General features: G+C 47.1%; 2 protein-coding genes and 1 pseudogene across 3 annotated transcripts; 2 read left to right on the forward strand and 1 right to left on the reverse strand.

The window, feature by feature from the left end:
• The first annotated feature begins 3160 nt into the window (after window positions 1–3160).
• Window positions 3161–37125, forward strand: PSD2 (pleckstrin and Sec7 domain containing 2). The gene is made up of 15 exons (XM_059919507.1): window positions 3161–3534; window positions 6703–7143; window positions 7525–7719; window positions 10534–10614; window positions 14015–14127; window positions 14855–14913; window positions 15537–15539; window positions 27771–27860; window positions 28985–29028; window positions 30108–30298; window positions 30470–30540; window positions 30970–31127; window positions 32035–32179; window positions 33416–33559; window positions 36243–37125. The coding sequence occupies exons 1-15, from the start codon at window positions 3161–3163 to the stop codon at window positions 36450–36452; spliced, it is 2319 nt and encodes a 772-aa protein (XP_059775490.1). The 3' UTR covers window positions 36453–37125.
• Window positions 37126–42068: 4943 nt separating this feature from the next.
• NRG2 (neuregulin 2) lies at window positions 42069–222248 on the reverse strand. 2 transcript variants are annotated; one of them, XM_059917242.1, is made up of 11 exons: window positions 221505–222248; window positions 81500–81671; window positions 74424–74542; window positions 65837–65957; window positions 59827–59903; window positions 53629–53652; window positions 49695–49797; window positions 47418–47541; window positions 46928–47055; window positions 45839–46066; window positions 42069–42941 (listed from the first exon to the last, which is right to left on the reverse strand). In XM_059917242.1, exons 1-11 carry the CDS (start codon window positions 222196–222198, stop codon window positions 42173–42175), a joined length of 2559 nt encoding a protein of 852 aa, XP_059773225.1. In that variant the 5' UTR covers window positions 222199–222248; the 3' UTR covers window positions 42069–42172. The 2 variants fall into 2 exon arrangements, with proteins under 2 accessions (XP_059773225.1, XP_059773226.1); XM_059917243.1 differs by lacking the exons at window positions 53629–53652; window positions 59827–59903 and adding an exon at window positions 59405–59463.
• Window positions 222249–248580: 26332 nt separating this feature from the next.
• LOC132363812 (mitochondrial import inner membrane translocase subunit TIM14-like) lies at window positions 248581–249233 on the forward strand (annotated as a pseudogene).
• The last annotated feature ends 24183 nt before the right edge of the window (window positions 249234–273416 follow it).

The following is a 273416-nucleotide window of genomic DNA, read 5'->3' on the forward strand; positions in this document are numbered from 1 at the left end:
CTGAGGGAGGATGCAGAGGATCTAGCCACTGCTGGGCTGTCATTTGTAGGCATCTCCTTCTCATGAGTGCCCTGTGGCCCAGCTGTACACCCTCCCCTGCTCTTGCCAGCAGGGCTGGAAGTGGGCAGAGTCACTGCTTTGTGTAGACTCTTCTGGTTGAGGATTTGAGCCGTGATCTTGAGGGAGGGTCTGAGAAGCTGGGGCTCATCCTGTACTTCCAGCCCATCCAGGTGCAGAGGGAGGCTACTCCTGAGTCTAGAGGTAGCTACTCACTGTGTGACCTGGGGCAAAGCCTTTCCTGGTTCTGTGCCTCAGTCTCCCCGTATGTCAAATGTGGTAGTGGAGAGAGTGGGCCATAGCTGCCTTTCTCCTTGACCTCTGTAGTGAGTTTGTTTTTCCTTGGATCTCAGCCCTCTCATCATTCATGACCTTAAGTTCTCCCACAAGCCCTGGGGAAGGAGAGCAGAGGTGATGCCCCCATTCTGCAGATGGGTTCACAAAGGGCAGAGGGGACAGTGATGAGTCCCAGGTCACATGGTGATTCAGAGTGAGGACTTGGGGCGTTGTTTCACACCTCTGCCCTGAAGGGCACCCCTCCCTTGGGTCCAGCAAGAGAGGGGGGTCCTGGCTCAGCTCTTTCTGGGCTCAGCTGGCCTTTAGCCCAGACAGGGACTCTGGGCCCCTGCCCAGAGTGGAGCTCAATGTGCCCCTTGTCTGTCCACCCCCAGAAGCTGAGGACCCGGCCCCGTGCCCGGTGTTGGCAGAACCTCCATCTTGCTCTCAGCTGCAGGAGGACATGGCAGGGCAGGTAGGGCTAGAGCCAGCCTGAGGCAGCTGCTGGAAGTTGGAGGTGACGTAGGGGCCTCCCAAGAGGTCCTTGATTTGTCCATAACCCTGGCTTTGGGGCTGGTGTAGACTGAGCACTGGGTGAAGCCGCTTATGCTCTCAAGTCTCAGGCCTCACTGGGAGCTCAGGCAGAGCCCTGGCCAAAGGGGGGCTAAGCATCCATGTGTGGGTGTGGGAGCCTGAGGAATCCTGGTGGAATTAGGTTGAAACCCTGTGCCACAGATCCAGTGCTCACCCAGGCCTGTGGGCTAGAAAGCAGGCCAGAGGACTAGAACTCAGGCAGCAGGCCCAAAGGCCCCACTGTCCCTCCTCTTTCCTTTCTAAATGCTCCCCTCACCCCCAAGGAGTCTCAGCTGAGGAGATTACTTCCTGTTCTCCTTGCTCTGAGTACACAACCCCAGGGAATGGATTGAAATAGCAACTGCAGCAGCAGGGATTTAGGGCAGACCAGAAAGAATCCCTCACTCAGTGCCGAGCCCCTTGGGGTCTCCAGTGTCCTAGGATCAGGGCCCAGATATTCTAGAGCCTAGCTTTTCAGATTTTTTTTTTAGTCTGTGGAAGTTTTTTGTTTTGTTTTTTAGAGTAAAATCTTATGCTCATACAGTCTTCAAAACTCTAGGAGGTGACAGTCAGGGTGGGTGGGCTGGGACCCCAGATCACCATCGGTCCCGCCTGCTCTCTTCCACTCCATGTTTGAAAACCAAGGGGTACATGAATCTTAAGTGGTCCTGTGGTGGTAGAGCCCCCCCCCTCAAGGGCCCAGAAGCCCCCAGAGAAGTAGACTCATCTTCCTCTCCAGGCTCATCTCTAAGTGGGAAGTTTCTCCTGGAGTCTAACCCAGTGTTTCCCAAACTTGCCTTATTATAAGAATAACAGATTACTATACCCGTTCCCTATAGATTCTGGTTCAGGAGGCCTGAGGGAGGGCCTATCTGTATTTTAACAAGTTCCTCAGGTGACACTTATGACCAGGTGAGTATGGGAAGTATGGGCCTCACTTAAATCCCTGTTGCTGTACCTGCGTGCCTCTCCTCCTCCCGCCTCTCCTGAACCCCCAGCACCCTTTCTCCAGAGGAGAGTGGGGTTACTGGGGGAAGCTGAGGTCCAAGGAGGGGAGGAAGGAAGTTCTTTGGAGGGACCGTTCTGTGTGCTTGGTGGCAGAGGCCACTAGGGGTGAGGTGGGGCAGAGAGGGCTGAGGGGAGAGCCAGAGCACAGCCCGTCACATCTGCCCACCCTCCTGAGATTGGACAGGAAGCTTCTGGGAAATTGAGCTTGTTCTGATCCGTTTAAAAAAGGGGGTGTGTGTGGAGATGGCAGGGAAAATGGGTCTCCCCATTTTACAGAGGAGAAACAGACCCCGGGGCAGGGCAGGGGGAGGGGGCGGGCCTGGGTGGTGTAGTGAGGAGTCCCAACGTGGACCCCACGAGGCCGTATGGTGAGTTGGGCTCCCCTTCCAGTGCTCTCCCCTGGAGGGCCCCGTGGCAGCCTCCTCACGAGTCCCTCCTCAAGGATGGGTGAGCGCCAGGGCCGGGGCCAGGTGTGGAGGGGAACCCCAGGCCCCCTCCTCCTTCCTCCCCCGCAGCCTGGGCTTTGTGCGCTCAGCGGTGGAGGAAGCCCCGCTCTCGGCCAGTCTGCCGGGTGGCGCCTCCCCGCTCAGCACCCTGGACAGCGCCTCCTCGGGGCCTCACTTTGGCTTCTCTGGGGTGGCCTCTGTTAATAAAGCTGCACTTCTGTTGACTTCCTTGCCTCCCTTCTTAACTCTCCCTCTAAAGGCAGCCCCCAGTTCAGATCTTTTCAGTCACCACTTGTCTCGCTCCTGGAGCCAGGGCAAGGGAACATGGAAAGAGGCAAGGTGGCTGGCTGCTGTAGGCCTGGGGTTCTGTTCCCTTCACTCACCAGCGGGAGAGGAAGTGGCCTTGGAGGAGTCCTGGACCCTTCCCTAGTACCTGCCAAACTGGATCTTCCTCGGAGGGTTTTGATGAATTCTGAAGGGCACAACAGAGATATATAAGAGTTAACAGGGAAGGTAGGACTGGGGCACACCAGTGGTTGGGGGTCCGGGGAGAGGTGAGTGGGGCTGGCCTGAGCAAGGCAGTGAAGAGGCCACAGCCTGAACCCAGACTCCAGCTGAGAGGTCCTGAGAAGATCATCTGGGCCATCCTCTGTCCTCAGGCAGGCTGCCTGGTGCTGGTTCTGCTGGGCTGTGGACCCCCAGCACCTGCTCTTTCTGATCCACCCCTTTCTCTCTCCATCCACTGCCAGGTCAAGTTGGGTCCCAAAAGCAGCCAGCACGGGGTAGAAGCAGTGGCTGCCATGGATGAGGATAAGCTTCTATCTGCACTGCCTGGGGAAGATGGTGCCACCTGTGACCCCAGCCTGGAGCCTGAGGAGGAGCCTGGGGTCCAGAATGGAATGGCATCCAGTGAGGACCTGAACAGTAGCCACACCAGCCCAGGGCATGAGATGAGGGGCACCCTGGTGGACACTGAGGGACATACAAAGGGCCTGGACATGGCTCTCCACGGCCTCAGCCTTGGCCTCTCCCTCACCAATGGCCTAGCCCTGGGGCCAGACTCAAACATTCTGGAAGACTCTACAGAGTCCAGGCCCTGGAGGGCTGGTGTGCTGGCGGAGGGGGACGATGCCTCCAGGAGCCTCTGTCCAGACGCTGAGGATCCTCCACTGGGGTAAGTGGGTGTCTCGGGATGGGGGGCTCACCACATTTGCTCCAATGCTGCATGGCCTGGGCCTAGCCACTTAGCCTTTCTGGTTCTTGTTTTTCCTCATACATGAAATGGGAATTTTATGTCCCTGTTTTGGGAGGATAGGACCATAAGAGAGATTTCAAAGGCCAGCAGTCCTGTTGTGCCACCCCCCCTCAGCCCCCCTATTCACCATGGGCTGTTTCTTTTTAAAAAAATTTTTTCTTTTCCATTGTGGTTTATAACAGGATATTGAATATAGTTCCCTGTGCTATACAATAGGACCTTGTTGTTTATCCATTCTATATATAATAGTTTGCATCTGCTAATCCCAAACTCCCAATCCATCCCTCCCCCGCCTCCCCTTCCACCATGGGCTGTTTCTATGTGGGGTTGGAGGGCCACACTCCCTCCATCCCAGGCTGGACATCAGAGTTCCAAAATGCCTTGATGTGGGAGGTCATCTGGCCTATCCCTCTGCTTCCTGGAGATGAGAATGTCCCAATTCTGCAACTGACCTCAAGAGAGTAGGCTTATGTGGATTAATCTTTGTCAGCTACTCCTCCCTGAGTGCCATCTGGGAGTTTGACCAGGAACTCCTACTTATTGGAGTAAGTCCTACTTCCTGGAGTTACAGCCCCATTTCTATTATCCTCAGCTGGAGGTGGAGAGGCCTGGCGTCTTAGAGGTGCCAGTTGGACAAGGAGGCGAGGATGGGGCAGGGGAATGTCTAGAAACCCCCAGTGTGGGCTGAGAAAAGAAAGCATATAGAAGGCTTACTGTGTACCGCTGCAGGCACTGGCCCAGGCAGACAAGGGTGTAGGAGGTGTGCGAGCATGTGTTTGTGGGGCATGCATGTGTGTGTGTGTACTGGTGTGTGCATGGGGATGTGTGAACATGTCAGTGTGCCTGGCCTGTGCATTTGAGTTGCATGTTTGGGTCTGCACGTGGATGTGTGGGGCTGAGTGTGCCTAGGTCTCCAAGGGCAGGAATGTGAGTACGTGGGGTCAGATGCGAGTGTGTGCCGGGTGTGCCAAGAGAGGGTTTCCATCCGGGCAGGGCCTATGGGGGGCGGGGCCTATGGGGGCGGGCAGGAGGCTGGGGCTTCTTGGAGCACGCTGTTTGTATTTAGGTTGGTATAATTTTGGAGGATGGCTGAAGGTGGAGGCAGATGGAAGTTTGGAGATTAAGCTGATGGTCTTCAAGCCCCTGTCAAAACTACCCCTCAGGTTTGCTCAGGTGCATGAGAGGGTAGTAGATATGGGGACCGTTCTTGGCTCTGACACGAAATGAGAGCCCCCAAGGGCAGGACTCTGTCTTGTTGTTCCAGGACCCAGCATGGGCCTGGCAGAGAGAGCTGCTGGGCAGATTTTGGGTGTCTGCTCTGGCAGCCAGGGCAGTGGCCCTTCTCTTCCCTCCCCTCCTCCTGGAGGTCAGGAAAGGCAACTTCCATCCCAGCCCCCTGCTGGGCATCCTACCGCCTTTTCGGTTTCTGCCCTTTCCCCACTTCCTTCTCCAAATGAGGCTGCCGTCTCAACTCCTGGTGGGACAGGGGTGGCCGATGGCTGTGGCCTCAGCTTTTCTCTCTCAGGTCAGTATTTCTCCAGGAAGCACTCAGGGATCAAACTTAGGCACTGGGGGTCCAAGGAGGGGTTTGAGGGGGTGGGGCACTTCCCAGTCCTCCAAATATGGCTCGGTCTCTGCTAAGCCCCAGGGAATAGGGGCTAAGCAGGGCATAGCCAGATCCTCAAGGTTACCAGGGGTGTGCTTCTTTGCAAATGGTGGGCCTTGGTTTATCTGAAATGGGTTGGGCTCAGCCTGCTTCTTTCTTTTTCTGTGTCTCTTGCTTTTGCTGTCTCTCTGTTTCTCTCTCTCTCTCTTTGTCTCTCTTTATCTCTGTTACTTTCTGTCTCTCTTATTCTGTCTCTCTGTCTTTGTTTTTCATGCTCTCTGTATCTCTTTTCTCTGTTTCTTTCTTATCTCTCTCTTATTTCTCTTCTTCTCTCTCTTTGTCTCTATTTTTATCTCTTTTAGTCCTCTTCCTTGCCTGTTTTCCCTGCTTACTCGTGCATCTCCCCAGTGGATAAGAGGCCTCAGTTCATCTATGTGTGATGCTCGATTTTAGGTGCTGGGGCTACATCAGTGAACAGAATATACAAAAATTCCTACTTTCATGGAGCTTATGGTCTAGTGAGGAGACAGATAATATATCATAAAAATAATAGATAATTACATAGTATGTCAGAAGGGGACAAGTGCCTTGGAAAAAATAAAGCAAGAAAAAGGGGCTGGGGTGTTTGGGGGCAGGTCCTAGTTATAAATAGGGCAGTCAAGGTGAGAAAAGGATGTGAAAGGAAGGCTTCAGCTTGAGGAAAGAGCACTCTGGGCAGAGGGAACCGCTGGTGCAAAGCCCTCTTTCGGGGGCAGCACAGGGCTCTGCAAGGGCTTAGGCAGTGTAGTGGGCTGTGGGGCTGATAGGCATCTGTCCATTCACCCAGTGCACCACTCAGCAGGGTTTAGAGGACCTACTGTGTGCTGGGTGCTCCCTGGCCTTGTGTGTGGGTGGGGGGAAACAGGTGCAAACAGGGGAACAAACAGAATACTACATGCTGAGAGGGGCTGGGAGGAAATGAAGACGTACCCTGAGGATGGACACTACTGAGGGGCCAGTGTGTTGGGTGGTGTGGGCCTGCCTCCCTCAGTCTCTCTGAGGAGGTGACATTAAGGCAAGGCCTGAGAGCTGGAATGTGGCAGCCAGGCTAAGAACCACCCAGGTTGTGGGGACAGCAAAATTATGACCCTGTGTGACACTAGCTGTGATGGGGAGCCTGGAGGAAGCAGCCCCCCACCCCCTTCCCAGGCCAGGCTGGGGGAGAGTCTCACATTCATTCATTTAGCTCAGTGATGCCCACTGTGGGCCAGGCACGGTGGGTAGGGGGGGCAGGACCACGCCTGTCCTTTCACTGCTGTGCCCCGGTACCCAGTCCAGCATCTGGCACCTAGTGCTCAGCAAGGGTTGGCTGAAAGAACAAACAGGACACGGTCCATGCCCACTCCCTGCCCCCAGGGAGCTCCCAGACATGGATCGGTGCCATCCTAGCACCTGTAAGGGGGACACCTGGCAGGATGGTGACTGGTCCTCGCATCCCACAGGCCAGGAGAACCAGACGTGCGGGACGGCTTCAGCGCCACATTTGAGAAGATTGTGGAGTCGGAGCTGCTGCGGAGCACACAGTACAGCAGCCTGGACTCCCTCGATGTGCTGAGCCTCACGGATGAGAGCGACAGCTGCGTCAGCTTCGAGGCCCCCCTCACGCCCCTCATCCAGCAGCGGGCCCGGGATAGCCCTGAGCCAGGGGCTGGCTTGGGCACTGGGGACATGGGGTCCGAGGGGGACATGGGAGCAGCTGGCGGTGATGGGGAGCTGGGCAGCCCCCTGCGGCGCTCCATCTCCGGCAGCCGCTCTGAGAATGTCCTGAGCCGCCTGTCTCTCACGGCCGTGCCCAATGGCTTCCATGAAGATGGACCCCCGGGCCCAGGTGGGGACGAGGAAGATGAGGAGGAAGACATGGACAAGTTGCTGAACTCGGCCAGGTGAGGGAGGGCCCAGGCTGGGAGCCGAGAGAACCATTGAGCAGATGGGGAAACAGACCCAGAGGAGGCAAAGCAAGTTAGGACATCCGGGGGTCTGGAGTGAACAGCCCTCTGCAAGGTCATCGTGCCCAGCCTCTGCACCCCCAGCCTGAGGTTCCATTCTGCCCTTCCAGGCCTTTCTAGCCAAGGTGGGGTCAGGGAGCTGATCATCTAATGATGTCCTCTGAGGGCTTTTCTAAAAGTCTGACTTGATTCTGTCCCGATGCAGTGGAGCTTCTTTCCCTGGTCTGGCCCCTGGATTTTCAGAGGCCTGGGGAGGCCTTCCAGCCCCCAACCAGGGCTTCTGACCCCCTCCTCCCCAACCCCACCTTCCCTCTGCAGCGACCCCAGCCTGAAGGACGGCCTGTCGGACTCAGACTCAGAGCTGAGCAGCTCGGAGGGGCTGGAGCCTGGCAGCGCAGACCCACTGGCCAACGGGGGCCAGGGCGTCAGTGAAGCTGCCCGCCGGCTGGCACGCCGCCTCTACCACCTGGAGGGCTTCCAGCGTTGTGATGTTGCCCGGCAGCTGGGCAAGAAGTGAGCTCGTCTCCGCACCCCCACCCCAGGCAAACCCGGTGTCTTCCTCGGCCCAAGGCGGGGTGGGGGTGGCTTCTGTCAGGGGGGCCTGGTTCTGGGGGCTCCCAACAGTCCCCAGGAACTTCTCCTCCTGCCACTGACCTCATTCCCGGCCTTGCCCTAAATCTGTTTCCTTTCTGGGCTGCCTGGGGGAGGGTGCCCCCGGCTCTGAGGGAGGAGAGGTGGTGGCGGGCGGCCCCTCGGGGCTGGGGGAGTGGGATGTGACATGTGGTTATGGGGCCGTGGTGGACGGTAGTGAGGACGGAGCAGCCGGGCAGGGGCTGGTGGGCCACCTAATGGGGCCAAGGAGGGAGGGGAAGCTGGGCCTGGCTGGGACCTCGGGGGACCCAGGAGCTGGGGAAGGGGATCCTGGCCCTCATTAAGCCCCACTCACTGTGTGTCTGTTGGGACCAGCTGAAGGGGCGGGAGCCGCCAAAGCACAAGCCCCGGTCTTTGCACTTGGGGGAAGGGAACGAGCCAGGTTGAAGTCCTGAGGGGTAGGGGACAGTCAGCTGTGAAGTCAGCCGGCGTGTCCTGAGCAGGTCCGGCCAGCAGCATGTCCACCTGCCTTGTCCTTCTTGCCTGGCCATCCAGAGGACCCCCAACAGCCACATAGCCTTCAAGATGCAGAGAAGCAGGCTGGGCCTCTGGAGAGAGCTGCTCCCAGGCTAAGAGAGGCAGCCCAGACTCTAGACCCCAAGTCAGAGCTGACTTGGGCTTAGGCCACAGGGAAGTCCTGAGGATCCCCCCTTCTCCCTCCCTCCCGACTCCTCCACCCTCCGTTGCCTCCAGGGCACCCCTGCCCTGGGCCTCCCCCAAAATCACATGGCCCACACCCTCACCTCTCCCACTGGGCTACAGTCACCAAACCTAATGACATCTTCCTTCATTACGGTTGATCCCCACCCTCGCCTGTCTTTTCAACCACTCCCTCTACATGAGTTTTCCCATCAGCATTTAATTGTGCTTAACTCTTTCCCATCTGAAACAAAAATCCTTCCTCAAATCGTACTTCCTCCCCCAGCCGCTTCACAGCCAAAATTCTCTTTTCTGCTCTGGATGGCCTCTGTCCCCTCCCCTTCTGCACATTCAGTGCCTCCAGGTTGGCTTCTTCCCCTGGAGGGGCCCTTCACAAGCCCCTCTTCCTAGAGTCAGTGGCGGCCTGGTGTCTTTGAATCCAGTGTCTGCTACCGGGCCTCAACTTTTTCCCCTTCAACAGCCTTGACACACCGGTCACTCCTTTCTTTTTCTTTAATTAAACTTTTTATTATGAAAATTTCAAGCATACACAAAGGCAGAGAAAGTAACATCTTAAACTTCCATGTACCCATTACTCAGCTTCAAAGTTATCAATACTTTTCTATTCTTGTTTGATCTATTCCCCCCACAGCTTCCCCCCACATTTGCTAGAATATTTTAAAGCATATTTCAGACTCTCTATCATATGATCCATAAATATTTAGTATGTGTCTCTAACTGACTAGGATTTTTTTAGACAGTCATAATTCCATTATAATTTCTGACAAAGTTAACAAAAATTCCTTAGTATCTCTAACATTCGGTCTATGTTTAATTTTCTCTGGTTGTCTCAAAAATGTTTGTTCAAATCAGGATGCAAATAAGGTACATGCATTACATTTGGCCAATATGTCTCTTAGGCCTCTTGTAGCCAACAGCAGTTGCCAGTCCCCCTCCTTTTTTGTAATGCCATGTATTTGTTGAAGAAACGGAGTCATTTGTCCGGAAGAACTTTCCATGTTTTGGATTTGGTGTCCTCATGGTGTTATTTCACACGTTTCTGTAAACAGGAGGGAGAGCTCGGGGCTTGACTGGATTCAGGTGGAAATATGCTCTGTTTTTTGGCAAGAATTCATCACTCCTGTCTTGAAACACTCCCTTCCTTGGCCTCCAGGACAGCATACCCCTACCTCTCTGGCTGCTGTTTGTCTGTCTCCTTCTCTGGCTGTCTCTTCCCTCAGCTCGCCCTGAGAGGGGTTCTCCTCAGATCTCTGAGCTGGATCTGCTGGTCTGTCTGTGCCCCCTCCTCTCACATGGGCTTGTCCCCCTTCCTACTGAGTTGTTAGTCACCAGTTAAGGGCTGATGACTCTCACATGGGTGCTTCTAGCTCTACCTGTTGTCCTGGGCTCTGGGCATCACCCCAGGGGCCACCCTCTCTGTCGTGCCCCACACCCACTCCATCCCTCTCCACGTCCTGTGGATTCTGCCTCCCAAACATCCCTCCTCCCCACTCCTTCCATCTCTCTCGTGGACAGCTCCTACCGCCCCCGTGGGTCTCCACTCCACAAGCAGTGTTCCAAATACAGATCTGACCATCTCACTCACCCCCTCCCTGCTTCAAACTCTTCCAGATCAAGTCCCAGTCCTTGCCTTCAGCCCTGGTTCCCTGCCTCATCTCTTCCTGCCCCCATTCCTGCTCTCCAGCCCCGGCCACATGGCCCTGCTGGTAGCTTCTTGGACAGTTTCCTCTACTGGGGACACTTTGCATCATCTTACCTCCTACTCCCCTCACGTGGGTGGCTCTTCCTTTCCTGAAGGTATTGGATGAGACATCACCTCCTCTAGGAAGCCTTCCTGACTCCCCCACCTCCTGGCCCAAGGTTGAACTGCCAGAGCCCAACTGGCCAGCAAGGGAGACAGCAGAGGAACGGGCAGGTCTGGGTGGGTGGGTCAGGGTCCCCAGGGGCCCACTGCCACGAACCCCCGCTGTTTGCTGTGCCCTGCTTCTAATGGATAACCCCCTGCTCTCCTGGCAGCAATGAGTTCAGCAGGCTGGTGGCCGGGGAGTACCTCAGCTTCTTTGACTTCTCGGGCCTGACTCTGGACCGAGCACTCAGGTCAGTGGGGCTGGGATGGGATAGTGCCCACAGGCGATACAGCCACACATCTGGATTCTCCTGCCAGCTCTACTGTAAACTTGCTGTGCAAGACCTTGGACAAGTCTCTTGACCCCTCTGGGGAGGCTGAGGGGAAGGGGTCATGAGAGCAGCAGCAATGCAGAGACTCAGTGAGTGCTGGCTCTGCGGTGGGCGCTGAAAATATGAAGGTGGGAATGCAGTCGTGACTCTTCAGGAGGGGAAAGGGCCAAAAGGCTTGCCTGTACTGAGCACTTCCTGTCTGCAAGATGTACCCTTTACACACCCTGCTGGCTTCATCTTAGCAACACCCCTGTAAGGTAGGCGGTATCGTCCCATTTACTTGTGGAGAAACTGTGGGCCAGTTCCCCACAGTCACTGAGGGAGGAGATAGCCAAAATGGAATTTGCCCTCAGGTCCTGTTGGTGTTTGGACCCAGGGAGTGGCCCTCAGGAGGGGCAGTTGCAGGCCCCAGGGAGCAGAGGGCGGGGAATGGGAAGATGCAGCCCAGTGTCCAGCGGACCCGGCGGCAGGGCCAGCAGGGAGACCCTAGGCCAGAGCCCTCTTGGGGAGGAGCGGCGGTCTCTGAGCTGAGGGGTGGGTGGTCCCATGTATGTTAGATCTGTTCAACTCCTACGTGCCTCTCACACTTTTAAAAACTGTATTTTCCCTTCTTTTTTCTCTGTTTCAGTTGGGATATTTTCTATTGACCTGCAAAAAACCCCCAAAAATCAAAGCATCTGCCCTACTGATAGCAGTTGAGGGAATGAGCTATTGCATTTTGGAGGCACAATATTATGGGAACAGTTTATATTTATTAAATACAGTGATCATTATTTAAATCTATAAGTGTTGCACAGGGCTAATAATTTTCTTATTGATAAGTATTTATTATTTTCTTATTGATAAGTTCACTTACCCTTTCTCTGTGTCTCATATGCTGTTAACCCCATTTATTGAGTTTTCACTTTCTATTGTTTTATTTTTCAGTTCTGGAAATTTCATTTTATTAAACATTTTTTTGGGTAGGTTTTAATTCTCTGGGGGGAATTCTTCATCTTTTGATTTATTTTCTACTTACTTTCCCCATCTTTCCCTCTCTTTCTTTGAACATATTAGTCGCAGTTATTTGAAAGTCCTTGTCTGCTTTTACCCCGACATCTGCATCATCTGTTATCTGTTTCTATTGTTTCTCTCTTGGTTTTCCATCTTATATCCTATTTCTCTGTGTGCTTAGTAATTTTTTTATTAGATGCTGTACGTTTTGTATAGAATTACAGCGGCTCTAGATCATTATGCGTTCCTCCAGAAAGGGTTTACCCTGTCCCTTGCTAGGCAGTTAGAGGAGGGCAGGGAGGCGCAGTCCTAATCCGTCCAGGGCTGAGCTGAGGAGAGGCAGCCCTGAAGTTTGGTAAGGCTCAGGGTTCACCCCGATCACAGGGTGAAGGCCGCAGGGCTTTCCACTGAGAGCATGGGGTGTTCACTGGGGCCTCTCCCTTTGGTGGGTCCTAAATCCTAATTTTGTCTCCCGTTGTGGCGAGACTGTCAAAAAACCAAATCTCTGTACTTCTCAGAGAGGCTTTCCTACCCATTACATCTTTAGGTTTTGGTAGATATCTCACAGGGAGAACTGGCCACATGTTTACAGCCCCTCAAGTCTCCTGGTTTGTCTCTCCAGCTCCGTGAAGCCACTAATTGTTCTGCCTCTTGCCTGTGCCCGTGATTGGCAGTGTCCCCGGGGGGAAAGCAGCTGCAGATCTGCCCACCTCTCCCCAGTTCTCTCCTCTCCAGAATCTTGGTCCTATTGGTGTTTGTTGCGTCAGCAGTTTTCTGATAGCTTAAGAGAGATGTATTTTGTCTGGCTTTTCTCATTGTTCTCAGTGGAAGTGTTGGTCGGCTGCAAGCTACTCTATCCTGAGCTGAGTCTGAATTTTCACACTGGATGATCGGGTGGGAAAGGTGTTCGGTGGGTTGGGCTGGCAATCAGAGGCATGAGTGCCGGGTGGGAGGACCTTGTATATCCAGCCCAATAGATTGAGGCTCGACTCTGCAGGCCCTGGGGAGCCCCAGAAGGTGCTGGGTGTGAAGCAGTATTTTGGGAGGCAGTGCTGGCAGCAGTGTGCTGGTGGCCTTTGATCCAGAGGCTTCTGAAGAGGGTCAGGTGGGAGAGGACGAGGTCTGAAGTTGGGCTGTGGGGCAGAGGAATGATTGGTGTGAGAAGCGCAGAGGATACAGCAGACGGGCCGGTGGTTCCAAGATGCAGGGGAGAGGGTGGGCAGTAATGAGGCTGATCCCGGGGGCAGCCTGAGTTTAACTGGAGCTTGGTGAAGACCCCTGAGAAAGGGGTGTTTGGGCTGGGGAGATGGAGCTGGGATGGATGACTCCCAGGTAGGCTAGGCTACGGTTGGGATGGGGGATGGGTTTTAGAAAGTCCTAGTGGAGTATGAGGAGAAGAGGGAGGGGCCAGATGCAGGGAAGAGAACGGGGAACAGGAGAGACAGGGAAAGGAGGAAGACTAGATGGCGGATGGAGTGTTATTATATAGCAGTTGATTGATTGGGATTGAATTAGAGAGTGGTCTGCAGTTTTGGATGCCTTGGGAAGCCTCCAAAGGTAAAGACTGGCCAGAATGGGGCTCACAGGTCCCAGGGTGCCTTAGAAGTAGCTTGAGAGAGGATAAAGCAAAGTGAGCATTACAGAAGCCAAGTGAACCATGGCAAAATCAGGAACAAACTAGTCCTCATGAACCCAGGATGGATAGAGGCCCACACTGTCTCAGCTTGCTGTTTCCCTTCCCAAGAAGGGGTGTACCTATGCCCCAGGTGAGGGACCCCAGCCCCATCTCCCAGGCCCTCTGGTTTTGGCATCCTCTGCCAGGGACCCCTGAGAGCTGGTGACCTTTGAATTTGGCCTTGAGAGGGACTCAGAGCTGCCCAGCAGAGGAGGCTCAGACTTGGGGAGGGGGGAGTGAGGGAGGCCAAGGTTGGGCCTGGGGCTCAGCTGGTAGAGCCTCAAGTGAGGAGGGGGAATGGCTGAGGGAGAGCGGTCTGAGGAGCGGTGTGGATGGCCCAGCCATGGAGGAGGGAGCGAGGAGTGGGGCGGATGCTGGCACTGAGGTGTTCGTCTGCCTTTGTTCTTCACAGTCTGTCCCCTGCCTCCTTCCAGAAGGGCCCTGGAGGGTGATGAGGGCTGAAACTCCACACTCCAGAGGCCATCGTGGGGGTCAGGGTGCCTCCCTGGGCCCAGATGCTGGGGCTCTGGGGCCTCAGCCCCCTTGGGCAGGTTTGGGTGGTGTGTGTGTGGGGGGGTCCTACCCCGAGTGAGGATTCAGACTGACTCAGGGGCTCTGGGAGGCCCTCAGCATCCTTGCATTACCCTCCAGAACCTTCCTGAAGGCCTTTCCGCTGATGGGGGAGACACAGGAGCGTGAGCGGGTCCTTACGCACTTCTCCCGCCGGTACTGCCAGTGCAACCCTGACGACAGCACTTCGGAAGGTACGCCTCACCCCACTCCCCTGCCCCCCAGCCGGGCCCTGGCTTCTTCCTACCTCTGGTCCACCTGCCACTTCTGTCCTGCTCAAGAAACATCAGTGAATGAATGATGGCAGGTGGCATGGGGACTGTCTGCTGGAAAAGGAACCTCCCAACTGCCCTGCCCGTTGTCATTCCCTGTGCCTGAAAGTCCTCCGTCCTGGAGTCAGTCCTTTGGGTCCTTATTCTCTGTGGTGCCCTGTCGCAATGCTGATTGTTGGTGTGGTGTGAGTCCTGGTGTGGAAGTCTGGATTGGGGTCCTCTTAAGTGCAGGACTTGTCCTGTGGATGGACCTGAGTCCCAGGAACTGGGGGACTAGGCTGGTTATTAGAGGAGACACGGGCCATGGAAGGGATATAGCCCGGGACCCAGAGCCATTCCTGGGTCTGAGATTCAAGGTGAGTTTGGCCACAGCAGGCAGGAATCTGGGCTAGAACAGGCCCAGGGTGGTCTGGTGACCTCTGAGGGAGGGGTTGGTCCTGACCTGGGGCGAGCGAGTGACTCCGATGCTGTAATGGGGGTGGGACACGGAGCATCACGCAGGCCCTGGGCCCTGACGTGTGGTTGGCAGGTGGCTGGCCTCTTCTTGTATCCAAGGCCTCCAGGCTGCCTCTGACAGGAGGCAGGTGGGAGCCTGGGGTTGGGAAAGAGCTGGGTGCTCACACTGAGGGTGCCACCGTCTCTGATTTAGATGGGATCCACACGCTCACCTGTGCCCTGATGCTTCTCAACACGGACCTGCATGGACATGTGAGTTGGGGAGGCAGGGAGCGGGTGTGTCCTTTCACTGATTCATCCCGAGTTGTCCAAGAGCCGGTCCTTTCTCCAGCCCCCTTCCCGAGACCTCCTGCTTGCTGGCCCGTGTTTCTTTAGCAGACCTGGGAGTTGAGCAACTTGGCTTCTAGACTTGGCTCTGCCCTAGTTTCATCCACTTGAGATCTGCCTGGGTCCCCGCCCCCAAGCAGGGCAGTAAGAACAGCTGAGGCACACGGGAATTTAGGATGTGCTAAATAAGACGTGTGCCCCTAGCCGTGTCCATGCCAGACGTTGCTAAAAGATCACATGCTCTTCCTACCCCTTGTGCTGTAAGCCTGAGTGCAGCCCTGTTGAAGTGCCACGCCCCAGGCAGCCCCTTCCGGTCAAATGGTAGATTGCCCTCAAGAGGCATTCTCATCACGAACCACTCACCCCCCCCCCCCCCCCCCCGCCCCAACTAGGCAAACAGAGAAGTGATAAGTGGGTGCCCCGGGCTGTGAGCCTGTGTCTGGTCTGGGATCTGGGCATCTCAGTACTACTCGTGGCTCAATAATTCCTTCTTCTTTCCTCTGTCTGCTCCGGGGACCCCCCCTTTGGGCTCTCTTGCCCTCTCTCAGGTGGTAAGTGTAGCTGGTGGTCTGCATGCCCTGTGAGCCTAGACCCCATCTCCATGTTCCCCTTCTGTGTCCCCCATCACCCCATCTGGCCCACTGATCACTGCCCCGTCATTGCTCACCCCAGGGTGGTCAGAGTCCCTCTGTCGGGTTGGGGATATTTCAGTGACTCATGGGGACAACAGGCCAGCACATCTGGTTCTGAAGTTAACCAGGAAAGTCCAGGACGTGTAGGGTGGAAGAAAGACCTGGGATAGGTCCAACTTCAGATCCTACTCTTGCCTCCAGGTGGTACCTCTGTGACCCTGGGCAAGACACTAGCCCTCTCTGCGTCTCAGGTTCTACATCTGTGAGGTGGAAATAATGATTTCCCCCATAGCGTCCTGGGGAGGCCCGAGAGAGGTATCACCAAGTGTCAGGGTCTGGCACTTAGTAAGGATTTATTATTTAATATTATTATGAATAATATTATGATATTATATTATACATTATAACAATATATTATAATAATATTATAATGTATTATTTTATACAATATATTGTAGCAATATATTACAATAATATTATAATATTATTGCACAATAATAATAATAATCGTATTCATTATTAATATTAAATTTTAAATAATGGAGAGTCCAAAGCCCCAGCCTGCAGATCCCTGGAAGATCAAGAAGGTTAAGTGCCCCGCCTGATGGCAGCCTGAGCAAGCGTGGGCACACTGGGGTACCTGGCCTGGGGAGGGTGAGAGCCTCGCTGACCTTGGCACGAAGAGTAGTTGTGTGACAACTTCGGTTATGTCAGCCTGGGCTGTCAGCCTGGGTGTGGAACAGGAGAGAAGACGTGTGTATTCCATGGGAATATCACCAGAGCAAATGCCCATTAACGGGCTGACGTTCCCCCAAGACTGCTTACTGTTTGTTTACGGAGAGCAGGTGTTGCTGGCTTACCTTAAAAGGAGCTTTAAGCACACTCCTCCTCTCCCCATCCCCACCCTTGGCAGGGCCAAGGGCCATCTCAGGACCCAGTCACTCCTGTGCCAGCCCTGGGTGCCTCTCCCCCTGGTTGAGAGCTGCTAACAAGGGCAGCAGTCAGTGAACCCCGGGTCGAGAATACTCTCGAGCTTGGTGGGACTTAGCTGCCCATGGCACCACCTTAATGCCCGCAGCTGAAGAGAAACATCACCACCTTCATAGATCAGAAGCGGGTGGGGCAGGATTGTTCATACTTGCAGCCAACAGACATTGAGGATCCCACCTCTTTCTTGAGGCAGTATTGCAACACATCAAAAGCAAGCGTTCTGGGTTGGAGTCCTCTGCATTTCTCCACACAATAGCTTGTGACCTGGAGCGAGTTATTTACTTCCCTAAACCTCAGTTTCCCCGTCAGAAAGTCCCTGTGAGACTTGAGGAGACAGCACTTGTAAAGTGCTTAGCCCAGGGCCGGCTTGTTGCAGTTACTGTGAGCTTCCCAACGGAAGTGGCATCCCCTGCTTTGTTCTTTTCCCCCTCCCTTCCTGCTCTCATTCTTCTGCTCTTTGACAGAGACTGAGTGTCTGGTGGAAGGGTGGGGATCTCAGGAATGTGGGACCTGCTAGGGCCCCCAGAAATAGCTCTGGTCAGAGCAGGGGCAGTACAGGGGCTGGCAGACGGAGTAGGTGCACCCTCTTCAGATGGGCACAGCCTGGTGGAGGAATCTGGAGGACTTTCTGTAGGAGGGGCGTTTGGACTCTAGGGGCTGAGCACCTTCTGTGTTCCATAAAAAGAAGGAAAGAGAACCCCTGCCTCAGGGTGCCTACCTTCTAGTTAGAGGAGATAGAAAATAAAGAAGTAAACAAGTGATTAAAGCAGTGATAGGTCTGTGAAGGGAATAAACAGGAGGGTGTGATGGGGCTGGACTGGGGGTCAGGGAAGGTGTCTCAGAGGAGGCACGGTTGGGGCAGAGACCTGGAGGATCAGCAGGAGCCAGCCATGGAAAGACCAGGGACAAAGCCTTCCAGGCAGAAGGACCAGTGGGGCTGGTTTCCACCTTTTGGCTATTGTGAACAGTGCTATGAACATACGTGTACAGGTTTTTAAAATTTTTTAAATTTATTTTTATTTTTTAATTGAATGAAAAATTCTTTAAGTTCTATAGTACTTTACAATTTTCAAAAGTTACACACACATTATTTCATATAATCTCATAATAACCCTTTTTCTTCCTACCCTATATTGCCCCTCGCCCTTCCTGGTAACCACTGGTTTGTTCTCCATATCTGTGAGTCTGCTTATTTTTTGCTTTATTCACTGATTTGTTGTATTGTTTAGATTCCACATATAAGTGATATTATATAGCATTTGCCTTTCTCTGTCTGACTGATTTTACTTAGCATAAGTTTTTGTTTGAGCACCTGTTTTCAATTCTTTTGAGTGTATACCTAAGTAGTGGATTGCTGGGTCTGATGGTAATTCTATGTTTAACTTTTGGTGGACAGTAAAACTGTCCATAGTGGCTGTTTTTGGAGTCCAGGTGGGAGATGATGGTGGCTGGGGCAGACAGGGCAGTGAACATGGAGAGAAGGGACGGATGAGGGAGGCCAGTTGAAGGTGAGCCTGACAGGACATGCTGATGGGGCTGTTCAGGGAAAGAGAGGAGTAAGGATGGCATCAGCATCTGGCTGGATGGGGGTGCGGTTTCCTGAGATGTCAAAGGAACTTCCGTGGGTGGGTGGAGGGCGTGGTGAGTGGGAGAGCTGGGGCTCAAGTCCCATTTGTGACATACTGTGTTTGAGATGCCTACTGGACATGAACATGGGGATGCCAAGGAGCTGGTGGGATAAACGAATCTGGGATGCAAGAGAGAGATGGGGTGAGGAGGTCATTGTCATCCTGGTGGAATGAAAGCCATGGGACTGGCTGAGTGCCTCAGGGAGAGAGGCAGGCTGGTGACCTCGTCCCAGGACATGGCATTATTTAAAGGTCAAGCAGAGCAGCAGGAGAGGCTTTGAAGCAGACATGGAGATGGGAGGAAAACCAGGAACATGCAGTGTCTCAGAGGCTAAGAGAAGAAAGTGTTTCAAGGAGAAAGGAGTGGCCAACTGTATAAAAGGCTGCCATGAGGTCAAGAAAGATGTCAACAGAAAAATGACCATTGAGGTTGGAATGCCCATCGGTGGGTCATTATCACTGGATGGTCAAGGTCATTGGAGACCTTCACAACAGCACTTTAGGTGGAGTGGAGAGGACAAATGCCAGGCTGGAGTGGGTGGAGATGAGGATAGGAGGGGAGGAAGTGGAGGATGTGGAGAATTCTTTTGCGATATTTGGCTTTGAGTGGGCTCCTGAAATGAGCCACTGACTGGAGAGGTCTAGGAGGGACTCTTTCAAATCTGACTAGGGCATGTGTGTATGTCCGTAGTATCCACTAAGCAGGCAAGGAGAAACTGATGATGCAAGAGAGAGAAGGGAACATCAAAGCTTTCCTTGAGATGAGCAACAGAGCATAGGTGGAGAGTGGCCTTAGCTGGGAATAGGGAAAGCTCATTCCCCATGACAGAGTGAGCGAGAAGGGGAGGATGTCAGAGGAGGGCGATTTTAACCTCCAGACAAGAGAAGATGGGAGCTTGGGTTAGAATTGGAGATGGAGACAAAGAGAGGTATTAAAAATGTATTTTGGATGTGCAGTCACTAGCACTGGTTAATGGAGTGAACGCTGGGGTGAGGGAGGGAGAAGCGTCTAGGCTGAGGCCAGTAGAGGGGAGAGGAGATGGATGGGAGAAGCTGTGCCATGAGCTTTCAAGCTGAAACAAAGATAAGTTGTTTTTCAAGAAAAGCTTAATTTCTCTCAGACTTGGGTTGCCTGAAGGTTAGCAGTGGGAGTGCTGGGGAGGTGGGTTGGTGCTGGATGGTGGAGGACTGGACAGATGCAGGGGTTGGGATACTATTCTGAAGACTGGGGGCGGGGGGTCCTGCCCATTCTCAGATGGCGTCTGAGAGCCATCTGAGCGTCATACAGGAACTTTAAAGGAGCACTGAGTACAACTCAGGTTTAGTCTAGATTTGCAAATAGTGATGAGGGTTTCCCTGCCCATGGGACTTTCAATTGGCCCCTCTCCTTGCCCTGAAGGATGACATCTACTTTCTTTCTTCTTGGCCTGTCTCATTCTGCTCTTGGGGGGAGACTTAAAGACAGGCTGAGATTGTTCTGACCCCAGGGCTGCGCAGGCAGGTCACGCCAGACCTGTGGAAAAGGCCTTGGAATGGGGCTGTGGACAGGCCAACCATAACTCTTTTCTGATTGGAGACAGAAGCTGTGGGAACAGTTTTGAGGGTCAAGGCAGCAGGGAGGCCCTTTTGATCCAAATGGTGGTGGGAGGAAAGGAGGAACTGCAAACTTGGAGGCCCCAAATCATCCATGTCAGTTCACCTTTGGAGTTTCTGGACACACGTCTTCTCCTTCTCTCTTTCCCTCTTTCTCTCCCTCCCTCCCTCCCTTCCTTTCTTCCTTTTTCTTTCTTTCTTCCTTTCTTTCTTCCTTCCTTCCTTCCTTCCTTCCTTTCTTTCTTTCTTTCTTTCTTTCTTTCTTTCTTTCTTTCTTTCTTTCTTTCTTTCTTTTCTTCCTTTCTTCCTTTCTTTCTTTCTTTCCCTTTCTCTCTCCCTTTCTTCCTTTCTTTCTTTCTTTCCCTTTCTCTCTCCCTTTCTTCCTTTCCTTTCCTTCCTTCCCTTCCCTTTCCTTCCCTTCTCTCTTTCTTTTTCTTTTCTGGTACATGTCTTTTTGCCTGGCTGTTGTTGTTATTATATTTTAAATCAGATAATTTACCCAATATGATTTCACTTTTTTGCAGTTGATTATCTTACTTTCCCATCCAGAGAGAGATTGATTTTAGCAGATGAAAGTGTATTCTGCAGTTGTTGGTTGTAATGTTCTATGTGTTGATAAGGTCAAGTCTTTTAACTGTGTTGTAAAAATCTTGTATATCCTTAATGATTTTTTTATTATGGTAAAATATACAAGACATAAATTTACCATTTTAACCAGCTTAAGGTGTACAACTCAGTGGAATTAAGTACATTCACACGGTGTGCAACCATCACCACTCTCTTGTTCCAGAACTTTTTCATCACCCCAAAAGGAAACCCTGTACCCATTCACAGTCTTTCCCCATTCTCTCCTTCCTCCAGCCCCTGGCAACCACTAATTTGTTTTCTGTCTCTATGGATTTGCCTATTCTGGATATTTAATGTGAATGGAATCATATAGTATGTAGCCTTTTGTATCTGGCTTCTTTCACTTAGTGTAATGTTTCCAAGGTTCATCCATGTCATAGCATGTGTCATAATTTCATTTGTTTTTATGGCCGAATAATATTCCATTGAATGGATATGCCACATTTTGTGTATCCATTTGTCTTTTAGTGAATGTTTGGATTGTTTCCACCTTTTCGATATTGTGAATAGTGTTACTCTGAACATTTGTGTACAAGTTTTTGTTTGAACACCTGTTTTCGGTTCCTAGGAGTAGACCAGCTGTATCTTATGGTAATTCTATGTTTAACTTTTTGAGAAACTGTGAAACTATTTTCCATAGTGGCTGAACCATTTAAAATTCCCACTAGTAATGTGTAAGGGTTTCAATTTCTTCACCTCCTTGCCAACACTTCTTTTCTTTTCTTTCTTTCTTTTCTTTTTTAATGATAGCTGTTCTAGTGGGTATGAAGTGGTATTTCATTTTGGTTTTAATCTGCATCTCCCTAGTGACTAATGATACTGAGCATATTTTCATGTGCTTGTGGCTATTTGTATATCTTTTCTGGTGAAATGTCTATTCAGGTATTGATACTTTGCCCATTTTGGGGGGTTTTATAATTTTTATTTAAAGTTGTAAAAAGAAATAAAAAATTGTGGTAAAATATGCATTACATAAAATTTACCATCCTCACCATTTGTATATGTATAGGTCAGTAGTATTAAGTCTATTCACATTGTTGTGCAACCAGTCTTCAGAACTTTTTCATCTTCTCAAACTGAAACTCTATCCATTGAACAACTCCCCATTCCCTGCCCCCCAGCCCTTGGCAACCACCATTCTACTTTTTGTCTTTGTGAATTTTACTACTCTACATACCTCATATAAGTGGAATCACACAGAATTTGTTTCTGTGGCTGGCTTATGTCACTTAGCATAATATCCTCAAGGTTCATCCATGTTGTAGCATGTATCAGAATTTCCTTCCTTTTTAAGGCTGAATACTATTACACTGTATGTATATACCACATGTTGTGTATCCTTTCATCTGCTCATGGACATTTGGGTTGCTTCCATCTTTTAGCTGCTGTGAACATGGGTGTGCAAATATTTCTTTGACACTCTGCTTTTAATTCTTTTGGGTATATACCCAGAAGTAGTATTGCTGGATCATATGGTGATGTTATTTTTCACTTTTTGGGGAACAACCATGCTGTTTTCCATAATGATTGCACCATTTTACATTCACACCAGCAGTGCACAAAGTTTCCAGTTTCTCTACCTCCTTACCAACATTTGTTATTTTCTGCTTTTTGATAATAGACAAGTTATATCTTATTATAGTTTTAATCTGCATTTACCTAATGATTAGTAATTTTGAGCATCTTTTCATATGCTTATTGATCATTTGTATATCTTCTTTGGAGAAATGTCTATTTAAATCTTTTGCTTTTCTTTAATTGGGTTGCTTGTGTTTTTGTTGTTGAGTTGTAAGAGTTCTTTATTCTAGATACTATACTCTTATCAGATATATGGTTAGAAAAAATTTTCCCTTTTTATAGATTGTCTTTTCATTCTCTCAATAGTGTCTTTTGGGGCACAAAAGTTTTAAATTTTGATGCAATCCAGTTTATCTATTTTTTCTTTTGTTGCTTGTGCTTTTGGTGTCATATCTAAGAAACCATCGCTAAATACAAGGTCATGAAGATTTAGTCCTATGTTTTCTTCTAAGAGTTTTATATTGTCGGCTCTTATGTTTAGATCTTTGATCCATTTTGAGTTACTTTTTGTATTGGTGTGAGGTAAGGGTCTAACTTCATTTTTTTGCTGTGGATATTCAAATTTCCCAGCACATTTGTCCCAGCACCATTTGTTGAAGAAGCTATTCTTTCCCCATTGGATGGTCTTGGTACACTTGTCAAAAATCAATTGATCATAGCATTACAATTTATAAATGTATCAAAGTAGCACAGTGTAGGGACTTCCCCTGTGGTCCAGTGATTAAGACTCCATGCTCCCAATGCAGGGGGCATGGGTTTTATCTTTGGTCGGGGAACTAAGATCCCACGTGCTGCGTGGTGTTGCTCTCCAGCAAAAAACACCAACAACAGAAAAACAAAGTAACACAGTGTACACCTTAAACTTACACAGTGTTACATGTCAAATTTACTCAATTAAAAAAATCAATTGACCATAGATGTATGGGTTTATTTCTGGAGTCTTAATTCTATGCCACTGATGTATATATCTATTCTTATGCCAGTGTCCCGCTGTTTTGATTAGCCTAGCTCTGTAGTAAGTTTTGAAATCAGAAAGTGTTCTTTTCCAAGATTGTTTTGGCTATTGGGATCCCTTACAATTCCATATGAATTTGAGGATAAGCTTTTACATTTCTGCAAAAAGGCCATTGGGATTTTGATAGAAATTGTACTGAATCTGTAGATCAGTTTGCGAAGTATTACCATCTTAACTATATTAAGTCTTCCAGTCCATGAACACAGGATGTCTTTATATTTATTTATGTCATTAATTTCTTTCAGCAACCTTTTTCAGTTCTCAATGTACAAGTCTTTCACATCCTTGGTTAAATTTGTTTCTAAGTACTTTATTCCTTTTGATGCTATTGTAAATGGAATTGTTTTCTTAATTTCATTTTATGATTGTTCATTACTAACATATAGAAATATAATTGATTTTGTGTGTTGATCTTATATCTTGCAACTTTACTGAATTTGTGTATTAGCTCTAATAGTTTTTTGGTGGGTTCTTTAGGATTTTGTGTATATAAGATCATTTCATCTGTGAATAGAGATAATTTCACTTCTTTCTTTCTAATTTGGGGGACTTTTATTTATTTTTCTTGTCTAATTGCTCTGGCTAGAATTTCTAGTACAATGTTGAATAGAAATGGGGGAAATGGGTATTCTTGCCTTTTCCTGACCTTAGGGGAAAGCTTTCAGTCTTTCACCAGAGTGTGTGATGTTAGCTGTGGGCTTTTCATAAATGCCTTTTATCACATTGAGGAAGTTCTCTTCTATTCCTAGTTTGTTGAGTGTTTTTTTTTTTTTTTCATGAAAGAAGTGTTGAATCTTGCCAAATGCTTTTTCTGCACCAATTGAAATGATCATGTGTTTTCCCTCCCTTCTTTCTATTAATGTGCTGTATTACGTTAATAGATTTTTATATGTTGAACTACCCTTGCATTCCTGGGATGCATTCCACTTGGTCATGATATATAATCCTTTTTAAAAAAATAAATTTATTTATTTATTTTTGGCTTCATTGGGTCTTCGTTGCTGTGCACGGGCTTTCTCTAGTTGTGGCGAGTGGGGGCTGCTCTTTGTTGTGCTGTGCAGGCTTCTCATTGTTGTGGAGCATGCGCTCTAGGCGCACAGGCTTCAATAGTTGTGGCACGTGGGCTCAGTAGTTGTGCCTTGCGAGCTCTAGAGTGCAGGCTCAGTAGTTGTGGTGCACAGGCTTAGTTGCTCCGCGGTATGTGGGATCTTCCTGGAACAGGGCTGGAACCCGTGTCCCCTGCATTGGCAGGCGGATTCTTAACCACTGGGCCACTAGGGAAGTCCATAATCCTTTTAATATGCTGCTGTTTGCTAGTATTTTGTTGAGGGTTTTTACATTTATGTTTATAGGGGATACTGTTCTATAGTTTTATTTTCTTGTGATTTCTTTGTCTGGTTTTGGTATCAATGTAATGCTGGCCTTATAGAATGAGTTAGGAAGTGTTCCCTCTTTTTCAATTTTTGGGTAGAGCTTAAGAAGTATTGGTGTTAATTTTTCTTTAAATGTTTGGTAAACTTCACTGGTGAAGCCATCTGGTCTTAGACTTTTCTTTTGTGCGGTTTTTGATTACTGATTGAATCTCTACTTCTTTTTAGGTCTATTCAGATTTCCTATTTTTGCTTGAGCCAGTTTTGGTAGTTTGTGTGTTTCTAGGAATTTGTTTAATTTACCTAGGTTTTCTAATTTGTTGGCATTAATTAATTGATTGCTATTAACAAATTAATTGCTTAGTATTTTTGTTCTTCTTGTTACTGAGAAAGCAGTGTTAAAATCTCCAACCAAGATTGTGAATGTCTTTCTCTTTTTAGTTCTGTCAATTTTTGTCTTTTATCTTTTGAGACTGTGTTACTAGGTGTATACAAATTTAAGATGCTTATATCTTCTGGTATATTGACCCTTTTATCATTATGAGATGTCTCTATTTCTAGTAATGCTTCTTGCCTTTAAGTCTATTTTGTCAGTTATTAGTGTAGTTATACTGGAGTTCTTTTGCTAGTGTTTGCAGGTATATCTTTTTCTATCCTTTTTCCAAGATTTCTGTCCCTTTATATTTAAGAGGTGTCTATTAATCTTTGCCTTCTAATTGTACCATTTAATGAATTACTAATATATTTGAGTTCAAACATACCAGGTTACTCTTTGTTTTCTCTTTGACTCATCTGGTCTATATTGCTTTTTTTTTTTTTTTCTCCTTTCTTGCCTACTTTTGGATTATTTAAGTAGTTTTTAGAATTCCATTTTCCCCTGTTAGCTTGTTAGTTGTGAATTCTTTTAGAATTCTTTTTGTGGTTTGCAATATGCATCCCTGACTTATTAAAGTACTTTTTTTTTTTTTTTTTTTTTTTTATTAGCACCTTTAATTAATTAATTATTTATTTATTTGGCTGTGTTGGGTCTTCGTTTCTGTGCGAGGGCTTTCTCCAGCTGCGGCAAGCGGGGGCCACTCTTCATCGCGGTGCGCGGGCCTCTCACTATCGCGGCCTCTCTTGTTGCGGAGCACAGGCTCCAGACGCGCAGGCTCAGTAGTTGTGGCTCACGGGCCTAGTTGCTCCGCGGCATGTGGGATCTTCCCAGACCAGGGCTCGAACCCGTGTCCCCCGCATTAGCAGGCAGATTCTCAACCACTGTGCCACCAGGGAAGCCCCTAAAGTACTTTTTACCACATCCTGGGAAATGAAATAACCTTAAAATGCCTCAACTTCATTTATTTGTCTTCTCAGCTTACATACTACTGTTATCATCCTTTTAAATAGTATATCTCTTTCTATATTTTATTCCCCAGAAAACTTTATTATTGTTATTTTGCACAGTCAATATTCATTTAGACTTAGCCACCCTTTTTGTTGCTCTTCATTCCTTTCTGCTTCTCCATGCTTCCATCTGAGATAACTTTCCTTCTGTCTGAAGAATTTCCTTCCTTTCTTAATTTCAAGTGTTTTGCTGAAGTATGCCCAGAGTGTTTCCCAGGGCCCCTTGTCCTTGGTGGGCCCTGAATTCCAATTTTTGTTCTCTAGTCCTATTGACCACTCAGTTGCTCACCCTTTTGGCCACTGCTTGAGAACTGACAAATGCTTCAAAGAGGAAAGCTGCTCCTAGTCAGCCTCACCACCTCCATGTTTCCCTTCTTTGCCCAGCAATTGTTTCTGATGGGAAGGTTCATCTGCAATAAGATATTACTAGGATTGGAAATCTTGCCTGGTTATTTTTTGATTTTGCACCCCTGACTGATGGCTGGGGAATATTCAGTGTGTGTGGAACTCAGGCAATATTATCAACATTACCCTCATACTCCTCAATTACGAATGTACACATAAATGACTATATACATGTATATATAATACATATATGTACATGTAAAATATACACATAGACTTATGAAACATACTATATTAAGGCACACATAGGTCATTTCTCCTTAACCCTTTGGGAAAGGTATAGAAAATTCTTGCTTGTCAGCTACTTATAAAGCTTTCTATCATTGTTTTCTGAATTATTTTCTGTGGTGTGTGAATGTCCCACATGATGTTAATAGAATCTTTGCTAAAATGGTGCCAAGGTCAATAAATTTGAGACACTGTACATGGAATCCTCTCCCTGGAGACTCTTAACACACAGAAGCACCTTAAAAACTCTGAAACATACAAACTTATTTGATTATGAAATCCTTTTCTGAGGGGAATTCCTATTCCCATCTGTAGGTGAATCTTGGGAAACACTGCCTTATAGCAAACCTAAATCCACAAAATCCTACACCAGTAAATATCTAGTGTTCAAGGGTCTTCGTCTTCTCAAAGGTGAAGTGCCACCAGTGTTTCCTCAAACGTGGACACTGCAAGTCTGAAAGTATGCATATCAGATGTTGGGTTTGGAGGGCTGGAGCCCCTCTTGTAATCCTTGGTTAAAAAACGAAGGCAGAACTTTGGGGTACAGTCATTACCAGCTCTTTGTCTGTTTGTGCCTCCTGGAGTGAAACCATCTGCTTGGGCTCCCTTGGTCCCAGTGCAGCTCAGCATGGGGTACCCATGTGTGTTGGTGGAAATTGATTTTTGATTCTCTTAAGACCAAACTCTCCCTCACTTCACCTACCTCTTGGAGGTCTTGCCGCCCCTCTGTACAGGTGAGAGGGTGAGACAGTTGTGACGGAATACACAGAGCTTCTGCTCAGGAGCCAAGAGGCCTGGGTTCAAGTCCTGGTGCTGTGTGACCTTGGGAGAGTTAACCATGGAGTAGCGGGTGAGAGCACGGGCTTTGGTGTCAGACACACTCAGCCCTTCTACTTCCTTGCTGTGTGATCATGGGCACGTCACTTCACCTTCCTGCACCTCAGTTTCCTTACCTGTCAAGTGGGGATAATAATAACACCCACCTCACCTTCTCTTTGTTGTGAGAAGGAAATAAGATAATGCATGTTGAGTACAATACCTGGAACATGCTAGGCACCTGACAAATGTCAGCTATTACAATACATCATCTAACCTGACTCCTTCATCTGGGTTTGAGGAGAACCCCAACCTCTCATGATGCTTGAGGATCAAATAGAATCTTGAATGTGAAAAAGAGTTTTGTAAACTCTTGGGAGACAAAGGGAAATCCAGGCAGTCTTTTTTCATTACTGCCCTTGATGCTGCCTCATCCCTTCTGGCCGGGCAGGGCAGGGTATGGGGACCACACCAACCTCCATCCCTACTCTCAGGCAGAACCATTTCTCCATTACAGAACATTGGCAAGAAGATGTCCTGCCAGCAATTCATTGCCAACTTGGACCAGCTGAATGACGGACAAGACTTTGCCAAAGACCTGCTGAAGGTATAAATTGCTAAGGGTCCCCATGGCCCCAGCTGTGTCCAGGGTGGGTGGAGAGGAGAGAGGTTTCTGCCCACTAAATCCTGATGGTCCAGATTCCTAATTCTGGGGTCAGGGTCGTGATGACTTTGGGACAGAGGCAGAGACCATCCAGCTCAACATGTGACTGTTATGTGTTCCCTGAGTTAGGCAGAGGGGTAGGCTCTGTGAGATTTGTTTTTAGTGCTCCACTGTCATTATTGCTGTCATGGTAATCCTCAAATTTGCCACCCATTGTCACAGCTGCTGCCACCATCACCACCACCTTTATCACCACTACCACCTTCACCACCACCATCATTATCATTACCACAGGGAAAAGCCCACTCATTCTTTCAACATCACCAGGAATCTAATTTTCTTTTGAGGCTGAAGCCCAAGGTGGAACTCTGGCCTTTCAAGCCTGGTCAGTTCTCCACCTTAGAGGAAGAGGAGCAGGTTTCTGGGGGGTAGATGATGAGTTCAGTTTTAGATAGTGAGTTAGAGGGACCTGATGATATCAGGTGGGCAGTTGAATAGTGAGTCCGGAGGTCAAAAAATAAACATTGCCTCCATCGCTGTTCTTACCATAATTATGTTCTTCACTGTCAGGAAGCACTTAAGAGTGTTTTTGTAAGTAAGATCAAATAATCCCAGTCCCTTCACCCACCTGCTCCCTGTCTACTCATCCACCCATCTACCCATCCTCCCATCTACCCATGCTTCCATCCACCCACCCACCCTGCAACTCAATCATTCACCTGCCCATACACCCACCCATTCACCCATCACCCACACATACACTCCTACACAGTCCCCTATATACACTCCACATCCACTCACCCACCCATCCACTCACTCATTTCCCTGCCCATTCACCTACCTGCCAACCCATCCACCCACTCATCCTCAAGTCTATCCAATCATCTGAAAATGAATCCACCCACCCATCCCCCATTTATTCACCCATCCAATAAATAAGTGTGAATCAAACACCTACTTTGCCCCACTGGCTGAAAAGATGCTCCCTCACTGCATCCACATTGCTAGATGGAGATTTCTTTGACTGTTCATTGAACTCCTCTCTCTCTTTTTTCCCCCTCTCCCAGACCCTTTACAACTCCATCAAGAATGAAAAGCTGGAATGGGCCATGTGAGTAGTGCCCATGGGCACAGGTCTGGGGAGACTGAATTACGGGGAGGGGGGAGGGGGAGTGGCTGGGGGTACTGGGAAGTCACGCCGGTTACTCTCCATGGTGCTGATTTCTCCCACGCAGGGCCCTGGTGACCCCTGGCCAGCTGGCCAGCTCCTGGTGTTGAGTTCCCCTTTGGGTTTGTTTTCTGTCTTGATAAAAAGTGTGCAATGTTTACAGCTATGGAATAGATTGAACTGTGAGTTTAGTTTCATGATGTTCACAACAGGTTTTCTGTTCAGGGGATGTTGCCACTATTCCCAATGATGATAGCTCTTTCCCCTCGGGGAGGTAGGCAGGCATGAGCTATGAGTCCCTTTACAACTCCAGTAGTCTGACCATGTTGAGGTGGTGATGCTGTTGGCAATGGAGAGAGGTGACTGCCCCCTAACTTCTTCCCCTGTGAGGGCAGTGAGACCTGGAGGTGCCCAGCCATCTGGAAAGAGGTGTGGTGACCTTGCTGACTGGGGAGACTAACAGCCTCCTGAGGAAAGTTGCCACTCCACTGGGGAGTTGCTGTACTCCCCAGGGCAGCCTGGGTCTTTGGGTCCATGAAGAGGTCCCAGGCAGGGATTGTTAGGAACCCCAACCCAACTGGGGAAAGCTGGCATTCTTATACCAGGGCTCCTAGGCTGGGGAACCTAGACTTTAGGGGCCTCATCTACTGACCTTCCCTCCCTCACCATGTCCCTGGGGCTTGGGCAGTCTGGCCATGGGTTACTGCTCCCTGGGGCTGGGCTTTCAGAGAGGAGAAGGAAGACAAGGAAGGAAGCCTGAAGGTAGTAAGGTCTCCAGCTTTGTGATCAAGGGTGAAGATTGGAGCTTGGAGGCCAAAAATCAAAGCTCAGAGGAGAGATGTCAGAATTGAAGACTCAGGGGAGGGGACAAAGGTTTGGACCTGTGGTCTGGAACTGGAACCTCCTTATCTCTGCTCTTTACCTCTAACTGGCTTCCAAAGGAGTGTTTTTTGGGGAGAGGGCATGTTGACGTGGGGATGAGGCCTCTGTGGAGGTGGTACTCAGGTCTAGTACTTTCCTAGTGATGAAGATGAGCTGAGGAAATCACTGTCTGAGCTGGTGGATGACAAGTTTGGGACAGGCACAAAGAAGGTGACACGGATCCTGGATGGTAGCAACCCCTTCCTGGATGTCCCACAGGCTCTCAGCGCCACCACCTACAAGCATGGTGTGCTGACCCGGAAGACTCACGCCGACATGGATGGCAAGAGGAGTGGGTGTCAGGCGGGGAAGGGGCATGGGGAGGGATGCTAGTCCAGAGGGGGTCCACACCCCCTTGGCTACTCCTCTGGTAATGCCCATGCAGGCAGACGTGTAGGGGACACAAGGGAAGAGATATCGGGGTGGGTGGTTGTGGCCACACTACCCGTGCCCCCCTCCCCAGCGCCCCGTGGGAGGCGTGGCTGGAAGAAATTCTACGCGGTGCTCAAAGGGACCATTCTGTACCTGCAGAAGGTGAGAGATTACCCCAGAGTCCTTAACCAGAAAGGGCCAGCTCAGCCCCTGCCTTATGGTGTCCAGAGGGTCCCGGGCAGGACCTAGGGCTTAGGCAGATTCTGGGTCCTCCCCCATCAAAGCCCTTACTTGGGCTCACGAAGGGCTTTGGTGGTTTCAGGGAGGGGTCTTTTGAATGTTCAGGGGTTCAGAGGATACCCAGTGTAAGGCCTGTTCAGGCTTCTGAGACCAACTGGGGAGGAGTGCCTGGTGAGTCTTGTTGGGGTGGGCATGGCATCAGAGTGGCAGCAGCTGAATAATGGTGGGATGTATAGGGACAGAGAGAAGGAGAGCAAAAGGGAGGGACAGTGAGGGTGGAGGAAGTACGGGTCAGTAAGCCAGAGCCTGGTGATGACAGAGGCTTGCCCACCCCCTCCGTGGCCTGTCCAGGATGAGTACAGGCCTGACAAAGCCCTGTCTGAGGGTGACTTGAAGAACGCCATTCGTGTGCACCATGCTCTGGCCACCAGGGCCTCCGACTACAGCAAGAAGTCCAATGTGCTCAAGCTGAAGACAGCCGACTGGAGGGTCTTCCTCTTCCAGGCACCGTAAGTAGGAGTGGGAGCACCCTCGCTCCCACCCTGGGCTCAGGACCTGCCCCATCCCCTCGCCTCGTCCACCTTAGGGGAGGCGCCCTTAGCTTCCCCCGCACAGCAGCCATGAGAGTGAGGGTATCCGTAAACAGCTTGGGTCCCTCCCCAGCAACAGTGGTTCTCCGGTGTGGTCCCCTCAGCATCTCCTGAAAAACCTGTTAGAAATGCAGTTTCTCTGGTCCCACCTTAGACCTCCTGAATCAAAAACGCTGGGGATGGGCCAGCAGTTGTGTTTTAACAAGTCCTCTAGGTGATTCTGATGTGCACTGAAGTCCCTAAATACAGGGCAGATGGGATCTTTATCATCCTCCACTTAAAGTCAGGGGGATGGGTGCAAAAGACTCACCCTACAGTTTCTCCATAAGACCTTCTTTCCACTCCCCTGCACTCCATCCTCCTGTGACTTGAGATTGGGGTTTCATGTGTCAGATGAGCTTAAAATGGGGGAGGCTGGTAAGTGAGCTCTCAGGACAGGAGTGGACGTGCCGGGCCAGGTAGTGGGGCAGGGACGAGATGGCCGAGTGGGGGTGACCAGTTGCCCAGCTGCCTATAACCATCCCCTGCTGGTCTCACACTCATTAGCTCCAGGCCGTTAGCTCTGAACCTGGCTGGGCAGCTTTATTTTCACATGAAAATCCAGGTCTTGCCTGGGAGCTGGGACAGAAGGGGAGCTCCCTACACAGATGTGGCCAGGCCCATCCAGCCCCCATCCTGCCATCCTCCCTCACTCCTTTGCCCACTTACATGGAGGTCTTCATGCCCTCTCTGTGCCAGGCTGGTGCTGGGTACTGGGTGCTGAGTGTGGGATAGGGAGTCCTATTGTGAGAAGCCAGTGCGCTCTCCCCTCCCCTCCTGTCCCCAGGAGCAAGGAAGAAATGCTGTCCTGGATCCTTAGGATCAACCTGGTGGCTGCCATCTTCTCGGCGCCCGCCTTCCCAGCTGCTGTCAGCTCCATGAAGAAGTTCTGTCGGCCCCTGCTGCCCTCCTGCACCACTCGCCTCTGCCAGGTACAAGCTCCTGGGATCACAGCACCACCTCCCCAGGCTGCCTCTGCCGTGCCAGGTCCCCCATTCAACAGCCCTCACCTCAGCGCCTATCCGGCGCCTGGTCCTGGGCTAAGAGACAAGCCGAAGGGGCAGATATTCTCCTCCATCTCCACCGCACCCCACCCCCGTTTACAGATGGGGAGACCGAGGCCACACACCGCACGGTGGCCTGGGTGTGCCAGTGGCAGTGTGTCCTGCGGATGTGGTTGTGGTCTGTGGGCATAATGTGTGTCTGGGACGAATGGGACGGAATGTGTGTGTCACAGGGAGCGAGCGACAGGTGAGACTTGGCTGTCCCTTCATCCAGGGCTCTTTTGCTGCCCTCACCTGCCCTTAAATATTTTATTTGTCATCCTTAAAAAACTCCTACTCATTAATACTCCATTTTTTCAGAGTGTTTTTTTGAGAGGAGAGGATAAATGGTGGGCCACTACTTGTGAGGTGGAGGGCAGGGGCAGCGCCATACTTCCCTTCCTGTCAGGGCCGTTGTCCGGGATCTTCTCCACAGAGCCCCTGGGGCTGTGCAAGCGGTGCACACTCCCCCCACGTGCACACATACCATTCAAGCACACGCATGTTTATGTGTATACACACGTGCTGTGCACCCACACCTACACCATACTTGTGTCTGCACATACACACACCCCCCCCACACACAAATGCATGCAGCCCAGTGCCTGCATGGCACAGAGGGGTCTGGCTGTGCTGTGATGGCTGGGGTGTACTGTGCACTTGTCTGTGAGTGAGTGTCTTTGGGTGATCCTGGGTCTGTGGCCATCAGACGTGTCCGGGCATGAATGTGAGAGACTGTGTGCATCGTATGAAACCAGGGGGTGCCGAGGCTGGGCTGCCCCTTGGTCCAGTGGGTTTGTGTGCATCTGAGGGTTCATAGGAGCCAGGGGCTGTGTCTGGGTGACTGTGTGTTTGTGTAAGGGAGTGTCTGCGTCCACACACAGTGTGAGGGTCTCTCACCTCCTGAGCCTGCGGGGGAGGCTCTAGGAGAGCTGATGCCAATGGCAGGAGGGGAGGAAGGAAGGCAGCGGCGGAACGCTCCCTTGGGCCTAGACCCGGCTCTGCCCCTGTGTATTTGACGACCCTGGCCAGGCCTCAGTTTCCCTTTGGTGAAGCAGCTCCTGGTGGGACAGCCCTATGACCTCCTGAGAGTGGGACCTCACAGTCCATGACTTGTCTTTGCAGGAGGAGCAGCTGCGTTCTCATGAGAATAAGTTGAGGCAGGTGACTGCAGAGCTGGCTGAGCACAGGTGTCACCCGGTCGAGCGGGGCATCAAGTCCAAGGAGGCTGAGGAGAACCGGCTGAAGGAGCATTATCTCACGTTTGAGGTGGGCCCTTCAAAGGAGGGGTTTTGAAGGACAGGGCTGGAGCAGGAGGAAGAGGCCAGCTCCTGCCTTCCACATCATTCCCTGACCAGGGGCTCCTGCTGTGGGGGGCTCCCCTGAGGTAGTCGTGGACGGTGGTCTCCTGTGGGCCAATCTCTGCACAGTCCAGCCGTACAAACAATTGTGCCCTCACTTATGTCTCTCAAAGAGCACCAGACGGGCTCTACCAGAGACCCCTGTCACCCCTCTACATCTTTCTCCAAGCCCCATCCTCACCTCCCCTTTCCCCATAGGCCCAGCTTCTCGGGAGGTTTTTATGACCAAACCAGAGAACTCATAAGCCCTCTCCACGTGACTTTCCCCCCTTGTGTCTCATGTGCCTCTTTCACATAGGTTTATCAAGCAGAGCACCTTGGTCTTTCCTTCTGAGCTCTCCCTCCTTTCCATCTTGTCTCTGCCCCCTCCCCTGGTTCTGCCCCACAGTTGGGTGAAGGATGGCGGGGTGGACTTGGGGGAGGAAGGCAGGAACCACTTGTCCATTTTGGACCTACCTGCATCAGGGGGGTGGACAGACACAAGAGAGGCTGAGACCAAGTCTGGAAGCCCTTGGAGCAGGAAGAGTGGGAAGTCACCCCTCTCAGTCTCTAGATTTCCACTCTGATTTTCTACTGCAGCATAGAGGAGAGAGGAGAGCTCCCAGGATAGATCCTGACCTTTTGAAAAACATAACACTTTATAGCTTTCGGAAGTCTTCTCAATTTTACTCTCTCTGTGATGTAAAAAAAGCCACACTGATTGGCAGGTGTGATTCTCTTCACTTCCCTTGTATTGATTGATTTAATCCTCATATGAACTCTGTGACGTGGGTTTTGTTATTGTCCCCATTTTACAGATGGGGAAATTGAAGCTTGGAGAGGTTGGATCACGTGCTTGAGGTGACACAGGAAGTGCAGGAGCCAGGATCCTAACCCAGGCAATTGACTGTGGCTCCAGAGCCCTGGTCTTTCTTACCCTCTGCCTGGCTTAACTGGGGGTGGGGGGAGTGGTGGGATGAATGAAGGGTAGGGGAGGTGAAGCCCAAAATGAAGGGTCTTTCAGCTCCTGTGGCAGAGCTGGGTGAGAACAGGGTCTCGTGACCCTTAGTCCCTGCCTCCCCTGGGACTGCGGTGAGGGCCTGAAGCTCAGAGTCAAGGCCTCAGACACTGCCACATCTCCCTCCTAAATGTTTACCAATTTATAGCCCCTTTAATAACTCATGAATGTGCCTCTCTCTCCAGGCCCTCACCAACACTGGACATAATCTTCATTAATCTGATAGGTTTAACAAGTGGTGTCTTATTGCTGTTTTAATTTGGATTAAATTTTTTTAAAAAAAATTGTGGTTAAAAAGCATAGCATAAAATTGGTCATCTTAACCATTTTTAAGTACATGGTTCACTAGTGTTAAGCCTGTTCACATTCTTGGGCAACCAATCTCCAGAACCTTTTCACCTTCCCAAACTGAAACTCTGTAACTATTAAACAAAGACTCCTCAGCACCCTCCTCCCAGCCTCAGCCCCTGACAACCAAAGTTCTACTTTCTGTCTCTCTGAGTGTGACTACTCTCTAGGTACTTCATATAAATAGAATCATACAGAATTTATGTTTTTGTGACTGGCCTGTGTCACTCAGCACAATGTCCTCAAGGTTCATCCCTGTTGTAGCATGCGTTAGAATTTCCTTCCTTTTTAAGGCTGAATACTATTCTGTTGTATTTGTATACCACGTTTTGGCTATTCTTTCATCGACTGATGGACATTTGGGTTGCTTCCATCTTTTGGCTACTGTGAATAATGCTGCCATGAACATGGGTGTGCAAATGTTTCTTTGAGATCCTGCTTTCAGTCCTGCTTTTATATCCAGAAGTGGAATTGCTGAATTGTATGGTAATATTATTTTTCACTTTTTGAGGAATAGCCGCACTGTTTTCCACGGTAGCTGTACCATTTTACATTTCCACCAATAGTGTACTTGGGTTCCAGTTCTTCCACGTCCTTACCAACACACTTGTTACTTTCTGTTTTGTTTTTGTTTTGATAGTAGTTATCTTAATGTGTTTGAGGTGATATCTCATTGTGGTTTTGATCTGCATTTTCCTGATGAATGGTGATGTTGAGCATCCTTTTGTGTGCTTATTGGTCATTAGTATATCTTCTGTGGAGAAATGTCTATTGGATTCCTTTGCCCATCCTGAAATTGGGCTGTGTTTTTGTTGTTGAGTTGTAGGAGGTTTTTTATCCCTTTAATATTCTGGATACTAGACCCTTACCAGATTTATGATTTGCAAATATTTTTTTCCCATTCTGTAGGTTGCCTTCTCACTCTATTGACTGTGTCCTTTGATACAGAGAAGTTTTAAATTTTGATAAAATCCCATTTGTCTATTTTCACTCTTGTCTGTGCTTTTGGTATCATATCCAATAAGTCATTGCCAATTAATTTGGATTTTTTAAAATTATGAGTGAAATTTCTGTGCATGTCCCTTGCCTAATTTTTTTTATTGGGTTGTTTATCTCCTTTTTATTGATTTGTGAGAGCTCTCTAAATATTAAGGAAATTAGTCTTTTGTCATATAAGATACATTTTTTCTCATTTTGTTGTTTGTCTTTTGACTTTGTTTTTGGCCTTTCTCTGCCCTTTCCCCAGAAAAGCCGTTATGAGACCTACATTCACCTCCTGGCTGTGAAAATCAAAGTGGGCTCAGATGACCTGGAGTGGATTGAGGCCCGGCTGGCCACCCTGGAGGGGGATGACCCTTCTCTCCGCAAGACACACTCGAGCCCTGCCCTCAGCCAGGGCCATGGAACTGTGACCGGCAGCAAAGCCACGAGGGATAACACTGGGCCTGATACTTAGCTGGCACGGATGGGCAGGTCCCAGAGGCAGGCAATGCCCCCAGAGGGCTCAGTGAGCACAATTCCAGCCAGGGGCCACTCGGATCAGCTCTAGGCAGTTGTTGGGCAGCCAGGGGGGTGTGGAGAGCCCTGTGGGCCAAGGAGATGGAGATGCTATTCATGGTGTCGATCTTGCATCCTGGGGCTGCTCTGGGCCTCTGACCCTCTCCCCAGCTCTCACATCCCTCTTCACCCCAGAGCCTCATTTTCTAGGCCAGTTGTGTGCATGCTCTAGACGCCATCTCACTGGAGAAATGGGAAGGGTGGTTGACTTCCCAGGCTCTCCTCTTCTCACAAGTTCCTCCCCTCATCTCCCTTGTTTCCGAGGGCAGGTCTTGACCCCAGGTCTCAGCTTGGACTCCCACCCTTTCTCCTCCTCCTTCCTCTGAGTTGACCAGCAGCAGGTCTGCAGACCACCAGCACTATCCTCTCCTCCTCCACTCAGCAGCCTTGGGAACCACACCCCATTCTCCTGCCTCACCCGGCAATAACCCAGGACCCAGGCCTGTCCCTCAGTGCCAAGCTCTCTCCACTCAAGTGTGTGTCCACCTCATCTTCCATCCATCGAGGCCACTACTGCTTTCTTTTATATGGACATAAATGTATATATATAAGAATTATATATATATATAAGGAACCCCTTTAGAGATGGTTTTGGAACTGATTATCAGTTAGAGGATGAAATAATAGGTAGGAAAAGCCTATTTCAGAATGCACTTGTTAGCAAGGAGGGCTGCTCTCTGGCCCCTGGAGGCCCTGACACTCTGGGAGGGAAGGTAGAGATAGTATGACCTCCTCTCACCCTATTTCCCCCTCTTCCGGCTGACCTGTGACTTAAACTGCTCTTACAGTTAATGCTTTGGAATAAATAGTGTGTGTGTGTGTGTGTGTGTGTGTGCTGCCCCGTCTGTCCCACAGGCATCCTGGGGTGTGAGTGGGATGGGACCATGGCCCTGTTTATGTTTTGGTCTTTATGTTGGTGCTGCCGGGTCTCTGAGCTCCAGAGGTGACCTCTTGTACAGATCTACTGCTACAGGAATAAAAGACACTCTGCCTTGCAAATAGTCATTTGTCAACAAGCCCAAAGATGTTTGGTGGGGGAAGGTTATGGAAGCCATTAATTCTTGGTCTTGGGAAAAGGTGGAATGACAAGTTGTTGATTGTTTTTTAGGTTGCTATTTCTTGTACTCTTCTAGTGACTCAGAAACGCTAGTTAAGGACATGTCTGGGAAGAATAATTTTCCACGTGATGATCACTGACAAGCATCCTTTAAACCCTGCAATCCTCAGACTGACAGTGGTGGGGGTGATAGCACCCTCAATACAGCTGTGATGAGCAAATCCTTTCTATTTTTAAAATAGATTACTGTAGTTTGGCCAGCAATTTGACCTCAGTGGTAACATATTTAGTTAATAAGCCAACCTTGCAACTAAGCAGCCAACATTTACAAGCCCACTCACATTTGATACAAGGGACCTGTGAGTCTGTGGAGAGATGTAGTGATTTAAAGCCAGGTTATTTAATTTGGATCAGCTGAGTGTATTTTATAACCAAACCATCTGGCACCTTCATTTTGCTGAGTGGAAGTAAATGTTCATTTAAGTGAAATTGAAAGAGCAATGTGGAAGCATAAAAAAGCTCTCTGTACTTTTTTCTCCACACTGTCTCAAAGGTCCTTTGAGTTTGGGGTCAGCTTCCCACCCTCTACCTCATGAGGGTGGGTGAGTGAAAGCAGAGGAGCAGGCTCCATCCGCTGCAGACACGTGCGCTTCCCTGAGCACTAGCTGTGCCGCCCATCAGTAAAAAAATTTTTAGTTCACTTTCTTAATTGTATAGTTATTTATTGTAAATTATATACATGTACTACTGTACTAAAATATGTACATTATAAAACATACACAAAAATAGAAATTTTAAAAAGATGAGATGAAAATAAATCTAAAGCAAAGTTCTAATATTTTTTTTCTGCATTCTAATGGACCATCATATTCCCTCCACAACCTCTACCCCTAATATGTCCATTTTCCAGGACTGTCCAAATCCAGAGACTTGGAGGACTGCAGGTGAGATGCGATAAGTGGTTTGCGCCACCTGGTGGTCCTGGGAAGTGTCCGTGGGCTCAGGGACTCCTGGGGGCTGACCGTTGAGGACGGCGTCTCTTGAGCCTCCATCCTCTCATTCAGTGAAGGTGAACAGTGCTGCGCGCTGTGCTGGGTGCTGGGGATACCGTGGTGAGAAAAAGGTTGACCAGATCCCCTGTCCACACGGGGCTCACAGTCTAGTGGGGAGGGGGACAGACAGTCACCATTTCCATTTGGGACTCTGGAAGGGCTGGGGAGACAAGCCAAAAATGACCCGGCAGGGAGAAGAAAAAAGAATTGGAGAAGTGGGGAAACTGACTCAGGAAGCCACCCGAATGTCCTAAGTGCTCCTGGGGGACAGGGTAGTAGTAGGAAAGTCACTTAACAGGGCTATACCTCTTCCGGACAGGCCATACTAAAGATGCCCCAAGGCAGAATTTGAGAGGTGAGTAGAAAAGGGGCCTCTCTGGCCACACCTGCTCCTAGGTTCTGTTCACACCTGCGAATGAATAGGTGGCTGATATGAGGAGGAGTCAAGGAAACTGATTAGGTTCTGGCCTTAGACTCTCAGCAGGTAACTTAGAATCCAGAGCAGATAATGAAGGTACCAAATGGGGTCATGTGAAAGTCAATGAGTTAATCAAGGGGCCATTCAGAATTACTTGGGGTTACATAGAGGTAGATGGGTTCATTGGGGTCATGGAGGTGGTTTCTGACTAAAAATTTAGAAGGTTAAAAACTTAGGGCCCTCAGAAGGGTCAAATGAGGATACTAAACTGGGTCATGAAGAGGTCAGTGGGTTCACCAAGAGGTCATTCAGAATTACTTGGGGTCACATAGAGGTCAATAGGTTCACCAAGAGGTCATCCAGAATTACTTTGGGTTACATAGAGGTCGGTGTGCTCATTGGAGTCATGGAAGTGGTTTCTGAGTGAAAATTTAGAAGGTAATAGCAACTCAGGCCCTCAGAAGGGTCAAATGAGGACAATAAACTGGGTCATGAAAAGGTCGATGGGTTCACCAAGAGGTCATTCAGAATTACTCAGGGTCATACAGAGATCATAAATCACATAGAGGAATTACTGGCTCTCAGAAAATTTTAGAGCCAATAGCAAACTCAGAGCCGGCACAGGGATCTGGATGAGATCATCAGATAGGGGCTAGAGAAGTCAGTGATTTGCAGGTTTGTGTAGCATTTAGTTCATTAATTTCCTTTTTTTCTTTGTAACAGGTACTTTTTTTCCCAGCATCCCCACATGAATACATGTCTAGTTCTTTACTTTTCTCCATCACTTCCCTTTCATCCAGTTTTTGCCACTCTCTGTGTGACTCAAGAATGCAAGGCACAGGATATGGTCATCATCATCATCAAATTAGCCATTAATAGACATCTATCATGTGCCAGAAGCCATCCTGGGCTCTCTATTTAATCTCCACAGCAACTTTGAGGTAGGTGTTAGCATCACCATTTCCCAGATGAGGCAAGTGCAGCCTAGAGAAGTCACACAGCTAGTGAGGGGCAGAGCTGGAATTTGAACTCAGGCCCTGTTGATACCTAAGCGCTTTCAACCCTAAGCCTCTCTGTCCTTCACATGTGTAGGTCTTTGAGCTGACTACACACATTCCGGGCTCATTTGCGCACACGCCCACACGTCAACCGCCGGAGCTCTTTGGATAGCTGACTCCTTTGTGTCTGGTTGGAACCTAATGGTTCCTGGTGCTGGGCATTGGCTTAGTGACATTAATTAATGAGGGGAAAGGCTCACCCTGGACTACCATCTGCCTTCTCCATGCCTGAAATCATGTACGCTTCGTCAGGGACTGCAAGTTTAGACAGGCCCTGGCTTTAAGTGGGTATTAAAAAACCCAACACCCTGTGGGCTTACAAGCTGCAGCAGCTGTGGTCCTCCTGGCAGCTGAGGGTACCCATTATGCCACTTTTCATGTCCACACTTTGCCTGTGACATGCCTGAGGCCCCAAGGGTCATCTTGCCTCAGCTGCTTCAGTGCCAACCTCACAACCCTTCCCTCCTCACCCACCTAGGCCCGGAAACTCTTGCCTTATTCTGGCCCCTGTAGCTCCAGGGCAGGAACTGGGCCAGGGCTCTGAGGCTGAGCTCGAAGCAGAGTAATCTGTGTCAGACCCTTGGCCAGGTTCCCCAGCAGCCGGGGCGGGGTGGTGGTGGGAGCTGGGGGACACCTTGTGAACGTTCTTAGAACAGGGAGGAGGGCTGGAGCCTGTCCTGGGAGTCGAAGGCAGGGAGATTGAAGGGAGGGTCTCTTCTCCCAGGGACTGCTCTGGCCCTCTCCAACCTCCACACCAACATCCATCCATCTCTATCACAGGTCTTCATCCTCTGTCTTCCCTCCTCACCTGGGGGCTAGGCACACGCAGTCAAACATGAGTTATTTCTGATTTTATTTATAATATAAAAATGTTCAAGTGTCAACAGTCAGGTGTTTGGACATTTCAAGGGGCAGGTTTCCCATTTGTTTAGGATTATTTTTTTTTTAAACAATTACTTTTTTGACAAATTAGCAGTGGACCCAGTTTTGGGGGGTGGGGAGGTCAGGGCTGGAGAGGGAGTGGAAGTCATAGGTGGGCTAGGGGCTGGGAGTTGGGCTGTGAGAAGAAAATGGTGTTACTTTATTGCTAAGAGGGGAATCAAATACACTGTCGAGTGGCTCTTCTCGGTCCCAGCGTGACCATGCATCCAATCTAAAGAATCTGAAATGCAAAGGACATGCAGGCGTAAAATAGAAAAGACGACCTGTAAACGAAGGTGCTGCAGAGGACGGAGGGGCGTCCTGGAGGCCATAGGGGAGGAGGAGCCACGAACATTGGGGTCCTGGCAGAGCTGCCCCCTCCCCGGGCCGAGGCTGTTGGGAAGACCTCTTTCTCAGTGCCCCCCTCCCTTAGCAGCTGTGAGGAGCGGGGAGGCCCCCTCCCCATTCTGGTTGCTGTCGCTGGGCCTTAGTCTCCCCCTGGACGTTACCTGACCCCAACTCTAGCTCCAAACCTAGGATCCCCGCCCTCTCCTCAGGGGGCCCAGGACTCCAGATCTTGCACTGGGGCAAAGCTACTCCGGACCTCATGTCGTTCCTTGGGGCCCCCAGCCTTGCGCCCACCTGAACCCAATCCGGCAGCCTCTTCTCTCCTGCTTTCTCTCGCCACCACCACCTCCCACGACCCCCGCCGCCAGCTTGGGATCCTACATTCCCCCACCCCGCAACCCAGACTTCTCTCCAGGAGCTCCAGATTAGCGTACAGCAAAAGGCACCACAATATAGGTTTCTATTAAAGAGTCAAAAAATTGGCCCATCTCTCTTTTTTTTTGTTGTTTCTTTTTTTTTTTCCGAAGCTGTAAATCAGGATGTCACATATAAATAGTTTCCCTATAAAAACGTCTTTGCCGTTAGCTAGTATTATAAGACAATTTTTGCTAAAATGAAAATAAAACATTTTGTTATACCTTTTTCCTTTTATAGAAAATAAAAATATTTTTATTTCTTTTTTTTCCTCCTTTCTCTCTCCAGTCGGCGGTCTCTGTTCTCCTTAAAGACAGTGGGGCGGGCGAGGCGGAGGGGGCGGCAGGGGCCCTAGAGGGGCCCCGAGTCCTGCTTGGCCCGCGGGGGCGGCCCGCGGCTGTGTCTGCTGCTGGCCCGCGTGCTGTGGCTGTCCAGGGAGTAGTAAGTCCTGCTGTCGGCCGCCGGGCAGAGCGGCGGCGAGTCCGAGCGCAGCGCGTCGTGCGCCGCACGCAGGCCGAGGAAAGGCGTGCTCTCGGCCGCTAGCGCCCCGTCCGCGTCGTCCGCTTCGTCGTCCGAGGCGGAAGCCGAGCCGCCTCCCGAGCCGCTGCTGAGCGACAGCGAGTCCCGCGCCGCGCGTGCGCGTTGCGCCGCCAGCCCGTTGAGGCGCGAGCGGCGCCAGCGCCGGGGCCCAGCCGACGTCCTACGGGACGCGCCGCGGGCGCGCGGCCGCGGCGGCGGTGGGGGCGCGCACTCCTGTGTGGTCTCGTACTCGTCGTCCTCGGGGATGCGGAAAGGGCTGGCGGGCAGACTGCCCAGGCTGCCGCCTAGGGCGCAGGCCCCGCGCCGCGGCCCCGGTCCCGCCGCGGGGTAGTAGTAGCTGTCGTAGCTGCGCTGCATGTCCGCATCGGTCCCAGGCCCTGGACCGGGGCCGGGGGGCGCCGGGTGCCGCAGGAGCGGCTGCTGCTCCGCCAGGCGGTAGCTGATGGGCGCGGCGGGCGGCAGCGACACGGCGTGCGCCGAGTTGGGGGACGTGATCTCGAAAGTCGGCACCTGCGTGGCCAGCGAGTAATGGAAGTCCACGGGAGAGAGGCGCGCGGGCGTGGTCAGGGCCGACACATACCTGCGGGGAGAGGCAGAGACGTGGGCCGGTGGCCAGGGGATGGGGCGGACCTGATGCAAAGCAGTGGTCTTGCCCAGGATCCCTCTTGCAAGAACCATGCTGGTATTCCTCAGTGACCGTAAGCAATTTCCTTAATTTCTCTGAGCCTCAGTTTGCTAATCTGTGAAACGGGAGTAACCACAGTGCTCATTCCGTAGCATTGTTGGATGATTCCATAAATGTATCAGTGGTCCTTGGCTGTGGGGATGCTCACAGTCACCGGTGTTCCTGAATGGTTACTTTGGGTGAGGCTAACTAAGGCTGGGGCATTTTACATGTGCGATCTCATCTAATACAGTAATTCTATAAGAGGCTTTTGTTAGTCCCGTACTACACGTGAGGAAACTGAGACTCAGAACATTTAATTGACTTACTCAAGGTTCACACAGCCAGGAAGTGGTTGAGCTGTGATTTGAACCCAGGCCAGGCAGGAACCAGAACTCATACTGCCCAATTCCTCATTCTAGTCCCTGCATTCAGCCACCCCTGTGACTTGGACTTACCTCCCCTCCAGGACAGTTCATCCCATGGCTGATGGCTACAGTAGGGAAATATTTTCCTTTTTAAGTTGAAGCTAAAAGCTGCCTCAGGGAAGTGACTGCTCCCACCTCAGGTAGGGTCCTCAGCCCAGAGCTCATAGTTACCAAGACCCCACTGAAGTGTCTCTGCTTGGGGCTAAAGACCACCAGTTCCTTCAAAAGTTTGCCCTTGCTAATATCTCCCACTCTGGGTCCCAGGCACCTGTCCCTTTTCTTTCTCCACATTTCCCTTTCTGAGTCAACCACCCTCTTGCCCAACCATTATCCACCTCAGGACAGGGACCACCCACCTCCCTGCCTCTCTTCCAAACTGTAAAGCTGGGCACTCATTGCTCTCCGGAGTCCCCATTACTGTTTTTCAGAATCATCTGACTCCCCTCTCTTCCCTCTCCCACATGCACATCCATCACATCCTACCCATTCCCTTTCTCCTGGAATACCCTTCACCCTGCTCCACTCCATCCTCGGACTAGATGTTCACTCTGGTCATTCCCCCACCCCAGGGTCTTTCCTCCTTCAGCCTATGCAGTTCCCAGAACAATCTTTTTTGGCCACGTGGCATGTGGGATCTTAGTCCCCCGACCAGGGATTGAACCTGCGCCCCTGCAGTGGAAGCGTGGAGCCTCAACCACTGGACTGCCGGGGAATTCCCTCCCAGAGCAATCTTTTAAAGTCATAGCTCTGCTTTAGGAGGCCCTTCCTACTTACCCACCCAGGGCCACTGGCCATCTATCTGGCCCCAGCCTGCCTGTTCAGGCCCAGCTCCAGTCTCCTCACAGCCCACCCTGCTCTAGGTGCCTCACCAGCCATGTCCTTAGTGCCTTTGCTGGAACAGCTCAAGTTGTTCCCCTTGCCTGGAAGTCTTTCCCCGCCTTGCCTCTCTACCTCCCATCCATTAAGGCAGGGGTCCCCAACCCCCAGGCCGCGGACCAGTACCCATCTGTGGCCTGTTAGGAACCAGGCCGCACAGCAGGAGGTGTGTGGCCGGAGCGACTGAAGCTTCATCTGTATTTACAGCCACTCCCCATGGCTTCCATTACCACCTGAGCGCCGCCTCCTGTCAGCATTATGATGAGTTGTATAATTATTTCATTATATATTACAATGTAATAATAATAGAAATAAAGTGCACAATAAATGAATCATCCCGAAACCATCCCTCCGCCCCCGTCTGTGGAAAAATTGTCTTCCACAAAACCGGTCCCTGGTGCCAAAAAGGTTGGGGACCGCTGTATTAAGAAGTCCTATTGCTCTTGTTACTACTGATAACCATAGCTCCACCTAGTGAGCACCAGCGCCATGTCAGGTAAAAGGCGAAGAGCTTTGCGCATGATCTTAGGGTGGCCTTCATAAGAACCATGCACGATAGGTGTAATGCTCCCTGTTCTATAGCTGAGGAAACAGGCACGGAGGTGATCAACCTGCCCCAAGTCACACAGGTGGTGGAGCTGAGCTTGGAAAGGTTGGTCTTGGAAAACCTAGCTGCTTCCCAGAGCCTGCCGTCAGACTGGGTTTCTCTGCCCTGGTGGGGTGTCCTATGCTTAGCACTTTCCATAAGCAGCTGTGAGCTTCAGTGGTTTTGTGTCCATGACTGGCATGGAGTAGGCTGAGTTGAAGCCTTCTCCACCCCAGCCTGGAGTTCCTAGTACCATGCCCCTTTTTCTGCTCTCCTCCCACAGATCCCACTTGCCAAGGGGAGAGCAAGATGGAGGCTGGCCCCCTGCAACTCCTGGCTTGGAGTCAGGGAAGAAGGGAAGGTTCCTGGTTCTCACTGCATTCATTGCTCAGGAACCCAATGGCATCTTAATCCATGGGGGCCTAGTTGCTGATACTTCCAGGGCCTTCAGGCATTCTTGGCTCATTCCCATCTGCACTCATCAGTTTACTCACAGACAGCCTCCCCTCCCACTCTTCAGTCTGCTCAATCTTGGTGTCTGTTTCTCCTGGGACATGGGGCCTCTAGGTGACACCAGGGTAGGGCAACTGTATGTTCTGGTTTGTCCAGGCCAGACCCTGTTTGTTCCTGATGTTCCACTGCAATTATTAATAACATCCCCTTCTACTCTGAAAAGTGTCGTAGTAGAACAATTAAGTTAAATGGTCATAACACACCAGGGTCTACTGGCTGTCCCAGCCTGTCATTAACATGTTGATGACCCCGAGCAGACCATTTAACTTTTCAGGGACCTTGCTTGCCCATCTGGAAAACGGGGATGAGGCTCTTTGGAGTGTTTCTGAGGTGACCTAAGGGTCAGCCCTGGGTCAGTGGTGCCAGCTCTCTGGCTACGGTGGGGCACAGGTCATGGGGTAGGAACTGACCTCTCGCTGTGTGGGGAGTCACGCAGGGAGTCTATGGAGTCGTGGTAAGGTGGCACAGCAGCCCTGCGCTGCTCCTCTAGGCTGTAGGCTGCCGCCCGCCGTGCCCGCGCCTCCACACACGCTGGGCTGTTGCACTTGCTGGTGCCCACTGATGACAGCATGATGCCCGATTGGGAGTCGGAGGTCAGGCTCTCAGAATGTTCCAGGCTCCACGTGTGGCTCTCATGCCTGGAGAAGCCAGGTGGGAGTTAGGTGAGGGGTCAGGAAGGGGCTGGGCAGCCCAGCACGTGTGGTCCCAGGCCCGCCCCTTCCTTGGTTCTTCATTCCATCTCAGGCTCCCTCAGCTCACTGCCCTTCACTCTGGGCTGATGTGTAACATCATTAAATGTCAAACCCCGATTTGGGGAGGAGGAGAGCTGGAGGCCCGTGGATGGGTGAGCTGCAATGTGCAGAGGCCTCTTCCTTTCCTCTCTGCAACCAACCTCTCCTTAGCCTCCGTGTCTGGGACCCTTCCACTCCCATGGTCCTTAGCCACTTGCCTCAAGAGCCCAGCCCCAGTGGCCAATATATGGGGACCCTGTCTATTCCGTGCTGCTCCCCAGGGAAGAAAGGGGCCAACCATGTTCTTTCTTGAGCTGTCTGAGCCTTTGTGCTTGTGTGGAGGCCTCCCTACCTCTGGAGAGGAGGCTAAGGTGGATGAAGTTCATGTGGAAAACCCAGGAGAGGGCATCAAATAGCTGTGGGTATTTGAGTGAGCAGGCACTTTATGCCAGATGAAGTGGTGCTGATGAGGTCCAAACAAAACCAAAGGTTAGGTGGGTGCACAGTGATGCTGTTGTTCCTCTGGGGCTGGTTTAGACTAGAAAAGGGAATCCGGTCTCTTGAGGATCTGGATGTACGTTTGGTGGTGGGTTCTGGTTTGAAGCCCCCCACCTCCACCCTCCTGCTCACAGGGACCCTCAATACAGAGCCCAGCCTGGCTGGGGAGTTTGGTGTGTGTCCCCAGGCAGGTGTGTGGTGCACATGTGCACACCCTGAGGGTGTGCATACAGGAGTCTGAAAGGCTGCATGGGCCTTGGTGGTGCCCACCTGTGGCTGGAGGTGGGCGTGGCTGTGGAGCAGTGGTGAGAAGGCGAACAGGAGTGGCTCCCGGAGAAGGTGGTCTCCGTTTCCCTCCGGATGACATGGTCTGTGGCTGGCACATTCTTGGAGATATACTGGAACAGACAGAGGGTTTTTTTTGGGGGGGGGCAGTTAGTGACAGATGACCAAGTTGGCCCTCCTTCCTGGTGGGCAGGGGAAGTGAGGCAGTAAGCTCCAGGTTGCAGGGGTGGTGGTGGTCCACTGGATAAGTGACTCGGTGTTAGGGCAGCAATGGCCCCCTGGAAATCAATCCCCCGACCTCCCTTAAGGAAGTGGGCCAAGCGAGGCCAAGTCATCCTGTTGAGGCAAGCCTAGGCTAGCAGGCAAGGCTGAGCACAGAATGGGCCGGCCGCGTCCCTGGCCCATTCTTGCAGGGGGCATAAGAAGGCGGGCTACACAGCAAGGGGTCAGAGTGGGGCCTGGGAACACCACTCACGTCTGCCATCTGGATCTCCTCAGGGTCCAGCCGGGGGTGGCTGGGCCCATTGGCCAAGCTCCGGTTCTGGTGGGCTGGACACATGTTCTGTCGAAGGTGGTTATGCATCTGCTTCCGCTGTTTTCTGCACAGGGGAAGGTGCATTAGCCTGACACCCCCTCCCCCCCTCCCCTGACACAAAGTATGAGCTTCCCTAGCTGTTACTCCAGAGAACTAGTCTACCTGTGCCGGGACTGCCGTGGCGGTCTCCTGCTACTGCTCTTTGCTGTGCTCAGGCTGCCTTCAGCCAGGACCCCTTCAATCAACCCGCTACATCATCACTGCCAGCCGGAATTCAGCAGGACCTGAGCGTAGTGGTAATGAGCTTTGGCTCTGCTGAGAGAGCAGAACTCTACTACTTTCTAGCTGTGTAACTCTGGGCAAGTTACTTAAACTCTCCATGTTTCACTTTCCTCATCTGTGAAACGGACTGATCATCTATGCATTCCAAAGACCATTGAGGATTAAGAGTAGATAAAATATTCAAGCACAGTGCTGGCCCACTTCATTCATTCATTTATTTGGTATCTATTGGGTTTTTACTATGTGCCAGATGCTGTTTTGGAGCAGAGGAGACAGATATGGTTCCTGCCCTCATGGAGCTTGCAGGCCAGTAGGGGAGGCAGATGATAAACACATAAACAAATAAACAAACAAGATACTTTCAGCAAAGTGCTATGGAGAAAATAAAACAGGATGCTGTGGTCAGGGAGTCAAGACTTGTGGGGCTACTTCACTTCGGCACCTATTAAGTGCTCAATACATTTGTTTTGTAATCAACAAGTTTAATCATGTCACTCTCCTGTTAAAGCCCCTTCATTGGGCTTCAGAATCCTGTTTCCTCTCCCCAGCCCTGTCTCTCACTGCCCTTTCCCCCACCCCAGCTTGCTGCATCCTTGGAGGGCTTGTTTCTGATCCTACACTGTGCCTCTCTGGCCTCTGGGCCTTTGCATCCAATTGCAGCACATTCTCAGCCTCTTCACCTGCTAACTCCTGCTCATCTCTCAGGCCCAGCCTAAATGCACCTTTCTCAGGGCAACCCTCCCTGCCCTCTAGCTGAGGTTAGGCACCCCTGAAATACATCCTGTAACACTGGACCTCTTGCTTAGAGCATGTGCCATGTGCCTGGTACAGGGCCTGGTGTCCAGCAGGCACTGAATGAAAGTTTGTTGAAGAAATAAGTAAATGTGGTAGGGGTTAGAACATGGGGCTTGCTTCTCCCCCCAGTTCTTGGCCTCAATTTTCCTACATGGGCCCAGTCTCCTCCTGTGGGCTCCCTGAACCCTAAACCCCAAGGCTGGCAGGGCCTTAGATCTCATAGATAGGGGCAGCAGGAGTCGAGCCCCGGGGGCTCAGTCCCCCAAATGGTGGCTATGCCCAGACTCTTGCTTTCCACATAAGAACAGATATGACAAACTCTTTCTGTACCACATCACTCTACAACCTGCAATGGCTCCCTATCATCTGTAGGATAAACCCAGGTCCCCAAGCTTGACATTCAAGGCCCTGTGGTGCCATGCAGGTTCCAGCTGTTCTTTTAGACTTGTGCACCTTTTTAAAATTGACCCCAGCCCTTTGCTCCAGCTAGCCTGGGCTGCTCAAGCTCCATGAACACAGCTGACCCTCTCCTGCATTTGTCCTTTAGCTTGCACTCTTCTACTGGAACTGTCCAGCCCCTTTCCTTGCTCCAAGGTTCTGATGCCACCTTTTCTTTGCCCAGGGGTGGCCCAACCCCGTCTTCTCTGTATTCCTGCTTGGACTGCTCCTAGGTGGGATTAGGCAGTGCCCTGTGAGGTCTCTTTTTCCCCTGAGAAGGTGCCTCCCTCTCTGTGCTTGCCCACCCCCAACACTGCCCCAGTGCCTGCCTACTTGACAGGGCAGATCCTCCCTCACAGGATCCTCTGAGGTACTAGAGGATCACACTCATTTTACAGATGAGGACTCAGAGAAGCTCGTCCGTTTCCTCAGGGTCACAGGAAATGGCCGAGCTGAATTAGAACGCAGATCTATCTTCTTCCACTGCCTGGGCTTATGACCGTTCTTGCACAGTTCTCTGGGGCCTGTCTACCCCTCCCTCTGCTCCTGCTTCTTGGCCCAGCCCTTTGGCCCCTCACCAGCTGCAGAAGGGGGCAGAGGGGCATAGGAATGGGGGAGGCTCGGCCAGGCATGGTGGGGTGGAGAGGAGAGCCTGTCCCCACAAAAGCAGTCCCTGGTTGCTCTGAGTGCCCGACAACTCACTTGGTCTTGCAGTAGGCGACCACGCAGACGATGCCCACGACCAGCAGAGCCACGCAAATGCCGGTGATAGTCAGGACCCTTTTCTGGTACAGCTCCTCGGCTTCTGCAGAGGTAGAGGGCGTGAGGGGGCAGGGTGGGAGGCAGACCCGTAGAGACAGTGCTGCAGACCGTCCCCCTGCCCTGCAAACCCCGGGCTCTCTCCAGCTCAGGTGCTGCCCGGCTCCCATCCATCTCACCCCTCCCCAGCCAGTCCCCTCCCTCCTGCTTTCCTGAACTCCACCCACCTGTGGATCTCATCACAAGTGACTACCCCTGAGTTCACCTTCCCAAGCCCGTGCTCTGCCTGGAGCATGTGAGTGGAAAATGCAGGGGGATGGCTGGAGGAGGTGGGATGGAGGTGAAGTTCCCAAGGTCATAGGGGAGGGCAACCCACTATGGCCTGGTGGCTGCAAAGAGCCTTGATGGGCTGGGGGAAGCTGGTCTTCATGGTGGTGAACATGCAGACCCCGGGCAAAGGCCTGGCTGGCCTCTTTGGCTTCCTTAAGAAGGTGGAGAGTGGCTTGTTCTGGGCTGGAGACAGGACATGAGGCCCAGAGGCTGGACTTAGGAGGGATGCCAGGACCAGAAGCAGGGACAGAGCAGACCAGGCCCACAGAGGCGGGAGAGAGGAGAAAGGCCTTGGTTTATCCCTGCAGCTTGGTCAGCGTTGTGGCCCTGGCCCACTCCAGCTCTCCCTGTCTCTGCTTGTCAGAGACCCACGAGTGGCAGCACAGCCCCGTGGCGCCTAGGACAGCCCTTGTGCTCAAGGAGCAGCCTCCACCCTTCTGAAGGAGCTGAGCTAGGCTGGGCCTCAAAGCCCTCAAAAAGACCCAACTATCCCCTCTACCTCCCACTTTTTGGTGGGGCAACCCTTACCCTTCTAGAACAGAGAAAGCCTGGAGGAAGCAAAGGAAAAAGGTGACAGCACCAGACATGGTCAAGGCCTACAGCCTAGACACCCCACCCTTGCTCCCACTCCCATCTGCTGGCCGGCCCCTCCCCATCGCTCCCCTCCCACCAGCACAGGGATAAGTGGGGGCGGGACCCAAAGCCTTGGTGGAGCCCTGGGCAGTGTCCCTAAGCCCCCAGGCTTGCAGGGTCTCCTGTGGCAAAGGTACGCCCAGCAGCAAACACTGGGTACAAAGCCCCAGGCACACATACCTGGAGGACTGTGCCCGTCTGACACACAGACAGACCCTTCACAACAATACACACGGCCGCCACGCATGCGATCACACCCACTGACACAGTCATGCAGAGTCTTGAACAAACAGCCCTCCACCCCAGATCCCCACCTCCAGGCTCTGTGGTCCTCGTCCTGCCTCCGGTTCTCATCCCCAGCCACGCCTCAGTCCTCCACTCAGGCCTCTGTCTCCATCACTCCTCTCAGCCCGCTCTGGTCATGGTCACCAACAACCCCCCGCTGCCAAGTCTGTGGTCATTCGCTTCCCTCTCAGCAGACTCCCCCTGCTGGACCCACTTCCCGGGATGGTCTTCCCTCCTGGGTTTCCTCCCCCTGCACTGGCTCATCTCTCTGTCTCAGTTGCTACTTCCCCCTCTTCCATGTGGGCTGCAGGGTCCAGGCCCAGAGCTCTCAGGCTTCTTCCTCTCTCCACCTGCCCTTTCTCCCTCCGTCATCTCACCCAGACTCAGACTTGAAATACCATCTGTATGCAGCTGAATCTCACTTTTCTCTCTCCTGCCCTGACCTCTTCCCGAGTTCCAGATTCCTACATCCAAGGGCCATGGCCAAGCAGAAGCACTGATTCCCCACCCTCGTTCCCTGCTCTTCCCATCTCTTCAGTGGCGACACCACCTTTCCTGTTATACCGGCCCCAGACCTTAGAATCATTCCTGATCTTCCCACCCACTCTGATACCTGATCCATCAGCAAGTCGTCTCAGCTCTCCCTCCCAAGTAGATCCCGGATCTGACCACTTCTTCCCATTTCCACTGCTTCCAGCTTCATCCAAGATGATGCCGTCTCTCACTCGACAGCTGCCCGCTTCTGACTGGTTTCTCTGCTTCTGTTCCTCCACACCCTGTCCCCTCACCCAGTCTATCCTCTGCCCCGAAGCCACATTGATTTCCAACCATAAAGCAGATCATTTTACTCCTCTGCTTAAAAACCCACAATGGCATCCCCCTGCAATTTGAATACAACCCAAAGCCTTACCGTGGTCCACGAGGCCCAGGGTCACCTGGTCCCTTCCTCTAGATCCCACCTGTAGTCTTCTTCCCCATGTCTGCTGTGCTCCAGAGGCACTGGCAGTCTTTCCATCCATCGAACAAGGCAGGCCCATCCACATCATCCTTAACTTGCTGTGCCCCCTGCCTCAAACACTCTCCCCCGATTGTTTGCAGGGCTGGCTACTTCTCGTCAGGTTTTAGCTCAAATGTCACCTCATTGGACAAGCCTTCCCTGGCCACTTAGCTAGAGTAGCTCCCCACCCCGGCTAGGCGCCATCCCATTTTATTTTCTGTGTAGCACTTACCCCCACCTGGTATCTTTCCTGTTTGTTGTCTGTCTCAACCTGTGAATCTGAGCACCAGGAGGGCAGGGACTCTGCGTGCTAGATCGCCAGGGTCTGGCCAACTCGGGGGTTCAGTAGAGGTTTGTTGAGTTGGTGTGTGAATGAATATACAGACCACCTTTACAGACAGTCACATGTTTACGTACGCTCACACTTGCCTCCGCACCCGCTGCTCATGCTCAACCCTTAACAACAAAGATGTTCCACTGCACCCCTCCGTGCGCTCACACCCTGCACTGACAGACCCAACAAGGTGTAAACACGTCAGCCCCCCAGAACAACACAGACACACGCACACCTACAGATTCCCCCCCTGCACCCCCTGCCATGATCACACAGACACCACAGACTCGGCCCCTCTCCTCCCCACCCTGTCACAGCAGAGAGACAGACATACTCTTACACATAGACTTTCAGCTCCATCTTCTGAGAATAGCTGATGGTGGCTAGGTGGCCGGGGAACTAGGGCCTCCCCAAATCTGCCACGAGAACAGTCTTTTCATAACTGCAGGCTCTGCACACATCTGGGGTCTGACCCCACCGAAGGCTCAACCCCTCTGAGCCCCTGCATCTCTCCTGCTATATGTGTGGACCAGGGTGGAGCCTCCCAGCACAAAGCCAGAGAGCTGGGAAGACTGACCCCTCAAAGTCCCTTCCTGCCCAAGGCATCTTCCAGGGGCCAGAGGACAGTCACGAGTGGGACGTGAGGTTCTGAGCTGGGAGGCAGGAAGGCAGGTACCAGAAGCCAGCCCACCGTGGACCCTTGCTGGTGTTGCCCACAAACACATGTGCCACTGTGGGGACGGATCATGAAGGGAGTAACAGCCTCAAGCAGATGGCAAAGCCTGGCAGACAAACACGGGGCAGGCGGCAGAGACAAATGGGTGTTATCAGCTGCCAGCCTGGTGAAGAATGAAAAGCAATGGAAATGGAAATGGGAAAAGGAAGGAGGATTAAGGTCAAATTGAAAGGGATGCCTCTCTGCACAGTTCTCCAAACCAGGATTCTGTGGCTTTTAGACACCTGCTCTCCGAGGGCTCGTCTGGCCAACCCACTGGGTTGCACACAGCTCAGGGGTCCCGCTCCCCTCAGAGTACCCTGGCGACTGGCCCCAGGCAAGGGGGCACTACTGTACACGGGGGCGCAGTCTGAACGCCAGGGTACTCTGCTCTTCATGAGCTTTTCTTGTCTCCCCCAAATCAATGTAGTTTATTACAGGACATCCTGATGGGGACAGGGGGATTTTTGAAATCATCCCTTTTCCATCTGGGGGGAAAGGAAACCAAACATCCAGCACACATGGTGAGGCTGTGGAGAGGGGCTGTGTGGATGGCGCTGACCGATACATAGAGGCTCCGTACCCTTTAGTTCAAATCCAAGGTGCTCTGGCAGTGCAGAAGAAAGGAGGGTCAGAGAGGGGAAGGGATGGAGGGAGAGATACAGATAGAGAGAGATGGGGGAGGGGGCGGGAGAGAGAGAGAGAAACGTTGGTCAGGACTCTTCAGACACCAGCAGCCAGCCTGTGAGGTGAAAGCAGGTTAGTGGTGTCCCCTCCCAGCCTCCTGAGCCCCTTCCCTGGCACCCAGTCCCCAGGAGCCCTTGATTGGGGTAGAGAGAGGAAATGTTAGGATCAGCAGGCAGGGCAGGTTCTTTAGAGATGAACTGTGGGGTTAGTACCTGGTGGGGAGGCAGAGGCGCAAGAGTCAGTTGGCAGATGTCCCCAGGGAGGAAAGGTGAGTGGGGGCAGGGGGCGGAGGAGTCCCCATCCTCCCCCTCCCAGCTCCAGTGCCAGGCCTTTGACCCTTTCGAGCCCGTCCTGGAGACAGCTTGCTCAGCCTGAGCTCATTCATGGGGCCCTTCTTTCTGTTCAGAACTAGGGCTTGGGGTACCCAGACCAGCCCCTTGTCTCTGTCCTGCCCCCATGGGCCTCACTGGCCTGCCCATCTCCTAGGAGCCAGGCATGGAGGCTCAGAGTTTGTGTGGAGCAGGACTGGGGAGGGGAAGAGGCCCCAGGCTGCAGGTCACTTCTCCACTTGACACCCCCAACACCCTAGAAACCTGCAGGGGCTAGGCCTCGGGTCCCAGCCTGATCACACGACTTAAGAAAGCAAACTGCAACTTGGAGAAAGAGACGAGTGGGTTCACCTGTAGAACACCTGTGCCCCCTAAATGGCAGCCAATTGCACTCTTTGAAGCTGGATCATGTTGTAAATGTGCAAATTCACGGGTCTTCGAGGTAGACACCCAGGCCATCGAAGGGTTGGATATAAGGGCCCTGCCCAAGGGTCAGCTCTGTCACTGACCTGCTGTGCGACCCCATAGTACCCCGCCTATCTGGCTCTCAGTCTTTCATCAGTTAAATGGGGATCAGGCCTGGCCATGGGATCTCTGAGGTCTGCAACTCGGCTGTCCTTCAGAATCATCCAGACCAATGGAACCAGGCTCTGGGGTGGGAGCCCAGAAATCTCCCCAGTGCTTTTGAAAAGCTCACCTACCATTCTAAGGTAACAGCCAGCACCTGATTGCAGGCCTCGAGTCTCAGTTTTGTCCCTAGTCTGCTGTGTGCATGTGGGCAAGTCATACATAGTCTCTGTTTCCTCATCTGTCAAAAGTGCCTGTACACAGTGAGAGCAGAAACTAACACATTTTAAATCAACTAGACTCCAATAAAAATTAAAAAAAAAAAAAGATGGGTGAGGCGGTGTGCAAGGGCTTGCTTCACTGCCTCTGCACGTGCACAGCAAGTTCCGCTAGACCCAGGCAGGAGGTGGAATTGTGGTCTGATGTTGTCATCTCCTGCAGAGGAAGGGGAGCACGGGGACATGAGCAGGAAGTCCTGTGCGCTGTCTAGCTCTGGATCTCTCCCCTGCTTCCTGATAGGGATTCCAGAGGGTTATGCAGTTGGAAAAGGGCAAGAGAGTAGGATGGCTCTGACTGAAAGAGCCTTGAGGAAGATCCTGGGGCTCTGACCCCCAGTTCCATGCAGAGACCACACCCTTGAAGCACGGACCCCAGCTCTTCTAAACATGAGCCCTTCTGTGCACTCCTGTTAAATCTGAGGTTGCGGGTGATCTTGAATGTGGTTTCTTTGCAGTCTTACGCTTACTGCTTGGAGGTAGGAGTCACCATAAGCACAGCAAGTCCACTCCTCTCCCAGGGCCTCCCAGGGCTGGCCAGCTGTGCTAAGCAGGCAGTACAAACTTGACAAACTGAAAGGGTCCTCGGGGGCAACTCTCACTGAGCAGTTAATCCTGTAGCCCCAGGGACCCTCCAGGCAGCTCGGAAGAACTCACAATGTTTGGATATCCAGCCAGGTTCCCCACAGAGAACAGCCCAGCTTGACCACAGCACCCCAGACACTAAGAGAACTGTGATTCACAGAGCTGGTCTGGGCTCCACTTTTGGTGGTGTTTATATTAGATGAGGCAGCTAGGGCCCAGTAGTGCTAGGACACTTTCCCAAGGTCACATAGCCAATTAGAAGGCGGAAGGGAGACTGGAGGCCAGGTCTCTGGTCTCTTGGGGCTAAGCCATGGCTATTCCTGCCCATTGAGTCCCTGGGCAGACCTGACTGGCTAGTCCTCAGGACAATGACCATCTGGAGAAGTGAGCAGGGCTCCCAAAGCCATTTAAGAGTTTTCTCCTGCTGCATCACTCCTCTGGGAACCAAGTAGTAGCAGCAGCAGCTTTTGGGACTCCTGCCTGGCCTCCCCTTTGAGTCAAAGGCCAGTACTGTTTTGGGTAGACAGTGGTGGCTGGCAGGACTGGTGATGTCACTGAGAAGTCACTAAAAGGCAGCCCTGCTTCCCTCTCCCCGGGGATGGATTCTGAGGGGCCTGCAGCCATGTCAGCCCAGCAAAAAACAAAAAGAAAAACACCCCAAAAACCCAAAATCAAAAAAACTGTCTCCCGCTCATCATATTCACTGACTGCCACTCAGCCAGGATGGAGTGATACCACCGAGTCACAGATGGGTCCTACTGAACAGAAATTTGCATACTGACCAGTAACCATGGCAGCCTGATGCTGGCTGGACTCCCAGCAGGGCCAGGCTTATCAGACAACAGGCAAAGTCTTCATCCTGGACATGTCCTACGACACCTGGTCACAGGCACCTGGACAAGGAGGCCCTGATGTTGACCCCGGAGCATGTGCTTGTGTGCTTGTGTGTGTGTGAGCAGGGGTCAGCACATGTGTGTTTGTGTGCAAGTGCAGGCATGTGTTTGTGTGCAGGTGTGCGTGCTTTTGTATATGGTGGGTATCCAGGTGTACAAGTTTTGACTCTTGGGAAGTAGAGGGGCTGTCAAGGGAAGAAGGAGAAGCTTTAAAGGGCTACTGCGGCTGCAGGCTCTGTTTCCGTGGCCTCCGCAAAAGGTAACCTGGTCTAGAGGCTGTCCGGGCAGAGGGGGAAGGTCAGACGCTTTGCTCAGGATGTGCTGGGAGTCAGCCTCCAGGGGACTGATGCTGCCCCTCTGGCCTCCACTCCCACGCCAGCAGTAGCTGGAAGAGGAGCTCAGCTGTGTTCAAACAACAGCAGGCCCTTGACTAAGCCCTTGGTGTGCATCACTTCACTTCATCCTCACAGCAACCCTAAAGGCATAAATGCCACTATCCCCATTTTACAGATGAGAAAACAAAATCAGAGAGGTTAAATGAGGCCCCAGAACAGTAAGCTCAGCTGCTGGCAATTTTATTCAGGTCCATCTGAATCGAAGCCTGAACACTTAAGTTAGCATTTTTCACTCCTTTTTCAATAATTATCTGATAGAGCATTGCATGAAGTGCTCTGGGCAAAGTGCTTGAAGAGTATAAATCCTTTACCAAAAGGTACCAGCAAGGATCCCAGTAACACTAGGCAGAAAGGCTGCATTTCCAGGCTCTTTTCTGGGCTCCCGGGGCCCTGCTGACCCTCCCAGAAGATCTGAGCTGCAAGCTGAAGCAGCCCAGCTGGCAGAAAAGCTTGGACAGTGGCCGAGTTTTGGAGGCTCTGCTGCTCAGATTCAGGATGGGCTGGGAATCCCTGTCCAGAACAGTCCCATAAGCTAGGAGGGCTCTGGGCCTAAGGGTGAAAAGGAATAGGCCCTCCATTGCCTCTCTCCCCAGGTCCTCAGCCCCACCTGGCTGCTCTGCCCTCCTGACCTACGGTCCTCCAATGGGGCTGGATCTGACTCTGCAATTCTTCCTGGAGCCTGGGCTCTGGAGAGTTCTGTTGGGCCACGTGCCCACAGGCTCTGTTCTTATCCCCATGGCCTTCCTCCCTGGCCTCCAATGGGAGGGGCCTGAGGACAGCGCTGCCCCCAACACTCTATTAAGAGAGTTGACCACCTGGGCTGACCAGCCCCGACCTCCCTGGCGCCTCTCCTCTTCGAATCTTGGCTTCCAGGTTCCTGTGCAGGGAATGTCTAGGCTTTTGTGCTGTGGTCTGAGAAGGATCGGAGGACTCCTTTCTCTACCCTGAGCCCCAGACCCCTTTTCTCTAAGGGCTACCTAAATGGCCCCCTGGGTCCCTCCCTCGGCCTCTTCATGCCCAGGCACCATCAATCTAGTTCTAATTCCTCATGGGACCCATCTGTCCTCCCTGGAGAGGAGGAGGTGGGTGGTGGGGCGAGCAGGGGCCTAGCGTGCTCTGGAGGATGGGGGACACGGTCCCGCCTTGCAGACCAGTGGACTGCTGGGCCCCAAATGCAGTCCATGGCCAGCCTGTGGCTTTCTGCTCTGCTCCACCTCCACCTGATGGCACTTGAAGGCACTGCTCCCAGCCCCCAATAAAACACGCCACAGTTAGGGCCTCATCTTTCAGCTCCAGGGGTCACACTTTTCTCGGCAGACTGTGCAAACCAGAAAGCTTCAACTTCAGAGATGGAAGAAAGGAAGGGAATGAAGTCCTGGATGGGGACTGAGACCAGAGAGGGCCTGGAGAGAGTCACCAGTTACCCCTTGATTCCTTCTTCCCTCTATGCCTTAGTATTTGCGGCAACCCTCACCCCTGCTCCAACATCTAGTTGCACAGATGTCTCTGGTCTTCATGGAAACCACTGCCCTGGGACCTGTTTTCTCTCAATCCCCCTTCCCCACTCTCCCCCATCACCCCAAATCAAACCAAAACAAACTCTGGCCAGATGGAAAGGCAGGCTTTCTGAGAACTTGTTTCTCTCAAACACACGAGCACGCATGTGCACACACTCATTGCCTGGCCCCACCAACAGCCTGACATCCTCAGACAGGCCCTCAGAGGCAGGTGAGGGCTCTGCAAATGCTTCTTCCCATCCTGGCCAGGCTGCCTGACCCCAGTGGTGAAGAGGCCTGAGCCTGGCTCTGAGCAGCTGCAGAGAGAATTCAGTGTTACTGCGACCAGGCAGTACAGCAACATGAGGCAGGGGGTGTATCAGTCTCCTCTGTGTGAAACTGAGCAGGACCCTGCAGGTGCTTCCCCAGGAAAGACCCCCCCAGTGACCCCTGCCTCTTGTTTGTAGAAAAGCTTTAGCCTCCTAGGCCTTTCTCCTGGAGTTCCAAAGAGCAGATTTAATCAGAGAAGTGAGAAAATGCAGAAACAAAGGAAAACAAACGAGACAAAATAATAAGAGTTTAGCCATAAAACAAAGTCAAGGACCTTTGGTATATCCTTGAGTTGTTTTGCAGATACTAAAACCCCACCAGGTGTTAGAAGTTAACTACATGATGACCACCCCCAGCCCTAGGCTGATTGGAACCAGAAGGTTGATGATTGAGATTCCTGAAACATCACCCTGTTACCTCACCATCAACCAATCAGAGGACTGAGCATGAGCTGATCACGCACCTCGTGACCCCACCCTCCCACAGTCTTTAAAAATCCTTCCCATGAGCCCCTCGTACTCTTTGCTTCACACCTTACAACTAGCGCTGTTCTTTCTTTCACCTCTATCCGGTTTAGTAGGTTAGCTTTGCTGCGTGTTTGGCGTAGGGGACCCAAGTTTGGTTCAGTAACACGCACAGACTTCTGATGAGGACTGAGAGGAGCCTAGGACAGCCCCCCGCATTTCCCAGCCCACCCCAATCTCTCTAAGCAAGGCCCCATCCTTCCCACGGGGTGGGGGGTAGGGTGGGGGAAGAACTGTCAGTTACCAGGGAAGGAAAGAAATAGAAGAAAGAGACATACTGGAGAAGTTGACCATTGCGAACTGCTGACACCTGTCCCCGGTGTATCCCACAGGACACCTACCAAAAGAAAGAAAACCAGAAAGAGAGAGCCAGGATAGCAAGACATAGGCATTGCAACACCCCGGCACGGGCTCCTGCCAATGCCAGCTGGGTTCCTTGCCACTGTTACCATTTGTACCGGCCTTGCCACTCTGCCCCTTACCTGCAGCCCTGAACTTTAAACCCAAGGATTAGGCCAAAAATGAAAAAGCAAAACAAAAGAACTAACAAACCAAAATACAAAAAAGAAACAAAACAGCCAAAGATCAAAACAACCAACACCCCTGGCCCTATGTCCTACAACGGGGTGAGGAGTGGGGGGGGACTGCACCCGGAAGCTTTCTAAGGAGCAGGGACTCGTGTTTGTATCTTCAAACATACTTTGCTTAGGATCTGGCATGTACAATCGCAAAGGCAGTTTCTCCAAACATCTCTGTCCGAAGAATCCGTTTGGACATCTGGAGAAGGAAAAGGGGAAAAATCACAGAACAAACTGGCATCATCCGCGAGGCTTAGGTTAGAAATCAAAGTGCACAGTGATGAATGAGAAAACCAAGTCGAGCGCTGGGGCACACTCGTTGCTGAAGGGGCTGGAGTCGGGGCTGGGTGGAGGGCTCGGAAATCTCCTTCAAAATCTCTCTAATAGATGTGGCTCCAGGTGGTGGGGAAGCGGGGGAGGGGGAGGGAAGAAGATGATTTGGGGAAGCAGGGTGGGGAAATTGGGAACTTACTGCCTAAAGGTCCTAATGGTCATTGAGACTTCCCTTCTGACCTGCCTGGGGCCCCGTGAAGCCAGAGTTGTAGACCCTTGGTGCCAGGCAGTCAGTAGGCTGGGGGGCTGGGAGTCTTCTGGAATACCAAGTTCTGGGGAGCCATTCCTTCCAAGCCCTACCAAAGGGTTCTCTCCAGGGCCGTGGGCAGGTTTTCTCATCCATGAAACAGACCCCAGAAAGCTCAAAGGAGAACTTGGGAATGCTGTTCCCAGACTGTGTGCCTACAACAAAAGGGGCCTTGGAGATGTCTCATCTGTTCTTTCAAAGAGTGTTCTGTGGCCAAGTAAGTTGAGGAAATCCATTCCCAGGCTTCCTTGTAGAGTTGCAGTGCACGCTAGCACATGAAAGGCTATGAAAAGTTCTGTAGGAGGAAAGAGCTGAACTTTCCACTATGTTCCAAATTTATTTGACCTTGGAAGTTGTTTTTTGAGGAATCCTTGTGAACATACGGTTTGGGGAAGGCTGCCCTAGAGCAATATACACGGGAAAAGCTTATGGGGAACAGGTGAGGGTGGAGAGAAGCCTGAATTACCAGCATCCCAAAGCTGGTGGGCTGAGGGCAGGTGTGGGGCATCTGGCCTCAGGTGGCAAGAATCACGGTGGCGGGGTGGGGGCGGGGCTGAAGCCTGTTCCGCATCAGGGGGCCAACTGGCTGCCTGGGACACCTGCCCTTTCCCCACGACCTGCTCCTCCATCACTGCCTGGCTCGAGCGGGAGTTCATTCTCCCACGTTGCCTCCTGCAGAGAACCACCCACTCCCATCTCCCTGACCTTGTCCTTAACCCCCAAGGTCCACTTCCTTCTGCTCCCTGGCTGCCACTCTCCCCTCGAGTCCCTGTCTTGTAGATTTCTGGGAGACATGCCCAGCCCTTGTACTCTCTTCTGAACCCCAGCAAGGCCAGATACTTAAGGGAAGCTTACAGATAGGGCCAGACTGACCCTCCCGCACCGCCCCCTACTCAAAGATGGGTCTATGCTCTTCTGCCTCTTCTAAATTAGGAAATTAGGTAAGCCCATCACCAGCGTCCCCTCAATAACAGGTCCAATGACCTTAATCAGTAAACTTCCCCAAGAGGTGAATGTACTCTAGCATTCTAGTGTAATGTATACCAACCATCAGTAGCCCCTTGAACTTATAGGGGGTGATGGCGATTGACTGTGATAGACCCTCACAAAAACCCTGTGGCCTCCAATCTAGCCTGGAGGATTGGGAGTGGTTGATGAGCAGATAGCTGGAGTCTCTCTGGGCCTTACTGTGTCTCCCTCAGGGGAGGCAGGAGGCTGGTCCTTGTAGCCGGGGCAGTGTGTGTGCAGGTATGCCTGGCTAATGAATGGCAGTGGAGGGGGGGAAGTGTGTCTGGAGAAGGGGGAGAGCCTGCACGTGAAGCTGATGCACGCTCATCCTGTTGAACAGGGTGGCTCGGAGGAGGAGGCTACAACTTTGTCAATACGTCCTTTTCTGACCCCTCGCCCTCGTCCCCAGTCATCCCAGCCCAGGAAAATGGAGGCAGTGGCTAAGGCTTTCCGACCAGCTCCACTCAGGCTCAGCCCTTCCTCCTCAGCTCTCGGAAACTGATTCCACTTGGGATGGGACTAGAGGCGCAGGAGTGGCTTTTCAAGCAGCATCGTTGGGGGTGGACGATAAAGACCCAGGACGTTGCCAAAATGACTCTTGCAATCAGGAATAAGAAAGAGATAGGCTTGACTGTGTCCAGTGTCTGAGATTAGCCTGGCTCCTGGAGACAGGAAGAACCTGTGTGTGTGTAAGAGAAAATGGGGGAGTGCGGGGGCAGGAGGGGACAGAGGGGAATTTATTCCCACGGCTGAGAGGATGCTTTTCCTGTGGCTCTTGGAGACGGAGGGTAATTGAGCACATCCCTGCGTTCCCGGCCCCACACCCAGCCTGGACTACCCCGACTCTGTCCTCGTATTATTCGTGGCCACAGAGTTGCACAGCTCCAGGTGGTGCTGTGGACACCGTGTACAACACGAACAAGCCCCCTGGAGTTGTGTGATATAGTCCTAACCTTCCTGCCCTGGGAAACTGCCCACTGGCTGAACAAAGGAGAAGGTGGGGGGGATGGACACTGCACGGGGCTGGGAGGACTAACACCTGTGCTGCTCCTCAGGCACTGGCTCCTTTCACGGGGCTTTTGGACACTCCTGTTCTCTCGTTAGCCCTGCTTATTGAGGATGAGCCACGTCCAGGAGGCTGGGGCTTCCCTAGGGAAGGCTCTGGGGGTGGGCCTACAGCCTCTCTACCCTGCTGCCAGGACCTGGTAACAGGGTACAGGCTACATTAGCCTATCGACCAGGAGCAGGGCCTGAACTTGGTGTGGGTGGCTGGCTGGTAGTGAGTTCCCACTCAAACAGGGATTGACCCCCTGAGTATCAGGGACACGGGACAGATTAGGAGAAGTGGCAGGTAACAGGCTTCCCAGCCCTTCCCCCCAAGCTGTTATGCTTGACTATGGTAAGGTCTGTGCTCAGGGCTGGAGAAGAGCAAGGGTGAGAGAGGGGCAGAGAGGAGAGCCCATGGGCTGCATCTGGGGTGACAGGCTGGGACTCTGCCTCCCCGTTTTCCCACCCCACCTCCCGGGCCTCAGTTTCTCCTTTTGGTAGCCTGGGGATAATGCCATGTGTGCTGCCCTCACCCAGGGGAGAGGGAGGATGGAAGGATGAGGGTGTGCCCCGGGCACTGGAGGGAGTGAAGGGTCTCTGGCCTCATGAGGGGTGTGGGTGGAGAGGATGAGCAGGCAGATGGGCATGGGATGGGGGAAATCACCTGGACATGGGAGCAGAGGGGATGGGGGGGTGAGCTGATGGGAAAGGGAGGCATGCCACTGGTATGTGCACAGGGCTGGAAAGAGAGTCTTGTTCTGTCATCATCCCCTGAACCAGTCCCCAAGAGTCACGCACCAACTGTGCTCTATAAAAACACGGAGAGAAGAGGAGAAAGCAGCAAGAGGAAGTGCAGAGGCCCCTGTCTGAGCCAGACAGGAGGCGGTCACCTTGATTTGGACCCCCGTTTTCAAATCCCCCTAAGCTTTCCTTTTTTAAAACAAAATTCAGTATCAGTGACACTGTTTCTTTCGGCTCTGAATTCTAGAAAAACAGGAGGGACGGAGTGTGCCTGCTTTCCAACACTCCCCGCAGGGCTCTGAACCAATACACAACAACAAGTGTCAGAAAACCAGGAAGGAAAACTGATTTTTGTAGAAACTGGAATGAAACTGACCAGTCTAGTTTCATTATCCAAGCTAAGCGGAAATGCAAAAAAATCAAAATGAAAAGTAAACAAACAGCACAAATGGTACCACGTGAGTTCCGTTTCCTAAGTTCTTTCCTTTTTATTCCATGCATTCCATTCAGGGTGTCATCAGGAACCCCAAGAGGCCTACCCCCCTTCCCTCCCAGCTCACCCACCCCCAGAATGGCCTCTGGGTTCTGCCCTGCCCCCCTCCCCCCTGCCCTTCTCCAGCACAGCTGTGAGGACCTGCCCTCCTGATTGCAATCCCCGCCAGGGATGCCCCTCTCCCCTGAGGGCTCAGGGCATCAGGGAAGTTGGTTCCAGGAGCCCTGGCTGGGGCTGACCCAGGACAGGCTGAGATGGGGAGGTGGTGGTTCTGGGTACCAAGCTCAGGTTCTAAGCAGTGAACCCCAGTTGCCCTGGTGGGAAGGGGAAACAGGACAGCACCTTCACAGTGGCTCAGGCTCCTGCCCTCTGCTCCTCTCAGACTTAGCTGGGCGGGACCCAGAAAGTCCTAGGGGTACAGCCTTGCGGCAGGGCCCCCTGGGAATCCTATAGCTCACTACTCTTTCCCACACTAAACTCTGGCACTGGAGTCCTGGGTCCCATGGCCCTCCTCAGCCCCGACACCTGTCCCGGGTGGCTGAAACCTTTTCTGTCTGGAGCCATTGACAATGCTGGATCCCTTCAAGGTTCTGGGATCCAAGGGGCTAGGGAAGAAGAGAGGCCTGGTGTGTATGTGTTTGTTGTGGGGGACAAGAAGAAGGGGTCCAGGGCTGGCCCATCTCTGTGAGGTATTCCAGAACGCTTATGCATTTCTATAGATCTATTCCAAAGTGCTCAGAGCATTTTCAAGGCTAGAATGTTCCCCAGGGTCTGTGGCACTAATGTGGCAGCTTCCTAGAGGCAGAAAGAGAGAGGAAGGATGAGGGGCTGAGTCTGGACTGAGAACTTCCCTGGGGGACCTGCTGTTGCTTTTGGGACTGTCCCTTGAGATTCAGGATGGGGGAGGCCGGAAGGCGGATGGCAGCAGGTGAAAGGTGGAGCCGAGGTGGATGCTGGCAAAGGAGGCCAGCTGGAGCAAGAGGCACAGGTGTGCCTGGCAGTCCAGGCTCAGCTCACCCAGCACTGAGGGGAGGGCGTGAAGGAGGTGTGGCCCCTCGTTATCACGCTGTGAGGTGGAGGGGTCTTTGGCCAAGGCTGTAGTCAGGAGGGAGATGCAGCTCTGGAGCTGGAGGCCAAAGGCAGGAGAGCTGAGGAGCGCTGAATCTGACCTTATCTGTGGGGAGGGCAAACGCCTCTCTCCGTGAATCTTCATCAGTACTGTGCTGGCCCTTGCCCAGATGCCATGGCAGTGGGGCAGCTTTGGCACATCGCCAGCGCCCTAGGCTTGGGCTGCTTTGAAACCCAAAGTTGTGAACTAGGCCTCCCTCCCTCTACTTAGGATCCTGCCAGAACCTGTGCTGCCCTCACCAAGCTCCCTTACCTGTTCCTTGCTCACCCACCAGAGAATCTGTCAAGGGGGCAGTGGGGGCCCGGCTCCCAGAAGATGTGGCTGGGCCTGAACAAGCCCTCCCTGATCACTGTGCTCCCACCTATCCTGTTTGCCAAGGGTAGGGAGCAGGGGGTCCTCAGCTCCTGGGAGTTCCTTCGGGGCAGCTCTTGGGGGGAGGCAGAGTCCCAACATGAGCTTTTCCTCAACCCTGACCTCCCCCACTCAGCCACACCCGGAGTGATGTCCTTGCTGGTGGCCCTTCACTCCCCAGAGAGGGGCGAGGGACTGAAGTGGCACAGGCAGCAGCCAGGGCATATCTGGGCACTGGGGTCCTGCTGGGCAGGGAGAAGAGCCAGGTCCTGAGGCGAGCACTGGGGGCAGAGCCCTCTTCTTCCCTCAAGGCTATAAGAGCAGAGCTCAGCTAGCAAGGGCTCTGGGACGTGTGCCCTACCTGACCCTGCCAGGCTCCTCACTGCTGGGGAAGATGCACCCTGGGCAATGTTCATCAGAACAAAGTTTGGAAAGTTGCTGAGAGATGGGGAGGGGAAGAGAGAGAGAGAGAGAGAATCCAGTGCCCCGGGCATAGACTGGTCTCGCCATCTCCCTAGAAGGTGTTGGTGAAAGGGTGGACGTTGGAAGATGGGGTGGGTAGGGACCTGGGAAACTGGGACTGCAGAAGCCCTGAGCCCTTTAGAGCTTACATGTCCCTGTATTCCAGGAAAGGGCTAGGAAGTGGGGCAAACCTCCCTGTCTACACCCCTTGGAGACCCCTTATTAGTATCTTGAAGCTCACTTTTCCTAGAGCCCTCCACTTCTGCCCCAGCCTCTCTCCCCCTGCTCTTGCCCCCATGCCTGCCCCCACTGGTGACTTACTTGCAGGAGAGCTGGTTGATGCCCTCGATGTAGTAGCAGACGCCTCCGTTGACACAATAGGACTTGGCTGTCTCGTTGCACTTGCGGGCGTGCCCCGACCAGGATGATAGGGTAGTGCTCACTGGAGGTACGAGAGACACGTGCCGGTGACCCACTGAGACCACCTCTGGGCCCCAGGAATCACCTCGTTCATGGCCCATCTCAAAGCTGGATGATCAGAGACTGTAGGAATGGCTGGGGTTGGGGGAAGGTCTGGTGGTCCCTCCCAGGTCACCAACAAGGCCAAGGGGAGGCCACTGTGAGCTCGGACAATCTGCCCAGCACCACCTTGCACCCTCGCTCCAGGCAAACCTTCAAAGGCTGGGAAGATTTTCTTTTTTTGGAGGGCATGAGAGGCTAGCAGAAACTGCTCCATCTTCTGGCATAAGGGCCCACCTCTGCTGCTTGCCTGCCTGCCTGCCTTTCTGGGGGCTCTGCTGCAGGTGGATGAGGCACCATGTCTTACGTGGGGGGCAAGTCACAGGGGTTCAGGGAGGAGACATTTATATCTGTCTGCCCTGCTGGGGCTCTCATGGACCAGGGCGTGATTACAGGGAGCTGGGCTTTGAGGGGAATGGCACCTTTTTGGACACTGTAATTTTCTGCAATCTAGGGACATGTGGGGAGAACCCTAGCTTCCGTCTCTCCCCTCTTTGTCCCAGAGTTGGGCCAAGCCGCCCAGAAATGCTACAAAGGCCGCTATGCGCGTCTCCATAAGCATCCAGGGCCGCCTTCACATCCTCCCTCACCAGGCAGCCTCCACCTCCCCCACCCGGTCAGCTGTTGCCTCTGGAGGGAGCCTCCAGGCCTTGGACAGCCCAGGCCATAAATCCGGGGCTTCACGTTGCTGGGGAGAGGGCTGGGGGACAGCTGGGGTGTGGAAACTAGGTGACAGCAAGACTGGGCTTCAAGGCTGCTGACCCAGACTGCACACCTGATGGATCACATTCATTTGATAAGCGAAAATCACAAAAGCACTGCTCCCCTATGGGATGGCATCCAGAGGCCTGGTTTCAAGTGAAAATTCTTGCCCCAAATTTCAGTCTTTATCTGTTAGCTAACCTCTTAGGCTGTGTATCCATACTGGGCAGCTAGAAACCGGTTCCTGCTCCCCCCTCAGCTTCTGTGGCTCTGAGGGCCTCTCATGCCCACCCAGCAGTGGCCTCCTGACTGAGGTGGCCCATCCTACCTTGGCCGGTCCTGTCTCCTCAGGGGTACTGAGTCTCCACCATCCCCCGAAGTAAGTGGGGGGATGAGAGGAGGAGGAGGAGGGCAGGCACTTGGCGCCCTGAGTGTTTAGACGTGTGGGGAGACAGATGGAGCACGGGACTGGGAGTGTATACACAGCTCTGCCTCTGTATATGTCTGAGGAGCTCGCTGATAAAACCCAGCGGGTAGGGCCAGCTCCCACCTTCCCTCCACATCATGCCTGCTGCTAGTCTGGCATCCTCGAGCCCCACCCCTGCTGACGTCTCCCACCTCTGCTCAACCCCACACAAGGCTGGGACCCACATGCTTCTGGGTCAGTGAGACCCAGGGAACTAAGAAAAGGACAGAGAAGACAAACAGCTGAGGTGACCACGCCTACGAGTTATAAAATCTCATTGCCGGGAGGACCCTAGAGGTTGTCCTGCCCTTCGGTTACATTGCCAAGGAGGAGTGAGGAAAGAGAGCAGGGAAGGGCCTTCCAGAGTCCAGTGTGTGTTGTAACAAGGCCTCGGGGCTCCTAATGTCTGGCTGAGCATTCTCACCAGGCACCTGGTCCCTCATGTAAGAACACGTTAGCACCAAGGCTTGACGGGAAGATGAATGCAAACACGATGTGGACCACGGGCCTGAGTCCTCTCATGGGCCTTGGCCAAGCCAGAGAAATCTCAGGGCAGCTTGATGCCCTCTGCAGCCAGGGGTGGAGGAACCTGCCCAACGCTGGGCTGCATGCGCAGCGGGCAGGAGCGAGGATGGTTGGCAGGACCACAGCCGCAAGCTTGGGCCTGTCTGCATGCACGTCTGTGCTCACTGAGGCCTTGGGAGGCAGAGGACGACTCCTGAGGGAAGACAGGGCCCCATCTGGGATCCATGGCCTAGGGCTGCCAGAACCATGTCATGACGGGGACTAGGCTGGGGCCCCAGAAAGGTACAAAGGGAGGGCAATGGGGGAGCCGGTTGTAGAAGGTGTGGAGGGAAGTGACCATAGGCCTTTCCACCTCAAAAAGAAGTACCTTGAGGCCACCCCTGTGACGGCAGGGCCCTCCCAGCTCACGGCAGCCAACTCTGCTGGTGGTGAAGGCTCACGCCAGAAGATTTCCACACTGAAGAGGTGCATTCGTGGTATTCCAGCACACATGGGCTCCTAAGGCAATGTGTCACGCTCCCTTGTCAGCCTATTCGTATTTCTTTACTGTGTTCTCCCGTGTTTGAGGATGTGAAGATGACAAATGACCTCCAAGTGGGAGAATTTGGCCGCTCCCTGGATACCACCGTGGGGATGGCACCTGGCCACCCCAAACTCAGCTCCCACTCATCTGCCCCAGCCACGTGTTCCTCTAGCCTTGCTCATCTCAATGACTAGACAGCACAAACCAAAGGCCTAGAGGGCATCTTTGATTTCTGGTCCTTCTCTGTCCCCCTAGCCGTCCATCACCGAGGGCTGCCTTCCTACCTCCTCCTCAGGCTCTGTCCATGTCTCACTACTGCCTCCGTGGTCTCTTTCTTGGATGGCCACGATCACCTCCTCGCTGGTCTTTCTGCCCTCACTCTTGCCTTGATCTCTAACCTTTTCGCTTCGCAGCTGCTACCAAAGTGGTCTTTAAAATATGTAAATTGATCAATCGCTTCCATTATCAAAACCCTCCAATGGCTTCCATTCATACTCATAATAAAGTCCCGCCACCCCTCCCCAAGTCTAATCTGGGCCTAACCACCTCTCCTGCTTCATGTCCTGTCCCTGTCTTGCAGTATATTCAGACTCCACTGGCTTAGTCCAGCTCCTCTAAGAGGCCACGTGCCTTCCTATCCAGGACTTTCAAAACATCAGTGTCTCAGAGAGGCTGCTCAGGCTCCTCCTTTACTCCTTCCCTTAGCTTTGTAACTTCTCCTTGTAGTGCTTATTCTAACAATTAAAGGACTAGTTGTGCAATTACTAGCTGTCCAAAGCTTAGCTCCTCCACTAGAATGTAAGCTCCATCTGGGCAGAGGCCATGTCTGTCTGCTTCACTGGTGAACGAACCCCAATGTCGAGCACAGCGCCTGACATGTAATATAGGTGCTTAACGAATATTTACAAATATTTCTAATGAGCAAGTGGACATCTGATTCTTGAGAGAAAGGTACCTTCTTCTACCATCCCAGGGTCTAGTCTGGTCTCCTTGGCTGATGATGATATCTTTTCTGTAGGTTAAAGCATTGTCTCTTACTAAATGCAAATACTCCTGGAAGGTCATTAGGGAAATGAAAATCAAAACCACCGTGAGATAGCACTTCACACCCCCTCAGGTGGCTGTATTTAAAAAAAAAAAAAAAAAAAAGATGGATAATAACAAGTGGTGGTGAAGATGTGGAGAAATGGGAACCCCCCCCCATACTTTGCTGGTGAGAATGTAAAATGGTGCAGCCATTTTGAAACACAGCTGGTCATTCCTCAAAAAATTAAACATATTTACTATATGACCCAGCAATTCAACTCCTAGGTGTATACCCAAGAGAACTGAAAACATATGTCCACACAAAAACTTGGACACAAATGTTATAGCAGCATTATTCATAATAGTCCAAATGCGGAAACAACTAGAATGACGCAACAAACAACCTCAGTTGATGAATATATAAACAATGTGGTAGACCCAGGCAATGGAATTATTATTCAGCCGCGAAAAGGAGAGAAGTACTGATACTACTACAACATGGATGAACCTTGAAAACATTATTTTAAGTTGAAGAAACCAGTCTTGAAAGGCCACATATTCCGTGATTCTATTTATATGAAATGTCCAGGATAGGTAAATCCATAGCGGCAGAAAGGAGATTCTGGTTGCCAAGGGCTGGGGGGATTTAAAGAAAACACCTGGGAAGGATAAACCCAGGAAGCCTCTATCAGCCATTAGTGTCTTGGTGTGAGTGAGTTTATTGGGTCTCTGAAGAGAAAATGGGCCGGGAAGGAGCTGATGCTGCAGAGATGCTCTTCCTGCTGCCAGCTACTGCAACTGCTTTCCTCCCTTGCTCTTGGAGAAAATCTCTGCTCGTCTTTCAAGGCCCAGATCTAGTGTCTCTTCATCCTGTAAGGCTCCCCTCCCGCCTGCCTGGGATGTCCCCTCTCCCGTTGTTAAGTTGCCTGCCTTTCCTCTTCAGTGTGTTAGAACAGGCAGACGCTTTGAGTTCAGGTTTTAGCTTCCTGCCATTTGAGGGGACTCTGGGAGCCAAGACTGTGACCCCTCAGCGCTCAGAACAGCGTCTTGCTGAGTTAGGCCTCGCTGAAGGCTTGAGTTGACAGTACGTACACATGGGTGCGCCTGTGATTAAACAGCTAGCCTTTCTAAACCCCCAGGTAAGGGGCAGGCCCAGAAGCCTCTCCAGGGCTTCCACGATCCTGTGACACCCCAGGTCACACCTGCCTGCCCTCTGGGGCAAAGCCAGGCCCAGCCCGATATCCCAGGACTTGGTACAGCCACCCCGGGACAGTCCCAAGTCCTTTCACCTGGGGATGAGAAAGCCGGTTTCACAGAAGTGGGTTACATCAGGCTGATTGTTTTGTTAAAAGCACCACGAACTTCTTGCTGACACTTCTCCTCTCACCCAACTTGGGAAAGCCGTCTCTTGTGAGCTGGCAGAGCTGTGGCTGCAGGAAGGGTCAGCTCTGATCTGGAGAAACGGGGAGTGACTGCTAATGGGCATGGGGTTTCTTTCCGAGGTGATGAAAATGTTTTGGAATTAGTGGCAAGGATTATTCAACTGAATATACTTCAACCCACTGAACTGTATACTTTAAAAAGAGTGAATTTTATGGTATGTAAATCACACCTCCAAAAATTGATTAAAAACACCTGGGAAGGGTAAACCCAGGAGGTCTCTATCAGTTCTTAGTGTCTTGGTGTGAGTGAGTGTATTGGGGCCCTGAGGAGACAAGGGGCCAGGACGGAGCTGGTGCTGCGGAGATGCTCCCCCTGCCGCCAGCTCCAGCAACTGCGCCCCCTGCACCCTTGCTCCTGGACAAAACCTCTGCTCATATTTCAGGGCTGCGGTGATGCCCCTTGGGCAGCCACTGCTCCTTGCCAGCCCTCCCATGCCCTCTTCCGGCCGCCCCACCCCTGTAGCCCTGCCTTCCCTGGGGCCCAGGCGGGCCAAGCCAACCCACCTTGGAATGAGTCAGAGGGGGGCAGGCACAGCTGCCCGCCACCTGCCATCCACCCCCTCCCCAGGGTGGGGTTGCTGCCAGTCTTCCGGGTTCCACGGGTAAACAAGGAGCCTGAGCATCTCTACCTGGGAAAACGTTCCCAGTGGGACCTCCTGGTCCCCTCCAGTGGCCCTGTTCACCTCCCCACGTCAAGGGTAGGCTCTTGCCTGCGTGGACTGAAGAGCAGCTGAAGAGGTGTGGTGTGAGTGTGTACACGTGTGGCAGCGGCAATAGGTGCACAGGAGGTCAGGCTCAACGCAAAAAACCTGCGCATCCCAGAACTGTCGGAGACGGGGCTGAGAGATCACCTAGCTCAGCCGCAGATGGGAAAACAGAAGACTAGGGAAGTGGAGTAACTCGCTCAGGGGTGCGTGACAGAGCTGGAATGAGCCCAGAGCTCTTGACTCTGTCCACAGCTCTGCCATGCCGCTCTCCTGTCTGCTGGAGAGACGAGAGACACGGAGCCCTCAGGGCCCAGCCCAAAGCTCTACTGTCTGATCCCTAACTTATCAGAATAGGGGCTACTGAGGGCTGACAGGAGCCCACATGTGGGGTGGGGCTGTGACTTATCTGAAGGGCTCACGACAGTGGACACTACTGTGGTTTCCTTCATGGCATGGCGGCCCTTTCTTCTTCCTCTGCCCCCAGCACCACTCTAGGGAAATGCCCCCGTGCAGTTTTGGCAGGGCCATCACTCACAGTACTCTGCCTCTCAGTGTCCCCTCTGCACACACACGGGCCTGACGAGGATGATGGCACCCCATCCCCCTGAGCACATGACCGGGCCGAGTGGGTACAGGACCAGAATCCATCCTTGTGATTGTATAAGTGGAAACAGAGACAAAGCTATCTCTTTTCCCTGGGTGGTGCTGGGATGATGGAAACCTGGAGCTGAGGCCACGGCCTCCTCTTCCCAATCCCTTCCCTAAACGTGGGAGAAGCCCACTTCACAAGAGAAGAGAAAGAGGCCAGCGTGCCATGGGAGGGGGCGTCCTGACCCCTGCTCTGAGGTCCTGGACTCCGTGTGTCTAGGGCCAGTTCTACCTCTGGACTTCTCAGCTTTAAAAACCAATAAATTCCTCAAGGTACTTTTATGTTGGGTTCTTATCAGTTCTAACCAAGAAAGTCTTAAAATATAAAACAGGCAACCTCAAATCCAAAGTGGATCTGAGAATGTCTGCCCACTCTGGCTGGGGGTGGCAGATGCTGGGCCCCAGCGTGGTCCACTTTCCCAGGCTTGAGACAGGCTGGGAGGAGCAGGAGGTACCCCCACTGCAGCCCTGCCCAGGCTGGGCCACGTGGAGTCAGGAGAGGCCCTGGAGCAGGGTCTGTGGCCTTTTCTGTGATGTTTACCAGGTGCTGACTAGAGCCTGGCACTGTGGAAGGCCCCGGGGCTGGAGGGGTAAACGGGCTAGACATGGCCACGTAGAGCTTAGAGGGGCTCAGTGTTTGCCAACTACTTTTTCATTGTGTAGCTCTACGCTGTTTGACTCTGGGCAGAATATTTAACCTCTCTCAGCTTCAGTCTCCTAATGCATGAAGTACTCCGTGGGGTTGAGTCAGGGTTCCAGAGGGAACGTGGGGCCTGGCACAGAGCATGCTCTCAGGAAATGGTAGTGATTACTGGAACTCCTGGGGAGAAGGCAACCTCCCTGCTTGCCTCACTCCTGGGCTCACAATTCCACCCGGAAGGTCACACCCGCAAAGAAAGTTCGGCAACAGGATGAGAGCTGAAGAACGATCTGATAGAATTGGAGAGAGAGATACACAAGACCACAGAGGGCCGAGGAGTGGCCCAGGAGTTGGGCCTGCGCTGGGAGTGCCACTGCGGTGGGCTGGACTGGTCAGGAGGATAGCTGCCTGGGAGAGATGGCGCAGGAGGAAGAATAAAAATGGGAAGGAGAGACTGACCACAGTTAGGGTCGGAAAGGTCATTTGGGTCGGATTTGTGAGAGCTGGGCTGTGGGACCGAGTCCTTGTTCCTTGGCTGCATGGGTGGGGGAGTGACAGGGCGAAAGCATCTTGAGGCTGCTGCTCTGGTCCAGGTTCAGCAGGAATGAAACCTGGGCCAGGACTGCCCCTGAGGTGGGGTTGGAATGAAAAGGACAGATGTGAGTGAAAGATCCAGAAAGAAGACGGACCAGGACTCGCAGACTCAGACCTGGTAGATCCAGTGGTAAGGGAGATGGAGGAGCTGAGAGGCTGCGAGGACAAGGGAGGTCCCTTACAACACGGCAGACCGGGTCTGAGCCAGGCTGTCCTCTGAGGGTCAGAGGGCAGGGTTCTCGTTAGACTGCGCTGGGTGTAGGGGGTACTGGAGGGCTGTCTGGTGGAAACACGGGATGAAGGGAGATGCAGGACTGGACTCTGCCTGCTGGGAGCAAGACTGGAAGCGAACCCAACAACCAGGTGGCCAAGTGGTACGCGGAGGCTGGGTGTCAGGAGGAGGAACGAGAGCTGTGGGGTTCTGAGGACTCAGGCTAGAGTGGAGGGGGCGCGGCCTGAGGACGGCAGCCTTGGTGACTTTCCAGTCAAGGGCGATAACCAGAGGACAGCCCAGCAGGGAGGCCGCCTCCATGCCGAAGCTGGAGCTGCCTCTGCGGAGAGGGGAAGCGAAGGGTGCCATGGGCTCCTGACCTTGCATGTTTCCCAGGGAGGGGATGACCTGTGGGAGAGGGTCCTGCCATCTCTGAACTGAGGCTGCCCCCAGGGGCCTGGGGCACCCAAGCCTCCCACCCGTGGCCCTGCGGAGCCGGCTGCCTGCACTCGGGCGCCCAGCAAAGCAGCGGGCAGGCAGCTCACGCGCACCCTGGGTCTGCCTCTCCCCGGAGCCCCGCTTCTGGCAGCCCAGCCTCCCATAATTGCCTTCTAAAAATATCCTTCCCCCCACCCCCACCTCTTGATTTCAAAATATTTAGTTTTCAGGGTATTTAAAACGAGAGCTGGCGGCTCTTCCAGGTCCAGATAACAAAGCTAAACATTTATGCTTCGACTGCATTTCTCTGAATCGGCTCAGATCTTGGGGCTTGATATGGCAGTGGCAGGAGGGAGAGGAGTCAAGTGCAAGATGGATCATGTGCGGGCCTCCCTAGGGCTGGGGGGCAACTGGCCCACCCCACAGAACCCCTCTAGGACCCCTCCCTTCGTTGGGGGACCACCTACCGCTGTTGACGAAGAGCCGGCCCCTGACGGTGTCCTTCCCCAGGATGTTCTCAGCCTCGCAGACGTACTCCCCAGCGTCCTCCACCTTCACCTTGTTGAACTGTAGTCGTGAGTTCTTTCTGGTTAGGGAGGGGATAAGAGGGGGAGAGGCGTGAGCCAGGGCTTAGGTTGGCCGTGGCTCCCCCGCAGTGGCCCAGAGGTCACCTCTCCCTGCGCAGCCACGGCGTCTACGCAGCGTGGACGGGAAGTAGATTCCCTCCGACCAGCCATTGCTGGGCTCCAGGTGGAGTGCAGAGTCCCCAGGGCTGGAGGGAGACCTGGGCACTCAGCAGAACATGGGATTCTAAGTCCATGAATCCTCACATTCACTTTTCCAGGGCTGGGCCTTCTCCGTAACCATTTTTCTAGGGGAGGAAAGTGGAGTCCTTAGGAAGTCGCATGGCCACCTCCCTCCTTCTCCTTTAGTGCCCTTCTCTCAGGCCCGCTGCGTCTCCCCCCACCTCCTTCCAGTAGAGCAGCTGCTGGCTCACAGCTACCTCAGCCTTCCCTTAGAAGCGGCAGCCCCGTCACTCTAGATAAGCCAGGCCTATTTCCAGATACCCGGCAGGGCCACCGATCTAACAGGTTCCCATGGCAACTGTGCCCAGCCTCCCAGTCCAAACCTGTAGCTCCCTCCTGCCTTTGTGTCGGCCCTGCCACTAAGGGGCACTCTGTGGCCTCCCCAAGGGGTTTCGCTTCATTCATTCAACAAATGTTCACTGAGTGCCTTCTGTGTGCTGGGAGCTTGGATACCTCAGGGAACAAAAAGATCCTATCCTCAAGGCCTGACTTGACCCTCGTGGCTAATCTGGAGGAGGACAGGGCAGGACAGATGGGAAAACTGAGTCCCAGAGGGGCTTCCGGACTTGTCCAAGGGTACCCGGCAAGGCAAAGGCAGAGGTGGATGAGGAGCTGGAGTTGGTGAGGACTTGGGCCCCAAGCAGCTCGAGGGCTGTCTCCTGGAGCCTGATGCTGAGGCTAAGCCCTCTGTGCAGGGCTTTGCACCCAGCCCTGCGTGCCACGAGTTGTGGGGCGAGGCCTGGGCAGAGACTTCAGTGCTGTGTGTGACTCCAGGGCACCTGGCCCTGCTTCCCCTCTTCTTTCTGAAGACCCTGCCAAACCTCTCCTTCCTTCCGTGGGCCTCCCTGCACTTGCCCGCAGGTGCCTGGGCTCCGTGGGATCTGTTCAAACCTCCCATCCCTCCCTCTGCCCCAGTGCTCTTTAGGGCCAGTCTGAGCTCGGGATTAAACCCTGGGACCCCCCCCGCCTGGTCCCCGGGGGAAACAAAAAGTAGCATGAAAATTTCTTAACATGATGTAACCTCCTCCTCTTTTAGTCCCGAGTTAAAAAATCAGATTCCCAGAATATGCGCAGTGGGTTGGAGGAGTGGTGGCATGGGAGGTAGGGTAGCCGAGCTGTCCTGCCCTGGGCCTAGGGATGGAAAGACAGAGCCATGAAGCTGATGGGGGAAGGTGTGGATGGTGAGCGGAGAGGCTGCACCAGGGCAAAATGACCCACATCCCTCGCCGGGCTGTGCTTTGGGGACCTACCTGTCTCCTGAGCTCCACCTCAGCCTCTGATGCTGGGCTCTTCCCAGACCTCCTCATTCCAAGATCCCCCAAACCAGCCTCCATGAGCTTGTCTTGTCAAAAAGGCCCTGTTGCTGTGGTGATGTCCTTGCCGACATTACAGTGACAGCTGCCTGACTCCGTTCCACCCCTCCCGGCTCACGCCGTTCTCTGTCTCCTTGGCCCGGTGTCTGCCTACAACCCTCTTCTGTCAATTCAAGTTTGTTCTCTTCATTAAACAGAGCCCTGGAGGCCCCTCCGGCTAAGACAACATTTCCTTCCTGGCTCCAGCCTAATTAGATGCCACAGATCTCAGCTGTCCCAGAACCAGACTTCTGCTTCCTGACCACCAGCTCTTCCCTGACATTAGATGAGCAGAGTAGGGGATCACCTGAGGGTCTCCGGGTCACGAAGGTATAGGGGACACAGACTCAGAACTTCCTTGTCACCCACCCACAGCTGAATTCAAAGGAGCTTCCCTCACACGACATGACATGCAGCAGGACAAGGTGGAGCTAGGCTCACAGTTATCTGGAGGAATGAAAGCTAAAACCAGAAGGAAGGGCTTCCCGTATGGAGGGGTGTGAGATGTGTGGAAAGGTGGGTGTGCAGGGAGAGCCCCTCCCCTTTGAGGTACCAGAAAGAGGCAAGGGGACAGAAACAATGACCCCTAGGTTTGCTGGCTGCAGACATCTTGGGTTACCAGGTGTGTGATGATCTCCCCAGTTCCAGGAAGGTGGCCCCAGCCTTGCACAAGAGGCTCTGGGGTCAGGGCTGAAGGGGGGGCTCTGTGGGGCTCTCAGGCCCCTAAGGAGTGCGGGCAACTACGTTTCTCTTCTCCTCACTCCTAGCTCCAGTCCGAAGCCCCAAGGACTCAGGACTCCCTCCCACCTTCTGGCAGGCCTGGTGCCCGCTCGCTAGGCTGACCCAGGTCTGGCCCTGTGATGGACGCCCCTCCCCTCCTTCCTCAGCCAGTTTTCTGCTGGCAGGGACTAGGGATCTGGGCGGCTGCTTCCTCCACCCGTCCGCACGTTTTCCTCAGTGCCTACCTCCTGCTGCCTGCCCGAGGGGCCAGTTCCAGCCTGCCCCTCATAAATACGGGAACACTCGGTTCTGCACGGGTGGGCTCCATGCCCAGGGCTGGGGAGGGGGGCAGTTTTCTCCTGGCACAGGAAGCCTTGGGTGAGACACCTCAGTGGGGCAGCCCCAGAGACAGGCGGCACCCGCTGGGAAGGGGTCTCCGTAGACCAAGAGTGATGTCAAGACAGAGTGTGGCCTGGGCAGAACGGAGCGCTGGGAGGGCCAGAGTGCAAGCTGCAGTGTGGGCAGAAGGAAAGAGAAGATTTTGCCAGAAAGAAGACACCCGCCCCTAACCCCTAGCCCCCATGCCAGGTGAAGTACGTGTCTAGAGGTGGCAGCTCTCTGAGTCACAACATGGGAATCAGAAGTTCTCCATCATGGCCCCTCCTCCAACCCATCGCCACACTGCAGGGAGCCCAGGGGCATGATGGGTGGAGCAAGGCAGTTTCAGAAATGCAGCAGATGGGACAAGGTCCTGACAGGAAGGGGGCAGAGGCACACTTCAGGCTCTCAGGGGTCCTTAGTACCCAGGAGGAGACCCAGATGATATGACCAGGCCGTTTCAGGACTGTGTGACCCATTTGTCTGATGACACTGAGGCTTGACCAGGATAGTAACTTGCTCAAAGGCCAACCCAAAGGGTGTCCTGCCCAGTCCTAGTGTCACCCTGCACCCAGGAGAGGAGAGCTAGTCCTGCAAGATCCTCATCAATTCACACCGGAAGTAGACCTCCTCTGCCAGGCCACACAGGAGAGAGGGTGTGTCTGGGGGGTGGTCTTGGAGGCTCTCATGCTGGGAGAGACAGCCCCCCAACCATGCCATGAAGCCGTGTCTAAGGCACTGTGGGAGGAGATGGTGAGAGCTTGCTGGAGGGCTCAGGAGGGTGACCCAGAGGATGTGACATTTAAGCCGGGCCTTGGAGAATTTTGCAGAGGACAAGGTGAGAGGAGGGGGGGCGGGCACTGCCAGCACCGAGAACAGTCTGGGCCCAAGTCCAGGGGTCAGGAGCACCGAGGTGTAGGGGAACAGCGAGGCAGTGAGTTACAGGCCAGGAAGGGGAGCGTCAGAAGGGCCCCAAGACCTAGGCTGTCCTGGCATACTGCAGGCTCTCAAGACCTGTCAAGCAAATGAATGAATGATCAGATATGTGCCCTGTTAGAAACATCATCCCCTGTCAGAGTCACAGGGATAAGTGACTCTGTGGACCCCTCGAATTGCAAGCAAAACCAGGTGTATAAAGGCGCATATTTTCTGAAGTAAGGGTCAAGGCCTTTACCAGATTCTCCACTAGAAGCTAGACTAGAAACTCCGTGAAGGTGGGGACCATGTCTGCTCCAATCCTTGGTGCATCTTCAGCCTCTGATAGAGTGCCTGGCATACAACTGTTGCTCAGCACATGTATGTGAGATACAGAAATGAATTCACAAAGGGGCCTGTGGCCCAGAAAAGGTGGGGCGTGGTCAAGAGTGAGACCGTGGAGGAAAAGAGGCTAGAGGCAGGCAGAGCAGAAGTGAGCAGGGAGCAGGGTGCCTCCTTCCAGAGACGGGGTATCCACCTGGAGGGGACGGCATGGGGGCAGGTGCCGGCCAGCGGGCAGTCTGCTTCTGCCACAGCTGAGAGGAGAGCACAAGGGGCAAGGCGGAGAGGCTAGACTGGGCCATTCTGGGTTAGAGATGTCTGTGGAACTCTTCCGGTAAGCAGCCTGAGGTGACTTCTAAAAATTCACTATTGACCCAGAAAAGCCCACAAAAATCATGCAAATCATAGAGGTTCAAATCTTCGTGTTCACTTTAAGAACACTCGTGAAACTGCCCAGGCCATTAAGGGTATGCATATCCAAAAAGCCACCAAGTATCTGAAGGATGTCACTTTACAAAAGTAACCTGTGCTATTCCATCATTACAATGGTGAAGCTGGTAGGTGTGCCCAGGCCAAACAGGGGGGCTGGAAGCAGGGTCGGTGGCCCAAGAAGAGTGCTGAATTTTTACTGCACCTGCTCAAAAGTGCAGAGAGTAATGCTGAACTTAAGGGCTTAGATGTAGATTCTCTGGTCATTGAGTACATCCAGGTGAATGAAGTCCCCAAGATGCGGCACAGGACTTACAGAACTCATGGTCGGATCAACCCATACATGAGCTCTCCCTGCTACATTGAGATGATTCTTACTGAAAAAGAACAGATTGTTCCTAAACTGGAAGAGGAGGTTGCACAGAAGAAAAGGATATCCAGAAGAAACTGAAGAAACAAAAACTTATGACCTGGGAATAAATGCTGCAAAAAAAAAAAATGCGCCAAAAAAAAAAAAAAAAGATCTGTGGGGTATCTCAGGGGTGGTAACTAAGTGTTTACCTGGCAGCATGGGTCTGGAAAAAGAAAGGCCATCAAACTAGAGATGGAGGCTTGGGGTTATCAAATATAAGAGGGTGAAATCACCTACCGGTGGAGAGGGGAGAAGAGTGAAGCCCCAAACACAGCAAGGTCCCAGCATTCATGACGCCTGAGAGAGGGTGCTCAGAGGCACAAGAGGACCAGCAGGAGGACCACAGGGGCAAGGAAGCAGGTGGCACCCATGCCAAAGGCTGCTGAGAGGCCTGGCGGCCGGGAAACTCTGAGGTCACAGGGTCTGTCAAGAGCCACAGCTGCAGACAGAGTTGGGGTTGTGTTTACAGGGCAGATTCCTGCAGAGCAAAGAGGAGTGGAGGCTGAGCTGTGTGGAGTCAGTGGGCGTGAAACTCCCTCCACGTGGTGATCTAGGGAAGGAGCAAGATGGGGCAACAACCAGAGGAGGAACGGGAGGCGGCAACGTCGAGGGAAAGCTTTTAGAAGAGAGGCGATGTTAGTGGTTTGTTGGGAGAGAGAGAGAGAGAGGCTGAAGTCACCAAAGAAAGGAGTTTGTTGGTGGCACAAGGGCTCTGTGTGCGCAGGAGGATGTGGGTGAGTGTGAGGGCCACGTGCGGATCAGGAATGGGGATGAGGATGGGCCACGTTGTGGACTGTTCGAGAGTAATGCGGCCGGCAAGGAGCACCCCATCTCCTGACTTCTGCTGTCTCAGTGAAGTACGGGGAAGGGGAGACGGGGCCCCCAAAGCTGTAGAAGCCTGTCCACTCCTCTCTCCAGCTCAGAGCCAGGCTTGGCGGGGAAGGGGTGAGGTGGCCTCAGAAGGTGAGCTTGATGGGCAACCTGAATTTCTTGCTAACTCTGTAGACTGGTGACACCCCAGACCCCCCCTCCCAAGTTCCCTTAGGAAGCAGTGTTCTTTCAGCCATAAACCTTTGATCTGTACCAAATCCTCTTAAATTACTTTCTGTTTTCTGCCTGGACCAGTTTCCAGGGTGACCAGTCCTGTCTTTGCTCCCCGTTCTTAGAAAGAGAGTCAGAAAACTGGAAGCCCTGCCCAGACCCCTGACCCCCACCTCCTCTTTCACAGGTTTCAGAGACTAAGGCCTGAGGGCAGGATGTGTACATCCGGGGTCAGCCGGCGAACCAGGAGCAGCCTGAGCCCAGACCCTTTTTCCATCACTTTCTGTTGTCGGACAGGTTGGAGGGTCCTCTAAAATCATCTTCATTTGCATTTTTCAGGGGTGAGGAGGAAATGATAGCTCCTCTGGAGGGGCAGGAAAGGCTGGGGTGTGCCTCAGCCAGAGAGGGAAGTCCACAGGGCCCTCAGGGCCCGCAGAACAGAGGTCAGGCTTGTCCTGCCTTCTCACAGCCCCTCAGGAGAGAGGTGAGGGGCTGCCCTTGGACTCTTGGCTTCTCTGGTGCCTGGAGCCCCCTGTCTGGCCAATCCAAGATGGAAGAGAGGCCACCTTCCACAGCCCAGAGACCCTAGAGCTTCAGATTCTCTTCCCTGGAGCACTGACTCAAAGACTAAAGTCAATTTCCACGTCACGGGGGAACTGCCTGAGATAGACTCCTCCGACACCAGTCAAAGCCATGTGCCTTTCCCTCACCTGGCTGTCTGCCCAGTGACAGCTTGCTGAGCTGAGGAACCAGCCCATCATCACACGTGCCCTCCCAGACACATTCTAGAGGCAGGGTCCTTCACCAAAGACTGCCCAATGGTGGGCTTTCCGACCCTGTGGCAGGTCCTTTGAGAAGTTTTATGCACAAGATGGGACTCCACAGTTAAAGCTGACTTGGACAATCAAATTGCCTTCAACCATCCAGGGACGTTAATTAAGCAGGTACCGTCTGCAAGACGCTGGGGCAGCATCACCAGAGGGGCTGGAGCTGCAAGGAGAAACTGGGCGCCACAAAAGAGGGGGGACTGGAACTGGTTCCACGGGTGGATCTGGGGGCACAGCCCTGGGCTCTTCCCGGCTCAGATCCCTCCTTCTGAGGAAGGATGGGGGGGCGGCTGGGTGGATGGAGGGAGGGATGTCGCTCACCTGCCATTGCCGTACTTGATGCGAATGTCGCGGCTGCGGTTGAGCTCCTTGCCGTCCTTGAACCAGCGGTAGGAGGGCTGGGGGTTACCGGCTGCTGTCTCACACTTCAGTGATTGCTTCTCACCCACCTGTCCCGTCTGGCTCTTCATCTTCTTCAGCTTGGGCCGGGTGGCTGTGGGGATACAAGGCAGGAGGTGAGCGTGTTGGTGGTGGGGCAGCGCCAAGCACGTGCAGCAGAGGAAGGGCCACTGTCCTGGGGGGTGGGGTAGAGAGTGAGCCTGGGGAGCCACCCCTCCTGGTGTGGTGTCCTAGTTCAAATCAACAAGCCTTCACAGAGGGTCTGCGATGATGTCAGTGTGGGTACCGCCTATGGAGAGTTTTCCTTCATGCCTGGAATGGTACTCAGAGCTTGATACACATTAGCTGATGAAAATCACCCTGTGAGTTCATTGCAATGATTAAACCCATTTACAGATGGGGAAAACTGAGGCTCAGAGTGGTGAAGTCACCTCCCCAAGGGGCTGGAACTGGAATTCAAACCCCGGTCTCCTTGACTTCAGTGCTCATGACCTAATTCCTGTCGCAGACCCCCAGGCCTATGCTGGGCCCAGAGGACACAAGTGGACCAAAATGACAGACACAGCTCCTGCCCTCAGGAAGTTCAGTCTGGCAGAGGAGCTGGAACCTGGCATTGACATCACAGCGTGGTTTATGGAGGCCTGGGGGTGCTGAAGCCCAGAGGCGTGTCCCCAACCCAGGCTGGGGGAGGAGCTAACTCAGCTGAGAGCTAAAGGATGGGGGAGCTAGAAGGGAGGGAGGTGGGTCCTGGCTGTGGTTTATCAGAATCGCACGTGGGCAGCAAGGTGAGATGCCCTGAATGGGTGAAGTGGTGTGGCTGTGTGCGGGATGGGGCCTGGGGCTACACTGCTGGGCACAGGGCTGCAGGGCTGCAAATGCCAAGCTAAGAGGCTTCTCTCATTTTTCTTGAACACCATTCTATTTCTGCCTGCCCCGGTCTCCCATGTTTCATCTCCTTGCCCCCCTCCCTCTAACAACCTAAAAAAAGAGAAGGAAAAAGTACTCTGTTCTTAGGACAGTGATGGCAAGTCCATGCTCCCTGCTGGGGTGTGTGATAATTTCCACTGGACAGCCCTGTAAAGGATACCCAGTGCCTTTGTGTGTGCTCTCATTTGGCCACCGAGCTCTGTAAGGCAAGTGTCATGCTGACATAAAGGGTGAAGATGAGACTCAGGTTAAGAAACTTGGCCAAGGTCACCCAGCCAGGCAGCCACAGAGCCCAGGTATCTGGATTTGCAACGTGTCAGGCTTGTAGCAGGCCGGTGTCTGCTTTTGCAGCCTCAATGGCTCTCTTTGAGGAACAGAGAAACTGGTTGAAGGGAAGGGTCTGCTGGGGGTAGAGAGTTGTCTGGGGACTGACTGACCCTGTCTAGGCCATTGGTTCTTCCCCCACGAGTTCAGAGTCACAGCTCGAGCTGGCTCTGGATGAAGACAGGTGAGAGGGCCTGGCTAGAGGGGCCCCTCACTGAACCTAACCCTGGGCTGCTGCTTTTAGTAGGGAGTAGATGAGCATGGGGTACAGGGGCAGAGGGAGCATGGAGAGAAAGTGCTCCCAAAGCCTTAAAAAATATAGTACATAGATTCAAAAAAATGGTGCTTGTGAAATGATTTTGTTCATTTTAGAAAATACAAATGGATAAAAGAAAATAAAATCATCCATTATCCTAGTACTTACAAGTATTTAAAACACACACACGCACCTACACATCTATTTTTAAACAAAGTGGGATCAGTGCCAGTAACATGTTTCTTTCATGTAATGAAACACTGTAAGCCTTTCACCTTGGCATTAAGTATTAATAACATTTTGCAAACTGACTTCTATAGGACAGGCATGTCCAGAAAGAGGATAAGAGATACTACTTAAGAAAACGGTTCCATGAGCAAATCAGTTTGGGAAATATGTGGGTAAACATTAAAGATGTATCTTCATTGACTTCAGTATGATTCCCCAAGTAAGGGTCTTGGAGCTTTTTTGGGAAACCCTTGACTTTATTTCCTTGAAATGCTATTATCTGGAATAAGTTCTATAACATAACAACTTATGTGTGTATATATTTATAGATATATAAATATTTTAATAGAGAATATATTCACATGATTCAAAATTCAAGAAGTGAAAAGGGGTATGTGGCTTAAAAAACAGATCTCCTAACTTTGGACCAAGGCCACACAGTTGCCTTTCTAGAAGGCAATCAATTTTATCAGTTCCTTTTACATCCTTTCAGAGACCTTTTAAGCATAAACAAAAACCCCTAGTATTTACACACACATTTTTTCCCTATAGCACCATTTTCTGGGTTGCATAATATTCCTGAATGGGTGAATCAGAACTTATGTAACCAATTCCTATTGTGGAGCATTCAGCATACATTCTCCCCTGCCTCACCACACCCCATCACAGACAAGCCCAGAGGAACACCCTTGCAGCTTCATCCAGTGTATATATCCAGTGCACATTAACCTTTGCACATATCCAGTGTATACTGCTGCACGGGCAGTGAGGTTCCTGACTCAGACTGCCTGTATTCAAACCCAGGCTTTGCTATTTGTTAGTTCTGTGTCCTCAGGCTATTGCCTTAATCCTTCTGTGCCTCAGTTTCCTCATCTGTAAAACACAGGTGATAAAAATAGCTCCTACCTCATGGGATGATGACTGAGGATTATATGAGATAAGGGATGTAGAGCCTGGCACACACAGAGCATTTAATAAAGGTTAGCTATTACTGTTATCATTATCCACAATTATTTCCTAAGGCAATCTTCCTAAAAGTGGAATTGCTGCGCCAGAAAGTGTATAGTCTTCTTCAGCTTTACACGTTGCCAAACTGCGTTCTGGAAAGGTTGCACCAGTTTGCACTCCCACCACTGCACGATTGTGCCTGTTCTTTCCACACCCTCACCAACATGAGGTATTATCATGTATTTAATCTCTGCCAATTAGCTAGGCAAAAGATAACGCCTCTTTGTTGTTTTCATTTGCACTTATTTGATTCCTGGTGAGGCTGACTGCTTTTCATAAGTGTGTTGGCTCATTGTATTTCTTCTTTTTGAATTGCCTGTTCTTGTCTGTACTCTTGTTTTTCTATTGGGTGCTCATCTTACTGATCTGTAAGAGTTCTTTATAAATAGTAAGGCTATTCACCTTTTGCTACAATGTTTTTCCCCAATTACCTGCTTCTTACATTTTTAAATGCTGGTTTATTGTTTTGGGTTTTTTTTTTTTTTTTGACACTCGGAGATTTTATGTGTATCAACCTATCAATCTTTGGGACTTTCTGGAACTTCGTTATTCTAGTGTGATTGAAGCCCTGCCTCAGCATCCTTCCCCCTTACCTACACCCCACCGTCCTCCGTCTGCTTGCTCTCGGGGCCCCAGTCACTCCTTATCGATAGTTATCAACCCTAGATGCTAATGAGAACCATATGGGAAGCTTTAAAAAGTGTGTCAGTGCCAGGGACATTGTTCTGGACATTCTGAAGCAGGACCTGTGAGGATGGGTCCAGGTATGTGGGTTTTAAAAATATATAATAAATATGTAACATACTCTAGGCAAGAGCACGTATTGTAAGTGTAGAGCTTGACAGCTGGCTGCAAGCTGAACACATCTTCATAGGTGGCTTTGCTCCAAGGTTGGGTTGACACCCAGTGAGCTAACCTCTTGGTCACCTGGTGACCTGCCACTAGGCTCCTCCCCCTCCTCGTGAACTGGGGACACAGAGAGCTCTTCTCAAGTTCTAAGGTGCCTCCTTCCCCTGCTTGGAGAGTGTTGACCTTTCCTGAAGTTCTGAGGTGAGGGAGCCCCCTGACCCCACCCTCCCCAACCCAGGCCCCCTTCCTCCCAATGAGCCAGAGCGGGGGTGGCGGAATACCTGGTGGGAGGAGATGGTGCTTCCTGACAAATCCTGGCGCCCTGTGCCCTGAGCCCGAGGCCACTGCTTAATGGTGGTGGTAATGGTTACACAGAGACTGACCCAGAAACAGCAGGCACGACCCCAGTTCAGAGGGCCCGAGGAACTGGGGCCTTCAAGGTCGTTCCCTGCCACCAATGGGAAACCCAGGACAGCATTTCAGATCACAAGGAGCCACCCCATCTAGTGAGAACCTTGTGTGACCTGACCCGAGTGACAGTCCACTCACTTCAGAACCCCATCCAGTTCACTTGTTCCCCATTCATTCACCCTACTATATGCCAGGCACTGTTCCAGGCCCTGAGTGTACAGTGGTGAGCAAGGCAGATAAACCTCCTGCTCTTGGGAGCCTGCATTAGAGTGAGGAGAGTAGATAATAGCAAACAATCTCAGGAAATATGAGGCAGTAATAAGCTCCTGGATAAAGGCCTTGAGGGGTGAATGAGCTTGGTGAGTTCAAGGGATAAAAAAAGACCCAGGTGGCTAGAAGATTCTGGAAGGCAGGGGAGCCTGGAGAAGTAGGGCCAGGTGACTGACATGAGGCTGTGTGAGCTAGGACGAAAAGTCTGGGTTTGTTTTGCCTCCCCCCGCCACTTTTGATGTGCTTACTAGAAAATTTTATATTACATATGTGGATCGCATTATATTCCTGTTAGACAGCACTGGGCTAAAGGATGACAATCAAAACAACCATACATTTCAATCATGCTGTGTTCGTTACGAAGAGTCTTCTTTTCTGTCCCTTAACATTTCCTCACAAGCATTATCTGAGATACTGAAAGCCTATGTCTCCTGCTCTAGCAGCATCCAGTCCTGGTCCCTGTTCACAGATATCTTAGTTCACGGCTCTTTGAAAGCCAAGGATGTGTGTTTTGAAAAGGAATGGGACCCCGCGAACAGGCTGCATTTTTTACTTCAAGCAAGTCCCTTGGAGAGAGGGGCGGCAGCCCAGGAAGAACGCCCCGCAGGTGGCACTGGGAACATTGCCCAGAGGACCTCTGTACCCTCACTCCTGGGCCTGGAGCCCTGTCAGGCTTTCTGCAGTGAGGAGCGTGGGCAACCTGTACAAGACGGCCCTGGAGTTTTATAGATGTGATGGGAGGTATCAGAGGCTTATAAGTCGGGGAATGACTTGATCTTACTTTACTTTCTGCATTTTAAGCTCGTTCTTATCCTGAGCCACCATTGCTTCTCCCACTGCATCCCATTGGATTCAGTACCAGACCCTGGGGACACCTGGGACAAGGCTAAGAGGCTGCTGACACAGCAGACCTTTGAGGAGCTGAAGATAGAGCTTACCAGGCCTCAGACATGAGTGGGCCAGCTCTAGCCCCAGCCTGGGCACCATCTCTGAGCCGGGTCCGGTATTGTCTGGGTCCCTTTTATAGCCCAGGGCCCAGAATGCAATGCTAGTGTGAGGTATGGAGACCACTGTACCGTGTCCCTAGAGTGTCTTGGGGTCAGAGCTGAACCAAGCAGAGAAACAGTCTTCCTGGGGTGGATGGGATCTGTCAGGACAAGAGCTGAAGCAACCCAGTGGGTAGGCTCTCACCCCGTGGTCAGTCAACCTGTGTTTACTGAGTGTTACTATGTGCCAGGTCCTGTGCTGTCCCAGACAGAAATGATCTAGCCCCGTATGGAGCAACCACTCCTACCGACCAAGGAGCTTAACTTGTGCCTCTCTGTTATTGTTTTGTTACATAAGAAATACATTTTTGTTGTAGAAAAATTGCACATTGTGGGCTTCCCTGGTGGCGCAATGGTTAAGAATCTGCCTGCCAATGCAGGGGACACGGGTTCGAGCCCTGGTCCGGGAAGATCCCACAAACCGCGGAGCAACTAAGCCCGTGCGCCACAACTGCTAAGCCTGCGCTCTAGAGCCCGTGAGCCACAACTACTGAGCCCACGTGCCACAACTACTGAAGCCCGCGTGTCTAGAGCCCGTGCTCAGCAACAAGAGAAGCCACCGCGATGAGAAGCCCACGCACCGCAATGGAGAGTAGCCCTGGCTCGCCACAACTAGAAAAAGCCTGTGCAAAGCAACGAAGACCCAACTCAGCCAAAGATTAAATAAATAAATAAATAAATTTATTTTAAAAAAATTGCACAGTTCAAGTAAGGAAAAAGAAAAGCACATTTAAATCCATTCAATTACCACCAGAGAGAAAACCACTGTCAACATTTTCAAATACTTCCTGCAAGACTTTTCTCTTGAAAACGTTTTATAGCCTACTTTTCTTGGTTAACATATTATAAAGACATTTCCCCAAATCTAGAAATACAGATCTAAATCATTTTAAAGGCTGCATAATATTCCGTTGTTCAGAGGAATTTGTTCGGTTATCTCCAACCTTCTGCTAATGTTAACAATACGGCCATAAACTTCTCTATAAATTCAGCTTTGCAGCCAAAGGGAGGGCTCTCAGTCCTGAGGGTCTGTGCTTATTTCCCCACACAGAGAGGGGACCCTAAAGGCCCAGCACACAGGAGAGCGGACAGACGAGAGGCATCAGGTAGAAGCAAGAGGAAGATCTGTGCTCGAAAGAAGTGGGTGGAGATTCCCAGTACCCTGCTTCCCCGGGGCTGCTGCTACCCCCCGGGGGCAGGGGCAGACAGCAAGTTGATGGCCTAGGTGGCCCTAGGGTGTTGGTCAGCCCGCCCTTCACCGCCCCTAGTGTCTCCTCAGACCAAGCCCTGTCTACTGAGCTCCCATCCTCCTTGAGAGGTCACTTCGTCCCGTTCCCTTCCCAGTCCTGCTGCTTAGGGCCCACCTAAGCAGCAGGACTAGGGCTCTCTGGAGTAGGGGTGTGGGCGTGTGGGGAGAGCTCTTTTGGCAGCTTTCTAACAACAAGAGGAAAGTCTCTCAGGGATGACCCAGGTCTCTGCAAAAAGATCTCCCTTGATAAGGGATCCCGTAAAACCTTAAGACACATCTCAGTTGTCATGAATTGGGCCATGGTTAATCTGGGGGCTCCTGCTTTCTCATCACCCGATGCCAAGCCAGGGCATCTGGCCCGCATCTGTGTGGCAGGGAATCCGCAGAAAGCACCTCACTGAAGAGAACAACAACAGTAACAACGACCAGGGCTGCTCCTTTCCCGCATCCCAGCCCCGAGGCCAGGCAGTACCGCTGCTGCCAGCAGCTTGACCTCATTCCTCGGCAGTGGGCGGTGGGTGCGGAGCCTGCAGAGATCTGAGAGCAAGACAGACGCCTGGGACAGGGCCAGGCAGCCCGGCCAGGCGGACCAGGCCCGGCCTCCCTCCCGACAACCAGGGCGCAGGGGCAGCGGACTCCTAAAAGGGTTAATGGTCCTCACCTCATGACTAAGGCTGAGCAGTCCCCTTTGCAGGGCAACACCTGGAGACAATGCGGCCAGCCTGCCTGGCATCAAAGTCTCCCACTGTCCTGCTGCTGATGGGCTGTGGGCCAGCCCCCTCCCTACCCCTCCCCCACCCAGAAAGTGACCGTGACCTATGGGAGGTTAATTACAGACTCCAAGTTCAAATGAGAAAGAAAGAAGAAACAACAACAGCTAAAAACACAGCTGGTTTAAGTGAGCACAGAGGGCCTACTCTGAAACCGGCCATCAGGTATCCTCCCCGGAGCCTGCGGAAAAGCCATTTGATACCCACAGGCCAGGCCTCCCAAAGGGAGTGTGTCCCTGCTGGGCCTCTTGGCTTTCCCTGAGCCACCTTTCCTCAGCCAACCAGGCCCAGCCTGGTTCCTGGGCTTGCCTTGCCCGCTTCTCACACCATCCAACAAATATCCACCTCAGTCCCTATGATGTACCAGCCACCTACCAGCCATCAGGGATATGGTGCTAAGCAAGAAAACGTGGCCGCTGCCATGGGCTCCACTGAGGCTGGGAGTGGAGTGAAAGCCAGCCCAGACCTAATGGGCCCTTAGCTCAACAGGCCAGGTGCCTGACACCTCAGCTACAAGGTAGAGAAGAGGGGCCAGGGCTGGCTGGGGATGGGAGCTAGAGAGAGCAGACGCTGGTCCAGGGGGGTGGGTAAGGAGAGGGGAAGGGAGGAAGGAGGAGGACACAAAAAGCTTGGCAGCTCCAAGACCAATTGAGATGGTTCCTGCCTTAAAGCCTCGCCTGCCCATCCAGAAGCACCCATCCACCGACACCCAACCCTACAGTGCGAGGGCAGGGCAAGAACAGGCCTGTCTTGACCACCAGGGCCAACACTATGCCCCTCCCTTCCCCCAGCCCCCTCTGCCAGGAGCCCGGCGGCCTGACAGAAACACTGCCGCCTCGGGACCCTCCCAAGACAGAGATGCCCAGCCCCGGGAGTCAGGCAGGTCTACACCACGGTTCCTCACCTAGGTTCAGGGCTGAGACATGGGGTCAGGAGCAGCAGAGATGGGGGACTGCGGGGGATGTCACCTATTTCTGGGGAGACTGCACAGGTTCACAGAGCAGAGGCACCAGTTGCTGGGGTGGCATACGGCTCCCTGGTTCTTACCAGTGCTCGGGGCACAGACCACAGACAACTAGAGTTGGCACAGAGGAAGCCGTGCATAACAGAGGAAAGAGTGGTAACCGAGGACACAGTAGTTCAGGTCTTTGTCCTGGTCTCCCAATTTTCCAACTGTCCGCCCTTAAGTAAGTAGTTTAGCCTTTCTGGGCCTCAGATGACTCATCTATTAACCACACTCTGCCTATTTTAGAGGAATGGGGCAAGAGAAAGCTCTCTATGGAGGGATGGAAGAGATTATCATCTCTTTGGCTGCTGCAGGTAGAGGTAGAGACAACAGAGATGACAGTCCTGCAAGGCCATTACCATTTGCCCAACTCTGTTTAAGCTCCTCATTGGGCAAGGATGGGCCCTGGCCTCGGAGAACCCTCTGGAGGAGGCCTGCTGCTGATGGACTAGGCTACCCCTTGTTCGAGGAACCCAGAGAGAAAGAGAGCCGCAGAGGGGAATCCCAGAGCCCCTTTCCCCTTTGGGACAGATCTGCACTTCCCACCTCATCAGCCTGGCTGGAGAAAGTTGTTCCTGAAGCTCTAGGTCAGGGGAAAATGAAGTGGGGGTGGGGAAAGGGGAGGCACCTTATACACCAGACAAGACTGGCTTCTCAACCTGGGATGCATGCAAAACCACAGGATGACCTCAGGGCCTCTTTCTGAAGGGTTTGCCAAGCTCATTAGTAAGGAAAAGCAGCACCTTTGTATTAAAACAAACAGATCTATGATGGAGTACACTTGCAAGTTCATGTGGATTTTTAACATAAAATAAAAATACAAGAATTCAAAGAAATGTTGGGTTTCAGGGGAAAAAGTCTTAGCAGGCCTGATACAGGTAGGGATACAGGCCCACGTGCTCACCAAATGCAGATACCTCAGTGGGTTCTGGGGTCCCCCACGTTGCCAGAGGCCTGGCCACCCGCCCCACAAGTTATCCTTGGAGAGTCCTGGCCTAAGTGCTCTGGAGTCTGGGAGGGCTGAGCTGTGGTCTTTGTGGTCCCGGCTAGTGACACAGGGGGCTGGAAAGAACTCACCCTAAAACAAATCACTGTCTGGATCTGCAGTCAGTAGCTCACGAACAGCACGGGGAAAACCAGTTTCTCCATCTTCTCTCCCAAGACTGCTCTTTCTCCTGAGTTCCCGCTTTCAGTCACCTTGTCATCTGTGACAACTCTGTGTCTCTCCCCAAAGGTGGAGACCAATCACCTTCCACCACGCCTCACCCTCCTAAGCCTCCATCGTCTGCCAGGCCCTGGTTCAGGCTATATTGCTCCCCCAGCCCAGAGTACCACTCTGGGAAGATTCACCTCCATGTGCCTCTCCGACATTCCGAAACCCTCCTTGGCTCCATGATGTCTGTAGAAGGAAGGCTACGGGCCTTCCTTGGCTGGCAGCCAGGGTCCTCAGGGGAAGTTTGCTTGGTCAGTGAATGGCCCCTTCCCAAACACAGCTCTCTGCCTTTTCCCCTACCGGTTCCCTTCAGGAATTATATATTCCAGGCAAACCAAATCACAGGCTGATCCCCAAGCGTGCCTGTTCTGTCCTCTGCCTGCCTCCATCCCTGTGCTCATGCTCCGCCGCCATGTCTTTCCCCACAGAAGCACAGTTGAGAGTGTCAGACACACAGGCTGGGGGTCAGACCAGTCTCGGCTTGCATTCTGGCTCTGCCCAGCGTCTTGTATAACTAGACAAGTTACTTAACCTCTCTGAGCCTTTAGTCCCTTGTCTGTAAAACAGGAACAATCTCACCCGCCTCTTAAGATTGTGGTGAGAATTAAATGGGGACAATATATGTCAAGAACTTAGCACAGTGCCTGGAACAGAGAGATAGCTCAAGACCTGGCCCTTCTTATTCATCTAAGTCCCTCGAGATCACCTCAGATGGCATGGCCTTCTCTAATCCACCGAGCCAGGAGCAAGCTCTGCCTTGCACAGACTCCCTGAGCATTTCACCTGCCCTACTTTGGGCTTTCTACCTCAGAGCAAAGTGGGTTCTTATCTTTCTAGACTGTGGGACCCTCAGGGAGGGGATGTGTGGGAGCACAGCCATACTCCTGGCGTCTGGCACTGAGTAGGCGCTCACTGATCACTGGCTGAACAAATGAATTAGTGATGTAAAGCTGGGCTGTGGCTGATGGGTGCCTCACAGTGGCCCAGGTCAAGACTGCTGTGAGCGCTCAAGGAAGGGTGGGGTCCCTTGACGGCTAATCCCAGGGCCCTTTCCCACCCAACACTCCTCCGCAACTCAGTCCCTTCCTTCCCCCTCAGCCAAAACATCTGCCCCAGGACAGCAGAGCAGATGGTGCAATCGGGGCCTCCCTGAAGGACTACTCTTGCTCAGCCCACCGGGCTGCTCGCCAGCTGAGGGGACCCCGGCCGTGGGCAGGAAGCCCAGCCAGGGCAGCCTCTTGCCATGAGACTGCTCTTCTTCAAATAGGAGAACGGGCCACAGGTGTCTGGGTACAGGGTTGAAAGAGCTTGATAACGGCCTCCGTCATTCTTTCGCTCAAGCATGTACCGGGCACTCAGGACATGTCAGGTGCTGGGGGTCACGTGACACGGTCTCCCTGGTGGGGATTCCAGCTGAGCGGGGTATTGCCCACACAGTGGGGTCGGTACTGTGATGGGGAGGTGCTGGGTGATGTGAGGGCACAGACCACACACCTCAGCCTCCCTCCTCACCCTGAGGGCCAGGGAGGGCTCTGCGGAGGGAACAAAGCCTGTGCTGGGCCTGAAGGGTGACAGGAGTTGGCCAAGAGGAGGGAGACGGTGTTCTAGGCAAAGGGTTCAAAGGACCAGGGCAGGAGACCACAGTGCACTCAGGGAACTGAGACCCGAGGCTCCGTGGTCGGCGGGAGGGGGCAGTGTCTCAGGAAGCTGTCGCTCTCTTTCTTGCCCGGTAGCTGCCAAACCCTTTACCTTGTGGTGTGTGAACTTCTCTGGGCCTCAGTTTCCCCATCTGTACAGTGAAGGGACTGGCCCATGAGCTCAGATCCAGCCTTGCCTGACTGGGCCAGAAGTCACAGACCTTTGGCCAGGCCCAAACCTCCAGAATCCTTCTAAAGTATTGCCAGCTGGTGAGCTATCCCAAGGCAAAGCTCATGCCCCCTGTACGCACCCATCACCATACACACATCCTGACTAATCGGCTGGGACCGTCGAAGGAGCCCTGGCCGTGTCCTCCCCTTGCGCATCCTGCCACAAACTGGTGGTGGCTGACGATGCCTCAGGAGCGGCTCTGGGAGACCAGGTCAGCCTCCTGCTCAGAACGCTTCACTCCGTGCTGTTTCAGAGAAGTCTAAACTCACCAGCCTGACACTCAGAAAACCCGTTTGGCCCTGTTGATCTCTCCCTCCTACACACCACGTTCAGCAGCATATCTTTGGGATTGCACTTTATTTCCCAAACACCCTCTGTTGCCCCCTTTTGCTCACGTGGTTTCCTCAGCTGGAACGCCGAGCCTCTTTCGATCTCTCCAGCACAGTGCTTCCTTTCACCAAGGTCTACCTCAACCCCATCTCCTCCAGAAAGCCTGCCCAGATTCCTCTGATGGGAATGAGTCTCTCTTCTTGCCACTCTGTGTCAGCCCTTGCCAGGCTTGACTTTGCAGCTCTAGGTCTGTCCCCATCTCTCTCAGCCCACAAGGTGGCGACCCCATTCCCCTGACAGCCCCCAAGCATGGTGCCTGGCACAGGTGCCGTGGGGCTGGCATGCCCTCTGCAGGGCTCTGCCCTGGGAGGCTGGACCACAGCTTAACCAGTGGTTCTCATGCTTCAGCACGCAACACAGTCAACCAGAGGGCTTGCTAAAACTGCTGGCCCCCATCCCCATGGTTTCTGATTTAGAAGGTCAGGGGTGGGGCCCAAGAATTTGCATTACTAGCAAGTTCCAAGTTTATGCTTTAAACTGGGTTCCCACTGGTTGAAACATTCACCTTTTGCACAAGGGGTTCCATAGGACCAGAAAACTACCCAGACTGGTGCTAGATCTCGCTGGACTCTGGATCCCGAGCTTGGTTTCTGCTTAGACTACTTGACCATAATAACCTCAGGCTTCCCAGGAGCTCCTGCCTGTCGGTACAGCCTCAAGGCCTTGGGCTGCCCCTCTGTCAGTGCTCCACGGTTCCTATTCACACCTTACTGCCACAGTCACACTGCAAGCTCCTTGTGAGGGCAGGGACACAACCTGCCCATCTCTGTACCCTTAAACCCTGCCCAAGAGCCCAGGAAGTAAATATCTGACCAGTTGTGTGATGGGAAGGACCTGCTCCAACAAGTGGACCAACAGAGCATCCTATGCCCTTCACTGGTTTGCCTTGAGAGGCACGGACTGTGGAAGAGCCCGGAGCCAGGTGGACTGTGCATGGCGAGGCAGGGTGGAGGGGGCAGACCTGAGCCTAAGATCCCATGCTACCACTAAGTCATGCTGGATCACAGGCCAGTCGTGGACTCTCTCCCTGCCTCAGTTTTCTCATCTGTAAAGTGGGGATGATAAAATAGTATCTCTATAGAACCAGGACTGACACGCAGCAAGTGCTCAGTAGATGATACCTGCCTCCTTTCTCCCCACTCCTCTCCCACCTCCCAGCCCCAAGCAGGCTGGGTATGGAATGTTCCTACCTCTTGGAAGGCCCTTTCTCACCCTGGTGAATTCCTCCTCACCATCCAGGCTCAGCTCAAATGTCACCCCTCTGAGGAGCCTCCTCTACACCCTCCCAGGAGAACAAATCATTCCTTTCCTCATCATATACCTCATCACATACAGATCTCTGACTTTACACTTGGTTGCAATCACAGGTATTTTGTAAGGATCTGTCTTGAGCTTCTTGAGGTCAGGAGCTGCGATTTATTTGCACAGGAGGAGCTCGATGAATGTTTGCAGATTTATTTGCATAGGAGGAGCTCAGTGAATGTTTGCAGAACTGAATACACTGTAGTGAATGAGAGCACATGCAGTGTGTATAGTTCCCATGTGGCCACAACCTGGAAGTCTTGGTGAATGAATGGATGGCTAGGCCAGGGCTGGGCTGGAGGAAGACAGAAAGCATAGGCTGCACTGTCCCCTGCTAAGTTATAAATGGTGTGCTACAGGCTCAGGCATGGTGGGAAAACACAGTGGGCACATGGTTCTGATGGACCCCAGGCTCAAGTTCTGGCAGCGCTTTGCCAGTATTTAAAAAAAACCCTTCTCTTCCCTATGCCAACTGTTCGTCAGGCCAGCCTTGTGTGCTTGAATGCAGAGGAGACTTAGAAGGCGGAGTGGGGCTGACAACCAGGCACGGGTAGCCACGCTGGGAAGCCCACCCGAGGCCAGGGCTAGGGCCTGCCAGTGCTGGGCTGGCACCTTTTCCTCCATACACTCCTCACTCTGGCACCACCCTAAGGTCAGGGCTGGCCTGACTTGGCCCTGAAGCTCCCAGCACCAAGCGCAGAGGGCAGAAGTGGGGATCACTTAGGCATTCTCGTCAATATCCGAGTCCAAGGGCTTCTGCTTCCCAGGAAGCTGCTGCTTCTTCCTCCAGCGGCTCATAGAACCCACAGGGGCCAGAGGGCCTGAGGGAAGGAAGGGCCCAGCTCATACTCTTTTTTTCTTTTATCAATTTATTTACTTATTTCTTGGTTGCGTTGGGTCTTCGTTGCTGCATGTGGGCTTCCTCTAGTTGCAGAGAGTGGGAGTTACTCTTCTTTTCGGTGCGCGGGCTTCTCACTGCGGTGGCTTCTCTTGTTGCAGAGCACGGGCTCTAGGCGTGCGGGCTTCAATAGTTGTGGCACATGGGCTTAGTAGTTGTGGCTTGCGGGTTCTAGAGCGCAGGCTCAGTAGCTGTGGCGCACGGGCATAGCTGCTCCGCGGCATGTGGGATCTTCCCGGACCAGGGATCGAACCCATGTCCCCTGCATTGGCAGGCGGATTCTTAACCACTGTGCCACCAGGGAAGTCCCACCAGCTCATACTCTTTTAAAGGAGACTATCCCCTTTGCTTGCAGCCTGAAGCCCTCGGTCCAATTTTACTTCTATCCCAGACTTACTGGCCACTTGATTCCCCCACAGTGGGTGACTCACTGTGTGCCCCCAGCCCCACTGCTGGGCCAATCTGGAAAGACCAGGGCTCTCTGTCCCCTCGTCCCCACCGCTGAGTGTCTGGGACCTGGGCTGAGGACCTATAAGTCCTGGGGTGTGAACTGCTTTGAGCTCTCAGGATGAAAGCCTGCTGGGCAGTACAAAGTCACTCTCTGCTTGTTGTTCTTGCTCCTAATGAACCCTGGGGTGCCAGGGAGCCGGAGCGGAGTGTGAGACACAGGCTGAGCCCCAGAGGGCCAGGAGGACCACTCCAGGTGCCCGGCTCAGCAGGGTCATCCAGGGGCCAAGGCCAGAGGCAGAGGCTGCCAAAAACAACTGCCAGATGTGGCTCAGCCACGTACACATAGGCAGGCGCGTGACCACCTCTGACCTGACCCCGGACAGCCTAAAGACAGGAGTTGATCCTAGAAGTCTGGGCGCTATCTTCACCAAAGGCAGGAGATGGGAAAGATGAAAGAGAAAGACCTTGCAAGGATTTTTTGCACCCATTCAAATGAGATGTGTCCAGAGCGCTCAGCTAGTGATGCTAATCCCCCTTCATATCCCCGTGAAGACCAAAGCCTGTCCCCTGCCCTACTGTGGGCAGACACAGAGTCCACTTCACACGGGAGCTCCAACAGAGGGACACTTTCCATCAAACCCTGACCGGACTTTCAGGGGGCACATGGAAAAGGCCAGTTACTTAGAATCAAATTCCAAAGTCGTTCTTCAAAACAACACAGCATTTTCAGGGGTTATCAGTTTCTTTGGGGCCAGCTTTCCCCCTTCCTCCCACCCTAATCCCATAGCTCTCCTCCTCTCAGGATTCTCAGAGACACAGGGCCTGAGGGCTGAGGCTCTGCCGTTGCTGTGGAGAAGGTGAGAGCTGAGAGCAGAGCACATTTCCTGAGGCCCAGAGAGAGGGAGGGCAGTGCCCGGGGCCACACAGAGGCTGGACCCCAGGTATGTGAGTGAGCTTATTTTCCACCCCTCCCCCCAAACACTGCTGCTAAGGCTGGCAAGGCTAACCAGCCACCCCTACCCCAGTCCCCTGGGATAAGGGAAAATGGGGGGTGAGGGGAACCCAGCCCCAGGTCGGGATACCAGCCATTGGCCCCACGAATTCTCAGTGAGTCATGGGGCAGAGTTCACACCTGCAGTTCAGTCCCACCCGGCACCCCTGTGGCTGTTTCCCCACACTGGCCTGGGTTTGAGTATAGCGGTACCCTTTCTGCTATTTGCCAAGGAGGAGATAGGGCTGCTGGATGTGTGGTCAGGGACAGGGGAGCCAATAATTAATGTTCCCTCCTTTCTCTCTCCCACTTTCCAAATTCCCTCCCCCGTCTAAGCTGAAGATTTTAATGGATAACTTGCTCACACTCTCCATGTCTGCACCTCCCAATCTTTCAACCAAATGTGGCTCCGCCCTGGCTAAGACCCCTCTCCAGCTGCCCAGTGTCCGTGTTCTCCCTGGCAGGGGCACTCTGAGCATAAAAGAGGAGGACCCTGCAGCCTCAGATGGGCCTGGAGGGCAGTTGTGAGGGAGGCCTCCCGCTCTGTAGGCCACTGTTGGCTTAAGCACTCATCCTACCAGGTTTGAAATCAGACCCACCCAGTTACATAGCAGGGATTTAAGACTGTTGCTTCTCACTGACATGGTTTCTCCTGATATCTTGTTTCAGAGCATGATCATCCCCCATGATTCCCCCATTCCACAGTGTCCCAGGTCTCCAAAAGTCCTCTAGCTTAGGCCTTTGGTCTGTTCGGTATCTACCGATCGGCCAACTCCCTGAAAGAAGCATTCTGAAGAGCTGCCCACTGGGAAGCAGGAAACAAGAGAAAGCAGAGAAGAAAAGACAGCAGGAAAGATTATAGTTAGACATCAAGAAGGACTTTCTCACAGGGGTAGAAGATGCTGGAAGAGATCACTGAGAGGCCCGTGGCATCTTCTACTCATAGCCCTCTCCCATCTCTGCCCCAACGCATACTCTACCCTCTGCGGCTGCTCGTTTCCCGGCCCTATCAGCTGAAGCCCATGTGGCTTGCTACCAGCTCAGCTCCTGCAAACTTGACATTGGAAGGGTGCCCTTAACTAGCCAGCCTTCCAAGGTGCCCACACGAGGATGTGTATGGTGGGGTGGGAGAAGAGGGTGGCTCACTGAGCCAAAGCCATGAATTCTGATCCTGAAAATAGGCACCCTGAATTCCTTCAGATCTCAGATTGGAGGTCATCCACACTACATGAACCTAGACTAAGCTGCCTCACATTTGTATGGTCAGGGCAGACCCACAGTGTCCATTACCTTACAGAGGACTCCTAGACACACTCATCCAGCAGAAATGGGCAAAGAGGCTTTCTTTATGAAGAAGAGAAGATAGCCTGGCCTTTAAAACTCCCTTAGTTTCTTCTCTCTACTGGGCTGTAGGCAGTGTTTAACTCCTAGGCTTTTCCCAATAAAGAGACCTCACCGGCTACCTTGCTACCCTTTCTCCTGCATTACACAGAAATTCAGGAAAGGAAAGGAATTTGGCCAAATTCTCAACCACAGCTGAAGCTTCCCAACTCCCAGTCCAGTGCTCTTTTGAAGACATTTTTATGTTGCAGCTCTGGCGGGAACTCTAGTGAGAGACAGAGACCCTGTAAAATAGGCATCATTGTCCAGGAATGCTGATTGGAAGCTCCAAGACCTATCTCTGGAACTTACTTTGTGACTCTAACCTCAATAAGCCTCAGTTGCTCCCTCTGTAAAATGGGGCTGGGATCACCTACCCCCAGGATTATTATGAGGATTAAATGGAGATGAACCATCTGAACATGCCTGGCCTGCTGACAAGTACAAAATAGGCATTAACAAAATGCTTGCCTGAAAAAGAAAAAAGTGAGAACCCGAGGTTTCCCAACTGCATCCCAATAATGCAAGCCTAGTTCTGGAGGGGAGGACCTGCACACCTTAGGCCCATCCCTTGGAAGCCCAAGACCAGTGCACTGAATGGACACCCCCTCCTCCTTCCCCCCTGCAGCTGCCCAGGGAGGGCACCAAAGTGGGTCTCAGCACAGGCTCTGCTCACTCAGAGCAACTTCTCACCTCCCAGAACCCAAGGGAGTCACTCCTGAAGACCAAAGGGGACAACTGCCTGATGCCTGGTCCAGTTCTAAGGGAAATACCTGTCACAGAAGCAGGGGCTCCCTACTCCCTGGGGCTCTCCAGGACAGGGCATCCCTTCTCGGGAGGTGGCAGGCAATGCTGCCCTTGCTCCAGTGGCTGAGCAGAACTCATGGAGGTGTGGCACATGGGTGGCAGCGAGCCCAGAACACACTCTGAGGACAGGAAGACAGTGACAGCTCCCTGAGCGCTGCGGCCAGGCCAGGCCCCGCGTCTGCCTGTCCGCTGTCTTTTGGTCATCGCCCCGGCCCCACTTTGCTACTAGCTGCGGGGTCCTCGCCGGCAGGCCGGTCCGCTCGGGTCGCGCCTCTTTCCCGCCCACTCCGTCGGGAGGCGGCGGCCCGGGGACAGGCGCGCACAGCCACCGACCGGCTCCGAGTGCGCAGTCCTTTGCCTGCCCAGCCGCGGAGACCCGCTTGCACGCAGGCACCCGCGCCCCTCGGTGCCTGTCACCTCGGCGGCCGCTCGCACAGCCCCGGACTCAGCCGCGAGGCGCTGGGGGCGGGTGAGAGGGCGGCAGGTTTCTCCCAGGGAAACGGGGTGTCTGGGTGCGCCGAGGTGCCCTACCTTTCTCCCCAGGTTCGAGCTCCAGCTTCCTCCCCTCTCGGTGCTTCTTGGTGCGGCCTCGGCCCCTCCTCCTGGACTCCGACATTCTGCCCCGGGTCCCGGGTGATGGGACCGATTCGAGATGCGAGGCGCGGGGCACGGGAGGCAGGGGTACGGCCTGAGCTCTCCGCAGCCGCGCTGCGCCCCCGCCGCCTGCAGCCCCAGTGCCGGAGCGCGGCAGCCTTTCTTATAGGCGGTCACACCCTCCGGGGGAGGGGAGCGCCAAGCCTTAACTCTTCCCTTCCCGCGCCCAACGCCCTCACCACCCAGCCCCCTACCGGCCCCGGCTGCCGGGGCTGCGCGCGGCCGGGTTTGGCCTTGGACCCCTCCCGGGGCCCACCGAGGGAGACAGGACCGGCGCCCAAACAGAGCGCCACGACCTCCTCGCCCGGAGAGAGGGCTGGAGCTGGGCTGGGGGCCTGAGCCGTGACTGAGGAGGGGGAGTAGAGATCCCCCAGCGAGGGCCAGGCTGAGGACAGCATGGGGGTGGGGAGACAGCGAGAGTACAGCCTAGGGAGGGACCGAAATGAAGCCCACTGACCAGCCCAGCGGAATGGGAAGCACTCTTGCTTTTTGCAGTCTGTCTCCACTGCTTCGTGCGCCCACCAGCCTGCCCGCCCACCCCGACCTCAGGGGCAGTGTGCCTGTGCCTCCTCATCCCTGAAGGTCTGGCTGCAACCCCCTGGGATCCCACCAACCGGGGCAATACCTTTTAATGGTGGAGCCACCATTTGTGCCTGGCTGCAGGGGTCTGTGGCCCAGGACCCCCTCCCCGCCAGCGCAGGCTGCAGCCAGAGAGAAACCTGGGTGCCCCAGGTGGCTAGTAGCGCCCCCTCCCACACACACTGACAGCCCAGGCTGCCAGCACCAGCTGGCTCTTCTCTTCAAGGCCTGTGATGGTGAATTCAGACACTGGAACCCCCCTGCCCGCCAGCACACCTCGCACAAGCCAATGGACGAGGGCTGTCAGAAAGGACAGCGTCCTGCCTCCTGCCTGGGTGTGGTGCTGAAAGGGTTACATAGAAGAGGCTCGCCCTCTTCTGGCTCCCAGAAAGCCTGAGCCTGCGGTTTGCCGGCCTCGCTCTGCCTGAGGTGTCCCCTTACAGCCATCCCAACTGGAATCAGAGTCAAAGATCATCTTAGCCAGTCCTCTGCCTCCTCAGGAGAGGGTCCCAAGGCTACTCTGGACAGTGTCCTCCTTAGGAGAGCCTGGAGCAGGTTAGGACTCTGGGTCAAGGCCAGAGACTCTGAGGCTCCAGGGCTGCCTGGGGGCCTGGCCAACCTTGAGGCCAAATGGGGAGGGGCGGGGGTGGGGGAGTGGGGGGGCATGGACACAGAAAGAGAAAAGATGCAGGCAGTGCCCACGCAGACGGCTGAACTCTAGTGCTCTTGGGGCCTCAAGCCTGTCCCATCAGGGGCCAGCTCTGGGAAGACCAAGTGTAAGAGATATCCCTCCTCCCACATCCCAACTGGGGTACAGTGAGCACTCACTTCAATTCAGGTAGCACTGTTCTCTGTGAGGTGGGCAGCGAGGGGTCCTGGGCAGAGCCAGAGTCCAGGTCTCACTCCTCCCATATTCATTCAGCTTCCAAGTTGGCATTCACATCCATCCCTCCCCAGCCACGCGGTCACTCCCTCAGTTTACTCTCTCCTCCTGTCCCACAGACTCTGGTCTCCTTGCTTGAAGTCTTGCCCTCTCAGTTCTGACCTCCTCAAGGCCATCAGAGTGAGCTTGCTAAAACACAAACCAGATCACTTACTATTGCCTACAGGTTAAACCTAAGCTCCTCATTGATATCCAAAGCCCTGTTCCATTGGGCCCCAGCTCAAAGCCTTCTAGCCTCTAATCCTGTGCCTTAGCCACATTTACTTACAAGCCAAACACACCATATTGTCTCCTCTCCGTATCTTTGCACAGACTAATCTCTCTTCCCAGAATGGCCTTCCCCCCTTCCTGCCTCCCTGGCCTGGCCTGGCTACCCTCTCTGTTCAATCATTTAGCCAATATGTAGTAAGGCTTATTGTGTTTCAGGCCCAGTGCTATGTGCTGGGGATTGGCTGTGAGCAAGACAAACATGGGCCTACTTACATGAAGATTACAGTCTTGGTGGGGATGGACAAACAACTAATTACACAAATAATGAATTAATTAAAATTTGTGTTAAATACTGAAGAGACGCTCGCTCAAACAAATGTTTCTATATGTTGACATACAGGTTGATAGAGGAAACAGATTGTAGTGAGGGAAGTCATTCCCTAGGAAATATTTAAACTGGGATTCAAAGAATGAGCTGGAGTTGGCTGGACTGAAGGGAGGTGGGAAAGAGCATTCCTGGCAGAAGCAACAGTACCTCCAGTGGCTATGGGGCAGGAAGGAGCTTTTTGCGCCTTTGCAAAACCAAAAAACAGTCAGTGTGCTGAGGGGTGTGTATGCGTGTGTATATGGGTGTATGCGTTTGAGTGTATGTAAGTGTGTGTATGGGGTATGTGTATCTGCATGTAAGGTAAGTGTGTGTGCACCTGGGGTGTGGGGGGATGTGGGGTGGCACACACGTGTGGAAGGAGCCTGGAGAGAAGGCAAGCAGCGGTCAGATCAAGCAGGATACTGTAGGTGCAGTAATGGTATTGGGGTTTATCCCAAGAGCAATGGTCTGCTTCCAAAAGCTTTTAAGCAGCGTTTGTGAGGGGTGGGAGAGGGCAATCACCCGATCCTCTGCTTCCTAGTACTTTTTATGTATCTCTATAAGAATACATCACTGTGTATTGTTTTTAGTCCCCCCTCCCTTTGTTTTTGGCCGCACCACGCAGGGGATCTTAGTTCCCCGACTAGGGATCGAACCCGCGCCCCCTGCAGTGGGAGCGCGCAGTCATAACCACTGGACCGCCAGGGGAGTCCCTGTTTTTAGTTTCTACCTCTGTCTCCACCGCTAGAGTCAGGCCCCTTTAGGGCTGGGAGCCCAGCACCTGGCACATGGGAGGTGGCCTGTACCTCCCTATGGGTCAGACGAGTGACCCCCTTCCACTAGTGAAGAAAGGCCCAAGGGCAGCAGCAAGACAACATGGCTCCAAGTAGGAGCCTGCAGCCAGAGCTCTCATGGCTCAGTCTCGATGCACGATACGAGTCAGAAATGCCACGGCAACTCCACGGGGGCATGAGCACTCTCCATGGGCTGGGATATCCACACATACTCCTGAGGGAGGTGGGGCTTGAAGAAGGGCTTCCAAGGTGGGGAGGATTTCGATAGGGGGCAGGGGAAGGGTTCCAGTGGGTGAGATATGGCAAAGACCTAGGGGAAGCAGTCACTGGGCACTGGCTAAGGAGACCATGAACAGACCAGGTTGATATGAGGAGGCTATGGGAGTTACTAATAAGTAATATGGCAAACACTTACTGGGCACCTAGTGTAAGCCAGAGCTCACGGCGCTCAGCAGGTCAACCATTAACTATCTTTATTAAATAGAGCCTACTAGGGGACAGGCTCTGAACATTGTGAGGGTCACGTAAGAGCTTGAACCAGGGGGCAAAGGCGACGGAAGCAGTAGTAGTAAGAATAGCTAACATTATAGTATTAATTCACTTAATTCTTTACAACAACACTATAAATAAGTATCATTATCCCCATTTTGCAGAGGAAAATGGGAAACTGGGGCACAGAGAGGTGAAGTTATTTTTATTTGTCCACGTCAAACGACTAGTAAGTGGCAGAGCAGGGTGAGGCACCTATGCGGTTGGGTACCCAGAGCACAGACTCTTTAGCAGAGCTCCACGGTGTGGCTCAAGAAGATGTGGAAAAGGAGAGAGTAGAGAAACGGCCTCCTCAAGGCCACCCACTGGCCTCGGGCCCTGCACAATCCCCGTAGCCCTGTGATGGCTACTTGATGCCTCGGTCGCAGGCAGGTGGAGAGTCACAGGGCACCACGAGGTGTGCTGGCAGGGCTCCCACGGCCCCGCCCCCCAGTTCCTGGAGCAAAGGCTTCCTGGCGGGAAGGACAGCAGGCACTTGGAGCACCCCCAGCCTGGACCAGGGCTCCTGCCATGAGCCTGAAAATGACCCTGGAAGCCAGACCTGTTGCCATGGGAACTCCTCCTTACCACAGGTTGTGCAATGCCCTGTACAACCTCATATGGGAGCGAGCCAAACCTGGGGATGGGCCCAGAGACCACATCACCCAGAGAAGAAGCCTCTCCCCAACCCTGGTTTCACAATGGGACACTAATAGTAACGTAACAAGTTAATTCAATTCCTTTAAGGAGCAATAACACAATGTTTAACGGGCTTACAAACTTTTTTTTTTCCTTTTTTAACATTTTCCCCCCCACTTTGAGGCTGTACCACCGGCCAACTTTGAAGTTTAGCAAAGTTTAGACTTGTTTGAGTCATGTGCAAAAATGCCTTTGAGTGAAAAGGGAAAAAAAATACTACCCCTTTCTCCACCTGAGACTTTGGGGCTCCGAGAGGATTACCTGTAAAGTTCTCCTGCAAAGGGGTCTCAGGGACCGAGCCCCCTCCCCTTGGACTCACTGCTTGGTGGGGTTCTCCAGGAGAGTGTCAGTGACCTCAGGCCAGGGAGAGCCTGATGCCCTTCCTTAGGGCCACCTCCAACCCAAGAAAGGGCACCCCTGAGCCAGCCCTGAGCCACTGCATGTTCGCCCGGGGAATTAAAAGTCCCTGGAGAAGATGAAGCTACTCTTACTCTCAGCCACCCCGTTTTTAGTGCCTCAAAGTCACGAGGCTCCTCTCCCTCACTCCCCACCCAGTGAAGCTGCCAGAGGAGGAAATAGATCAATATGCCACTCCCTGTAGGACCGGAGAACTTCCCAGTCACCCTAGAGGATTATGCAAGGAAGGGCCTGGGAAGCCCCGTACCCCATGACTCTAGGAGACAGTGGGATCCTGGCTGGAGCCAGGTGTGCCCTGAGGAGCGCCTGAGAGTCAGTCCCAGCCCACCAGGCCCAGAGAGAGACTCTCCCAGAAGCTGCACCCGGCCTGCAGCTTCAGCATCCCTATAAACCACGACAGATTTCTTCTCCTACATACAAGCTCGCTCATGCTTCCACCTCTCCCTGACAGGCTGCAGAGAACTGGGCAGCCAAAGAGAAGGGAGCTGCATAGATTGGACAAAAAGGAGGGGCTGAGTTAGATGCTTAGGACACCTGGGCTTGGGCCCAGTTTTGCCCCTGAGATTAGGTTCATCTGAGCAGGTCAGTTTCCAGGTCACCAGGGACTCAGGCTACAAAATGGGGAGAAGTGCCCCCAGATCTCCCTGCCCCCCAGCCTGGGAAGGCCACTAGAACCTGGGTGATCAAGGGAGTAAGGGGCTTGAGATCATTGCAGAAGACACTCGACTGCCGGGTGAGAATGCCTCTGGAGCCACACACAGCCCTGTAAGCCCTGGCTATTCCCCTCCGAATTGTGCCGGCCCGCTCAGCACGCACATTGGCACCCACATCTAGGTGCATGAACTCACTCCCCTAAGCCCTGGCACCGCAGAGAGATTGACATCAGTCATCCATCCCACCCAGGCTCCAAACCAGTCCTCTTAGGACTCTGATGCTCTGAGCAAGACTTGTTTTCTCCTCAAGGGGGGAACAAAAAAGAGCCCACAGGCCTTTCTCACAGAGATTCCACTAAGCAGATGAGGAAATTAATTTCTGATCTTCTAGAATGAGGACATTTGAAAAGGGCTCAGCCTTGGGCAGCTCCCTAGCCTCAAAGGCCCACACCAACAGTGCCAAGGTGCAGGGCCACGCCTCCCCGCCATGCCCTTTTGACCCCATCCCCTTTCCTTTGGCTCCTGTGGGGACACAGGTTAGCTGTCCCAGAGCCTGAGCTGGGCCTGACTCGGGGGGCTGATGGGTGGGCACCTCTGCTTCCATTCCCATTGTTTAGAAGCATCTTCCTGCCCCAGCCCACCCAATCCCAAACCCAGGAGAGAATTCATGCCTCCTGCTCAGGAGTTTGTCCTTCCTTTCAGCCCCTCTTGGGAGAGAGAAGGAGGTGGAAGGGAAGGGGCAGGCCCATGCCAGGAGGAGCCCCAGGACAAGCTGGGAGGGCCCAGGAGAGAGAAGAAAGCATTGGCCAAAGAGAGGGTGGAGAGACGCCCCTGGCTCCAGGGGCCGGGAGAAGAAAGCCGAGGCAGCAATGGGAGAGCAAACCAGGGGAGAGGTGAGGCGACAGGCAGGCCTGGGCAGGGCTGGAAGCAGGATGGAGAGAGGAAGTGAGAAACTGGAGCAGCCCCGGTGATGAAGGGGGGTGGGGGGAGTGTGATGAAGATGACAAAGAAATGTGGGCCCGGAGGGAGGCGGACTAGGCGCCACTTCCAGTGTCCCCAGACACCTGCTGGGTGCCCTTGGGCAGGTCTCTTTCCCTCTCTGGCCTGCCTTCCCATCTTGAAAATGAGATTGGACTAGATGATCTTGAGCGGTCCTCCCGTGTAAGGAACCTAAGGGTTCCATGCTTACCAGCAAGAGGGGAGGGGGCTGGAAGCAGACAAGTGAGTGGCCCCAGTCTGACAGATGGGGAAGGGAACTGGTCCACAGGCCCTTCTCCCAGCCGCACGCTCTCCCTTAGCTCTTTCCTTCTGTGGCCACTTGGTTTGGCAGAAGCCCTGAGTCGTTGTCTGTAGCCCCTCTGTTAGGCTGCAGGGAGGGAATCAGGGGCTGGCACAAAGCTTGGGGCACGGGTATCAGTCCCCGCCGCGGGGGGCCGGGCTGCCCTGGATTCCTGCTGCCAGCCTCTTTCAAGGCACAGCCTGGGGGCAAACTGCCCCGTCTGCATGGAAACACCTGGGAGACTCTGGCGCTCCATCTTGTGCGACCCAGAGCCACACTTCTCCCTGGGGTGAGAGGTGGGAGCCTGTTTACCTTTCCCAGTAGACAGGGAAAGGGGTGTGATTCAGTCCTTCTGCCTGCCTTCTTCTTTAAGCTAACTGTGTAATTACACAGCAATAATAATAACTGGCACTTACACACCGAGGCCTGTGAACGTACATAATTTATAACGACATAATGACTTGTTTGCTGGCCTGGGGGCTGTGGGGACCATGCACAAGGGCTGAGCTACTGTCTACACCATCCCGGGGACACAGTGACTGCGTGCATCAGCAACCCATGAAAGCCAGCGCTCCCAGAAGTAATCGTCCCCCACCCTGCAGGTCCCGTCTGAGTGTAGCAGGGATAGTGAGGGGCCAGCCCTCTTATATGGAATCGGCTCACATCTCTCCATCCACTCTGGGAGGTCAGGCTGGAGGGGCCAGTGTCCATCCCCACCCCCTTGAGGACTGAGGGGGCTCATCTAGAAGGTTGCAGTCCCTTTCCGGGCAGAGGGAAACAATTCAATCCAGACTGGCAAATTTGGAGAGACTCCTGGTCACCGCCCAACGGAACAAGAGGCCTTGCCCAATATAGGCATTTATGAGCCTGGAGGCAAAAAACTCTCTTCTCTCTCTCAGCCCTGCCCAGCCTAGCCCTACCCAGCCCAGCCCTGCCCTGCCACCCCAGGCTTGGCTGCTGCAGGGACCACAGCCCAGCTTCCCTGGCCTGGTCTGGGTGCTGGTTCACATGCCAGACTTGGACCTCTTAGAAATTCCCAAAGGACAACTTCACAGATGCTAATTTCATTGTAGCTCTGGCAGCCCTCAAGGACCCTGAAGACCCAACTCTGGCCCTGTCCTCTTTCTTCTTCCTGCCCCCAATCACCACTTTCCTTCTCCTCAGAGCCCCTGCTTACAGCTGATGAAAGTCCCAGCACTAACCACAAAGCAAAAACCATGAAAACTTCTAGGCTCTTGGCTCTTGGAGCACCCTGGAGTGGGAGTATCATAATTCACTCAGGAGCAAGGTCTACAAATTCCAAGTAGATACAATATCAAGACAGGGCCAGGAAACCTGAGTTCTCTTTTCAGCTTGGCCAGTTTTTTCCTGGTGGTTCCTGAAGTCATATTTTCCCTTTGGGCCTCGATGTCTGCTTGCCTGTGAACCAAGGGAAGCTGAAATGCTAGCCAAAGGCCACTCTAGCCATGAACCTTCAGAGAAGAGCTCTGAGTCTCCAAATGTGTTCCCATCTCTAGGAACTTCATCCCTGGCCATCAGCTGTTGCCCCTACAGCTGGCTCTCTAGCAGCCTCCCTATCTTTGGAAGATCAACCATTCATTGCTGGAAAACTCTGCTCTTGTGAGCCCAGCCTGTGGGTGTGTATGGGGATGCGTATGGGAACCAGCAAGCACCTCCATGGCCTCAGGAGCTCTGAGCACCTGCCCCTGGCCATCGGATGCTGCAGAATTCCGTTCAGTCTTCCGAGGGCTGCAGACCACAGCATAGAATCATCCACCATCCTCCCACCATCACGACAATGGCAACAATGAGGAGGAGGATGTCAATGATGGTGACTTCGATAACCCTCTTGCACCCATACTCACCCCTAAATCCACTTCCGACACCCTGTCGTGGTCACACCCAGGCTTCTGGTGAATCTGACTCTCTCCCATCCTCTCTGAAGCAGTGGCTTCTGAAACCTGTGGTCAGCGAAGTGCCTACCACAAGCCTTTGTCTAATTACCCACATTGTTCTGGGTTCTGAATGATGTCCAGCCAACTGCTTCCTTTATGTCATTTTATATACAGTCTTCCACCCCAAATCAGTCCAACACCACCAACCCACCCCCTAGTCCCTGAGGCTCACCTCTTGGCCAGCGGCTTCAAAAGTTCAGCTGCCTGAGGGGATCTCCACCAGAGACTTTGTGTCTCTTCTGCTTTGCTTTTTTTTTTTTTTTGCTCCTTGGAGTCAGACATTGCACCCTCAGCACCTGCTCTGTGACAGACGCAGTGCTGGGCACTGCAGGGACACAAAGGCCCTGCCCTCAGGCACTCACGGTCTAGAGGGAGGATAACACTTTCACAGATGGACAAAAATCACAGTGTAAGACAGCAGCAGCAATTTATGGATAGTTTCCTATGAGAGGATCATTCTAAATATCCTGGAAGTTCCTTGGGAAGAGTTAGTGTGACCCGTGGTGGTCAGTCAAGGTGGGCTTCCTATAAAGGAAGGGGAAGATTCCAATTAGCAGAAGGGGTTGGAGGTGAGATGCGAACTGGGGATGGGAGGATGGATGTCAGAGGGAGGTACACTGACTTATTAGGGAAATCAGGATGCTTCACATCCTACACCTGGGCCCTCTGGCAATTTCCCTGTCCCTACCACCTCAGGACCAGGGAGCCCGCACATTTGGAGTGGCCTTAAGGCCACCGTGGGCCCGGAATTCAGCCTCACTTAGAGCTACCTTCCTCTAGCTGCTTTCCAGGGCTCCACAAAGAAGAATGACACCCCCTCCCCAAAATGCACATGTACACACATGCACACCCACCCTAAAGACAGCAGCTTCATGAGCTTTTCTGTCAAATCCCCTAGGATCCTCCCACTACATATATTCTCTCTGTCCCTCCCTTGTTCACTCATTCCTGTCTATACCTCATCCCTCCTACTGTAGTCCTCCAATCCATTATATAACTCTGTTTGGGATTATTTTTGCCCAGAGGTATGAGCTGCATTTCTGCATATTTAAGCTGTCCTTGATTCATTCCTGCCCATTTCTTAGTTCTGTTTGCCCAGAGTGCCCGCCCCGCCCACAGGCTCCAAAGCCCCTGGGAACATGCCCACATCGGGCTCAGCCTGCCTCACAGCTAATCGGCTGCTCCACTCCGGGCCCAAGAGAGCAGACACAGAGCCATGTGGGCACCGCTCAGGTGGACCCTAGGCCAGGGTAGGCCCCGGGCCTTGTTACACCAGAGTCACAAAGACTCTGATGCCTTTCATCGTTCTCCATTCCTCCCTCCCAGCAAGCCTTGGCCCTTGTATCTCCTAGTCTTTTCCACCTGCAGGGGTTGCACTCCAACTCTATGGCCCCAGGGTGAGGCCCTGATGATTCAAGGGGGAAGGAACAGTGGGAGGAAAGACAAAATGCTAATTAATGGTTTATTTCCTATTAGCTTCTCACAAATAGAATGGCTTAATGTAATTACTGAAATGGTTACAAGGGGGCTCTTGTTGCATTGTAAAACATTATCTGACAATCATTTTATTTTTAAGAGCTCATTACCAAATAGACTGGAAGTCACTCTCCAGCCTTCTCTCCTGCTGCGGGATGGGGTGATTTGGTGGACAATAAGATGGGGAGCCTTTTTGCTCAAGGTCACCAGTTGAAATGAGGATTCAACCCAGCAGTTTCCAACTACTGCGAGCAGCCGTTGCCAGCTGAGCTGCCAAGGCTCGCCGGGCTCGGTGGTGGCCAGGACCCGCAGGTCCTGCCCACATTACTGTGTCTCATGCAGGCCCCTGACTACTGGGTCACCAGGGAGGACACTGAGCTCCTCGGGACAGACTGCCACCCAAATTTTGCTCCTCGCAGGCCAGCACCACCACCACCACACCTGTATCCTGTGCCTGAAGGCTCTGTCCCAAGGCTCCCTTCGCAGTTATTTTGCTCCTACCATGTGCCAGACTGTGCCGATGGATCTGTATGTGTCTCTCATAACACTCTGAGTGTTGTTATCTGATTTACAAGCAGCAGAATGACATAGCCTAAAAGTTTATGAAAGGCTCTGTGAATTTTAGATGATCATCTAGTTAAAATGAAAGGATCATGGTAACATTTGTACTGCGAAGATGCGATGGGAATATAGGAAAGACTTTCCTGGAACACGGGACTGCCTAGACAAAGGCACAGAGTGGGAACTGGCAGAAAGGGTTCAGAGAGGGATGACTATTTCACTTTGACTGACATCAAAGACACAGATAGGGAGTCATAAGAGAGAAGGCTGGGAAAATTGGGTGGGAACAAGGCAGCTCAGAGCTCTTGGAGCTCATGCCAAGGAAATGAGAGGACATAGAAGGTTTCTGAGCAAGGGGGTGACCCAACCCCTGTTCTCCTTTTGGATGCTCATCTGGCAGCAATGTGGAGTACTGATCCCCTCCAAAACATTCCAAGTTACAGTCTCAGGGGTGCGGCCAGACTTGGTATTTGTAGCTATCCTGATGCAGATGGCATCTGAAACACACTTGGAGAAAATTGGCCCTAGAGAATCCAGTCCCCATTGCTCAGCTTGGCATTTAGAGTTTGTTGTAACCTGTCCCCACTATCAATTTTTTTCCTTACAATTATATTTTTAAAAGTTAATTGAGACAATTTACATACCATATAAGTGACCCATTTAAAGTACAAAATTCACTGTTTTGGGCGGGTATATTCACAGAGTTATGCAACCATCATTACAACTAGTATTAGAACATTTTCATTACCCCCCAAAGAAACCCTGTACTCTTTAGCACCCCTCTTCCCCCATCCCCTGCAGCCCTAGGCAACCACTGATCAACTTTCTGTCTCTATAGGTTTACCTATTCTAGACATTTCATATAAATGGAATCATACAACACGTGGTCTTTTGTGACTACCTTCTTTCACCTAGTATATTGTTTTTCAAGGTTCATACATCTTGTAGCATGTATCAGTGCTTCATTCTTTTTTATGACTGAATAATATTCCATTGTATGAATATACCACATTATTTATATATTCTTCAATGATGGAATGATGGACATTTGGGTTGTTTCTACTTTCTGGCTATTATGAATGGCGTTTCTATGAACATTTGTGTGTAAGTTTTTGTGTGGATGTATGTTTTAATTCCTCTTGGGTATATACCTATCTGGGAGTAGGATTGCTGTGTCATATGGTAACTCTGTTTAACCTTTTGAGGAAGTACCAGACTGTTTTCCAAAGCAGCTGTACCCTTGTACATTCTCACCAGCATTTATGAAGTTTCCAATTTCTCTATATCTTTGACAACACTTGCTATTATCTGACTTTTTGAGTTTAGCTATCCTAGTAGGTGTGAAGTGGTATCTCACTATGTGTTTTTTTAAAGTAGATTTATTGAGATATAATTCACATACTGTACAATTCGCCCACTGATACATTTCAATGGGAATATTACATTATTTCATTGTGGTTTTGATTTACATTTCCCTGATGAATAATGACATTGAGCATCTTTTCTGGTGCATATTGGCCATTTGTTTATCTTTCGAGAAATGTCTATTCAGATCCTTTGCTCATTTTTAATTGGGTCATTTATCTTTTTATAATTGAGTTGTAAGAGTTCTTTATGTATTACAGATACACATCCCTTATCAGATATGTGATTTGCAAAAATTTTCTCCCAATCGTGGGTTGTCTTTCACTGTCTTGATGGTGTCCTTTGAAGCATAAAAATTTGTAATTTTGATGAATTCCAATTTATTTTTTCTTTGGTTGCTTGTACTTTGGGTGTCTTTTTTTTTTTTTTTAGAACCATTACTTAATCCAAGGTCACAAAGATTTACACCTGTTTTTTCTTAGAGTTTTGTATTTTTAGCTCTTACATTTTTATGTTTGATCCATGTTGAGTTAATTTTTGTGTATGGTGTGAGGTATTCTTTCCCATGTGGATATCCAGTTGTCCCAGCACCCTTGTTATACAGACTATAATTGCATTTTTCATCAGTTCATCTCAGTGATTCTTATGTGGACTACAGTCTGAGAACCACTGAATTAAAGGATACAGAACTAGGCTAGGCAATGAGTGAAAGGGTTTAAACTTCGGTGGTCATATTAAGAATTGAGATAAAAGGACAGATGAGAGATATAGGGATGAAGGAAATGGTAACACAAGGTGACAGAGTGGTTGTAGTGACCCATAAAAAGCCGAAGATGACAGTACTACGATTACACCTTTTCTTTGTACCCTTTTACAGCTTAAAACATATTCCCACAAACCTTGTTTTATTCCATCCTCTTAGTGAGATAGAGAGGGTTACCATCTCCGTACAACAGGTGAGGAAACTGATTGTCCAAGATGTGGTTAGTAAGCAGCCAAGACAAGCCCCGAGATTCTGAACATCAGTGACTAGAACACTGACGGGAGTTGGCAAAATGGGGGCAAGAGCTGCTTGAGTTGTTTAGACAGGTTGGATTTGGGCTGCCAGCTGGACATGACTAGCGGACATCTGAAAACGCAGCACCAGAGTGGGCTCAAGAGGTCGGAGTTGAAGATGAGGTTTGAGGAGTCACTGTTAAAAAGCATCGTTAAAGTAATCGGCGCAGGCAGGCCTGCCAGGGAGAAAGTGTAGACAGAAAAGAGGAAGGCAGAAGCAGTTCCTTGTGGGAAGAGACCTATATTTAGAGGCCAGGAAGAAATCACCAGTGTAAGAGGCCAGGAAGGGTTGGGCCTTTTCCCAACAGGGGTTGGGAAAAGAGCTAGGAGAAGAATTTTCTGAGAATAATAGGGTGGGTCAACCAGTAGCAAACACTGAATAAATAGCCAGGAGGGAGAAAACTCCCAAAAGGCAAGGTGGGGGATGGAAGGGGCTAGGGGAAATGTCACAGATCATTGTTTTGAAGAGTTGGCCAATGAATCACACTTCACTGCTTGATGGAACTGTGTTACTTGAAGGAAACGCTTCGTGATCATCTTGTAAAGCAAATAATCACTCTCTAACCAATCAATGTCTGTCTGTCTATCTATCTATCTTAGAGAATTTTCACATAAAGGTTTTGCTTAAAGTTAGCTATGGCTGCCTATGGAAGGGATCACAATGTGCTTCTTAAATGATTACCTTTCCAGGGGCAGAGAAGTCAGACCAGGTTTCTGCAGTATGAGTACAGATTAAGCAAGCAGTTCTGTGAGTTTCGAGCTTGTATTCAAAGTCATGTATGGGGAAGGGAAATGGCAGGTATGGGGCCACTAACCCTCCCTTCTCCATGCCCCCTGGGCATCATATGGCCCTGTGTTACTAACAGCAAGAAGCACTTGCCAGGACCTGGTCATTATGTTTAGCTTGTATGCATTAGCTGCCTGAGAAAATGATCTTCAAGGTTCCCTGAATCTCTGTAGCTAAATGACAGGCTGGAGAGAGGAGGGACCATGGGAGGCAACAAGATGAGAGACGAAATGTTAGAGCGATCAAGCATCTGGAGAAGGGTACTGGATACTCTCTTGTTCCACATCTTAGCCCTTATGGGTTTAGTTTGTATCAGGGTAGAGGTGGGGGGTGAGTTACATGGCTAAATGCCTGGCTTTGTGATAGTTTGATTCAACTGAGCAGAGCTCTCTGAGCATCTAGTCCAAGCAAGCTAAGCACGGTGGGGGAGACAGTGATGCTGAAGACAATCTGGTCTCAAGGAGCTCACAGCTGCCATACTAACAGACAAGAGATGTGGTCTCTTGCACATATTTGGCATGCAAATATTTGTGAAAACAAAATTGAATTAAAATATACAACACAGGGCTCTAAAAGAGAAGCAATGAATGTACATGGAATACTAGGTAACCACTTCAATGACAAATATGTTGGCTATGTCAATGTATGAAGACTGTAAATAAAATACAGCAATTGAACAAGGCAGAGACCACACCACAGACAGCTGTGCAAGGCTCTCAACCAAAATCAGAGAGACTACGGAGGGCAGTAGGGATTTACCTGTCTAGTGTTCCATAAGTTTTCTTCCTGTAAACTGGCTTAGGTTCATAATTAAAATGAGTGGTCTAGAAAACAGGTGTTATAGAACTGTGGAAGATGGAGTGGTCATGGAAGAATGAGACTGCAGCTGGGCCTTGATGGATGGGTAAAATTCTCCCGAGCCAAAGCGGGTAGGGAACATTCTAAACGGGGAGAATAACATACACAAGGGTTCAGAGGCAGGAATGTGTAGACTATAACAAGGCATAGTGAGCAAACCAGCTTAGCTTGGAAAAGTAGATGTAGACCCTGATGTTGAAAGCTTACATGCCAATCTAAGGTATCTGGATTCTATTTTATAGGCTGAGAAGGATTCCTAAGGGTATTGGGCAGCAATTCTCAATCTTTACATTTGTGAGGATTAAATGAGTTAATCCAGGTAAAGTCCTTAGATCAGAGCTAAATGTTTATTATTATTATTATTATTATAACCTTTGTGGCTTGTCTTCCAAATAAACCATAAGTTTCTTGAGGGCAGGGATTCTATCTTCCAGGGAAGGAGGGAAGTGTGTATGTGGGGGGGTAATCATCTAACCCAGACTCACAGGGTCAGAGAAGGCATCCCAGCATAAAACATGGCTTCTCTGAGACCTTGAAGACATTAATCAGGCATGACGAAAGGCATATCTGGAGTGGAGATTGAGGGGAGAGAAAGGAGATTATTCCAGACGAGAAAACAGCGTATAGGAAAGCCCAAAGGAGGGAAAGTACATGAAACTAAAGAAAAGTTTAGCTACTATCCTCTGAGAAGTTTTCTGTTTTAAAAGCAAATGACAAAATGGTCATAGCATTGTTGCGGGATACAAGGTTAATATACAAGAATCAGTCACTTTCCTATGTACCAGCAATTAACAAGTGGAATTTGAAATTAAAAATACATTACCGTTTACATTGGCATTCCCCTCAAACGAAATATGTAGAGATAAATTTAACAAAATGTGTACAAAACGTGTATAAAACTCTGATGAAAGATATCGAAGAGCTAAGTAAATGGAGAGAGATTCCATGTTCATGAACAGGAAGGACTCAATGTTGTCAGGATGTCAGTTCTTCTAATCAGAATCCCAGCAAGTTATTTTGTGGATACTGACAGACTGATTCTAAAGTTTATATGGAGATGCAAAAGACCCAGAATAGCCAACTCAACATTGAAAGAAAAGAACAAAGTCAAAGGACCGACATTACTCAACTTCAAGACTTACTGTAAAGCTTACAGTAATCAAGACAGTGTGGGGGACTTCCCTGGTGGTTCAGTGGTTAAGACTCCACACTCCCATGCAGGGGGCGAGGGTTCGATCCCTGGTCGGGGAACTAAGATCCCATATGCTGCACAGTACAGCCAAAAAAAAAAAAAAAGGAAACCCCGCTTTAAAAAAAAAAAAGACAGTGTGGTATTGCAAAAGAATAGACAAATAGATCAATGGAACAGAGCCCACATAAATATAATCAACTGGTCTTTGACAAAGGAACAAAGGCAATACAGTGGCGCAGAGATGTTTTCCTCAATAAATGGTGCTGGAATAATTGAACATCCACATGCAAAAAAATCAGTCTAGGTATAGTCATTACACCCTTCACAACAATTAACTCAAAATGAATGATAGATCTAAATGTAAAATGCAAAACTGTAGAACTCCTAGAAGATAATGTAGGAGAAAATCCAGATGACCTTGGGTTTGGTGATGACTTTCAAGATACGACACGAAAGGTACAAGCCTTGAAATAAATAATCGATAAGCTGGACTTCCATTAAAATTTAAAATTTCTGAATATTCTCACCACAAAAAAGAAATGATACTTATGTGATGTGATAGAGGTATTAGCTAAAACTATGGTGGTAATTATATCACAATACATAAATGTATCAAATCAACACTGCTGAACTTTTTAAAAAATTTTATTTATTTTTATTATTTTTTGCTGTGTTGCATCTTCTTTGCTGCGTGTGGGCTTTCTCTAGTTGTGGCGAGCGGGGGCTACTCTTCGATGCAGTGTGCGGGCTTCTCATTGTGGTGGCTTCTCTTGCTGCGGAGCACGGGCTCTAGAATGCAGGGGCTTCAGTGGATGCGGTGCATGGGCTCAGTAGTTGTGGCTCTTGGGCTCTAGAGTGCAGCCTCAGTAGTTGTGGCGCATGGGCTTAGTTGCTCTGCGGCATGTGGGATCTTCCCAGATCAGGGCTCGAACCTGTGTCCCCTGCATTGGCAGGTGGATTCTTAACTACTGTGCCACCAGGGAAGCCCAACACTGCTGAACTTCTTAAACTTACACAATGTATGTCAATTATATTTCTATTAAAAAAACAAAGAACTTCTGCTCTGTGAAAGACAATGTCAAGACAATGAGAAGACAAGCCATAGACTGGGAGAAAATATTTGCAAGAGACACATCTGATAAAGTACTGTTATCCAAAATAAACAAAGAACAATTAAAACTCAACAATAAGAAAACAATCAACCTGATTTAAAAATGGGCAAAGGACATGAACAGATACTTCACCAAAGAAGTTATACAGATGGCAAACAGGCATGTGGAAAGATATTCAATATCACATACCATTAGGGAATTGCAAATTAAAACAATGAGATACCTCTACACACCTATTCAAATGGCTAAAATCCAGAACCTGACAACACCAAATGCTGGTGAGGATGTGGAGTAACAGGAACTCTCTCATTCATTGCTGACGGGAATATAAAATGGTACAGCCACTTTGGAAGACAGTTTGGCAGTTTCTTACGAAATGAAACATACTCTTACCGTACGACCCAGCAATTATGTTCCTTATCCAAGTGAGTTGAATACTTATGTCCACACAAAAACCTGCACAGGGATATTTATAGCAGCTTTATTCATAATTGCCAAAACTTGGAAGCAACCAAGATGTCCTTCAGTTTGGCGAATGGATAAATAAACTGTGGTACATATAGACAATGGAATATTATTCAGTGTTAAAAAGAAATGACCTATCAAGCCATGAAAAGACACAAAGGAACCTTAAATGCATATTACTAAATGAAAGAAGCCAATCTGAAAAGGCTACTTACTGTACGACTCCAACTATATGACATTCTGAAAAGGCAAAACTATGGAGACAGTAAAAAGATCAGTGGTTGCCAAGGGATACGGGGAAGGGAGGGATGAATAGGCAGACCACACAGGATTTTTAGGGAAGTGAAGCTATTCTTTATGATGCCGCAATGAGGGATACATGTCATTACACATTTGTCAAAACCCATAGAATGCACACCAAGAGTGAACCCTGATGTAAACTATGGACTTTGGGTGATAGTGGTGTGTCAATGTAGGTTCACTGATTGCAACAAGTGGACCACTGTGGTGGGCCATGTTTACATTGATAGAGAGGGAGGCTGTGAATGTGTGGGTAAGGGATATATGGAGCTCTATACTTTCTGCTTAATTTTCCTGGGCACCTAAAACCGCTCTAAAAAATAAAGTTTATTAACAGCAACAACAAAGTAAATGACAATTATGAAACACTGTTCGTGCCACATGATCGCTCATTAAAATGTATCTTGTGTTCTCCAGAGGTCTCCTAGGCATGTCTGTGGCAGACAGCCCTGAAATAGAAAGACAGAGAACAGTGAGCACAGGGCAGAAGTGAGCTCCCAGGACTTGCTAAGAAACCTTGGTTCCTGTCCTGCTCAGCCACTAATTAGCTCTGTGACCTCAGATGGGTCTCAGGCTCTCTCTCTCTCTCTCTCTCTCTCTCTGGCATCCAGTTTCCTCCTCTCCAACAAAGAGTTTAGATGGACTACCCCCCTCAGCGAGGCCTCTTCCAGCTCTCGTGTCCTGTGCCTGTACCAAAGAACTTGGGAGCTCTGGCTCTCTGGTACTTAACTGGAGAAAAAGCCCTTGGGAATCAACCTCCAAGGGCTCAGCCAAACCCAGAGCCCCAGTTGTAATTCACAAGGCCTGACAAACAAGAGACCAGCAAAATTCTGAGGGCTGATGGGATCCGTTTGGCCACGCGTGGTACCTCTAAGCTCCCTGAAAGGGGGCACCAGCTCAGATACGTGAGCGCCACCCAAACAAGTGGTTCCCAGGCCCCTATGACCAGATGTCTCCGTGCTGCAATGGCAGTCCTGTTGGTCATTTCCCCCTTGTGCTGGCTGCCAACAGGGTTCACTAGAAAGATGGGCACCGACAGCTCCAGGGAGCAGGCCCTGGGCCAAGGACTCCCAACTTCAGGATGGCAGGAGGAAGCAAAGAAGAGAAGATAGTGAGCAACCCAGGCCTGGCCCAGCCCTGCCCAGGGTCACTGGGATGGATGAGTGAGCCTTGTCCCGCCTTCTGCTGCCATCTCCCACAACCCCGCAGGTTAGGCACCGAAAGCATCTTCGAGGGGCCCCTGGTCCTGGACAGGCAAACGACCCTGGCTGTCTGGGCTCAAGCATCTCTTGTGGATTTCCATTTCTTCTGATCAGAACTGAACTCTCTTTAATAAAACATTCTAGTGCTAAATTAATTAGGTTTTAACAAGAATACATGTTTTTGGTTTGCAAGACAATATCAAAAGTGCAGAATTTCTGGTAAACGAGAAAAAGAAAAAAACCCTGAATATTTTTTCTTAAGGGCAATGAATTATGCCTTCCTTGTTGTGTCCTACAGACGGAATTACTCAACCGGCTTGTTCTGTTTTAATTAACCCAGCTAATAATTTCCCTGCTGGATTCCCTTGTTCATAACTTCTTGGTTTCACATAATAACGTGTTTGTTTCTTCCTTTGTGTTCTAATGAAATGATAATAACCTTCCCTGGCATTCATTTCATCCTTAATATCCGGAGATTTCATTAATATAAACCCTCTTTCCATCTGCTCTTGCTCCCTTTTAAAGGAAATATTTCTGTGTTCTCTTTACTTGTCTTCTTTGGGGAGGCTCAGCTAATCTCCTCTATTCCAGAAAGAATCTTTCCCTAAGGCTTCCCCGGGCCGATGGGGCTTGGCACACGGTCCATCAGCCACTCCCTTTCCAGGGCCTCACTGATGTCTCTTCGCTGTTGCTTCTGGGACAAAGTCCATGGCTCACTTGGAGCCTCGTCCTCGGAGGAAGGCAAGGGCACTAAGTTGCTAACACCTTTGGGGCAGGGTCGAGGTAAAAGAGTGAAAATGACACTGATATGGGGATCTGGAGAAGAGGCGGTGACCGCTGCCTCAGGGCTTGCCTGAGTCTCAGGTCTTGGGACAGCAGGAGATGTCAAGACCAGGAACAGCCCATGGGGAGGACACTGGGAGGCAGGAACAAGAGGAGAGCCTGAGGTCAAGGAAGGTGTGAGGTTAACCAAGGTATTGGGATAAAGGAGGGACTGGTGCAGTCTGTTGGTTCATCAGTGACTTCCGCTGTCTGGCTGTCTGTCTTCTTTCTTGTTTTCTTGGTCAGGAGCTAAATCCTGACTACCAACCAGTGTCAAGGTAGAAAAATTCCTATGGAGTGAAAGTCCTGGGTTCATTATGCTGCATCAAAGAATCTACTGGGGTGTCCACCTGCACCGCACAAACTCGGCACTTCTTTGTATGCGGTCTTCTACTACTCTTGCCACTGTGCTGGGTCAGGGGAACCTACCACAACCCTCTAGAAGTTTCTACGCTTGTGGGAAACTGAGATGATGCTCCCCAAAGCACTAACAACCCCAGATCCTGGGGGCTGGGCCTGCTGAATGTGCCCCCCTGAAGGTCATAGGAAGGGAAACTTGCAACCAAGTGGCCAGGAAAGGCTCCCCCTCTTTCCTGGCGACCTTTTCTTTGATGCTACTACCATGTAGACTAGAAGTCTCTCCAGAGATCCTTCTATCCTGTGGATCATCTAGACCCCTGGAGTGGGGAGCACTGCTGAGAGCAGAGCGGTTCAGGCCCTTGAGCTACACCATTGAGGGGAAAAGCAAAGGCCCTGCAGCCAAACCAAGCTGAGGGAGGAACCGCGCTGGCAGAGGCTGCGGGCAGACGCCTACAGTGAAGCTCCTGAGGTCTGTAGAGGACTCTGCAGCTGCCGAGAGCTTGAGGGACGATGCAGGGCACTATTCTGGTCCTTCTATCCTCAACTGTCTGGCTCCCACAGCCCAGGAGGCCCCAGCATTGCATCCACTCCACGGGTCTTCCAAGCAGCCATCCATGGATACAGGGAGGCTGCACCCACCAGCTGGCAGGGCCCATCCTCGCTGCCCAGGGTGCCTTCACCTTGTTTCCTTCCACCTCGCCCCTGCCACACGCACCCAGCAGGCGCAGCAAATGTGGCCATCGCAGCCTCTGAGTCATCCCATTGCCCCTAACACAGGAGCAGGGTGGGGGAGAGCCCAGAGTCTTCTTCTGACACAGGAAGAGGGTAGAGAAGAACCTTGACCATCCACAACAGATTGACTTCTTCGGGTCCCAAGAGATAGTGTGCCATGTCACACGTGCTCTGGTTGCCCTGCTGGGCTCAGGATGCACGGGTGTGGGCATCTTGGCTCCACGTGTTTAACAGTTGCCTCTGCACTTTCTGAGATGGGCATAGGTGCCCACCAGGGAAGGATGACACTACAGAGGCAGCACTAGTGCTTGAGCCCTTTGCAGGGAGCAGTGCACACAGGGCAGGTGTGGTCGTGCTCAGTCACATATGATCATATAAGCCTGGCTCTCAATGGCCCTCCAAACTAGCTACCCCTTCCTGATTCTCCCTGCTTCCCAGACCCCAGGCTGGCTGCAGCGAGTGATGGTGCTGTGCTTACGGCCTCGGTGGCCTGGCCCCTGGTTGCTCAGTCTGTCCAGAGATCAGGGCCATGGCTTCCATCAAGTGTACTGCCGAGTGGGAATGAGCAGGGCTCCTGTACAGAGGTACGCCTGGGCAGGAAAATAGTCTAACTGTGCTGTTTTCTTCCTCACTTCATTAGTCTAGAAGTGGTCAGCCTCCAGGCTCCGGGCTCAGGCAAGGCTGCCTCCAGCCCAAAGGTGATAAATGAATGCTCAGTAAACTCCTCCAGGGATAGAACCCCCGTTCCCTCTTCTTGGGGAGGTCTGATCAAAGTGGAAGCAGTGAGCCCCATCTGTGACATCACCTGAGCTCACCTTCCAAGCACATTGCATTCAGACCTTCTGTACCAGACAGTTGGACACAGCACCCTCTGTGACCATGGAAGGAAGAAAAGCTTCCTGGCTCCTGAGGGGATGGAGCTCAGGGTCTGTGCTGGCCACCCTCTACCAGGACTCCACGTTAGGATACCCCTAACCTTAGTGTCTTCCGCAGAGTCAGGATTCTAAGATCTAATAAAAGGATGTGGTACCTGGCAAGGGTCACAGCTGCCTCGCCAGGAGACCGTACTGGGAGAGCATGCAAGTGGGAGTAGCAGTCTCTCTTCCCGCCCCCTCCCCGCTGTGGTTATTCTCGGCTCACTCTGGGCCCAGATGCCTCACCCCTGCCCCGCTGCCCCGTCCTATTGGGAACCTTCACTGCGGGGAGTTCCAGGCAGGACACCCCCCCTCCCCTCACTCCACTTTTATTCTCCCTCTTGTACCTGAAGCCCTCCAGTTCCCTGCTTAGAGGCTGTGGGATTGCTCCTCAAAGAATACAGCGGACACGAAAATGAAAATTATAGAAAAGAAACCTGGCACGGCCTACAGGATAAGTTTTGCACGGTCTCTGGCCCTACTCTCCCCTTATCTCATGTCCAAAGAAAACCATCCCCAGAGTTACTCCACTGGCCTTGGATGGGATGGCCAGCAGCTCACAGCTTTGTCTACCCTCTCCCTGGGAGGCCAAGAGGCAGTCTTTACAGAGATGGGGTGCTATGTCCCTACTCCGCCCCTTGCCCTGGGAAAAGCCTCTTTGTCTTAGAAAACAGAACCATCTCAACCCTCATATTGTCAGCTCACTGCGTGCCCTGTAGTCTCCACCACTGGTCAGAGGCAAGAGACAAAAAGGAACCCCCTCTCCATCAGTCAGCCCCCAGTACTCTCATGACTGGAGCAGGCATCATGACAAAACAGGAGAGACAACAAGATGGGCATGAATGCCTGGGCCCTGAGTCCCATCATTGGCGCGAGCTATGGGACTTGCCCAGTTCATAGCAATGAAGCCAGCTGTCCTGACAGCCTTCCAGGGATCTCCGCTTTTTCGCAACAATGAACACTGTGGGCCACCTCCTTCCTGAAAGTCTCCCCTCCTGTGTCTTCTTCCTCTCCCAGGGCTCCTCTTTCTCCTGGTTCTCCCACCTTTCTGAAGGCTATTTCTCCCCCTCCTTCAATGATAGGCTATTCCTTTTTGTCTCACTCTATATGTGTAAGTGCTTCTCAGGATTCTGCCCTTGGCTCATTCATCCGTTCATTTACTTCTCTCTTCCACAAGGATATGAGAGCTGCTCTGGGCCAGGTACTGGGCTTGGCATGGGCCATTTATTTCTCATTTCCCTCCCAAGGACTTCCACAACCCTCACAGCAACAACCATGGCTTCTCGAGGACACCCCAAGTGTGTTTCCAACCCTGGCTCTTCTGATGGTCAATCCTGTGTTCTTAACTCCAGCTGGATACTGGAAAGTGAAGCCCAGACACTACAAATGGAACTTAACATCTCCTCCCCTCAGCCTTCTGCCTCTGACTCTCTGACTTCTATTACCTGCCTCTGCATTTTCTTGGCCACTGGAGCTGACAATCAGGAGTTGTCTCTGACTTGCATTCAGTCACTGGCTGTGTCTGGCTAATTCTACCAGCACGATGTTCATCTAACACCTCTGCCCCTTCCTATCTACTCATTCTCATCGTTACCACCACACTCAAGCCTTCCACAGTCTCCCAGCTTCCCCCCTTCATCCTGGCTCTCTAGTCCCCCGCCCTCCCCAAAAAAAGTCCCACACAAAGTTGCTGGATGAATCCTTCCAAAGAGCTTTTATCTTGTCACTACTCTGCTCAAAGGCCTTTAAGTTCTCTAACAACTCTCAGCTAGTGTCCAAATCCTCTGGCCTGCCGCTCAAGGCATCCATATTGTGTCTTTTCTCATTGTTCTGGCCACCTGGTTCTCAAACACACCCTGCTCCTTCCCAAGAATGCTTATGCTGGCTCCTAGGCTCTTTATGCCATCTCTTTTATTTCTAAAACTACCTGTCCCTAAAGAACAGGATCAGATGTTGCTTCCCTCCAATGAAACATGCCATGCCTTCTACCACAATGATTCCTGTGGCCTCATTGGCCTGACTAAACCGTCATCTTTAACTCACAGGGACATTTTCTCCTTCCTCACTGCCCTCCCAGCACCTAACACAGTGGGTGTTCCTAGTGCTTGTCAGGTGAATGAAAATATAATTCTTGCTTCCTGGGGAAGGCAGGAGAATACATGAGATCAGGTGTGGGCTAGGAGTTCCTCAGAAGGAAGGTGTGAATAGTGGTCACAGTTGTATGGAAATGTCTACCAAGTAGAGAAGGCACACTTCCATCTAAGTACCAAGGAAATGGTACCCCCAGGAGGCTACTTGTAGGTCTTTCTTGAAATGTTTTTAACTGCAGGATGGCTTCTCCCCTTTACCAAAACTTCTCAAGGACCCCTCTGGCTCTCAGACTCCTTCTTCCAATGGGGCTTGGCACCTCACAAGCCCCTCACACATCAACCCTGCTATCAGCTGCTGGGTCATTCTGTTAGTGAGAAGAATCACCTCCATATTCCCGTCAATTATGACTCTACCTTGAGGACAAAGGGAGAAAATCACCAACGGGGACATTTACCGCTCATTTGTTTGAATACGTGACGGCACTTAGCATGAGCCATTTCAACATAGTTCTTAACCCAAGACACCCCCTTCAGCTTCAGAGAGGGCTTCTGTACTGACATATTAACATGGTTATTTGTGGGACAAACCAGGATTAGAGTGTTTTCCCATAGCACACTCTCCCCTTTCCTAAATTTTTCCCACTCTGAGTCAGGACTAGATTTATTCCCTCTCAGACCTAACCAGAGAACCAGCTTAAAGCAAAATTGCCTTCTTTCTACAAATTTGAAGTTTCATGCCTTCCTTGGGGGAAGGGATGTAAATGAATTAAAAAAGAAGTTTTCTCTTCCAGTTTGCTGATTCTGGGGTAAACCAAAGGACTTGACTCAGCAGCGCAGAGGTGACCATGTCTATAAGGCACTGAAAGCAAGATGATTCCTAATGAATCCCTGCAAAGAGATAGTTTATGTATGATCTGTTTTAGCCATGTGTAGGGTATGTTTGAAAAAGGTTTCAACAAAGAGGACCAAACTCCTCCAGGTCTCAGAGACAGAAAAGGAGCAGAGCTCAATTCAAACTTTTACACAGGTTCCTGTTGGTTTGTGTTTCTTCTCCTGGCAGGAGGTCTGCTTTCCATCTCTACCAGAACACACTTCTGCTTCTGATGATAAAGTGCGTGCCTCACTGGCTTCCATATGCTCACTGTCGGCTGCTAGCCTTGCTCAGGGCCCCACTTGGCAAAAATGGCTAGGGAAAACCCATTAGGGGACAACGAAGGCCATGTGGGCTACCAAGTAGGGGTTCAGGGAGTGGCAGGCCATGGGTGGATCCTGATAAAAAGGGTAGCCTATGCTAGAGCAGACAAGCAGGCTTCTATTTACAGTAACAAGAGGTTTACAGAGAACGATAAGCCACCAGATATCATCCAAAGAACAAACAGATTTATCTGGGTCTGTTTCACATGGTGACAGTTGGACTAGTGGCCAGCAAAGAGCAAGAGGTTACAAGTCCAACTAGAATTAAAAAGCCAAGGGTACATGGGCTTTGAGTCAGATGGATCCAAGTTTGAATGCCAGCCTAGTGATTCAGTCTCATTAGCTGGTGCTTTTGGATTCACCATCTAACCTTGCTGAGCCTCGTTTCCTCATATGTAAAATGAGGAAAATGATACCTACTTTACAATGCTGTTGTGAAGATGAAATGAAATGATAATATAAAGTGCCCAGGACAAGACCTGACATGCAGAAGGAACTCAATTTGCTGATATTATAGAAGGGGAAAAAAAAAATAACCCAATCCTGAAGGAGTTTTTATCTAGTTAGTAATACAAATTATATGAACATTAGTAAACAAACAGGATATGATCAAGCCTTAGATTGTGGGGTATAACTTTACATGTAGCAGTTCAGAGATTAAGAAGATCTGTGAGGGTCACAGTCATCAGGGAAGTCAATCTGGAGAAGGTGGGATGAGAGTAGGTCCTTGAGAGCAGGGTATGAAACAGAGAAGTAGAGAAGGGGTCTTTCCCTATTACCATGCCATAGGGGAAATACTGGAGCCAAGTTTCAAGAATGAAGTCCAGGGGCTTCCCTGGTGGCGCAGTGGTTATGAATCCGCCTGCCAATGCAGGGGACAATCCGCCTGCCAATGGGTTCGAGCCCTGGTCCGGGAAGGTCCCACATGCCGTGGAGCAACTAAGCCCATGTGCCACAACTACTGAGCCTGCGCTCTAGAGCCCGCGAGCCACAACTACTGAGCCCGAGTGCCACAACTACTGAAGCCCATGAGCCTAGAGCCCGTGCTCTGCAAAAGAGATGCCACCGCAATGAGAAGCCCACACACTGCAAGGAAGAATAGCCCCCACTTGCCACAACTAGAGAAAGCCCACGCGCAGCAACGAAGACCCAACGCGGCCAAAAAAAAAAAAAATGTCCAATGGGCCAAGTACAGTTAAGTCATTTTGAAGGTCAGCAAGGTAGGGGGAGACAAAGTTTGTAGGCCTTGTATCAGCTGCTGGGAGTACAGTGATGAATGATGATTCTTGTGTGTGAAGCAAGCCATGTAACAGGTGCTATGATAGCTCTCATACATTGCTAGTGGGATGTAAATTGGTATAACCTATATGGAGGGACAGTGGTTAAAGCTATCAAAAATTTAAATGCACATAACCTTTGAAGCAATTTTCATTTATAGGAATTAATAATGTTCATTGATAATCTTAACAGCAAAACATTGGAAATAACTATCCACTAGAACAAAACCCCAACAATCCTAATTAACATTCATGGAACATTCCACTGAACAGCAACAGATAACATACTAGGCCACAAAACAAGTCTCAATACATTTAAGAAGATTAAAATTATATCAAGCATCTTTTCTGACCACAACAGTATGAGACTAGAAATCAATTACAAGAGAAAAAAGAAACCAAAAACTGCAGTGACAGGAAGCAAGTCAGTGATTGCCAGGGGCATGAGGAAACTTTATGGGGTAATGAAAATGTTCTATAAGATGATAGTGGCAGTGTTTTACGTGGCTGTATACATTTGTCAAACTCATAGACTTGTACCCTTAAAATTAGTGAAATTTATTGTATGTAAATTCTATGTCAAGTTTTAAAAAAGGATGAGGTAACTCTACCTAATACGTATGGAATGAACTCCAAAGTTTCCACTCCAATGTAGGTGGGAAAAAAAAACAGCTAGGTGCAGAACTATGTATATAGTATTCATTTTTTCCCCACAAATGATAGCAAACATATATGTATGTCTCATACAGGCAGAAAATATCTCTAGAAGATACTCAGGAAAATGTAATAGTGATAGCCTCTAGGAAGAAGAATCAGTGCCTGAGTCTGAGATAGGCAGGAGACTTTATTGTTTATCATACATTCTTGGACTTTCTGCCATGTACATTTTTAAAAAGATTACTGATGCAGGAGAGGTACAGGATGCCGTGGAATTTCACAGAAGGGATATCTATCTCACATTGGTGGGGGGGCGGCAGCGTTGGACAATACTTCCTTGAAAAGTTATACCTAAGCTAAGACCTGAAGGACAATAAGGAGTCAGCCAATGGAAGTGGGGAAGAAGAGGAAAAGCATTCCAGGCAGAGGGAATAACATGTGCAAAGATCCCAAGAAAAGAAAGAAAATGTGAATTAGGTGAACAGGTAGCAGCCAGGTTTTCATCATGTAAGCTAGAGGTCAGGAAACTTTTTCCAAAAAGGGCCAAATCGTAAATATTTTAGACCTTGTGAGCCAAGAGGCAAAATCAAGGATATATTGTAGGTACTTATACCAGAAGAGAAAAAATTAATTTCTGCAATTTTATTGATGAAATTCAAAATATAATAATTGAGTGCAACATTTTGTAATACAGGTCTACTAATGAGAATAATGGAATTTTTTTAGGGGGGGAGGAATAACATGGCACTTAATTGGGATGCAAAGTTAGTGTCCCCTATCATGAAAATTGATTGCAAATGTTCACCTGTTAATGCTGATCTGTAATGAAATTTTATGTATTTCAGCTTTGAAAATGTCTTTTCACACACATAAATACTAACAGATATTGCTATCAATCCATGAGCATGTGATTTTAATTGAGTATATTCATCACTTGGAAGGTATTTATAGAATTCTATCAGATTCTTCTCTTGATATTTGCCTTTTAGCCTATCATTACATTGCAGATTAATCACTTCCAATTGAAAGTTAGGTGGAAGCTCCTCAATTGCACATTTAAATTAATTTTGAAATATGGAAATTTCCTTTGCACTTGCATCAACGTTGGAAAAAACACAGATGGAACTATAGTTTGAGCTCAGAAAATACTTCACTGCAAATGTCTGTGGGAATGGAGCTCCTGCTTCTTGTTTCAACTTCTGACAGCGTGGGAAGTATATAAAGCAGCTTGACATTACATGTGATTCAAACAACATAAGTTGTAGTTGAGATTATTTTACCACAATATAAATTTCACAAATAAGCATTATTTTGCCTTGTAATTTTAGGTTTTATTCATTAATAAATATCAAGTCTGCAGCAAAAGTTAAATTCCAAAGCCATTCAGGGTTTGAGTGGTAGAGGGCAGTTTTTCTTATTCAGAAAAATTTCTATCTCAGCTCTGAGCTCAAAAAAATCACAGTAAAACTTTACTACTCTTAAGCCATCAAAATGCTGTATAGTAGGAGAAGTTAACATATTCAGCTCTTATTTCTGATAGAAATTCACAGAAATATCAATAGTTAAGTTCCCAAGAGTGTATATATTATATCTAGATCTATATCTATGTATATAGAGATATAAAGCTCACTGTTGTCACTACTGACTGAACAGCACATGATAGATTAAAATGTTTTCCTCAAAGTACCTGCCAATGAATAATGCAATGAAAAATGATATGCTTTAAACACCTTTTACATTTTAACAAGTTTTGTAAATTTGCCTAAGTAAGGCTTTTTCTGTTTTACACATATTTTTTGCCATCATTAGTTATAACACATCTTAGCGGATTCCACTTCAGGTTGTACTGAATTAGTGTTTTCTCAACTATTCTCACCTATAGTTGCTCTATGCAGACTATACTTAGAGGCTAATTCTTCAGTCACTTCACACTTGGCATCCATTCTTTGAATAAACAATAACTGGCCAGTATCATTAACATCTGTCAACTCATCCAGAGCCAAGGAAAACCACTTGAAATCATTTGCCTTGTCTTTTAGTTTACTATTTACATTGCTCCTAATGTCCTCAGCTCTTTGAATGACTGTTTTTGCCAAAAGACTAATAGTCTTTGAGTTTATTTGCTCTGGACACATTCTTCAGTTGCTACAATCAACCACGATTTAATTAACTCACCATTTGTAAACAGTTTTCCTTGCTTTGCTAACAAATGAGCCACTTGGAAACTTACTTTGGTTGTAGCCTGATTTTCATTTTTTATTTTTGTGAGGAATTCTGCTATAATGAGATATTCCACTTTAAATTTCCTTATTTTTCAAACCATTGCTTTCCTGTGAATTGGGACTATTGTGATGAAAATTTGTTTGGTAATGTTGACGTATATTGTATTCTTTTAGCATAGCTATAATGTCGTTGCACAATAAATAATTCTTTGTCATTTAATTTGATAAAATAATCCACAGTTCACTGTGGCCTCAAAATTATGACATTCAAAGTCTACTTTTCTTTTCTCGTTTTGACCTGAGTGTGAACTGATAATAAAAAATAAAATGTCACAGAACAGTGACACACATGTCACTTGAAACACTGTCAAGTTATAAGTGAATCACTGTAATTTATAACTGAGCAAAGTGATGACAGCATCATATGTGGTCTTCATTGCAGCTACTCAACTCTGCTATTGAAGTGTAAAAACAGCCATAGACAATATGTAAACAAATGGGCATGGCTATACATTCCAAAGACATTTTATTTATTGGCACTAAAATTTGAATTTCATAAAATTTTCACATGTCACAAATATTGTTCTTTGATTTTTTCAACAAATATATAGATAAGAAAATTAAATAAAAGGCATCCAGATTGGAAAGGAAATAGTAAAACTATATTTACAGATGACATTATCTTGTATATAGAAAATCCTAAGGAATCCACTAAAAAAAAAAAAAAAGAACTATTAGAATAAATGCGTTCAGCAAGGTTACATGATACAAGAAATATATACCTTATATTTGTAAGAATAATAAAATATATATCATATCATATTATAATATTATAAAAATATATAGTATTTCTATACACTTGAATGAACAATCAAAAAATGAAATTAAGAAAATTTCATTTATAATAGCATCAAAAAGAATAAAATATGTAGGAATAAATTTAACAAATGAAGTACAAAACAAACTCTCAAAATTACAAAATACATTGTTGAAATAAAGTAAAGAAGATCTAAATAAAATGAAATACATCTTATGCTCATAATTCAGAAGACTTAACATTGTCAAGATGGCAATACTCCCCAAATATATAAAGAATGCTTACAGTTCAATAATTTAAAAAAAAACTTTTAATGGGCAAAGGACAACTCAACAACAACAAAAAACAACCTGATTAAAAAATGGGCAAAAGACTTGAATAGCCATTTTGCCAAAGAAGATATACCAATAGCCAGTAAGTACATGAAAAGATGTTCAACATCATTAGCCATTAAGGAAATGCAAATCAAAACCATGAGACACTTGGGTATGACATAGGCAACAAAAGCACAGGCAACAAAAGCAAAAATAGAAAAATGGGACTACACCAAACTTTAAAATTTCTGATCATTGAAGGACACAATTAATGGAATAAAAAGGCAAAATATGGAATGCGAGAAAATACTTGCAAATCGTATATCTGATAAAGAATTAATACCCAGAATATTCAAAGAACTCCTACAACTCAACAACAAAAAAAATTAAATAACCTGATTAAAAAATGGACAAAGAACTTGAATAGGCATTTCTCTAAAGATGATATGCAAATGGGCAACAAACATATGAAAAGATTCCCAACATCACTAAACATCAGAGAAATGCAAATCAAAATCACAATGACATGTCACCTCACACCCATTAGGATGGCTACTTTCCAAAAAAACCAGAAAATAACAAGTGTTGGTGAAATGGTGCAACCACTGTGGAAAACAGTATGACGGTTCCTCAAAAAATTAAAACTAGAACTACCATATGATCCAACAGTCTCACTGCTGGTGATATTTTCACACCCATGTTCACAGCAGCACTATTCACAATAGCCAAGAGGTGGAAGCAACCCAAATGTCCATCAATGGATGAATCGATAAATAAAAATGTGGTATATACACACAATGGAATATTATTCAGCCTTAAAAAGGAAGGAAATTCTGACACATGCTATAACATGGATACCTTGAGGACATTATGCTAAGCGAAATAAGCCAGTCATAAAAAGACTAATACTGTATGATTCCACTTAAGAGGTACCTAGAGTAGTCTAATTCATATAAACAGAAAGTGGAACAGTGGTTACCAGGGGCTGGTGGGGAGGGGAGAATGGAAGTTGTTTAATGTGTACAGAGTTTCAGGTCTGCAAGATGAAAATGTTCTGGAGATCTATTTTTAAAAGCCATCACTGACAAGTGGCAGGACAGCCTAAAATGGGGAAGGATGAATGGGAATTTGGGTTTCAAAGAAGCAGAACCCAGCTACAAGTATATCAGTGAAAGTCTCCAAAAGGAGACTTCTGGAATATCAATACCAACCCTTTATTTATGTGTGACAACCTCTGCTGCCCCTGAGGACTTCTGATGCCTAAGTCTAAAGTCCCAAAGTAATAAAGTGTATGTTCCAGGAAGGACTTTTCATGCTAAGAGGCTCAATGTTAAAGTTTAAATTAAGCAGAGATTGATACCAGTCAGGAATTAATGAAAAAGGTAATGCCCCATATCCACGTGTTTATTTCTTTAAATCTGGCACTATTACAGACCACGAATTTAAATGTAATGAGTTATATTTTGTGTTAATAGTCATATCAAGTTAATCTAATAAAGAGCTCTACATTAAAAAACAAACATAAAACATCACTTCACATCCACTAGGATGGCTAGAATAAAAGACAGGTAATAACAGGTGTTGGTGAAAATGTAGACAAACTGGAACTCTCATACACTGCTGCTAGGGAAGTAAAATGGTACAGCTGCTTTGGAAAACAGTCTGGCAGTTCCTCAAAAGGTTAAACTCAGAGTTAACATATGGCCCAGCAATTCCTGTCCCAGGTGTAGATATACACCCAAGAGAAATAAAAACATCTGTCCATACAAAAACTTACACACAAATGTTCATAGAAGTATTATTCGTAATAGCCAAAAGTAGAAATAACCCAAATGTCCATCAACTGATGAATGGATAAATGTGGTATATATATATATATATATATATATATATATATATATATATACACACATATTTACATACACTGGAATATTATTTGGCAATAAAAAGGAATGTAGTACCGATACACTTACAACATGGATGAACTTTGAAAACGTTATGCTAAGTGAAAAAAACCAGTCATAAAAGACCACATATTGTATACTTCCATGTATACCATGTATATGAAATGTCCAGAATAGGCAAATCTATAGCGACAGAAAGCTGATTAGTAGTTGCCTATAGCTAGGGGTGATAGGAGGCTAAAGAGTATGGGGTTTCTTTTTGAAGTGATGAAAATGCTCTAAAATTGATTGTAGTGATGGTTGCACCACTCCATGAATATATTAAAGACCACTGAACTGTACACTTTACATGAGTGAATTGTGTGGTATGTGAATTATATCTCGATAAAACTGTTCCCCACCCCCTCACCCCACCCAATGTACAAAATCTAGCTTACTGGACCATACCAGACCAGGCAGCAGGCTCCTTTCCTGGGGAAACTGAACAGTCAGAATTGAACCAGGGTCCACACAATCTCATTACACCTGACATCTGGTCACATCCAACCTCAGGGCTCCCGCATACAGAGCCCCTTCATTCCAGTGGTGCGAAAGAAGTTCAGCTCTGGACTTCCTGAAAGAACTAACCCGAATGGAACATTCTTGTCTCCAAAACAGGTCCACTTCACAAATCATTGTTACCATCACTTTGAATATCACTGCCACCATTCTAGCCCAGCATCTCAGCCCCTATGCCAGCCAGCATCCTAGCTACATTCCAACTACTACCATAGCCAATATCCCGGCCATTGCTGCCAGTGGTAGCTCCCATTTTTTGAGTACCTGCTATGTTGTCTCTAATCTTCATTGCAAACCTGCATACCAAGAAGTCTGGACTTTATCCTGAGTGCTATGGAAAGCTACTGAATGGTTTTAAGCAGTATAATGATAAGGTTATATTTGCATATTAAGATTTACTCTGGCCGAAGCCTGGAGAATAGAAGAAAGACTGTTGCAGTAATTGCAGGTGAGATAAGGGTGGTGACAGTGAGGATGAAGAGAACTGGTAGGATTGAGAGATACTTAGGAGAGAAAATTTCTAGAACTTGATTGCAGATTGGACATGGGGGATAAGACAAGAGGCTAGAGTCAAGATTCCCTCAGCACAGGTAAGCTCAACAGCCAAGGGCAGCAATTTGCCGTTAACTATGAAGGTCTTTGAGTCTTGATGACCCAGAGGCTCCCAAGGCCAGATCACTCAAGTCTCTATCAATAGGGTTCCCCAGAGATCCATACTGTAGGCATCTCAGTGAGGAACCAAACTGACAGGACTAATTTGACCATCATAGAAATGGTCTCCTTTCTCTCTTTTCCCTTTAAGAGAAAAAGAAGCTGTTTACTCTGCATATCAAAAGATCTTCAGGAGGCCCAGTCTTTCTTCTACCAAATTTCTATCATTTCCACCTATCAGTTCTTAAAAATCAATCAATAGGGCTTCCCTGGTGGCGCAGTGGTTGAGTCTGCCTGCCAATGCAGGGGACACGGGTTCGAGCCCTGGTCTGGGAAGATCCCACATGCTGCGGAGCGACTAGGCCCATGAGCCACAATTACTGAGCCTGCGCGTCTGGAGCCTGTGCTCTGCAACAAAAGAGGGCGCGATAGCGAGAGGACTGCGCACCGCGATGAAGAGTGGCCCCCACTTGCCGCAACTAGAGAAAGCCCTCGCACAGAAATGAAGACCCAACACAGCCATAAATAAATAAATAAACCCAAAGTTAAAAAAAAGAATCAATCAATAAATTAATTCCACAGACATCTGATGGTCCTGCTATGTACCAGGCGTGATACGCTATATTAGGTTTAAGGATTCAGAGGTGATCTCCCTCCCTCTAGCACATCCTGTTCTTAGGAAAAGACCCAGAACTAATTTTTATTGAAGCACAATTGACTGATGTCTTAATGCAAATTCCCCTTTGCATCCCCTTAATGCAAATTCCCACATGACATTTTTTCTTTTATAAAAGAGAATTCATAGATAAATACAAATAAGGCAATCACTAGAACTCGTACCACCTAAAGATCATTATTATAAACATGTTAGCCTATGTCTTACCAGACTTCTATGATATTTCTCTCTTCTCTGTTTTATTTTAACTAGGGAATTGACATGTTACATAAGAAGAACATCTTAGGCTAAGGAATGACCCCAGTGTGGCTGCTATTTAGTGCAAAGAGCTTTCCTCAAGGCCTCAAAAGTCACATCGCTCAGGTTTTCACATAGGTGGCTGCTTCCACGTGAGACCCTGCTGGGTATCTGGCCACGGGTAAGCGTTCACATTCACCAGCTTCCTCTACACAAGCCCTGCCCACCTTGGTTTTGGAGACTAAGAAAAAGGAAGTTAACAGACACCTTCAAAGCCAGGGCAGGGGGCTGGTCAGGGGGTAAGGTCTCCCAAAGGACAGCTAGAATTGCTATATTCTCTGCATGGTTCCTGCCTCTGTCTAAATGGCAAATTGCTGCTAGGACTGGCCCGTCTGTGACAAAGAGACCAGTGCAAATGTGTTCAGAGTGGTGTCTCAGACTCCTCCTAGGGGAAACCTGATTAAAAAGATTATTTCAAAGGAGTATTAGTAGAAAAAGAATTTCTGGCTCCCAGGATAGAGCCACCTTTGAGCCAGGCTGTTACAACACTTCTAACTTGCCCCCCAAAAGGTCAGCTGGAGTGAGACACACAGCAGAGAACAAACTCCCAATGCCAGGGACACAGATGGTCAACACTGGCCCATCCCTGACTGGCTGGGCCTTCCTTATCCACCCCAGGGGACAGCTGGACGGTTTGCCCATTCCTGGGAAACTGAAATGCAGCACTAGAGGCTCTAAGACTTGCCCCACACCCAGGAGTATGATGTGCCGTCTGGAAAACTTTTAGCTTCTTCCAAAGTAGACAATTCCTGATGCTGAGAGAGCTGAAGTCTCTCCTTGAACTGAAACCTAAGAGCACCTTCCCAGTCCCACCTCTTTAAAAAGATGCCGGTCCTAAGGCTGTGTTGTGACCTGCTCTTTCCCAGGGAACCAAGAAAGGGGTAGTCTTGGACATCCCCAGGCTGACCATTCCTCCTGCAGATGCCTAGACTCACAGCTGCCTCCCTTCCTGGGGAAAAACTCTCCACAGACAGAACTGAACCAGGGTCCACACAGTCTCACTGCACCTGACATCTGATCACATCCAACGTCAGGGCTCTCACGTATGAAGCCCTTTTTTCCAGTGGTGGGAAAGAAGTTCCTCTCTGAACTTCCTGAGAGAACTAACCTGAATGGACCACTTTTGTCCCCCAAACAGAGGTTCACTTCCCAAATCATTGTTACCATCACTTTGATCACTGCCACCATTCCAGCCCAGGATCTCAGCGCCTATCCCAGCCAGCATCCTAGCTGCGCTCCAACTACTAGCATAGCCAGTGTCCTGGCTGCAGCTGCCAGCCACAGCTCCTATTTATTGAGCACCTGCTACATTGTCTCTAATCCTCACTGGAAACTTGGAAGTTCACTGAAGCAGAAACGGCGGGTTCAAGATGTTGAGTCACAGCACAGAGAAGAGGTAGAGCTGGGCTTTCAATCTAGTCTGGATGACTCCCCCAACCGGTGCTGTTCCCACTGTCCCATGCTCCCTCCCTATGGTGGGCTGAGCTCTGGATGCAGACTGAGAAGGATAAAATACACATTTGCCGGCTATGTGACCTTGGACAAGTCACTTACCTTCTTTGTGCTTCAGTTTCATCTCCACAATGACAGTTTTGCATGAGGCAAATATACAGAACAGTATTTGTGTGTGTCTCTGGGTAGGGAAGGAGTTTGCATGTGTGTGCCTACGGCTGTGTATTGGGATCAGGTGAGGTAGGGATGAGGCCATGTTCCTGCTCTCTAAGCCTAGGGAGGGACCAAGTACTAGAGCTGCCATGGGGACCTAGTCAGTCATGGTCAGGCTGGAGGGCGCCTGTCCACCCCTTGCTGCCTGTCTAGGACGTCACATTCTGTGGTCAGGAGGAGGGGTCCCGGGAGTGCCACTGGAATGTGCCATCTGCTGGGAGTCCCTCGGACGGCTGATGGATGATAAGGTGACAATAGCAGCCTGGGCTCTGTGGCTCCCTCCTTTCCCTTTCATGAGGTTCCTTCTGCCCCATAGCCGTGGAAAGCTCCCAAGTTCCCCACAGATGACTCCTTGGCCAATCAGCCTGCCTTTTATCCTACACCACCCAGTTTTCTCAACTCTTAATTCTGTTTCGGAGACCTCAGTCACCATGCCCTTGACCAACCATGCAGAAACTCCACTGGTTACAACACTGCGACCTCAGCCCAGCATCCCCTTTGTGCACACCCTCCCCCCGGCTTACCCCAGCAGTCCTGCCTAGCCTGGCAGGAAGGCCAAAGCTCACAGCCTCAGGGTCCCAGCTCTGGAAGATCCAGAGAATACAGTGGCCAGGAAGGAGGACCTGCAGATGCGTACAGGCATTCACTCACCAGCAAAGTTGTCGGGGAGACAGCACGGTATAAGGGCATAAGATTTGTAGTCAAATGGAGTAGGTTTAGAATTCTGGCTCTGCCTCTTCCCGGCCACGTGACCTTGGGCAAGAGATTTAACCTTTCTGAGCCACACTTTCCTCATGTGTAAAACAAAGATAATAATAGCTACCTTGCAGGGTGGTTGCAAAGATTAACCAAGATAATATATTTGAAGCACCTAGCTCAGTGCCTGACACATAGCTGACACCCAATAAATGCCAGTTTCCTTTCCCTCCCCGATCCCCCTGCCCGGCCTCTGCCAACACCAATGGGCAAACAAATTTGGCAGGTCACCTCTCAATTATCTGAGGGTCCAGAGCTCAGCCTCTGCACCTTTAAACTGCACACGCTGTGGATTACAAAAGACAGGAAGGAGGAAGATGAGACAAGGTCGGATGGGGGTGGGTGGGCAGCCGAAGGGTACAGAGGGGAGTCTCAGCATGAGACGGGAGAGCTGAAGGCCCGGAGCATCTCAAAACAAGTGCACAAGAAACTTGTTAAGAACAGCTGGCCCCTGGGTGGGGCGGGGGTAGGCTCCAGACTCAGAGCCTGGTTTCAAGTGGGTCCTTCCCACCAGCCTGTCTGGGCTAGAAGCAGGGAACCTGATATTTACATACTTCTGCAGATGTGTTCCAACAGCCTGCCTGCCCTACCACGGTGCTGGAGGGGAGGAATAATCGCACCAAGGCCGAGCTCCCCGGGGAGAGCCAGATGACCTCAGTGCCTCAGTGCTCCAAACGGAGGGGGTGGGGTGGGCTATGCGTGCATGGGTCTGTGTGTGAGCGTGCGTGCGTGTGTCTGTGTGTGAGCGTGCATGTGTGCATGCAGCTCCAGCCCCTAGCAGACGAGGCTGCAGGCCTGGGTTGACAGGGATGCAACATCTGGCCAGCTGTGAGCCTGAGCCAGACGCACGCCGGCCAGATGTAGGGCAAGCTCCCCTGGGTGGGGGCCGCACAGGAGGGGGTCATAACCTCATTGTACGGCCTAATCCTGAACATACTACTCTGGAATATGTGTGCCATCAACGGTATCGCCATTAAAAAAAAAAAAAAAAAAAAAGGCCTCAATAAAGAGAAGAAGAAAGAGCAAGTCCTTGAGAGTCCCAGCGGCCTCTGACACACTTTCTGGGGGAGGGGACAAGTGGGGAGAGAGTCTGGACCAGCACTTACCCCTGGGCCCTAGCAGCGCCTGAGCTCGGGGAGAGCAGAGTGCTGAGCCGGGAGGTGTATCCCCCACCCTGCAGAGAGAGCTGCTGAAAGCTCAAAGCCCTGCACGTGGCCACAAAGAGCCTTTGTGACTGAGGTTTAAGGGTTAATGGATCTGGGGGAAGGGGGTGCCTGAGTCTGGGAAGCGCTAGAAGAAGTGAGCCAGAGAACAACTCTGGGCCTCTTTCCCTGGCCTTCCTGAAACTAGGTATTCTGGATGCTTCCAGCCGGGAGAACACTAGAATGAATGTCTACTCCTCCCCTCTCCACTGTCCCCACTCCCATCTGCACTCCGCCCCCAACCCCCTATCCTGAGAGAACCAGCCAGACAAGCCACAAAGTCTCAAAGCCAGGATATCAGGGCTGGGCTGCCTTGCTACCTGGGGGCATTGGGCCTGGGCCCAACCAGCTTTTCTGGAACAATGACAAGGTGCGGTGGTCACAGCAGGCTTTCTGGAGGATACGGGGTCTCAGAAGATAAGAGGGATTTGGCTACATGATGAGAAGAGGACAGGACCTGTCCTATTCAGCTAAGGAGGGCCTTGGGCCCCTGAGAAGCTGAGGTGGAGAGGGAAACACAGAGAAAGGAAGAGTGAAAGAGAAAAATCACATGAGAACCAGGACCTCAGCACCCCTGTGGCCCCAGCCCTTTACCTGACAGTAGGGAGAAAGAGAAGAAAAAGGTGTAGAGAGCAGGAGGAGGCTGTGAGAGGGACCCCAGCAATGGGCCTGCAGGCACTTGGCGAACCCCCAACCCACCCCAGGCAGCTTTCCTGCCCTGGAAATGCAAAGGGAGCCAGCAAGAATGGGCAGAGTTGAGGTCAGGTAAGTCTAGCTGGACAGTCGTCCAGCAGGAGAGAAGGGGAGGTGGTGGCTGGAAGCTGATGAGGAAGGAGACCCAGGGAGGCTGGGAGGCACGCAGAAGCAAGGAAGGGGCCGCCCAGGGTTCTCTCTGTCCACCTCCTACGTGTTCGAGGCAAGCACAACTGCTTCTCATTAGCAAAAGTGACCGTGGAGGAGAAATCCAGCCCAGCCCAGGTCACGGTCACAGCCCTGAGCAGCCAGCCTCAGCCAAGCCAGAGAGGAGCTGGCTGGGGCCCCAGGAGACCTGCAGCTGCTGTCCAGCCCTGGGGTCCCTGGGCCACCATGTCAGCGCTGTCGTGGGCAGTGATGAGAGGGAAGGATGAAAATGGCTGGAGGAACAGGGAGGGAGGGGAGTTATGCCAACACCCTCCTTCTGGCCGTCTTGCCTGTTTTCTTCCTCCTAATTCATTCATCAACATCATGGCCAAATCCGACCCCACCAATCTCCTGCTGAGAAAGCGGCAATGGCTTCCCAACGCCTAAATCAAGACAAACTTCTGAGCCCAGATGTAAAGATTCTCTGTGACTTAGCTCCCCTGGACCTCATCAATCCTCACTCCCATGGCTCCTGAACCAAGCCCTCCACTCCAGCTACTCTCCGAAAAGGTCCCCACGTGTATCCTGCCAAGTCCCTCTGTACCTTTACTCTCGCAGTTTTCTTAGCACTAAATGTCTTTTCGTCTCTACCAACTCATTATTATTCTCCTTTTACATTCCACTCATCTGCAAAATTGGGAGAGTGATAATGCCCACCTCATAGGGTTTTTGTAAGGATAAAATTAGAAAGCGCTTGGAACGGAGCCTGGCACTGAGTAAACATTAGCTATTCGTATTATTCTATTAATTCCCCTTCTAGTCCAAGCCCAAGTTCTACCTTCTCTACAGAGTGCCATCTCCCTGACTTGCCCACCCATGACTGTCATCACCCTCCTTCTTGCATTCACCAGCTCAACTCACTTCTGTTCAAACGATGTGTTTGGCACCCTACACAATGCTAGGCACCATTCTGGGCAGCAGGGAGGAAATGGGGAAGAAGGCAGTTCTCCTGCCCTCAAAGAGCTTACAGCCTGGAGGGAACCAAATAAGCAAAAGGCAGTTACAAGAGGGTGTGCAAGTGCTGGTCTCAGACTACCTACTCACAGGGCACCATGGGAGCCCAGAGGCAAGACTAGCACTGAAGATCAGGGAAGGCTTCTCAGAGGAGGTGATAAACAAATTGGCATCTGAAAGCTGAATAGGAGTTAGCACGGTGAAGGGAGGGAGAGGTGTTGCAAACAGTAGGAACAGCATGAGGCGAGGAAGAGGGCGATGGATTTGGAAAGTGCAGTGAGCTCAGTAGGGTTAAGCATGGACCGTGAGGAGGAACGGTGAAAGCTGAGGCTAGAGAGGTTTGGCAGGAGCAAGATCTGGAAAGGCTGCATGAGCTGAACTAGGACGCTGGGGCCGAGGCCTGTGGGTAATGGGGAGTCATGGGAGGGGCTGTGCTGCTCACTTTGGCCCTTACCATATGTGCCTGCAACTATTTTTAACTGTTTCATGTCTGTCAGAATTGTCTCTTAGGAGATTCACAACCTGGCACCCTCTCACATGCCTTTTTTCAATGAAATAGAATATAAGCAAGTGGATACCTACTAGATGCTCCTTGAGGGCAGCAAGGACTGCGCCGGGCTGTGCACAGAGCAGGAGCTCAGCGCATGTCTGGGACCAGGTGGTGTAGCAGGGGTGCTCTGCAGCTCAAGGTGGGGGTGTAACGTGGGTCAGCACCCAGCCACAGGCAGCCTGGGGACAAGCCACTCAAATGCCCCAACACACGGTTTCTTCGTCTCTGCCGCCTGTCTACCTGCCTATCACACATGAGCATGCAGGTGAAAGCTCTGCAAAGGTGCACCGAAGGAGGAAGCAGATGTTGAGACAGAGGAAGGCTGGACCCCACTGCGGGGCTGGCTCTGGAGGCTGAGGAAGGGAGCCCGAACCAAGAAGAGCAAGAAACAAATGTGTGCCTCTCAGCAACCCCCCACCCCATCCACGGCGCCCTCTCTGTCCATTTCTCTCTCTCCAGCTTGTGGGAATCACAGTCGACCCTGGAAGCTGCCTAGTCGTCCTTCCCCCAACACATACTGCAGTGACTGGGGACCTGAAGAAGTCAGGTTACCGGCTCTGGGCGGTCCTTGTCCTGACCAGTTAGCACCTCCTCCAGGAAGCCTTTCCTGACACCCAACTCACAGTGCTCTCTCCCTTCTCTGACTTTCTGCACTTCCAGGTAGCACCATTCGTGAAGTACATGACTGTGACTTCCCTCTAAGGGCTCTCAGACCTCACAGGGCCCCTCCCACCCTCAAGATTCTAAGCTCCTTGAGGGCAGGACCCAGCTGTTGCCTCTCCAGCATCCTCCATGGTCCTCATCATGGGCTTCCCAAAGGTGTTGGGTTGCTGGTTCCTGTTTCTTCCTCTTTGAAGCTGAGGAAAAAGATCTGGGGGTCTGGATGGTCCAGAGCTGGGTCCCAGGGATGGAGAAGGAGAGAAGAGTGGCCTCTCCTGACGTACACGCACTCCGCTTTCACCAGGCGAGGGCCATAAACTGGGAGCAGTGGTTATGTGACTGTCAGATGGAAAAGCTAAAGCAGCTGGGCAGTAAGTGTCGAAATCCCAATCGGCAGGGTGTGGAAGTTCCAGAAGACGAGGTGACGAGGCAAGGCGGGGAGGTCACCAGCTGCCCAGGAAGAAATTTAAATGCACTGCAGATTCCATTGCCGGACAATGGGTCTAAGGAAAGGCCCACCCCACGCAGCTGCCCCCAACCCCTCCCCAGCTTCATGGTATAGTGGGTGTGCCCAGGGAAGCACAGCTGAAAAATGGGCTACCATCTGGAGAAGATGACAGGGTCTGGAAGACAGTGCCACCAAAGGCCTTCTCCTTGAGGCAATTAAGGCAGGCCTCATCAGCACTTTGAAATGAGCATCTGGCTGGTTCCAGATGTGGAATCAGATGGGAGAAAATGACATCCTGGCATTGACTGGTAGGCAAGTTCAGGGTCCATCCTCCACCCTTCCAGCTGGCAGGGCCTTCTCAAGGTCTTTCTGTCCATGCCCCTGCCTGCATATCTCTCTTGGCCTCCTATCCCCAGCTGCAAGAGTCTCATGGTTGTCCAAGTGACTCCTGATGTCTGGCTTTGGTCCACCCCAGAATCAGTTTATTCTCTTGTTCCGTGGAGATGGGAACTAGCTGGTCACCATTGTGTGTGTGCATGTGTGTGTGTAAATATGTGTGTATATATGTGCACATTCACATAAAGAGTCCTGAGAACACAAGGTCAAGTCAGATCCCTGGCCCTGAAAGGGGGGTTGGAGAGGATGTAGCCCTGTTCACTTGCTATTCAGGTAAGGACAAGAAGAAGAAGGGACGTCTGCCATGTAGGAAGCAGGGAGTGGATCAGGTTGACTTAGATCTGGGGCATCAGGCTTCCAAAGGGCTCTCCGCACTGGCACATTTCCCCCACCCCACTCCAGCCCCGCCCAACACGCCCAGCTCCAATGCTGTCTTGATCTGCAGAGTGAAGAGGGCCTGTTTCCTGGCATTGAGGCTCTCACTGTCCAGAGCTGCCAGTGTTGATATGCAGGTGTCAGAGGGAGGAGAAGCAATTGAAGGATGGAATGTCCTCTTCCAGGTTGAAGCAAGCAGGATTAAGAAGAGCTTGAAAGAAGCCAAGAGGGATTTGAGAGAGGGGGAAGATGAGAGAAGAGAGCCCCCAGACAATGGGTTCTGAGGGGTGTAGCCCAGGGAGTGTGGCCTGATGGGGGAGGGTTCCCTTGCTCAGCCAAGGGAGAGCCCCTCATTTCCTCTGGACACTTGAGCCATCACCACTTCATGCCTCAGGACACAGCCCTCTATTCAGATCCCTGGTGGGTCCTGGGACTCCAGAATCAGTGGCTGCTCAAAACTATAAAGTGTCACCTGGAGGTTTCCTGGGACAAGGACCTCAAACATAAGCTTTCCAAAGACAGGTTCACTTCACCTTACAAAGCAGCGTAAGGCCTGACTCCAACTTTGCTCAGGCTCAGCCCCTCAGGCTGCGAAACAGGCAAAGGCCACCCAGGGTGGCAAAGGAAACAGCATCTTTAGGCAGAAGGCGTGGCCACCTCGCTCCTGAATCACCCCATGTGAGCTACAATTTGAGACTGGGGGTCTACCCTGGCTTTCTTAGGAGGGGCTGCTGTTGAGAGGTGAGGTCCAGCACGCAGGGAAAGAACGCAGAGCTTTTTCAAGCGGCAATGATTTTCTGAATTTGAAACCTCTTTTTTCCAGACTTTGCAGAGCACATACTGTACAGTCCCCTTCATTAAGGATTAATTACTAGCCAAGTCTGAAGTCTTTAGAGTCGTTTGGGAGTTATTTGAGCTGAAACAGAAAACATAACGATGTTGTTGTTTCTTCTAAATGGAAAAAGAATATCTTTTGTGGGTGTCTGCAATGCTTACCAACAGCTGAAGGGGTTTTTACTCTATCTTTCCAAAAATCGTTGCTCCAGGCCATGACCAAACATGGAAAAAGTGACCAAAAAAAAAAAAAAAAAATCCCCAAACCATGAACTTTTCAGAAAGTTACAAATAGCTGAAATAGAAGCATGTAATAGAAATGGCCAATGGCTTTGCCTAGCACAATTTCCCAGTATTTCCTGGCCACCCACCCACCACTCAAGTCTGCGATACCCAGGCTTCTCTCCCTTCTAGGCATCCAAGAACCATGGGGCCAGGCACAGAACTGAGTGCTGGGGAAGCTCTCAGCACTGGTTTATCATTCTCATTTCACAGGTGAGGAAACCGAGGCCCATCAGAGGGCATAGTGACTTGGCCCAGGCCCCAGAGCAAGCTACGGCAGAACCAGATCCCCAGGCTGGCTTTTACCTGGCTGTCATCCCATGCCCAGAAATGTTGCAGGGCAGACCAGGGCAGGGTCTCTGGGCCTTTGGGAAGCCAGGACAAGAAACCATCTGTGGCTACGCTTGGGCCATGCACGTCACTGAGAGTAAGGTGGGCATTGCAGAGGAGAGGGTGTGGGCTTGGGGACAGAGACAAAGACTTCTTCCCTGTCTTGGAAATGGGGGTGGCAGGCTCTCATGAAGAACACACTGACTATGCTGGCCACTGCCCCAGGTAGCTCCAGAAACCCCCACCCCACCCAAGCTCCTGGACAGCCGGCACAGAGGAAAAAGTGAGTAGGGGATGGTGATGCTGCACCCCTCTCCCTGGATCCCAGGCTCCGATATACCAGAAATTACGCCAAATCAGGAATCTCTCCACGGCACCCCTCTAACCAAGATCCAGGCCAAGGCTTTTGGGACGTCATTCTCCAGACCTATTTCCCCCAAGGAGGAAGAGAGGGGACGGGGGCTCCCCTCTCCTCAGGGCTTAGGTTGGAGTTCTGCCTTGGCACAAAGCGTGTGTCTTAGGTGTGGTCCAGAATGGTAATATAATTTTGAGGTTAAAACTCTGGCACCAGACTGCTGGGGTTTGAATTCTGATGCTATCACTTCCCAGCTGTCTGACCTGAAAGTTATCTAACTTCTCTGTGACTCAGTTTCCTCATCTGTAAACAGAAATAATACTAGCACCTACATCCTCTGGTTCACAGTGCGCTAGGTAAGTTATGACTATTGTTACTGTTGTTATCTGCTCAGTGTTGGCAACTTATGGAAGAGAGAATAAACAAGTGGATACCTAAGAACCCAGAACGTACTTCCTAAGTTGGACAGAACCTGCCCCTTCCCAGCTCCTCCACGAACCTGGAACAAGTTGCTAGGCTCATCTGGGCCTTGGTTTCTCCATTAGTAGTACGGGGATAATAGAACGCTTTGCTGTTCTCTCAAGTTCTTTGAGAGGCTTGGATGAAAGTCACCAGCATCGGGGTGAGATGCTACTATTACAGCTAATGACGGAACCAACGTGCTCATAAACTGCTGCCCGGCTCTGACTCAGGCTGTTTACAGTTCTAGGCCTTGCTTGTGGGGAGGCCCGGGTGGGTCTGTGGTCGGGGGACGGGGGAGCCCTGGCCGGTGCCCTCACCTGCCCTACTGTATTAGTGCATCTGCTGTAACCTAGCTTCCTGCAGGCTTCCTCTCCCTGGGTTGAACCCCTCCTGCCCGGTCTCCCTGAGAATCCCAGCACCCCTCACCCCAACGTCTGCCCCCTCCCCTCCTACCAGGACGCAGGCTCCAGCCCTGCGTGTGACACATCGCTCCAAAGGACAATGAAGCCTGTTTAAACACATGTGGAAGCCATGGTCTTAGGCTGCTGCAGCCAGAAGAATAAGACACTCCCCAAGGCCAGGTCCTCCCTCTCCCACCAGCCCAGGGACAATGACCTAGAAGGGGATGATCAGCATGGGGCTGGACTCCCTCTGTGACCTCAACATCTGGTCAGATGCTGCAGGTCCCTCCCTCCTTTGGGGAGCTCCTAATGGGAGGCTGACCAGGGAAGGGAGGTTTTTGTAAATAAGACCCCCTCCAGAAGGCCCTGCCGAGCTATTCCTGTTATGTATCACCAGCTCAGTTTCTAGACTGAGGATGGCCCCCTGGTTCCTTCTGAGAATGAGAACTGGAAGTGAAGGGGAGGGTTGGTAAAGCCAAAAAGGAGCTGATGCCAGGCCATCTCCAGCCCCCTAAAAGAAGAGCTCTTTTCTTGGCAGTTCAGTCCAGTTCCAGGAAACCTGTGCAATAGCCTCTGTCCTAACCTTAGCACTGGCCTGGGAACATGCAAACCCGTCCAACCTGGACCCCAGGATGACTGGGGGCCAAGGCCGCCCTAAGCAAACATCCCTTGGCCTCCCAAAGTGCGTGCTCCTCACCAAAGCGCTCGCTTTCCTGGCCAATCCAAAAAACAAGTCACTGGACAGACGGATGGCCAGATGGCAGGAGGTACTGGCAACAAGGGCCACCAGCACGCCTCTCCCAATCTAGCTGTCTCTCTGGCCCCAAGAACTAGTCCTTGACCCCCCAGCATCCTTTCCCCCCTCCACGTTCCCTCAAGCTCCTGTTACTCCCAAGACTAGCCCCTGATAGTCCTTCCTTCCACCAATGCTACTAAGCCCCTATGGCAGACCACGTGGCAGACACTGAGTTAGGGATATGCTAAAGCGAGCATAGAAAGAGGAACGTGATGCTGGAGGCAAGATACGGAGGACAGAGTGGGGAGGAAACTGAGCCTCCAATGGGAGATGGGCTGGCCAGAAACCAGCAGGCTTGAACCAGTCAGGACAGAATGAGATACACTGGGAGAAGGTTGGGGAGAGCATTCTAGGCAGGGGTAATGGCACCAGCAAGAAATGGGGGAGGGAAGTCACTTGGGATCTCCAGGAGAATCAGCTCCTACAGGGCACACAGTTTGGGGGGAAATGGAGAGTGACCCCCCAGATTATGCTTTGGGGATCCTGAGCAGTGAAGGAAGCGCATAGACTGGGGGTGGGGTAAGGGTGTAGCCAGGGAAGTCAGCACAGATGATCTTCACAGGAACTCCCTGGAGGTAAAAGATAGGGACCTCTTCTTCAGAAATCAAAGCAACCTTGTAGAGATGAGCTCCTCGCCCTTCCCAAGCCCCAGAAGGCAGGGTAGGAACTAAAAGGAAACACTCTTGTCACGATTTAACGAGAGGGAAACTGAGGCTCATTAGTGCTTAGTCATCTGCCCAAGGTCTTAGAGTAAGTCAGCATCCAAGCCATTGGAATATTCTAGACGCCCGGGTGTGGAGGGGTCCTCAAGAGGTCACCTACTCCACCGCTTGCCCCAGGCAGGCCGGATCTCAACAAATGGGGCTTCTGACCATGCTTAACCATGTCCGGAAGCCATTTGAATTTTTTTTTTTTTTTAATCATCAGTGCCAAGTATTTGTTGAATTCAAATCTAGCCCGAATCCTTCCTGCTGCGGTTTAAACGTACAACTTCTCTGGTTCACAGGCAAGATGGGGCCCTCTCTAGACTTGAAGGGTGTGTTTGGGCTCTACCTCAGTTTTCTCTTCTCCGGGTTCAGTCTCAACAGTTTCTTTCTCTCTAGGCCCAAGCCTCCCGTGATTGACGTGACACGTAGACTACGTGCTCAGTAACTATCAAATGATTGAATGAATGGTGAATAAATGAACAAAAGAGCCAATGGTTTCTAGATAAGCACAAAGTCCTCCATGAATTAGACCCCTCAACACCCCTAAACCTGGCATGATACACATACAGCCGCTGCCCAGGGTAGTCTGGAGATATTCTTAGGCCATATTCTTACTTTAAAAACATGGTGGGGAGGGGGGAGATAAACTAGGAATTTGGGATTAACAGATACACACTACTATATATATATTAGGTAAACAACAAGGGCCTACTGTATAGCACAGGGAACTCTACTCAATATCTTGTAGTAACCTATAATGGAAAAGAATCTGGAAAAGTATATATATATATATAAAACTGAATCACTTGGTTATACACCAGAAATGAACACAGTATTGTAAATTAACTATGCCTCAGTAAGAAAAATTTTTTTTAATTAAGTTAAAAAAATGAATAAAAACATGGGTACCTTCCCTCCTTATCTACTGTAGTGCTTTTCCACCTTCAGAGCCTTTGCTGGGCTGGGGCAACATGTTTTCTCATTGCCTCCTAAGCCCCACAATGCACTCGCACATGACATGCGCACACACAGGTGCTTGTGTGTACAAGTAAAGTATGGGCACCGCCCCCGTGGGCAAACCCATCCCCGTCTTAACCAGGTTGGCATTTCTGCTGGGCTCTTTTGATGAAGAGGGTTACTTCTGCAGACAGCTAAGACCTATGTCCTTACAAATCCTCCTTATCTTCACCCTCACGATGCTGATACACAGAAAGAACTGAGCCCTATACGTACAGGTGCCATTTATGTTCACCATTGCCAGGCACTGTGCCCAACACTGTATACGTATTTTCTCACTTGGTCCTCAGACCACCGTATAGATTATAGAAGAGGAAACCGAGACTCAGGTGAAGTCTGAATGATAAATAACAGAGGCAGGCTTGGACCCTGGTCGGCCTGACTCCAGAGCCCCCTTATACCTCGGCTGCTGTCCTGCCCCCACCTAGGCCTGGTGGTGAAGGTGAACTTGGCTCTCCCCACTGCACCCTGCCCCACCCCCACCCCAGCATGCAGAACCACATCTAGGTAAGAACACTGCGTCGGAATGATCAGTGGGGCGTGGGGCATTGTTCACGTCCAGCAACTTGTCTTTGTTCAAACTGGTTCCTTTTCTGGATGTTTCCTTTTCTCCTAATCTCAGATTGAAGACCTATTATTTCCAAGCCAGGAAAAAAGAACAGGAGAAAAAAAAAGGGAGCTCTGTTCCAGGAACTGTAACATCTCTCTCTCTGTGCTGCCCAGTTTCTCACTTCTCTGATTCTCGGACAAGCCCAGCCAGCCTGGCCCCCAAATTTGGCAGGACCATTGGTCACAAAGCCTTTTTAGGGTCTTCTCTTCCCCCATATACCTCCAGGACAAGACTGGGGTGAGAGAACAGGAAGGAGGGGAGAAAAGCAGAGCAAGGAAAGGCAATGGAAAGTAAGAAGTTCTAGCTCCCAGCCTAGCCCTCCGATGTGCACCCTACTCTCTTGGGACTCTACTGTGTATCCCTTTCCTGGCCTAGAGAAGTAGCTCTAGAGAGAACATGTGGTTAGTCACACACAGAAACACATACACATGCACACACGTGGGTGCCCACACCAGAATGGCAGACTATTATAAACACACATCCCAGCCTGGGTCTTATTCACAGAGGCAGTCGGAGCCTCAAGAGACACAAACCCCCCTGAGGCTAAGACACATAATTATGAGCACATGCGCTCCCAATCACATGTTTCCAACACTGCCATAAACATGCCCTTTCTCTTAAGCACAAACATTGTCACATGCACGCTCGGGGAGTGCAGACCAGGTCTGTCGGCACAGGCCTTTGTGGACGGGCCCAAAGAACAAAGGAGGCTGTAGCTAGACCCTTGAATCAGATGGGTTCTCAAAGTTCATGGGCCTCTTTTTCTCAGCCCCCCACTCCATTCATCTCTGAAGTTCATGAATTGGCTGGGTCCCCTCCAGTCCAGGGAGGGGGCTGGGCCTTTCCCAGTGCTACCCGTGGCCCCCACCCCAAAGCACAGCCCATCCACCCTGAGCCAATAGAGACTAAGCTTATGCCAGGAGGGATGGTTTGTGGCTGAATGTCAGGAGATGCCACTGTGTCTCCCTGGGACAGAGTGGAGTTTCTAGTCTCAGGCCAGCAGGAGCCCCTAACCTGCAGCTGGAATCCACTGTCCCAGCTGAAGGAGAAACAAAGGTGTCTTGATGCAAGGGAGTTACAACACTAGACATTATACTGCCCGGGGCAGGAACCTGCCACCACACTGTTAACCCCACAGGGTCAGGCTGGCCATCCAGCCTCCCCACCCAGCTCCACAAAGCCAACCCTGCTTGCTCTGGACACCAGTTGGCAATGCTCCCCTCTAAGACCTCCAAGAGCCAGTATGAGTGACCCGGAGGGGAACTGGGCTGGGGAGGCAGGAGCAGCTAGACAGCTCCCTATGTTCCAGGTTGGGTCAGGGGAGAGCACCCCGGAGGGACATCCCAACTCTTTCAACATGAGTTCACCCAAAACAAAGCCTTCCAAGAAGGCAAACAGCCGTTCAGAGAAGAAAGCACCCCAGGCCAGCACAGCTGCCAGCAGAGCTGGAGGGCACCGCGTTGCCCAGACCAGGCCAAGGAGCAGAGTGACACGGTCCTCCTGGACAGAGCTGGCACCTGCCACAGGAGGCGATGGCTTTCATGCCATCCACACCGGTCCTGCTGATGCTCCACTATGTCACCAGGAAGCGAACATCTCCAGACCTCAGATAGAAGGACTCCGACACTTCTGGTGATGAATCTGGGCCCTCCTGAAGGCCTCCCCAGCTGCAGCAAAGCAAGGCGCCCCTCTTTCTGCCCAGACACATCTCCTTCCCACCCTGGAGAGCCCTCCATCCCAGATGCATTCAGTGCTAAAAGGGAAAGTTCCTAGGAGGACTCATTAGTACAACTTTTACAGAGGCCAGAACGTAACTCCAAAATAAACCCAGCAGAGGTGGGAATGTGGGGTTTAAGGCCTCTGCAGAGAAAGAGGTGTGCTGGCCACAGGGGGAGAGAGTATTGTGGGCACAGCCCCTCCTCTTATTCTGTCATAGCACCCAAATCAGCCCATTCACTTCCTTTCTAGGACATGTCACAATATGTAACTGTGTTATTTTCATATTTGCTTCATATTTGGTTTCCTCCACTAGGATATAAGCTCCATGGGGTTAGGGACCATGCCTGTCTTATTTACTGTTGTGTTCCAGTGTCAGCACGGTGCTGGGCACACAGGAGGGACTCAGTAATATTTATTGAATGGACGAGTGGTCTCTGCCCACAGAACCTCTGCACACTGAGCTCCACCGCCCAGAAACACAGGAGTAAGGTACCTAAAGACGCAGAGGATCCAGATCAGAAATGGCAGGAAGTGCTGCAAGGAAGGCCTGCTTGCTCCTCATCCACCTGTCAGCTTGTACCACACTCCACAAATCTATCCTGAGCACCTATTATGTGGCAGTGGGAGCTGAGGACACCTCCATGTAATTAAAAAACAGAAACACTGCCCCCCGCACCCCCAAACTGGCCCCTTTCCTTAAGGAGATGATGCCACTTTGGTAAGGGAGACCTATCACGAAACAAGCTACTACAACTCAGTCTGACAAGGGCCATCAGAGAGGTAAGAACAGAGGCCCTACCCTGTTCTTTGGGAGCTGGAAGGTTTCCCAGAGGAGGGACATCTAAGATGAGCTCTAAGGAGTGGTGTGAATTAGCCAGCAACGTTGGGGTGGGGGAGGAAGAGGATTTCATAAAAAGGGATCAGGACGTGCAAGAGTCCAGAAGTGAGAGAGAATGTGGCTTAAACAGGGAGAGAAGGGAGTTCTGTGTGTCCGGTGATGGTGAGGAAATGCCAAGAGAGGGGCTGGAAAGGCCCTGGAGGCCCTGGAGGGCCTGGAAAATGGTGAGGAGAGCCACTGAAGGGTTGTAAGCAGAAAAGGAAAAGAATCTAAGCTTGCAATTTAGAAAATTCCCTAAGTCCTCAGAAAAGGACGCTCAGAGCATGCCAGCTCAGGCAGAGGGCGAATGGTCCTCCCTCTGTCCCTACTGCATGGGCAGGGTATGGGAGCTGCTCAAAAAGAAGCCTGGGAGGAGACAGGGTCGTGCAGGGCACCCAGCCTCCCCCAGTGGCTCAGTCAGTAGATCCTCCTTTGCCCCCTGCTTCAAGAGGTAACCCCTTGGGGGACAGCAGGAGACCTGAGATGCCAGTCACGTGGGAACCGTGTGTGAGGGGCCCCCTTCTGCGTGGCCCATGGGGACAGGGTGACAGGAAGAGGAGGCGCAGAGTGACCGTGCAGTCATGGGAGCTATTTAGAGTCAATCTCCTCTCCAGATTCCAAGTACCTTCAGAGACCATTGCCACTGATCTCACATCCTGCTCAGCCCTGGGCTTGAGGCAGAGGCCCAAGAAGTGTTCCTCCTGGGCAGAGGAATAGAAAACCCCCTCAAGCGCTCTCAGGATACAGATCACTCCCCTCCCCCAAGAGTCCCCCTCCTGAAGAACAAGTCCCCTACTCCTCCTTCCACATCCCACAGCCCACAAAGGCCACAGGTGGCCAAATGCGCCCTCCCACCAGCTCAGAACAAAAGCTGGCAAAGATACTGCTGCCGTGTATGCAGTGGGCCTGGAAGAAAACAGTCAGTGACCCAGTGTGAAGAGAAGCAGAGACACGTGTAAGGAGAGGCTGGTAACTCAAGGCCTCATTAGAGACGTAGAAGACCTGAGCTTTTAGTCAGAGATCAGTCACCAACCTGTCGTGTAACTTTGGAAATTTTTTCAACCCTGAGCCTCGATTTTCTTACCTATAAAAGGGGAGCTGGACCATGTGATCTCTCAAGTCCTTCCAGTGCTTTGATTGAGGGGAGAGGAGGCTGTGTGGACCCCCAAGGCGTCTAAGGGAAATGTCTTGTGGTTTCCTGGTGGGCACCGGCACCCTCCTGTCAGGCCTTCCCACCTTGACAAAATACCAAGCCAGGGCCCATGATCACCATGTCTACTAGACTGTGTGAGGAGGGGTTAGAAGGGAGGACGTGGAATCAAGAAGCTAGAAGCAGCTATTGACAGAATACGAAAAGAAAGGGACTCCATTGGTCTGGGCCCTGAGCTGAGAGGGCCTGGGTGAGTGGGAGCTAGGGCCTAGAGCCCCAGGAGTCTAGGAGCAGCCCAGGATTTGAACAACCTCCCCACAGAGAAGAGGCCTGTAGAACTCATCATTTATCCGGCTCTGCAAGCCAGCCCCGGGCCGTTCTCCTAGTTGTGTGAAGGGAAGAATGTGGTAGATCAACGCAGAAGGGGGAGGAGGTCCAGCAAGACAGCAGCAGCTTCCCTCCAAGACCTGCAGTGATTTGGAAAGAGGAAGGAAGGCTGGAAAGGGCAGGAGGGGTGGTTCCCAAGCTGGAGCATCCATCAGCCGTCCACATGGGAATCTCCATCCCACTAACGTGCAGTGAGGGCCTGCTCCCCCAGGCTGTATCCTAGATAACACCCTGATGAGCAACAAGGTAAATTCCCTGACAGGCCAGGACTCAGACAGCAGGGCCACCATGAGCCTGCCTCCACCGCCTCCACCAAGCAGCAGGGGCATTGGCAGGCCCTAAACTGGGAGGGAAGCAGGAGACCTCTAGGGGCACCTCCAGCCAGGTTAGGCTTTCCAGGAGGCCTTGGCCCAGGAGGAGGGGGCCCCCTTCCAGAGGGCAGGGCAGCATCTGAGACACAGCCTGCCCCGCCACCTGGTGGAGAAAAGAGGAAGATGCTGGAGACGGTGCTCAGCCAGGTAGTGCCCTGCCACCTGGTGGAAAGCTGGGGCGGAGGGTTCCGGAGCTCCCGAAATCAGCCCCAGCGGCCGACCACCCGGAATCACTCAGCCCCGAGGCAGCCTGCTGTCCCAGGCTACAGTAGGAAGGGTGCAGCCTTCTGGGGCGTGACCCCGGTCCTTACGTCATTTGGGAAGAGACAGAGCTCATTTACATGAAAGATTAGACAATACAATTATACATGCTCAATCATTCAGTTCAGCTCATTCACCCATCCAACCACCCATTCATCTATCTAAGGAGTCAAATACTTCAGAATCTCTTACTAGATGTAAGGTGCTGCGGAGATTATGCAGGGGAATAAATTACAAGGCTTGATCCCAGCCCTCAGGGAGCTTAAGCTCTATTATCCTTATCCAAACAAGGCTTTTTTCCCCCCTAGGACTTTTTTCCCAAAGACTTTCACATATATCATCTCCCTTAATCTTTGTAAAACCCAGAGAGATACATATTTTTATTCCCATCTTACACATGAAAACACTCAAGCTCCAAGGAGTTAAATGATTTGTCCAAAGTTTCACAGCTGGTAGGTGGCAGAGCCTAAATAGAAACCCAGGGTTTTTCATTTATTAAACAAACATTCCTCCAGTGCCTGATGTATGCCAGGCACTGTGGCAACAAAAATGACTGAGAAATGACCCTTCCCCAAGGGGTGCTCACAGTCTAGTGAGTGACAAACAAAGACACCAAGAAATATACACAGGATATTGGGCAGGGTTAAAGCAGAATTTTATACAAAATTCTCTCTACAGCATGAGCAAGAACAGCTACAACTTTAATAAGGATAATAATAGCTACCATTTATTTAGTGATTACTATGTGCAAGGCACTGTGGTCAGTGCTTTATATGAAGTAACTCATTTAAGCCCCTGCAGGTGGGGGAGAGGCAGTGTTAATCCTACTTTGCAAATGAGGAAACTGAAAGAAAGAAAGGTTAAATAACTAACGGACAGGGCCAAGATGCAAACCAGCCAGGCATTCTGGCTCCAGAGCCTGCACCCTTGACCATTATACTCTACAGCCCCGAGGTAATGGCAAATGATTAGCATGTGCCCCTGGACTGATCTGGGGGAGAATGAGGAGAACTTGCTGGAACAGAGGCTCAGAGGCTGTGTCAGGCTTCAGACCCAGGAAGCAGACTCTGGCCCTGAGGCAGTGCTGGGAAAGGACCATTCTGATTTAACCCTCCAAGATTAGGGCCAACATGCTTGACTTTTAATGACCCGTGATGACTCTGAATAGTCTCCTACAGATGTTCTGAAGTGAGTTCTAGATCTGGCAGAAGGAAGTAAGGAATGAGAGCTATTTTCAAAAGGAAAGACATAAGACCAGGGGGTAGAAGTTCAGGGGAAGCAGGCAAGGCACGATCACTAGTTGGTGGAGGTGCTAGAAGGGCAGTTTCTATACAAGGATCTTAGTGTCCCTTCCAATGCTGAGATACCACACAGGCTTCTCCCTTGCTTCCTCCCTTTCTTTACAAACATGCACTGAGTCAACCTTATGCTAGACAACAGAGATTTCAGAGGTGACTAAGACACAACACGGGCCTTCAAAGATTTTAGAGTTCAGTGGGGGTAGTGAGCCTTTAGACCAATCCCAAATGACATATGATGACCTTTGGCTTACCGCATTGACCTCTCAAACAGGAAGGGAGAGGGCCATATGTGCCCTTTCTATCTTTATTGGAACAGTTCTATACCTCCAGTTAATATTTGAACTTAATACTGAAAACCAGTTATGCTATCATGACCTAAGAATGGCAATATAAATAATAACATAAAAACAACTAACATCATTTTACTGTGTACAAGGCAGTGTACACCACACCTAACAAGTATGATTTTTACTTGGTTGTGCTGGCAAAAGTTCAAAGGCAAACTTAATAATCCTTCAAGGTCCTAAAGGGCTCTACCAAAAAAGGGTGTCTGCATGTTCTCCACATTCTCTAAGTCATGCCATGGGATAATGGTTGGATATTATAAGATTGGCCTAGCCATAAAATAGAACATTCTGGGAACAAGATGGTCCAAAACGCTGGAATAAAATACCAACCAAGGCTGTGCTGTCTCCTTCTTTGGAAGACGTAAAAGGACATGGATTTCCATTTGGTTCTAGTGGTAAGAGGAAGGGAATAGAGGGGATGACCTGGTTTGGATAAGGTCTGGGCACATGGCCAGACCTTTAAGATTTGGTTGATAAAAGTCTACAGAATAAGGAGGTGGCCTTCATAGGACCACCAGGACTAGAGCAATGTCCCTACCTTGACTGGAAGGACACTCAGAGAGAGGCACCAGAAAATGCAGGCAAGGCTTATTTGGGTCCTGCCCTGAATAAGAGCCACCACAGAGTTCTAAGTTCCATGCCCCACTCCAACCCTCCATGTTCATGTCCACGTCCATGGGCCCCCTGCTTCCGCCTATGCCTCCACGTCTCTCCCTAACTATTCCAGTCCTGTGTCCCTCTGCTGGTCTGATCCTCTCTGCGGTACCTCTGGGGTCATCTTCTCCTCCAGCTTTCAACCCCTGCCGGGAGCAAGGAAGAGTGGGGGTGGCCATGGCAGGGAGCGGTGGGAGGGTTGAGAGGGTGTGCATCCCCGGGAGGCAACCCCAAGTGCTAAAACGCAGAGAGAAACGGCGGAGCGAATCTGTTCATTCAACCAAAGTAGACTGTGCAAAACCTGATGGGGACTCCTTAGTCTGCACTCTCCACAACATCTTTCCAAACGTGTTTGCTTCAGACTTAACAATGAAGACAGTCTCCATAACCAGTTTTTCTTTTTTGGCCCCGAAGTTTTGAAGGTTAATGTATCTCCATCCTTCTTAGAAGGAGCACATGGCTGCAATACCACCATCCTGGAGTTTTCCTGACCCTGGTTTCTCTAACATGGGGAGAAAGGAAGTTGATCCAGCCCTGCCTTTGGGCCACAGTGAGGATAACCTCACACGCCTTCAGCCACCCCGGAACGCCAAGCGTTATGGCACTTATACAGTTTCCTGAGAGCTCCCAGGGGTGGCACCAAATTTAATCTAAACACGCTACATCCCTCGTGATCTCTCCATCTGCCTCAGCTTTGATGTGGCACCTATTTTTCACTGGCTGGTAAGTCTCTGTTTCTCAGCATCCAAATCGCTGGGATTGGAGTAGGAAAAGAACTAGGTGGGCATCTGTTTCACAACACGTCCATCCTTAGGAGGCAGCTGACAGGGAGCAGACTGTGCCTGCCATTCTTTCCCCAAACTCTATGCTACGGCCACAGGGGACGGCAGGGAGGAGCTATGGCCCCGATCCAGAAGGAAATTAAATCGCCTCAAATTAGGTCAAACACACCTTTGGCACCAAAGGAAAAACTGGAAGACAGCATGTTTCCCTTCCAGTTACAAAACCAATGTGTAAAAATCAAGTGCTTTCCTGTATATGACAATATACAATTAGAAAATACGATGAAAAAAATCCCGTTAACAATGTCAATAAAAACATAAAATGATAGGAATAAAGTTAGTAAAAACGTACAAGATCTACCAATAGAAAACTATGCTCTAGTTCTACTAAAGGAAACAAACAAACTGAAAGATATGAATTGATAGAAAAATGTAGTACTTCACAATGTAAATCTTCCCAAGTTAATCTCTAAATTTAACACCATTCCAATCAAAATCCCAAGAGCATAATGATTCTCAAATTCATCTGAAAGAATAAATATATGAGCATAGCCAAGAAAAACATCCATACAAAAAAACAACAAAAAAAAGGGAACTTGCACTGTCAGATGTTAAAATGTACTATAAAGCTACAATAATTTAAAAGTGTGGATCAGGCTTCAGAATAGACTGATCGATAGAACATATTATAATGGCAAGAAACAACTGCAATGTCTAACAGAGGCTTCATTAAGGGCGCCAGTGCTTATATAAAATGTAATATTATAAATACACACAGGATGAAAGTGACATTTCATATTGTCCAATAACACTGCTGGGATAACAAGTTAACTAAATTTTTAAAATACCATACTTATTATACACAAAAATAACTTGTGGATGGTTAAAAGATTTAAATGTTAAATAAAACACTAGAACATTTATGTGGATGTTTATGTAACATAGGCATAGAAAAGACTTTCTAAGCTTCATCAAAAGGCAGTCCAAAAATAAATATTGATGCTTATTGATGCTTACTATATTAAAAAATGTAAATCTTCTGTGTCAAAGAATGTCACAAAACTAAAGGCAAATAATAAAGTGGAAAACTATACATCAAACAAAATAAAGGTTAATACTCTTCAGATAAAAAGAACCTTGTAAAACAATGAGAAGATAAATACCTCAATAAAAGACTGGGGAAAGACATAAATGAAATACAAAATGTTAATAAACATATTAAAATGTTCAGCCTACATAGTAAGCAAAGTAAATTAAAATAAAATAACATTCTACATATCAGATTTGTAAAGGTGGAAAAAGCACATTGGCGAGGGCATGCAGAAATGGGCACTCAAATACTGGCGGTGGAGGTAAATTGGTATAATCTTTCTGAATTATAATTTAGCAAGAGTTATCAAAAGCCTTAAAATGTACATAACTTTAGTCCCTACTGTTCCATCTGGGAATTCATCCTAAGGAAAACTTTATCTAGAAGCACAACTGGCATAACAAAAAATTGAAAACAAACTTAATTTCCAATTATAAATAATTGATAAAATAAATTATAGTTGTATTTATAAAATGAAATATCATGTGACCTTTTAAAATGATGGCACGAAAATACAACTATTGCCACAGAAAGATGTTTCTAATATACTTCTAAATGAAAAAAGGGGCAAATTATGAAACAATAGGTACTGTATGGTCCCGTTTTTTAAAAAAATTGTTTAAACAATTTTTTATACATAGCAGAAGGCCTGGAGAAATTTACTCCAAAATGTTTAGTCTTGTTGATGTTGGTAAGATTTTAAGTGTTTGTTATTATTTTCTTCTTTTTGGTCATCCGTATTTTCTGACTTTCCTATACTAAACTCTTCTTGTGTAATTTTTAAATTTAAAAAAAAGAAAAATTAGGAGCCCCCCGGCAATTCCTAGATATCCAGCGCTCTCTGGCCCTGTTTGATCTGGGAGATAAAAAGGCTTCATTAAGGAGAAATGATCCCATGGCTCAGAAATATATACCTCCCATCCCGAATCGCTTCATTCCAGTTCCTCACTTGGGTTCCTCCTCCTCATCAAAAGAACTGCCACAAAGTCTATAACGTGGCAAGGACTCAGCCTTCCCCCCTTTCCTCTTCCCCTCCCCCCATTCCCAAAGTGAGGACACACCACAGGCAACACGGTACTCCAAAAGGCATGAACCACATGGGTCGCTCTGAGCCAGGGGAAGGGGAGAAGACCCTGGGCCAGCAAAGAAGGGATCTGGGTTGGGTCGGCAGCACATGAATCTGAGTGTCATGAGCTGCCACCTCGACAGTAAAACAGCAATGGGGGAGGTAGCAGAGATTGGGGCTCCCTGAAGGGCTGGGGGCAGAAGCAAGGCAACCGCACGGTCAGCTGGGGTCATAATTATATAATTTTTAATAGAATAATTTACCAATAGCTTTTTCCTGTCAGTCAGAGACTAAATTAAACATTTCACAATCCAGCCTCCTCTTCTTCCCCAGCTGTCACCACCCTCAACTTCTCTTCTCCACACCAGCCTCAGAAATGGCCTAATCCTCAGGACCAACCGTTCTCAGCACCAAGGCCTGGGACAGCGGCTCTCTAAATGGGCCCTCACTGGGGGCTCCTCCCCTTAGGGGGCCTTGGGCTGCCAGGCCACAGGTCTAGGCCTCTTCCTTCCTAAATCCAGAGAGGGACAGGCTCACGGAATGACTCCTTAGGCGCGGTTAGTGTTCCTTGGATGTGGAAAACCCATTTCCTGGTCTGTATGTGAGCTAAGAGCCTCCTAAGTGGGCTGGCAGCCAATCTCCCTCTGGAAAAGAGGTTTCTTGAACACAGATACACAAGCACCTCATGGGTGTGTTACAAATGTCTATTTATCATGTGCACCACCTAGGTATGGATGTCCAGGCCACCCTCAGTATATACTAATATATACTAATGTCCCTGAACCTCCCCATTCTTAAATCTCTTGGAATCACTCGGCCAATTCTAACCCCAGGCAACAGAGGACTTGGAATCAAAATCAAGTCCAGCCTCTCTGGTGCTGTGCCTTCCAGTGAAAAAACCAAAAAAAGGACCTGGTCTAAACACCTTTCCCAACACTGCAAGAGCTCACAGTGAGCTCCCTTTGTCTCTATTCTGCTAGCGCCTGGGGCCTCAGAGGCACAGATGGGAGCCTCCTGCTAGAGGAGTTGACCCATCTGTGTGGCGCAGCCAGGCCTCGCCTTCGGCCCCGGTCCTGCTGTCATGGAGGGCCTGCTCTCACCACCCCCACTGAGCCTAGTATCCAGGACTCCAGGCTGGTACACAGCACTCAAGCCTCTCTGTGGAGAGCCAAAGAGGCCAACACAGAGCCACTTGCCAGGTCTGGGAGGTGCCCTGCAGGGGAACCCCCTGGACGGTCCTCCTCACTACACAGGGGAGGTGGCCCTCAAGAGCCCAAGGGCCATCTGGGGAATATCAGACAGCACCAAGGCAGGCTGGCTGGGGCAGTCAGGGCTGGGCTGGGTCTGTCCTGCCAAAGCTACAGGCTTCCTTTGCAGCTGGTAGAGAAAGAGCTAAATGGAGAAGCTCAACACACTCCCCCCTCCACCTCAGTATGTGAGAGCAAAGCCCCCTGTCTCCTAGAGCTGCACTGCTTCTCAGCAACTGGTACTTTCTGACTACTTGGCACTCCAATAGGGCAACAGACCTCAGAGTCAAAAAAAGAATCATTTTTAGAGCTGGAATTAAAATCAGTCTACTATTCAAACAAATCCTAAAAATAACTACAGTTTGTTAAGTATTTATTTTGGGTTTAATGTTTACATAAATTATTACATTTAATCCTAAGAACAGCTCCATGAGGTTGCTATCCTTATATTTTCCCTATATTACAAATGTGGAAATGGAGACACAGAGAGATTGAGACTTGTCCAAGGTCACCAATTTGCAAGAGGCAGGCCAGATCTATATGATTATCAAGCCCATGTTCTTCCCCACTTGGAGACACTACCTCTGGGATCCTGACAAGTCACCCTTTATAGGAACAAATTCTTTGTGCAGTGCTTGTCCTCCTCAAAGAGTGGGTTTCTTTTATGTTTCAGGAAAAATATTGTTCAGAGTGGCTTCCCTAGAGGACTTATTCCCGAAGGCTCCTGGACTAGTTAAGGGCAATAAGCTCAAATACAGAGCCGACAGCCTTGGGGTCTTGACTTCATGGACAGCCAGGTGGTTCAGTCTTATACAATGACAGATCTATCACACCCATCTGCAGGCTCATTTCCCAGATGCCAGTGACACTCTGTGCTTGGGAAGCAGAACCCACCTCCTTCCCAACTTTCCCACCAGCAGCCCCCAGATCCTTTGGACAGGGCTCTGGGATAGACCCACAGGGTTGCAGAAAGTCAGATGCAGAAGAGACCCAGGGTCATTAATCTGATCCTATCAGCCCACAGATGAGAAAGCTGAGGCTAAAGGAGGAGCAACTGAAACACAGTCTCCTGGCATCCTCTTATCTTTCCCATAAACTTAAGCCTTACGAGCAGGGCCAGATGTTCGTGCTTACGTGTATAATTCCCTTCCTAGAAGCAGGAGTCAGGGGATGAGAGAGAGGAAGAGATGCATAAATAGTTGAGGGCACTACAAGGGGGTGAGGGAGACCACAGTTCAAATGCTCACTTGGCTTCTGCACAGCTCTGTGATCTTGACAGGTTACTTAATCTCCGTGCCTCACTTTCCTCTTCTGTAAAAAAGAGATATTAATAGTGCCAACATCATAGGATTGGTCCGAGATTTATAAAATAATGTATAGCCCAGTGCCTGGCTCAATTACACAGGAGTAACAAGTAACAAGGAAACAAGTAACAAGGAAATCTGAATAAAAGATAGGCTTTAGTTAATGATAATGTGTCAACATTGGTTCATTAATTGTAACAAATGTACCATACTAATGTGAGATCTTAATAATAGGGAAAACTGGGTTAGGATATATGGGAGCTCTCTGGCCTTATAAAACCTCTTTAGAAGGTTTTAAATAAACCTTCTAAATTAAAGGTTTATTTAAAAAAAATAAAAAGGAGTATAATAGAAGTTGTGATTTTTATAGAAGAGAATGATTATGAGCTATGTCCCTGAGAATCTGGAAACAGCCAGAAAGAATCAAGCAGCAAATCAGCCAGTATCAAAGTCCCTAATGCTCAGTCAACTCAAATCTGCTCCAACTCCTAACCGGGGGCAGTGGATTTGACAGGCGTCAAGGCATCTTGATGAGAAAGACCACTAGATCTGAAGTCAGACAGACATAGAGGTTCTAATTCTAATCTACCACTTGGTTCTCTGTGGTCCTGGGCAGATACCCTCCCCTCGCTAGAGCTCCTTTTCCTCTTTACTGGTGGACTATTTCTCCTTGTCTACAGCATGGAGTTGTTGTAAGGCTGAAATGAGAGTTGGGGCAGCCGGCCTCTAAGATGGCCCCCGATAAACCCTGCCTCCTGGTATTCATGCCCTTGTGTAATATTCTCCCCTTGGGTGTGGGCTGAACTTACTGACTTGCTTCTAACAAATAGACATTGGTAAATTGCAGGATGTTGTATCTGAGATTAGGGTATAAAACCACTGTGGCTTCCCTCTTGGATTGCTCGTCCTGGGGAAAGCGAGCTGCCATGTTGTAAGGGAGCCCTGTGAAGAGGTTCCTGTGAGGGAGTTAGGAAGCAGATCTTCTGAAGCCTGCCAATAACACGTGAATGAGCTGAGAAGCAGATCCTTCAGCCCCAGTTGGACCTTGAGATGAAAGCAGTCCTGGATGACAGCGGCACTGCAATCTCAGGAGATGCCTTGAGCCAGAAGCACCTAGCTAAGTCACACCTGGATTCTCAATACACAGAAACTATGAGATAACAAATGTTTGTTGTTTTAAGCCACTAAGTTTTGAGGTCATTTTTTAATGGAGTAATAGATAACTAATAGAAGGACTATCTGTGAAAATATTTTGTTGGAAACTAAGAAATTTGGTAAAGCCGGAAACAAGACAGAACAAAACCCTAAGGTCCATCAGATTCCATGGAAGTTCCCTCTACATTTTCACCTCCGTGGCATTTCTGCTGATCACCGCCTCTTCCTTCCCCTCCCTCCCTGAACATCTGGAGGCAGATGAATTTGGTGATGACAGCCCATGAGATTCTTTCTCCACAGAATGGGGAGGACTCAGTCATTCTGGGAGCCAGGAACGCTCAGGTGAGGCAGCCCAACGCTCCCCTGACTCGAGGCAGGGGCCCTGCCTCAGATCAAGCCAAACAGTTTTCCCAAAGTTATTCAGCCCCAGCTCTTTGGGGCGGGGGTGGGCGGGGGGCGGGTAGATTTCTCTCTCTAATTCATAGGATGTTCACTGCATCACCAAAAAAACAAAATTCTATTTTCCTTCTACCTTGTTTTGCTCCCTTTGAGGCTGTCCTCAGGATAAAGAGACACTCTGGAAAAAACAGCTCAATCCTTAGACACACAGGAATGTCCAGGCAGATGAGCTCTGCTCCCAGCGCAAATCTGGTCCCAGGGTGTCTCCTCTAGGACAAACACACTATTCCCATGCCTACTCTTCCCAGGCAGATGTCCTTGAAGGGTGAGGAAGAGGAAGATCATCTGCCTTCCAAGAAGAGACCAAGTCCTCCAGGGGCTCTTTAGCACCCCAACTCCACTGAGCTCTGGGGAAAGAATGGCCTCGGAAGGATGGGGCCTCTCTAGAGAGAGCGCCATCTGTTCAGACATGACGGACTCCACCTGACACCAACCCCACTCTCCACAATCATTTGGCTCCAATACAAAATCCACCCCCAGTCACTTTCCCTGTCCCTCCCTCCTAGCACTACAAATCCTCCCCCAACCCCAAACTTTTCTGAGCTCGCCAGGCAGCTCTTTTTTCCCTGGGGAATCTCCCTCCTACTTTCCTTTCCCAAATGGCTGAAATCTGTGCATCTCTTGACTTGATTACTCCCTACAAGGAGCCTGTTTGTGCAGAGAAGAGGTTTCTGTAGAGGCTTCTCCGTGGGGGCAGGAGAGGCACGGAGAGTAAGTCACAGCTCCTGGGGCGCAGCTGTGGCTCCGAAGAGCTGGCCAAAGCATCAACAGTGGCTCCCCTCTGCGGGGCACAGAAGGGCTTCCCGGGGTGTGACTGATCTAGAAACAAGGGTCCAGAATAGAGCCGGCAGGATTCAGGTGGCGTTTCCTGTACAGGCTCTGTGGCCTGGTAGACAGCGCTGCCTCTGAGCGCAGGCCACTGCTCGCACCTAGCCCCAGCCTGAGAGGGCTGCTTATCTCGGCCTGGGTCCTGCCCCCTGGCTATCCTCGTGTTCTCTTCCGATAGCCCCTTTTCCCAGAGGCGGTCTGAATCATTCTTCCCACACGGAGGGCTGGAGTTCAAGGCAGGAAAATGTAGCCTACCCACACTACGCAGCCATGGGGGCGGGGGCCAGCCTCTCTAGCAGCCACTTCCCTCCCTGCTCTGGCTCTCCCTCGTGTGGCACTCTTACAGGGCCGTTACCCACCATGCTGGCCAGCGTCAGCCATGCCTCTGCGGCCTTCCCCGTTCTCTGAACACAGGCGTGCTAAGCCAGAGAGAGTCCAGGGGGCTGGTAGAACCCAGGTGAAGTTCTCCTTCTAACCCAGGTCCCTCAAGAATAAGGAAGTAGCAAAGGGGCAGGTCCCAGAACGCCATCTAGGGCGCCCTGGTTCCAGGGTGCTGTGAGGAAGACCCCATTCAGCATTGCAGGCTCTAGGAAGCCTAAAGGGAGCCACCTGTCAAGCTCAGCATGTGGTACTGAATCTGGTGCTACCAGGCTGTAAGCCCCAAAGACAGAGGCTGGGTCCTGTTCCTGTCTGTGCTCTAGCACAGAGCCGAGCTCCGAGCAAGACCCGAATATATCTGCCCTCCCCTCCGCCCCTGATGCTGACGAGCCCTAGCCTGCCAACCTCGAGACAGGAGTGCAGGTGAGAATGGAGATGAAGCCATATGTAGAGGTCCTGCTGGAGAAGGAGGGGCTTGCGGCCATCCCCAAGGCTGTGCCAGCCACAGTACAGCTTGGCTCTCAGAAGATGCTTCTATGGCTCAGGGGGTTGGGAAGCCTCACTGAGGGCAAAAGGAATTAATTCCGTGGGAGTTATCAGCAAGGCATGGCTTTCTACACTTCCTCACACCAGGGATACCTTCTACGCTGTATTTGCTATAGAGTCAAGACTAAACTCCTCTGCGTAGAATTCAAAGCAATCTACAGTCTGGCTGCCTCCCCGCCCTCCCACTGCTCCCCCACCCCCCAGCATCCCCACACAATCCTGGGTACCGGGTGGACCAGCCTCATCACTGTCCGGGCAGATGCCCATCTTCACTAACACCGCTCCCTTCTTCCTCCCTCTTTACAACAGATCCGAACCTTCAAGCACTGGGCCCTGGCCCTGTTCTCTCTGAAGCCTCTTCTGATCCCTCAGCCCACATGGATCTCTGCCTTTTCTGAACTCCTACAGCACTCCTAGCCTGCACCACATGACCGAGCCCGTTTATAGCATCTCCTGTTGCTCATTAGATGCTTTTCTTGAAGTCGAAGTCAACCAGAACAGAGGAGCGGCACGACGACCAGCAGAGTGCCTGTCAGGACTGTACAGCCAGGTTTAAGTTCTTTGAGGGTCGGGACCATGTTCTTTGTGTCTCTCCTGGCTCAGGATGGGCTCAGTGAACCCCAGTAATTCTTTTCAGTTTTTAGGTTCTATCCTCCTCCCAGCCCCCTGCAAGGTGCCTGCTTTTCCCCAGGACAGGCTTTGAAGACCAGCCTTTCTGTCTACAGACTCTCAGCTGGCTGAGATGCAAAGGGTAACTTTTATGAGCTGCCTTAACAGGGGTACATACCACCCCCTCTGCATTTGTGTCCTCCCGCGGCTCCCCTTCATCAGGCTTTATCAGTCCCACTCCCATCTCTGCCAGGCCGAGCCCTGACGTCTGGGGGATTAACTGGCCCAACTGCTCAGTACCACGACCTCTGTTTATGACTCTCGGTATCTGGCCACCACGGGTGGAGAGTGCTGCACATTCCTATGGACAGGCAAGAACCATGTCATACAAGATATTCCGTGAGGAGTTTCCCAGTTGCTGAGCGGGAGGTAAGCAGACAGATCAGAGTGGCCTCCCTGCCCCGTTCCCACAGCCCAGGACGCAGCCTATCTTAAGACTTGAAAGAGAAGGCGGCTGTGAGTTTGACCAGACAAGCCACTAAAACTGCCTTGCAGAGGGCGGAATCCCAAGGCACCCAGGGACAAATGAGAAAGGTCTCTGTTTCTTGGGATGCATCAGGGCTTTAGGCTGGGAGTGGTCCCCGGGACAGAGCTGACCCAAGGCAAGACCCGGCCTAAAGGGTGGCCTGGCCCACCCTGGGGCTGCTCCTCCTCAGGGCGATTCTATGCCAGGCCTCGATCACGCTCCTCGTGAGGTTTCCCAGCCTCACTTCTTCCTCAGTCTCTCAGACACTGGCCTTCATTTCCTCTGTTTCTCTCTTGCTCCTCCTCCTCCCACCAGCCCGCAATATCATTATGAGAGAAGGCAAAAGAACAACCTTTCCTGCACTGTTACATTTTTAGTGAGTTCACACACACACAATTTCATGTCATCTTCACAACAACATTCCTTCATGTCGTCTCCGCAAGCCCAGGAGATAATGTGACTTGCTCGCGTTATTAACAATTTATGTAAGGTGTGGGCTGGAACCCAGAGTTTCAAACACTTAGGCGAGAACTTGTTTGTTTGTTCTTTTTTAACGATGCTTTGCCTAAACTCCCTGCCCTGTCATACTGAAAACTTTCTTACCATAAATGATTTGTTTTCCTGGCATAAGGCAATTCTAAAAAAGAGAAATAGGCACAAATTCTATTGCAAAATTCTACCCCTACCCTTACTCCTACCTCCCCACCAGGATCATGGAGACATTCACCTCACATACACAGAAATGCCTATTGCAATGGGTGTATAAGGATATAAATTCATGATGAATAAACTGGTATTCATCATCATTCTCATCAATGCTGTGCAGTTGTATCATATATTATATATATAGTATCAGCTCTCTTTTTTTGGTGGCAGGCTAACATTTCATTTATTATACATCAAGTTTAACACATTAAAAACCATTCAGTTTTATTAATTCACATGTTAAGTTCACATATAGTCTAAATAAAGGCTTTCACAATCCATCGTATGATCCTCATTGAAAATTCAGATGACAAGAAGTCAGAAAGTTTCTTGTTCTTATGATATAATGATCTGAGAATTGTGATTTTTATGGTTAACATAACATGGGATAATTATTTAGTAAACTTGGATGTACATTAATTTTATGATCTCACAGGGAAGGGTTACCTATACTTTTCTTGGATATCTGTGCATATGTCTTTATTTCAACCACGTTAACTAATATTTATGACTTCTATCTATTGCTTTTATGAAGATTTATGATTGTATCAGCTTTATGCTTGGTCCATTTCTAAGAATTTACTGTAAGGAAAGAGAGATGAGTACAGAGGTTTAAATACAAGGTTGTTCAACATAGCATTCTTTACAATAATGAAATATTTAATAATTTATAAGCAGCCTACACTTGGGGATTTGTTAAATAAAAAGTTTGGTTCTTTCAAATGATGGAACATCAGCCATTAAAAATCAGGTTTCTGGGGCTTCCCTGGTGGCGCAGTGGTTGGGAGTCTGCCTGCCAATGAGGGGGACACGGGTTCGAGCCCTGGTCTGGGAAGATCCCACATGCCGCGGAGCAGCTAGGCCCGTGAGCCACAGTTGCTGAGCCTGCACGTCTGGAGCCTGTGCTCTGCAAGGATAGAGGCCGCGATAGTGAGAGGCCTGCGCACCGCGATGAAGAGTGGCCCCTGCTTGCCACAACTGGAGAAAGCCCTCGCACAGAAACGAAGACCCAGCACAGACATAAATAAATAAAATAAAATAAAATAATTTTTAAAAAAATCAGGTTTCTGAAGAACAATTAATGGCTTGGGTAATTTATAATACTTTATAATAATGGAGGAGAAAAGCAGTATATAAAATTATATGAACATTAAGATCTAGTAAGGAAGAAAAAATGTATACATGGAAAAATGACTTGGAAGGAAAATTACCAAGACTTCATAAGAGGATGTATTTCGGCATGGTGAAATTGTGAATGATTTTTCTTTTTTCGTGATTATGTTTCTGGGTCTTCCATATTTCCTACAATGAGCATTTATTAACTTTAAAATAAGAAGACATAACAAATGCTAATTTCTGTCAAATTCCTTTTTATTTTTCAAAACAGCCATCGTCAACATTAGGACAGGAGAAGTTAGTCCATTTTACAGATGGCATAATAAGCACAGAGAAGCTAAGTGACAACCAATGTCACAAAGTGATTGATTTAAGGTCGATATCAGAATCAGGACCCAGGTGCCCTCAGACCCAGCCTAAGATCCCTTCTGCTTCCCCAGATGGCCTCCTCACATGACTATTTTCACGGGTACATGCACTCCAGCCTTGTATTCTAGGTTGTGCCCACAAAGATAAAAAACCTCACTTGGGACCAAACATCAGACTTCAGGGGTAGCGGATGGGAGACGAAAATGAGCCAAAGAGCATTTCAGTTCCACCCCAGGGGCCTGACAGTGCTGGGCCTTGGTAAGGGCTCATTAAATACTTGCTGGCTGGGCCCTTCTGCAGGGGTGGTTCTAAGAGCTTCACTCAAAACAGCTGCCCTCTGATCTCCCGGGGAAGCCTGGTCTTCACTGCCCCTCTCTAAGCAGGAATGGCAGCTCCTCTCCTCAGCACCCACAGGGCCAGGCAGTCAGACCTCCAAAGGTAATGATTCAGAACCTCTTGATGTCTTGATGGTTACTTAACTCTCTAAGAACCTGATGAAAGATATGGACCCTCCGCAGAAAAATGCACGCAGGCTTGTACCCACATACTCTCATTCATAATTCTCATTTACAGACCTTCTGAAGCTAACGGATCCCAGGCTTCCAGGTCTCAGCAGACAGCTCGCCCGGGCAGCGTGAAAGCCAGGCCCCTCCTCAGCCCTATCTAGAGATGCTCTGTTGTCCTTTCAGCCTGCCACCTCTCTGCCTCAATGAGCCCTAATTAGCTCCTCTCTGGGAGGTGACTCAGGGCCAGTACCCTTCCTCCACCCCTGATGACCCATTAGGAGGAGAGGAGAGGTGAAGAGACTTACATAGTCATACTGTGAGTCAGTGCACAAGCCAAGACTCGAATGTGGCATTTGGGGCTCCCAGGGCTATATTTAGGCCACTGGGAAGAGCTGCTTCTCACAGCAGGGTCTGGACATACGTAGGGTCTGGACATGGGCAGATGCTGAGCACAGCTCTAGGGTAGCAGAAAGACAGAACCTGGGGCATCATCACCTCTAAGCACTCCTTTCTTGCGTCTTAGGATGCAGCTCCATCCTCATCCTGCACAAGAAGAAACTGAGGTAACAGGAAGGAAGGAATTTCTGGCTCCAGTCTAGCATTCTTCCTTAGGACCACTGCAAACCCTGGCAAAACCTTGGGCTGTTTGCGCATCAGGTGTGGCCCCCGGAATTTCCCTTCCAGGACCATGCACTAGAGGAAAAGGGCTTTGGCCTAGTTTGGTCAATGTCATGAACTAGCCATCAGATTTCTCTTATAAAACACACTACACACAGTTCTTAAGACATAACTGTGACAGAACTGGAGTCCCCTGCTCAGGGCCAGTGAAGAAAAGGTAAAAAGAACCTAGATTTGATGAGAACTGATTTCTGGATCAACAAGGAGAAATCTAGCAAGTCATATTGGTTGATACCAATAACTTTCACCCACCCTCACTGACCATCCCAACCCGACACCTAAAAGGACTGCTGGGAATATTTCCTGAGCAACCCAACTTCAGCAGTGCTGTCCAATATAACTTACTGTGGCGAGGGAAATGTTCCATGTTTGTCTTGTCCAATATGGTGACCATAGCCACATGTGGCTATTGAGCACTTGAAATGTAATTAGTGTAACTGAGACTCTGAATTTTAGAGTTTTATTTATTTTTAATTACTTTAAATTCCAATTTAAATCACCTCTAGTGGCTACTGTATTGGACAGTGCAGCTCTAGAGGCTCTGTGAGGACATGAATTTTACTAATTAATTGATTAATTCTTTTATATATGCCTGCTTAACCTTTACCCAAGTGATTCAGAAAAACTCCCAGACTTGTTAGAAATTCCCAAGGGTCTTTAAGGGCTGGGGCTGGGCAGACTCTGAGTGGAAGGCTCGTGCAGAAAAGAAGGGAAGGGATCTCTTTGATACATGTATTATGAGTCTTTCCCAAGGAGAGGGAGATTATTCCATCTCACATCCTGGACTGCATGCTCCAGAGAAGGACCCCATGCAGAAGTCCAAAGCTCTAAGGATGCCCACTGCAGGAAGCAGGGAATATTCTCTGAATGGTAAGGATCCTGGCCAGAGGGAGACTAAGCAAACACAAAAAATCATTCCTGGGGAAATTACTAGGAAGATACACATTCCTTCAGCTGCAGTGAGACCGTTCTGAACTCAGAGCTCTTGATGGAGAATAGAAGGATGGAACAAGCCTCCCTGGTGGGTCATGCCTCATACTGCTAGTGGGAGCTGAAACAGTACAGCCTTTCAGGAAGGTAATTTGGTAACAGGTATCAAAAGCCTTATTAAATGCACATATCCTTTGGTATAACAATTTCACTTCTGGAAGTTGAATTTAAGAAATTAATTCAAGATAAAAAGACAAATTAATTCAAGATGTATGAAGATTAAGCTACAAGGATGTTCATTTTAGACTTTTTATGAAGCAAAAAAATATTGTAGACAATCTGGACTACATGAGCAGATTGTTAAATAAATTATGGTAGCTTTGTGGAATAGAATATGCCTTACCTCCCACATCTAAGCCATCAGAGCAAGTCCTCCCTTGCCTCCCAAATGTATTCTGATTCTACTACTCTCCAACACACCTGCCACCATCTGAGTACAAAGCACCCCCTTTCCCCTGCACTACTCTTTAGCCTCCTAACTCGTCACCCTGCTTCTACTTTTACCCCCTTCAACACATTGTCCACATAGCAGCCAGGGCTGGAGAGCTTGCTGACTGGCTACCTAGGTAACTGTTTTTGTTTTAACGTAATAAGCACTTGTAAACCCACCACCTAATGTAAAAGCTAGGATCTTGACAATCACTTGCATCTAACCATTTGGCTCCCACCCATCCTATCTCCTTACCTTCTCCCATGCCAGGCAGCTGTCATCCTGAATCCTTATTCCCTTTTTAAATTTTTTATATAGTGTTATTGCATCTATAAGAATTCCTAAATATGCATATTTTATTAAAGTTATTTTTAATTTAATGAGAAAAACATGTGACATGCACTATCTTTGGTCCACTTATTATGTATATGCAAGAGTTTCTCTTGGATATGTACCTAGGAGCAGAATGTCTGCATTTTAGGGTATGTGAATGTTTAACTGTTTTCCAAATTGTTCATTAATTTACACTCCCATCAGCAATATATATTTTTTTAAATTAATTAATTAATTTATTTATTTTTGGGTGTGTTGGGTCCTCGCCCCTGTGCGAGGGCCCTCTCCAGCCGCAGAGAGCAGGGGCCACTCCTCATCGCGGTACGCGGGCCCCCCAGTGTCGCGGCCTTCTTCCGCCGCGGAGCGCAGGCTCAGTAATTGCGGCTCACGGGCCTAGCCGCTCCGCGGCACGCGGGATCCTCCCAGACCAGGGCCCGAACCCGCATCCCCCGCACCGGCAGTCAGACTCTCAACCACTGCGCCACCGGGGAAGCCCCCATCAGCAATATTGAAGAGCCTGGGGATCTACCTCCTTTCCGACACTTAATATTACAAAACTTAAAAATTTTTACCAATCATATGGGTGCTAAAAGTTATTTAATTGCAGTCTTAATTTGCACTTCCCTGATCACTGACAACGTTGAACATCTCTTCATATATCTATTGATCTTAAGTGTTTCCTGTTCTGTGAAATGCTTCTTACACCATTCACCCTTTTTTTTTTTTTTTTCCAGTTGGGTTGTTAGTAGTTTTCTTAATTTGTGGGAGTTATTTTTATGTATTTCTAACACTAATCCCTCCCTGGTTGTGTGTGTTGCAAAGACCTATTCCCAGTCTGTAAACTGTCTTTTCACTTTCTTTAAGGTGTCTTTTGATATATAAAAATTCTTAATATGGTCAAATGTATCTATTTTTCTTTTGTAGTCAACATTTTTGTGACTTATTTTAAAATCTTTCCCTACTCAAATTCTAAAAGAGAATCACCTATATTTTCTACTAAAAGTTTTAGAGTTGTGGGGTTTTTTTACATTTCAATTCTTAAACCATCTGGAGTTGATATTTTGTATACGGTGTGAGGGAGGGATGCAATTTCATCTTTTTACATATGATTTTTTTTCAAGTTACAGTTATTATACAATTCTTTATTTCCCTACTGATTTAGCACTCTACTTCTGCCACATACCAAAGTTCCATATTTATGTGAGTCTGTTTCTGAACTCTCTATTGGTCAATTTATTTATCCTTGTGCCAATACCACACACTGTCTTAAGTATCTTAGTTTCATAATAAATCCTGATATCTGGTAGGACAAGTCTTCCCTCATACTTTTCTTTTTCAGAATTTCAGAAACCCTATCAAGTAATATGAAAAACGCTGTTGGGGTTTTAATTGAAACCTGTAGGACAAATAGGGAAGAACTGGAGAACTGACATCTTTATGATATAAAAATTTCCTATCTATGAGTGTGGTATCTCCCTGAAGTTATTTAGTTCTCCTTTTAATACCTCAATGAAATTGCACACTTTTTTCTGTAGAAGACTTGTACACCTTTTGTTAGATTTATTCTTAAGTATTTCATTTTGTCTGATCATGTTTTTAATTCTTCTCTTTATGTTTTCTAGCTTGCTGTTGGTGTATAGAATAAAATTGCTTTTACATATTAATCTTATATCAAGCTAACTGGCTAAATCCTATTATTTCTAGTAATTTGTATATTGTTTGGTGTTTTCTATACAAATAATGACACATAATGCAAATAATGACTATTTTATTTCCTCCTTTCTAATTTGTATGCCTCTCATTTCTTTTTCTTGTTTTTTTGCACTGGTGATAATGGGCACTTTTGTTTCATTCCTGATTTTAAAGTGAATACTTCCGACATTTCCCCATTTAAGAATTTGTTTGCTGTAGTATTTTTATAGTCACTCTTATCTGGTGAGGAAGTTCCCTTTCATTCCATTTTATCACGAATGGTTGTTGATTTTTAAAAACTTTTTTTTACAGCTAAACTAACACAAAGGTAGAAAACAGCAGAAAAGAAATGTACAGCTTAATTATTATAAGACTAACACTTCAGGAAAGTCTTTCCTTGGTCCTGAAACAGAGAGAGAGAGAGAGAGAGAGACGGAGGGAGAGAGAAAGACACTAACACCTTTGTAACTACCATCCATGAATGAAGATAAAACCAGCCACCCCAGAAGCCCCACTTGTGTCCCTTCCCATATAAGCCCCTCCCTCCTCCTACCGGAGAGTAACTGTTCTCTTGACTTTTCGGTAATCACCTCCTTACTTGTTTGGGTAGTTTTATCACCCCAAAATGAATCCCTAAACACTATGGTTTAGTTTTGCCTAATTTACCTTTTATTTTTTATTAAGACTCCTTTTTTTAAAATGATACAAATGAACTTATTTACAAATCAGGAACAGACTCATGGACTTAGAGAATGAACTTGTGGTTGCCCAGTGGCGGGGCAGGGGAAGGGTGGGGAGGAGGGATAGTTAGGGAGTTTGGGATTGACATGTACACACTGCTGTATTTAAAATGGATAACCAGCAGAGACCTACTGTATAGCACAGGGAAAGAACTCTGTTCAATATTATGTAACAACCTAAATGGGAAAAGAATTTGAAACAGAATAGATACATGTATATGCATAACTGAATCACTTTGCTGTACACCTGAAACTAACACAGTGTTGTTAATCAACTATACTCCAATATAAAATAAAAGTTTTTAAAAAAGTTTAATAGAAGTATTAAAAAAGAAAAGACTCCTTTTTTAAGAGCAGTTTTTAGGTTCACAGCAAAACTGAGGGGAAGGCACAGAGATTTCCCATATGCTCTGCCCACACACATGTAAAGCATCCTCCATTATCATCATCCCCCACAAGAGTAGTACATTTGTTACAACTGATGGACCTATATTGACACATCATAACCACCCAAAGTCCACAGTTTACATTATAGTTCACTCTTGGTATTGTACATTCTATGGGTTTGGACAAATGTATAATGACAGTATCCATCGCTGTGGTATCATACAGAGTACTTTTATTGCCCTAAAAATCCTCCGTGCTCTGCCTATTCATTCTTCCCCCTGCTCCAACCCCTGGCAACCAATGATCTTTCTACTGTCTCCATTGTTTTGCTTTTTCCAGAATGTCACATAGGTGGATTCATGCAATATGTAGCCTTTTCAGATTGGCTTCTTTCACTTAGTAATAAGCATTTACCTAATTTTTAAATATGTCGTTCGAATCTCTTTTTTCCCCCCTCTTGTAATCTATTTGGTGAGGACACCAGCTCACTTGTTGTATGGTGTTTTCCTCTTTTGGATGTTGATTTTCATCAGAGTTTTCTTTTAATCTAATGAGATAATGAAGTGGGGATTTTGTCTCTTTTAATCTGTTAATGAGGTGAATTACATTTACGGAGAGCAATCTTCCAAAAACAAATCCAATCATCCCACTTTCCTCCAACAGCTTCTCACTGACCTTAGGATAAAATCCAAAGTCTTGACCAGGGCTTACAAGGCCCAATAGGGCCCTACAAAAAGTCCCATCTACACCTCCCTCTGACTTAATACAGTTTCCCCCTTCCTCACTCTCTTTTAGGCACAGTGGCTTTCTTATAGTTCCTCAAACATGCTATGCTTATTCTCAAGCTTTGGTCCTTAATTAGCTGTTCTTTCTTTCTGGGATGTTTTTCTCCCTGATCTCTACATGGTAACTTTCCAGCATCATTAAGGTCTTAATTCACCATTTCCTTCTTCAAAGAGACTTTCCTGGACCATCTGATCTAAAGTAGTTCCCCAGACACCCTCACAATACCTGTTTTTAATAACCCTTATCAGAATCTGGAATTGTTCTGTTCATTTAATTTATTATCATCTCCCCTCATCCCAACCCTTAATGTAAACTTTAAGCAAGTTTTGTTCATTGTTTTATTCCTAACATTTAAATTGGTGCCTGGCACAGTGTAGGTCTTTAATAAACATTTATTGTATCAAAATTATATTATAGAAATTTGTCTAATGACAGGTAAAGATATACTAAACTGATAAAAGGAGTATGCATCCATGATAGAATTTTATTTTTGTTTAAAAATGCATCCAGGGACTTCCCTGGTGGCACAGTGCTTAGGAATCTGCCTGCCAATGCAGGCGACATAGGTTCGAGCCCTAGTCTGGGAAGATCCCACATGCCGCAGAGCAACTAAGCCCATGCGCCACAACTACTGAGCCTGCTCTCTAGAGCTCGCAAGCCACAACTACTGAGCCTGCGCACCACAACTACTGAAGCCCACGCACCTAGAGCGTGTGCTCCACAACTAGAGAAAGCACCGCAATGAGAAGCCTGCGCACCACAGCAAAGAGTAATCCTTGCTCGCTGCAACTAGAGAAAGCCTGCGCACAGCAACGAAGACCCAACGCAGCCATAAATAAATTTAATTAATTAACCAATTAATTTTAAAAAATGCATCTGTATGTGTGTCCGAATCTGAAGAGTCAAATATCTGGAAGGACAGAGCACAGAGTTAACAGCAGTTACCTCTGGGTGAGTGAGACTACATCGATTACTGATATTTATGTTCTTTTGCTTGTCTGTATTTTCTGCTTTTTTACTTCTTTGACAAGTACATATTGTGTTTATTATAAAACAAAATAATAAGAGTAACCTTGTTATGATGAAAGAACAGGCAAGATTCTTTCTTTTAAAAAAATTCACAGTCTAGTTAGGAGCACATAGAGACCCCTCAAATAGCTCAAGAACACATTTACATCAGCACATGCAATTACCAAACAGCACAAGTAAGTGGATGCCTAGCCCTATTCTGGGTGTCATAGGGACTATTTATGTCCAGGGACTAAATCTCCATTTACTTAGCATTCTCCCTTGTTCCAAAACAGGAATTGTTGTGGCTCATAGCAAGATCCCTCCCATAGCACCTATTTAGGGAGATGAGACATACACAAATGACACGGCAAACTCTTGTTCAATAACAACTGCGAACACTTTGTGTCTGGTGGCTGCGTCTCGTCTAGCTTCGTATTTCCCTAGAACCTACCGAGGACTTCCTGGAACACTGGAACTCACTGAATGCTGCTTGAAATAAACAGTTCAGCATTTATGATATCACAACAGGATCCTTGATCCTTGATAAAATGCCAAAAAAAGCGAAGTGGGGTGTAGAGTTTCAGTTTTGCAAGATGAAAAGTTCTAGAGATCTGTGACACAACAACGTGAGTAAACTTAACACTCCTGAGCTGCACACTTAAAAATGGTTAAGATGGGAAATTTTATGTTATGTGTTTTTTACCACAATTTTTAAAAATGCCAAATAGAATGGTACAGGCTGGTACAGACCATAGTGCTAAAAGCTTTTAGCACAGGAGGGATCACTGTGCACTCAAGGGGTCTGGGAAGACTTCAGGAGGAAAGACTTGAGCCAGCCTGGGAAAGAAGAGTAGAACTGACTTGGAACACAAGGGAGGGCAATTCAGAGAGGGGGCATATGGGAGCCAGTATGCAAATATATTTGGGGCCAGCGAATAAATGGATGGGCTCCGACGAACTGCAAAGGGTTACAGAAGGCCAGTAGTGGGAATAAGGGTGTGAAGGGGGGCTCGGTTAGAACGTGGAACGCCAGGCCGAGGAGTCTGGACTTGAGCCTAGAGGCAATGAGAGACGGAAGGTTTTAGATTTGGGAAATGATGTGATAAAAGGGGTATTTTAAAAATACTAATTAGCATTCAAATTAGAATACTGTACACATTAATCTCAAACCTGCTAGAAGGGAAGAAAAAGCAAGCACCCAAACCTCCTAAAGTGACATTCAGATGACAGCTATTGTTGAGACAGACAGCATCCAGACCAAATAGGTCATCAGAATGAGCTTTTCGGGGAACAGAGACGCTGTCCCCCACCACTACTGTCGAAAGATGCATTCTATCACTCTTGTCTTGAAAGCTCTTCTCAGCGGCTTGGAATCTCAAACACCTTTTTCTTCCCAGCACTGTAATTAGCTAGACAGTGGGCAGCAGTGATTCCCTGACTAGAATGCAAAGTATGAAGAAGGCTGGATTTTAAAAAATAGAGCTCCCACATATGCCAACGGGAGCAATTCAGCTCCAGCTGCCGCATGCCTAGGAAATACGCAGGTTCCCACAACTACAAGGAGCACTTGGAGGCTTCCTCTCAGGCATTGCTCTCTGGACCAGAAATGAGCAGCCTCCCCAGTACCTCCCGTCCCTGCCAGATAACTTGGTCTTTTCAGGAACTGAACACCAGTGTGAACCAAGGGCAATCATCACCACAGAATAAGGGACAGATGACTCCACTGGACCCGTCCACCCACAATTGTTACAGGACATTCCAGTTCTTCTATTGAAAAAAGAGGGAAAACATCAGAAGTTATCTTACTGAGTACTTAATGGACATGTAGCAAAAAATCAGAAAATGGATAAGCCAAAAAATTAATAAAACCGTCACGTTCTAGCATGTTACTATGTTAACAAATACGAATGAACTCCTATTGGACCTACTATTTTGGAACCTGACTTTTTTTCATGGACCAATCTATTGTGAATATTTTTTATGTCAATTAGTGAATTTCTGCAAAAATGATGTGTGATGGTTGCATGGTTATTCCATAATATGGGGAATATGGGAGGTCACAGGCTAGTCAACCAATGTCTCATCATTGGATATTTAGGTTGTTCCCAATCCTTGGTATTATAAACAATGCTCTGATGAACATCTAGGAACTAAATAACCTCATCCCCAGGATCCTAACATTGTTGGTGGTGAATGTGTTAAAAATGTGCAATACAGACCTTTTCCAACGGGAGACTGCTGTAACACCTACTGTAAGAAAAGCTCATGTCCTTCAGGGACCTGACTCAAATCTCATTTCTTCCAGGAAGGCTTCTCTTGACCAGATCTATCCAAAGTGTTTCTCTCCCTCCCCAGAACTCTGATCTGCTGCTTAGCAGGCGTGCCCTTCCTCTGGCACTTAAAGCCTGCCTGGCCTGGCCTTTGCCACGTGTCCCTTGTCTTTCCAATTATACCAGAAGCTGCTTGAAGACAGAGATCACACCGAGTACTTCTCTGAAGTCTTGAAATAATGGCACATGTGATCAGCACCCGATAAATATTTGTTAAATTATTTCATTTAAAAGCCTGAGGGGAATCTGTAGGAAAACCCTCAAATTTTAATTAGGGCTTATGAGTAGTCACTGGGAAGAAAGAACTAAAAAAAAAAAAAAAAGCTCCCCCTTCCTTTGCCCCTCCAAAGGCACTGCTAGAGCGCAGTCCCCCGCTTTTGACCTGCCTCACTTTCTTGGCCCTAAACATTCAAATCTCTGACAACTCAAAGAACGGCGGGAATAGATGGAATGATCTTATAAAGACCATCGGACACATGGTCTGGCAACACTGCTCTAAGGGGTTACGCAGTGAGTTGCCTCTGTCTCCAAAGTGTACTTCCCATGCTCCTTAGTGAAGGAGGGGTTAGAGCAAAGGTCAACAAAACAGACCCGCCCTAAAGGTTAAGGGAAGATACCACTGCCTAATCCCTCGTGAAGGACAGAAACAGCAGAACTACTCTGCCATATGAGGCGTCATCTGCCAAAGAGCAGAAATAGATGAAAGCAGCCCCCAGAGCAAGGGCTCAGTAGTCCTAAAGAAGGATACCCTCCCGCAGCCCGAAACAGACCCTAGAATGGAGCAAATTTCCAGGAAAAGTGAGCAGGTAAATTCTGCTTATCAAGAAGGCAGAACTTCCAAGCCTGCCGCCCACAGGCCAAGGTCTGTCGTACAGGGACATGGGCTCCCTCTAATCGGGCCAGGGTCCTACCTGGGGAGGGGCCGAAGTTAATTCTTCCCGGCACTCTGCTGCTCTGAGCAGTGTCCCTCCAGGGAAACCAGGACGCTTTTGTTGAACACCTGCTCTGCCTAGACCTGGGCTAAGAGTGGTGAGGTATGTGGGGAAAAAAAGCCTGGGCCCTCTCTGTATAGAGCTACAATCTGGCTAGAGATCTGAAGTTAGAGATAGAACAAGGGGGAAAAAAAATACTGTCTCTGTGTTGGCAGCTGGGGTGGGGGTGGGGGGATGGGGAGTGGAAAGTCAGGAACTTCAGGTCAGAAGTCCGGAGGCCGGGGTTCAGCGCCCTCTGCCACCAGTGACAAGTGACACAGCTTTGGATAAATCACTTAACCTCTTTGGGCCTCTAGTTTCTACACTAGAAAAATGAGAGACCGATCCTAATGCTGCCCACAAAAGAGCTTACAGGTCAGAATATGGTTCTGAAAAAACCTCAGAGGGCTGCAAAAATGGCTTTATTGTGGTCGGTACCTATATATTTACACCAAACCAGAAGCCAAGAAAGCCCTGGCGGGCTGGCTACGGCTCCATCTCAGGCATGCGCAGGTGAGCCTGTGCTGGGGCCCCCCGGCAGACCAGCCCCACACCAGAGCCACACTGGATCGGCTCCACATCAGAATCGGAGCCCTGCCCAGACAGGGGGCTGCAGCTCAAGACAACCTGCCTCTCCTTTCTCCTCTTCTCATGCCGTCATCTCCAGGTCTGTCTCTACTGGTGATGCAGCAAGGAGTGCAGGACTCAAAGTCACCTGTGGTGGACAAGCTCAAGTCTCAGAGGCCCGATGCTTGCTCCTGACAAGGCTGAAATCAGAATTATGAGCTAAGGATTTCGGAACTGGGGAGTTGGCTGAAAACAAACAAACAAGCACCATCTACCAGAAGTCAAAGAAACATACTGTCACTTGAAATATGGGATAAGAGCAGAGAATTGTAGGAATGGGGGAAGATAGGAAAAGGAGTTAAGGCAGGGGAAGGAACCGGCTCCGGTCAGCAACACCAAGAAGGGTCCTGGCAGGACCTCTGAGGCTCCACACCACATCCCCCTGGCCCACCTTCCATTTCCACACGGCTGTTCTGTATGAGCTCAGACCCATCTCCTGCCGACAGGGTCACACCTCAAGCACACAACCCCATGGGGCTTTTTCTGACACGCTCAGCCAGTGGGAAATGGGAGCTGGTGGATAAATGCTCCAGGCTCGCAACCTGCCAGCAGACACCTCCACAGAGCACTCTGTGCGATTCTCAGGAAGTCCTGGTAGAAGTGAGTCCCCATTGCCCACAGTGGGAACCTTAATGCCACCCCCTCATATTGGCTTCCCCTCCTCCCTGCCTCATTCCCACTCATGCTGCTCCCTCATTCCCGCTTCCTGGGATTTCCTCTCAAATACACCGTCCCCGCGTCCTCATATCAGGTTCCGTTTTCAAGTAAACCCAAACCAAAAACATCAGTAGAGAATCTGGAGTCTACAAGCTGGTTAGAGAGGTCGATGGCACCTTGGCATCTTTTTTCAGGAGATGCCACGTTACTCTGAAAAGCTTCCTTGGTAACACTCATGGCTCTCTGTGCACCCTCCAGGGCTGGTTACTCAGCTCGAGGGCAAATCTAGCTTGTCACTGCCCCATCCAGCAAGGCTCATGGAAAGAGGGAAGGGACTGAAAGTTCTCTCCTGGTGCTCTGTGGCTCTCTGGGCAAAATTATTATACCACCGCAATTTCATCGTCCCCACTGCACACCATCCCATGCTGAGCTCCTGCAAACATCACCCCATCCTGAAAGAACCAACAGTCTTTTAAAGGAACACGATTTCATGTTTTAAAAATGAGGAGAGTCGTAGGAGGGAAACCACCCAGACTACATGGGAAATACACTGAGCGAGAACACTTGGGAGCGGAGGGTGTGTGTAGCGCTGCTCTAAACCCACCCGGAGGGAGGGAGCCTGGGCAAAGATGACATGCGTGTGTGCCACACACAAGCCTACACACACCCAGGAAAATACACACGTACACAAATGTAGGAAAAAAGCAATATCAAAGTGTTAGCCAGAGTTCCCTCTGAGTAATGGGATTATGGGTCATTTTTATTCTTTTCATTATACTCTTGTGTATTTTCTACAATGAACGTATAATACTCTTAAGTTTTTAATTATAAAAGAATGACACTTGTTCTTTCCACATGATATCTGCAGAGCCCTGAACATGACCTATAAATGCCCACAGATTTAGCTGGGACAATGGCAGGTCTTGTGTCGGGAGGTTCTTAGACAAGAAGTGGAAACACAAAATATTATCATTAGCAAGCATTTTCTCCCTCAGTAACTTGGTCTTTCAGAGGAAGTGAAGCACAGAAACACAAGTCAATTGCCTACACACCTCTGTGCCTGAACTCTGACATTTCCCGTCACCACCCCTCTTTGCTTCCAGCTTCTGCGCCACCCTTTCAGCGTCCCCTGCTGAAGAGCCTTAGGGGCAGATAGCCTAGCCTCCTGGCCACCCTGCCAAACAGTGAGGGGACTGAAAGGCACCAGTCAGTGAGCTAGGGAGCCCATGAACCAAGCCAGTTGTTAAGTAGGCGTGAGAACCCATCAGCTGGAAACACTGAAGGCGGGCAGGCAGGTGGAATGATTCTGGGTGAAGGAACATTGTAAATGTTGTCACCCAAAATAGAGCTGAGCTGAACTCGGCTCCCAGGCACTGCAAGCCTCCTTCCGGGCCCTCAGAGATGCTCCCCAGGCACCACATCTCCGCCTCCCTGCTGCCAGGATTGGCTTGGTCTGCACTGCTCCCGTCGCTGGAGGTTGAGGGCAGAAGAGCAGCTATGACCTGGAGCTCCAGGAGTCAGCCCTGGGGACAGGCTCAGTCCTTCCTGGCCCAGCACCCATTCATATTCTATAGCCAGACCTCAGGGAACTCAGTGAGGTCGAAGGCACATCTACCAGGGTGATAGCACAGACCGCCTATCTCTACCATCACCTCCACCCTCCCCACTCCTGCCACCCCTACTTCCAGCCTCACGCTTCTTTCCACATGCTATGAACCAGCCCAAACCTCCGCATTATCTTCACTAAATCCTTCTCTCCTACCCCCAGAGGAATAATTCACTCCATGTACTGACTCTCCCTTCACGCTCTCTCCAGTCCATCACCTTCGTTCCTTTTTACAGCTCCTGTTGTACTTCAGGCCTTTGTCATCTTTCTCCTCAATTGCTGTAGGAACTTCTGAACTGCTCTCTGTAACTTCAATCCTTTCTAATCTATCATTGGATCTGATCCAACATCACATGTGATCACTTCAATCCTCTCTTCAAAAGCTTTTCGGGGGCTCCTCACCACCTACAGAATGAAGTCCAAACTCTTCAACATAGGACCCAAGGCCCTTCACCAGCTCTCTGTGACCTACTTTGCTAGCCTCATCTTTTGTCTCTTCCCTACCCTCACATCCCATGTTCTAGCCCCATCAGACCTCTCAGAGTTCCCTGGATTTTCCAGGCCCCAGGTGTTAAGGTGAGACCTTTTACATGAACCCTGCTGCTCCCAGCTCCTCTGATGAACCACTCCCTCCTGATTTCCTGTCAGCATCCATACCAATTATATGGCACTTGCTCATCCAGTCGGGTAGAGCTTGTTTTCCTTTGCATCATCACAATTAGCCTAGAAGAGCTTGAAAGAAGAAACTGTGATTTCATATTCATTTGTCCCTAATACCTGACACTGTGCAGAATTTTCTCTACTTTACAGAATTTAATATACACTTGCAGTTTATGGTGATGATACCATTAGTTATCTTCTCACATGGGTATCTTGTTATCCCAACCAAATTATAAGCAACTTGAAGATATAGGCCTAAGCAGGCCTTGTATACCTCATCAAGCAATTGATAAATATACAACCCAATTATAAAAGCACATATTCATTCATTTCACAAATATTTATTGAGCACCTGCTATTTGCCAGGCACTATCTTAAATACAAGAGATGTGACAGAATAAAAAAAGACAAAAATCCTTGTCCTCTTGGAGTCCATAATTCTAGTGGAAGAAGACAGACAACATGTATAAGATAAATCAGTCAGGGACTTCCCTGGTGGTCCAGTGGGTAGGACTCTGCACTCCCAATGCAGGGGGCAAGGGTTTGATCCCTGGTCAGGGAACTAGATCCCGCACGCATGCTGCAACTAAGAGTTTGCATGCTGCAACTAAGAGCCCACGTGCTGCAACTGAAGACCCGGAGCAGCCAAAATAAATAAATTAATTAATTAATCAATTTTAGAGAAGATAAATCAGTCAATTATATAGTATTATTAGATAATAGTAAGAGCTAAGGTGAAAAATAAAACAGCAAGAGGGGTAAGAAGTAATGGGAGTTGCGATTTTAGATAGGATGGCCCGAGAAGTCCTCATTGATGTCACGTTGAGGAGGGAACATCTGAAGAGGCAAAGGCAGCAAGCGAACAAGCCATGCAGAGTTCCAGGTGAAGCATATTCCAAAGAGAACAAACAACACGTACAAAGGTCCGGAGGCAGGAACACATCTGGCAGGTTCAGAAAATGGCAAGGAGGGCCATATGGGGTAAAATGGGAGAAATGAGGGGGGAAGGTAGGAGCTGAAGTCAGGGAGGTAACAGAGCAGAGCATACAAGTGGGCCTTTAGTCATGTTATTCTGGGTGAGGAAGAAAGCCACACGAGGCTTTGCGCAGAAGAACCACATGAGCTGACTTATTTTTCATTTTTTGGTTAATCTGACTGCTGTGTTCAGAATAGACTGAAGGGGGTAAGAGTGGAAGCAGAGAGACCAATTTGAAGGTTATTAAAACAACTAGGCAAGAGATAGTGGTGGCTTGGATCAAGTGGATAATTGGGAAGGTGATGAGAAAAGAGGAGTTTGTCAGTTAATGGACAAAACTGCCTGGATATCTCTTGTAATTATCCTCAACTCAAAAAATGGCAAGGCCCGTTGTTTGGGTCAAAAATCTTGGAGCCATCCTGCACTCCTCCTCTCCTCTCTCACTCCACATCCAATCCTTTCACAAACCCTGTACGTGCTACCTTCAAAATATATCCAGAACCCAACCACTTCTCATCACTTCCCCAATTATCCAGGTGACCCAAGCCACCATTATCTCTTGCTTAGTTTACTTTTAATAAATTTTATTTATTTATTTATTTATTTATGGCTGTGTTAGCCCGCACGCAGCCAGGAAGACCTATCTCTAGTTGCGGCGAGTGGGGGCTACTCTTTGATGTGGTGCGCGGGCTTCTCACTGCGGTGGCTTCTCTTGTTGCGGAGCACGGGCTCTAGGTGCACGGGCTTCAGTAGTTGTGGCACACAGACTCAGTAGTTGTAGCTCGCGGGCTCTAGAGCACAGGCTCGGTAGTTGCGGCACACGGGCTTAGTTGCTCTGCAGCATGTAGGATCTTCCTGGACCAGGGCTTGAACCCATGTCCCTTGCATTGGCAGGCGGATTCTTAACCACTGCGCCACCAGGGAAGTCCACCTAATTGTTTTAATAGCCTTCAAATAAGCTAGGTAAATTCCTACTTTTGATAACATATTAATGTTAATAACATATAACATGTTAATATTAGGGGAAGTTGGGTGGGGGGGTGTATGGAAACCTGTACTATATTTGCAAGTTTTCTGTGAGCACAAATAGGAAACTAATAGAGGTCTAAGGAGATAAATATATCATATTTGGAAAGAGCTACTGCTCTCAAATAAAGACTTGATTAAGGAATAATATATTTTATCAAAATTATGTCTCTAGCTCTACCTTACAGTAGACACAATATAGTATTCTACAATTAGTAAATACAGAAGGCACAGAAGAAATAGACATCATCAGGCAAACACCGCAAACAATTGTTGCAAACAGAATCCACCGATGGATGCTAGAACTAGTGGTCAAAATTCAGAAGAGAAAAACGATTTACACAGTTTCAAAGTATGTCTTCCAAGATATTTGTTAATTATAAAGGGAGGGATAGTAACTTTACAATGGAGCAATTCGGCAGACACCACCTACCCAAGTGATCGAGGTTATCATCAGTAAGACGCACTGAGAAGGAGACAACCTCATTTCTGTGGCAATTTTGTCAAAAAGGCATAACCTCACTTCAATAATGAGAAAACATTAGACAAATCCAAACCGAGGTTCATTTTTCAAAACAACTGATCAACACTCTTCAAAAGCGTCAAAATCATGAAAGACAAGGAAAGACTAACAAACTGTTACAGATTATAGAGGGAATGAAAGAGGAATAACAACTAAATGCAATGTGGGATCCTAGGTAAGCTGGTGGATCAGAAAAGGGACATGAGTGGAAAACTGCTGAAATTCCTATAAGGTCTATACTTTGGTTAATAGTATTGCGCCAATGTTAATTTCCCAGTTTTGATAATCTTACTATGGTTATGTAAGATGTTAATATTAGAGGAAGTTGGGTGAGGGGGGTGCAGAAACTCTGTCCTATTTTTGCAAATTTTCTGAGTCTAAAATTAGTTCAAAATTTAAAAAGAAAGATTATGTCTCTAGATTAAACATTACCCCACAACTCCAGGCATCTTTCCCTCAATTCTACCTGTAAAGTAAGATGAACCTGCTATCCTCTAGGAAATGTATCATTGCATGGGTCTCCCCAAAAAATATCTAGTAGACCTTGAGCTCCCTAGGGTCAAACACGAGGATTTGAAAGGAAAGATCCCCAAAGTTTTAAATATTTTTATTTATGTATTTATTTGGCTGTGCCGGGTCTTAGTTGCGGCATGCGAACTCTTAGTTGCAGCATGTGGGATCTAGTTCCCTGATCAGGGATCGAACCCAGGCCCCCTGCATTTGGAGCGCAGAGTCTTAGCCACTGGACCACCAGGGAAGTCCCCCCCAAAGTTTTAAATACCTCTCTTTCCATGTATAAGAATTCCTCCTGTGAACATCAAAGGACTGATGACAGATCTGAAATTTCCATTAACAAGCACCAGTTAGCAGCTCACCAGAGACCTCCACCCTAAATTCCACTGTCCAGAGAAAGGTGGTCAGGGAATAGAAGCTGGTGTTCCTGCAGACGCAGTCACCCCAGTAGCACGGCAGGGCCGACACTGCCCCAATTTGCCTGTGTCATACACTGCTGTTATGAAATGGCACAACCATTCTGGAAGGTAACTTGATAATATGTATCAAAAGCCTTAAAAATGTTCCCACCCTTTGACCCAGCAATTCTACTTCTAGGAATTATCTTAAGGAAATCAAAGTTGCACCCAAAGATGAATGCCCAAGGTTTGCCATCCCAGTATAAACTCTAGTAGTAAGAAATTGGCTGCCATAAACATTATACAACCCAAAGTTGATCAAATAAAATATAGGACATTCATAAGATGGCCTTCTATGTGTCCATTAACATCACATATTTCAAGAACGGTTTGCTATATATATGATCCTGATTTAGTGTGGGAGAGGAGAGATATGCAAATTTAAAATGCAGGGGAAAAAAATATGCCTCATAGTAGTTATCTCTGGGTGGTTGAGATGCTGACAAAGCTTTAAATTTTCTTCTTTATACTTTTCTGTTGCTTCTAAATTTTCTCCAACAAACATATATTACTATTTTAATAAGGAAAATACACTCCCCCCGCCCCATCTTGCAGGTGAATAAACAGAGTTATAGAGAGCCTCATTAACTTGCCCTGGGTTCTTCAGTGAGTCAGAAGTGAAACCAAAAACAAAGACCCTGGTTCTCAAAAGCCTCGCGCATCTCACAAGCTGCCAGCATGTGTGCAGTGGTAGTTCGAGGACAGTGTTCTTAACTGGGACGATTTTGCCCCCTAGGGGACAGCTGGCATGTCTAGAGACATTTTTGTCTGTTGTAACTGGGAGAAGGGATGTTACTGCTGCTAAACATCTTACATTGCACAGGACAGCACCCCTGCAACAAAGCATTGCTTTGCTCAAAATGCCGAGGGCTACTGTTAGAAGCCCTGCTCTAAGAGAAGGGAGCCACAAATGTATTCCCCCACACTGGACTTTGAAAGAGCTCAGGTGGCTCAAAAGTACATTGGGAACCTCCAACCTGCTTCACATCCTGTGCGAGCTGTAGTGCCTTCTGTTTCAAATAGGATCTGACTTGGCAGTTAACGGGCCCTGGGGTGTAAGCACCAAGGACTTTATTACTCCTATTAAGCAACCTTCCTCTTCCAACTGGAGAAAAATAAATTGTTCTTTTCACACAAGAGCCATAACAGACACACACAGAACACAGCTTAAGATCAAGAGTTCAAATATGGGAGATGGGCCAATGCGGGGAGAGGGAGTGGTATCCTGACGGCCAGAATGAGGGGCAGGAGGCCTGTTTTCATGTCTTTCCACTGCATTTTTACTTCTGGCACCTCAAGAGTCCTGAGGAACCATGCCAGACTTAGCTGCCTTCTAAGTATCTTTAGGAGAAAAGGAAAGAGCCCCAACCAAACCCTGAGACAGATTCTTTCCACTCTCGGGAAACTCTCTCCTCTATCAAAGGGGCCACCTGCTTGGACTTCTCCACGAGTTTCAAGGGGACAGAGATGTCATGCCAGCGTTTCCTGTGCCCTTGGGTCCAACTTACAACTCCCAGGACTCAAGAGCTGGAAAGATCACAGATGCGGAAAACAAACTTATGGTTACCAGGGGGTAAAGGGGGGGAGGGATAAATTGGGAGATTGGGATTGACATATACACACTACTATACATAAAATAGATAACTAACAAGGACCTACTGTATAGCACAGGGAACTCCACTCAATACTCTGTAAAGGCCTATATGGGAAAGAGTCTAAAAAAAGAGTGGATATATGTATCTGTACAACTGATTCACTTTGCTGTACACCTGAAACTAACAGAACATTGTAAATCAACTATACTCCAATAAAAATTAACAAAAAAAAAAAGAGCTGGAAAAAACATTGGCCAACTCCCCCTCCCTTTACAGATCAGGCAACCAAGCCCCAGAGGATCTAAGGATGAAGCCCAAGCCACACAGCTATAACAGAGTCAACCCCCGATCCCAGACCTTCCATTCTCTCTCTTCCTTCACAGCATCTCAGCCACCAGGGAGTCAGTGCTGTAGGACCACAGACACCAGCCCTGTCAGAGGAAGCATTACTCTCTACTGGCATTTCACATGAGAACAGGTGTGCCCCCTGTTCTCACACAGGAATGTGTACACAGCGGGTAGACTGTCATCTGTGTATCCCACTTGGCTGCAGCCACTGAGGGCAAGCGCAGTATCTGTGCAGAAGATGTGTGGGAAAATCAGAGCGGTCCCATAACAGGTGTGAATCTTTAGTGTTGCTACTGCCAAACCCTTCAAGTAGCTTGATTTTAGCCAAAACAAAAGGGCTCTGTTCCCACTGGGGTTGCCGCTGGCCCCCTTCACTTGATAATTTACTACACAACTGTTGGCTTCATCTATTCAACAAATATTTATTGAGCACCTATTATATGCTGGAAACCAAGCCATTTGAGTCTGATCTAGTCTCTCTAAGGTCCAGCCCTGGTTAGGCCCTATTCATGGATTGCTTTGAGATCCCAAACTTCTCACCACTCCAAGTTTCCCTAGAGTACGTACATCTTTACCTGAGCTAGCTTAGGAGAATCTAACTTTGGCTTGTGACCAAAAGAGCACAACTAACCAAATGAAATGTGTATATACCGCAATGAATCCCATGTGGGTCAGCACTTAAATGCCAACTTAAAATCTAGAAGGAAAAATAGCCTATTTACCCCAGCAGTGGAGGGAAAATAATCTTCTGATAAATGAATATGATTAAAGACAAGAGTGATGGGCTCAAATAAATAAAAGCATAAAGACAGGGGACGGGTGGTAACATGGTTAGAATATGGGCTCTAAAGTCAGACAGGCCTGCCTCTACTTCTAACTAACTGTGTGGCCTTGAGCATGTTACTTAACCTCTCTGAGTCTTACTTCCCCATATGAAAATGGGATAACAGCAATAGTACCACCTTCCTAGGCTTGTTGTGAGGACTAAATGAGATAACGTATGCCAAACGATTACATAACACTGGTACCTATTCAGTAGCCATTATTTCTAGCACTTAGGAGCAAATTAGCACTCACCCTCCAGAAGATACTACCAAGATGGCACCACAAACCTCCCTGGGCTTCATGGTTCACTGCCTTATGGATTAATGCCACCATGTCTCTCTGCCCTCTCAGGCACAAGCAACCTGCACGAGCCAAATGGCAGGTTGGAGCCCAGAACCATCTTGGGGTGAAAATGACTGACTCAGAAATCCTGGGAGGCCAGTCTGGAATGTGGTAAGGGGAGGACGAAAGCCCTTGCCTCACCAACACAAGTGGAAGCTCAGTGGCCCAACCACACCGTGAGGATCCACCACTAGTCAAAGACACATGGAAAAATCAGCAGCATCTTAGAGTGTTGCTGCTACTGCAGAATTGGGGCACACGGAGTCTCTTGCCTGCCCTGCCTCAGAGAGCAAGTGTCCCAAATCTAAATCAGATCTCTTCTTTCCTAGAACTAGGCTGAAGGCTCTTCAAGAGTAGGGTTTTGGGGACTTCCCTGGTGGCGCAATGGTTAAGAATCTGCCTGCCAATGCAGGGGACACAGGTTCGATCCCTGGCCCGGGAAGATCCCACATGCCGCAGAGCAACTAAGCCCGTGCGCCACAACTACTGAGCCTGCACTCTAGAGCCCACGAGCCACAACTACTGAGCCTGTGTGCCACAACTACTGAAGCCCGTGAGCCTAGAGCCCCTGCTCCGTAACAAGAGAAGCCACTCTAATGAGAAGCCCGCGCACTGCAACGAAGTGTAGCCCCTGCTCGCTGCAACTAGAGAAAGCCCACGCTCAGCAACGAAGACTCAATGCAGCCATAAATAAATAAATAAAATAAATTAATTAAAAAAAAAAAAAGAGTAGGGTTTTGTCCTCTGTATTCTCCATAACACTCTGAAAGGGATTCTATGCACAGGAGGCACTTAAAAGATGCCCTGGGCACTTCCCTGGTGGCGCAGTGATTAAGAATCCGCCTGCCAATGCAGGGGACAAGGGTTCAAGCCCAGGTCCGGAAAGATCCCACATGCTGCAAAGCAACTAAGCCTGTGGGCCACAACTACTGAGCCTGCACTCTAGAGCCCGTGTTCCACAACAAGAGAAGCCACAGCAATGAGAAGCCCATGCACCGCAATTAGAGAAAGCCCGCGTGCAGCAATGAAGACCTAACGCAGCCAAAAATAAATAAATAAATAATAAATTAATTAAGAAAAAAAAAAGACTTTAAAAATGGTCCACATCAAAAAAAAAAAAAATCTTAAAAAAAAAGAGACCAAAAACTAATCAGGTCACTTTCTTATACAAAAGACTTCAAGGGATTTTCTCTTGGGACAAAGAGCAAAGACCAAACTTCTCAGCATAGCACACAAGACCCTTTCCAATGGGCCACAGTCTATCTTAGCAGCAGTATCTTCTACCACTTTGGACACATGGTGCATTGCATGCCTCCCCATCATTGCCCATGTTATTCTCTCTTCCTTAAAGTTCTTCTGTGCCATCTTCTCCTAGTTTTTCCTCATTTTTCTCTGGCAAACTCCTTAGCCTCCTTTAGGACTGCGGGAAGCAGCATCTGAGTTGGCCCCCAATGATCCTGCCTCCTAAAATCTCTGCTCCTAAGCAATATCTTCCCCTTGAGTGTGGGCTGGAACTAGAGACCCACTTCTGATAAATATAATATAGCAAAAGAGATGAGATGTCACTTCTGTGGTTGAGTTATAAAAAAGACTGTGTCTTCAATCTTGCTTGCTCTCTCTCACTCTCTCCCTTGCTTGCTTGAGGGTGAGTCAGCTGCCATATCATGAACCACCCTATGGTGATATCCAAGTGGCAAGGAATGGATGTCTCTGGCCAACAGCCAGTGAGGACCTGAAGCCTACCAGTGACCATGTGAGTGAGCTCGAAAACCCCCTACTGAGTCTTGAGATGACTGCAGCCCTGGCTGACACTTAGTTGTAACCTTGTGAAAGTCCCTAGGCCTAAGGACTCCATCAAGTCCCACCTGGACTCCTAACCCACAAAAATAGAAAGTTTGTTGTGAGAAAATAGAAGTTTGTTGTTTTAAGTCACTAAGTTTTGGAGTAATTTGTTATGCAGCCATAGATAGCTTATACAAGGACCCAACTCAAATGTCACTCATCCGTTAAGCATTCCCCAACACCCTCTTCTATCGCCCAGTCCGTCTCCACCTCTCCCATTGCTCATGGGATCGATCCAAACTTCTTAACATAGCCCTCAAGGCCCTACATGATGATTCAACTCAACCCACCTTCCCAAACTCATCTTTCATCACTGCACATGGCACCTGGGGTTACTGATCTTCTTTCAACTGCTCCAACTTGTCCCAGTCTCACCTTTATCCCTTTACACATACTGTTCCCACTTTCTGGAATACTTCTTCCCTCTCTCTTTACCTAGTTCACTTCCATTTGTTCTTCAAAGTCCCAACTCAAATCTCTTTCCTCCAGGAAGAAGCTCAACTCCCAAGGCTAGGTTTAGGTGTCTTCCATTTGTGCCAACCCCTTTCCCTGTACTTTTCTACTTAGAGCATTTATCACTTTGTGCTGTCAGTGCCTTTGACTTGCTTATCTCCCGGCCTGGACTGCAAGCTCTTTGAGGGAAGGGCACATGTCTGTCATTCATTTACATATGTATACTAGTCCTATCTTAACTTTTAGTTTAAATACAACCTGGTACTTGCACCTGTGCAACTGAATGCAGCTGGAGAAAAGCACACAGCCACGTAGACTGGTCTCACTTTAATTCATGACCACGAACCAAAGATGGGCCCTTAAAGATGCCTGATAATACTGCATCTCCCTAGTTTATTCTATTCACTCACCTACTCTCCTTGATGACTATTTCACACCTTCTTTCTTCTTAAACCTCTCACACTCCACCCCCATACTCTCAGCTGATGACTTTGTTTTTTACTTCACTGAGAAGACAAACAATCAGAAGAGGATTTCCACAGACTCCCACCACATTTATGCACCTACCAGCATCCATCCACATAACTTTGCCTTTCCTCCTGTTACTAAAGATGAATCATCCATGGTCCCGGAGCCAATCCCTCTGCTTGTGAACCAGACCTCACCCCTCCCCTACTCTAGAAAATCATTCCAACAATCTCCCCTCACCCTCCTACATCATTAATTTCCCCCCTCACCCAGATTGTTCCCACCAGCATATAAACATGCTGTTACTTCTCTCATATTAAAAATAAATAAATAACAATAGAGTTTCAATTTGGGAAGATGAAGAAGTTCTGGAGATGGATGGTGGTGATAGTTGCATGTGAATATACTAAACTGTATTCTTAAAAATGGTTAAAATGGTAAATTTTATGTAGGTTTTAGTACAATAAAAAATAAAAAATGAAAACCCTCCTCCTGATTCCACTTCCCTTACCAGCTACCGCCCCATTACTGTTTCCCTCTGCAGCGAACTTGCAATAAATTCCTTCTTTCATTTTCTGTTAAATCCACTCAAATAAAGTTTTAACCTCCATTACTACACCGAAACTGCTCTTGTCAAGATCCCCACTGACATCCACATTGCCAAATCCAGTGATGAATTCTCACTCCTCATCTTTCTTGATTCTTCAGCAGTATTGGAACCAACCGGTCTCTCCCCACCTACTTGGTGCACTTCCCTCGCTTGGCTTCAGGATCACCACACTCATTTGGTTTTCTTCCTGCCTCACCGGTCACTTCTTCTTTGCTGACTCCTCCCTCCCCCCAACCTCTTACCGTTGCAGTGTCCAGCGCTCACTCAGGTCCTCACTCTGCCTTTCTGCTCTACCCATATTCGCTCCTCTGTGATCTCAGTTATGGTCATGTAAGTAATATCACCTATATACTTAGATGATTCCCGTATTTATATCTTCAGCCCCGATCTAACTCTCCACTTAACACATCCAAACGATCTAAAACCAAACTCCTTATCTCCCCCTAAAAGTTGATTCATCCACAGTCTTCTCCATCTCAATGGCAATATCACATTTCCAGTCACTCTGGTTAAAAAGCTTGGAATCATTTTCTACTCCTCTTTTTCTTTCCCACCCTATATGTTATCCATCAGGAAATCCTTTGGGCTCTACCTTTGTAAATTATCCAGAATCCAACCTCTTCCCAACCCCTCCTCTGCCACCGCAATACTTCAAACGACCACCATCTCTCACCTAGTCTGCAGTGGCCTGTTTCTCTGTTTTCACCCTTGCTCCTGAAAGTCTATTCTCATCACAGCAGACTTTGTGATCCCTTTCAAATATAAGTCAGATCATAACACTCCTCTACTCAAAACCCTCCAGTGGATCCTTTTTTTTCACGAAAAGAAAAAGCCAAATCTTCACAATGGCCTACAAGGCCCTACATGATCTGGCACCCATTGCTTCTCTAACCTCAGCTCATTCCACGCCAGACATAGGGGCCTTTTTGCTGTTCCCCAAACATGCCAGACATGCCTCCGCCTTAGGTGAATTCCCTCTGTGTGAAATTCCTCTCCCCAGGCTATCCATATGTCTAACTTCCTCACCTCCTTCAAGTCTCTGCTCTTACAACACTTTGTAAATTAGGTCCTTCATAACCACCCTATATAAATTGCAAACCACCCCTCCTGCACCCCCTTCACCCCTTCCCATTGTTTTTTTACTTTTCATAGTATTTAACACTTCTAAACACTATTTAATTTACTTATTATGTACATTCCATATTATTAGTCTCACCCACTAGAAAGCAAATTCCACAAGGGCAGAGATCTTTGTACAATATTCTAAGCACCTAGAAGAAGTCTTGATATACAGGAGGAACTCCAATATTGTTGAAGGAATGAATGAATAAGCCCAGCACAATACCTAGTGCATAATAGATGCCTACCAAATATTTAATAAATGAATGAATGAATAAATGAATGGTCCATCTGTCACCAAGCTGTAAGCCTTCCATGGGTAGAGATGTAACTTATTCATCTTTGTTTCCTCAGTAACCAGGACAGTAATGGAGATTCAATAAATGTAGGTTAAACTAAAAAAACCTGAACATGAGTGAGGTGAGACTGGAAATGTGAGGTGCCAGCATGCTAAGGTTCATATGCTAAGTATCCTGATCCTGTTTCTTCCATGGCCACTCCCAGCTTGGAACTTTCCATTTCTGGATCTTTCAGGATGTAATTCTCAATGACTAGAATGATGAGGTCAGGTAAATGTGTTGGAGGAAGGGCCACTTTACTGAAGAAGGGCTTCCCTGCAGCCCTTAACTAAGGCAGCACCATCAGACCGCACAGGTAGGGTTTGCAGGTGGGCGCACCGTGAGTCCATAAGTAATAGATGCAAACCAGGCTCCCGTAGGCTTTAGATCCAATGTCAGGCTTCCACACCCCAAACTCTGAAACTGGAAAATCAAGTTACTTCAACACACACGTGCCTTGTGTTCCTCCTTTCAGGGCTCACATCTCAATGGGTAAGGCTGGCATTGGCTCAGATACCTTTGCAGCCCATCATTCATTTCTAACACGGGGAGGAAGGGGGTGAAATGGCTCCTTATATGCTTCGTGGGGTTGGCTGCTCCTACCTGCTACACCCTCACGTCAAGGAGAAAACAATAAGCCTTCCTGACTCCAGAGCCCTGCTTGCTCTGGGGAACGTAGAGGCAAGAGAGCCAGGAAGGGGGTGGTACCGAAGGAGAGCTGGTGCCAACCTGGAAGTCAGGTAGGAGGAGTGAGAATTCTGCTACTATCTCATTCTATGACCTTGGGCAAGTGAATTCACTCTCTGGGAATTCTCATATTTAAAACTAAAATTTTGAACCGGATAATTTAACTATGTGCTTGTTATAAAAATTAAACTCGGGGCTTCCCTGGTGGCACAGTGGTTAAGAATCCACCTGCCAATGCAGGGAACACGGGTTCGATCCCTGGTCCGGGAAGATCCCACGTGCCATGGAGCAACTAAGCCCGTGCGCCACAACTACTGAGCCTGCGCTCTAGAGCCTGCGAGCCACAACTACTTAAGTCCGCGAGCCTAGAGCCCGTGCTCCGCAACAGGAGAAGCCACCGCGCTGAGGAGCCTGCGCACCGCAACGAAGAGTAGCCCCCGCTCACCACAACTAGAGAAAGCCCACGCGCAACGAAGACCCAACACAGACAAAACTAAATAAATAAAGTAAAAAAAAAAATTAAACTATTATTAACTACTCTAACTTGACAGTTTGAGAGGACCGCATTGTCTGCAAATAGCTCCCAGCAAATTCATCTTAACCCCCTCGTCCCTGGCTCAGCTGTCATTTATTCATAAAAGTAAACAATCCTGGTGCCAACTATGTGCCAGGCATTGTGCCAGGTCTGGGCGTACAGCTGTGAATATGGCAGGCACAGTCTCTGCCCTCCAGAGCCTATGGTCTAGCAGGGAGACAGACATCTGATGTCCAACGATGTTTCAGCCACTACCACGAATCAATTTGAGAGTGGAAGTGATCATGGCAGTGCTGGTGCAAGTGGATGGAGCATAGTCATGGCCTAGTCTGGGGTTTCAGAAGGTCTTCCTGAAGGAAATAACATCTGAGCTGAGCTCAGAAGGACAGATAGGAATGAACTAGGGGAGAAGAAAGGGCATTTGAGAGACAGAAAAGAGCACATACAGGTGCCCTGAGGCAGAAGTCATATCTTGTCAAGGCCAGTGTGGCCCAAGTGCAGAGTGAAGACCAGGTGGTCAGAGAGGTAAGGCCACACAGGCACAGGTGAGCCCACACAGAGCCTTACAAGAGGGATGTGGTCTTAATATACGTTAAAGACAGTGAAAGAGATCAGAGCAGAGTAGGGGTGGCGTGATTGGACAAGTGTTTTTAAAAGCTCACTATGTGGAGAATGAACTCTAAGGGACACAAGTCAATATGAAAAGGCCAGTAATGAAGCAACTACAGCGAAACAGGTGAAAAAGGATCAGTATTTGATATGGGTGATATCAGTGGAAAACCAGATAAATTCAAGAGAGATTTAGGAGGTAAAAGTGATAAGATGAGAGGGAGTTGCAAGGGGCAGGTAATAAAGAAGAAAGTACCAAAATGCAACCTAAGTGGTAAATTAGGAAACACTATCAGAGGACCAAGTTTGGAAAGGGGGTGATATTATTAGTTCAATTTGGGACATGCTGTGAGATACCAAGTAGAGAAGATGAGAAAGAAGGTGAATGTATAAATCTGGAGCTCAAAGGTCTCCAACTAAAGAACTGAAGGTATGAATTTGAGAGTCCCCATAGACACAATAAGTGAAGCCGTGAAAAGTGCGTATGGAGAGAATATAAGAGAAATAAAGAGAACCGAGGATGGAGACTTGAGGAAATCCCACATTTAAAAATTGAGTAGAGAGGAAAGAACTAAAAAAGAGAGATTGTAAAGGAATAGTCAGAGATAGGAGGAAAACCAAGGGTTTGACATCATGGTAGCCAAGGGAACAACACATTTCAAGAAGCCAGGATTAGTTAATTGTATTAAAGTGCTGAGAGATGAAATAAGATGGGGAATGAAAGATGTGCATTAGGGTTAGGGGCTTGGCGCTTGCTTAGAGCAGTTTTGATGGAGGGTGAATTGGGGAAGAAGCCAAAGGGGTGTGAGAGGAGAGGTCGTGAAATAGAGACAGGGTGTATAGACTGTTCTTACGGCTGTGAAAGAGGAGGGATAGGTAGGCAGTGATTCAAGATGGAAGAGACTTGAGAATGTTGAGAAATGGATAGAAAGGATTCAGCAGAGATAAAGACAGAGGAGGCACAGTGGAGAGAAAGAAAAGTGGACAGTATCAGGATCCTGAGAAGGTGGGAAGGGCTGGACTACAGGGCAGAGCTGGAGAACTGGTCTCAGACGACAAGACAGCTCCTCTGTGCATCAGAAGGGAGGGGGACAATGTTCATAGCAGCATTACTTACAATAGCCAAGGTATGAAGCAACCTAAGTGTCCATCAACAGATGAAGGGATAAAGAAGATGTGGTATCCATATATATATATATATATATATATATATAAATGGAATACTACTCAGCCATAAAAAAGAATGAAATTTTGCCATTTGCAGCAACATGGATGGACTTGGAGGGCATTATGCTAAGTGAAATAAGTCAGACAGAGAAAGACAAATACTCCATGATATCACATATATGTGGAATCTAAAAAATAAAACAGAAAAGAAGCAGACTCACAGATATAGAGAACAAACTAGTGGTTTCCAGTGGGGAGAGGGAAGGGGGGAGGGGCAGTAGAAGGGTAGGGGGGAAAGGGTTATTATGGGATTATATGAAATCATGTGTGTGAAACTTTTGAAAATTGTAAAGCACTATAGAATTTAAATAATCTTTCATTCAAGTAAAAAAAGAAAAGAAGAAGAAGGGAGGGGGAGAGGACGAGTGAGTATGATGGTCAGTGTATATTCACCCCTGCAAACACACAGTCATAAAGTCAGCTCTGCTAATGTTTTCCAAAGAAAACCTCAAAGTCTACAGGCCCGTGTACTCTCGGTGAGAGTTGTGGATCCCAGGAAGAAAAAAGCCCATGTGGGCCCCATCTTGACACCTAGTACAAATCACATTGCCTCCTCTGCCCTTCTCTTGAGTCAGAACAAGGCCAAATGGGAGCTGCTTCTAGCCCTGCTGTCCACAGGTGATGTGATAGGATCTCTGCAAGAAGGCCCAGGTGTAAGCAGGTCAAATCTGGGGACATGACTGAAAACAGCAATGAAGGAGAAGAGACGTCACAAAGTGCCAGCATGCCGACAAGGAATCAGATGGGTGTGTTGGGGGAAAAACAGCCCCACTCCTTCATGCAGTAACTCTGGAAGGGGGAAGAGGCTGCCTAGCTGCCTAACAGACTAAGCTCTTATTTTACACACTATAGTCCTTAGTGAGATGCCTCCCATGTCATCGCCCAGGCACCTAACCTACAGCTCCCCAAACCTGGAATCTGGAGCAATTTCTCCAGCTCACTGTATCATTACCATGACTGTAACTCTAGGGCCAGAATTCAATCAGCATCTTTTAGTCCAAAGCGCGGTAACAGCATTAGGACACAAAGATTTAAGAGGACAAGTGCTTGCCAAGGTCATGGGAGGGAGAAAACCAAAACACAGAGCCTGCCAAATCCCGGGTCAGCACTTGACCCCTACAGATCCAAACCAACACCTCCCACCCCCCACAGTCCTGGCCCTGCTCCCCCAATTTGCTGTCTTTTCAACCCTTTGGGCACTCCTTCCTTGCACCGTAGAGAGGATACTTGTTTATGGTGCCAGTGCTTCTAACAAAAGCTCATCCCTGAGGGAAAATCAGCAGAAACGCTTTATTCCACATGAAGAACTGTAGAAGGAACTTATTTAAGAATGCAGCCTCCTGAGTCCCTGTCACCCAGAGTCTCCAAAGCACTGGGAAAGACAGAAGGAGAAGAAAAGGCAGGGAATCACAGGGAGGTGATAACTGACACTTAGCACTGTCTATAATAAGCAAATGACATAATAGAAATAAACACAGCTTTGGGGAGAGGTGCTGCAAGCACAGCCCCAAGCAGGCCCAGGGGCTCCAGGGAGTCATGCTGGGCTAGAAACCCGGTTATTTCTAGGGCACGAAGCAGCATCTGCCCTGAATCAGGAGCCTCTGGAAGCAGGGGCCAGAGGACCAATCAGAGGCCGAGAAATACAGCACAGCTCCAGCCAGGGGCCTTGGTCACCGGCCTACTTCCAAGGTTGGGCAGGAAAAAAACCCACAGAACTCTTCAAAGAACCCCATCCAGTCATTTCGAGTCCCTGCATTAGCCAGGAGAGAATGCCTGCGTAATCAGTAAGAGCAAGTAATCCCCTTATCGCTTCTCTTTGTCTTCAGACTGGCTCTGCCCAGACAGCATGGGTTCAGATGAGCTCCATCACTTATAACCAGTGTGGCCAGCTTGGAACTCACCTCATTGTTTCGTTCCTAGATGTAACGTAGGGAAGGGAAGGCCCACCTTCGTAGGTTGTTCTGAGAATCAAATGAAGTAATGTCTGTAAAAAGTACCTGCTTGGGAAATGTTAGTGCCTCTTCCTTACCCCTCTTTACCTGAGGATTTACATTCATAACTACAAGTTCTTAGTCTACATTCCCTGAACCTACAGGAGAGGACAAGGCGGGTGGCGGGGTGGGGGGGGGGGGAGTGGCTCAGTAGGCTCCCTGCCATTCAACTTAAAAGATGGAAAGTCCAGGGACTTCCCTGGCGGTCCAGTGATTACGACTCCAAGCTTCCACTGCAGGGGGTGCAGTTTCGATCCCTGGTTGGGGATCTAAGATCCTGTATGCCAGGCGGTGCAGCCAAAAACAAAGGTGGAAAGAACACACCCATATACTCAAAAAAAGACTGAAGACTCAAGAATTGGTACTAAGAAAGAAGCTCAGAATTTGCAGTTGAATCTGAAGAGCTTTCAAAAGGTAAAAGAAAACAAGAACAGGATTCATTCTAAAGAGAAGCCTCACAGACAGTGTATTGATTGTCCTTGGAGAGTTTAAGTTAGGGGTTTATAGGACAGGGATAGGAGACCTAGCCCCCACCTTCTAACACCCCAGGGCCCAAGACAGTCAAATCCAGGGTAAAATAAACTATGCATGAACCAAAATGCATCTCGCCTTCCACTTTTAGGTAGAAGCAGGAAATGATGACAAAATTGTCACTAGCGATTTTTTCTTTAATCAACAGGCAGGATATGTCCCAAGATCAGGACATACATAGTCAAATCAAACTTCTGTTTGCAGAGATCTGTGCAATGAGAAAAGATGACGATGACACATGACAAGATACTCAAGGACAGACTGAATTCTACAAGTACTGAGGCAGCAAAATGCCCCCATGCATTTTAGCAAGATCTTTTCTAGTAAAGGTTGAGAGAAAATAGTTTTTCATGTAGAAAAAAAGAAAGTTTGTGTATGTGGCCCACCTAGCTCCAAAAAAAAGAACTAGCTGGCTTCGTTGCATCTACTACGCCATCCGTTGTAAGGCCCAGCCAAATTTCAGAGATGTTAATGTACAGAGTCGGGGGAGGGGCATCGGAGAGCCAATGAAATAGGATATACCTGCCCGAGGAAATATTCTATGCTGCAAATCAAACTCCCACTCTGTAGCCTTGCCCTGTAAGTCCTTGGCAGAGGGACCGTGAAGAGGTTGTGCAAAAGGCACTCTCCGAGCATTAATCTTTAAGAGTAAGCAAGCTGGTTAGTTGTTGTAATAATAACAGCACACTCTGATACAGCACTTTGCAATCTCAGAGCACTTTCACAGACATTATTTCCTCTAATCCTCACAATATCCCTGCTAGGTAAGAAAAGCAAATATCACTAACCTTCTTTTTCAGTTAAAAAACAAAACAAACAGATAAAACAGGCTCCCAAATGTCAGTTGTCCTAAGATCACAGAGCTAGTAAGTGGCAAGTTGGAGTTTAAAGTGACATCTCTCTCCTAGGACTGTGTTCTTTGTTTTATGAGACGGAGTCTGAGGTTAGGACCATTCCAGCATGTCCACTGAAGAAGTTCAAGAGTAATGTCGGATCTCTGTATTTTTAAGTTCCGTCTCTACTCAACACTTGCCCTAAGAATGATCCTTAAAAGCCTAAGTGGGTATGGAATACTAGAATGGACCATGCTTTGCTTCTCTGGAGGTCACCACCCATGACCTAAGGGAGCAATCTCAACCACTCAAGTGCTGCACCACACAGGGATTCCCTGAAATATCACCTTTGCATCCATAACATGAGCATGGTCTCATGTCTTTTTAATTTCTCCTTCAGTCCAGGCAGAAGGGTCCTAGGACTCCTGTCTACATCTACTTAGGGAACAAAGACAATAAGAACTTTATTTACCCCTGGGTGGGGGTTGGTGCAGGGGCTGGGGCTGGAATGGAAGGCTGGGAGATGATTGAGGAGCAAAGGCAGAGAGCCAGAATGGTCTCCCCATCTAGAAGAGGAACAACCATATCCCACAAGCCAACAGGCCTTATTTTAGGAAACATTCAGGCTCATCCCAAAGTAAGAGTAGCCTAGATATTTGCATGCATAAAACAAAAAGGCTCCATCCTCAGCTCTCTACTCTTCCCTTCCTATAGTCTTCCCTCCAAGAGTCCTCTGCTCTTCCAGCATCAGCTATCATTCCTCAGCCATGGACCAGGGATTTGACCTCTCCAGTCCGATCCACTCACTTAGGCTCCAGCCCTCTATCAAGGGAATCTCAGCCTTCTCTCCTACTGCTTCTCCAACCCACGCTTTAGGTTGCAGCCTAACGAACCACTTCCCATCCTAGTTCAGGTCAAACATTTACTGAGCTAGATACTATGCCGTGTGCTGATCCCAAAATATGTTTTGAATTTTCTTTCTTCCATGATTTTACCTTTTATCTCTACCAGGAATAACCTTCCTTCCCCTACCACCAGCAACCAAAGTCCAACTTGACCCATCTTCCAAGCTCCTTCTCCTTTGAGTCTTTTCTGATGTCTCTAACTAGACATGTCTCTAATAAATATGTATTTATTATACATGTATTTATCTTCCCTCCTTTCTTAGTTATGTGCTGCCCTCTCTTGTAGCACAAAATATATTACCCTTAACAACGATTTGACCATCTGCCATTCCCTCACTGGAACCTTACAAGCTCCTTGATGGTATATCCATGTCATACTCATTTTAAATTTCCTGCAGAGTTCTGCACAAAAGATGCACCCAACAAATATCTGGTTTTCTATTGTCTATTGTATTTTCTAGCTGGGTCTCCCATCAACCAGAGGAAGCCTAGAATAAATGGTCTGGGTTCAGAATCCTGGCTCTGCCATTTATTTATAGCTTCATGACCTTGAGCAAGTTAGCTCACCTCTCTCTATGCTTGAGTTTTCCCCTTTGTAATAAAGAGGAAAATAACAGTATTTATTTCATACAGTTATTATGAGAACTAAATGAGTTAACACTTATAAAGTGGTTAGCACTGTGCCAAGTACATAATAAGTATCAAATAAATGTTTGTTAAGTAAATAAAATCACTGCCAAACTTTTCATTTTCCTCCTTAAAATTACTTTTCCTCACAACTTCTCCATTTTTGCTAATGGCACTATTATTTTCCCCAGCTTTCCAAGATTAAACTTTGACCCCTTTTATGCCTGCTTCCCAGTTCATCACCACGTCTCACAGATTCTGGGAAGAAATAGGAAAGTTTACCTGCCTCTTCTCCCAGTTTCCATGGCTTCAGAGACTTTATGATTCCCTCCTTGATCTCTCAAACATCTATCTCTCCCCAAATCCAGTCCACTCTGAATTGTGTATACAAGTATTTGCAAACATTCCTCTCTTCATATCCTATCTCTGCACCAGTACTTACAATGGCGCCATATCACCTCCAGAACCAAGTCCAAACTCCTCTGCCTGTCTCTGGAGACCCTCCTTAATCCAGTCCTGCCCTCCTTTCCTAATCTTATCTCCCCTATATCTCTACCCCAAGCACACTAATCTCCTCATGGTTCTGGAAAGACATCTTCCTTGTCTCTGCCTCTGTTCATACTGTTCTTTTGGCCTAGAAACCTTTCCCTTATCCTCCTAAATCCCCAAAACCTATTCATTCTTCAAAACTAACCTTTAGCCCTAACTCTATCCTAGAAAATTTCCACCCTAATTGATCTTCCCCATCTCTGAATTCTACAATCTATTTTCCCTTTTGCAATTATTATAAACTTTTTGCTTTACGTTACTTGTTATTGATTCATGTTAATCTGATATCCCCAACTAGACTGAAGACCTCTCTAGAACAAGATACATGACTACTAGACGTCCCCAGTATCCTTCAAAGAAAAGAACAATAAAGGAGCTAAAAATATACATCTATTAGCCAACACTTGATGATGAGCTTGCCTCTCCCTTTCTTTGGGAGGCATGGAGTGGATAAGAATGGGACTGCTTACCCACCTAGCTGACCCTATATGCTGTGTTCACAGATGGTGTGGGTAGCCCTACCTGGGGGATTTGCTACAGCCAAAAAGCCTGTTCTGTTGACAAACGCCAACAATCACTGTAATCTAGGCTGTCATATGGTTCACCCAGCCCTGTAGTAAAATCAGTTCCTTGGGGATATAGAGAGACCAAGCAGGCCAACCCTCCGATATATGGAATCGAGGGAGATCGCCTTGAGCTAGCCCCACGACAAACAGGAAGGCACAGGGTGTCCAGGACAAGCCAACACCCAAGCGGGTGCAAAACCCACATACCCTGAGGTTCCTGTCAACTCCACCTACCCCTTGCCTGGAATCCTTACCATGGACCCAACAAGCCCCCTCCCTCAAGACTCTTGAGACTCCCCTAGAGGAATCCACAGGCGGGCAAGGGCAGAGAGAAGAGGTGGCCCTGCTCTCACTGTGTGGAGAGAGCTGCCCAAAGTCGTAGTTTAATTTCTGTTTTCATTGCATCTGGTCCTGAGGGCCATTAACAGAGTAAGACAATTTCATCCCTGAGCCAGCTGTTCTAAATTAGGAGGGACACTCCCCATTTTTTGATCAATTATTCATCATTTTCCCCATTCTCTCTCCTTTGTGAATTTCAAAGGCAGGAAGAGGTCAGGCCCCCATCATCTTCCTAAATTGCCCCAAGCCCTCCCATCTAATTATCACAATGGCAGACTTGGGGAGGCTGTTCACCTTTGATACTCAAAATGGAATACAGGGCAAGTCCAGCTTCAAGGAAGAAAGTCAGCGCCCTAGGCATCCAGACTGTCCCTCAGCCCAGGATTTTGCTAAAACTTTCAAAGTACAACTATAAACCCATGCAGGCTCTACTTTGATGGCATGCCACTTACCCAATTGGCTTGAAACACTCTCTCCACCCCACTTCTCACAGCTGAAGAAAGCCCCTTGTCAGCTCAAAACAAAGCCCAGGGTATAAGGACAGCCTGCACAAGGTCATACAGAAAGCTGTGGGCTGAGACTGGACCAGGGAGGCTGATTTCCAGGAAGGGCTCTCATCATTTGAAAACAAAACAACAAAAAAGCTCACAAAGCCTGCATAGTCTCCTCTTCCTTAACTAAGGACACTGCTCAGACTCCCCTCCCGGCCACCTAAAAGAAGCTCCTGTCACTTCTGACTGCTTGATTCAGATTGCAATTCTGCCATCCACTTGCCCCCAATCACCCTGTCTACATCTTAAGGCCCTAATATCTCCTACTTGTCTGTGTTAAAGCAGAAAGCTCTGGGTACCAAGAGGACCCTGGATAAATCACTTGTGATGAATAAGCCTTCTCTTAACTTGAGCTGATTTTGAACCAGCTCTCCTGGCCATGCTCCTTGGGTATGCCACATGTAGGTACCTAGAATCACACAGGAGAAAAAATCATTTCTTCACTCATTTCCCCCTCAATTAACATTTATTGAGCTCCTATAACATGCCAAGAACCATGAAGGTGATAGGGATACAGTGGTACACAAAACAGCCAAATTCTCCTATCCCTGAATAATCTTTCTAAGATACTTCTCATAGAGGCTAATAGAACACAGACTCCAATCCACATATTGGAGATTTGGTATTTTTTTGCTATAAATAGCAGCAACAATGACAGTGTAAGAGTCCAGGGCTTCCCTGGTGGCGCAGTGGTTGAGAATCCACCTGCCAATGCAGGGGGGACACGGGTTCAAGCCCTGGTCTGGGAAGATCCCACATGCCGCGGAGCAACTAAGCCCGTGAGCCACAACTACTGAAGCCCATGTGCCTAGAGCTCGTGCTCTGCAAAAAGAGAAGCCACCGCGATGAGAAGCCCGTGCACCGCAACGAAAAGTAGACCCCACTTGCCACAACTAGAGAAAAGCCCACATGCAGCAACGAAGACCCAACGCAGCCATAAGTAAATAAATAAATAAACTTATTAAAAAAAAAAAGAGTCCAATGTATGCAGCACTATTTACAATAGCCAGGACACTGAACCAACCTAAATGTCCATCAACAGATGAATGGATAAAGAAGATGTGGCACATATATACAATGGAATATTACTCAGCCATAAAAAGAAACGAAATTGAGTTATTTGTAGTGAGGTGGATGGACCTAGAGTCTGTCATACAGAGTGAAGTAAGTCAGAAAGAGAAAAACAAATACCGTATGCTAACGCATATATATGGAATCTAAAAAAAGACAAAAAATGGTACTGATGAACCTAGTTGCAGGGCAGGAATAAAGATGTAGACATAGAGAATGGACTTGAGGACACAGGGTGGGAGGGGGAGCTGGGGCGAAGTGAGAGTAGCATGGACATATATACACTACTGGATGTAAAATAGCTAGTGGGAAGCAGCAGCATAGCACAGGGAGATCAGCTCGATGCTTTGTGACCACCTAGAGGGGTGGAATAGGGAGGATGGGAGGGAGGCTCAAGAGGGAGGGGATATGGGGATATATGTATGCATATGGCTGATTCACTTTGGTGTACAACAGAAACTAACACAGTATTGTGAAGCAATTATACTCCGATAAAGATCTATTAAAAAAAAAAGAGTCCAATGTAGCACTTTGTAACTAAACCAGCCTTCCCATTTTCATCTAAAGTGGCAGCCTCAATTTACCACTTTCATACCTCTACCAGCATATTGCATACCTAGGCCAATCTCCTTTCATGCACCAGATGCTTACTCCCAATTTCCAGTTCTAATCCCAAGGTAAAATCCATTCTCTCAAGTCACCAAGCAGCTATTAGTCATTAACTTACATAAGGCACCAAAAAATAAGTGAGATACATCCTTTGCTACAGTTCCATCTTGCACTCAAGAAGCTCTCCATCTGGAGGACCATACACATATACCCTGCTTCCCCAACCAATTACGCTAAGTGGTAGGATAGGCCATTATGATTACAGAAGAGCTATGAACTGCTACAGAAACATGCCATGGTCCATTTGGACTGAGGGGATCAGAAAAAGCACTGAGGAGAAGTGAGATCTGAGTTGAGCCTTGAAGGATCAGGAGGTTAGCAACTGACAGAGAAGGAAATGAAAACACACCAGAAAACAGAATGTGCAAAAGTGCTATGGAAGAAAAATGTAAAACATGTTTGAAATGTTCAAAACACTACATTTTGGCTATAGCAAACAGTAAGTGTGGAAAAGCAGGCTAAAGGCTTAACGGCAGGTGGGTGTCGGTTGTGGAAGGCCTCGCATGTTATGTGAAGGAGTTTTCACTCTATTCTATAGATAATAAAAACCTATTGAAGATTTCTGGGTTGGGCAGAGAGAATTACTTTTAGAAAGCTGATGCCATCAATAGACAACAGATGGAAGAGAGCAGAGACTCTGAAAATTGGGGATTCCATTTAGCAGCCACGGTGGCAGCCTAAGTGAGATATAAGTACCCAACTAGAGCCTCATGAATGAAAAGAATTAGATTGAAGGTACTTGCAATAGTCAAAATTGTCATCACTTCACAATGTACTATATACAGGGGATGGAGGTGAGAAAGGAACCAAAGATGGTTTTGTAGTTTCTAATGGCTTGGAAGAGTAGATGGATTGTTGTTATCTAGGATGGGAGTGTCCTAGACAGAACAGGATATGGTAAAGAGACTATAATGAGCTTAATTTGAGACATTGTGAATTGTATCCTTTGTTAAGACCTCAGAAAGATCAAAGGCAATGCCTTTGACTTGCCTCCAGGCCCTTTCCATTAAAGAATAGTGACTCCTTTAGCCTGAAGAATAGTGTCCACAGCAGCCCTACAGGGAGCTCAGCTTATCTTGATAAGATTTGTAGGTATGGCTTTTGTCTAATGTAGGGAACCTTGATAAGATTCATAGGCAAACCACAGATTTTTAAAAAGAAATATAGTAGCAGGAACACCATCAGTTTGGACTAAGAGGGACCAAACAGTGCAAAATGAAAAGAAGCTTTTGGGCCCCCAAACATCTACAAGTAGGAATCAGGCTGAGTGTACTGTACAAAATTTTTACTTTTTATATATTATGATGTTTTGACATCTTAAAAAACCATTTCTGGCTGGGGAGGGACTGCCTCTCCCAGGGCTAGTCAATTCTTAGAAACAGCAAAGGATTCAGCCAGGAGAAGGCCTTTGATGTGCAAACTAACCAATCCAGAGCCATGTCTCCTCTGTCTGCCCTTTAATCATCCCAGGGCCAGGTACCAGGCAACCAGGAACCACCCCTATAACTTAGAGCCCATCAAAATTATTCAAACTAGCCAACCCTAAACTGTTCACCCTGCCCTGCCTTCCCCTCCCCAAGGACACCCCAATAAAGGTTTCCACCTTATGTTTCCCCTCTTTCCAGTCTTCTGCCACCTGACCAAAACCTGGTACTTCCCCTGTGTTCCTGTGTGGCAGGCAGTGACCCCCCATCTCTAGGACCAATGAATATAGTTAGCTCATTTTTTTGTGTGCCTCTCCTGTATCTCCTTCTCTTGTGGCCACACTTGACTAGACATCACCTAAAAGAATACAGAACTGAGAACACTACCTAGCTGCAAACACAGGCTACATGTTTTGGAAAAGGAAGGATAATTAGAAGGCAAAACCATGAGCCCATAGGGTAAAACCAAGAGCAGTGGAGAATCATTCCCAGGCAATAGGACTGAGCCCTACTCATATGCCAGGCCGGATTTCAGAACTGCTATGGACTAGGACTGCTGGTTCCCCTCTTTCTAAATGGGAACATCTACCCCAGATAGAAGACTAAGAAGACATAAAAACTAAATGTGATGTGGGGGTATTTCCTGGCGGTCCAGTGGTTAGGCCTTGGTGCTTTCACTGCCGTGGGCCCAGGTTCAATCCCTGGTTGGCGAACTAAGATCCCATAAGCCGCTCATTGCGGCCAAAAAAAGAAAAAAAAAAACCAAACCAATGTGATGTGGGATCCTAGACTGGATCCTGGACCAGGAAAAGGCCATTAATAAGACAACTGGCAAGTTTTGAATAAGGTCTATAGATCAGTTAATACTATTGTATCAATACTATTAATTTCCTGGTTTTGATAATTTTACATAGTTGTATAATTTGGGGAAGCTGGGGAAAGAGGATTCTTTGTACTATTTTTGCGACTTTCTTATAGATCAACTTATTTTAAATTTCAAAATTTTAAGTAAAAAATAATAAAGTCATTTTACAATGTTCAAGCATTACCAGTTTTTAAAAGGGGGCATCTGTAGCAGTTATCCTATGTCTATTCCAGCATTGTATGGGGGTTGGGGGGTGGGGGAGGTGGAGGGCAGATGACTTGTCTCTTTCGTTGACAGCCTTCAGGTCAAGAGGAACAGCATTTGAGTTGCTGTCCCCAAGGAACCGCATGAGAGGAGCCTCATCTGTACCCAGACCTAATTTAGATGATGAATCCCTGGCTCTTGAGCCTGAGCCTGAGGCCATATAGATGAGACTTTTTGGAGGGAGGAGGGTCTTGGGTGAGGATGAGTGTATTTTTTTTTTTTTTTAATAAGTAAGTATACATTGGAATTTGAATGCAATGACCAGGATGAGTGTATTTTTCATGTGCAAGGAATATAAATAATTTGTGACCAGAGGGCAGACTGTAATTGTTTCAAAACAGGTCTACAAATTCTTTGACAATCCGTCCATTGAGAGGTAGAGTCTAATTCTGCTCCATTTGCATCCGGTCAAGCCTTAGTAACTCTCTTCTGAGAAACAGAACGCGGTGGAAGTGATGCTAGTGACTTCTGAGGTTAGATCATAAAAGACAATACAGCTTTTGCCTGGAGCTCTCTTATGCTCACTCATGGACCTTGCCACCATGTTGTGAGGAAACCCAGGCAAGGTTGGTCTCTGGCCCTCAGTCCCAGCTAAGCTCCCAGATGAGAACCAGCCAGCATCAAATGCCAGACACGTCAGAGAGGAAACTTAGAAATAACCCAGTCTCATCTACTGTTCGACTGCTCAGCTACCATCTGGCCAAAAACTACATGAGAGATACTAAACCTCCTAGCTGAGCCCAGTCAATCTCCAAACTGTGAGCCATAATAACATACAATGATTGCTATTTGAAGCCACTATATTTTGGGGTGGTTTGTTATGCTGCAATGGATAACTGAAACAATGTGCCATGGGCAGTTGGAAACCGGGACTTGGAAAAATTAAGGGACTTTTCCCAAGTTCACATAGCTAGTAAGGAAGAGTCAGGATTTTAATATCAGTCTGAATCCAAAGCCATTCTCTTTCAACTAACAATAGACATGACAATAATAGTAATTGCAGCTAGTCTTCATTGAATGTTTTCTACAAGCAGGCACTGTTCTAAGCACTTTACAAGGAGTAACTCACTGAATCCTTATCACAATGCTATGAGGTAGGTATTATAATTAGCCCCATTTTACAGTTGAGGAACCTGAGACACAAAATGGTCAATCTGCCCAAGGTTATACAGCTAATAAGCCATAGAACCAAGATTCACTCTTCAAAGTTGGCTCCAGAGCATGCAGCCTTAACCACTATGCTATGTAGAGTTGAAAATTCAAAACAGATTATGTAAGTTGAGAAGAGAACCAAGGACAATCCATTAAAAATTGTACCCTTTACAAGAGGCTGAAAAGAAGAGCCAATGATGGAAGGACCTGAGAAGGAAGCGGGAGGGGAAAGAACCAAACACTACACCTACAACATACTGGAGGGACTCATGGCAGGATCCACGAACCAGCTTCAGTCTTTAAGGTTGAACAGGTCAACTGCAAGCCAACCATGACCTCTGCCCCAAACTCACAGTTGTCAGTAACAAACTCTTTCAAAGAAAGGAATCTTTGAACCATAGAATGGAGAGTAACATCCATTGGATTACCCCCGACTCACGTAGACAGAGCAGCACTACTGGCCTTTTCTACTCTTCCTCTTTCAAGTGCAACGCTCACCCCTACTCTGGAATTATGAAGCTGCTACTTAACTTCAGAGATGAGAAAACTAAACTCTTATACTTCCTTTAAAAAATATGGTTGGGCTTCCCTGGTGGCACAGTGGTTGAGAATCTGCCTGCTAATGCAGGGGACACGGGTTAGAGCCCTGGTCTGGGAGGATCCCACATGCCGCGGAGCAACTAGGCCCGTGAGCCACAACTACTGAGCCTGTGCGTCTGGAGCTTGTGCTCCGCAGCAAGAGAGGCCGCGACAGTGAGAGGCCCGCAAACCGCGATGAAGAGTGGCCCCCGCACGCCACAACTAGAGAAAGCCCTCGCACAGAAACGAAGACCCAATACAGCCAAAAATAAATAAATAAATTTATTTAAAAATATATATATATATGGTTCGTGGGACTTCCCTGGTGGCGCAGTGGTTAAGAATCCTCCTGCCGATTCAGGGGACACGGGTTCGAGCCCTATCCGGGAAGATCCCACATGCCGTGGAGCAACGAAGCCTGTGCACCACAACTACTGAGCCTGTGCTCTAGAGCCCATGAGCCACAATTACTGAGCCTGAGTGCCACACCTACTGAAGCCCGTGCACCTAGAGCCTGTGCTCTGCAACAAGAGAAGCCACCACAATGAGAGGCCCGTGCACCGCAACGAAGAGTAGCCCCTGCTCCCCACAACTAGAGAAAGCCCGTGGAGCAGCAACGAAGACCCAACACAGCCAAAAATAAATAAATTTTAAAAACATATATATGGTTCGTGACCTTGGCCCAATGAAGACCATCAAACCCACTGGGACCCTTTATCAATTTGATGTTTTCTTTCAGATACAGCACTAAAGTTTCAAGTGATCCCTTCACAGAACTAATCTTAAACCAATGCCTTTAATTCGTACTTCTGTACAACAAGCTCTGGGCCTAGTGCAGACCCTTCACCAGAGGCCCTGAGGCTGTGACACCACACAGAAGAAGCACAAAGCCCACATTATGTGTGGGCAAAGGTAGAAGCTGGGGTAAAATCGGCAGAGGTGACAACAGTATTCCCAAGGGAACCAGTCTCAGCTCCAGCTCCCATTTGCCCTCTCAGTTAGCTGAGTGCATACCACGCACAGTGGAAACCTACTCAGATGATTTACATACTGAGAAACAAAGACAGCCAAGTCCCAAACTGGGGGCCACCCATGTGCCTCCCTTCAACCTACAAATTAGATTCTTTCCCAGCAGCAAGGAGTTTCTCTCAGAGGTGGTGATGTCTTGTTCTGCCCAGAGTATACTACCTGGCTCCACATCCAGTGGAGACTGGCCCAGTATTGGCCAGAATCACTTGGGCCGAGCCCCAGAGGTGCCATCTGAAAGGGATTACTGTCAGTACTTGGCCAAGACAATTTAATGTACGTGTTACTAAAAGGCCAGTGAATGTTACTAGCCTTTTTGGAGAAAGCATTTCCTCTTGAAAATGAAACCTAGAAATATAGGAGAAGTGTTCTTGGGAAAACCCCATATTTTGTCTAAAAGAACCAGACCTGAGAAAAATGTAGCCCAATTTGTTGGCTATAGTCCCACCCACGTAGGTACCTATCTCTTGCCTTGTTCCTATTTTCCCACTAGGTCCATCAGACCTAAAGTCCAAGGAAGGATTGGGAACTTTGTACTAGAAATTTCTGGAAACTTCTCTGGTTCTTGGGAACAGGGGCTGAGGGATGGCTGTTACATTTATGATGTAAGCAAGTATGACAGCAGGCCTAAGTAGAAAGGTAGGAGCTAGATGGGATAAGGTGGGAGGGGTGGAGCCCCAGGTAAGAGGGTCTCAGAAGAGAAACCCACCTGAACAGACTGTGAAAAGGAAACCATCTAAGAGTGAGCAGTCAGACAGGCTGCCTTTGGAAACCCCAGTGTCCTTTGAAAAAAAAATCTTCACTTGTGGGCCTTGGTTTCATTCTGTGACAAATAAGTCATGTCGTGGTCTGAGTCTTCTTTCTTCCCTTTAAAAACATTCTTCTTCTTTTTGTTATTATTATTCTCTGAAATTCAATCAACCAATGACAATGTCGGGAAAGTTGCACTATATGCAGACCTGCTGTTATTTTATTTCTCACTCAGAGACAGGAATTCAGACACAACAGATCACCTACTTAATCTACCTGTTCCGTCCTGACTGGTAAATAAACTCTCTTCTCTAAAGTCATATAAAGTTACTCCAGAGGAGAGCCATCAATTGGGTTGTGCCTGTGAAATTCATTACTGGCCTAAGCAACATGGTGAAGTGCTGTACTGAGATTTCATGTATGGCCACAGGCACCAGTGAAAGGAACTCTGACTCGCTGAAGCTGAGGGCCACAACCTTCTGCAAGGTTATGACTAGGGGCCCTTAGGAGCCCTGGGCTAGAAGAGAACTTCCTCTGGAGAGGCCCCTCCCATCCCCACCCAATAATTCAGCCAAGGAGACATGGCAGAAAAATGCCTCATTTCAAGGCAATGACAAAAGAATGAATATACTAAAAGAGAGATGTGAAGAAATATTAGGTTTCTACTCCCTACCCTTTCAGAAGAAAAGAATGATCTAAGAACCAGTACTGGCTTCCAGAAGCCCCCAAGCTGCCTATAGGCAAAAAGGTACAACCACTCCTAATTTGTGATCTCAGCTTACTACAGAAGATGCCTGGTCATACCTCTTACCTCTTTAAGGTATTCAGCCTGAAGCATGAACAGGCCAGAGTAAGAGAGTCCAACTGACCATTCCAGTGAGAAACCAGAATGGGGAATAACCAAAAAGCTTGTATGGCAAGTGAAAATGGAGAATTTTGCAGAATGCGAACTAACTAAAAGATAGGAATGAAACACAAGCCAAAATATTGACATGTATGAGGAAAACCACCTAGAGATAATTCTAAAACTCAAGAACAGAAAATTACTTGCAAGAAAATGAAGAAACTATGGACTATCAAGAAAAAAAAAAAACCTGAAACATAACTGAGAAGCAAAATTCTGCCCTTTATCTAAATGTCTGAAGACATTTTCCATGGTTGGTCTAGTCCTTAAGCCTGAGCTGTCATTTGAGGAATCTCGAAATTTGTCTAGGACAAAATGGTCTTTAGAGAAAGCAAAGGTCTCACTTTTCCCTTACTTGGCAATAGCCAGTAGTCAAATATTTACTGAAACATATTTTAAGTTTCAGGCCCCAAAGATCTTACAATCAGGTGAAGGAGCTAAGACACTGACCCATCAAAAGACAATTAACAGTGCATGGCATTAAATGATGTGTCATATAAGTGATACAGGCCATAAATACTAAAAGTCTAAGAATAAGAAAAAACAATACTTCCTAAGGTCAGGGATGTGTGACCAGTCCAGGATCTGAGGCGTAATAATACCCAACAAATATTTAGAGGAAGGACTCAAAGCAGAGTCTTTGTCCTATAAACATTTAAGGAGCAAAGTTTCATACTTCCAATGGGTACCACACATCAATTAATTAATTAAAATTAAACCCCACAAATTCCCAAAATGCCACCTGTTACATGCCCATACCTGTACCCCTCTGACCCTGGGCAGCCACCAGACCCATCCCAACCCAGTGCAGAAACAAGGAAAGAGTATGAATGATTCAGTGTGAATCCACCCCCAACTCTGGAAACCCCCAAATCAAAGCAGGATGAGTCAGGGACCTTCTTTCTTTGAAAGAAGAAAGGATGCTTTCAGCCATTTTCCAGTGACTTTCAGCAACTCCTCCTAACAACAATACAATGTAAGATAAGACCTGCCGAAGTAAAAAAGCAGACCTGGCAGGACTCCAGAATGTGGACCCTTGGTTGACCCCACAAGCATGATGAAATTTTGAAATGGTCATTTTGAAGTTTGAGTCTTAGTCCTCCCATTTGTGAAACAGAGAAAAGCAGTTTCTATCTGTGGGCTTCTCAAAAAATTGACTAACACGGACTCATGGACACATCAAGATTTGTAGCCTACTTGGGACCTCCATAGGACCAGCATTCATACCCTGGACTCACATGGGCTTCCCTACAATTATACCACACACATAATACAGTTTTCAGTAAAAATTTCTCCCCTTGGGGCTTCCCTGGTGGCGCAGTGGTTGAGAGTCTGCCTGCCAATGCAGGGGACGCGGGTTCGAGCCCTGGTCTGGGAGGATCCCACATGCCGCGGAGCAACTGGGCCCGTGAGCCACAACTACTGAGCCTGCGCATCTGGAGCCTGTGCTCCGCAACAAGAGAGGCCGCAATAATGAGAGGCCCGCAAACCGTGATGAAGAGTGGCCCCCACTTGCCACAACTAGAGAAAGCCCTCGCACAGAAATGAAGACCTAACACAGCCATAAATAAATAAATAAATTAAAAAAAAAAAAATTTCTCCCCTTGTCTGCCTCCAGTCCTCCAGAACTTAATATTTTCACTTACTAGTCTTCCTGCTCACATTGGTCTAAGTTAATAAGATTTTGTTAATAACACTTATTGAGCAGGTGCTGTATTAATTATTTTACATGCATTATCTCATTTAATACTCATAGCAATCCTATTAAGTGCTATAACTATCCCCATTTGTAGGAAACGAAGATACAGAAAGTAATTTGCCCAACATCACCCAGTTAGAAAATGGTTTCCAAACCCAGGTTCATCTGGCTGTAGAGCACAAACTCTTAGTCATTACACTATATTTAGCAGACTTTTTTTTTTTTAAAGGAAGAGCATCTATGAAAAACCTTCAGCTAACATCATACTTAATAGTGAAAGTCTAAATTCTTTCCCCCAAGGATGCTCATTTTCACTACTCTTATTCAACATTGTACTGGGCAGTTCCAGCCAGTGGAATAAGGCAAGAAAAAAATAAAGGCAATAAAGGCAAACAGATTAGAAAGGAAAAAGTAAAACTGTCTTTTTTTTCACTGACAATACAGTCATGTACATAGAAAAAAAATCCTTAAGAAATCTACCCCCAAAATGTTACTGAAATGAATAAGTGAATAACAAATACAGGATACAAAGCCAATATTTTAACAATTATCTTTCTATATACTAGCAATGAATAAGTGGAAAACAAAATTAAATAAAAATACCATTTACAAAAGCATCCAGAAAACAAGAAGTACTAAGGAATAAATTTAACAAAATATGTGACCCATTCACTGAAAACTACAACACGTTATTGAGCTGCTTTTAACTGAAGCCTTCAAATACTACTTACATAATTACAAATAAACTCATCAGTCTAGCACTCAAGATGGGTGGGAATATCATCCTAATTTACCCCTCTAGGACCTTTGCCCATTTGCTCCTTTCATCCTGGTTATTTTGTGTACTACAAACATGATCCTCGGCTACTGAGAATGCTGCTCTGTCTGCATGGAATTGATTTAATCAATCAGTTCATCTCTGTCCCTAAACCACCTCTACCTCATCTATCTCTGACTATTAGAATCCCATCTCAAACTGCTTCTCCAAGAAACTTTCTTTAATCCTCTAACTAGATCTTTCTTTCTTTCTTTTTTTTTTTTTTTTTTAAATTATTTATTTATTTATTTTTGGCTGTGTTGGGTCTTCGTTTCTGTGCGAGGGCTTTCTCTAGTTGCGGCAAGCGGGGGCCACTCTTCATCGCGGTGCGCGGGCCCTCTCACTATCGCGGCCTCTCTTGTTGCGGGCCCTCTCACTATCGCGGCCTCTCTTGTTGCGGAGCACAGGCTCCAGACGCGCAGGCTCAGTAATTGTGGCTCACGGGCCCAGCCGCTCCGCGGCATGTGGGATCTTCCCAGACCAGGGCTCGAACCCGCATCCCCTGCATTGGCAGGCAGATTCTCAACCACTGCGCCACCAGGGAAGCCCTAGATCTTTCTTTCTTTTATGACTCTTCCCCTCCTCCCAAAAGCACTATGTTGGTATATCTTATGGCATTTGTCATACTCTAGATTGAATTCCTGTTATATCTTTGTACTTCTAGATTGTAAGCTCCTTGGTGACAGGGACTGTCTGATGCAATTCCCCTAAAGTACCTAGTTCTTTACACAGAGCACATTTGTTGAAGCAAACATTTGAAAGATGGAAATGAAAGAAAGCTCTTTTAGTAATACAACCTCTGGGATACCAAATTGCATCACTGTCCCAATCAAATTAATGATGTCCTGACTTTCCCATGGTCGGACCAGGTATTTAGCCATGTGGTAACCTTCCTTTTATTTAATTCTGAGGAATGTTAGTTCAGCTTGGCTTCTGTTAGTTGGACCAATATCAAGATCAAGACCAAGTAAAACATCCCAGCCTAAAGGACAAAGACAGATCCTCAGTCTGTATAAACAGACGAGGGAGGGAAGGAGGAGAGGGAAGCCAATGTCCTAAGCACAAAGCAGGAAATCACTGAAGGAAAAAAAGAACCATTAAAGATTCTGCTTCCTAAGAGAGAATAAAAAGTAACCTGAACATCACATCTTGGGGGTCTGTGCTGCTAGTAGAATAAGGAAACTCTCTAGGATACCTGTGCCTCTGCTACTCTGGAAACATCTGCAAGGGCAAATGGAATGTTAACTACCTCCAGCCCCACCCCAGGAGGCAAGCAGCACAATCAGGTTCTGAGCTGAGGCACAGAGAAGAGCTACAGGCTCTGTCCCAAAGAAGGTCCCTGGAGAGGCTATTTGGATCTCACTGCATGTACAAAGCAGAAAGGGAATGTTACTGTAGAATGGAGCTGGCATGCCACACTCTGCCAGCAGCAACTAGCCAGAGCAAGAAGGCTCCTTAACTCAACCTCATTTCATAATTATCAAAAACATCACAGCTGTTTAGCAGCAAATGATCTCAGTCAAGGGTGGAATCTCTGTCTTTTGACCCCAGATTGGCAAAAGCTTCCCAGCTCTTTGCCTGGGTACAGCATGTCCTCTTTCATGTCATCCTAAAGCCTTTTAATCATCCTCCAGGTTTGCTTCAGTTCCTACAGGCTTGCTTGAAACATCACTCACCAAGATTCATTTGTGTGTACTGTTGTTTTTAAAGGAATCTACTTGAATTTCACATAACACAGTCCTTTTTTCAAACGTCATAATTTAGCACATCCACTGCTCAATTCATCTACTTTCCTCAGTTTTCTAAAGAGCTCCCTATATCATCTCTTGAAATTCACAAACTGGGTTTATCTCTATGTACAAATTCCAATAAGTAAGTGGGGAGGGTTAACTCACGGGAAACAAGTAAGACAAAAATCCCCATTTCACACACATCCATCCAAACTCAAAATTTGGAGGGAAATTTCTTTTACCTTTGATGTAAATTATACTAACACCACTTCAGACCCTGAAAAGAAAGACCCAAGAACGAGTGTCAAAGACTGCACAGGGGAAACTTCATTGATAGTGAGATCATTCCTTTTCCAAATCAATGTTCAAAATTGCCATATGCCACTAAACCAACAGGCTTTAGAGGGTTAAGACGTCCCACTGTTTAGATTTGCGTATTTGCTTTCCCCTACTTATCCAAATGGCAATTCCTTGACCCTCTGAAATTTTAACACTATGTTCAAATCAGTTACCTTAAACGTACTTCAAAATAGTATTCAAGTGGCTAATTCCCCCTGGAGTCATACCAGCTATACGTGAATATGATCAAAATCAACCTCTTCATCAGCAACTGGGGTCTTTGGTTTCTAAATGAGAATCTAAGCAATCATGCACTGTGGAGTTTTCTCCTCCCATATATGGGATCATGTGATTTCCCACACGGATGCTATTGTGAGATTACCTACCAAGAGTGTAAGCAGTGGGAACTGCTGTATGGGCAGAACTGCAGCCCTAAAGCTCAGTGACAAACCTTCGGATCTCTCCTTTGAGCATCCCAATTAAGACTCACAAAATTCACTGTCAGAAAACTTCTTAACGGCAAAGTATCTGAAAAATAAGTTGGTATTTTTATTCCTCACTCTAGGGTTATATTTGTAAGGTAGGATACTGGTTAAGATCTTGGATTAGGTTTAAAATATATATATATATATACACACACTACTCGGGAAGAATTTACCATAATATTGGCTTAATGGCAAAATTAACGTTCTCCATCTGTTAAGAAAAAAAAAAAAAAGACTACTCTGAAAAACATTTTGCTTTTAGAGAAATACACATTTCAAGAATATGTTATAATTGCCTAAGAGCTGGGTAGCTGAGGACAAGGGTAAGAAGAAGACTTTTCACCGTTTATTCTTATGTACTTTCTAAGTTTTGAACCATATGAAAGTGTTACGTATTCAAAAATATAAATACAACTTTATAAAGGAAAAAATTAATGACATATTTGCTATTAGGAAATGAAATTAAAGTGTCCTAGATAGGGACTTCCCGGGTGGCGCAGTGGTTAAGAATCCGCCTACCAATGCAGGGCACACGGGTTCCAGCCCTGGTCCGGGGAAGATCCCACATGCCGCGGAGGAACTAAGCCCATGCGCCGCAACTACTGAGCCTGCGCTCTAGAGCCCACGAGCCACAACTACCGAAGCCCGCGCGCGTGGAGCCCATGCTCCACAACAAGAGAAGCCACCGCAACGAGAAGCCCGAGCACCACAACGTAGAGTAGCCCTCGCTCGCCGCAACTAGAGAAAGCCCGCGCAGCAACAAAGACCCAACGTAGCCAAACAAACAAACAAACAAAAAGTCCTAGATAATAGAAGATGGTTAAGAGCCTTGGGACCAAGAAGAAGTTAGCCACCTAGCTAGTTAATATAACACCCTCTCTAGCTCCCAAACCTTTTGTTAATTCAAGTTGATAGTTATCTTATTTTGTTTAAACATGGGGGGGGGGGTGTGATAACCTGCCTTCCAAAAAAAAAAAAAAGAGGGTCTTCTCCAACAAGACCTAGATTCTCCACTGCTCAAATCCCATTAACACTAATCAGCACAATGATTAAGCACATTGTGGTTAAGTACTCTAGTTGATTACGACTCCTTCAGAAAAAAAGGTTCCCATAGCGACAGGTAAGGGCTAACATCGAACTCAGCTTTTCAGCACAGGACTTGGTGTCACAGATAGGAGAGTTAAGATTGTTTTAGTATTAATCTGGAGGCTTGCTTTTTGAACTTCACTTGACTTCATCCATTCAAAAGACACTTATGAGAATCCCTCTGTAAGCCACGGGCAGTACCAAACATTGAAGGGCAGGAGAGCTAGGAGAAAGACCTCAAAGATAAGATATGGTTCCTGCCCCCAAGAATCCCAGTCTGCTGAGGAAAGCAGCCACTGAAAGAAATGATGACATTGTGATGGTAATTCTACCCCTAAATCTATAATCAAGCCTGTCCTCACCACTAGGACTGGTCAGTTTCTAATCTAGTTTCACTTTCCCATCTTCAAGCTGCAGCACAGCTGGGTTTCCAGCTGGCTGGGGAAGAAAAGATTCTTTAAATAAACAGCACTTTAAAAATATGCAGTCGCTTTTGCTATACTGAATTTTGTGAACCACCTTGCTCTAATATGTGAATCTGGGTGCCACATTAATTTAAAACTATCCTAAAGAACATAAAGTCCCCCAGGAATACACCTTTTCTAGCTTTAACAACAAAGTACACTATACGCTGGAAGAAAAAGGCAAATCATAAAGTCCCAAAGGAAGAATGATCTTTCTTTAAAAAAAAAAAAAAGATATATATTGTGTCTATTCAATAAGGAAACAATTTAAAAACCATACACATATAGGAAAGCAAATGATAGAGTGTGATTAAACCAAAATATATGCAACCATCATTAAAAATGTAGGACTATTTGCAGAACAGGATGCTTTTATAGCATTGTACAGAGTTGCTAGTCCCTGAGAGTCCTTTTCAAATCTTTTTCCTGTTCTTTCCTCAGAAGGCACAGAAAACACCTCCAAGTATGTAATCTTCTGAGAAATGCAAAGATTTTACTCCACTCTTTACCACCAGAGGTAGTAATTTGGCATGAATGATACACATTAGATCTATAAAAATGCCCCTCTGGCAGATATTGCTATTCCAGAAGGACTTAACAGGCTACAAGTCAACATTTCATAGTTGTGGTAAAATTAGCCATTTATGAAGACCTTTATCTCTCTGTATGGTACCTTATCCCAAAGTCCTGGCCCACCAAAACACAGCTTTCTGGACAATCTCCCTAGGAACCATACCTCTCAGAACCCAGACAGGCTCAGAGCTGAAAATGGCTAAATAAAGTAACAATTTAACCACAGTTGCTCAATATAAAGGCCATGATGACAGTTTCCAGGTGCCAGTTTCCCTATTTTGCAATGGGCAGATCTGCTCCAAGGAGAAAATGTTCCCAATGACCCTGTGGCCCAGAGGGCTTTTTTTAGAGATAGAAAACAGAAAATAAATTTGTTAGTTATTTCCTGCTGAGCACAAGGAAGGTGTCGTGGTCAGTTAGGAAGATTTGTTTCCTTATTTAATATACCATTACTAGTGCATGTTTTCTTCAACCACATTGTAGAAAATAAGAAAATGCAGTTTATGCTCTTCTGTCATATTATCACCAGTTCCACAAGTTTCCTCTCACAAAAATGTCCTTTAATTTCTAATCCCCTTAGATAAAGCCCCCAAACTGACCTGTATCTATATACTATCAATTCAAAGCAAAAATTTTTGCACTCTAAAATGTTTACTCCCATATACTTTCCTGCCCCCTGATAATTTGTGATGTATGAGGGCCTTCTCGTTAGCAGTGATTGCAGTCCTAAATTTATCTTTTTGAGAACTATATTGCACATGCTATGTTCATAATATGAGATGACCACAACCTAAAAGCAGACTATATTTCTGAACCCCAGATCTTTCATGATCTCCACATTCAGCTATTAAGCTATTAAACACTCACTAAAACAAACAAGGTAGAAGTGATGGAGGAAGGAGGAAAGGAGGAGGAAGACAGGGGACGACGATCATTGGGGCTCAGTGGACCAGACTAGGGATTATGTGGCAATGTGCACGATGCACATTCAGGAGCAACTCACTGAAAACCAAAACAGAAGCTGTCCTTGGATAAGGTTCAATAAATGTTTTTACTATCTATTTCCCAGTGCACAATACAGTTCCACAGCTCCCCAAGGGATCTCAGACAAAATGCTTAACACAATAAAAAATTAGGAATTCTTAACTGGTCTCAATTTGTCATCATCAAACACTTCAGAGCATAAAACCAACATTAAAGAGCAGTCAACAATATTCCTCAGAACAATGTCAGAGAGATAAACTGCTGTTATCACCAAAGTTTCTTTCTTCTTATTAAGACACTGCAAGAGTCTTCTGATTAAAGTGATCACAGTTTAACATAATACCTAGATATACTCCCACCACTAAACTAAAATTCGTCTCCTGAAGGACAGGGGCGGGGAGGGGGCGGGGGACGTGGGGTAGAAGGGAAGCTTCCAAAAGTCAAAGGCATTGATCTAGAAAGATGAGGGCAGCAAAACTTCCTACAGGCTGTACACATTCTTTGCTACTCAAAGCCTATTTATACTACCCAGAATCTGTTGGTAAACTAGTAAACACACCAACTTCTATGACAGACCAGGACATCTGTCACAATTCAGTGATTACACAGCTCAGAGTCACACTGCAAACACCAAATCCAGCCTTTGGGGATAAAATGAAACCCCAATATGAATAAGCACAAGACAAGCTAACACCAAACACTCCAGTCTGGGGACAATTTGGTTCGAAATATCTTACTGAGAAGTAAGTACTGGATTCAGGGACAAGAAAAAAAAGATCTTAAACTGACATTTCTTTGACTTTTGACATTGGAGACCTCCATTCCCAGCTGCACAGATCTACAGATTTCAGTGTTTTGTTTCTAATCACCTGCATTCCTGTTCAGCACCCAACATCATGAAGATGAGATGTGCAGTCAACACATCCTGCTGGTGAGATGTCAGAGCTGAACTTACAGCATTCAGCAGAAGTTACTCTATTTCACCGGCATAACAATAAACAGACCTAGGAAGATCTCCCAGAAACAGCCAAAAGAGGTGTCTGCTCACTAGTCGTGGAGGTTAAGAGAGGGCTGTGCTACCAGCTTAGCAAAGACAGGCAATCACGATGCAGAAAAAAACCCTGAGCCACATGGGGGACAGAAAACAGTAGCAGAAAAAGTCCCAACTCTGCCTGCGCCAGCGGTGTGGATGAGCTGAGCCGGGAGCCCAGGAGAGGAAGGAGGGGGCGGGGGCCATGATTCCCTAGGAGAACTTGTAAGCGGAGGCCTTCACAGCCTGGGAATCTGCCCAGCTGCTCCTGCAGACCCTGCCAGCCTGGGCAAGGCAGGCCCGTGGGAGCAGAGCGGGCAAGGCCTCCGAGGGTCACTCCTGACTCACTGAGCCTCGGGCCAGCAACACCAGGACCTCTCCGTTTTTCCTGCCGCTACTGGGCTATGATGGCAGCTTTCCAGCCCCACATGCCATACATCAGCCGCAGATCCCTGCTGGCACAGGCCAGCGCGTCCCCCCGCCCCCACCCCTGGCACACTTTGAGCCTGATCCTCCTTCTCCCCAGCCCAACACCCTCACCCACCATGCCAAACGCCCTGCACAGGAGCGGCCCCACCCCCCAGCGGCCGGCCGGGGCGCTGCCAGGCCTGGGCACCTGCAGCACCTCCCGCCCCACCCCCATTCTCCACCGCTTCGCCCCTCCCCCCTTCCTCTAGCAGAGGGAGGGGGCGACTCACCGCAGTCAGTGCACAGGATCTTGCCCACCTCTTTCTTGAGGTTTTTGCCGTTGGTGTCAAGAGGGGCAAAGGCTGTCTTAAAGACTAAGGGCTGCTCCGTGGGCTCCAGGAAAAAGATGTAGCGCTGGTTCCTTTCGAGCGGCGCACAGGAGCCCACGCTGATCACCTGCTCGCGCTGCAGTCCCCCGCTCCGGAGCGGCCACTTGTCCAGCACCTTCACCAGTGCCACCCGACCCGAGGCGGGCGGCTCACGGGTGCTGTTGGAGCTGGAGCCGCCGGCCGGGGCCAGCCCCTGTACCTTGCCCTCCACCACCACGGGTGCCTTGTACGCCTGGTCCTGCACCGACTTGAGGCTAGGCGAGTAGCAGGCGAGCGACACACCAAAGAGCAGCATAGAGAAGCCGGGGGCCGGGTCGCGCCTCATGCCGCCGGCGGCTGCGGCTCGCGAGCGGGCGGCGGCTCTCCGGGCTGCGGGGCTGCGGGGCTGCGGCTGTTGCGACGGCCGCGGCTCTGGGGGCGCAGCGGGACGAGAGATGCCGCTGTTGCTGTCGCTGCTGCTGCTCCTGCTGCTGCTGCTCTCGCCGCCGCTGCTGCCGCTGCTGCTCCTCTCGCTGCTGCTGCTGTCGCTGTAGCTGCTGCACCGAGCCTTCTCCAGTGGCGGCGGCGGCAGCGCTGAGCAGCAAACCTGCCGCATCTGGCCAGGCCATTTGGGGGGCTCCGCCGCTCCGCCGCCGCCGCCGCCTTGGGAGGGGAAACCAGAGCCCGCTGGAAAACCGGAAACAGCGTAACGTTAGCGCCTTGTAGCCCTCCACCGGCAGCCCGGGGAGGCGGCCCAGCTAGGGCAGGGGGCAGGCGGCAAGCGGGCCGCGATGCGCAGCGCGGAGGCGCGCAGCGCTCCCACCCTGCGCGCCAGGACCTGGAGGTGGATGCGGAGGATGGGACGTCCGCCCACTTGCTCTCTCGCGCCCCCTCTATCCCCGAACCGAGTGGGGAGCGCGGCTTCTGCAGGGGAAGCTTGGGACTGCACTGCTTTAGTGCCCGGCTTCAGGGCCCGCAGGGAGGCGGGAGGAATCGTGCTACCCTTTGCTCTTGGGATTTATGGGCACGACAGTGGGGTAGTGCGTGAGCAGAGGGCGGAGTAGAGATAACAGATTCTGGCACCGTCCTATGAAGGGGGGAGTGGGACACAGGCTGTGCCCTGCCTTTGGACATCGGCTGTAGGAGCCAAGGAGATTGTCACGGCCCGGGTGACTGGCCAGCCTCCTGCCTCCCCTTCCCTGGGAGGGGTTGTATATCCCCTTCCCTGGGAGGACCCTAGAGGCCAGCCCCTAATCGGGCCCACGTGTTTGGCCCTGCCACCGCCAGGTGAGCGCTGGAGATTCGAGTTAAGGTGGGGGAGGATCCCAGCCCCGTCTTTTGGGGGAGAGTTGGGGCTACATGGAGTCTTGCCTCTGCGATGAGGACACCTAACCCCGGGTGGTGGTTGAGAGAGGGTCCAGTCCCCAGGTCTCTGGGCTTTCTCCAGCAGCCAGGCGGGACCAGGTTACACGGTATACAACCTCATCTTCTTTTTACAAAGCCTCTTCCTGAAGGAGATGGGGGCTTCTTGGGAGCCAACCTGAGAGCCAGAGCCGGTCAGGGCCAGAGCTGCCCCACAGGAAATGGTTTCTTTTTAAAAGTGTGCTGCTTGCAAAGAGGCAGGAGAGTTTGCTCCACTGCGGCCAGCATCTGATTTTTAAAAAGCGAGTTAGGGATCCATTCTCCTTCTATCAATAAGGATACAGGGAGTTTTTAAGACCCAGCTTATATCCCTGAAAGATATGGAGCTCAGGAATTCCAGTAAGGTCTTGGAGAATCTTATCCCTTACTGGGGACTGCAGGAAACTGGCCCGAGGATGTCTGACTTTGGCTAGGAATGCTATTCTGGAAAGGAAGGAGGGAGCTAGAGCTTTCCTCCTGGCTAAGAGACCCCCCAAACGTAACATTCAAAGCCAACAGCATTATTTCTCCCACCCAACTCCAAATTCCATATAATCATTAATGGAACCGTTTTATACTTGGCCACCCAATCCGTTCGAGCAAGTCCCTCAGTCTCATTTTATTCTCCCTCATCCAACCAACCACCAAGTCCTTTGCCACTTCTTTTTTTAAAAAAATCCCCGATTTATCTAGCTCTTCTCCAACTCTGCGTGAATACCTGAGGTCCAAGTGCTCCTCACCTCTCACCTGGACCACCACAAAGCCTTCTCACTAGTCTCCACACCTTTCACCTCATCACCCTCCTCCAGTCCTACCACTGCCAGAGTGATCTTTCTAAAAATAAAATATAAATATGATTTGGCCATGCCACTGCTCTCAGGAGTAAAGTCCAAACTCTTCAGCATGGCTCTTCACGGGCCCCCTTTACTTAGCCAACTCCATCGTCTGGGAGCCAAGCCCCTACCCTAGCAGTCCTCAGCACATCATACTGTTTCTTGATGTGCTTCTGCACGTGATGTCTCTTGTGTCCAGGAAGCCTCACCTCCGCCTTGTCCACCTGGAAAACTATTCTATCCCCAAGGCCTAGCTCAGCAGTAAACCTCATCTCTCCCTCCCTACATATGCACCACCATCCTCACCACCATACGCATACAAGATGGAATTAATTCCTTCCTCTTCTGTGTTACCTTGTGCCTCATACATATCACTGTTATGGCAAAGACCTATACTGTATTTCAAGCAGCTATTAATGGGTCTGCATTAGACCCATCAGACTAAGCACCTTAATGGCAGGGACTATGTCCTATTAGTCTTTAGATACCTATCCAAAGGAACAACCAACACAGTGCCTGGCATAAAATAAGGATCAGCAAATCCTTAGAGAAGGAAAGAGGGTAGGAATTAAAGAATGGAAATCAGCTCTCTTAAAGGCATCCAGCCAATCTTGTTGGCCCCTTCAGTGTCTCCTTTTCCATTTTCATCGATCATAGCTATAAGGAAGATTACTAACTCCACTCTCGCATTTTTCAATGGAAGAAACAATCCCAGGGAGGAAAAGCGAATTACTCAAGATCATACACAGCCAAGATTGTACTCAGTCTTCTGTTTGTGAGACCAGGGTAGTGGCGAAGAGCTTGTGCTCTAGGGTCAAGCAGTACTGGGTTTCAAACCAATTTTGTAAGTTACTAATTTTGACTTGACTCTATTTCCCTCTCTAGGGCTTAGCTTTCTCATTCGTATAATGGAGATTATACTAGGGTCTACCTCATAAAATTGTTTTTTGCTCATTGTGTACTTAATTCAATAAACATCTGATGGAATGGCTCCTCTGTGCCCAGCACCGAGGCATGGGACTGGTCACTGGATATACTGCAGTGAACCAAACTGACACTGTCCCCGCTCCCAAAGCTCTTACTCCATTCGGGAGACAACAGTAAACAAATAGGTAAAATAGGACGAATAGGTAACTGTCCTGAAGGAAATAAACAGGATGAAATGATAGGAAATAATGGAAAGGGGAGAAGGTAGGTCTACTTGGATAAGGGAGGGTTTCTCTGAGGAGATAACATTTAAAGTGGGATTAGAAGGATTTGAAGGATGTGGATTATGTGAGATAACAAGTGTAAAGTGCTTAGAACAATGCCTGGTGTAGAGTAAGGGCCAAAATTAATGTTGAATGTTATTGATATTTTACTTATACCAGTGGTTCCTAATCTAAGAGCTGAGACTCTCTATGTGGTATGTAGTTATTGCACACTAGGATTTTCTGTATATTAAAAATGCAATGCATTCAGGGAGTTGGGGATCGACATGTACACACTGCCATATTTAAAATGGATAACCAACAAGGACCTACTGTATAGCACAGGGAACTCTGCTCAATGTTAATGGCAGACTGGATGGGAGGGGAGTTTGGGGGAGAATGGATACATGTATATGCATGGCTGAGTTGCTTTGCTGTGCACCTGAAACTCACAACATGGTTAATCGGCTATACTCCAATATAAAATAAAAAGTTTTAAAAAATGTAAAAAAAAAAAAATGCAATGCAATTTTTCAATACTAGATGCCAGTGTGGTGAATAAAAATACATATTCCATCTCTTTTTTTCACATATCCATTTTAAAGTATAACAAGACATTGTAAAGTATGCAGAAGAGTGCAACAAGGTGAAGAAGAGTGGCAAGGTATGCTACCATTTTGTCTGTTTTTAAAGGATAAATACATAAATATTCATAGATCGTAGATTACCTTTGAAAGGACACAGCAGAAATGGAAACAATAGTAGGCTCTGGGGAAGGGCACTGGTTGGCGGAGGAATGTGCAAGAAGAATGCTTTTCATGCTGTTCCCTTTTGTACCTTGTGAATTTTTTTATCAAGTTCATATACTACCTATTCCCAACAATGTTTGAGAGAGGATCCTTTAATTTTTTTACTGATGCTGATTTTTTTTACCATGTATTTTCTCAATCAGAAGCGACCTAAAGTAGAACTATTATTATATGGGATTCCTTGAAACTTTTTTTAACTTTAAAATGAGATTCTGGTGCTAAAAAAAGGGTTGGGAATTATTGCACTATAACTTTATCTTCTTTAGAATGCAAAGATAAGTTTTGAGATCCCAATTGTCCACTAGAATTCGTGCGGCCACAGAGGGTGGAAACTTAAGCAGAGATGTCTAAAAGGAAGAGAGGTCCTTGTCCAGATTTCCCCAAGGTGTGGTGTGTATGAAGATAAGCTTTACAGAATTAACATCAGCCATTTAGTAGAGAAGACAGCCCAATTCTCTTCTGGCTTTTCCTTAGGGATCAAAGTGAATTGGTACACAGTCTCAGAAAATAAAGCTTGATATTCTGAACCTGCTAACTCTTCAGTGTAGTTCAATAATTGATAGTCAAAATAATAATAGCTACCGTATTTAAATGGCCTCTTGTGTGTCAGGAGCTTCATGTTTATATTTCCATGCCTCAACAACTTTGCATTTTACAAACTGAAGAGACTTATAGAGGTTTAGTAACTTGCCCAAGTGGCAGGCAGCGTTGGGATTCCCATTCAGGCTTGCTTTATGCACAGCACCGTGTCTCTCTGAGGGAAGGCGTCTTGCAACCTCACTTTCACTGCCGTCTGAGAGGTCTCCAATCTCTCCAAAATACTTCCACCAATGTCAGACTATTTGAAATGTACAACACTGGCAAGCAAATGGTATAAGCATCATTTTACAAGAAGGTGAGGAAAACTGAGACTCTGAGAGAATTTGACTTTCGCAAGATCACAGAGCTACTGATAGGACCAAGGTTTCTCACAAACTCAAGCTCACATTTTGGGGGGTTTTTTGGTTTTCTTTTTTTTTTCTGTCTTTTATTTATTTTCATTTTATTGATGTATAATTGATGAAATTCAAAGTGTACAAGATGATAATTGGATACATGTATACATTGTGAAAGGATTCCTACGATTAACTCATTAACATTATCTACCACCTTCTATATTCTGCCCCCCCTTTTTTTATGAGAACATTTAAGTTCTAATCTCTTAGCAAATTTCAACTATACAATAGTTATCAACTACAGTCACCATGCTATACATTATATCCTAAGAGCATATTCATTTTATAACTGAAAACTTATACCCTTTCACCAACCTCTCCCCCTTCCCCAACTCCCCAGTCCCCAGCACCCACCATTTTATTCTCTGTTTCTATGACTTTGGTGTTTTTTGTTTTTTTTTTTTTTCACACATAAATGATACTATGCAGTATCTGTCTTTCTCTGGCTGGCTTATTTCACTTAGTTTAATACCCTCCGTGTTCATCCATGTTGTCACAAATGGCAGGATTTCCTTCTTTTTTCAGGCTGACTAACATTCCATTATATATATACCACATTTATCCATTCATCCATTGATCTTGTTGTTTCTGTAACTTGGCTACTATGAATAATGCTGCAATGAACATGGGAGTACAGATATCTCTTCAAGATAATGATTTTGTTTCCTGTGGATCAAGCTAATACTTTTGAACAGAACCAGACAGAGAAATGGAAGGCAGACCTGTTCACTATACAGTCTCCCCACATGCTTGTGATAAAACTTGTTCATGGTAGCAGTGGGCTGTGTCACTACATAATAATCACTGAGAACAAAAACAGAAGTAGACAGAATGGTATAGACATACTGAATTCAAGATAGAACACCCACATGAAAAGCTTGGCTTCTTCTCCCAGATCCCTCCCACACGAGGATGGACTTCTTCCAGCTTTAGCCGATTCAGTGGCCAGAAATGGCCACAGAACCAGGTTACATGGCTTATTACATCCAGGAGAACTGGTCCATCAAGGTGATGTGTATGGCCTTTATGTGGTCACTGGGTCTCACAAATCAAGCCAAACACTTTGCAGGACAGTCTCATTTTCTAAATAAAGATATTTTGTAAACTTCTTTTTTTTCTCCTTTTGAGATCTGTTTTCTAAATTTGGCTTCCAGAGTCACTCTCAGGTTCTGTGTGGTTAATTTCTTTTCCTCCAAGGATTTTTAAACAAGGGACCAGATAGAAAACAGATATTGAGACTCTGAGGATATTAGCATTGGGAAGGAATCAGCGTCAATGTAGCCCGATGGCCTCCTGTCACAGAGGAAGATGTAGAGACCATGGAGACTATTGGATTTGCTCAAGGTCACACAGCCTAGTTAGTGGCAGAAACAGCACTAAAACCCTGACTTCCTGCCTAGTGTTCTTTTGTTTATGTTGCAAAATCCTGGCTCCCCACATACTGGAATGGGAGCTTGGGCAAGTCACTTCACCTTTCTAATCCTTACTGTCCTTCCCAAATAAAATCAGGATAATAATATACCTACCTCTAGAGGTTTTGTGAGGATTCAGTGACATAACGCATGCAAAATGCTTCACAGTACCTGGCACGGAGTAACTGGCTAAGAGCATGGGTAATGGACTCAGGCTGCCTACATCCAAGTCCCAGCTCTGCCAATTACTTAGCTGACATTTGGCCTAGTTACTTAACTTCTCTGGGTCTCAGTTTCCTCAATGGTAAATGTGTAAAGTGATAATAGTTCTTAACCTCATTAAAATTGCCGTGAGTCTTATAGTCAAAAATATTATATTGCAAATTTGAACGTTGCTAAGAAAGTAAATCTGAACAGTCCTCATCACAAGAAAAAAAATTTTGTAGCTTTGTATGGTGACAGATGGTAACTAGACTTATTGTGGTGATCATTTCCCAATGTATACAAATACCGAATTATAATATTATACACCTGAAACTAATATAACGTCACGTGTCGATTATACGTCAATTAAAAAATTGTTGTGAGTATTAAATAAAAGAATATATATAGCACACTTAGGATAATGCTTAGCACATGTTAACTAGTATTAGTCTGACTAGAATAACCATTTTCTTACTTTAAGTAGACATACTTTACCCCAAATTCAGCAGTTTTAAAACCACCCATTTTCATATTTTTTGAACACATGCTAAAATTCTTAAGCATAGAGCCTGATGTTCTACTTTATATGTATATTTTTAAAAGTCACATCATTGGTAGTCCCAGCTCCCAATCAATAGAGGACATGATTCAATAATTTATAGCCTAGGGCTGCATCAAGAGTCCAAGGGCTTACACTCACCAATTTGCTGAAGAGGGCAGCAGCCCCTCTGTCTGAATTGTTCCATCTGGGATAATAATACTTATTTCTTTGTAAAGTGCTTTGAGACCTTTGAATGAAAAGTGCTATGTGAGCACAAATTATTATCTCTTTTCCAGATATCAGTTTTAGATTCAAATCCAGAAGCTCCCTAAAATAGACCACAGCAGAAGTACAATCTGGACACAGATGTATCTGTCCTGTGTTATTTCGATCAGATAATACATTCGTGCTTCGCACCAGCATTCGTTTTCTTTTAAGCATCATAGCCTGTCTAATTTGGACTGAGAAAAAATTAGATGTCTTTCAAGCTGAATGTTTTTGCTGTTTAACATTCAAAGATTTTCCTCTCTCTGTTTTCCTGATTTGTGTATTTGGAATCCTCTCCTGAGGTCAACAGGAACTCTGAGGTTGATTCAACTCTGGGGGCGTGAAGCAGGATGAGGAGAAGAAATTAGTCCCTTACTCCCAAATCCTCAGGCTAGTGTACCTTTGAGTGTCCAATTCAACCTTGTTTCTACCTCATAATTTCCAGTTCATGTGCATTTTTTTTCATTTACTTCCTAGACACTTCCAATATCATCCAAGGTCAGAAATTTGAAGACTTCACTTTTCCTGAGTTTTCTTTAAAATTCATAAATTTATTTATTCTACCAAAAAGCATTTATGGAACACCTACTATGCATACTGACCTAGATGCAAAGAAATAATAGCCATGGTTGCTGCTAGAGCTAAAATCTAGGCAATATTAGAGTCAGGATCTATTATCTGTTAAGCTAGCACCTGCCCTGGGCCTCTCCCCTACCTCACCTCCCCACTTTTCTTCTTTAATGTCATCCCTCCCCTGTGCCTCTCAGGCTCAGTGTCCCACTGTTCTCTCAGCTCTCCCAATTCTGAGGGCAGAGAGAGTATGCTCTGAAAATGCTAGGTCCTCAATATTTGCTGAACATGACAAACTCAATCACACTAAGGGATTAATATCTACTAAGGCCCAATGCATAGCTCCTTAAGTTACGCCTTAGTTTCTAAGACATTTTATATTATTCATCCCAAAGTGAATTTATTTATTTCCCAAATAGCTTTATTCATTCTTTTCAAAAATCCATTTGATTAATATTAATTTTGCAATGTATCACTCAAAACTATTTTTAGTGTCTACTCTGGACCAAGCTTCATACCAGATGCTGAGAATGCAGGCGCAAATAAGACACACGAGGTCCCTGCTCTTGAAGAACTTATACTCTTCAAGGGAGACAGACACTAAAAAGGAAACAAATACATAAAACATTTCTGTAAGAGAAAGAAAAGGAGAAGGAAGAAAGAGAGAGTGTGTGATATGATTAGATTGAAAGCGACTAGGACAGAATACCACTTGCAAGGATGGCCTTTCTAAGTAGGCTACATTTGAGCTGAGATCTGAAGGATGGAGAGGCATCGGCCCTGCAAAACTCTGGGAGCAGAGCATTTGAGGCAGAGAGAAGAATACCATAGGAAGGGCCTGAGGCAATAGCAAACTTGACATGATTCAAAGTATGGAAGGAAGGCCAATGAAGTTGGAAATCATTATAAGAAGGGGAAAGGGTGGCATCGAATGAGGTTAGGAAGATAAGTAGGGATCAGACTTATGCTGGGCCTTGCAAGCTATGGTAGGTATGGATTTTATTCTAAGTACAATGAGAAGTCATGAACAGCTTAAGTAGAGGTCTGTCATGATCTGGTTTATATTTAAAAGAGATCATTCTGAGATATAGAGCAGAGACTGTATTGGGAAGAGAGTGGAAGCAAAGAGAGCAGTTAGGAAGCTGTTACAGTGGTCTGGGAGGTGACAGTGGCTTACACTGGGGTAGTAGCAGTGGAGATGAAGAAAAATGGATGGAATTCAAAATATATTTGAAGGTGGAACCAACAAGACTTGTTGGAAGATTGGATGAAATGCATAAGGAAAATAGAGTGATCAAAGATGACTCAATTTTTGGTTTGAACAACTGGACAGATAATGGCACCATTGATTGGGATGAAACTAGCAGGGGACATAATAGGGCTGGAGAAAAGAGAAAATTCCATTTTTGACATATTGATACCGAGATACCTTTAGACATTCAAATGGAAATTCAATTACCAGCTGATATGTAAGTCTGGACTTCAAATGAGAGGTCAGAGTTAGAGGTTTAAGTCTGGGAGTCAACATATAGATGGCATTTAAAGCTATGGCACTAGATAAGATGATGAAAAGAGAAAGTTGATAGGGAAGAGGATATAGAAGAGCACAGCCCAATAAGATATATGTGAGCCACATATGTAATTTTGAGTTTTCTAGTAGCCACAGTAAAAAAGTAAAAAGAAACAGATGAAATTAATTTTTTTAATACATTTATTTAATTTATTTATTTATTTATTTTTGGCTGTGTTGGGTCTTCATTTCTGTGCGAGGGCTTTCTCCAGTTGCGGCAAGTGGGGGCCACTCTTCATCGCGGTGCGCAGGCCTCTCACTATCGCGGCCTCTCTTGTTGCGTAGCACAGGCTCCAGACGCGCAGGCTCAGTAGTTGTGGCTCACGGGCCCAGTTGCTCCGCGGCATGTGGGATCTTCCCAGACCAGGGCTCGAACCCGTGTCCCCTGCATTGGCAGGCGGATTCTCAACCACTGTGCCACCAGGGAAGCCCCACTGAAATTAATTTTAATAGTCCAGTATATCTAAAATATTATTTCAATATGTATTCATATAAAAACTATTAATGAGATACTTTACATATATTTTCATGCCAAGTCCTTTTTAAATTAATTAATTAATTAATTAATTAACTTATTTTTGGCTGTGCTGGGTCTTCATTGCTGCACGCGGGCTTTCTCTAGGTGCGGCGAGCGGGGGCTACTCTTCGTTGCGGTGCGCGGGCTTCTCATTGCGGTGGCTTCTCTTGTTGCAGAGCATGGGCGCTAGGCATGCCGGCTTCAGTAGTTGTGGCACGTGGGCTCAGTAGTTGTGCCTCGCGGGCTCTAGTGCACAGGCTCAGTAGTTGTGGCGCACGGGCTTAGTTGCTTCACGGCATGTGGGATCTTCCCGGACCAGGGCTCAAACCCGTGTCCCCTGCATTGGCAGGCGGATTCTTAACCACTGTGCCACCACGGAAGTCCCCATGCCAAGTCTTTTAAACTTAGAGAGTATTTTATGCCTACAGCATGTCTCATTTCACACTAGCCACATTTCAAGTACTCAATAGCCACGTGTGCATAGTGCAAGTTTAGAACTTAGCCCTGGGACACCTCAACATTTGGAGGTTGAACAGAGGAGGAGGAGTAGTCAGGAAAGGAGACTGAGAGAATGGTGCCATGGAAGTCAAGAGAAGAAAGTATTTTTTAAAAGAGACTGATTAACTGTGTCCAATGTTTATAAGAGGCTGAGTAAGATGAGAAAGAGCAATAGAATTCAACAACATGGAGGTCACTGATGACCTTGACTGAAGCTGTTTCAATGGAGTGATGGGTTTCCTGGAAGGAAGCCAGAATGGAGTCAATGAAAGGTAGGGAAGTGGTGACAGCCAGTATAAACAACTTTTTCAAAAAGTTCTGCTGTTCAGACAAGCAGAGAAATGAAGCACTAGTTGGAAGAGGATGTAGAGTTGAGGGAGGGTTTTTACCAAACCAGGAGATGCTAGAGCATGCTTGTAAGCTAATGAGAATGTTCCAATAAGAAGGAAGAAATAGTTGTGGGGAAAAAAGGGGATAATTGAAGAGGGAAGCCCTTCAGAAGACAAAAGAGGATGAGCACAATAGCACAAGGAGAGGGGCTGCTCTTGGACAGAAAAAATGATTCTTCTATTATAATAGGAAGGATGATAGAATATGGATACCATATCCAAGTAGAGATACAGACTTGTTTATAGATCTGGGTAACAGTAATCTTCATTTTACTACAGGGCTGAAGCCATAGCAAAAAAAAAAAAAAAAACCACGCAAAACATAGTGTGCTTGTGGAAGGGGAAAGATGGGGAATTGCATTCTTTTTCTTTTCATGGTTAATGTTAAGTGAAGACTATACTTTTTTCAGGGTCTGGATTATTGGTGTCTACTACCCTCCAGGGTACCCCTTTCTCTGGATCAAGTTACCTGGGAACCAGTTTAGTAATCACAAGGTTGTTTTTTTTTTTTTAGTTAATTAATTAATTCATTTATTTTGGCTGCATTAGGTCTTCGTTGCTGCATGCGGGCTTTCTCTAGTTGCAGCGAGCAGGGGCTACTCTTCGATGCGGTGCATGGGCTTCTCACTGCAGTGGCTTCTCTTGTTGTGGAGCACGGGCTCTAGGCGCACGGGCTTCAGTAGTTGTGGCACGTGGGCTCAGTAGTTGTGGCGCATGGGCTTAGTTGCTCCGTGGCATGTGGGATCTTCCCGGACCAGGGCTTGAACCCGTGCCCCCTGCATTGGCAGGAGGATTCTTTTTTTTTTTTTTAGTGTTTTTTTTTTGAATTTTTGAATTTTATTTTATTTATTCTTTTATACAGCAGGTTCTTATTAGTTATCCATTTTATACATATTAGTGTATATATGTCAATCCCAATCTCCCAATTCATCACACCACAACCCCTACCCCGCCGCTTTCCCCCCTTGGTGTCCATATGTTTGTTCTCTAGGCAGGCGGATTCTTAACCACTGCACCACCAGGGAAGCCCTCACAAGGTTTCTTGATGATCAGAGTCCCAGGACAAAGGGAATGAATAATCTTGAGGTCATTTCATTCAAGCTGTAAAAAGAGCCTGTGGAACTATCTCTGATACATATAACAGGGTACACACGTTTGTCACATTCAGAGTCTCTCTCCCCAGAATAATCTTTGAAATAGAGTGATAAAATCTCCTGATCCAATTTGTGGGACAATCTACCTGAGGCCTATTTAATCTTATCCCTAGTTGAAAGTCTAGGCCTCCTCCATGCCTTTAAGAATTTTGAAAGACTTCTAAAGGAGAAATGTACTGGGCAGGGTCCCAAGCAGGAAATAATATTCTACTCAAAAAATTTCACAGAGAATAATTTATTAAAGGGCCTGTTTACAAAGATGTGTGCAGTTCAGGAAATAGCAGGTATGTAGAGTCACCCAGCGATGAGCAAGAGTTTGCTAAAACCTTCCCTTCCCCAGACATGCAGGGGCAAGGTGAAGAAAGTGTTATGGGAGCCCAGTGAAGGCTGGAGCCCTGAAGGAGGGGCTGTCAGGCAGCTACTTTGAGAACATGGTAGCAAAGTAGGGAGAAAGAGGGGAAAAGAAATACCCTGATCTCTCTTTCTTCCTGCTCTTCTTTCCACCCCTGTGCCAAGCTTCTGCTCAACCCATTGGAAGCCAGAGGGCAGGGCAACCCAGGTGATGTAACCCATAGAGGTCAGTGCTCCATGGTTCAAAGCAGGATAGGGAAGGATGGAGAGTGAATCTAGGAATGGGGATGGGTCGGGGGCAAGCAGAGTATAATTAGCACAGGAAGATAAGATATCCTTACATGAAACAATTAAAGAAACAACTAAATGAAAGAACTATCAATATTAGGAATATCAACTAAATAGGACTATGTATGGAGCACTAAATATGTGACAGAGATGAAGGGAGGAGAGAGGGAAAGCTGAATAAAACTAGCTAATTCATAAGACTATAGTAACTCGTAGCTTTCTTTAAGTTTTCTTACTAGACCAGCGGTTTGGAGAAGGGGAGATTGATTATTTTGTGTCTTGTTTTATCAAAGAAAAGACTTTATTTTCCCTTTATTATGTACAAGGCAGAAAATCCTAGAGGCAAAAATATTTGTTTGACTTTTGGAGAAAAGGGATCCTCTGTAGATTTTCATATCCTCTTATCCCAGTCTCCCTCCACCTGCACCACTGGAAAGAGGTCTAAACCTCCAGGAGACAGTGGCTTACTGAAGCTTAAATTTAGACAAAAGCTTGATACAGACATTTGAGGTTACTAAGCTTCTGTCACCATATGGACACAATCAAATAGAAAGTAATGCTGCATTGTGGTTAAGAAGGTAGGCTCTGAAGTCAGATTGCTTAGATTTAAACGCTTGCTCTACTACTTACTAGCTGTATGACCTTGGGCAAGTTACTCCTCTTTTCCTCCATGCCATCTGTAAAATGGGGATAATAATAATACTTATTCCACAGGGTCATTTTATGAGGATAATGTAAGACACTTCACATAAAGTACTTAGGATACTGTCTGGCATATAGTGAGTGCTTAAGAATCTTATTATTAATAAAGCCGATTTCCTGATTCCAAAGTATTCTGCAACCAACTCCATTTCTCTTGGATCTCTTGGTCTTGGTATCATCTCCACATCTTTAGATTTGTCTCTGGAAACCGCTCCCCCCCCCCCAAGCGTGCGCGCGCGCGCGCGCGCACACACACACACACACACACACACGCAGTAGATAGTGGAGTCCACATTTATAGCAAAGGTATATTCATATACTTTTTTTTTCCCCCAGCGGGTTCCCACCTCCCCCAGGGACGCGGGGCGCGCACACGGCCCCAGCCCACACGACGGCCGCCGGGTAGCCCCCTCCCGACGGCCGTGGCAGGGTGGGGTGGGGGGACCAGTGGCGCGCAGCGCGGCGCCCCGGTGTTCATATACTTTTAAATTCATTCATGTGCTCACATATTTATTGAGCACCTGTTATGTTCTAGATACTGGATTAGGTGCTGAGCACAATATAAAACTGAGAAAAAAAAACACAGCCCTTGCCCGAGGAGCTTGTGATCCAATGAATTATACAGACACTAATCAAATTACTACAAATAAACACTGTATGATAGGGCAATGATAGGATCATTAGTGAATCATGATATTACAGCTCAGTTTTTTCAGATTCTAAAGAAAAGGAGTTAAGCGGGTTTCTGCGAGCTACGAGTGAGACATAAGGCTGTGCTGTCCAATAGGGTAGCCACTACCCACATGTGGCTATTTACATTTTAATTGTAAGCAATTAAAACTAAATACATTTAAAATTCTGTCCTTCATTTGTACTTGCCACATTTCAAGTGCTCAAGTACCATATATGACAAGAGGCTACTGTATCAAACAGTAAAAATGCAGAAGATTTCCTGTAGAAAAATAGGCAAAAGGCATGAACAGACGATTCACAAAGAGATATATAAAGATAGTTTTTAAATATATAAAAACATATCAACTTCATTCATAATAAGAACAATGGACATTATTAAAGCATATTGAGATATCATTTTTCACTCATTAGATTCACAAAATAATCAAAAACTTGACAGTACACTTTGTTAATAAGGATATAAGAAAACAGATACTCTCATACATTGCTAGAGGGAATATGGCAAAACTACATACAAATTTACCCTTCAGCACAGTAATCCCATTTGCAGAAATTTATCCTGAAGTTATACCTTTAATAACATAAAAATACACATGAACAAGATTATACATTGTAGCATTATTTGTAATTTCAAGATATTGGAAACTCCCTAAATATCTAACTGAAGGAGGTTGTTTGAATAATGCACTCATACAATGGAGTACTATGCAGCTGTAAAGAAGAATGAGGAAGATCTCAATGAACTGATATGAAATGATTTCCAGGAGATATTAAATGAAAAAAGCAAAGTGCAAAAGAGCATATATAATATGCTACCTTTTGTGTAAGAAAAAAGGGAAAAACAAGAAAACATGCATTATCATTACAGAAAGAAACATGAAGGATAAACCAGAAAACAACAAAATGTGTTTCCTACAAGGAGAAGGGGTGGAAGGAGTAAACAGAAGGGAGTGACCCTTCTCTGAATGTAAATTTTTATATAGTTTTGACTTTTGAAAGCATGTTAATATCTTACATACTCAAAAATAATAAGAAGGGAGGAAAAACTAAAACCAAAATCCAATCAAACCAATGAACACACTTTATTTCAAATGAATACCATGACCACACTAAATGGGAATAAAATCTAAAAAGGGAACTAATCCAAGGAATTTATGGACACATTATATCCTAAGTTTTGGAGAGTGTAGAGAGAGAAAAGTGCAAACAAATCCTAAACCCTTTTTAGCATGATTGTTAATTATAATGGTATGGGCAAAGTAATTCTGAAACAATTTTATATGTAATCTAAGATTGAGGAAATTGTTGGGAACCAAGTTTCTCACTGTGGAAGAAGGGATACGTAGGTATAGAATAGGGAGGACAAGAAAGAATCCTATAGAGATAGGTTGGAATTAGAGAAACTGGTGTGAACTCATGATTTCTAAAATATGAATATGTGTGTATATACATGTTTATGTCTGTGCCCATGTATATGTACATATATGCCTATATTTCCTAGCTCTGGCTATTCAAAGGAAAGAATAGCCAAAGTAGCAAATATAACCCAATAGCAATGAGCATATCTGGTGTCCAGATCTTGGTTTCTAATACCATGCCCCACTAAAAGGAACCTGGGCTCCTTTGAGAAATGGGTGATACCAGGGCTGGGGCAATGTAGGTACAATTGGAGCCTGGAACATCTTGTTATGCCAGATAGTAAGTGCTAGAAGATGACAGGAGCATATTACATGGGGGCCAGCTTGAAGAGGCTCCCACTGGCCAAATCTGGGACAATCTGAGCACCAAACTAAGTAAAAACAATAATGAATTATACACCATTGAGAAAAATAGTAATCCATGAGTCTGTAATCTTAGATAGATAGATAGACAGACAGGTAGATAGATAGATAGATAGATAAATGGGGGAGAAGGGAGGCCTCTTGCTTAGTGCAGAATACTGAGGGCCTAGAGTCAACTTACCCATTAGGCACAGTGTCTAAATACCATGATACTTTTTAAATAATTAATTAATTAATTAATTAAATTTATTTATTTATTTTTGGCTGCGTTGGGTTTTCGTTGCTGCACGCAGGCTTTCTCTAGTTGCAGCAAGCGGGGGCTACTCTTTGTTGCGGTGCACAGGCTTCTCATTGCGGTGGCTTCTCTTGTTGTAGAGCATGGGCTCTAGGCGCACAGGCTTCAGTAGTTGTGGCTTGAGGGCTCTAGAGCGCAGGCTCAGTAGTTGTGGCGCACAGGCTTAGTTGCTCCGTGGCATGTGGGATCTTCCTGGACCAGGGCTCAAACCCGTGTCCCCTGCATTGGCAGGCGGATTTTTAACCACTGAGCCACCAGGGAAGTCCCAAAATCCCATGATACTTTTAAAGGCCAATGAAAATGTTTTAATTTTTATTTCTTTTAAAAGAAACCAAAAGAAAAATAAATGTAATAACAATAAATCTAGCTTGGATCATATTAATCTTTATACCAACGTAGTCATAAATATAATTTAAAAAAATTTTTATGGAGTAAAGGGCCCAGGAAGGCAAAATATCATAGGGCTCATGAAAGTCATAATGCAGCCCTGTGAGGGACTAGTGGTAAATATGGACAGGGTGCTAGATGGAAAATCATCATTTGGCAACGTTCATGGTAAAGATAGGATCAAGAGTCATCCAATAGATGCTAAATGTAAGAGAAATTTCGGGGGAAGAATAGAATATATGAATGGTCTTAAATTATCCCCCCCACTTCTTATTAGTTGCAAGGAAAAAAATTATAAGATGATTATGCAGTGGAGGAAGTGGATACCACCTTGACTGCATGATGAAAATTAATACTGTATTACCTGTGAGGGACAGATAGACATCATGTGCTTTCAGATGTAATATCCTGAGAAGGTTACGACATCATCTATGCAGTATCCCTACTAAAAGTGTATGATGATATAATCACGAGGAAACATCAGACAAACAGAAAATGAAAAATGTTCTATTTTTTTAAAAAGGTGGAGGTGGGGCAGCGTTACATTCTTCAAAAATGTCTATGTCAAAAAAAGGCAAAGAAAAGCTGGGAAATGTTCAAGATTTAAGGCAGCTGAAGAGACATGGCAACTAAATACTGTACCTGACCCTAAAATTGAACCTGTCCTGGAAAGAGAAAAGCCTATAAGGGACATTATTAGGTCAACTTAAAAATTTGGAATATAGACAGTGAATTAGATAAAAGTATTCTACCAATGTAAATTTATGAAGTTAAATATTATGAAGTTAAAATTATGAAGTTAATAGCTATAGGGCAAAGCCCTATTTCTTCAGAAATATATGCTGAAGTATTTAGGGGTAAGAACTATCATGTATGTAACTCACCTCAAGTGGTTCAGGAAAAAATTGGCATCTATTATGTGTGTGTATGGAGAGAGAGAATAAATGACAAAGCAAAGGTGATAAAATAACAATAGGTGAATCTTTGTAAAAGGTATATGACTGTTCTTTGTACTGTTTTTATTTTTGCAACTTCTTATAAGTTTGAAATTATTTCCAAATAAGTTTCTAAAAACAAAAAATAAAAAAACATATTAGACTGTCACATACAGATGTATAACTAATACTGTATGCATAACATTGGCTAGATTTTTCACATTATAAATAGTTTCCCATGTTATTACGTAATCTCTGAATCTATCATTTTAAATGTCTGCATTGCATTCTAACAAACTGACACTCTAGAGTTTACTGGGCCATTTTCTTTATTGTTAAACATTTAGACTATATTCATTTTTTCCTGATTTAAACAATGTTCACAATGGTTAAGCTTAAGAGCTATTAAAAAAAAAGAGCTATAGGACCATACTACCTATATTCAAATCTCAGCTCTGTGGTTTACTAGCCCTGTAGCTTTGATTAAATTACTTATCTCTCTATGCCTCAATTTCCTCAAGTCAGACATAATATATAGTGTTTATAGAAATGTTGTGAACATTAAACGAGGTGCTCATGTAAAGAACTTACAGTGGTGCCTAGCACGTAGTCAGCATTCAACAAATATTAGCTATTTGTGTAATTTTTTGTGCATTCAGCTTTTTTCGTTTGGGGAGATCTAACCTTTTGCAATATTAATAGTTTAAAATAAAAGCAATACTGATAGTTTGAGATATGGAAAAAAGTTCATAATATAGATATAATAATGGCAATATTTTGAACAATGAAACCAATGGTTTTATAATCCTTGCTTTCTTTAATTTTTTTAAAAAAGTATATAGGAATTCATCTAATAAACAAAAACACATCTCCTGCTATCCTAAAGTACACCACTAGGTGGCGGTATAACCAATTAATTGACAATATTAATTTAGGTAAATTTCAAACTCAAATTTACAAAATCCCAAAATAGAAAGAGGGTTCTTTGAAAAGAAGTGTGGTCACAGCAGACATATTAAATCTACGGCTGGTGACTAAGCTGAGGTACATCTGTCCCAATACCTCACTAGGTGTTAGGTTGCCCAGATGTCTCTGAACTGATTCATCTTTCCTCTGACCCCATTTCCATCCAGCTTAGAAACCCTTTCCTCTTTCAGACTTTCCTATCTCAGTAAATGGCACTATTACCATCCACCTATGTGTTTAAGGCAGAAACTAAAAGTCACTCTATTGGGGGGTGTGGGGCTTTTTGTTTTTGATTTCTAGTTTTGTTATACTCTTGTAAAAAAAGATGTAGTCCATATAATATCAATTCTTTTGCTATTTCTTGAGAATGGCTTTGCAGTAAGATGTTGTAAGTTTTCTGTGTGTACTTAAGAAGAACATGTAATCTCTGTTAGGTGAAGGATTCTGGCTATATCCATGAAATCAATCTTGCTAACTGTGTTGTTCATATCTTCTATATCCTTATTAATATTTTGTCTGCTTTTTCTGTTTCTGTAGGAAATGTGGTTTAAAAAAAACCTCTCCCACTGTAATTTAAAATGTGTTTATTTCTTGCAATTCTGTCAATGATGTTTTTACTTTATGTCTGTTGAAGATATATTGTAAGTTACATATAGATTCAGAATTGCTATATCTCCTTGGTAAATTATTCCTTTATTATTTATCTTAAAAATAAATTTTTTCCTAACAGTGCTTTCCACCTTAAAGTCTATTTTGTCTGGTATTAATATCACTACATTAGCATTCTTTTTGGGTAATATTTGCCCATCATATATTTTTTCCATTCATTTGCTTTCAAATTTCTATGCCTTTATGTTTTAGCTATGTCTATGGCAAACACATATAGCTAGATTTTTTCCTTGTTATCTAATATAAGCAGTTCTGATTTTAACTGACAAGGTTAATATATTTATATATTTAAATTATTGACATATTTCGACTTATTTCTACAATTCCGTGATGTGGATTTTTTTTCAATTTATAATGCATTTTTTAAACTCTTTTTTTCCTCCTTGCATGCCTTTTATTGGATGGTTCTGGTTTTATTTATTCCTCTTTCTTTACCTTTATTGATTTAGAGCCTTTATGTTTCTATCCTTTTGATAATTATTCTCACCTTCTTAACATGCACATTAGAAAGTCTAAAGTTAGTTTACCTATTCTCTTCCCGAATAATCAAGGGCTTTGTAAAACTTTATCTCCAATCACTTTCCCTCCCATCTCGCTCACTGTCATTATCTAATATTTTAGTTTTAATATCTTCTCAATCTAGACTTTAAAATCATTGTTAATGTTGTTTACAATAAATGCTTATTTAGATATGTTCACATGTTTAGCAATTTTCTTGCTTACCACTTCTTGCATTATGTTATTCCCTTGATTAAAATTCTTCAGTAGCTTCACATTAGAAACAATAATATCCAAACCCTTTGCCATAATATACAACACTTCGCATGACCTGGTCCCTGCCTGTTTCCCCAGCCTCCTCTCTATCACTCTTCCCCATTGCTCACTGCCCTCCAGCTATAATCATCTTTTTTTAGTTTCTGGAACATGCTATAACTGAACACCAATTTTTTTCCCCACCTCAAGTACTATGCACGTTCTTTTCCTTCAGTTCAGTATGGTCTTCTTTCTATTCTCCCTTATTGCTGGCTCTCTCTCATTCTTCTCAGCTTAAATGTAACCTTCTCAAAGTGTTCTTTTGCCACTCTATATAGATTATGTCCTCCCCATCCCATATAACAGCCCTCTGTTTATTTCCTCTATGTACTGATTGCAAGTCATAATTACATATTTGAATATGTGATTCCTTGCTTGGTGTCTGCCTCTCTGACCATATTTGGCTCTATAAGAACAGCAGTGGGAGTAAAAAGAAAGCAAATGTGAATGAGAAACATTTTAAAAGAAGGGCTTAAAATTTTTTATATCAAATTAGATGAGAGGGCAAGTAGAAGGAAAAGTTAAATGTAATTAAGTTTCTCTTTTGGAAGACTATAAGGATAGAGATACCACTTGACAGAAATAGAATAATTGGGAAAATAATTCAATTTGAATGAAATTGAGGAGGGAGAAAATTACTTCTGCTTAGAAGTATTAAACCTTAAGTAACAGTGGGACATTTATGTGAAGATATCACATAGACAATCTGAATTATGGTAAGTAGAACATAGGTATGAGGTCAGAACTGGAGATGTAGTTTTGGGAATAACTTACATATTTTTCAACCCTTACCAATTTAATATTCTATTTCTCATTTAGCCGTTCCAAACCTTCTGCTTTATATATTCAACAAATATTCTTCCTGGCTCTGTGCTAAATACAAGGATACAATAATTAACTAAGATGGATGCCATTCCTGCTCTCAGGGAGCTTACAGCACAAAAGAGGAGAAACGAATAAGCAGTTGGAATAGAGTATGATACACTCTGCCATAGGGATTAGATAAGCATGCTATTGGGAACACACAACAGGAAAAGTTAACCTAGTCTATGGGTCAGGGAAGTCTTTCTTGTGGGGGGGAGTAATGCTTTACTGAAACGCAAAGGAGAATAAGGAGTTATTCAGGAAAAAAGGAAAAGGAAAGACTCCTTAAGTGAAGGACACATGTATGCAAAATCTTTAAAGCAAGAAAAAACGTGCGTGCTCAAGTGTTCCTACCAATACTTTTTCCCAGAAACTATTCTCTACCCAGCCGTTTAAAATTGTTTTTTTGGACTTCCCTGGTGGTCCAGTGGTAAAGAATCTGCCTTACAATGCAGGGGACGCGGGTTCAATCCCTGGTCTGGGAACGAAGATCCCACATGACGGGGGACACGACTACGCCTGCGAGCCACAATACTGAGCTTGTGCGCCTCAACTAGAAAGCCTGTGTGCCTCTAGTAAGACCCAACACAGCCAAAAATAAATAAATAAATATGAGAACTATTATTTAAAAAAATAAAATTGTTTTTCAAGTTGATTGAGGTATAATTTATATATAGTAAAATTCATCCTTTTATGATGTAAGTTTCTGTGAATTTTGACAAACTTACGCTGTCATGTAACAATTACAACAATCAAGGTATGTAGTATTTCTATCACCCTAAAAAGTTCTGTCACACCTCTTTGTACCTCCCCTACCCTCAGCCCCCTCACAACTGCTGATTGGATTTCTGTCCCTATAGTTTTCCTTTTTCCAAATGTATAAATGGAAACATACAGTATGTAGACTTTCGAATCTGGCTTCTTTCGCTGAGCGTAATGCTTTTGAGAGTCATTTATGGTGTTGCATGTATTAGTAGTTTGTTCCTTTTTACTGCTGAACAGAATTCCATTGTACAGGTGTACCACAGTCTGTTTCATGTTGATGGACATTTGGCATGTTTCTGGTTTTTTAAAAATATGGACAAAGCTGCTATAAATATCCCCATAGAGGTTTTTTTTAACTTTTGATTTTTTTATTGAAGTACAGTTGATTTACAATATTGTGTTAGTTTCAGGTGTACAGCAAAGTGATCCAGTTATATATATATATATACTATATATTTTTTTTTTCTTTCAGATTCCCATAGAGGTTTTTGCGTAGGTATAAGTCTTCATTTCTCTTGAGTAAATACCTAGGAGTGGGTTTGTTAGGTCATAGAATAAATGCATGTTTAACTTTATAGGAAATTACCAAACTGTTCTCCAATGTGGCTGTACCATTTTGCATTCCCACCACCAATGTATAAGAGTTCCAGTTTTTCTGCATCCTCAGCAGCATTTGACATTATCAGTTGTTGGTTTTGTTTTATTTATTTATTTTTAAGTCATTCTACTAGGTATGTAGTGATGCCTCATTGTCATTTTAATTTGCATTTTCCTAATGACTAATAGTGTCAAGCATCTTTTCATGTACTTATTTGCCATCCGTATATCTTCTTCTGTAAAATGTTTGTTCAAATATTTTGCCCATTTTTTCTTTTTCTTTTTTTGATTGTTTTCTTATTATTGAGTTTAGTGAGTCTTTTACATATTCAGGTTACCAATACTTTATCAGATATGTGTTTTGCAAATGTTTCTTCCCAGTGTGTGCCTTGTCTTCTCATTTTCTTAGACTGCCTTTCAAAGACCAGAATTTTTTTCTATTTTGTAAGGTCTAATTTATTAATTTCCTCATTTCTACCCAATGTTTTAATCCCATTCCTTTCCATTTCTTTCTAGAGTAATCTTCTTTTTCTGCCTCCCATCATGCAGAAGTCTCCCATTTTTTGCAAAAATCTTCACTTGCAGTTATTTCCCACCCCCCATTGTCACTGTCCTTTTTCTCCTTCATTTCCCTGCCAAATATTTGGAATGAATGTTCCTTACTACTTAGTCATTCCTGAAATCCCTGAAAATTTGCTTCCATTCACACCACACTACCAAAACTAACCTCTGGATGTCACCAAAAAACCTCTTACGTGTCGATTCCAATAATAGTTTCTAGACCCTAATTCTCTACTTCCTTTTAGCATAACCCTTCCTTCCAAAAATTATTTTTTAACCTCTTACTTTCAGCGTTCCCAAAATGCAGATCTAAGGTGTATAATAGCCCCTTAGGGATTAATTCAGTTGTTGAATGCCATGTAAACAAGAGTTTCTTTACTGAATAAATTCAACATTTTGGGGGGTCTGAATTCAGACAGAAGCAATAAATATGAAATAGGTGTTAAATTATTTACAGGTTATTAATTCCCTTAAATGACTTGACTATCACCATTTGTTTTTTCAATGACTTCATTGTCTTTTTTAAAAAATCTATACCCCCAATAACATAAATTTCAGTACAACCCACAACTGATTTTTTTAATTCTGAATTACTAGAGTCCAAATGAGTGAAATTTTACTCTAGCTTTTTCATTATAATATATATGTTCATATATATTATATATTTGGAAGAAATATAATCCAGGAACAATCTCCAAGCACAGGGACAGAAGTAGTTATTAAAATAGCAAAGTTTGTTTCTAATATTTATTAGGTAGAGAAACTGAAATACAGTGAAATAGATTTTCCCCCTAAAGTAAAATCATAAAGAGGCAGAGCAAAGAAGTTTCAGTTTTGATTTTGCCTCATTGGGACCATAAATAGCAAACAGTTTATTTCTCTCAGGTATTCCCCTAACCACCACTCTTTTCCTTTCCATTTGCCTTCCCTTTCTTTTTTATTTCCTCTAATAAGCATAATGACCAGACAATATGACTAAATTAAATCATTCCATTTCTCTCAACTCTAGGTCAAGGTAATTACTTCTGGTTACCCTATCTCTTCTGCCAGCTTCCCTTTACCTGCTGAAAAGTCTGCTTTCAGATGGACAGCTCCTGCTTTGTTCTTGGACAGAGCAAAGGCTGAAATTTTCCTGAAGTTCATTAGTGTCATAAGGCCAGGCTAGGGAAATCAGTGCTCTGAGGTCTTGTATGTCTCTAGCATGAGAATATCAGTACATTCTGAGCATATTGGGAGGAAGCATAATATAGTAGAAACAGCTTAGGAGTTAGACCCCAATTCAAATCAAACTTGACTGACAGGTAAATAAAATCAATAAATCCTCTGAGCATGTTTCCTCATCAGTGAAAGAAAGATAAATAATGTCTACTTTAACCAGAAACATGAGTAAAGAATCTGATACTTAGTAAGTACTCAATACAATTTGGTCCTTTCCTCCCCTCTCCAGCAAATTCTTTTAATTCATTTTATTCATTTATTTATTTACTTGGCTGCTTTGGGTCTTAGTTGTGGCACACGGGGATACTTGTTGTGGCACACGGACTTCTCTAGCTGTGGCATGCAGGCTCAGTAGCCCCACGGCATATGGAATCCTAGTTCCCCGACCAGGGATCGAACCCACGTCCCCTGAATTAGAAGGCGGATTCTTAACCACTGGACCACCAGGGAAGTCCCGAAAATGACTTTTTAAAATGTCGCCCTTTCTTGGTCCACTGATGCAAAGCCAATCCTTTGGTACTTTCCATAGTATACACTGACATAATAGTGAGATAAGGGGATATACTGCCTCCTGAACATATTTGTGTTTTAACAAGGACTCTCAGGATAGGAGTTTTTGATGTGGCAAGGGCAGTGCTAGTGGTGATTTGTGAATTATGTTCTGGGAAATCTAAAAGTTCTATGAGGCATCTCAAGAAGTTTCTGAACAAGAGACTTATTTCATTTCTGCCTGCTCTGTGACCTACATACACCACCTTGACAATAGGTACATTGGTCATCAGCATTCAATTGTACTACTTTGCATATAAAGGGCTTACAGTGTTCTATGAAGATCACACAGGAAATACAAGTCTATAAATAAAGTTCAAGGCACCTTGTATATCTTTATTTTGTCCTGAAATATTGTACATTTATTATATGAAATAAATTACACATTAACATTAATTTGAAGTTCTTTTTGTCAGATTAAGAGTACACATGATCTTTTTTTTTTTTTTTGGCCGTGCCCCCTGCAGTGGAAGCACAGAGTCTTAACCACTGGACTGCCTGGGAAGTCCCAAGAGTACGCATGATATTTGACTCAATAATTATACTTCTAGGAATCTCTCCTAGAATACACTCATACGTGTGTACAAATATGTATATAGAACCGTATTTATTGCAGCTTATTTGTACCAACAAAGACTAGAAACAATTGCTTAAGTATTATAGAATAGTCATACAACAGAATACTATGAACCCATTAAATAATAAACAATTATTAATTAAATAGCAACTACATGCTCAGAACCTTATTAAATGCTGAAGGAGAATAAAAAGAACTATAAGCCATGGTTCTTATCCTGGAGGAGCTTATGACTTGGTTGAAAAGGGTCAAAGATGCACAGATCCCTGGCTTTAAATTTTATGTCTTCTATGTGAGTCAACTTTTTGGTTTGTGTTCTTTTAAATGTTTATTTATTTATTTATTTAGGCTGCGCTGGGTCTTAGCTGCGGCAGCAGGATCTTCGTTGCCGTGTGTGAGATCTTTAGTTGCGGCATGAGACCTGTTAGTTGCAGCATGTGGGATCTAGTCCCTGACCAGAGATCAAAACCGGGCCCCCTGCATTGGGAGCACGGAGTCTTAGCCACTGGACCACCAGGGAAGTCCCTGGTTTGTGTTCTTGAAGAAGAATCTTCTGGACTAGAGGATGGCAAACTACAGCCCATGGGCCAAATCCAACTCCTTGCCTATTTTTTGTAAATAAAATTTAATTGGAACGCAGCCATGCCCATTCATTTACCTATTGTCTAAGCTACTTTCCAGATACAGAGTTGAGTAGTCGCAACAGAGATCATATGGCCCACAAAGCCAAAAATATTTACTAACTGGTCCTTTATGGAAAAAGTTTAACTCCTCTTGTAAGCCTTTAAAAAGAAAAAAAAAAAAAACCTTTAAAAATGGTTTGGGGACTTCCCTGGTGGTGCAGTGGTTAAAAATCCGCCTGCCAGCCGCATAGCACAGGGAGATCAGCTCGGTGCTTTGTGACCACCTAGAGGGGTGGGATGGGGAGGGTGGGAGGGAGGGAGATGCAAGAGGGAAGAGAAATGGGAACATACTGTATATGTATAACTGATTCACTTTGTTATAAAGCAGAAGCTAACACACCATTGTAAGGCAATTATACTTCAATAAAGATGTTTAAAAAAAAAAAAAAATCCGCCTGCCAATGCAGGGGACACGGGTTTGAGCCCTGGTCCGGGAAGATCCCACATGCCACGGAGCAACTAAGCCCGTGTGCCACAACTACTGAGCCTGCACTCTAGAGCCCGTGTGCCACAACTACTGAGCCCACATGCCACGTCTACTGAAGCCCGCGTGCCTAGAGCCTGTGCTCCACAACAAGAAAAGCCACCGCAATGAGAAGCCCGTGCACCACAACGAAGAGTAGCCCCCGCTTGCCGCAACTAGAGAAAGTCCGCGTGCAGCAACAAAAACCCAACGCAGCCAAAAACAAAAACAAATAAATAAATTTATTTTTTAACAAAAGCTTTGGAGTTACGGATGGTGATTTTAAAATATGTCCATAAATTCTTTGATACACTTTCCTTTAAAAGATGAAGCTGAAGTGCTGGGGCCCCCGTGTCTGGGCGGTCTGTGCTTGCTGGTGGCAGCCACGTTGCTTTCTGATGGAGGAATGAAGTCGGTGCCTGTGGCTTCTGGGCTGGAATCAACTGTGCTCTCCCTGGAGGCAGAGGAGCTGAGCCAGAACTACGGCCAATACACTGGTAGTCGTTGGACAGACCACTGCTGCTGCAGGATGTGCAGGCTGTTACGTTTTGCAAGCCATGAAGCATATGGAGCCTCAAGTAAAACATGTTTCACAGTCTATCAAAATCTGCCCTCACCAGTGGCTATTACAGAGGTGAGTGTGAACCCAAAATGACAAAATGGGAAGCAGCATTAATACTAGGAGTAGGGGGCTTCCCTAGTGGCGCAGTGGTTGAGAATCTGCCTGCCAATGCAGGGGACACGGGTTCGAGCCCTGGTCTGGGAAGATCCCACATGCCGCGGAGCGACTAGGGCCACATGAGCCACAATTGCTGAGTCTGCGCGTCTGGAGCCTGTGCTCCGCAACAAGAGAGGCCGCGATAGTGAGAGGCCCGCGCACCGCGATGAAGAGCGGCCCCCACTTGCCGCAACTAGAGAAAGCCCTCGCACAGAAACGAAGACCCAACACAGCCATAAATTAATTAATTAATTAATTAATTAATTAATAATTTAAAAAAAATACTAGGAGTAAGCCCTACAGCCAACAGAGATGCTCATGGACGTATTATGCATTTAAATCACCCAGACAAGGCAGGATCTCCTTAGATAACAGTCAAAAATCAATGAAGCTAAAGATTTACTAGAAGTTCAAGCTAGAAAATGAAGTATATGTATGATGAATTTTAAGTTCTTTTTCATTGATGTATATGAGTACCAGCTTTTATCATAAAATACCTCAATAAATAATAAATAAATAATTAAAAATAAAAGATGAAGCTTAATTCTCCTCTCTGTGAGTGTGGACTGAACTCAGTAACTTCCTTCTAATAAATAGAGTAATGTTCAGGGACTTCCCTGGCGGTCCAGTGGTTAAGACTCCACGCTTCCACTGCAGGGGGCACAGGTTCGATCCCTGGTCGGGGAACTAGGATCCCTCATGCCGCACAGCGCGGCCCAAAAGTAAAATAAAATAGAGTAATGTGCAAATAAGAGTGTGTGACTTCTGACACTAGATCATAAAAGATGTTACAGACTTTTCCTTGCCCTCAGATCACTTGCTGGAGGAAAGCCGATTGCTATGTTGTGAGGACACTCAAGTAGCCCTGTGGAGAGGTCCATGTGTCAAGGAACTGAGACCTCCTGCCAACAGCTAGCAAGGAACCAGGCCTTCTACTAACAGCCATGTGAGGGAACCATCTTGGAAGGGGAGGCTTCAGCTCCAGGTAAGGCTTCAGACAGCTGGAGTCCTGGCTGATGTCTTGACTGCAGCTTCATAAGAAACCCTGAATCAGAACCACCCATTTAAACCACTCCTGAATTCTTGACCCACAGAAACTGGGAAACAATATGTCTTGCCTTAAGCTGCTAAATTTTGGGGTAATTTGTTATTCAGCAATAGATAACTAATACAAAGCTGAAAGCTATAGATGCTCTAGAGCAGTGGGTCTGTAAACTTTCTCTAGAAGGGCCAGACAGTCAATATTTTAGGCTTTTGGACCATATGGTCTCTGTGGCAACTACCCAACTCTGCTGTCGCAGCAGGAGAGCAGCCACACACAATAGGTAAACAAATGGGCATGGCTGTGTTCCAATAAAGCTTTATTTACAAACACAAGCAGCAAGGCTGTGGGCCATAGTTTGCCAGCCTCTGCTCTAGAGAAACCAATTTTAATGATATTAAGCAATGATTAGAAAGGAGTAATAGGAGATGGGGGATTTCCCAGCTAAAGGCTGCAAAGCCAACTACCAAGGAAACTCCTGATTAGAAAAGGGTATGTGCACAATATGGTCACAGTTCTTTTTTTAACTTTCCCTGTAAGTTTTTTGCCCAGAGAAGAGAAATAAAATAATTGGAAGGGTGATGAGATTTTTTTCCCCTTAAGAAATCCTAGAATGAGGACTGAGAACCCACGAGGCAAGAGAATGAGAAAACTGAAAATAGGAGAAAACTGTTCTTATGGTCTTTTCGCCAAGCTGCTAAGACCTTTGAGCACCAGTGCCAAAGCTGGTGTTTTAAACATGCAAAGCAAGTTTGTTAATAATAGGAGGAAGATTATCTTCCATTAACACCTGGAAATAGGACAAGGAACTAAAAAGTAGTTGATAACTGTTAGTGGAAACTAAAAAGGGACCCAAACTTTACTTAAGTCTATTTCATACCATTTTGCTCTAAGTGTATCACATTTTCTTTGTGGTCCTTAGAACTTAGTAATTGTTCAGATCTGTAAACTTACTAAACGTATTATTATGGAAAAAACTCATAACTAATTGGAATAACATGCTGACCAGATGTCTGTTAGAAGGAAGCCTGACTGGATCTTACCACCATAGTGAGAAGTCACTATTTTTAGTGGCAACTCCTCAAATTGCAGACTCACCATACAGCCATGCAACCCTGACCTGTTACAATCACAGCTAAGATTTACTGAATGCCTACTAAACACCAGGTGCTGGGCAAAACACATTACATGCATTATTTCATTTTATCCTTCCAATAACCCTATGAGGTCAGTAGTAGCATTATCTTCACCTTACAGATGAGAAAAAAACTGAGACTCAGTAACTTATTCAAAGTCACTCAGGTAATAAGGGGCAGAGCTAAAATTTGAACCTGGGAAGTCAACATATGGAGCCCACAGTCTTGACCTACACCTGCTGCAGACCCTGAGGAGAAAAGTTTAAGTGCAACATTGTGTGGTAGCGATGACCTTACATTTTCTTCCAAAGACAGTAAATTTAGTTGGGTGAAGAGAATTCAAATGCATTAAACAATTGGAAAACACTCTTACAAAACACAATAGTAACAATCATTCATTGCTATCTAGTAGAATAGCCTCTAATGGGGGGTTGGTTCCCAAATCAACATGTAAGGAAAAAAACTGAACATAGACAAATTACTCTAAAATTTCTTTAAATTGCTCATAAACTACTGTTCCATAGACATAGCTTTGTAAGGAAACAACAGATTCACATCTCCCTTCTCATGCTCACCCTGGGATATATCCAAATTTAGGGTAATGGCTGAGCTGTACCTTCAAAATTTGAATTCTCTCTCCTTCTCTCTTTCTCTCCTTCTCTCTTTCTCTCCTTTCTTCCCTCTCTTGTTGTGTATATTTGAATGTACATAATTTTAAAATACTTATGATGTTACTCCATTGTCATATGAACCTAGAATGGAATATAAATGTGAGGGCACCAAAGTAAAGAAAAGTAATAATTTTTCTTTTATAAACACAGCACAGGAATAAGTACCTCAGGGATTAGTCTGACATGTGTCTGTCATGGCATATACACACTGTCCATTCTCCTAAGCAAACCATCCTAGCCTACCCTGTGCACGGACATGATTCAAGCATAAGAGCCTCTGTCACAAGCAGAGCAAATTTCTCTTCCCTCCTAGTTGTCTAAAATCAGTACAAGGAAGTCCTAGCCACGGCAATCAGAGAAGAAAAAGAAATAAAAGGAATACAAATTGCAAAAGAAGAAGTAAAACTGTCACTGTTTGCAGATGACATGATACTATACATAGAGAATCCTAAAGATGCCACCAGAAAACTACTAGAGCTAATCAATGACTTTGGTAAAGTTGCAGGATACAAAATTAATGCACAGAAATCTCTTGCATTCCTATACACTAATGGTGAAAAATCTGAAAGAGAAATTAAAGAAACACTTCCATTTACCATTGCAACAAAAAGAATAAAATACCTAGGAATAAACCTACCTATGGAGACAAAAGACCTGTATGCAGAAAACTATAAGACACTGATGAAAGAAATTAAAGATGATACAAAAAACAAAAATAGAATTGAGGGACTTTTTTTTTTTAAACTGTTCACACCAACAATGTAGTTTATTTATTTATTTTATTAATTTATTTCATTAATTTATTTTATTTATTTATTTTTGTCTGTGTTGGGTCTTTGTTGCTGCGTGCGGGCTTTCTCTAGTTGCGGCGAGCGGGGGCTACTCTTCCTTGCGGTGCGCGGGCTTCTCATTGCAGTGGCTTCTCTTGTTGCGGAGCACGGGCTCTAGGAGCGCGGACTTCAGTAGTTGTGGCTCCCGGGTTCAGTAGTTGTGGCTCACGGGCTTAGTTGCTCGGCGGCAGACATGTGGGATCTTCCCGGACCAGGGTTCAAACCCGTGTCCCCTGCACTGGCAGGCGGATTCTTAACCACTGCGCCACCAGGGAAGCCCGAGGGGCTTTTTGAGATGACAGATGACAGAACTTGGGTAACCGGGATCAAGAAATTTAGGAGATGCTGCTTAGAAAAAGAAAAGTCAAGCAAATAGGAGGACAGGAAAGGACAATTAAGAATGCTCTGCCAGAGAACTGATTTCAGAGAAAGAAGGCAAAGAAGGAAGGTGGAAAGAGAAAAAGCTCTCTGCAAAATCCAGTACATCCTGCATATTCCCAGGTCTCATTATATTGAGCCAAGTCCAGGAGGGAGCTTATTCACAAACAGAACTGTCATAAGGTTAAAAAAGAAAAAAAGGAGGAATTGAAAAAGGGCTAGAACTAGGGTAGGGTGAGTGACACACTCCCCTTGGGTACCAAATTTAAGAGGAACCAAAAACTCAATCATCAAGATAAATAATATTTTAATGCAATAGTTTAAAAAATCAAATTGGCAAGCTACAGCCAGACACCTGCTTTGCAAATAAAGTTTATTGGAACCAAGGTCAGGCTCAGGGCGATTGAGGCAGGGTCATAAAAGTGCACAATAGCATTCTGTCTTCATTTCAAATTTGGTTTTTGTTCAACATAGATTTTTTTGCTCTAATTTTGAATTTTAAAAATACTACACTAAAACATTATTTATCTTGATTGCTGATTTCTGAGGCTCCCCTTAAATGTTTTGCCTTATTCACTGCACACTAGTCCTGACCTGGGTTGTAAAAGAGAGAGGGAGAAGGCAGAAAGAGATAGTCAGTGGTTTAAAGACTTATGCAGGGGTTTGGGGTCAAGACCTAAAGCAGAAAAGTTGGAGATTCCATTTTATCCTGCTGTGTGCATTCTGTGCCCTGGGCGCCCTCATGCCAATGAAGGCTGTTCTTTCATTGAGCTCCTTCTCTTGCTTTGGCAGCTGCACTCACTTTTATATGCAGGTTCTGGAATGCTGGGAGCTGTATGGCAGCCAACGTCTCTCCTCTCCCTTCTCAAACATGACATTCTCTGTAATTCACTTACAGACACCTCTTTCCTTAGCCTTCTCACCCAGGGAGCCTGATCAAGGAATCTAAGAACTAAGCCTCATTTGCCTTCTCTGGGTATGCAAGTGAATTTGCATATATCTTGTGTCCATTTGCATTCTCCTCACATGGGGCATTTAGAATAAAAACAACATTCATGAATCAAAATGAAGCTTGTTCCATTCTTTCTCTGTCAAAGTATGGTGCAAGTAAAAGGATACCGCAGTGTAAGAAAAGAGCTGAAATTATATTTGCCATGGTTATGTGTAGTTTTAAAAGCAATCCAATTTGGTGTCATTTACCACCACAGAATTGGCGTTTATAGGTTTAGCCTAGAAGAACGTAATCATTCATGACTGAAATGGCTACCCCCTTCCTCTACCATTCTTGTAGAAATTTGAGCCAAGGGCCCCTAAAAGCTGAAACTGCCCTCTTTTCCTCCCCCTGGTCACCACTTAAAGGGTGGGAAGCCTGATGGTTCCAGTTAATTGATTTCTTCATTTGAGATGAAATGCATGAAGAACCAACTAAAAAGGAGAAAAGGAAGAAGGAGTGATGCCCCTCATCCTCCCTCAGCCCTTTGGAAGCTAAAAGAACTACGGGAAGGAAAAGAGTAGTCTGGTATGAACACTGCACAGAATTTCATCTAAAGAAACAAAGTGAACAGTGGACTACTGGTCTCAAAATGAGAGGGAACCCAAAATGATGAAAACTGATACAATAAATAACAAGGGCAAGTTCATATTAGAGTTTTTTTTTAAAAGTAGAACTGTTAAGTAAGAATATGTCAACGTGCTTCCAGCACTAAGAGAAAAAGTACCTAGCCAGAGTGTGGGATCCTTACAATCTGTGTGACAGGTAGATAGTTCAGTAAATAAGGATGTCTCAAACCTTCACAGCTTGAGAAAAATCCCCTTAGTGCATTTAACCTCCTTGTCTTATAATACCCAGTTCTTGAAGCAACTTTCTGGTTATCGGATGATTTGTAACCAAGAAAAGGGGTGCTCTAGAGAATGGATTTCTCTTTTCAAACAGATACACCTCTTACTATAACTACCGAAGTGACATCCTGGTTTATAATTCAGAGTTTTTGTTTGTTTGTTTTTTTGTGTTTTTAAAATTTTATTTATTTATTTATTTATTTTTGGCTGCATTGGGTCTTTGTTGCTGTGTGCGGGCTTTCTCTAGTTGCGACGAGTGGGGGCTACTCTTCATTGTGGTGCACAGGCTTCTCTTGTTGTGGAGCATGGGCTCTAGGCACACGGGCTTCAGTAGTTGTGGCACGTGGGCTCAGTAGTTGTGGCTCGCCGGCTCTAGAGCACAGGCTCAGTAGTTGTGGCTCACGGGCTTAGTTGCTCCGCGGCAGGCATGTGGGATCTTCCCGGACCAGGGCTCGAACCCGTGTCCCCTGCATTGGCAGGCGGATTCAAACCACTGCACCACCAGGGAAGCCCCTAATTCAGAGTTTTATACATTTGGTTTAATTGATGCCTAATTCAACTCCTGGTTGAACTGATAAAATCAAGCTTCTGACCAACCTGTCAACAAGTCTTATCATTTCTGCCTTCAAAATGTCATATGCAGGACTTCCCTGCATGAGAATGGTGAATTCCACCATTTTGTCTTCCAGGTCACTTATCCGTTCTTCTGTCTCAGTTATTCTGCTATCGATTTCTTCTAGTGTATTTTTCATTTCAGTTATTGTATTGTTCATCTCTGTTTGTTCTTTAATTCTTCTAGGTGTTTGTTCTTTAATTCTTCTAGGTCTTTGTTAAACATTTCTTGCATCTTCTCGATCTTTGCCTCCATTCTTTTTCTGAGGTCCTGGATCATCTTCACTATCATTATTCTGAATTCTTTTTCTGGAAGGTTGTCTATCTCCACTTCATTTAGTTGTTTTTCTGGGGTTTTATCTTGTTTCTTCATCTGGTACATAGTCTTCTGCCTTTTCATTTTGTCTATCTTTTTGAGAATGTGGTTTTCGTTCCACAGGCTGCAGGATTGTAGTTCTTCTTGCTTCTTTGGGAACAGTAGATTTTTATAAAATACTTCTATAACCATTTAAATTTTTACAATGGTCATGTAGTTATTTTATATTAAACATTAATTTATAGTGATTGATAATGTAGTAACTGAAGCAATGCATATATTCTATGTGGATTTATTAATTCAAATCTATTACATACACACACACAAAGTGAGTGTAAAAGTAAGCACTAACACATGCAAAAGAAAACATGTCAAACAATTACGGAATTTCTCATTAAGTAGTGGGATACTAGATGATTTTTATTTTCTCCTTTAAAATTATTTTTCTAGATTTTTATAAGGATCCTGGTACAGTTTTCTCTGCTGCAAATAGCACTCATTGTTTATCCTTTCCTCCTTTTTTTAAAAAATTATTTATTTATTTAGGTTGTGCTGGGTCTTCGTTGCCGTGTGCGGGCTCTTCACTGCAGTGCGCAGACTTCTCTAGTTGCAGCGCGAGGGCTCTAGAGCGCGAGGGCTCAGTAATTGTGGTGTAAGGGCTCAGTTTCGGTATGTGGGATCTTAGTTCCCTGATCAGGGATCAAAGCCGGGTCCCCTCCAGTGGGAGCATGGAATCTTAACCACTGGACCACCAGAGAACTCCCTGTTTATTCTTTCCAAGTTATAAAAATTATTCGTTTTCAGAGTAGAAAACTTAGAAAATACGTAAAAATTTAAAGGAACACTATCAAAATTCACCTATAACTTCAACATCCAAAGATAACCATTATTAACCTCTTGGTTAATATCCTTCTGGTCCTTTTGTAGTGTTTTTCGTATTAAAAATATGATCATATCTGCTCTGTGATCTATGTTTTTGTTTGTTTGACATATTATCCAGAATATTTCTCCATGTCCATAAAGTATTCTCCAATATGATTTTTATAACTGCATAATATTCCATAATAGGAGATATTATAATTTACTAAGCCAACTCTACTTCTGGACTGTCCCAATTTTTTTTAACATTTTAAATAACCCATCAATGAACATTCTTTTGACTATATCTTCACATCCATCCCATTATTTCCTCTGGGTAGATTCCTAAAGTTGAAATTTCTGGGCCAAAGGGTAAGGCATAAATTTTTTATTGTGGTAAAATGCATATAACATTCAATTTACAATTTTAACCATATAAAGTGTACAATTTAATGGCATCAAGTACATTTACAAGGTTGTGCAAACATCACGACCGACTAGTTTCAGAACTTTTTCATTATCCCAAACAAAAATCTCATACCCCTTTAGCGGTAATTTCCTAGCCTCTCCTTCCCCTAGCCCCTGACAACCACTAATCTGCTTTCTATCTCTATTGGGCCATAGAGACTGATTTGCCTCAGTATCTAGATTTGCCTATTCTGGATATTTCATATAAATAGAAACCTACAACATTTGGTCCTTTGTGCTTGGCTTCTTTCACTTAGCATAATGTTCTTAAGCTTTATCTATGTTGTAGCATGTATTAGTACTTCATTCCTTTATATGACTGAATAATATTCCTTTCTATAGATATACCACATTTTGTTTATCCAGTCATCTGTGGGTATTTGGGTTGTTTCTACTTTTTGGCTGCTCTGAACATTTGTGTGCAAGTTTTTGTTTGAATATCTGTTTTTAATTCTTTCGAATATACAATTGACCCTTGAATAACACAGGGGTTAGGGGTGCTGACACTCCGGGCAGCCGAAAATCCACATATAACTTTACAGTCCCTCCATATCCTTGGTTACGCACCCTCAGATTCAACCAATCTCAGATCTTGTAGTACTGTGATACATATTTATTGAAAAAAAATCCACGTATAAGTGATTCCTGGCAATTTAAACCCGTATTGTTCAAGGGTCATCTGTATACCCAGGAGTAGAATTACCAGATCATGTGACAATTCTATATTTAACTTCTTGAGGAACTGCCAAACTGTTTTCCACAGTGGGCTGCACCCTTTTACATTCCCATCAGCAACGTATAGTGTTCGAATTTCTCCACATCCTTGTCAACACTTGTTATTTTCTGTTGTTTTTGTTGTTTTTTAAAATGACCATCCTAGTGGGTAAGAAGTGGTATCTCATTTTGGTTTTGATTTGCATTTCCCTAAAGACTAATGATGTTGAGCATCTTGTCATGTTCTTGTTGGCCATTTGTGTATATTCTTTGGAGAAATGTCTATTCAAATTCTTTGTCCATTTTTTATTATTATTATTATTATTTTGGCTGCGTCGGGCCTTAGTTGTGGCATGCGGGATCTTCGTTGAGGCATGCAGGATCTTTTTTGTTGTGGTGCGCGGGCTCTTTGTTGAGGTGCATGGGCTTCTCTCTAGTTATGGGCATGCAGGTTTTCTCTCTCCAGTTGTGGCGCAAGGGCTCCGGCTCCAGAGTGCGTGGACTCTGTAGTTTTGCAGCACACGGTCTCTCTTGTTGAGGCACGCGAGCTCAGTAGTTGTGGCACGTGGGCTTAGTTGCCCCTTAGCATGTGGGATCTTAGTTCCTTGACCAGGGGTTGAACCTGCGTCCCCTGCATTGTAAGGCCAATTCTTTACCACTGGACCACTGGGGAAGTCTCCTTTGTCCATTTTTAAATTGAGTTGTCTTTTTATTGTTGAGTTGTAAGAGTTCTTTATATATTCTGGATACTAATCCTTATCAGATATATGATTTACAAATATTTTCTCCCATTCTGTGGGTTGTCTTTTCACTCTGTTGATAATGTTCTTTGATGCACAAAAGGTTTTAATTTTTATGAAGTCTAATTGTCTATTTTTTTTCTTTTATTGCTTGTGCTTTTGATGTCATAATTAAGAAACAACTGCCCAATCTAAAGTCATGAAGATTTGACACTAAGTTTTTTTCAAAAGGTTTTATAGTTTTAACTCTTATTAAATATAATGATCCCTATCTTTGATCCATTTTAAATTAATTTTTGTATATGGTGTGAGGTCAGGATCCAACTTAATTCCTTTGCATGTGGATATCCAGTTTTTCCAGCACAATTTGCTAAAAAGATTATTTTTTCCCCCATCGAATAGTCTTGGAACCCTTGTTTAAAATCAAAGTATTACTTTGAGATCAGAAAACAAAATCAAATAAATATGTATATGTAGAATGTGTCTCTCCTTTTCTTCTCTATTACTTCTATCACCTTTCATCATGTTTTTATGCCCTCATACTCAGATTAATGCAATAGCCTTCTAATTACCCTGCTTATCAGTGACAGAGTAATATCTCTTTACTACTACCATGTTATTTCCTTACTCAAGAGTGGGTCAGGTTGCTACTGTCTAAATATTAATCGGTGACTAGACCTCAGAGCATAGTTACCTCACCAAAGTACAGTCAACTGTACCTCTTAGCCTAAAATAACCAGCCAGCCTTACCCATTGCTTCTACTATAAATGGATCTGAAGGAAAATTGAGTTAAAATATATTCAAGACTGAAGGAATAAGGAGATATATCCTTTTTAGCAGGATGTAAAAATAGTATTTTGAGCTCAAAATTATCTGTCATTTATTCTTTCCATAAGCATTAACTGGACACCTACTACATCTCAGGGTTACAAGAAGGAAGAAGATGCAAATGCTGTGCTCTAATTGCACAGAGTTTAGAAGAGGAGACAGTTACTTAAAAAGATAAATTATAATCTAACATTGTAAGTGCAATAATGAAAGTGTGAATAAAACATTGTGGAAACACCAAAGTGCAGCAAGTTTAATAATAGGAATATTTCCTTTTTCCTTAATAGATCTTTTAAATTGCCACTATAATTACCTAGAACTATTTTTTGTAGTATTTCCCATCACCAGTTTATCTTTTAATTCATTCATTTACAAATATTTATTAATTGGCTACTCAATGCAGACAAAAGCACAAAGAAATTTCTAATCTGGTTGGGATTGAAGTATGATATATGAAAAGCTAAAAAGTAATATAGCTGTGAAGTTTTCAGTAACTTTTTTTTTTTTTTGGCTGCGCTGGGTCTTTGTTGCAGCATGTGGGCTCTTCATTGAGGGCCTCTCTCTAGTTGCAGTGTGCGGGCTTCTCTAGTTGTAGTGCGGGGGCTCTCTAGTTGTGGCGCCCAGTGTTCCAGAGCGCACAGGATCACTAGGTGCGGTGCGCAAGCTTCTCTCTAGTTGCAGCGCACGGGTTTAGTTGCCCCGCGGCATATGGGATCTTAATTCCCTGACCAGGTATCAAACCCACATCCCCTGCATTGGAAGGCGGATTCTTTTTTTTTTTTTAAAGATTTATTGATTGATTGCTATGTTGGGTCTTCGTTTCTGTGCTAGGGCTTTCTCTAGTTGCGGCAAGCGGGGGCCACTCTTCATCGCAGTGCGCGGGCCTCTCACTATCGTGGCCTCTCTTGTTGCGGAGCACAGGCTCCAGACGCGCAGGCTCAGTAGTTGTGGCTCACGGGCCTAGTTGCTCCGCGGCATGTGGGATCTTCCCAGACCAGGGCGCGAACCCGTGTCCCCTGCATTAGCAGGCAGATTCTCAACCACTGCACCACCAGGGAAACCTGGAAGGCGGATTCTTAACCACTGGACCATCAGGGAAGACCCAACATTTTCCAATTTTGTGATATGTTTAAAAATCATATAAAATTAATAAGTTAGAGAAAAATAATATAGTATGAGTCAATAGCTCTGACCTAAGAGGAAGAACTAGGTGAGCAGTATAAATTAGCAGTTCTCAACCATGATGCCTCAGTACAGCGATATGTTACTATAAATTGTGCAGCATGTCACAGTAATGTGTATCCATAATTAAGTTCCATAACATAACCATTATCAGAGTTTGCACTTTATTTCACACACACGCACACACACACACACAGAATTGAAAGTTATTCTTATGATAACATCATTCTCATTTATTTGCATCCTAATATACTTACTTGAGTGGTCTAACTAATGAATTCTCAAGGGGGAAAGATCGATGTATCCACAAGAAACTCCATGAGGAATTCAAAAAATGGGTAGTACTTAGAGATAAATTGGAGAAGGTCACAACCCTCTATGTGGGAAAGATGAGAATGTGCATGATGTATCAGGAGAAATAAATAGACTGACCTACATGAGCAGCGGTTTACAGAGGGAAGTATAGCAACAAATAAGTTAGGAAGTCTTATAGTAGACAATTGTTTTTGCTGCTCTGCATCCCTTTAACCTTCTTCTGGTAATATGACCCTAATTTCGTCTTGCAAATCACCCTCTCCCTCTTTTCTGACTAGATGAACTTTGGGTAGAATTGACTCTAACCACAGTCCAGGAGTGAATATGTGACTCAGACCTGGTGAATCAATGTCATAGTCCTCAATTTGTAGAGATGATTCAGGAATGGGCAATAAGACGCAATGAGACTTTTACTAAGAGAGCCACATGGTCTTATCTTCTGAAATCGCTAATAGTAACAATGCTGTGAGCTTGGAGCTGCTGGCAGGTGAGCACTTTGTGCCAGGAAATGATTCAATATAGCAGAAGAAAGAACTGAGAGATGAAGAGAGGGAGTAAGTCCCAGTGATACCATCCAGCTCCTGGATCAAAGCATGACTGAAACCAGTAACCCCTAGACTTTGCAGTTATGTTAGCCGATATATATATATATATATTTTTTTTTTTAATAAATTTATTTTATTTTTAATTTATTTTTGGCTGCTTTCGGTCTTCGTTGCTGTGCACAGGCTTTCTCTAGTTGCAGTGAGCGGAGACTACTCTTTGTTGCGGTGCACGGGCTCTAGGTGTGTGGGCTTCAGTAGTTGTGGCACACAGGCTCAGTAGTTGTGGCTTGTGGGCTCTAGAGTGCAGGCTTAGTAGTTGGGGCGCACGGGTTTAGTTGCTCTGTGGCATGTGGGATCTTCCTGGACCAGGGATAGAACCTGTGTCCCCTGCATTGGCAAGCAGATTCTTAACCACTGCGCCACCAGGGAAGTCCTATGCTAGCCAGTAGATTTCCATATTTACTTAAGCCATTTTAAGTTAGATTTTCTGTCATACATAACAAAAGAATTCTAAATTATTTGGGTCTGTTGGTCAGTTATTAATGATCTTATGGGACAAGGTTAGAAATTAAGACTTGACCCTATGAGGGGGCCACTGGAAAAAAAATAGTTTTTAAAGCAGATGTGGGACAGAATGAACATCATTTTTTTCATTATCAAGGAAGCAAATTACCACCAAGAGTAATTTATTTTGAGATGCGCATACAGGAGTAGAAATGAGATTACATCTCAGACTTCCTAGACTGTGGACCTAAACTGCTTGCCCTCTATGTCATTCTGTTGTAGCTAGAACTTAGTACTTTTCAAATGTGTAATCCTATCTTTTACTTAGTTCAAGTTAGACACAGAGGTCAATTAGGCTTTGAGCAAGTGAATTTCTTAAAGTATGATCCATCTTAATATGTTCAAAATAATATGGGTTTTCAATGAATATGGTAGTGATAATGTTGTCTATACCTTAACAGCCAATGAAATGTAGCAGAAATATAGTGCCATACAAAGAATGCATCTAAAACCACTCCCCTGAATATGAAATCCATGTTTTCAATGTACATCAATAATTATATCAATAACTGATTTGTTTAAAAAAAAGTTCAAAAGGGAAAACTAAGAGAGTAGGGTCCTATTCATGATTCCTTAACAGTTCTGTATGATTGAGTAAATCATGTTTCCTTCTTTATGATTCAATTTTCCTACTTCAAAGATAGAAAAATGATAATACTGAACTTAAAATACAAGAAGATTTAAATATGGCCTTAACCATCTTCATCTATGTTCATCAGACACTTGAAGAACATCAGGGAAAGGTACTCTAGGAATATAGAAATAATAATAAAAGTTAAAATTGAGTATTTACTATGTTCTCGGCACCATTCTAAATGTTTTACATGTATTAAACTATTTATGCCTTACAACAGCCCTATGAGGTAAATATCATTATTATCCCCATTTTGCTGAGGCTCAGAAGAGTTACGATTCTTGCCCCAAAGCCCAAAGCTAGCCAAGATTTGAACCTAGGCAACTGTATACTGTCTTTCTACTTATCTAATACTGCAGTAGATAATCTATAAAAAGAATAATAAACGTGAAGGAAAAAATTCTGAACAGGCAAAAGCGATGTCACAAGTTTTTAATGTCTTTCATTTTGTCATAAGGGATTCCCTCAGGCTCAAGGCCTATTGACTTTCATCTTAGGCACAATTTTTAAAAGTGTGTTGATATTTTTTAAACTCATGGAAGGTGAGCACCAGGATGGTAGTATGTGAAAGTGGGGAGAGGTGGTTACATTCTGGATATGTTAGGAATTATATTACACTATGAAGCTGGTTTTTTTTTTTTTTTTTTAATTAGCAATCCTCAATACATGTAAATATTTTCTATCAGTTCAGTTTTCCAGAGAAAGATCTCCCCCTATCTCCTGCCTGGTGATAGCAATAGTCTGGCTGCTAGCTTTCTAGAGCTGGGTAGGGAAAAGAGCAGAGTGTCCTGTTTAGAATGCAGACTTTCATGTTTTCATACCCACTCCTCAGAGCCTGGTATGTCCAAATCCAGAGCCTCTCTAGTTCAGTTTCTCCAGAGGATGACACCTTCTGTCTCCTGCATGGAAGGAGAGAAACACATCTGGCTACTTGGGGTAGGTGTAGGGAATGAGGATCGAGGTTCTACATGATCCCTACACAGACTTGTAAATAATCCACCCCCTTCTAGCCCCTTCCCTCCTTGCACATATTCTTTGCCCCTCCAATTCCTGTGGCTTTCTGAGGATCCTTGGGACAAGTCTGTGTGCCTATTGCTGGTGTCTGCTTCATCTTCAGTACCTAAGTTTTACCTTTCTCTGACTTAAGCCATATTTCTTTTGTCCACCCACTTTTAGCCTTCACATACTGTGCCTTGGGGTTAAAGATGTTTCTTAATGTCATTGAATATGGAGTTCATGTTTTTATTTCTTGTTCTCCTCCTACAAATGCCTTTGAACATATTAAATATGCCTAATATCACTCATAGAAAACTGCAAATTAAAACTTCAACAAGATACCCCTTTCCATCTATAGGATTAGCAAAGATTATTTGCAAAGTTATTGGCAGGCCTCAGTTTCTCACTGGCTGTTGGCTGGAAACCTCATAAGCCTTTCCATAGGTAGATTGTCTGAGTGTCTTCAAGACATAGCAACTGGCTTCCTCTAGAACAAGTGATAGAAGAGAGAGAAAGCCCAAGATAGAAGCTATGGGGTTTTTTTAAAACAACAACTTTATTGAGATATACATAAAGTTACACACAGGTTTTTGACTGTGTGGGGTGGGGGCAGGGGTGTGGGAAGTGGCGGGGGTCAGGACCCCTAACCCCCTGCATTGTTCAAGGGTCAACTGTAATTCATATACCATACAATTCACACATTCAAAGTGTACAATTCAATGGCTTGTACATTTACAGAGTTTCGCAACCATCACCACAATCAGTTAAAGCATTTTCAGTACTGCCAAAAGAAACCCTGAACTAAGCTATTGCACCCCAAATTCCCCCACCCCAACCTTCCAGCCTAGGCAACTATCAATCTACTTTCTGTCTCTATAGATTTGCTGATTCTGGACATTACGTATAAATGGAATTATACAATATGTGGAATCTTGTGACTGGCTTCTTTCACTAAGGTTGAACCATGTTGTAGCATATATCAGTATTTCATTTCTTTTTATTATGTGCTCTCTTTTTTCACTATCTTTCAGTGAAATTCCTACTTATTTATATTTACATATCCAGGTTTTTCTCTCTCTCACTTTTTTAGGTACAAGAAAGACCTGGGCCTTCTTGGCTCAGGATCTGGGTTAACACTTCCCAACCTCAGAAACAGTTCCCTTTAGAACTGAGGTTCTAGTTTGGCCCATGGTCCTTGGGTCCTTAAAGTCTTTTATAACCTAATCTTGCAAGCGACATACCACTACTTCTGCCATATTCTGTTGGTCAGACAAACCAATTCTCATACAGTGGGGGAGAGGACAACACAAGGGTGTGAATACCAGAAGGCAGGAATCAGGGCCTTCTTGAAGGCTGCCTACTACAGTGAGGATGTTGTCATGTTGCAATCCATGTTAGAAGTAAAGGCTTAAACCTCTAGCTTTGCCTCATCTTATAGATCACCACTTACAAGATCACAAAAGCAAACAAACAAAAAGCTCACTTACACTGCATGGTATAAAGGAAAAGCCCCCACTTAGAGGGAGCTTTGGCAGGAGTCAGTCTTACTTCAGCAGGACCTGATGTCCCTTGATTAGTATAGAAGTGAATATCTGGTATTATGGGAATGAGGAAAGGAGGCATAACACTTGGTTTTAAAAGAGAACGTTGAAGAAACCAATGGCTGGTAGCAACTTGACTAAACACAGTATTAGCTATATAAATAAAGTTGAAAAACACTCACCTGGCATAAATGTATTCACCCTGATGAATGATTATCTCCAAAAATAGCTGTAGTACAATAAAGAAGAAAGTAACTGCAGCTTTCTTATGGTTTGGTCATGAATATTCACTCAGTCATTTTGTCAGTCAACAAGTATTAATGATACAGAGGGGACTTTTGCACTCAATTAATATTCTCTGAGTTTCCCTTTGGGATATGACACTGTATTTAATAATATAATAAAGAAACATACAACAAATACACGGTCCCTGCCTTCAAAAATCTTTCATTCAAAGGCAAAAAAAAAAAAAAAGACAAATGACAAACTGATATTTGTTTATTTTTATTGTTATGTTTTATTTCATGTTTGTTTTTAAAGACAATAAACACAAGGAGCTATAAATGTTCTGCTTAAAAATATACATATATTGCCACTTGTAAATTCTTTTTCCGTCTCCATGTGTTTTAGTTATTGATGAAAACTGTTTATATACAAGATGAATTTTTTTTCAGTTAAAAAACACACAAACACATTTTAGGGTACCATCTGTTTGGGCTTATTTTCCTGGTTATTGTGTGTGGGTCAATTCAGTGGGTAACAGTAGTAAGATGAACATCTGGAGTTTTGAAATTTCTTTGAGAGATTAATTTACATTGCATCATGTAACCATGTCAAAAGAGGGCAAGTTGAATCTCTGGTCAATTAAAATACAAGGAAATATACAAAGATATCTTTACTAAACTTGATTCAGTGAAAATATTTCAGATCAACAGACTGTAGGAGCTTTTTACTTAAAATAGTTTTACAGATAGGTTTAACTCAAGACTCGATTGATTTATGATGGGTCAATAGTAAAGAATACAATTTTGCATATTTCCATTTCTGCAGAGCATTAACAAGAAATTTTAGTTTGTGTATAATTTGGTATTTATGCAAAATCAACTTAAAAGCAATATTCACACTACCCAGTTAGCAGCCCCCACCCTATCTCAGTTTTTATACCCTTAGAAACTAACACACAAATAGATGACTTTCCCTCAAAGGAACTCCCAGGCACAGTAATGTCAAATGAGGCTGTAAACTCTTAATATAGAAAGGAAGAGGAAGTTGAAAAAGCTTTAGGTAAAGATGACTTTCTTCCGTCCTATAAAAAGTATATATATACCATTTTATCCCCTCTAGACCAGCAAAAATTTAAGTGTAACAATACCAAATATTGAAGAGTAAGTGGAATTCTTATAAACTGTGGGAATAGTAGAAAACTGTTTGGCATTAATTATCTCACAAAGATGAATATTTGCATACTCTACAACCAACAACTCTACTCCTACGTATATGACCAAGAGAAACCCTTGCATGTGTGTCCAGGAGGCATGCATAAAAATTTTATAGCAACAATGTTTATAATTATTTAAAAGGCTAGAAACAAGCCAACTATGTATCAACAGAAGAATAAATTGTGATATATTCACACAATAGAATGTTATATGGTACTGAAAATCAACAATCATTATATACAACAACATGAATGAATCTTGGAAACATAATACTGAGTTAAAAGAGCAAATCCCAGAAAACTATAAATTGAGTGAAAGCATTTTTTATAAAGCTCAGAAACATACAAATTAAACAATATATTATTTTAGCACATATACATTTGTGATAAAACTAAATTTAAAAAAAAAAAACAGCACAAAATTTAGGATACTGTTACCTCCGAGGGCAGGAGGAAGAGATAGAGGAGCAACACGATTGTAGATGTAATTTACTGGTAAATATTCTAGTTCATGGGTTGGGTAGTTCATTACATGATTAAGTTTTATAACCAATATATGTGTTCCATATATCTTTTGCATGTATTAAAAAGAAAAAAAATTAAGAGATTGATATAATTTATCCTCATCTTCTCCAAGTGAGAGCTGATTCTTATTCTGCATGTAAAGAAACCGAGGGTAGGGCTTCCCTGGTGGCGCAGTGGTTGAGAGTCTGCCTGCTAATGCAGGGAACACGGGTTCGAGCCCTGGTCTGGGAAGATCCCACATGCCGCGGAGCAACTGGGCCCGTGAGCCACAACTACTGAGCCTGCGCGTCTGGAGCCTGTGCTCCGCAACAAGAGAGGCCGCGATAGTGAGAGGCCCGCGCACCGCGATGAAGAGTGGCCCCCGCTTGCCACAACTAGAGAAAGCCCTCGCACAGAAACGAAGACCCAACACAACCATAAATAAATAAATAAATAAATAAAAATAAATTAAAAAAATAAAAAAACGCAGTTCAAGTACTTTCTTTAAAAAAAAAAAAAAAAAAAAAGAAACCGAGGGTAATGATATCACTTACACGTAGAATCTAAAAACGTTAAACCTGTAAAAAAAAAAAAAAAAAAAAACAGAGAGAGAGTTAAAATAGTGGTTATCAGGGTTGGGGGTGGGGGGATAAGGGTGATGGTGTTTAAGGGTACAAACTTGAATGAGTAGTAAATAAGCCATAGAGTCTAATGCATAGTATAATGAATATAGACAGTACTATTGTATTACAATTATGTAATGAGATAAATACTGCTACATTGGCAATCATATTACAATATATAAATGTATCAAAGTAACACACTGCACATCTTAAACTTACACAATGTTACATGTCAAATTTATTCAAAAAAAGAAAAAGAAAAAGAAAGAAATTTAGGGTGGTATGACCCTATCTTCAAATAAGGAATAAGACAAAGAGTTCTGCAAAATAGAAACCCTCTCAAAGCTACTGATAGATTTTTTTTAAAAGAGAATGGTCTGTCTAGCTGGAGCCAAGAAAATACAAGTGAAATAAAATCCAAGTGAATTAAATGGGAATTTTTTTTCTAACATGTGAATGGATTGTGTGATAAACTGAACCTCTTACCTGCCAGGAAATAGTGATGATCCAAGATGGGAATCTCAGCATCACTAGGTGAAGTAAAAACTTCCAGAGATAAAAGGAGCAAGAAAAATTTCAGGGAAACGGGAGGTTCGGAACAGAATACCCAGGATAAAATGAGCAAAAAATACAAAGGCTAAATGGATTAATTCTTTTTTTCACTTTTCTTTAACTTAGACTGTGCAGCAGGGACGGGGAAGGGACAGAGGTAATAGAGATAATTAAGACACAGTCCCAGCTCTCAAGGAACTCATATTCTAGTAATCAGAGAAAAACCTTTCAATGTGTAAATGGAAGAGATACTTCTCTACAGAACCCATAAACAGTTTTTCAGATGGAGTAAAATGGCCCAAAACCTAGAAAAGGGAAGAATACTTGGAGGTTTTCAAGAACAATGCAGGTGGCGAATCTAGTAGTGAGGAAGAGGACAGTTTTAATCTCAGGCCAACGCCGGTGAGCCTGAAATCGGAAGGAAAAAAAAAAGAAAGAGAACTTGGCTTGGGCCTTGAGTGAAGGGCAGGAAAAGTTGGTGCCACAGTGGGTGGGAGTTCACATTTATGGAATACTTACTGAGTGTGCCAGATCCTCTTCTAAATGCTTTTTATGAATTAACTAATTTAACCCTTACAGTATACCTATGAGGCACTTGGTATTATTACCCTCATTTGATAAATGAGGAAACTGGGGCCTATAGATGTTGAATAATTTGCCAAAGTCACAAAGTTAGGAATTTGAAAGCAGAGTTTTGAACCTAGGAGATCTGATTACCCAGCCCACGTTCTTGACCACCACACTGAACAGACGATGTTTTGCCTATATAAAAATTAGGGAAAACAGAAGACCAAAAAAGTATTTCATCATATGAATTCATTAATGTTTATATACAGTTGAGGTAAACTGTAAATATTAAGATTTTTACCCCAAGACATTATTACATCTTGGTAAATATTAATGGTGTGCCTCAAAACATTTTTTTTTCCAGGTGAGTGAAGCCATCTATATTTATTTATTTATTTTTAACATCTTTATTGGAGTATAATTGCTTTACAATGGTGTGTTAGTGTCTGCTTTATAACAAAGTGAATCAGTTATACATGTACATATATCCCTATATCTCTTCCCTCTTGCATCTCCCTCCCTCCCACCCTCCCTATCCCACCCCTCTAGGTGGTCACAAAGCACCAAGCTGATCTCCCTGTGCTATGCGGCTGCTTCCCACTAGCTATCTATTTTACGTTTGCCTCAAAACTTTTGTACTGGGCTCTAGGAACATGGAATACTGCAGAACTAGTGGAGAAAAGCTGTGTCTCCAGGGCATGGTCTTAGGAGAAGAATCTCATCTTTTGGATCCCTCAGGAGACAGAAAGTTACTCAAGGTAAGCCTTGGCAAAGACCTCAATTTCTCATGTAATAAACTGATGTACTTTATAGCCAATCTCAACCCACATACATATTTATTCAGTCTCTCTTTGCTTTCTCAGCAATTTAATAACTGACTTGTTGGCTCATTTGCTTCAGCACTATGCTAATGAGGTAAAATTGATGGGTTTAATTCCTTTTCGGCTCTAGTGGCCATGAACTGCACCCCTAAACTTAGCATACATGAGCTGTCGAGTGACCCCAGAGAAACTGTTTGGCTCAGAACAAGTCTATCAACGTTACACAAAAGATAATGCTTTACTGAGTATGTGTCAGAACCTTCATGTTTGTATTCAAGGACAACACATTAATTTTCACAGAGAACAAATAAAGTGATTTGTTTAATGTCTCACAATGGATCTCTGGGACAATCAAGAATAGATTCTTGGAAAGTTCAACGTAATACACTTACTCAAATTGACCCTACCAATGTTATACGGTCATAATAAAGTCTTTGCACAACCTCATGACATATACTCAATCAATCTTGATTTTAGGTAGCCAATAAATAACAAGTAAATAAATAAAAGCAGAAATTATCTCAGTTTGTAATTACTTATGGAAGAACTCTTACCTGGGGACAAACTAATGAAAACATAATCAATTCCAACTCAATAACACAAATTTAATATGCCTAGAATAAAGTGATCTGAAGTAAGCTATGTAATTCATTGAGAGAAACTTACAAAGCAGTGACAGAGGTTTATTTGGCAGATGCTACTGCTCAATAAACTAGATCTAAACTTTTAATATGATCTGACATTTGACAAGACCACAATAATAAGGGAGGTGTCTCATAATTATCCAAAGATATTCAAATGAAAAGGATGGTGAAAGATGAAGTTAAACTGGAAACTTGTTAGACTGAGAATGAGAATAAGTAAATCTCTAATGTCAGTTTGAAATAGAAATGGCTGAAATTATAGCAGGAGCCAATAAAATGAAAAAAATGGACAGATATTTGTTTGTAAATAAAATGTAAAGTTTTGATGTCTGATACTTCAGAGTAGAAGGAAAAAAACTATGCTCTTGGAAAGGGCTTATATTCAAAACTTCTCCAAAGAAGAAGGGAGGGTGAGAGGGATGGGGAGAGGGAGAGTTAGTTTAGTGGCAAAGGGTGCAAACTATGAAGGAAAATTGTCTAGGTTTAATTCTTGACTTTGTCACTTAGTACCTGTGTGATTTTTAGCAGCTTTCTTAATCTCTCTGTGGCTCATTTTTCTCATCTGTAAAACGAGTATAATAGAACTTACTCATAAGGTTGCTGTGAGGATTTTATGAGGTAATAAATAAAGAGTATTTACACAGTGCCAGGTACATAATACGAGCATTATATAAACATTATACTTTTGAATAAAAGATATCTAAAGATTAACATCAGTGATGATATTTAATCAGAGAACCAAGAAGTAATCTGATACAGGTCTGCAATCTTTTATCCCAAATCCTTAGGGTCAGATGTGTTTCTGCATTAATATTCGTTTCATATTTTAGGAATGTAAGATATTATGCTACCTATGTTTTACTTAACTTGTGTTGCCTGGGGCAGCATACCTTAATCAAACACATATTTCCACAATGAAATGTATCAATAGTCACACCAAATGGACCAAATGAAGACTTTAAACAGAGTCATGTCAGTTCAGATCCATTTTTGCCACAAAATGAATTTTAAAAGTTTTTGGATTTTGGAATTGCAGATAAGGGACTGTGAAGCTTTGTCTGTAGAGCCATAAATCTTATTGTATTAAATAATGAAATAATAATCATGGGAAATATAGAGCAATGCTGATATTAAATGAAAAACTTTTCTGAAAACCTAATGAATTTCTTTTTTCTCTTAAGAAAAAAAAATGTATACATAGTGTGATGTATATCTAGATTATACATGGGATGTTACCTGGATTGTACTTGAGTGACTGATTTTATGTGGCATATATAAACACCTGGAACATCTCCCCAGATCTTCCCATGACTATTTCAGGTCTCTGATCAAATGCTACCTCTTCAGAGAGGCTTCTTTGATCACTCTATTTAAAATATCAGGTGGGAGACATGCACATACACATTCACACACAATCACACAGAAAACTTTCTCCCCTTACCTGCTATTTTTTTCTTTTTAACACTTGTCACTATACAGCACTATATTATATATGTGTTTATTATATTATCTGTCTTACTAGACTGGAAACTCTGTGAGAGCAAGGACTTTGTTTTGTTCAAGCACCTAAGACAATGTCTGGCATTGTCAGATAGATACTGTTAGAACAGATAGATACTGTTCAATAAATGACTCAAGAAAATAAGGCTGATTGATAAACAGTGGTGGGTTCCAAGGACCAGTTCTAAAATAGCAGGTAATATTTACTTTCCAAAAGGAAGTTCAAGGGGAAAAAAAGAGGAAAAAAAAGCCATCTAGACTAAGCATCAGTTGTAATATGTTTATGAAATATGTATATTGTGGGATTCCAAAATAGTAATTAAAAAACATTTCTTCTTTATACACATACTTATCAAGTAAATATTGATTTACTATCTAGAAAGTAAAAACTAATCATTACATTATATTTACTTTTAATAATTAATTTTGAGTATTTAAGTAGACAAGAAGAAAAATTATACTTGAAAGACAAAAATTCTATAGCACAAAATATTAAAGAACTCCCTTTGTATTTTTCCCATGGTATATTTTGATTCTTCCCTTCACACATTTTACTCACAACAGGAAGAAACGCAACTGACCTTCTTCATCTAATTGCCAAGTGCTACTGCATTGGGTTGTAAAAATGGCCTAAATTAGCCTCAGAGGGCAGTGGTATCTGGTTGCATGTACATACCTACTCATGAATGTATTTAGTCTTGCTCCAGGTAATAAAATGGCAACACATTGATATCCTATAGTATGCAAGCAAAGGGTTCTGGGGTCACCATAAAATGTGCAACAAAGTTCAATGGCACTTTCCAGTCCAGATAGATCCACTCTTTGGAAAAGCCCAGCTTTCCTCTCCATCTCTAACATTCATATGTTAGTTCTGACTTGGGAATTACTTTTAAAGAGAAGGAAAGAGAAGGGAAAGGTGAAAATAAGGAGTTAGGCCACAGTCCCTTGGCAAAAGTATCCAGAGTAACTACCTTTTTCAAATGACCATACTTGTAGCCTACAAATTGACATTCCATTGATCATGGTTAAAGGTAAGACAGTTTCATTTCAACATGTTACTTTTACTTTTGTCTTTTCCCCCCCATTACTCTTAAATCAGGAAGGGAAAAAAAAAATGTTCCAACAGCACTCTAATGGCTTTCAAATTGTGTTACCCCGGATTATGCAAGGATTTTCTATTAGAATTGCTTGAAAAAAATAATGGAAACAGACTGTTTATATATATTTCCAACAGGACAAGGGACCTCTGAAATAAGACAAATTAGCACATATATCTGGACCAAGTATTGTTAACCAATGACTCCAGGATGGGAAGAGGTAGGTAAAAAAGTTGAAGTCAGACAATTGATACAAAAGAAGATCAGAAGCTCATAGTTATATATAATTTGACAATGAGATTGAGTTTAAATAATTACTGGTCCCTTTGCTCTCAAGTTGCATATTATTACTTAGTGGGTTTCATCTGGATAAACACATTTTTCTGGTATTGTGGGTAAGAGGATGAGGAGTGATTTTTCCACAGCTCTATTCCCTCAACAGAGAGGATCCTGCTTACCTGCTTCTGAGAACTGGTTGAATATCATGTGAGTACTTAAGGAGTAAACTAAAGGGTCCACTTCAATAACTCAGACACCAACAAAGAAAAAGTTACCCTTGTTTAAGTGAAAATTCAAGATCACTAGCATAGTCTGTTTCAGGGCACATATGACCTATACAAGCTTCATGCTTCTGACCCTTGTCTTCAAGTCCC

This window comes from Balaenoptera ricei, chromosome 3 (assembly GCF_028023285.1).
Source record: "Balaenoptera ricei isolate mBalRic1 chromosome 3, mBalRic1.hap2, whole genome shotgun sequence".
Classification (NCBI taxonomy): Eukaryota; Metazoa; Chordata; class Mammalia; order Artiodactyla; family Balaenopteridae; genus Balaenoptera; species Balaenoptera ricei.

Excerpts from the sequence above, each read along its gene's own strand:
- NRG2 (XM_059917242.1), bottom strand. The coding sequence starts at position 222,198 with ATGCGGCAGGTTTGCTGCTCAGCGCTGCCGCCGCCGCCACTGGAGAAG. Across the intron at positions 65,958-74,423 it reads CCGGCTCTTCGTCAACAGCG|TGAGCACTACCCTATCATCC; the intron begins GTAGGTGGTCCC and ends TCGTACCTCCAG. Across the intron at positions 53,653-59,826 it reads CATGCCAGATCCTAAGCAAA|AGCACCTTGGATTTGAACTA; the intron begins GTATGTTTGAAG and ends CTGCACTGCCAG.
- PSD2 (XM_059919507.1), top strand. The coding sequence starts at position 3,161 with ATGGATGAGGATAAGCTTCTATCTGCACTGCCTGGGGAAGATGGTGCC. Across the intron at positions 14,128-14,854 it reads TGACGACAGCACTTCGGAAG|ATGGGATCCACACGCTCACC; the intron begins GTACGCCTCACC and ends TCTCTGATTTAG. Across the intron at positions 29,029-30,107 it reads GAAAAGCTGGAATGGGCCAT|TGATGAAGATGAGCTGAGGA; the intron begins GTGAGTAGTGCC and ends GTACTTTCCTAG.